At 51.5% G+C, this 285,745-nt stretch overlaps 4 protein-coding genes across 5 annotated transcripts in view; 3 read left to right on the top strand and 1 right to left on the bottom strand.

The window, feature by feature from the left end:
• RSPH14 (radial spoke head 14 homolog) overlaps nucleotides 1-67,611 on the bottom strand; it is a 71,537-nt gene extending 3,926 nt beyond the window's left edge. Inside the window, exons 1-3 of the mRNA XM_064271954.1 lie at nucleotides 67,271-67,611; nucleotides 65,606-65,708; nucleotides 63,433-63,551 (exon numbers count right to left, since the gene is read on the bottom strand). Of these exons, the coding sequence (XP_064128024.1) occupies nucleotides 63,433-63,551; nucleotides 65,606-65,708; nucleotides 67,271-67,469 (421 nt within the window). The 5' untranslated portion in view covers nucleotides 67,470-67,611. The remainder of the gene's footprint in view (nucleotides 1-63,432; nucleotides 63,552-65,605; nucleotides 65,709-67,270) is intronic.
• Nucleotides 26,899-54,490, top strand: GNAZ (G protein subunit alpha z). Its single transcript, XM_003419182.4, has 2 exons — nucleotides 26,899-27,871; nucleotides 52,591-54,490. Exons 1-2 carry the CDS (start codon nucleotides 27,149-27,151, stop codon nucleotides 52,933-52,935), a joined length of 1,068 nt encoding a protein of 355 aa, XP_003419230.1. The 5' UTR covers nucleotides 26,899-27,148; the 3' UTR covers nucleotides 52,936-54,490.
• Nucleotides 67,612-74,835: 7,224 nt separating the features above from the next.
• Nucleotides 74,836-92,765, top strand: RAB36 (RAB36, member RAS oncogene family). Of its 2 annotated transcripts, XM_064272415.1 has the most exons (10): nucleotides 74,836-75,027; nucleotides 79,915-80,006; nucleotides 81,857-81,922; nucleotides 82,320-82,421; nucleotides 85,616-85,680; nucleotides 87,751-87,806; nucleotides 88,798-88,875; nucleotides 89,193-89,283; nucleotides 90,710-90,829; nucleotides 91,178-92,765. In XM_064272415.1, the coding sequence occupies exons 1-10, from the start codon at nucleotides 74,959-74,961 to the stop codon at nucleotides 91,240-91,242; spliced, it is 804 nt and encodes a 267-aa protein (XP_064128485.1). In that variant the 5' UTR covers nucleotides 74,836-74,958; the 3' UTR covers nucleotides 91,243-92,765. The 2 variants fall into 2 exon arrangements, with proteins under 2 accessions (XP_064128485.1, XP_064128484.1); XM_064272414.1 differs by lacking the exon at nucleotides 74,836-75,027 and having other exon boundaries at nucleotides 79,833-80,006.
• Nucleotides 92,766-134,564: 41,799 nt separating this feature from the next.
• BCR (BCR activator of RhoGEF and GTPase) lies at nucleotides 134,565-285,122 on the top strand. Its single transcript, XM_003419174.4, has 23 exons — nucleotides 134,565-135,789; nucleotides 212,636-212,817; nucleotides 221,485-221,589; nucleotides 222,342-222,527; nucleotides 234,985-235,092; nucleotides 239,517-239,577; nucleotides 240,703-240,755; nucleotides 241,645-241,785; nucleotides 247,155-247,276; nucleotides 249,206-249,374; nucleotides 251,100-251,219; nucleotides 252,511-252,586; nucleotides 254,096-254,200; nucleotides 255,082-255,156; nucleotides 258,286-258,383; nucleotides 259,184-259,315; nucleotides 272,359-272,418; nucleotides 273,639-273,748; nucleotides 275,417-275,556; nucleotides 276,419-276,553; nucleotides 277,373-277,478; nucleotides 277,876-278,038; nucleotides 278,453-285,122. Exons 1-23 carry the CDS (start codon nucleotides 134,565-134,567, stop codon nucleotides 278,540-278,542), a joined length of 3,762 nt encoding a protein of 1,253 aa, XP_003419222.2. The 3' UTR covers nucleotides 278,543-285,122.
• Nucleotides 285,123-285,745: the final 623 nt, after the last annotated feature.

Genomic DNA, 285,745 nt, shown 5'->3' with positions numbered 1-285,745 from the left:
TCACATGGAAGATGGGTATCCACTGTGGGCTCCTGGAAATGCTACACTCCAAGATCTGGGTTCAGTGTGAGACTAGGGAGAGGAGTAAAAATAAAATGCGTGCCGAGCATGCCTCTCTGCCAGTTCCTTCACTGCTGCTTTTCAGCTAAAAGGAGAATCTCAGACCTGGCTATTTAAAACTAACCCAGATCTGCAATGGTTTGTTCAAGGGAAAGGGGGCAGCGCACAGACCCCAAGAAAACGAGCCGAGGAGAATGGTGGAGGCTGGGTGTGGGGAGTCAGGCAAGTGATGGGACGGAGAAGAGCCAGCAGGAGAGATTGGCACTGGTACAGGCCAGGCCCCAGGCCATTGGCTAGTGTTCCAGTGATTGAGACACCCCACTCCCACCCTCAGGAAGCAGGAAAACTGTAAGAGAGTCATCCTGGGATAGACCACACAGGATACGATGACACACATATCCACTGGAATTCCGGGGCTCTTGGAAACCCCTTGGAGCACAGTTCTACTCTGACACACATGGGAGCACCTGGAATTGGGGTCGACTCCACGGTAACTGGTTAGGGATCAAAAGGTTGGAGGTTCAAGTCCACCCAGGGGCACCTCAGAAGAAAGACCTGGCAATCACCTTCCAAAAAATTAGCCATTAAAAACCCTGTGGAGCACACTGACACTCAGTGGCTTGACAGGAGTTGGAATCCACTTGAAGGTAACTGGTTTCGGGGCTCTGGGATGCACGAAGGGAGAGTATCACAGGGACAGAGCAGAGGGGTGGAGATGAGAAGCATGGGTGTTTTTGCCTGGCATTAGGGGCCTGATTGGATGGGTGGGAGATGCCCCAGGGTTGAGGGTCCAGATGCCCATGGCTTGAGGCGTGGTTATTTCCTGGGGCAGCTCCTCACTAGCTGTCCCTGCTAGGTTAATGAAGGGCCGAGTGGGCCCAACCATGAGGGCCCCTTCACTTACTACCACGTAGCCCCAGCTGTCCTCTCCCAATCTTGTCCTAGCCAGTGAAGACTCAGGACAGTGTTGGCCCCATCCCACTGTCCCTAAACTTCGAAGGCCTGCCTGGCACCCTGGGCCCATCAAACCCTCATTGTGGCCCACCCACCTATCTAGCTGTAAGGCTATGTGGCCTCATGCCCTGGGCTCCAGACACCCTGATACCCACCCTATGCCTATTTCTGCTTGGGGGACATCTCTGTCCTCAGCTTACTCATGCCCTAAACACCACCATGCCACCTCCCAACACCACCTTCTCCCCTGTGATCCCACGACTGCAGCCAGCACTGCATCAAACTCCGTGTTTCTTCTCTGCTCTGCCTTATTTTCTCTGGGCTGACTGATTTTTTTGTGATTTAATTATGTGTATTATTTATTATTTTTTTTTAATTAGGACAAGTCACATTGTTTGTGGGGCAAACCCAACTGTGAATAAATATGAAATGAAAACTCGAGGGCCTTCTTTCTCAGATTTAAAATGCTAATCTTAAAACTCTCCAGTGGTTCTCAGGCCTACCCTACCCAAGGGCCACCCACCGGCCTCGCTGTTCCTGACCCCCCCACCTTCCTGGCCTCCTTGCATGCTTGCTGGCTCCAGCCACACTGGTCTTTTCTGGGTTCTTCTGATGCCTCATACAAGGGCCTTCTCCACCTGGAAGGTGCTTCTCTCCCACTCCCCATGACCAGCTATCTCCCTCCTGTGGCGGCTTTGGCCCAAGTGTCTCTTCCTCCAGGAAGTCATCCCAGTTCCCAGGACCCCCACCGTATGCCCCAGAGCCTCAATGGGTCTCCTCCACTGAGCTTTACAATACTGCAGAGTGCCAGAAGAATGAACAAATCGGTCCTAGAAAAATACAACCATAACACTCCTTAGAAGGAAGGATGGCGAGACTTCAACTCACTTACTTTTGGACATGTCATCAGGAAAGACCAACTGCTAGAAAAGAATATCATGTTTGGTAAAGTGAAGGGCCAATGAAAACGAAGTCAACCGTCCATGAGATGGATCGACACAATAGCCTTAACAATGGGCTCAAACATACCAATCATCATGAGCATGACGCAGAGCTGGGCAATGTTTTATTCTGTTGTACGTGGGATTGCCATGAGTCAGAGCCAAATCGACAGTAATGAACGACAACAACAATGGTGGTGGGATTATCATTCTGATGTCTGCCCCTTCTCATCTAAATACCAGGTGCCTAGACCTGTGCCTTGTGTGGAGTAGGTGGCCAGGAAATGATTGCTACGTGAACAAACACAGTCATTGGAGGGATGCTGGGTGAAACACCCCTCCAAACTTGAGGGGCCCACCAGAATCAGGCCAGGGAGGCTGGGTCTGGGTCTGCCTCTGACCTCAAAATGGACTGTTGTAGGGTCAAACCACTCTTGCATCTCAACTCTGACCCCTGACCCCACAGGGGAAACTGCCCTCACCCATCTCTGACCACATGCCAGTGTGTATTTCCTATATACATTACCCCTGAGGCTCACCCTCAGAGGGCAGTCTATTAGTGTCCCCTCTTGACAGAAGAGGAAACTGAGGCTTGCAGATGAAATAACTCTCCCCAGGGCATACAGATGTGGACAGCAGACCTGGGCCTGCCCTTCACCCCAACTGCCTCTCACTTCTGCCCACCAAAAAGCCAGGGTCTGCGCATGCCACCAGCCTGGTATCACAGCTGGGGAGGCCCAGCCTGACCTAGCCCGGTGGTGTGGAGGGCACACACACAGAGCAGCCTTTCAGCTGATGGCCAAATTTCTTTGGTCTTCATGAGCCTCCTCCTGTAGCACAATGGCCAATGAGAAGAGTAGTACCTCACCTCAGCCTCCTGATGCAGACCTGGCTCAGACCACCAACCCACTCCACCTCTGGGGATAGTCAGTGCCAAGACTTCTCCTCAAGGACCAGGGAGAGCTGTGTCATTTGACCATGATGGTGTAAAGTGATGATGAAGGTGTTAGCAGACACTTCATCTGCATTTTGCTGGGGACAGTCTTGGATGCACAAAGCTTCAGATTACAAAAGATAGAGGCAGCATTGATAGCTTGTCCCATCTGGCCCGAGCCCTTCAAGCAGGGAAGTGGGGGGCTCCTGGCCTAAGGCTCACTTGTGGGCTCTAGGGTTCCTAGCCCCCTGAAACTGAAAGCAGAATTTGGCAGCCTGTCTTAAGGTGCCTTCCATGAGCTCCCCAAATGTGCCAACAGGGCCCAGACCTTGGCTGAGCTGGCTCCCTTCTGCTTCTCCAAAGCCACTTTTCCTGGACCAGGATTCCCAGGAACCCCCAAAGTCTCTATGTGCAGGAAGTGTGGAGGGGATATGAGGAGCAGAGATAAATAGCACCCCTCCTATGCTGTACCAGGCTCACCTGTGTGAAACTTTAGGGTTTGCAAAGCCTTCCACATGTTCTGCATGTAAATGGCGGCCAGCAATGTGGGGCAGGAGAGAAGCACCTTCCAGGTGGAGGAGGCCCTGGGTGTGAGGGAGCGTGAGGCATCAGAAGAATCCAGAAAAGACCAGTGTGGCTACAGCCAGGAAGCATGCAAGGAGGCCATGAGGCTGGATGGGTCAGGAACAGCCAGACTGGTGGGTGGCCCTTGGGTAGGATAGGGACATTGGCCTAAGAACCACTGGAGAGTTTTAAGATTAGCATTTTAAATTTGAGAAAGAAGGCCCTCATTTTCATGAACGCAAAATAGAACGCATAAAGATCAATATCCTAGGCATTAGTGAGCTAAAATGGACTGGAATTAGCCATTTTGAATCAGAAAATCCTGTGGTCTACTATGCTGGGAATGACAAACTTAAGAGGAATGGAGTCACATTCATCAACAAAAAGAACATTTCAAGATCTATCCTGAAGTACAACTCTGTCAGTGATAGGATAATATCCATATGCCTACAAGGAACACCAGTTAGCACAACTACTGTTCAAATTTACACACCAGTCACTAAGGCCAAAAATGAAGAAACTGAAGATTTTTACTAATTTCTGCAGTCTGAAATTGATCATGCAATCAAGATGCATTGGTAATTACTGGTGATTGGAATGCGAAAGTTGGAAACAAAGAAGCAGGATCAGTAGTTGGAAAATATGGCTTTGGTGATAGAAACGACACCGGAGATGGCATGACAAAATTTTGCAAGATGACTTCTTCATTGCAAATACCTTTTTTCAACAACATAAACGGTGACTATACACATGGACCTCAAAGGATGGAATACACAGGAATCAAATTAATATATTTGTGGAAAGAGACAATGGAAAAGCTCAATATCATCAATCAGGACAAGGCCGGGGCCGACTGCAGACAGACCATCAATTGCTCATATGCAAGTTCAAGTTGAAGCTGAAGAAAATTAAAACAAGTCCACGAGAGCCAAAATAAAACCTTGAGTATACTCCACCTGAATTTAAAGACCATCTCAAGAATAGATTTGATGCATTAAACACTAATGACCAAAGACCAGAAGAGTTGTGAGATGACATCAAGGACATCATACATGAAGAAAGCAAAAGGTCATTAAAAAGACAAAAAAGAAAAGACCAAAATGAATGTCAGAAGAGACTCTGAAACTTGCTCTTGAACACAGAGTAGCTAAAATGAACAGAAGAAAGGATGAAGAGCTGAACAGAAGATGTCAAAGAGCAGCTTGGGAAGACACTGTAAAGTATTATAATGAAATGTGCAAAGACTTAGAGTTAGAAAACCAAAAGGGAAGAACACACTTGGCATTTCTCAAGCTGAATGAACTAAAGAATAAATTCAAGCCACAAGCTGCAATATTGAAGGATATTATGGGCAAAATATTGAACGATGGAGGAAGCATCAAAAGAAGATGATATGAATACACAGAGTCACTGTGCCAAAAAGATGTAGTCGACGTTCAACCATTTCAGGAGGTAGCATGTGATCAAGAACCTGTGGTATTGAAGGAAGAAGTCCAAGCTGCACTGAAGACATTGAGGGGAAAACAAGGCTTCAGGAATTGACAAAATACCAATTGAGATGTTTCCACAAACAGATGCAACCCTGAAAGCTCTCACTCATCTATGCCAAGAAATTTGGAAAACAGCTACCTGGCCAACCGACTAGAGGAGATCCATATTTGTGCCCATTCCAAGTAAAGGTGATCCAACCAAATGTGGAATTATCAAACAATATCATTAATACCACATACGAGTAAAATTTTGCTGAAGGTAATGCAAAAGTGGTTGCAGCAGTACATAGGCAGGGGAACTGCAGAAAATTCAAGCCGGATCCGGAAGAGGACGGGGAACCAGGGATATCATTGCTGATGTCAGATGGATCCTGGCTGAAAGCAGAGACTACCAGAGAGATGTCTACCTGTGTTTTATTGACTATGCAAAGGCATTCAACTGTGTGGATCATAACAAATTATGGATAACATTAGGAAGAATGGGAATTCCAGAACACTTCATTGTGCTCAGGTGGAACCTGTACATAGACCAAGAGGCAGTCGTTTGAACAGAAGGAGGAGATACTTCGCGGTTTAAAATCAGGGAAAGTGTGCATCAAGGGTTGTATCCTTTCACCATACTTATTCAATCTGTATGCTGACCAAATAATACGAGAAGCTGAACTATATGAAGAAGAACCCAGCATCAGGATTGGAGAAGACTCATTAACAACGTGCATTATGCAGATAACACAACCTTGCTTGCTGAAAGCAAAGAGGACTTGAAGCACTTACTGATGAAGATCAAAGACTACAACTTTGAGTAGGGATTACACCTCAACAAAAATCCTCACAAATGAACCAATAGCAACATCATGATAGACAGAGAAAATACTTAAGCTGTCAAGGATTTCCTTTTATTTGGATCCACCATCAACGGCCATGGAAGCAGCAGTCAAGAAAGCAAATGACATATTGCATTCAGCAAATCTGCAAGAGACCTCTTTCAAGTGCTGAAAAGCAAAGATGTCACTTTGAAAACTAAGGTGTGCCTGACCCAAGCCATGGTGTTTTCAATCACCTCACATGCACGCGAAAGTTGGGCAATGAACAAGGAAGACCAAAAAAGAATTGATGCCTTTTAATTACGGTGTTGGCAAGAGTGCTCCTTAGAAGCAAGGATGGCAAGACCTCGTCTCACGTACTTTGGACTTCTTATCAGGAGGGACCAGTCCCTGGAGAAAGACATCATGCTTGGAAAAGTAGAGAGTCATCGAAAAAGAAGACCCTCAATGAGATGGATTGACACAGTGGCTGCAACAATGGGCTGAAACATAGCAATCATTATGGGGATGGGGCAGGACTGGCAGTGTTTCCTTCTGTTTTACACAGAATCACTATGAGTTGGACCCGACTGGTGGTCACCTAACAAAAATATGCTGGAAACCCAGGTTCAATTCCCAGCCAGTGCACCTCATGCGCAGGAACCAGTCATCTGTCCAAGGAGGCTTGTGTGCTGCTGTGATGCTGACTAGGTTTCAGCAAAGCCTCCAGACTACGACAGTAGGAAGAAAGGCCTGGCAAACAACTTCCAAAAACCAGCCAATGAAAACCCTCTGGATCACAAGGGTTTCACGCCGCAAAGGATCATAGGGATGATTGGGCGAGGGTAGCGGGTTGGGTTTGTTTTTTTTTTTTCAGTTGTGCATGGGGTCGCCATAAATCAAGGGCTGTCCAGAAGGCTGACAACAGGATTGTCTTGACAGTCCAGGGAAGCAGGTGCCGCGAGCCCCACTTCGAAGACAAACTCGGGGAGGTCAGTCGGCGACCAGGTCACGGGGCTCGGGAGGGGCGACGCTGAGCTCAGACCCTGAGCGCCGCCAGCTCCCGGGTGGGCGCGCGGGCCTTCTGCGCGATCGTGGGCACGGACAGACAGAGCGTGCGGGACTGCGGCGCGCGCGGAGCCGCGGCCCCGCCCCTGCTCGCCGCCATTGGCCCACGGCAGCGTCGGTTAGCCGCCCGCGCCCAATGAGCCGCAAGCCGGCGGTCGTGGCGGGCGGCGGCGCCCGGCGCGTGGTGCCCGGCGGGCGCGCGGCACCCCGCCCGCGGTTGGCCTGGCAACGCAGTGCGCTCGCGGCTCCGCCTCCTCTGGCGGCGCGGGGCGGGGGACCCGCGGGGGAGCGGGCGGGGGAGCGGCCGGCCGTGCGTGAGCGCCGCCCGCGGTCCGGTCACGTCCCCGCGCGGCGCCGCCGCCCGCGTCGTGCGGAACGAGGGCGCCGGGCCCGCGCTCGCCGCCTCCCGGAGCAGCTCGGCAGGCTCGGTGCCCGGCCCGGAGGTGAGTGTGCGGCCGCGCGCGGTGAAGCTTGGCCGTGGGCGCGGCAGCCCCCGTCCCCGCCTGCCGCCCCCACCCCCAGCCCCCCGCGCGACCACTGTGCCCGGGTTAAGGCCTCGGGGGCGGCAGGTTGCGGGCGGGGGGCGGCGGGCCGTGCAGGTGCCAGTGACGTCGGCCCGGGAGGGTGGGCAGGGCGGCGGGGCTCCCTGGGCGCGAGGAGGGGCGCGGACGCGGGGCCTGTCGGAGACCGAGGCCTGGCTTGGGACGCGGACACAGTGTGGGGTCATAGCTCCTGCCGCGAGCAGGTTCCTGGGGGCATTTAGAGCAGAGCTGAGTATCGACCATCTGGCCCCGGCTTGGTGTTTTTCCCTTAAAAGGCGGCGGGGGTGCTCTGAGGGAGGGCGTGGGGGCTGGGGCTCTGTGTCCTGCGGGGGACCCAGAGGCCCTGCCATTAGGGCGGTGCCGAGCATTCTGGGGGGTGGCGGCAGGAAACCGCTAGGCCGGCACTAGGGCTTTTCTGACAAGAGAGGATGGGTGGGAGGGCAGTGTCAGCCCAGGGCTCCCGGGGTCTGGGTCTCAGATGGAGAAACCCACCTGGCAGTGAGGTCCGCCTGGCTTGGGGAGGCACCCGCTCTGCTGACTGGCTCCTCTGCCCCAGTGATTTCCCGGCCGGGGACCGGGCCCCACTACCCTGCACTCTTTCTGGAGGAAGCTCCTGGCAGAATTCGGTCAAACAAACATTTATTGAACCCTTGCTCCCTAGGACCAGGCACTGGGTGGACAGGGGGGAGTGGACTGTCCTGTCTCCCTAGGACTGACTCACCATGCCATAAGGGAGATGTGGCCCTGCTCACATAGCCCAGCCCAAGAGCAGCACTTGACCTGGGGAGGTGACCCCAGTTGGGGTCAGGTGGGCCTATGTGCAAGGGGACATTTTGAGCTGGTGCTTGAAGGGCATGGCATGGCTGGAGTAGGCTTTGCAGGCAGATGGGGGAAGGGACACAGAGAGGGTTCTCGGGTTTGGCAGGAGTGGGCATGCTTGAAGAAGCCTGAGGTATGGTGGGAAAGGTGGTGGGGTCATCCGGTTTGGACTGAAGGGAAGCTGGGGACACAGAGCTGCCCTCTCGCTTGTTAGCCTGGCTCCTCCAGTGGAGACCTCGGCCTCCTCATCTGCGGAAGAGAAGGAAGCTTCTGGCAGCTCTGTAACCAGGAAATGGGGTGGGCCTGGGGCAAAACTTTCAAGACCCCCTGGGGTTTGCCCCCCAGGAACCTGATCCTTTTTGGGCAATGTCCAACCACCTTCTTGGTAGCCATGGAACACCTGCCTTGTTTACCTGTTCAGCCAGTGACTATGTCTCCAGGGTCTCCGGGACATGAACATTCGAGAGCAGTCACCATGAAGGCCCAGGGTGTCCATCTGCGAGCTGAGGGGTGTGCAGGAGGCCTGGCTACACTCTGAGAAAAGAGGACCCCCAGGCACTTTCCAGGGAGGCTGAGGCCATGGCATTTGTTCTTTAAAGTCCTCCCTATGGGTTCTTCTGGCAGACGTTGATTTTCTGGGGCAGGAAGGGAATAAGGCTGGGACCACTTTCTTCCCTGAGCTGCTTGCTCAAGGGGCTGTGTTGGCTCCCTCTGAGGGGCTGTCTGACTCATCTCTGCAGCCCTGCCTCCACCCAACCCGCATAGATACACACTGGGCTCAAGGCCCAAGCCTGGGCTGCTGCAGCGAGAGGCAGGCCTGCCTGCCCTCGTGGGGCTTGTGGTCTGTGCCTAGCGCCATGAAGCTGCTCAACTCCTGGATGTAACTTTTGCCTTGTCCAGACCCATTCTGGGGACCTGGCACGGGGCCCTAGGTTGGGCTACATGGGCGGGAATTCTCCCTCTGACCCAGCGCCCAGGCTTCTCTGGCCTGGAGCCCCAGGAGGAGGGCCTTGGTTGAGCTCTCAGGAGCTTCTAGGGCAATTCCAGGGGCTTCTGGGTAATGGGCGTGGGCCTGGGGAGGGCCATGGAGGACCTCCCCACCCCGGAGGGTGGTGTCATGGGGTGATGGGACGGCTGGCCTGGGACTCAGTAGGCCTGATCTCCCTGGCCTCGAGAATGCAGAATTGGCCCTGTGAGCAGCCTATGCTCACCCCAGTAGACTTAGAATGCACACAGCTGACCGTGGCCAGGCTTGTGGAACTCATGGGGAGGGGAGTAGAATGCAGCTCCCCCAGCCTCCAGAAAGGAAACAGGGTGACAGAGCCCCTGGGTTGGCCTGCAAGAGATGTGCATGGCAGAAAGGATCACGAAGGGAATGGACATGGCATCGGGGTGACACCAAAGGCCAGCCTCAGGTAGGAGGGTCGGAGCCTCACAGATGGGAGGGGATCATGGGAGTACCCAGATGCTCACGCCCATGGGGTAGTGAGGCAAAGGGGGAGCTCCAGTCTAGTGTCACAAGACCTGGCCACAGGTCGGGTCTCCTCATGTGCTGGCCTTCACCCTCTCCACTCTGACAGAGGGTCTCCCATGTACCTGGCCCCCTCCCTGTCCATGCTGGCAGGACGGGTCTCCTCACATGCCCTGCCCCCTCCCCGTCCATGCTAACAGGAGGGGTCTCCCCACATGCCTGGCCCCCTGCACATCAACACCAGCAGGAAAGGTCTCCTTACTACATGCCAGGCTCCCTTCACATGTCCACACTGACAGGAGGGGTCTCCCTACGCACCAGGCTCCTTCCACATGTCTACACAACAGGGGCGGTGCTTTATCTGCAGAGACAACCTCATGGAGGCTGTCCAACGAGTCCTGGAGCCTGTGGGAGGTCACATCAGCCCTCCTTGCGGAGCCTGCATAGTCCATTCACTCATTTGTTGAGCTAAAATTTAGCCATGCCCCTCACATTTTGGTGTCATGCCAGGTACAGGGAGACAGCAGGGAGGAGGACAAGTGTGGTGTCACCTTCATGGCACTCACATCATCGGGGACAAACTTACTGACAAACAGGTGATTAACACTGTGGAGAAAAATACAGGGGGTTTCTGGACCGCTGTGCATGCCAAGAAGAAGTGGTGGGAGGTTGTGTTAGGCAAAGGAGCAGCATGTGTGAAGACAATGAGGCAGAAGGCCCAGTGGCTGGAGCTGGTGGGGTGGAAGGGAAAGGATAGCAGGGCTAGGTCAAGTAGCTCCCAGGCCTGGGAGATGGGAAGCCCTTGGACCACCTCAGCAGAGAAGGGTGAGATCTGATCGGCAGTCTACAAGACTTCTCTGGCCCATGGGAGAGAACAGACTGGGATGGGGCTGGACGGGGTGGATGCAGGGGGTTGTGAGGAGTGGGAGCCTGCTGCTGGAGGGGTACGAGCACAAGGGGGAGAGAAAGGGCACAGACAGCACAGACTTTTGCCCTGAGCTACTGGGAGGCTGCAGTGGACACTGACCAAGAAGGCGGGATGAGGAGGACGGCTATAAACCCGGGTGGGTGTCAACAACTGTGGCAGTCAGGAGCAGGGGAGGCTGGGGATGGAGACCTGGGAGTGCTGGGAATGGAGGGACCCGAAGAGTTGAGAAGGAGCACCCAGAAAAGCAGTTGACGATCCGAGAGGAGGTCCCTATGTCAAACACAGTACTATGGGATGAGGAGCTGCAAGCGTAGGCCGTGAGCAGGGCCAGCTACATGATTTGTGGGGCCTTTGTTGGAAATGACTAAGACTTTGACGCTGGCAACAGCAGCACATTAAACCAAGCCTTGGCCGTGGGACTGCACACACTTTGAAGGTAGCCTAGGCCACTTGTGGAGGGCTGCTGACCCTATGTATCTCCTTCCCCTATGGGTGGTGGGCTTGTGGAGCCTCATCTGGCCTCCTACCCAGGGAGCCCCAAGCCCAAGCCAAAACTGCCCACAGTGAAATATCACTTCTTACCCATCAACCCCAGTGGCCCCAGCTCTGAGCCTTTGGGCTCTCCCTCTGCAGAGAAGCCCTTGGGGTGTGGGCAGGGCCAGTCCTGTAGTTGGAGGGCAGGGCCACATGGCAATGGCATCAACTCTGTTCAGAGGAACCTGCCATGTCACTTCATTTTGAATTATTTGCTTCTAAATTAAGGTATAACTCTCTGAGAGATGTCCCTGGAGAATCCGTCAAAAAGTGCTAAGGAGCGAGGCTGCTGAAAGTCCCATGCAGGGAGGGGCTATACAGACAGCATCAAGCTTGCGCGCCTTCCCACAGCCTCTAGCTGGACACGCACCTTGTCCTGTGTGTGTGGGCAGGCTGTGGGCAGAAACAAGGCCATCGAGCAAACGTTTCAGGTGACCCCTACTTCAGTCAGGCCCTGACATGGAGACCTACAGGGACAGGTTCCAGGAAGCCTGGCCTGGGAATCTGCTGGAGAAGTCTGGCTGCTGAGTGGAGAGTGGACTTGACGTGCCATTTCCCCAGAACTACGGGCATTTGCACAGAGGATACCTTCCACTTGGGTGGTCAGGTGGCCCACCTTTTCCCTGGGCGGCCCACCTTCTTCCTGGGTGGTCTGGCTCCATCCCCCGGCTAGTCACCAGGAAGGTGGTCTGGCTGTGCTGGAGGCCAGCCTGGCAGTGGCCCAGCTCTGGGCAGGGGTGGTGGCTGCATGAAGCCCTCATCCTTCTCCATCCAGCACTTTCCTTTCTCACTGCATCTTGCTGGGAGAGGCAGCTCCTGGGGTGGGTGGGAGGTTTTAGCTCCTAGAGCTGCTTGGTGTTGGCCAATCACTTCCCCTTTGGGCCCCAGTTTCTTTTTCTCTAAATGAGGGGCTGAAGGGGCCACATCCCTTAGGGCTCAAAGGACTTCTTTCCTCCTGGGGCAGTGGGTTTGGCACTGGTTGGGCTTGGCATAGGGGAGCATGGCTTATCATCAGCCATCTTTGCACTTCCTCTGTTTTGGCCTTGAATTACTTTGCTTTTCTTGCCCCACCAGCTCATGTCCCTAGGTCTGCCAGTGCTGCAGGGCTGCGTGATCTCGGTGGGCCAGTGTCCCTGGTCTGCTGGTACTGCAGGGGCTGCACACTCATGGTGGGCTGGTGTCCCCAGTGCTGCAGGGGCCGTGTGCTCATGTTTGGTCAGCCCCACGGTAGGCCAGCCTCATCCTTGAAGCTAACTCTTCTCACGCATGCTTCTCACACCTGGGGCTACACCTCTTGGGGGTCTAGAAGAAGGGCCTCCAAGCTTAATTCTGTGTTTCCATTTTGAGGCTCATACAGACCTCTACCTACAACCACACCCTGCCCCCTCATGTTTCCTGCACCCCTTCTGCTCTGTTTTTTCTCCTGTGCACTCGCCCCAGTATCTCCTACTGTATAGTACATGTCCTGTTTTGCCTGTTGTCTTTCCCAGACCTGAGTGTGAGCTCTAGGAGGGCAGAACTCCCATCTGTTGTATTCCCTGCTGAGAACCTGGTCCAGAGCTGTGCCTGACACACAGTAGGGGCTCAGGAAACAGCTGTGGAAGGCTCTGCTCTCAAGTGTGATCCTTGGGCGCCAAGGTGACCGTTTGGTCGCTTCCTCTCCAGCACTGGTTTCCTGGTGGCTCTACATTTGAGAACTCCCTGGGTGGTGCAAATAGTCAATACATTTAGCTGCCAACTGAAAGGTTGGAGGTTCAAGTCCAACCAGAGGCACTTCAGAGGTAAGGCTTGACAATCTGCTTCCAAAAACCAGCCATTAAAAGCCCTGTGGAACACAGTTCTGTTCTGACACACATGGGGTCACCATGATTAGGGTTGACTTGATGGCGGTTGGTTGGTTGACTCCAGCTCAACCCTCTGCTCCTAAGAGGTGTGCCTTTGAGTTCCAAGGGCCATGCCTTCAGGCCTGGAGAACTGTGTTCTCATCCTGGCCTGGCCTCTGATGGTGACCCTGGTGAATCACATTCACTCTCTGGGCCTCAGTTTCCTCATTGTTTAATTGGAAGTCCTGGGCTGAGTCAAGGATGCAGATAGTTTTTGTTTCTCCTGCTGATCCTGGTAGTGGCTGCCTTTAGTGTTGAGAAGGATTCTGAGGCAGTGTTGTGGCTCAGAGGGGAAGTGTGTCATGGTTGGTTAGAGCAGTCTGTAGTGGAAGGAGTCAGGATTTGGATGTTTTTGCCAGCCACTGGCCGCCTCACACCTTGTACCCTCACCCTGGCCCTGAGCTTCAGCCCAGCCTTCATCTCTCCTTCCACGCCGTTCCTCAGAGAAACTGGCCCAACCCCAGAGAAAGTGAACTTTGTCTTCTTAAGGGCTCCTTCATGGCCTGACTCTGAAGAGCAACACAGGTCATTGTTTGCTCCTATCCCTCCCTCCAGGCTGATGCTCTCAGCCTGCAGGGGCCTAGGGGCCAGCCCTCATACCTGGCCACATCAGCCTTTCTCTGCACAATGAATGAATGAATGAACAAATGGATGAGTGAGGGAGTCTTGTGGCAAGCTCTGTTACAACAGGGAGCCCTCAGAGAGATGATGCCATAAGCAGGGTGCTGGACTGTGTGGTTTTGTGTGGTGGTGTAGGAGGGAACATGGGAGACAGGCAGGGTAACCAGGTGCCCACTGTCCTGCAGGGCCCCACGGTCCTGTCTGACTTTGGCTGTAGGGCAGTAGCTCCAAAGGCTGCCTTTTGGGGACCATGCAGCCCAGGCGTGAAGACGAGAAATGCGCCCAGCTATCTGGGGAGGGCCTGTGCCCTCCCTGACCACAGAGGTGGAAAGCTCAGCACCTGCAACCCTCACCTCCCACAGGCCTGGACCCATAGGAGGAGTGGCTTCACTCACACTGGGGCCCCCTACCCCTACACCTCCCCAGAGCCAGGTGGTGATGAGCAGGGCAGGGTGCAGTAGAGGGGCCTGAAAGGCAAGGGAGCGGTGTCTCTGTGCTTTGCTGGCTAAGGGCCGGCCCTGTGGCTGCACCTGTGGCCAGGTCAGCTGCCTCACTTGGCCTTGGCTTCTGCTGTCAGTCTCATCTTGCTGGCACATGACGTCCTCTCTCTGGCCCTGCTGCCCCACTTCGTGTGGCCCCTAACCACCCCATCCCTCTTGCTCCCCAAGGGCCTATGGAATACCCTCAGGACCCTGCCACCCTGCCATTGGCAGATGTGGGTGTAGCAGCCCTGCCCCTGAGCATGGCCACCCCTCACCCGCTCCGTTACCTCTGATGTGCTATGCAAACATTTCTGGATAAAATGCTGAGAAGAAAATAATTAGAGTGTTGCCTCCATTATCTAATTTCTGATTAATCAAACTCTCTTTGTCCTCAGCCAAAATCTATTCATTTCCCTTAAACACTGGTCTGGCGCCAAGCTTCGATTTCCTATGATAGCACTACGCCTGTGCACGTCCCCAGTTGGCCCTGCCCTGGGCAGAATAGGTGCAGACACACTGTCCCCCACATCACCACCCTCTCCAGGGAGCCTCTGGGCACTGCCGTCCCCTCCTGGCTCCGTGGGCTGCACCTGTAGCCGGGTCAGCTTCCTTACTTGGCCTTGGCTTCTGGTGTCAGTCTCATCTTGCTGGCTGTCATGGGCCTGCAGAGGAGCTGCCCCTCCTCCCGCCAGGGTGGGGAAGGGATGGAAGAGACGTAGGGGTTGTGGCTCTTGTGGCTGATGAGGGCCTAGGGCAGAGGAGTGGGCAAGGCCAGGACTTTGGAAATATCCCTGGTCACTGGCACTGGAAGGCTGGACCTGTGGCGGGGGGCAAGGACCAGGCTTTTAAGGAGACTGAGGGGCCATGGGGTATGGGGTTGGGGGGATGCTTTTAGTGGCAGCAACAGCAGCCCAGCTCAGCCGGGCTTACACTTGTGCTGTGCTGCACTGCACTGAGTGTGTGCTTCTTTCTGGGCCAGGCAGGAGGCCAGCCGAGGACCCTTCTCAGACCTCTTGGAGAGTGAGGCAGACTCCCCAGAAATCCTGGCTGCCCACCCTTGCTCATCACTGCAGGGCTGGGGCACTTATCAGTCCCAGCTCCTTGCCAGGTACCCATCAGTGAGGGCATGGCCAGCGACCACACCCTGTGGGGCCAACACTTTAGGGGGGAGAACCTAAGGGGCTCTGCGACGCGTTAGAAGGTGACAGGCTGCTGGTTGAGGTGGAGCCTGGGGGTGGGTGTTTGGGCCTTTGGGGGCATTTTCCATTGTGAATAGGATGGCCTGGAGGCCTCCTGAGGAGGGGATGGAGTGGGCCACCTGGTTCTAATGGAGCATGTTCCAGCAGAGGGGACAGCTGGTGCAGAGGCCCCAAGCCAAGATGGTGCCAGGTACCCTGGGATCCAGGTCCGCCAGCATGGGGGCTGGTAAAGAGGGTGTGACTCAGCTCTGCCCCACTCTGTCCATGTGTGAGGAGCCCTCTGGCTGTCCAGGGCCCAGGGAGAAAGCAAAAAAGAGTAGCAGCCCTACAGCCATTGAAGAGAGGGACAGGCAGGCATGTGAGCAGAGGGGGTAAGAAGGCTCGGCTCTGGCAGAGTCTAAAGGACACCTGAGAGTCCCCTGAGCCAGCCCCAACCCAAGACACTGAGCTCCGTTAGGAAGAGCCAAGGGGTGGGATGCTGGGCAGGTAGTAGACACCACTGTGGCCCTCGGTCCTGTTGCTGCCGGCTCACCCACTGCCCAGCTCCAGCCTGAGCTGCCTGCCGTGGGCTCAGCTGCCCCCTTCCAGAGGTGCCCTGGGCCTTGGAGCCCTTGTTCCTGGAATGCTTGTGTGTTCTGTTCTCTTACCTGGGATAGGCCATACCCTACTGGGGAACAGAGCCCTGCCCCTTCCCACAATGTGGGACAGCTTTGATGGCATTCATGCCCAGAGCTCCCAAGGGATCAGGCCAAGGCTAAGCTTCCGATGAACCCACAGCTGGTTCCTGCCCAGCCTGTCTGCCTCCCTTACTCCTGACCTGGAACATGTCCCTCAGTCAACGTTATCTCAGGCTCGGCTTCTAGAGGACCACAACGAGACAGGGATCCAAGGCTGCCACAGGCTGGAGACTGCTGGGGTAGCCCATCATACAGGAGGACCAGTGCCAGCCCTGGGGTGGCTGGGAGCAGCTTCCCTCCCAGTGGCCATTGACCTCGGCAGGACTCACAGAGCTTGACCTTAGGGGTGGCTGAGATCTGCCGCCTTCATGGAGCTACACTGGCCTGGGGCTTTGGACCTCCAGCCTGGCAGCTGTACACCTGAGCCATGGTTACGTTTAAGAGGCTTGAGAAGGGAAGATGGCCATGAGGAAGGTCAAGGATGAGGGAGCAGAAGGGAGATGCTGCTCACTGCCAGGGTGAAGCCCAGGCCAGAGGCCAAGGGAGGTAGAAGGGCCCCCAGGGGAGGGAACTCCATGGAGCCCTCACAAGAGAGGGCGTGGGCTGTGGGCAGCTGAGGTGGGGAGCTAGGGTCCTGGACTGCTACAGTGAGAACCAGGGAACAGGAACTATAGGGAGGCAGAAACCCCAAGTGTTAGATCAGGTTCTCCACCAACAGAGGGACTGACGGCAAGTCTGTGGTCACCTTTCCTATGGAGCCCTGGGAGCCATGTCCCTGGGCCATGGTCTTCCCTGCAGAGGTGGCCTCTCTGGCTGGGCTCTGCATGACAGTCAGCCCCTCTGCCTACCATCTCCTCCCTGGAGGATGCCACGTGGGGCCTCCAATTTTATTAACTCATTGCTCCTGGCTCATGGACCACGTGGCCTGGCTCCCTCCTGAATCAGCCTCATCAGTGGAGCTGTCCCAGCTCCTGGGGACAGCCTCAGTGGCCATGGGCCAGAGGGCTGCACACGTGGCCGAGGACTTCCAGGGCCCCAGGGACGGCCTCCCTGGTTATCTCATGTCCTTCCCTTTAGCAGAAGGTCATGCGGAAGCCAAGAGGCTGTAGCGTTGTGTGCACATTAACACCAGCTAGGCCTCCCGTCCACTCTGCTCTCAAAGCCAGCAGCAGCTTGGCAGAGACCAGGGAAGAGGCCTGCTGAAGAAGAGCCCTGCTGTGGGTCTCCTGTGCCAAGCCGGGCGGCCAGGCTGCAGGGGGAGCATAGGCAAGCCAGCCCAGCTGCCTGGCCCTGGTGATGGCAGAGTAACTGCTGAGGACCCCCCTACAGACTCACATCCCTGGGCCCTAGATCAGGACTGTCCCAAGGATGCACATGCCAACATTTTTTTTAAGACATTGGCAGAAGCTGTTGTGATGAATGACACACAAAGTCATTTATTTACAAGCTTTACATGAATCTTAGGCCAACAGCAACTCTTTTTTATGTTTGTCATCATCATAATCAACGTACTGGTTAGTAGGAATCCCTGGGTGGTACAACAGGCTAACACTTGGCTGCTGAACAAAAGGTTAGAGGTTCAAGTCCACCCAGAGGCACCTCAGGATAAAAGCCTGGCAATCTGCTTCCGAAAAATCAGCCATTGGAAACCTACTCTGATCCACATGAGGGTGCCATGAGTCAGGGGGGTCAACTCTACAGCAACTGGTTAGGTTTTATACTTGGTAAGGTTGTAAGCCAGAGATCTATAGTGGGGGTGAGGCGGGGTGGGGGGTGGCCTGCCAGCATCCCTGCAGAGCTTCCCAGATAGGCCTGGAAGCCTCTTTCCTAGGACCCAGGGGGCAAAGGGTGGCTGCCACCCCGACCCAGAGGGTAAGTCCTGGAGCATGGGACCACCCATGGACAGTCCAGGGCAGCCTGCAGGGACAAGCGATCCCAACCGGGTTGGGGGAGGGGCCCTGGTGTGTGGAGGATAAGGACCGAGAAATGCCAGTGTCCTTGGAGTGGAGGCTAGGGCACAGCCTGGGGTGTACTGTGAGCAGAAGCCATGCTGTCTGCCCCACAGGGGCCCCAGTCTTATTCTTTGGGAGGTCTTCAGCAAGCTTGAGCAGTCAGGATAGTGTCTCAGGTGGGCCACAAATAGAAGGCCTGCCTCCTGGCTGGCAGGAGAGTGAGCCGGAGGAGGGTGAGGTGGGCTCCACTGGTTGGGGGCAGAAAGGGCTCTTGCCCCTCCCTGAGAGCAGGAAGATGGCAGAAGGAACTGGATGCTGGGGCGAGGTGTGATAAACAGCACAGTTTAGCCATGTCAAGTTTGGGGTGCAGCTCAGGGAGGGTGTGTGAAATGCACGTTTGAGAAGCGATTATGGGGCACGGGAGCAGGAGTGGGGGGGCACGGGGCGCGGTAGTGGGCACAGGCAGAAAGGTCCCAGGAGAAGTCAACAGGGCTGGGTTCAGATCCCAGGAGTGTTGAGGGCTCCAGCATGGTCTGTGGGCCCATGGTCTGCAGAGACTATGGGGGACCAGACTGCCCCTGGAGAGGTCTTGTCAGGCCATATACACACAGGGCATGCTCAGGAAGCATCTGAGCTCTGTGCAAATATTTTTTAATGTTCATCTATCCACCCATCCATCTGCTCTGCAAATCGTTCACAGAGAGGGAGAGCAGGAGGCCAGGCCGGTACTGGGTGGGCCCTGGAGGAAGAGATGCTGGAGGGAGGGATGTGGACAAGCAGTTGAGGGCAGCTGCAGAAGGGGCCAGTGGCTCTGAGACCAGGCCACTGGTTTCACCTCCCTCCCAGGGTGGCCTGCCGGGATCCGGGGGGAAATCATTCCCCTGCTACACCCAGCACTGGGTTCACAGTACCCCGTCTAGACTGAGACCACCGTGGCTCAGGGGCCACTTGGGCTGCCATAGTCAAGGGGGCCCAGCTAGAGGCTGCATGGGGTGGGGGGCCCAGCCAAGGTGGGCAGGCTCCTGTGGTTTAATCAGAGGGGATTGTGGGGCCGTCTTTCCCTAGAGGGCAGTTCCTGGGGGGCACTCTCCTCCCTCCCATGTCCGATGTGACTAGCTCCAAGGCAAGCAATACTTTTATCACCTTGGGAAGATGTGGCTTTTTAGTCCAAAAATAAGTTTGTGGTGGTATCAAAAGCCTAACACCACCAGGCCCTTCCTGGAGGCGGCAGGGCTGGAGTGCAGTGTGGCTGCGGGTGTGCTGTCACTCACTGCTCTGCCTGGGCCCCGGGCACAGCCCCGTCTCAGAGCTAGACACGTAGCCGCCACACAAGGAAGATGGTTCAGACAGAGGGTGCGCGGGGAGGCAGTGGGAGCCCACCCAGGCAGGACTCCTGGGCTTCTCTGCACCTGGGAGGTACGGACACATCCAGGGACATGGAGTAGGGGGTGCGAATGCTGTGGGGGATTATAGAGCCAGAACCACGGATGTATTCAAGGGCATGGAGCAGGGGATATGGATACTACGGAGGAGACATGGAGCAGGAGATGCAGACAACATGGAACGGGGGGCACAGATGCTATGGGGGCACATGGAACAGGGGCTGAAGTGGCTGTACTTGTGGTTCTGGGTTCAGTACTACAAGCGTGTGTCAGTGTGATGGCTATGCTGTAACGTACAAGGTTTGTTGTATAGAAATGGCCCCGCCCCCTCACCACAAGACTCTCCTCTCTGCAGCAGTGTTCCCAGTCCAAGACCACTTACCCAGACTCCCTCAGCTCCCAGCTTCCCTTTGTTAATGGCCCAACCACCAGGTGCCCCTCTACACCCAGCCCACCCACCAGGAAGCATGTCCATACCTATACTTATACCCCCGCTTGGCCCTTCACACCCACCTCCCATGTGCCCCCACAGTGCCTTCAGACCCAAGCCCCATCAGGCTCTTGCCCACCTCCCATGTGGCCCCAAAATGCCTTCAGGCCTGAGTGCCTCTTCTTGACACACAGGCTCAGTGTGTCCCCACCAAGTCCCTGTGCCAAAGAGCAAGGCCATCACACAACAGGGATGGTTCTGAGAGGGTACAGTGATGTTCATGGCAGATTCATGGATAGTGGATGAATAATCAGTGGACCTGAGGGTGGAGAGTCAGGGAGCAGCAGCCCTGGCAGGGCCTGGATAGATGTGCCTGCTGCACCCCTCTGCTGGCCTTCTTTAGGGAGGCCAAGAGGAGGAGGAAAGGCATCCTGGTGAGCCAGGCAAATGGGCCTGGGCTGGGGAGGGGGCAACAGCATGGGATAGGGGCCTACTGAATACCCAGCCACTTTTCTGAGACAGAGGTGACCTCTGGCCTGGGGGGAGTGGTGCAGTGTTGGTCACTGCAGGAAAGGAGCCCCATCCCAGCCCCAGCCAGGACCCCCACCTCTGCCTGGTGTCCTCCCAGAGCAGACCTCTCACAGCAGGGACTGGCCACCCAGCCACAGCAGCACCACACACCGGGAGGAAGGGAACCCCTTTCATTCTCTTTTCAATCCTTCTTAGGGGAGAAAGGCCCAGTTTGGTCCTGTGTGGCTCTAATACCCTCCGGCACACACTCATCCCCCTTGTTCATTCCATAGTGGCACTGAGCAGCCTTAGGGGCCTGGCCCATTGGCATGCACAGCACCCCAGCACCGAGGGCATTTCTTTACCTTCTAGGTTATGTCTGCATACAGCAACTGACTTTTATTTAGAGTACTCAAACCAAACCCATTGCAATCGAGTTGATTCCAACTCATAGTGACCCTATTGGACAGAGTTGAACTGCCCCGTAGGGTTTCCAGGGAGTGGCTGGTGGATTCAAACTGCCAACCTTCTGGTTAGCAGGCATAGCTCTTAACCACTGCACCACCAGGACTCCCTTATTTACAGTAGGGGTAGGAAACTCTTTTTATTTTATTTTTTTATAGTGAAGCTATCTTTTTATTACTTTAAGCAATGATGCTTTGATTCCAAATTATTACTGAAGTAATATAAACTTATAGTAGTAAAGCCAAATGATACCAAGAGTTGCAAAGGTAAAATATTTGATTATTTCTCTAATTCTCAATTCTTTTTTTAATTGTGCTTTCGGTGAACTTTTACAGAGCAAATTAGATTCTCGTTAAACAATTCATACACATATTATTTTGTGACATTGGTTGCCAACCCCATGACATGTCAACACTCTGCCTTTCTCAACCTTGGGTTCCCTGTTACCAGCTTTCCTGTCCCCTCCTGCCTTCTCGTCCTTTCCCCTAGGTTGGTGTGCCCATTTAGTCTCATTTTGTTTTATGGGCCTGTCTAATCTTTGGCTGAAGGAGTGACTTCAGTACTGAATTAAAAGGGTGTCTGGAGGCCGTACTCTTGGGGTTTCTCCAGTCTCTGTCAGACCAGTAAGTCTGGTCTTTTTTTGTGAGTTAGAATTTTGTTCCACGTTTCTCTCCAGCTCTGTCCAGGACCCTCTGTTGTGATCCCAGTTAGCAGTCAGTGGTGGTAGCCAGGCACCATCTAATTGTGCTGGACTCAGTCTGGTGGAGGCTGTGGTAGTTGTGGTCCATTAATAGGAAACTCTCTTTAAATACAGCTATTTAAGTAAAGGGTCAGTCAACCTAAAGAAAGACACTCGGACAGTGCCAGAGCCAGGGATACTTAGACAGCACGCTGAGCAGCGTACGGGGCTCGGGGCTTCGGTCTGCGGTGCTGGGGCACAGGGCTTGGGGCAGGGGAAGCCAAGCCCTGCAGACACCCAGCTGGTAGCACCAAGCTGGTGCCGCCTGTCTCTAATCCTTAGTGTCCACACCTGTAACGTTGTACCCACTTCACGGGCATACTGTGAGGCGTACATGCCATGAGGAGGCACCCCGAAGGTGGACGCAGACACGTGGTTGGGGTACAGGCTGTCTCACAGACCACCCTCCATGCATCAGCCCACCCTGAGAAGGTATGCTGCTGGCATAGACAGGACTTTACCTGGCCTCTGACCACTGACCCCACCACAGTGATGAGATGCATCCGTGAGCCCTGGACTGTCCCAGGTCCTCAGGTGGCACGTGTGGGACAGGTGTCTGGGAGCCCCCCTCAGGCCGGGGGAGCAGTCCAGGGTGGAAAGTGAATCAGAGCAGGAAGAAGAGCGAGGTGGGGCCCTGTCAAGCAGGCCAGCTCTGGACACAGAGGAACCAGGCCTGGCCATAGCTATTGGCCCCACACAGGCTGGAAGTGGACTTGTAGCATGCCGACCCAGGGTGGAATCTCAGCCTTACCAGGCGTGAGAGGCCAGTGGGGAGCGATGCCGTCCTAAGTGTGTAGGGGTGGTCACCACAGGTGCCACAGGCAAGGACTCCTCTAGACCCTCAATTTCTGACATAGAGGTGGGGGCTGGCATGGGGTGGCGGGGCCAAGGGTGGGAGGGATGGATGCACCAATGATTCAGGTCTGCATTCAGCCTGGGGGTGCTGCAGACTGCGCTCTGGCCGGCACGCCAGTGGACTGGGGCCTTGCAGAGCTGTGTGTGAACAAATGTCATGAACCCCACGGGTGGGTACAGGATGCTCTGAAACAGGTGTCCACCTGCCAGCCTCTGGCAGACCCTGAGACAAGTGCCAACTGAGGGCCCCAGGGACCTGCTACTGAGCCAACCCCCCGATCATCACAGAGTGGCTACTGGGTGGAGCTGGCAGGGGAAGGGCTGCTGCTGCCAGCGGAAGGCAGCTGAGCAGACGGGAAGGGGGAGGGGAGACTGAGTCGTCGCCCTACTTGGGGCTCACTGAGCAGTGCATCCTCAGGCCCACAGGCAGCTCTGGTGGGCAGACAGGGCTGGTGGACCCATGATGGGTGTGTCACTCCTGCCCCTGCCTGCCCAGGACTGCAGGCTCCATGAGGCAGGTCAGGCCACTCACCAAGGAACTCAGTGCCAGGCTGGACATGGTGGGGGTCTTGAGGGCCCATGCATGCCCGTGGTGGGGGTTGGAGCTTTCCAGTATGCGGTGCTTCAGGCTCCTTGGCCTGCTGGCCCTGTAACCTGGGCTGCCCTTACCTCTTGCGATCCTACCCCCATCCCCACCTGAATAGCCCCTTTCTCTGATCACTGGATGTGTCTGTCCCCTCAATGGGGAGGGTCCACAGGCTGGCCCACCTCCCCAGGGCCCAGGGCTCCATGCAGAGCTGGCCTTCGTCTAGAAATTAGCCTTCTCTGTGGGAGGCAGGGAGACAGGCACATCAGGGATCTAGAATGTGAGGCCTCAGCATTTCAGGCCCCGGTGTCCTGTTCAGGAAGTCATGTCCTCAGCCAGCCCAGCGCTGAGAGCCCAGTAAGCAGATAAGCCGTCTTCCCACCCAGGAGATCCCAGCTTAGCCTGGCTTGTGAGGCTCAGCAACACCTTAGTGACCTTGGCCACCGTGTTCCTCCCTGCCTCCAGGGCTGACAGCACTGTGGAGGATGGCCCAGCAGAGGCGTGTCAGGGAGAGGTGGGGACTCGGCCCTGGAGAACATGCAGCCCCCAGCTCACCGGGAAGCGAGGGGATTGACCAGGGGATGGTGTCACATGCTGGCATCGGGTCAGGCGCAGGGTGAGACCCCAGGACTACAGGCGGCACAGCGATCCACACCCTCAGGGCCTTGGAGAACGTTGGGGATCAGGCAGACACCAACTGCCAGGTGGGGCAGAAGCACCGAGTGCACCAAGGCCCTGGGCTAGATACAGCCTGTTCCCCGACCGGGTCCACACCTGGGTTCCCACCCAGCCAGGGCTGTCCCAGCAGCTGTGTGTGAATGGAGGCATGAGAGGGCGAGACATGGTTGGGAGCAGTAGACAGGGAAATGGGCCATCCTGACAACATAGGTTTCACCAGGCCCAAACTGGGCAGGGCTGGGGGCAGAGGGCTCTCAGGAGGAGAGCTTTGTATGTGCTAAGCGTCCAGCCTCAAGTCTGCACAGGGGACTGGCTCTCAGCCACCCCTCCCAGCCTTGCCAACGGCCAGTGCAGGCGCTTGCCCAGTAGAGGGATGCAGTCACACAAGGTGGCGCTCACTTGGAAGACACAAGTGCCTCCTACCATCAGCGCCTCCCCTGGCTCTAGCCACACAGCCTCCTGCCTGTCCCTCACACTTGCAGGCACACTGGCACCCCAGGGCCTTTGCACTGCACTTCCTTCTGCCAGAAACGCTCTCCCAGAGGCCTGTTTGTCTGCCTCCCTCGCCCATGTGCCAACCCCTCCTCCTTTGGAGCTGTTTCTACCATGGATGGTGGCACCGACTGTCACAGTTGGTTTACTGTTGGTCTGATTCCCAGCGCTTCCTGCTAAGTAAGCATGGGGTCGGGTCCTGGTCTGCATATTCAGTGAGTTTTTCTGGGTGACCTTTGTCCCTGTCACTGAGCAGCTGAAGGAGACTTGGTCGGTTGGGACCCAGTGTCAAGTTCAGGAGGGAGGTACTGCGTCTCTCGGCTGGGTGAGACCGATGCACCGGAAGCTGGTCCCCAGTGCTTCAAGCAGTGACGGCAGTGGAAGATGTCCTGGGCTAGGGGCTACTGTCGGTACCCGAGGGGCTGCAGGGCCAGCAGCAGAGACAAGGGGCGCTCCAGAGCCAAATATGCCCACCCACCTTGCGCTTGCACCCCAGGGTAGAGTGGTGGATCCCAGATGCAGTGAGATCGGCCTCAGCCTGTTTATGATGACAAAGTTTATCGAAGATACTGTGGGAAATGCAGTAAAACAGGAAGACACGGAACCCCCTCCCTGCTGTCCCATAGCCCCAGGGCAACCAGCCCTCTGCTCGCCTATGTGCAAGCCTGTGGGGCATGTTGGTGTGTGCAGAGGTGTAGGCATCACATGCTCATATCATCCTTCAGCAGATGCTTCGCAAACACCACTCGTGCCAGGGCACACATGCAGGGGCCGTCAAGGGGCCTATGCCTAAGACATTCACAATGCCAGCTTCTGCCTTGCCGGGGCCCAAACAATCAGGGAGTCTGCACTCTTCTGGGCAGAAGCATTCAGGGCACTTCCCAGTGTGTCTCTCACCCTTGGGCTGTGGGCCAGGACATGCAGGAGGCAGGACACTCCTCAACCTTTCTGAGTCCCAGAGCACACATAAGGCAACACCTGTCACCCTGAAAGCAGTGGCAGTGCTTTCTGGTTAACCTCAGGGGAAGGCAGGTCAGACGGGCAACAGGAGCCCCAGCAGATATCGGAGGCAGGTGGTAGCCTAAGGAAGTGGTAGAAGTGTGGAGACATGGTGGCTACCCAGGGGGGTAGAACCTCAGAGAATAGGAGGAGAGTGGGCTACCTTGGAGAGACCAGGGCCACAGGGTCGGTGGCAGCATCGCGACAGCTGGGAGCAAGGGTGTCATTCCTGAGGGTCGGGATGGGCAGGGAGCTAGGCTAATTTGAGACACTGGCTCTGCCTCCAGGGGAGACAGAGCCCTGGGCTGCAGGGTTCTGCCTGCCTGCGGGTCCAGAGGGCGGGCTCTGGCCTCTGGAAAACACCTTTGTCTCTGAAGTGCCTGCTCACCTGGAGCTAGGCAGACTGCGGTGGCCCCAGGGGCAGTGGGGCAGGCTGAGGTCTGGGAAGGAAGGCAAGGGGTTTGGATCTAGCCACCATGGCCTCCCACAGGAGCCGGAAGCTAAACTGGAGGATGCACCAGCCCAGTCGCCCATGGTTACGGGGGGCCTGGGAAGAGCTGATGTACCTCTCACTGCTGGGCAGCAGGTGGCCACCCAGAGTGTGGACACTGAGGTCCGCTCCAGGTGTGAGCACAGCTGTTCCTTGTTGACCGACTGGGTGGGGCAAGGGGCAACAAAGCCAGCCCCGGACTGCAGACTCCTGGGGGCTGCACCCCTCCCACCCCCCGCCCAGGCCCTGGGCTCATTGAGTCCCTGCGGCTCACAGGAATGCACCGGGCTCTGTCCCACCTACCACACTTGGCCACCCTGCCGTCCACACTACCTTCACTACATTGCCCTGTGCAGTTCCTGCTCCCCTGCAGGCCTCCTTCCCCACCCTCTAGGCTGGATCATTCCGTTGTCCTCCCCCCCCCCGCGACACACACAGCCTGCAGCCTCCACCCAGCTCTGGTCTCTGCCCATCTGCTCACTCATAGGGCAGGCTAGCAGAGTATCCAGGCAGGAAGGCCGAGCCCAGGCCCCCGCTGTGAAAGCCACAGCAGCCCAGCCCCACAGGGACGCTGAGCATATGGGAGTGAATATATCAGTTGCCTCACCAAGGCCAGGCCTCACATAAAATGGGGTACTGAGCTCCAGAAATCTCTATGCCTCTAGATGCCACATGCCACAGTACACAATGTATGGCCCCATGGTGGGGAGGGGACACAGACAGGAATCACAGAGAGGGGGCTGTATTCGGTCCTAATAACGACCAGTCATGGAAATCGAGGTGCAGGGAAGGTGCAGCTGGTAGGGAGGGGTGGCGGCCCCAGGCTTGGCTCATGCCCTGTCTCTAGGCATCCAGCACAGGGTGGGGGGCTTCCTTGGGCTCTGCAGGGCCCCTGATCCTGCTGGCGAAAAGTCTGGGATACCCTGCCCCTTGCACACCTGGCTTCAGGCAAACTGACTTGACGAGGGCCGGGGTTGAGGATGGCGCAGCAGCCATGAGGCAGGGTACTGTGCTAGGGTGAGGCTGTACCACGGTGTTTCATGAGAGGGTTGAGTGATTGTGCCCTGGGCCACAGCTGCTCCAGTTCCCCTCCCTAGGTGGGGCTCCACTGCTCACACTGTCTCTCTCTGCCTTTGGCAGGTGGCAGCCCGGATGCACAGCCTTCTGCTGGAGCAGCCCGAGGCAGCCGGCCCTCCAGCCTTGCCGAGCAGCATCCCCACAGCAACCGGTGGAGGTGCTCAGACAGCGGTGGCCCCAGCAGACCTGAGCAGACGGCTTACCACCACTGGCCCAGAGCTTTGGGCATGACTTCGGCGACGCAGCTGACGGGGCAGGAGGTGTGTGCCTAGAGGGAGGCCACTGCCCGCCGCATGGTACACCATGCCTGCCAGAGCTGAGGCGCAGGGCCAGGGGCTGCAGTGCAGCCTGGCTGTGACCCTCTGTCGGCACTGAGCTCAGCGCGGTCCCACTGTCCCCGCCGGGCGCACCAGCCCACTTCTCTGCACCCCTCACAACGCTCTGTCCTGGCTGGTGACCAGGCAGAGCAGGCTCAAGAAGAGGCACCACCCGCGCTCTGTGGCCAGCCTGCTGCTGCCGGACCATGGGATGTCGGCAAAGCTCTGAGGAGAAGGAGGCGGCACGGCGGTCCCGGCGAATCGACCGCCACCTGCGCTCAGAGAGCCAGAGACAGCGCCGCGAGATCAAGCTGCTCCTGCTGGGCACCAGCAACTCAGGCAAGAGCACCATTGTCAAGCAGATGAAGATCATCCACAGCGGTGGCTTCAACCTGGAGGCCTGCAAGGAATACAAGCCGCTCATCATCTACAACGCCATCGACTCTCTGACTCGCATCATCCGCGCCCTGGCTGCCCTGCGCATCGACTTCCACAACCCCGATCGTGCCTACGATGCCGTGCAGCTCTTTGCGCTGACGGGCCCCGCAGAGAGCAAGGGTGAGATCACGCCTGAGCTCCTAGGCGTCATGCGGCGGCTATGGGCCGACCCAGGGGCGCAGGCCTGCTTCGGCCGCTCCAGCGAGTACCACCTGGAGGACAACGCAGCCTACTACCTGAACGACCTGGAGCGCATCGCCGCACCCGACTACATCCCCACTGTCGAGGACATCCTGCGCTCCCGGGACATGACCACGGGCATTGTGGAGAACAAGTTCACCTTCAAGGAGCTCACGTTCAAGATGGTGGATGTAGGTGGGCAGCGCTCAGAGCGCAAGAAGTGGATCCACTGCTTCGAGGGCGTCACGGCCATCATCTTCTGTGTCGAGCTCAGTGGCTATGACCTGAAGCTCTACGAAGACAACCAGACGGTGAGTGGGCCGCACATGCAGCCCTGCCCCTTGCATGGACACAGCCCTTGGCGGTGCTTTGCCCAGGTGTCCTCCGCTGTGTCCTTTGTCGTTGGCTCGTGGAAGGCAGTTGGGCTTGTGGTGCATTGCAGGTGAAGGAGGCTAGGTCAGAGGTGAGCAGAATGAACCTATCCCACTTGCCCACTGCCTGAGGCAGGGCAGCCTACTTCCCTTGTACAGAAATAGTCCCCTGTGAGCAAGTGTGGAGCAGCGCAGTGTCTTCAGGGACACCCCTGCTGTCAGGACACCTACCCCAGAGGAAAGAGGGAGCCTGGTGGGCAGGACCTTTCCCTGTGGGACCAGCTCTCGGTGGCTGCCCCAGCATGGCAGACCCCCAAGTGACCACCACACCCTGGGCTCCATGGAAGGAGGGCCCACATTGCCTCAGCCTCAGTTCAGTGAGCAGCAGCTGGGGGTGGGGGCCCCAGCTTGGATCTGCAGGATGCACTCCACACCTGCTGGGCGGCCTGCTCCCTGGCTCATGGACAGTAGTCCGGCGGGGTATGGTGATGGTGGGAAGAGCACTGACAGTGGGGGTGAGTGTGTCCTGTCATGGAGCCAAAAGAAGGGACCTCTGGCCCTTGGGGGCCAGGGAAGGCCGTCCACTGAGGAGGAAGGGGAGCTGGGGCCCCAAGGAGCGACATCCACCGGGTGAGGTGGGAGGGTGCCACCTGGTACATGGGATTGGCAGCTCCACTGTAGATGAAGGAACAAGCTCGGACCGGGCACTGGCTAGTCTTGGCCTGTATTGCTAGTCTACCGATTGGCTCTGCAAGTCTGCAAAGCTCCTGTTGTGGACCAGGCCCGCAGCCTGGTCTTGACCTTGAGTGTCTAGAGCGACAGGGTTGAGAGCTGTCAAGAAGGTGTTGCTGGGAGGGGGTGGCAGGCCCTGGGGAGGGGCATGGGCAGCATGCCACAGGCCCTACTGAGGCAGGAGACCCAGCGCACATGGTGGAGGAGTGGTGGAGGCCTGTGTAGCCAGATGAGGTGGGCATGGCAAGGCTGGAATGGTGACATCAGCCCACCCTGGGCCTTCCCCTTTGGCAGAGTTTTGTGCCAAGTGGGGGCACCGAGCAAGGAAGACCCAGAGTCTGCCCTGAAGAGGCCTTTAATGGGGGGGAAGGGGAGGCAGAAACAGTGTCCCTTGCGGAGCCAGAAACAGTATGCTGTAGGGGTACCCGGGGGTCCAGCGACAGTGGGTGGGGGAGGAGAGGTGATGCTCGTGGGGCTCCCACCATTCAGGGAGACAGAGGGTTGGCTGGGGAGAATCCTGGGTCTCTCCCAGCTTGGAAGGCTGGAGTCCAGGGGGCTGGGCCAGACTTTCCAGGCGGGGGCAGGCTCGCTCTGTGGGTTAGCTGGGGCCTCATTCTGGGTGGTTTCCTTGGGTCCTGGGGAGACTGACAGCTCTCAGAGAACGGAAGCGCTCAGGCGAGGGGAGGGCAGGCTCATGGCAGGTATGATTGGCGCTGTGACAGTATCTCAGGGGGAAGGGGAGCTCGGTGTGGGCGCCATGTCCACAGAAGGTGTAGGGAGGCCTTCGGCTAGTAGGCTTGCCAGAGCTTGTCGGTCGAGGGCTGAGCCTCTCCTGGTTTCTCTGCCTGCCCCCATTTCCTCACATGCTGGTTCTGGATGGTGGGGACACCCCAACTGGCGAGTGTAGCCAGGCTCACTGGTGTGGCATTGCTGTAGGCAGAGGGGCTGTGGCTGACCCTTGGGAGCATGGGGCTTCGTCATGGGCATTCAAAGCTGCCCCCTCCCCCTGTATCCCCTGGGGCAGTCTCATCAGTCTTCCCCAGGATGGGCATGGTGGATCCGCCTGGCATCAGGGCCTGGCCTCCAGTACCACTGTTGGCAGTGCTTTGCCATGAGACTACCCACAAGTGTTCCAGAGCCCAGGGAGAGGACAACAGCACCTTGAGTTGGCCTGTGTTCCTGGGGGGGGGGGAGGGGGGGCGGCATTGGCCGTGTTCCCTGCTCTCTGAGCCTGTTGACATGGAGGCAGCCGGAAGCTCTCAGGGATAGGCCCAGCCAGACCTTCTCTGCCTCTTGGCTGCAGCCACTGACACTGGGTAGCTTCATTCCCTTGGGCACTGCTTCTCCAGCTTTTGAGCACCTGACAACCCTGCTCCCAGTGCCTTGCCCTAACCCAGCCCAGGCACCCAGGTGCCTTTGACCACATCCTTCCTTAAGGATGGTGCCCCGTTGGTTTGAGTGACCTTCCGGGGCAGGTGAGGGGCTACGCCTGGTCAGGCTGGCTGGGTGAGTGGGCGGGGCCACTCATTTCCACTCTGCTGCAGACTTCCTGGGGGTCGCCTGGCTCCTGGCCACTTGGGACATTTCAAAGGGAGGCGCTGGCAGCCAGGCCTGCACCCCTAGCACCCTGCTCTCACCAGGCCTGGGGAAATGGCTGTTCACCAGAAAAGGAAATTCTCTATGAGAAACTCCAGCAAGGCTAGAAATTCACTGGATTCCAGATGGTTTTGACCTTTCATGCTTCACCAGTAATGTCTTGGGATGAAAAACAAACAGGCTGCTGAGGAAAGATGATACTCTCCCATGATTGGCGTAGCTGCTGAAGGTGGAATGCCCATCCGGGAGGGCCTGCAGCCTGCTGGCCTCCTCCCCCAGTAGCACTACCCTCCAGCCAGGCCCCAGGAGGAGCACTGGATGGGGTGAAAGGCTGGGCCCATGTGCCTGGTGGGCACACTGCTGGAGGAGAGAACATGGGGGCCCCAGCTGTCCTCATGGCTCTGCCAGGTGAGCCAGCAAGAATGGCTAGGCTGACTGTGCAGGTGCCTGTGAGCTCCTGCAGAGCTCATCCTGCCCTCGTCTCAGCCCATCTCCCCCCAACCCCACCCTGCTGTCTGCGTCAGTCAGTGTGTTGCCAAGGAGAGCACCAGGACCCAAGCGCATGGGCATGGAGGGCATCACGAGCCCAGGGGGCACCTGGGGGAGAAGGATAGGTTCTGGCTCCGTGAGCCATAGAGACACAGACGCAGGTGAAGGTGTGCTGGTTCTCAGCCCTCAGTCCTGCCAGGCCCGACCCCCGCAGTCCTAGCAGGAGCCCAGTGACTGCATAGCCATGGGCTGCACCAGGCCCACCATGGGTTCCTCTGCAGCACAAGAGGCTGAGCATGCCTAACGATGTGCTGGGATTTCTCTCTGGGGGTACAGAGCACTTGGCAGCAGAACCTGACTGTTCCTTTTGTCCCTGTGTCACAGTAGGACACAGAGCCCAGGTACCTTCACCCCAGCCCTGCCCTGTCGGAGCTGCTTCCACTCCTGCAGCTTCCTGGTGGCCTGTCCCAGGCTTCAGCAGGGTTGCTGGGGAACAGTGACAGCAGGGGAGCAGCTCTGACAGGTCTCCTCCTGGCTGCTGGTTTACATGGGGCCTGAACTCCCTCTGCAGGGCATTAGCATGAAGTCCACTGACAAAGCGGCATTCCTAGCCCTGGAGGACTGTAGGTAAGAAGGAGACATGGAGCAGCTGGCACTGCCTGCCCAGGTGCCACTGACCAGGGCCTGTGTCCCCAGCCCTTGCTGCCCTGAGGGCCTCCTCACCCTTGCCTTACATGAACCCTCGCTGAGGACCTTGGGGCAGTGTGGTGTGGTGGTGGGTCAGCTCACAGGAACTGCTGGCCACCTCAAGGCAGTGGATGTATCACCTGGACAGATTGAAAGGCCTGTCCTAAAGCGCCAACGTGCCCTCACATGCAAACCCACAGAGCGTTCACTGCCCACTCCCTGGAGCCATTGCGTCCCAGCCGTGCAGCGCTGCTACATGCCTGCTGGGCCCAGGCAGGGCTTGTGGAGGGGCCAGTGGGGCAGGGGGAGAGGGAAAACGATCACACATGGCAGTCATGGCTTTGTTTCCACAAACTGTCGTGCTGCTGGGCCCCAGGGGCATGGCGGCCTGGGAGGCCCATCCCTCCTCAGGGAGCTGGTGGCAGCAGCCCCTGGGGCTGTCTACCCTTTGTTTTCATCCAGGACCAACTATGGCCACTTGTGGGGCCCCACAGGTGGTTTGGGTTCTACTTGGTGTCCTACTTCTGATCCAGGAGATGGCTGGTCAGAACATGTATAGGGGATCCCCAGTGATGTGGATACAGGGACATGCCCTGGAGGCAGGTTTTGGAGCTGGCCACTGCTCCAGCAGCCCAGACCCCTAGTCACCTCTGCCCAGCACTGCCACCAGGGCAGCCCCTGACCCACCACCCTGTGTCATGTGTGCTCTGGGTAAGGGGCCAGGCATGACATAGGGGCTCAGTAGAAGTTTGTGGAATGGGCGAGAGGCGGAGGGCGTGGAGAGAGCCCAGTACCAGAGCCCTGGCTTCCAGAATACAATGCTGCTGGAACATTCAGCCCTCTCGGAGGTGTGTGGAGCTGGGCCCTGATAGGGCTTGGGGCGCCGGGTCCTGAAGTGGTGTGCAGTGCCGGGCCCTGACAACGTTACAATTCCTTGGGCTGGGACCTACATTCCTCTGCCCCCCGGGGGAACACGCAGCCCATACAGGTCACTGTCAAGAGACGCTTCCTTGGTTCCTCCCGAGGGCAGGGCTGTTTCTCACCCACTTTCGTGCGGTGCCTCCTGGTCCTGTGCTGCTGCTGTTATTATTGTTAGGTGCCATCAAGTCAGTTCCAACTCATGGTATCCTCACATACAACTGAACGAAACATTGCCTGGTCCTGAACCATCCTCACGATCATTGGTATGTTGAATCCATTTCTGCTGTTGTGTCAGCCCATCTCATTGAGGGCTTTCCTTACCTTCGCTAACCCTCTGCTTTACCAAATATGATGTCCTTTTGTAGCGATTGGTCTTTCTTGATGACGTGTCTAAAATAAGCAAGCCAAAGTCTAGCCATCCTTGCTTCTAAGGAGCATTCTGGCTGTATTTCTTCCAGGACTGATTTGTTCTTTGCCATCACCATAGCTCAGATACATCAGTTCTTTTGTCTTCCTTTTTCATTGCCAGTTTCCACGGGCATATGTTGCTCCTTGCCCTTATTAGGTCAAATATCAACCAAATGTTCAAATTTTTTACATTTACGTCAACCTGGTTTACGTTTTTAGGAATCTGATGAGCTGTGTGACATCATGTTGTTAACTAAAGTCAGCCACGGTGGGAGTAATGATACCACAGAAATGAGCAAACATTACAAGTCAGCCCCTCTGCCCCTGCCCAGGCAGTTGTTGAGCGTTGGCCAGCACACCACAGTGAGTCCTGAGCCCTAGCTGAAGGGCCTGCGAGGCCAGGCTTGCTGACTGGTGACCAACCACACCTCTGCCTCCTGGCCCCTCGGATTCCTTAGCGTTGCCCTGTGCTCAACGCATCACTTCTCTCTGCATCCATCCCACTGAAGGTGGCTTGAGGAGTGGGCTCCATACTCGCCCAGGCCTCAGAGAAGTGTTCTGCACAGAGAAGTGTTAGAGTACTGACTGCCCCTCCCGGCTGGCTGTGGTGGCCTGTCTCCTCCCTGTCTGAGGGACAAGCCCTTTGTGATGTCCACGCAGGAAGCAGTCTTGGTGCATCTGCTGTGTGCAGCCTGGGTCCAGGTACAAACTGGAAGGCTTCCCCAGCATTGTGGTATTCAGGGGCCACGTGGGGCACGGGACTACGGGGCACAGGAGTTGTAGGGGCATCTCATGGGCCATGAAGCCCATGTGGGCGGTGGGAGCCATGTCATATACAGGGGCTGCATGGTAAGCACAACTGTAGGGGGCATGTTGCCGCTGGTAGTCACATGGGCACTGTGTTGACCATGGTGGGGCACGTGGGCTGCAGGGACCACGTGGGACATGGAGGCCATGTGGGCTACAGGGCCATGTGGGTCATGGGGGCCACGTGGGATGCAGGGCTGTGTGGGATGTAGGGGCCTGTGTGGGATGCAGGGCCATGTGGCGCACCAGGATTGACTACTCTTGGGGACATGGAAAGCACATATGGCTGGACACCTGCGAAGGGGCAGGGGGCAGCCAGCACAACCCCGTGCAGAGCTTTGTCACCCCGTTTCACAGACACAGAAGCTGGTACTCAGACCTGTGGGCCACACAGCTCACTGTGCAGAGCTGGGGCTGCAGCCAGGGCTGTGACTCCCGTGTGCCCTCCACACTGCCACGTGATCAGTCACTCTGAATGATGGTGACGGTGCTGCTCCAGCCGGCAGTCTCCGTGCAACTTTATGAGAGCTTCAAGGCGGAGCACTTCCAAGCCCCACGCCCGCACGACTGGCCCAGATCAGCAGGGTAATTCATTTCCTGAGTGCATTAGCTCTGCTAGCTATGCACGTAGCGGAACAGCCATATTTAAGACACAGATTAGTATTGTTTAGAGGATTTGTGTAATCTGAGAACTGGAGAACAATTTCCCAGTTATCACAAGCAGACTTCCAGTGAGGCTGAGGGCCCTGGAGGCCACACTGGTGTGCGGGTAGGGTGGAGGAGAGCAGGTCTTAGTGTTCAGACCCTGAGGGGCTCAGGCAGATCAGCTAGTCTCTTCTGGCCCAGAGACCAAACCAGAAAAATTAGGTGGCCTTGCCTGGGTCAGTGCCGGAAAGGTGATATGGGGAGCAGCGCATAGGCCTGCAAGAGTGTGGTACCCGCCTTCCTTCATCACCCGCCTCCCATTAAATCTCCACCTCAAGAGAAATGACCTCAGGCTCTCCCAGGACAGGAGAGTGCTGAGTCTCCCCGCAGCCTGGGCCTCTGAAGCCAGTGTACCCACGGCAGGGTGCTGACTGAGCCCAGCCCCAGGGCAGTCTGAACAGGGAGGGGGCAAGTGGGTCTCTTCCCTGAGCCTGACCTTGGTGTTTATCACAGGTGGAGCCTGTCCGGCAGCCACACCCTACAGGCCTGCTTGGGCCAGTCCCACAGCATCAAGGAGGAATGCCATGCTTTGTCGGATGCCAGCACTGGGTGACAGCCTCCTGTAGCCAGGGTCTGATGGAGGGCCTGGCATGTGGTCCTCAGAAAGGGTACAGGGACACACCCAGACCTGCCCAGAACATGTTCCTCCAGGAGCGTCCTAGCAGCTTGATGGTGGCACAAGCTGGCAGGACTGAGAGGGGCCAGGTTGGTGCCATCAGCAGTGAGGCCATACTTGCATTTGGGGCGTGCAGCACTTGTGTTCTCGTCTAGACTGTGTCTTTTTCAGTTGCTGATCACAACCTGCGAGATGGGCTTTTGACCCCCAGGAGGTTGCAGTCTGTAGTTGAACATGGTGGCCTAAGGGTGGTCTGAATCCAAGCCTCCACTGCCACCCAGAAGGTTTCATCTGCGATTCATCAGATTGGGGCCAGGGCAGCCCCAAAGGCCTAGGAAAGATGAGAAGTCCCAGAGTCCTGAGCAGGGCTTTGAGCGTTCTTGCTCCAAGCAGGGCCTCCCTGCAGCTGGCTGGGAGTTGAATATGGACGTGCTATGTGGCCAGGCTGCAGCCCCGCAACAGGCAGTGAGGACACAAGCACCTTGCTGAGCAGCAGGCGTCAGGCTCCCAGCTCCAGAGGCTTTTCCAAGAGGGGCTTCTTGCGCGTGGTTTCCTCGCATGTCTGTGCCAGCAGCCCTGGTCTGCACACCTTGCCAGTGATGATACTTAGTGCACACATAGGACACAGAAGCAGCACCTCCTTCTGGCCATGTGGGGCGTGTGGGGGTGAGGCGAGGGAGAAGCTGGAACCATGGCCAGAGTACACATCCCACTGATCCACCCACTGGAGACCCAGGACGGGGCACCCACAGCTCCTCAGAGTGATGCTCCTAGACTGTCCATGTATCCGTAAGTTCATTGCTCAGTGCATGTGTCACCCACTGCCATGTCATACTGGCCCCAGCCCTCCCTAGGGACTGTCAGGCTCTGGGCTGGACAGTTCCCTCTGGCTGTAAGATCTGTGAGCTGCTGTTCTGAGACTTGGTGAGAGCAAAAGGCAGAGCAGAGCAGGTGTGTCTCAGTGCTGGACTGCTTGGGAGGACACAGCGCCACAGTGCAGGTCTTGGTGCAGCTCAGCCCCTCAGATAGCACGGTGGGCTGGTGATGGTGCCCTGGGTGCAGCACTGCCCAGCTCACTCAGGGGCCAGGGCCCTGGCAAGGTTGTGGGCCCCATGTCCACTGGGCTGCTCAGGCCCAGGCTACCCAGTGCTCACTCTAGGCCCTCCCCAGCTCCTGAGGAGTTGGGGACATTCATGAGGTCTGTGCTGGGCACAGAGCTGTGGAGCAGGGGGTTGTGGTCAACATAAATCCAGTGAAAGGGGCAGTGGAAAGGAATAGTCCATGCAGAGCCTGACCCAGCAAACGCCAGTGGAGGTGACAGTTAGTGATATTGGCCATCAGTTGCCATGCTGAGGGCCGAGTTGACCACGTGCCCATGAAGCTGCACTGGTTCTAGCCCTGGTCTGGGCACCATGGGAGTCAGTGGGAATTGGGGCGTGGTCCCTCCTCTCCAGGGGCATGGAAGACAGATGAGGGCAGGGCAGGAGGCCAGTCAGGTGCCTTGGCGGGCATGTGAATACATCTACCCATGGCACAGAGAGAAAAACCACATTCCAAGAACAATTTGCGAGGTGGTAAGACCTTCTGACCTGGAGGCCCCTACTGCTCCTGAGGGGGACCTCCTCTACCCCCTGAGGGGGACCCCACATCAACCTCTTAAGGGGACCCCAACTGCCCCTGCTGGAACACGGGCAGCCCTCCCTTGCTGTTTAGGTCCTCCCAGCCTCTCTCACGCCTGTTCATGGGAGAACCAGAGACTAGCAGAAGGGGCCAGGGAGGAGGGGTGCTTCAGCTGGGCACCACAGTGCGAGGCAGGAAGTAGACCTGGCAGGTCCAGATGTGGGTGATGGCTGTCAGGGCCTGCATTAGGGTTGCACTGGCAGCAGCCTGTTACCTTGTTTAAACAGCCTTTGCAGTTTGAAACTGTAGCTCGGCTAATGCAGTTGTCACTGGATATGGGGAGAGTGGGGTCGGGGGGCATGGGCTAGTAGAGGCTCTGACCTCGGCAGTGATCAGAACCCACCCCCACCCCTGCCAAGCCCCATCTGTCGTTGGCCTGAGGCCTGCGAGGCTAGAGCTAGGGCCCTGGGGTGGTCGGCGGCAGAGCCGCCCCAGGGCAGGTCTGGGAGAATGAGAGGCAACAGTGAGACATGTGAGATGGTCCCCAGGAAAGAGAGGCCGAGGTCTCTACAGCACTGGCTCCGCCACAGCAAGTTGCTCATCTTTCTGGGCCACTCACTAATCTCTGCTTTCACTGGGTGGGTCCTGGGGTTAGGGCTGTGTGCAGGGGCAGCTGCTGGCTGGGCTGGGGACAGAAGCCAGAGTGGCTCGACATGCACAGGCCGGGAGCCAGAACACCGCCAGGGCAGCCGAGCCTCTCCACACAGAACCCGGCTGACCATGGTGCTGACACATGAAAACAAGCCCCAAGGCGGCCTCCACATGGTTCAGGACCAGATGGCCCTGGCCACTTAAGGCCGGAAGAGCACCTGCTCATTGTTCTGCCAGATGACCCAGTGGGTGTAGGACCCTGCCAGCCTTGAGCCTGTACCACCAAGGCTAGCCCCTGCCCATTGCTGGGTCTGGACAGCTTCCCCATGGGATGGGACCCAGGCAGCTGAGGCCTGCAGCTGGGCACAGAGGAGCAGTGCGGGCCCTCAAACCACCCCTCAGCCCTGCCCTCACACACGGCAGCTGGGTCTACAGAAGGTGCCCTAGAGCCCACAGCTCCCTGGGCTGGGTGGGGGGCAGAATCTGACAAAGAATAAGTGGTAAACAGAAAGAACAGGGTCCGGTGGAGGTGAAAGCTTTGCAGTGGATGGAAAGAAGGGGTTAAGGCGGTGACTAGAGCGTTCTTAGCCAGTCAGGGGATGCCTGGGGGCCAACCAGCCACAGTAACACCAGGACAGAGCCATCTGAGTGGAAGGGGCAGCACGGCAACAGTCCACGTGAGGAGGAGGGAGCCAACGGGGCCAGGCTGGGGAGGGACAGCACAAGGTAGGGCGTTGGCTGAGGATAGGGAGCCACTGGGAGGTTGTGCACAGGGGAGGAAAGTGACCCAATGGGCTGTTTGAAGGAACCATAGTGGGGTGGTAGGGGGTATACAAGAGCAGGAAGAAGGAGGTCCCGGGAGAGATAATGGGGTGCTGTTCACAGGATGGACATAATCTGACCCTACAGCCTAACCTAGGCCCCTGCGTGCCATGCCCGCCTGCCCTCCACCAAGCTGGCCCTGAGCCCTGGCCTGCAGACATTACTACCAGCACCCTTTGTCTCCCACCCTGGCCTACATGGCATGGTGCTGGCCTCTGCATTGGTTTCCTTCTGCCTAGCTGGACAGTTGGTGGTACGCATGTCCTCTCCCCTGGGGTCCTCGTTCTCTCTACATGAGGCAGAAGAGTACTCTGCGCACAGTGGGAACTTGTGGGGTCTGTGGGTAACCGAGGACCTCGCCTGGGGCAGGACAGAGGGGCTAGAGGATGGGGTCTACGAGTGACCAGGCACCTGCCCAGGGGCCGCATGGAGGTGCCAGGAGGAAGGCCAAGTTGCATCTGCGTGCTGAGCCCAGACGGCTGTCCTCCCTAAAGTTAAGGACGGTGCCCGGTGGGGGACCCAGTACGTCAGAGCCACAGCTTTTGCATTGTTGGTTATGACCTCATTTCTACTGGGACTCACTTCACAATAGCCGTCACATGGCCACCAGGACCCGAGAGTTAATGGAAGTTCAAGTTCGATGAGCACCCAATGCACCCCACAGGATCTGACTCTAAGAAGTGGCCTTTCCACAGGGTGGATGGGCCCGCAGCCCTCAGACACGAGGAGCATGACCGGGTGCCTGGCAGCCACCTGCTCAGCCTCCACTGTGCATGTCTGCCTGCCCTCCCAAAGTCTCAGCCACTGCTCCATCCAGCCTATCCCCCACATGTCACCCATGGGGTCCCCTAAAGCTGAAGTGAGCGGGAGAATGGGACTGATAGGAGAGGCGCGGGCCCCGAGACTGGGGGGCTGGGGATGTGATGATGTGTGAGAGGCGGGGCTGTGCCCTGGGTCCCTGCATCCTGATGGGAGCTACCCACCCTCAGACATTACTACCAGCACCCTTTGTCTCCCACCCTGGCCTACATGGCATGGTGCTGGCCTCTGCATTGGTTTCCTTCTGCCTAGCTGGACAGTTGGTGGTACGCATGTCCTCTCCCCTGGGGTCCTCGTTCTCCCTACATGAGGCAGAAGAGTACTCTGCGCACAGTGGGAACTTGTGGGGTCTGTGGGTAACCGAGGACCTCGCCTGGGGCAGGGCAGAGGGGCCTTGGGCTCCCAGCTCTCTCTGCTCTGTGGATGAGCTGTTCTGGGAGTGGGTGGCCCCCTACCCCATGCCGCCTCCCTATTCTTCCTGTGCAGGCCAGCTCCGGGATGTCGGGCTCATTTCATTTTTAATCCAATTCCCAGATGTCAGGGTGGCCTCAGGTCTGCAGGAGGAAGGGGAGCACACTAACCAGATTGGTCTCTGGGCTGGACCCCAGGACCTGCCTGGAGGACTCACTGCCATACCCTCCCTGTGACATTGAGGGTCCCTTCGGCCCCTTCTCAGAGACAGCTGGATGGCCCCTGGATACCTTGGCAGCATCCTCACAGTGAGGAAGCAGAGGCTCATAGCCGCTGGGGCAGCAGAGAAGCTAACGTGGCCTCAGGATGATGAGGGCGAGACATGCTAGCACCCCTGGAGCTCCCCACACCCCCCACCACCACCTCCCATGCCCAGCACTCCCTGTGTCCCCTACTACCATCTCCCATATCCGGCGCTCCCCACGCACCCACCACCACCTCCCACGCCTGGTACTCCCCATTTCCCCACCACTACCTCCCACACCCAGCACTCTCCATGTCCCCACCACCACCTCCCACGCCCAGTGCCCCACATGCTGTCCGTGCTCAGCACCTAGTGCTCCCTAAGCCCTGCCCTTTCAGGGATCACTCTACAGGCTCCCACCACTGCCCCACCCACAGCGCACCACTCAGGAGTCAGAACCAGAAGGCCTGCCCCTGTTCCCTGATCACTGTCCTGTCCCTTGGGGCAGAGTCAAGCCAGGGAGGGAGAGCATGACTCTCCCAGCCTCAGGGCCTACCCCCAACCCTGGCCAGGCTTTGTGCCTGTCTTAGTTATCTAGTGCTGCTATAACGGAAATAACGCAAGTGGATGGCTTTAACAAAGAGTATATTTTCCTCACTGTAAAGTAGGCTAAAAGTCCAAAGTCAGGGCATCAGCTCCAGGGAAAGGCGTTCTCTGTCAGCCTTCGCATCAATCTTCCCCTAGACTAGGAACTTCCCTGCACTGGGACCCTAAGTCCAAAGGATGCACTCTGCTTCCGGCGCTGCTTTCTTGGGTGGTACGAGGTTCCCCTGTCTCTCTGCCTGCTTCTTTCTTTCATATCTCAAAAAGAGATTGCCTCAAAACACAACCCAATCTTATAGATTAAGTCCTGCCTCACTAACACAACTGCCACCCATCTGCCCTCATTAACATTGTAGAGGCAGGATTTACAACATATATAGAAGTCACACAATACTGGAAATCATGGCCCAGCCAAAGTGATAACACACATTTTTGGGGGGACATAATTCAATCCATGACATTGCATCCTTTGACCCCTAAAAAATCATATCCTTGCAACATGGAAAACATATTCACCCCATTATATCATAGCAAAAATCTTAACTCCAAGTCCAAAATCCAAAAATTCATCTACATCTGTGAAATCTAGAATATCTGCTTCCAAAGGTACAATGGCAGAACCAGTACAAGCTAGACATTTCCATTACACATGGGAGAAACTGGAGGAAAAGAAGGGATAACAGGCATCAAGCAAGTCAGCAGAACACATTACATTAGCCCCCAAGGCTCTGAAAATAATCTGTTCTCTGAGACCATTTACACAATGGCCCTGTCCTCCAGACTGTAGGTATTGGCTACAATTTATGGATTCTGAGTGGAGGCCCCTTGGCCCTGAGCTTCTGATTCACCTTCCAGGCCCACTGGGATGGCAACACTGTGCTGTCAGCTTTAGGCTCACCATTCTCCTAGTCCATCTGAGTGGCAGTTCCAGCCTTAGAAACACCAGAGGCTCCACCCTTTGAAGCCCCAGAAGTCATGGACATACCTTTTGAGACAGGCAGTTCGGCTTCTTGCGTTTCTTGTTGCTTCAGCTTCTGCTTCCTAGTTTCTTGGCCTCTTGGCTCCTCGAGCCTCACGTCTGCATGTCTTCTGGGGCAAGTGTTCCAAAGCTCTGTAGCTCCACCGATAAGTGCCTGGAGGCACCCTACTCTGCCAGGAAGCCTCCTGTGCACAGGCACTCAGCTCTCTTGCTCCGTGGGTTGGCAAGCCTAGCTCCACCGCTAAGTGCCTGGAGGCACCCCACTCCACCAGGAAGCCTCCTGCACGCAGGCATTCGGCTTTCTCACTCTGTGGGTGAGCTCCAGCGCTGTCTGGTGTGGGTCTTCTGGTTCTGGTGCTGTCACTTCTCTGCTGCTGCTGCTTCTCTGCCACTGCCAGTCCTCTGCCATTCCTCTATCCATTCACAGTTTCAAAATCACGTCCACATTTTAGGTATCTGTTAGAGCAGCACCCTACTCCCAGTACCAAATTCTTAGTTGGCTAGTGCTGCTATAACAGAAATAGCACAAGTGGATGACTTTAACCAAGAAAAGTTTATTTCCTCACAGTAAAGTAGGCTAAAAGTCCAAAGTCAGGGCATCACCTCCAGGGGAAGGCATTCTCTCTCTGTCAGCCATCTGGTCATTCTTTCCCCGGACTAGGAGCTTCTCCACGCAGGAACCCCAGTCCAAAGGATGCCCCCTGCTCCCCGGGCTGCATTCTTGGTGGTATGAGGTCTTCCTGTCTCTGTGCTTGCTTCTCTCTTTCATATCTCAAAAGAGATTGCCTCAAAACACAGTCCAATCTTGTAGATTAAGTCCTGCCTCACTAACACAACTGCCACCCATCCTCCCTCATTAACATCACAGAGGCAGGATTTACAACATATAGGAAAGTCACACAATACTGGGAATCTTGGCCCAGCCAAATTGATACACACATTTTTGGGGAGACATAAAATTCAATCCATGACAGGGCTCTGGGAGGGTGGCTTCTTTTGTTGTAATGGAAACAGTGGGTATGCTAAGTGTCTGGTGCCAAGCTCAGCAGAGGTGGCAGCTGCCTGGGGCCATGTCCACGCCATGGTCTGGAATGCACTGAGGTGAGCTGAGCTGATAAGGCCCTGCCCTCAGTGCATCTTCCCAGGGGGCAAAGTCAGGAGGGAGAGGACTCCCACAGGTGACAGTAACCAGGCTACCTGGGGAGGCCAGGCCCCCCACCCATGAGCAGGAACAGAGATGCCATCCCTTGCACCTCCATCCGCTCTGTGCTGAGCCTCTGCTGGACGGCAGCCTGCTGTGCGCATTTGCCATCTGCCACCTTTCTGTTCCTTCCTTACTTTCACTCCACACACACCATGGCTCCTTGAGGGGAGGCAGGGTGTGAAATGCCCCCCACAGGCCCAGGGCCAGGGAGGGAGGCAGAGGTGGCCTGCGGCCATCCACCAAGCAGGGTGTGGCCAGGTCTAAAAACTGGAGAGAGAAATGGTGCACAGATGCAGGTATGCGAGGTCCAAGGGAGATAGGATGAGCCTGTGTGCAGTGGCAGGCCCGGCATTGCACGCATATCTAGGGGGTAGGGGCTGCAGCCAGAAGGTGCCAAGAGAGGTCTCTCCAAAGAGGGCTTTGCAAGGAGAGCCCTGGGCCAGGCAGGCACTTGGCAGTGCCAGCCACAGACACCAATCCACTCCTGCCCACCCCCCACCCCTGGCCATTGTGGCCAGAACCACATGACTACCTAGTGAGCAGTTGGCTCACTGAGGCCAGGGCCCACGGGCGCTGGTAAGAGTGGTGCCCAGGCCTCACTGAGGCTTGTATCAAACGAGGGCTGGGGCTGGGCCCTATCCATGAAGCGGGCCACACCACACATTGGCACAGACCTAGGGCAACACAGTACAGGCAGAAGCACCTCTAGGCCCAGCCCTTTCGTGATTGCCCTCGTCTCTATCAACCCCATATGCCTGCAAGAGCAGACTGTCTATAATCTGAATGCTCCATGTCATTTCCAACCAGAGGCCTAGATCATGGAAAATGGTGCCGGGCACATCCCAAGAAGTTAGGGAGACAAGTCCAGGTCCAGCACCCTGGCTGCCGTCCTCTGGTGGGCCCCTGCCCTCTTCCAGCCTCCATCTTCTCATCCACAGAACACACTGGGTCCCAGAAAACAGCAGGCACTGCTTCTGGTATGCTCAGGGAGTGCTGGGTGGACCAGGAAGTACTTCTCCTCCTTGGCGATGGTAGAATCCCTCCCCTGTGGTTCCAAGGGGCTCTTTCCGGGCAAGGGGCTCCTCCCTGGCTGGCCCCCAGGGCCATAGACCCTGGCTTTGCCTGGGTGTCTCTGTAGGCAGGAGAAGAAGGGTTCCTCAGCCTCCCTGCCACCCACTCACCAGGCCCTGAGGCTCTGCCGACTGGTTGTCTTCCTGGAGGGGGCCATGTGCTAAAGCCCCTGTTCCTGCAAGGACAAGGTGCATCAGGCTAGGCCAAATCCTGAAGAGATGAGGCGGCACTGGGCAAAGCGGTTGGGGGGGTGGCTCCCAGGCAGAGGGGAGAGCACGTGCCAGGGCCCTCAGGCAATGGCGCACGGAGAGCAGAACCTGCTTGGTGTGATAGGGGCCTATAAGGGGATGGAATGGTGCACTGGGGCAACCCTGCAGCGTATGAATACCCTGTGGGGTAAGACATGACCGCATGAAGGAGGAGGCAGCAGAGCATCAGGATCTAGACTGTGGAGGAGTCTCAAAACAGCAATGGGTGGAAGATGGGCCTCTAGCTGTGCCTGTTCCAGGGGTCCCCACAGGACCCTTTCAGGGCAAGAACTCAGTGTCCTGACAGCAGAACCTGGTGCCCAGCTTCCCATCATCCCGTGGGAGCCATGTGCCTCACGCAGAGGGAGGCAGCCTCTGCCCCTGCACTGGGGCCCACGTGGGGTTTCCTCAGCAGCCTGCCAGGGCCGAGCCTGACTGGGACAGTAGGGCCAGGCACTCTGCAACATCACGAGTGACCAATGTCACCCTCAGGAAGGAGGGCGGAGCTCTCGAACTGGTTCATTGTGGAAATGCATCTGGTGATACCTTGTGCCAGGTGAGGCCTGGCTGGCCCAGCACTCTCCCACCGTCCAGCCTAGCTGACCCCAGCCAAACGTGTCCTCTTGTGGCACTGCCCCTCCTCCATGCCTCCCTGGGTCTTCATCCTGCCAGGCTGCCACAGCCAGACGCCCAGCTACTGCCCCAGCCCCCAGGAAATGCCGTCTCCCTCGGGGACAGCCCCCCACCCTTCCAAGGCACATGGGTGGGGTCCTCATCCCCCTGTCCCCATCCTGCAAAGTTTCCACCCCAGTCCTGGCCTAGGGCGGCTGCCTTCTGGACAGGCCTGGCCTCTCCCCACGGAGTATATCCCAGGGCTCCTGAGGGCTGTCAGCTATACCCACTGCCACCTCCTGTAGCTCTGCACCCCTCACCCCGAAGACCACCCACCTCTTTGAAGACAAAGAACAAACTGTTCCCCTGAGTGACTGACCACCAATGGCCACGCACAGCCCTGTCCTCACCCCATTCCACAGTCACAGACCCTCAAACACAGGCGTGGGCATCACAGGTAATCCATGCCCCCACGCCATGCTCCTTTGTGTGCCTTCCAGGCATGGGTCTGAGGGTGAGGCCGCTCACCTGCCCTCACTAAAGAAGTGCCCAGACTCCCCCCTCATCAGGACTTCAGTGGAGATGGAGTGGGCTGGGGAGATCGTGGAGGCCCTGAGCACAGGGCTCCAGGCCCCCCCTTTTCTGCTCAGGACTGGTGGGGCAGTCCATACCACACGGAGGACAGACCCCAGGCTGCTGACCAGGTGCACCATCACCAGGCGTCAGCAGGACCCTCACCTCTTGAGCCATACTCTGTGGGCTGGTGGGCCCCCTGCCCATTTGGCACCCCTAGCCCCCACCACAGAGGAGGGCCAGCAGTTTGGCTCTTTGCTTTGTAAAGGCTCCAACTTGACATCTAGCCCGGGAAAAAAACCCTGTGTGGCCCCCCTGACCTTGTAGCCAGGCACCACCAGGCGGCTGCACTGCCCAGGCCCCCTCAGCACCATCGGAGCCTGGCACTCTATTTCCCTGGCCAGGCCTCGCAGGGTGAGTGGAGCTTGTTCATCTGCACAGCCCAGCCCACAACCCCACTTGGCACTGGAAATGCTGAGTTCACAGTTCCCCTGGACACACGTTCCGGGGTGCACAGCAGGCTTTTAACCAGCGGGTAGACGTGGGCTTCTCAGACCACAACAGCAGAAAACTAGCCATACAAGTAAGAAAACTGAGGCCCAGATGGGCCCGAGCCTCCTGGGCTCTGGAGGCCCAAGCAGCTGAGCCAGGCTGACTCCTGGGCTGGGCTGCTCCCAGGCGCAGTGCCACATATCTGGCTTCAGAGGCTGAGGTCAGGGAGCCCAGAGGGAGATGTTCCTTGCCAGCACCATGCCCGGAGGGCACATGGGCCCGGCCCCACAGCCCTGTCCAGTGCCCTTCCCAGCACCCATGCTGTGCCTCCACCCCACAGCTCCCCACCCTGCAGGGCCCAGTTGAAGCAGCCTTGCCCTGGGAAGCCCCCGCCCTGCCTGAGCATCCGCTGTTCCCTGCTATGGTCCTGCAGTGCCACTTTTATCATCTCGGTGTCACACCAGTGCTGATGCCGACATGTCTGATGCTAGTGGTTACCGCGTGCCTGGGACAGGCCAGCACAGACGGTGTGCTACATGAAGTCATGTTTCACCCCCAGCCACCTTATGGGGGAGGTGTGCTTACGGGCTACACTGTACACATGAGGAAATCAAGGCTCAAGAAGGCTGAGCCTCCTGGACCAACCCCACAGGTGCCACATCAGCTCTGCCCATTTCATCCTTCCCAGGGCTCAAGGTGGCGTGGGTCATCCCCAGAGGTCTCGCTCGTGGTGAGCAACACTGTTGCTCGCTTGTCTCCCACCCTGCCTGGAACAGGTCTCACACAGGACACCGAGTGTATCTGCCCAGGGAAGCAAGGTGGGGGGGTGTTGGGGTGTCCAGGTCACGGCTCAAGCTGGTTCCCCAAAGAGCTGAAACCTGTAGGGCCTGAGGCCTGGGACCCCTGTGCTGTGGCCACGGCAGGCCCTGCCCGGGGCCCCAGGGCAGGGACATGGTGGTATGTGTGTGAACAGGAGACAAGATGGGTCAGCACAGAGCTTTCCAGCCAGAAGACACACATGGCACACCTGCAGTCCAAATGACCCACAAGTGCAGGGTGGGGCTGTCCCTGGCCATGGAGTGATAAGGCCTTCATTGATGGCATGTTCAGCATGCATCAGTGTTCGCATGCGACCTTGGGCTGCATAGGGTGGCCAGGGAGGTGACGGTCTGCTTTCTCTGAGTATGGGTCCGTATGAGAGACAAGAGGGTAGTTGGGGAGGGTTGGGCTGGACCAGAGTCCCAGGAGTACTGCCTAAGGGAACTTGGAGTGGGCTGAAGTGGCAGGCCCCTCCTCAGCCCTGTTCCTGCCTTGCTGTGGGTCCCAGCCTGGTCTGTCCCCTTTTTTGTATTTGGAGCCATTTATTCCTCCACAGAGAGCTAGGGGAGCCTCCTGCAAGGTATCAGGCAGGGCCGGGGGGGCAAGGTACAGCAGGCCCTTGTTGGGGCTAGCTTTGGGGGAATGAGTGAGGCCAAGCCAGAGATGCTACATGACGAGGCCCTGGTGGCAGGCTAGAAGACCCCATGTGCCCATAGGCATCAGCAGACCTGGGGCTGGGACAGAGGTGGGCCCTTGTTGGCCAAAGAGAGAGTTTGGCAAGGCTGGCCAGACTGCATCTCCAGAGCCCAGCCCTGTCCACCTCCATCCACTGAGCTGCTCTGTGGTCAAGCACATGCCCTGTGGCAGTGATAGGGGTAGACAGAGGTGGGATGGGACGCCAGCGCCAGGCCACGAGGTACGCCATGAAAGAGCATCATAGGGCGGGCCAGCAGCTTGGGCTCTCCTCACGCCAGTGCCTTTGTTCCTCTCAACAGTCCTGACTGTGAGCATCACGGTCGTCCCCATTTTACAGATGAGGAAATGGAGCCCAGAGAACAGAAACAATTTCTCTTAAGTGCACAGGCACTGATGGCTGTCATCAGCCCAGGTCTCCAACCTGCCCCATGCACACAGCAGGAGGCATTTGTGGAGGCAGCAGGACAAGGCCACAGCTAGCCTGACCATATCCGGCTGACCTGGCGCAGGCTTCTTTCCATCCCCCAGTTCTAGTTCACCCTGGCCTTCAAGGAGCTGTGCCCACAGGTGCTGGGGACTGGGCCACTGTAGCAAATGAAGGTCCCGCTGTGATGCCACAGGCCAGGGGCAGACAGCACTGAGCAGGGACTCCAGGCCATAGGCCAGCAAGCCAGCAGCCTTTGCAGTGGGTCATTCAGGTTCAGCCCCTCCTGTTGTTGAGGAGGAGGCAGAGGCCCAGGTGGCGGCATCCCCAAACTGGCCTGGGATGAAGCCCACTAAGCACATTGTGTAATTTGGACATACTTGAGAGCCTCCTTAGCCCTTACCATGCCAATGAAAGCATCCCTGTACCCCACAGAGGCCCCCAGCTCACCTCGGCCATGCCCAGCCCTGCCCCCACCCCCCCACCCCCACAAGGTGACTGGCAAGCTGTTAGAAGCTGGTGGTGTCCCCCTCCAAGTGGCAAGATCCTCAGCTCTGACGGAGCTCTCTGGTCTGTCGTTCACATAATGAATGTACAGATGCCCCAGGCTCAAAACACAGTCCCTTCCCTCACGGACCTGTGACTAGGTGTCGGAGCTGCAGGCCACATGGGCCACTGTGGGTGCTGAGGGGGATGCACTGCAGCCACACACCAGGGGCCTGGAGGGCTGGGCTAGGAGCAGAGACCTAGGGACAGGGCCCATGGCCATGAACTGCTCAGACAGACACTGCCCAGCCCCACTTCCTGCCTCTGGTGTAGTTGGTGTTTGGGACCCAGTCCCTGGGTGCAGGTCCATCTCACCACACTGGCCTCTGGGGCCCTTCTGGATTCTGGCTCTGTGGCTGTGGGATCCCTCAGGGCCCCCTCTTTCCTCCAGGGGGCAGGCAGGTCTCTGGCTTGGTGACACGCCCAGGACCTTGGCTGCTGGCCCACAGGCAGCCACACCATCACACAGCTGACCCCAACTCACCACCTCCTCCCACCTCCAAAGCCAAAAGCCACTGGGCCAACTGGTACATCCACACCTCGTGTCACGTGCGTGCTGATGGAACCACAGCAGTCTGCTCCTGGGCCTCACAGGCCCCCTCACTGTATCAGCACAGCGCAGCCGTAGTGAATGCTCAACCAGCTCCTGCCGCTGTGCAGACAGAGTGGTGCAGTAGAGCAGGACGCTTACAGGTGCCTCCCACACCAGGCCCCCCAGTGGGCTGTTCACACCCTGCCACAGAGCTGGCTGGGCCCAGCAGAGGGGGAGATGGGGAGGGGGACCAGGGGTCGACACATAGAGGTTTTGTTATTCTTCGATGCTCTTCATTCCCAGGCGGCGGCAGCTTTGTGGGGGCCAGTGTGGTCCTCCATGGTTTGTCCCACGGACAGAGAGGAGAAACCAGGAATCCAGAGTCCCAAACTCAGCCATGCCAGAGAAGCCTGAGAATACATGGACCGAAGGAGGGGGTCCTGGTGCAGGGCCAGTCATCTTTCAGCCTGACAGGCCTGCAAGAGCTACTCTACCTCATCCCCCTCAACAGCCCAGTGCTACAGGCACCCGAGTTTCTGCAATTGCCAGCTAAGGATCATGGTTCGGAGGGGTTCCCGTGTCCAGAGCCTGAGTCTAGCAGAGTGAGCACCACAGGTTTCAGATAGGGCAGCAGAGGCTCAGGACTTATGGGGACTGGGGAGGGGCAGGTCACTGGGGCCAGAGGTCAGGAGGCCTGGGCAAGTGCTGAGCTGGGGAGCCCAGAGCTGTGCAGGGTTAGGCCCAGGGCCGGCATGGGCCAGAGAGCTGGGTGGAAAGGACAGGCATGGCAGCTCTCTGTGGGAGTCACGAGGGTATCATTGCAGGGGACCTGGAAGGTGGCGTCTGTCACAGGAATGGGGTTGTAGGACCGTTTGGGGGGCAGTTTAGCCAGTGTGAAGAGAACAAATCAGACCCGAGTACTGTGTTCCCATCAGGTCAGAGAGCACAACCAGGACAAGACCCATGGCAAGGCGAGGGGCACCCCTTCCCAACAGCTTGAATCCAGACTGGGTAGCCGAGTGAGTGAAAGCCCTCTGCTCCATGAGCAAGCCTACATGCCAGAGATCTGCACAGGTATGTGCACAGCACATACACACACACACACGGGTACTCATCAACACACACGTATGCTCATACTGACACGTGTACATACATGCACACTCATACCCACACACAGGCACACACACATATACACTCATACCGACACACAATCAAACACAGGGACTAGGCTGGCCCCTGGTCCCCTACAGCTCAGAGGCAGGCTCCAGGCCCCTGCAAGGCCCCCAGGAGAGGCTGCTTTGAGAGGACTGCAGCCTGAAACAACTGAGGTGCTAGACTGATCTGCTCACTCACAATGCTTGAGGGGCTGAGCAGGATCTGCACAGACTCAGCATGGAGGGAGCTCTGGGATGGCCCTGTGGGTGATGGAGTCACACTAGCCTTCTTGCAGGCACCTGGGACAGCCCCTCAAGGTCAGCAGCTGCATTTCCCCACACATGCTTGTCCAATAGTACCGCCCAGCCTGTGGAGCCTGTATGGTCAGTTCAGCCTATAGGGGCCTCCTGCCCCTCCTCGTCCCCAGACTCCCCTGGGCTGAGTTGGATGCAGCCTCCCATCCCATCCCTTCCCCAACTGGCCCCACAGGCCCACACCCGGGGTCAGCCCTACTGCTGGGGTCAGTCTGCACACACCTACCATCCCCACATGTACCCCACGGCCCAGGGCTCCCATCTGGATCTTGGTCCCTGGCATCTGTTCACCATGGCGGGGGGCTCTCAGCCTGAGCACCAGCGCTGTGGGGAGGGGCCCTTCCCCCTGTCTTGCAGCAGAAGGGCCAACTGCGCCCAGACCTGAGACCACTCCCTTTTCAGAGTTGCCAGGGTTCTTGAGCTCATTCCAAAGGAGGAACAAGACTGGTTCAGGCTGCCTCTCCATAGCCAGGGAATGAATGGCAGGTGCCCCTAGGCGTCTCCTGCCACCTGGTTCCTCCTCAGCAGATGCTGCCAGAACCACTGCCTCAGAGAACACATAGAAAATGGGTGTAAATCAGCACCCCCTAGGCACGCCCCACATGGGGATTTGAGAGAAAGGGGTATTAGCTGGCATCCCCCAGGCACACTCTGTCTGGACCACTTCCTTTGGGCTGGCAGTACTGCCCTTCTGCCCTGCCATGGGACATGGACTGAATCTCCTGTGTCCAGGCCTCAGTTTCTTCATCTGTACAGTGGTAACAGGGTGGGGTGAGGATTTGTGAGCTGGCACAGTACACCTCACATCTGTGCATTTGTGTCCACCATCGTCCTGACTACGCTGTTGGCAAGATAACCTGGTTGAAAAAGTGTTAGATACGAACCTCAGATTTAAACCTAAACTGGTTTCAGACTTTGTCCAGACACGTGGCTCGTTCATCTCAGTGTAAAATAGGCAGCTTTCGTCAGAAGTAGTTCTGCTAGTTGTTCCTTCTAAAAGTTAGAACTGTCCGTATTGTGGGGACAACAGAGGGTTTGGGAGCCTAAGAAAAACAATCTTGCTGTTGGTTGCTGTTGAGTCAGCTCCAATTCATGGCAACCGTATGTACCACAGAACGAAATGTGGCCCGGTCCTGGGCCATCATGATCATTGGTATGAGTCCATTGCTGAAGCTGTTGTGTCAGTCTGTCTTACTGAGGGTTTCCCTCATTTTTGCTGACCCTCTACCAACCGTGATACTCTTTTCTAGTGATTGTTCTTTCCTGATGACATGTCCAAACTAAATGAGCTGAAGTCTCACCATCCTCACTTCTACGGAGCATTCTGGTCGTTATTTCTTCTAAGACCAATTTGCTTGTTCTCCTGGCAGTCAGCAGTATGTAAAATATACTTGACCAAAACAAAAGTTTGAATGCGTCAGCCTTTCTTCAGTCTTCCTTATTCACTGTCCGACTTTCATATGCATATGAGGCAACTGAAAAAAAGACCATGGCTTGGTCAGGCGTACCTTAGTCCTCAAAAAGACATCTTTGTTTTTTAACACTTTAAAGAGGTCTTTTGCAACAGATTTGCCCAAGGCAATAATGTTGTTTGATTTCTTGACTGCTGCTTCCACGGATATTAATTGTGGATCCAAGTAGGGTGAAATAGACAACTTCAGTTTCTTCACCATTTATCATGATGTTGCTTATTGGTCCACTTGTGGGAATTTTCATTTTCTTTACGTCCAGGTATAATCCACATTGAAGGCTGTATTCTTGCATAGCACACCTTAAAAACCCATCACTGCTATGACATGTGTAAGGCCCTTAGAAAGAGAAAGGTTAAAGAAGGGCTGGGTGTCAGATGACAGATGGTGCTGCTCTCTGTGGTGGCGCCACGCGCCATGGTGGTAGGCACTGCTGCCTCTTGGGCTGCCCTCCCCAAAATCTCTGTGTTGCCTGAGCCAGGGCTCAGTGGAGCCTGCACGCAGTGCGGTCACATGGCCCTATCCTCGGCAGAGAGCAGGGGCAGATGCGCCTCATGGCAAGTGCACATGCACCAGGGAGGGGAGGGGAGGCGGCACCCAATCCTGGTGTCTTTGGCGCAGGTGCACAGCAGTCACCCTTTCAGAGACTATGGGTAAGGATGGAGGGGACCCCGTACAGGACCAAGATTCAGAGAGACTAGAACAAACCCCAGCAGGCTGGAGCTGGTGGGGTGGAGGCTGTACACACTCACGTGAGGAAGACGTGACCTCACAGTGGTGCATATCGAACAGTGAACCTTCATGTGCGGGTGGGGCTACTGGGGCTGGGTGGCAGAGATGAGGTCAGCCTTGGGGGTGTGGTTGGTGATACCCAGGGCACAGAGGGCAGGGGGCCATGCGTGGCCAGGGGCGACCACAGCGCAACAGCTTTGGCGGTGTGGTTGGTGATGCCCAGATCCCAAAGGGGAAGGGGCTATGGGTGACTAGGTGTGACCACAGTGCAACAACTTTAGGGGTGTGGTTGGTGATACCTAGGTCCCGGAGGGGAGGGAGCTGTGGTTGACCAGGTGTGACCACAGTGCAACAACCTTGGAGGTATGGTTGGTGATGCCCAGGTCCTGGAGGGGAGGGAGCCATGCGTGGCACAGCTGCAGCCTGGAGCCACGTGTTGAAGTCACTAACCAACCTTTGCTGGCATGTACAGCTCTCAGGATGAGGAGGGGATGCCCAGCCTGTCCAGGGCCCCAGAGCCTGTAGGGGGCAGTGAGAGGTTTGTCCCAACAGGATGGCCACCCCCAGTGCAGGTGCTCCTGCTGTGCTGGCATCAGGCTGGGCCCTGCAGGTGTGGCCTCAGGTCTCTCCTGCCCCGACTTAACACAGCCTCTCCCCCGCAGAGCCGGATGGCCGAGAGCCTGCGCCTCTTCGACTCCATCTGCAACAACAACTGGTTCATCAACACCTCACTCATCCTCTTCCTCAACAAGAAGGACCTGCTGGCGGAGAAGATCCGGCGTATCCCGCTCACGGTCTGCTTCCCCGAGTACCGTGGTCAGAACACCTACGAGGAGGCGGCCGTCTACATCCAGCGGCAGTTCGAGGACCTGAACCGCAACAAGGAGACCAAGGAGATCTACTCCCACTTCACCTGCGCCACTGACACCAGCAACATCCAGTTCGTGTTTGACGCTGTGACCGACGTCATCATCCAGAACAACCTCAAGTACATAGGCCTCTGCTGAGGGTTGCCAGTTTACGGAGCCATGGGGTCGCACCCCACACAGGAGGCCCGGCCAGGGCAGGCATGGGCCCTCCTCAGCCCCACCTTCCCGCAAACGTAACTATTTGTGGATGGAATGCTGAATAGGTAGGCACACATGCATACACACACATGCACATACATGTACCTGTACACACATGCATACGTGCACACACATTCGGAGATATTCCCCACAGCGCTGAGGTCCCTTGAAGACTTGGGAAGCATCGCCAAATTCATCACATGCCCACCTGCCTGTTCATTCTGCCTTCCCAGCCAGCCCCCCTTGGCACAGGGTCAGCGTTAGACTGCTGGGGACAAGCAGCTGCCAGGAGGAGGTGGCTCCAGCCTGTGCTCCGGACCAAGGACCTTACAGCTGACCAGGAGGGAGGCCCAGAGCAAGGGGCCTGCACCTTCTCTGCCCACAGCGCCTGCCAGCCCACACACGTGCACTGCATCAGCTTGCTCTGGGCACAGGGCCCCCAGAGCCAGGGTGCGAGGCTGGCCCTAGGCCATGCTCCGATCCTCTTAAACAGCTTCAAAATATGCAGCAAAAACCAACATGATAAAACAAGCGAGACAATTTCTTTCAAACTAGGCCGACTGGGATCCAGCTGTTCTACTAGTCTGATGTTTTATAATCAAAACCTGATTTTTCTTCTCTGACATCCTTTTTTTTGGCCAAATCTTGTGGTGTTTCGCGGAAAAAAAGTAACAAAATTTCAAATGCAGTTGAGTATTCTTTTTTAAATGTAGATTTTAAAAACATATTTTTTTTCAGGTGGTCCTTTTTGTGTCTGGCTTGCTGAATGTCAAAGTTGATATTTGGACAATACTGTCCCTCTGCTTCAAGGAAACCCTGGGGCGGATGGCAGCCTGCGCAGCCGCGCAGGACCACAATAGACGAGCTGTTTGTACATAGCCGAGCCTCCACAGAGCCCTCTTGTCACTGGTGCAGTTTTCTGCTTTGTTTTTATTTAAGAAAATTAATGTGATGTATTTAAGAAGGTTCTTCACCAAAGAGCGAATGAACAATAACTAAAAACTAAACTCCTTGGTATTTAAAGCATCAGTGACTTGTGGCTTTGTCGCATGGAGGACAGGGGTCGAGAAGCAGTGCCCTCCAGCCCCCATGCCTGCATCTAGCATGGCCGGAGGCAGCTGTGATTCCTGTGACGGCACAGACAGCGTTGTCGCCTGAGGGAGACTCCTGCCTTGGGCTTGGGCACCGCTGTGAGAGGCCCTCCGCTGAGGGCTGTGTAAATACGCGCCCCTGTGTTAGTGGTGGCACCAGAGCGCTTGCCAAAGCCCTTCTCTCATCCCCTCTGTTTGGTGCCCATGTGTGCAAAGTCAGTGTGCAAAATCACAGCCAAGGACTTCACGACACGCACAGAGAGAAAGAGGAGCCGGTGATGGTGTGCAAGTCCCAGATTGTCTACTTTAAGAAAATAAAATGCGTGAATGGAGCCAAGCCTATCCTGGTGTGCTGTGTGCATGCGTCAATGCCATGGGACACCCGCGTAGTGTCTGGGAGGGCAGCAGGGGACACCCTCTCTCTCTGTTCCTCCCCCCACCCCACAACACATTTAGGTGACATCTCTTTGATCGAAACTATCATCAAGAATAAACACCCTCACAAGAGGAAAGAAGCCGCAAAAGCAGGGAGGCCTGCCAGGCCCGTGCTGCTGGACGAGTGAGCTGGAGCTGAGGGCTGGGCGACAATGGCTCTGCCCCTCCTGCCACCTCCAGGACCCCGCCCAGCACTGGCCAGGCTGCACTCCCCTACCCTTCACAGCCTGAAGACAGCTCTGCCAAAGTCAGAGTCGATTAACAGAGTAGGACAGGTGCTCGGAGAGGTGGGGGTATGGTATCTGTGTGTCAGGAAGCTGTGGGCGAGCCTACAGAGGACTGGGGAGGTGGGCCCACGGGCCCCGCTGGCTGACTCGGAAGGGACCCCTCACACAGAAAGTGGTGTGTGTGGCTAGAGGCAGCCATGGTATGGCAGGAAGCATGAGGTGGAAGTCAGGAAGGTACTTCACCGGGAGCCTGACGTGGCATCAGGCTCTCACATTCTCTTTATTCTAACACTGCACCCCAGCAGATGGGCAACAGTAGCCCATTTTTCTACCTAAGAAACTTGCCCAAGGTCAAGGTCAGGGAGCCTGGAGCTAGGATGCACAAGGCCAAGAGGGCCAGGAGGGGCAGTGCTTCCTGTGGTCTGTGTGTTTGTCCAGCCCTGCCCAGACTGCTCTGTGCCCAGACTGGGCAACGGCCGCGGCCCTGCTGGTCTGTGGGGAGCACAGTGCTACCCTGCAGCATCCTCGCAGACAGGGCTGCGTACAGAGCCGGATGAGGGGCACATACACATATGCCCACGTACCCATACGCGTGTGCACACACACTCATGCACATGTGCAGGCATACTGCACATGTGCACACTCATACAAATGTGTACGCACACGCACATGCTCATACATCACTGTACACACGCACGCTCATACACATGTATGCATACTGTATACACTCATGCCTGTGCACATGTGTTGTCTTAGGATGGGTTCTCTAGAGAAGCAAAACCAGCGATGCATATAAACATAGAGATTTATGGAGCCATGGTGGCGCAGTGGTTAAGAGCTCAGCTGCTAACCAGAAGTTCGGCAGTTCAAGTAAGTCCAAGAGCTGCTCCTTGGAAACCCTTTGGGGCCGTTCTACTCTGTCTTATAGGGTCGCTATCAGTCGGAATTGACTTGATGGCAACAGGTAGAGAGATTTATATGAAGGACATGGCTCACGCAGTTGTAGAGGCTGGAAAGTCCAAAGTCCATGGGTCAGGCTGGAGGCTTTTCCTGACTCACGTAGCTGCAGGGGCTAGCAAACCCAAAATCAGCAGATCCGACGGCAGGCCGCTGGCTTACAGGCTACGGAGGCTGATGAATCCCCAGATCGACAGGTAAGCTGCTAGCTCAAGTCCCAGGAACCAGAGGTCAGTCAGATAAACAGGAGCCCGCTGTAGGATCCAGAAGAAAAAACCACCAAGCTTGGCCAGAAAGACCACCTGTATTGAATGCAGACCATACTCCCAAGGAAAGCCCCTTTCAGTTGATTGGCTGCTCATCACAGATCAGATCAGATCTCATTATAAAGGTGATGACATCATTACATAACTGCCAAACTACATAATTGGCAAACCACAGAATCATGGCCCAGCCAAGTTGACACACAACCTTAACCATCAAACATGAGCATGCACACATGCCCTTCACAGACATGTGCATCCATTTGTAGGCACCCATACACATGCACACACATATTCATAGACCTGTACACTCACATGCATGTGCACACACATATGCATTGTATGTGCATGCTGACTTATCAGGTGCACACACATACATGTTCATGCACACACATGCATGTGCACACACCCACAAACTCATAACACACGTGCACTCGTGCATGTCCATATGCATGTGCTGCACACATACATATGTTCACACATGCACACGTGCACACACACTCATGCACATGTACCCAACCTCATGCACATGTACCCAACCACATGCACATATACATGTGCTCACACTCATAGGCGTATGCATACACACATATACACTAGTGCACACATACATGCAAACACCCACCACCAGCCAGGGGCACCTGTAGCAAGCCGGACACCCCCATTGCAGGGATTCCCCTCATGCCTTGCCACGTCACCAAACGGCAAAAATCCAGGAGACTTCTGTGTAAGGAGAAGTAACGTGTGAATCTTTGAGACCCATTTTGTGTGTTTAATGCCAACTGTGAAAAAAGCAGTATTTCCATGGTGAACCTCTTTAAGCTAAAAATACACAGCTAAAGGGAAATAAAAGAATGGTGCCTGCCTTCTTGATGTGTTCGGGGATCAAAGGAGGCCTGCCCGAGAAAGGGCCTCCTCCTGATGCCCAGCACCTCAGCATTGGCTCCGCAGGGCTCCCCATGCTCAGACAGACCCTGGCCCTTGGCCACACCAGTCCTCAGCCACACCCCTTCCTGCACTCTCCCAGGCTCTCACTCTCAAGCCCTGCCCTGTCCCTATATTGCTGCTGCTGCCCTCTGCCTGATACATACACCCCATCTTCATGGTCCAAGACCCACCCCGCCTCAGGGTCCAGCTCACCACCTCCCCCTCCAAGGGGCCTCCTGAGCACACATTGGGCATCCCGCTCCCCACACCACCCACCCCAGTGCAAGGGAGGAGTGTCTGCAAGCTTGGTGGGATGCCGTCAACTCCTCCCATTCTTCTATGGCGCTTGAACAGTGTGGGGCATGGAGAAGGCATGGCTGAGTGGATAAGGTCATGACAGGTGGCCACCAGGAGAGGCCTTTGTGAGGGCAGCTGTCCACAGTAGGACGTGAGCACAGCATGAGCAGAAGGCCCCATGAGACCCACTGGAGTTGGTGGGAGGCCTGGGGCGGCTGGGCCTAGGGGCCTCTGTCATGTCCCACCACTATGGCTCATGGGGTACCACCTTCCTTCCCTGTGTGTGGTAACCCGAGATGGCAAATGGGGTGATGACCACAGGCACCATGACCCCTTAAGGACAGCTCACTGTGAGCTGGGCCCTAGGCAGGGCCATTACACATTCATCTGAGCTCACCCCACACTCCTGGGCGGCTGAGACACCAAGAGGTTACACAGCGCTGACTTTGCTTGCCAGCGCCCCAAAGGGCTCTCCTTTTTGCTAATTCCACCTGTAAGTGGCTGTCCCCATCCACTCAGGACCATCATGAACACCTCTAGAAGGCTGAGAAAGGCTGCCCGCCCCAATAAGGAGCACGGAGAGGTGCTGGGAGTGTGGTTCTCTCTACTGGAGAAGGGAGTGTGGAGGGGGTGGGGGATAGGGGAAGGGGAGGCATTCAGACACAGCACTAAGCAGGCAGAGCTTCCAGGTAGGGGGCAGCCTCCTCCGCCTCCTCCAGGGGAGGGGCAGCTTCCCACCCGACACTCATGCCGAGGACGTGCCTGGGGCCCCAGTGCACCTCATCCTGAAACAGGTGGGGAAAGGAAAGGTCCCACACATCTAAGGCATGGTGATGGACCCTTCCACCCTGTGGTGGTGGACCCCTCTGCCCTGTGGTGGTAGACCCTCTGCCCTGTGGTGTCATGGCCAGGAATCCAAGGAGCGCGGGATGGCCCAGCCAACTGGGCAGCTGGGTGTTGGGGGTGGCTGCTGAGGGAACAGGTGCAGTGGGGGATCTGGCCAAGGCCTGCCGGGGCTGGCACCCCACGGGGGGAGTACCCCATCTTGCTTCTCCAGCAGGCCTCCCCACAGTCCAGATTTTTCTCAAGCCCAGAAGGTACAACCCCCAAGGATGCCCCCATCCTCAAGATAACCAGGCTTGGCACTGGACCCAACCCCTTCCAGCCTATCCAAGCCCCCTTGAGTATGAGGAGACGTACCCATGGGGACCTGGCGTGGCCTAGCCACCTCTTTGTCCTCATGCCTGCTCCTGGGCTGTCACAAGGCATGGAGCCCTCCTCTGGGGCCCTCACTGGGGGGCCCGCCATGTCCAGCCAGCCACCCAGGCCCCTGCCCCCAAGGGGAGGCAGGACGCAGGCACTCCAGGTTCCGACCCCCCTCCTCTGCACCTGGCCACAGGGTAGACTCTGCCCGCGCTCCCTGCCCCATGCCTCCCAGGCAAAGGTACTAGCGCCCATCACACCCACTCCAGGCCAGGACCCTCCAGCCACAGGGATGGGCCTGCCCCTTCACACCCCCTGCATCTTCCTCATGTTCTGGTCATTCTCTCCTCCATATGCAGTGTGCACTGAGGGCGAGAGGGGTCTCATTCTGCCACACAGGTGAGCAGGGGGTTTCTAGCGAGTGCATGAACGGATCTGTGTGGACACCTTCTTTCCCCGAGGAGGGACACCAGCCCGGTGTGGCAAGGTGGGGAGCATTGTGCAGACGGTGTGTCCTGACCCCGTAGATGTTGCCCCAAGCTGGGCACTGCAGACATGTGAACTCCCCGAGCCCCCCACTCTGTGGACCTCGCCCGCCCACTCTCAGCAGAAATGTCCAGGAGCCAGCGCACACACACACCCCCCCAGTACAGGAGGCAGCCTCAGGTGTTCTCTTGTGCCCTGTGCCTCGAATGTCCTGCTCCTCCCAAGCCACTGCCTCTGACCCACCCAGGATGCAGTGAGGAGCCCCACCTGAACTGAAGGACCAAAGCCTGCCAGGGCCTGGGCTCCCTGGGCCTCCTGCATAGCCCCTCTCAGGGGCCCCAGGCTGCCAGGCCACCCCTCCCTCCTTTAACACCCAGGCCTCCCTGATTCAGAGGCCAGGCTAAGTGAAGTTGTGAGCCCTCCCTCTGGACAGGGCAGGCTGGGCAGAGACAGCAGGCCCCTTGCAGGGTCTTGGGGCTGCCCTGGGATGGTACTATCCTGCCAATCACCCCCCACTAGGTCTCTGTACTGCCCACGAACTGAGCACCTCTGGTAGGCCGGGGCGAGGGGAGAGGGGGCAGAGGGAGTCCCACCTGCCCTGAGCAGCCAGCGCAGAGATGCAGAGGTGGAGAGGGGTGGGGGAAGGAGGAGGCAACAAGAAAGAAGGCTGAGTCTGGGCCCTCTGTGACCAACTATCGGAGACAAGAACCAGCTAAGCTAGAGCAGGGGCCCAACGGGCAGCCCCTTCCCTTCCTTCGAGGTCCTGCACCCCCCCAACCCCATGACTGTGCCCAAGGCTGGCTCTGGGGAGCCCTTCCTCCCCGCCCCCCCCCGTGGGTGTGGGCCCCCAGGCCTGGGCAAGGCGCTGCAGGTGCTCCGGGAGCCTCCAGGCCACTGAGCCACAGAATGCTGCAGTGCGTTTGCGTGTATCAAGTCCACCCATTTACACCGCGGGCGTCTACTCATCGCCACTTATGGACTCTGGCAGGGTGGGAAAGGGCTTGTGTCACCAGCAACACCGTGAGTGGTGGCCATGGCGAGGACCCGGGTCAGCTGACTGAGCCATCATACTCACCCTGGCCACATCCCCCATACTACGCTGCCGCCAAGTGGGGCCCACACAGGGAAGAGGTGGCAGGAGGAGGGAAGAGGCCCACAGGGCTCAGGGCCACAGCCAGTGGGACTGCAGGGGAGTTTTTCCAGGGGGCCTGGGGATGTTCAGCTATACCCCAAAGTTCCAGTTTATGGAAGAATCCTCAATTTTCCACATCAGAACTTTCTTTCCACAGAACGCCAAGCTACAAAATGAGACCCGTTTTCGTGGGGGTTAGCAGGAGTGATGAGAGGAAATGGAGATTCTTCAGAATCCTGGGCAGGCACACTGGGCCAGTGTGGGGAGCCTGGACAGGAGCCTCTGCAATCTTGGTCCCCCTCGCCTGGGGCTGCAGCACCCCAGGGTACGACTGCAAAGCGTGGCAGGTGTGTGGTTGCAGGAAGCAGCCCCCACCCATCCCTACCCAGCTGCCCCTGCCCTGCAGCACAGGTGGCACTGAGGCCACAGGTCCTACCACGCCCCCTTCTGGTCACTCTGGGAAATCACACAACAAGGTAGACCTGGCCAGGAAGTAGATGGAAGACCTTAGAAACATTCCCCCACAGATATCCTGTTTTACGGATGGAGAAACTGAGGCACAGGGGCTGGGACAGAGAAAGTTCCCAGTATGTGTTTGTTGACTGAAGGAAAGAGCAAGTGAGTTCACTGTAGCCAGAAAACAACTAACAATTGATCCTTAAAAATGTGATGTAACCATTTGTCATGGTGGCAACCCCGACTCATAGCATCTCCGTATGTGCCAGAGTAATACTGTGCACCATAGGATTCTCAATGGCTGATCTTGCGGAAGTAGCTCTCCAGGCCTTTCTTCCAAGGCACCTCTGGGTGGACTTGAACCTCCAACCTTGTGGTTAGGAGCTGAGCATACTGACTGTTTGCACCACCAGGGACTCCAGATTTACCATAGAGCTTTAGTAATTAGGATAGTTCTGGACTGGTAAGGGCCATACCAGAAGCCTTCACATCAAACACACTCAAAACAAATGCACAAACATCCATTCCAGGTGCGTGCACAACCTGAATGTGAAACGCGAAATGCTTAAACTTTTAGAAGAAAATACAGCAGAATATATGTATTTGAGCACACAAAAAGCACATTTATGTCTAAAGCTGCTGGACTAATACATAAAGTAGAAAGCCACGCAACAGCCTGAAAAATGATATTTGCAGTGTGTATCTCTAATGTACACATCTGACGTATTGCAGTGGATATACCCAACCCAGCCAAGCAATGGAACCCAGGATAAATCCTGGGCCAATAAATAAATAAGTTGAAAAGCCGTGCGACAGCCCAGAAATTAAATTTGCAGTGTGTATCTCTAATGAACATATCTGATGTCTTGCCATGGATATACCCAATCCAATCCAATCCAATCCAACCAAGGGTTAGAACCCAGGATAAATGGAACATCCCCTCAAATCAGTAGACAAAACAGGCCCAGGCCCCCTAGAGCACCAGGCCACCTCTCCAGACACAAGAACAGCAAAGCAAGGCAACAAGGAGGCGCCCTGAGGCCCCTCGGGCTGCTGGCCAGGACTTGGGCAAGGGGCTGGTGGAGGGCAGGCAGGGGAGCAGCTGAAGCTGTGGGCTCCTGTGTTCTGTGATGCTGATGCCCAGCAGGGACTCTGGAGGAGCTCCTGCACGCGTACCAAGGACACCTGCACAGAAGTGTGCGCAGGAGCGGAAACTACCCATCTGCAGGGGGATGAGAGCATCACAACACATTCCAACAAAGAAGAAGCACACAGGCAGCAGTTCAAATGAAGCAGGGGCAACATGGATAAACCTCAAAAGTATAAAGGTATATTTTTGAAGCAGAAGAAAGATACGTATAACACACACAGTACATTTGTTGTTGTTGTTGCTATAGTTGCCTTCAAGTTGATTTTGACTCATGGCAACATTTACACAGTTTTAAAACATGCAAAGCAGTGTTTGTATATGTAGTCTACATCTAATCGCACATGTAGTAAAATATAGAGACATGCTTTGGGGGTTAAAAAAAAAAAGCCTCTTGCCATTGAGTCGATTCCAACTCATAACGACCCCACGTGTTACGTAGGGTTTTCTTGGCTGTAATCTTTATGGAAGCAGATTGCCAGGCCTTTCTTCCACAGAACCACTGGGTGGGTTCGCACCATCAACTTTCAGGTTAGCAGTCAAGCACAAACTGTTTGCACCATGCAGGGACATTACATTAGGGGCATGATCACCAAATTCGGGCTTGAGGGAGGGCAGGAGGAAGGGTTCTAGTTGGGGGAGGTGCATGGGGTGATTGAACTATATCTGCAATTTTCTTAACAACAGTCTCAATCAAGTAGGAAACACAATAGAATGTTCAGTTCTGGCAAAGCTGGGTACCAGGTGTTCAGTATCATCATTGCTTGACCTCTCTACACGCTTCAACTCAGTCACAGTAACTTTATGAGTCCTTGGTGAGAGCAGCAAGGCCTGCTCTCCACACCCCAACAATGAGGGCCCAGCCCCAGCCTGCTCTCAGGTCCCCGCACTGGGCATCCATGGACATACCCCAGATGATCCCAACCTGGTGTCGCCACAGACTCACCTGAGGGGCTTAGTCTGAAAACCTTTTAAGACCCCCAAGGTTTCCAGCATCTGGCCGGGGGTACTCCCCAGCACCCACAGCCCAGCCCAGCCAAGGAAGCCACACTTCCCCACAGGCAGCACACCCAGGCCCTCAGGGGTTGCTCCCCTCCCGGCCTCCCTGCACCCGGCGGGTGGACACCTGGCCTGAGTGTTTGCGGTGCACCTTGTGCCGGGTGAGCATTTCCTCACCTCATCTTCACTTCACACCCCACTCTAGAGATGAGGAGCTCCCCCGCCCAGGGGCACACAGCGGGCAACAGAGGCATAGCAAGGAGGGTTATAGGGGGGCATTTGCCCCTGGGCACAAATCCAAGGGGGTGCCAGACGAGGCCAGCCAGAGAATCATCCCTGCCAATCAATAGGGGGGTGGGGAGGCAGAAACTTAGAGATTGCCCCTGGGCACTCTTTACCTTGCTCGCTAAGCCTCCAGAGAGCAATGGGGACAGAGGGAGCCCAGGCTGTCTGACTGCTGGGCTACGACATCTGTTTTTCCACCTTTAACTTAAGGCATCCCCTTCACGGCCCCACACCACACCTCCTGGACTGTCCTGCATTTAAACTGCTCGTGGCATCATGGCATCATGAGACAGGGCAGATGTCACCCTCGAGCTACGGTCGGTAGGGGACCGTCACCCTGGACTCCACATCTAATTAGCGGCTGTGGGACATTTCAGGCCCCCAGTGACATGTGCAGGACATCACCTTTGGAACAGATCTTTATACCCTAAAGGCATGCTATGGACCCTGACCTGCAGCACAGAACAAATCTGAGAGGAGACGACAAGGTAACCACTCGAGCAGCAGAGCCGTGGGCCCGCTGCAAGCCTACCTGAGGGCAGCTGGGCCAGGTGCTTGTAGGCCAGGTGCAGATTCTCCCGGCACAGTGGCTGGGGGTCATTCAGCAGGAAGGACAGGGCCAGGATGACATCGTGCTCTAGAAAGCCATCCCTGGGGAAGAACATGTGCACTGGTGGGCCCCTTGCCATCCATGCGGAGGACCTGAGTTGAATTCTCAGCCAGTGCACCTTGTGCACGGCCACCACCCATCTGTCATTGTCAGGCTTGTGTGCTGCAGTGATGCTGAACAGATTTCAGCAGAGTTTCCAGGCTGAGACAGACTACGAAGAAAGGCCTGGTGATCTATTCCAAATATCAGCCAATAAAGACTCTATGGATCACAATGATCTGATCCCCAACTGATCCTGGGTAAGGCACGGGACCAGTCAGCATTTCGTTCCATTGTCCACGGGGTCACCATGAGTCAGGGCCAACTCCGTGGCAGCTGAGAACACCCACAAGAACACGTGACTCTCAAGTCCTGGCAAAATTAAGTAAGAAGCAAGAGTCAACCACCCCTACTCCCGTGAGTCGGAATCCATGCTGGCTGGTGCCGACAATACTCCTCTAACTCCATGAAAGACAAAGGCCAGAGGTAGACAGCACCTCACAGAGCTGGCAGAATACGGGCAAAAGATGACTGAATAGTGCGAAGAGACGAGAGCAGCGTGACCAGTGGCTCATGCTGAGGCATCAGCTTGCCAGCAGACAGCAGCTTGCCCAAACCTATATCTGCCTGTTATGTTTGTTGTCGTAGTTACATGGGGTTATCGGCTGCCCTCCAGTTGGCCCTTGACTCACGGTGAACCTGTGTACAACGAGATCAGACTGTTGTGATCCATACGGTTTTCACTGACTGATTTTGGGAAGCAGCTCTTCACGCCCTTCTCGCTAGTCCCTCTTAGCCTGGAAGCTAGCCTGTCCAGCATCACAGCAATACACAAGCCCACACTGACAGACGGGTGGTGGCTGTGCTTGAGGTGCACTGCCCAGGAATTGAATCCGGGTCACCCGCATGGAAGGAGAGAATTCTACCACTGAACCACCGCCTCGCATTCATAAATACACTGAATTCCTGCCTCACGAGGCAGGGACTGATGACACTGAGGCAAGTCAAGCTCACGGCATGGCAAAGCTTGGCGACTTTGAGTTTGAGGAGACACCCAGGCACCCTTGAAATACTTTGAAACCTCTCTGAGCAGGTGTGGATGTTTACACCCAACAAGCCTGCAGACAGTCCCCATCCTGCCCTGTGTGCTGCTCTTCCTGCTGTCTGGGCAGGTGGACACCGGGCCACGGAGGTTTGGGCAGGGCCTGAGGGCGTTCTCAAGTTTTGGTTCTGTTTGTAATACAAAGCAAAACTAGTGATCCTAGGTCAAGTGGAGGAACTGAGCTGGAAGCAGCCTGTTCCACTACCGCCACTACCCGCCCCCCTCAACCCTGACTAACCAAAAGACAAATGTTAGAGGAAGTATTTTCTAAGTATAAAATGCACAAAACCCGTTGCCACTGAGTCAGCTCTGACTCATGTCAAGCCCACGTGTGTCGGCGTAGAGCTGTGCTTCGTAGGGTTTTCGGTGGCTGATTTTTCAGGAGTAGATCACTAGGCCTCTCTTCTGAGGTGTCTCTGGGTGAACTCAAACTGCCAATCTTTGGGCTAGCAGCTGGGTTCATTCACCGTTTGCACCACCCAGGGGCTCTGTAAAACACATAGCTGTGCTTGAACAGGAAACGGACATTTCCAGGGGCCAGAAACCAAAAAGAACCTTAGCATCCTTGAAGTTGGTAGGAGTCGAAGCCCCCAGCCCAGACCAGTTGTGCGCTTTGAGTTGGCGTTTTAACACCTACATGGGGATGGGAGCCACAGGCCCTGGGAGGGGCCTGGAAGGGAAAACTGGGCTCTCTTCATAAAAAGCCAAAAGCTGGGGAAGGCAAAATTGTTGCAGGTGTGAGGTCTGAACTTTCCTTCCACCTTCAAAGCGGGAAACTCAGAGCCAGAAGCGAACATAAAAACGGGCCTGGGGTGCAGAGGCTCCCCACTTCAAGGCTGAGCTGGCCCAAGATCAGTGGTACCACCAGCTCAGCACATTCAAAGTCACTGGGGGAGTGCCACCCACGGGAGGGCAGTGAGAAGGCCGGCACTGATCCTCAGAGCTGGTACCCACCTGCCCACATTATGGGTCGCCATGATGTAGAGCACCTCGGTGGTCTTGATCCGCACCATGTGGTTGCCATCCTTCAGCAGAGCCTTCAGGCTCTCCAGGCACCCTATGGAGCAGAAATGCCTTTGAACTCTGACCATCTGGGAAATCAACCCTCCCTGAAGGCAGCAGGTGAGCTCACCTCATGGGCTGCCAGAACATCCTGTCTGACTGTACCTCAGAGTCACTGAGCGAGGCTATGTGTGTGGGCACACCTGCTCCAGGCATCGCCTCATGAACCCCACAAGGTCTCACACTCTCCACTGGGGCCTTCTCATGCACGCGGCCGTGGGGCTAACGACATGGCCTCTGTATTGGAGACCCAGAGTCAAATTACGCCCCTGCCCCAACCTAGTCACACGACCTGGAGCAGGTTACACATAGGGTTGCCAGATTTAGCAAATAAAAATTCTGCTTTATTCAGTGACACAAACAGACACATGTACACCAATGTTCACTGCAGCACTATTTACAATAGCCAAAAAGTAGAAACAGGCCAAGTGTCCATCTACTGATGACTGGATCAACAAAATGTGGTATATATATATCTAACGGAATATTACTTGGCCATAAAGAGAAATGAAGTGCTGATACATGCTACAACATGAATGAACCGTACAAACATCATGCTGAGTGAAGTCAGTCAGTCACAAAAGGACAAATACCGTATGATCCCGCTTATTGAAATATCTAGAATAGACAAATGCATAGAGACAAAAGTTCATTAGTGGTTACCGGAGTGGGTGGGAGGGAGAAAGGGGGGGTCACTGTTTAGGAAGCATTAAATCCATTGCCGTCGAGTCGATTCCGACTCATAGCGACCCTATAGAACAGAGTAGACCTGCCCCATAGAGTTTCCAAGGAGCACCTAATGGGTTCGAAGCTCTAACCTTTTGGTTAACAGCTGTGGCACTTAACCACTATGCCACCAGGGTTTCTTAGGATGCATTAAGTATCTATTTATGGTGAGGGGAAATTTGGCAATGGATGGTGGTGATGATTATACAACATGATTAACGTAATTGGTGTCACTGAATTGTACATGTAAAAAAGTGGAATTGGCCAAAAAATCCTGCTTTATTTACTTACCCGGCAACCCTAGACTCACAGCCCTTCTCAGAGACTGAGTTTTCTTATCTGCCACTAAGATGCTCCCTCCCCACTAGCGTGGCTGCTTTGAGGACTAAGCTAACACAGGCACAGCACATGGAGGTGCTTGGCCATCATCAGCTCGTTACATGGCGGCACTCGTTGCTGAAGCACCACCATTGGCCAAGGCACTATGAGGACCCTGCCTCATTCCAGGAGAGGCTGGTCTGAGCACGGGGCTCTGGGAAAGTTATGTTAGTGGCCTCAAACTCCTTCAGCTCTTCCTCTGATGATGGTAAAAGTGGGAGGCAAGGGCATGTCTCCAGTGGGGCATGGGCATACCTTTTGTGACAGCCTTGAGGATGCAGCAGACAGGCAGGGCTATTTCCTAGACTGGTGGCCACCAGTGGCAGAGGGGCTGCTATGGCTCTGGGGCAGGTGCCCAGGCAAGGATTGACTGACTGGCCAGGACAGGCACAGTGCAAGGAGAGACGATGGGAGTAGACCACCTCGTACCCATCTACCCCACTGGGGCCTCACCTATCTTGATGGCCTCGTAGACATGCTCGGGGTCGTGCATGAGGTCACATAATGCCATGAGTGCTTTCTGCCTCGTCTGTAGGTCCTCCGACTGCAGCTCCTCATTCAGCTTCGGCAGGGCCCGGCACCCATAGGCAATGGCAGCTTGGGTGGGGTTGATGTCAGGGGGCAGATACATGGAGATTCGGGCGTGGGCCATCTTTCCACACTGGAAGAGGGCAACTCTCTAGCTTTCGAAACGAAGCTCTGAAGAAACCACTGAACAAAGAGCCAAAAAAAAAAGATGTCATTACTACTACGGTGATTTAGAAGCCTCTTCTCATTTGATCCTCAAAACTCTCCATGAGCACACATGGGCAGGCATTTTTACTTGCATTTTACAGGGGGACAAACTGAGGTTGAGAGCAATTAAGGCAGTAGCCCAGGGTCACAGTGCAGGTAAGTCACAGCCCAGACTGTAGACTCCAGTGCTCTGAAAGGAACTAAGCAAATCAAACACACGTTATGGCAATCATCACCTTCAGTTTTTATTCTCAGTAGCATCACCAGAGAGGTACCAGGAGTGCAGACTGCACCCAGTGACACTGTCAGAGGGGGTGACACCAAAATGACTATAAACTTTTTGTGCGGGGTTTCAGCAGAAATTTAATAATTTTTATAAAAATAACCCTGTAGATAGTTATAACAACAAAAACATTTTTCGTAAGCCCGGCTTACATATTATCACTACACCTACAAGGCTAAAACTCTGTGCTAATTTACTTTTTAAACCTTCTAATGCAATCCGGTCAGAGCTGTCTTTATCACCCAATTACAATGACGCTTTGAATCAAGTGATTTCATCTGCACATACTACAAACAGATACTGTTGTTTTCATTGCTGCCAGTGTTCTTAAAGTCACTGATTTTGCCAAATTTTCTGGTGTTTTAGCTACGATACTGTGGTATTTAGTTTCTGTGAACCTATATCAATAGCTTTTGAAAACGAAGTAGTAATTAAAAGAAAAGAAGGAGTGATATGATGAATTACAATTTATGACTTACATTAGTACAAAAATCATTACTAAGGATTCTGTATGGTCTGGTATAGGAGGAGGTCCATGGGGTGGGAGGTGACACCATGAGTTACCACAGTGGGTGACACTAACCCTAGTGACACTACTGCTTATCCTGGGCCAGCAATAGCTAGTAGCTCACTCAGTATCCCATAACGAAGGACTTGCATTATCTTTGTTTTACAAATGAGGAAACTGGGGCTCACGCCAAGGAGCTTGCCAGGGGAACAGAACTGCTAAGGATGAAAGCCAACACTCAAATCCAGATCATGTGCACTCACCCACAAGGGACCCATAGTCAGATGGCTCTGACACATAAACACACACACACAAAATGCTTTTGAGCTATTCAGGTTAAAGGAAGGATCCTCCAGGATGTGCAAACGGTGAATGTGCTTGGGCTGGTAATCAAAACGCTGGAGGTTTGAGTCCACCCAGAAGCACCTCAGAAGAAAGGCCTGACCATCTACGGGAAAAGCAGCCATTGAAAACTCTATATAGCAGTTTTACTCTTGTACACACGGGGTCGCCGGGTGTCACAGCTGACTCGAGGGCAACAGGTTCGGTTTAAGGTTAAATGGTGATTTATTTAAAACCTGACCCCAGACCCAGGCCATGTGGGGTCGAACCTGGCTGTGTGTGGCCCTTGGTGGGCTACTTCCTCTGTGTCTTTCTGCAACCGCAAAAGGGCCCTGAGAATAGTGCCTTGTTGTATTAACTGACCCACATCAACCTGACACGCAGGGCTCCAGATACGCCAGCAGCCGTGGTTTGTCTGTTGCTGCTCCTGAGTACAGCGGCAGCGACAGCCCCAACTCTGTACGAGGAGTGGGGGCGGTGACAGGGGAGGAGAGGGGCCGAGCTGGATCGGCGCGGCCATGTCTAGCCTGGGCGCCCTCCCCTCACGGTCAACGGTGGGCGCCTGGGGCAGTGAGGCGTGAGCTGCAGGAGTCTGGCATCCGAGGAGCGAGAGTCACTTGGTCCCCGTGTGAAACAGACTGGGTGGGTCTGAGGGCCCCCCCGCCCCGGGCCCTGCCGGCCGCCGCCGCCGACGACGCCGCCGCTGCTGCCTCACCTGCCTCGGGGAGCTCAGTCTCTGCGCTCGCCTGCCAGACGCGCGCCCGTTGCCAGGCGACCCGGTTGCTAGGCGATGTAATCGACGCCCAACGCGCAGGCGCGAAGAGCCCGGCGCAGGGCCGGTTGTTAAGAGGGAACAAATGATGCTTCCCAAGGGTGATGTGGGAACCAAGGCGGCCCTGTGCATAAAACGGCTTTTTTAGTGGGAAAGGCAGGAAGGGAAGGGACTTCACTGGACGGGGCACTTTGCATGCCTTAATCTTCAGAGGAAACACGTGAGGTAGTTTATTATCCCGTTTAGGAGAACCTCAGAGGGGTTGTTATTAGTTGCCATCGTGCGTGCCAGCTCCAACTCAGAGTGACCCCCCGTACAACAGAACAAAACATTTCCTGGTCCTGCACCATCTTTATGATGGTGGTGTGTCTGAGTCCATCGTTGTGGATATTGTGTCAATCCATCTCACTGAGGGTTTCCCTCGTCTTTGCTGACCCTCTATTTTACCAACTATGGTGTCCTTTTCTATACATTGTTCTTTCCTGATGACATGTTCAAAGTAAGGAAGTTGAAGTCTCGACATCCTTGCTTCTAAGGAGCATTCTGGTTGTATTTACTCTAAGACTGGTTTGTTCGTTCTTCTGGCAGTCCATGATATATTCGATATTCTTTGCCAACACCACAGTTCCAATGTGTCAATTCTTCCATCTTCCTTTTTCATTGTCCATCTTTGCAGGCCTATGAGGTGATTGAAAAGACCATGGCTTGGGTCAGGCACACATTAGTCATCAAAGTGACATCTTTGCTTTTTATAACTTTAAAGAAGTCTTTTTCAGCAGATTTGCCCAATGGAATACATAGTTTGAATTCTTGACCGCTGCTTCCATGGGTGTTGTTGATTGAATTCAATTTCTTTGCCTCTTATCATGATGTTGTTTACCAGCCCACTTGTGAGCAGAGGTTAAGTAGCTTCCCCCAAACCATATGGGCCCAAACCCAGGACTGCCCAGCTCTGGCTGTGCCCAGAACCTTGCTCTGTAAGTTGACTGGCTGGTAATGACTCAGGTCAGTCCCCTGTGGTGGATCCAACACACTGCTGGCCCAAGTCATTGTTCTCAAAATCACTCAAGCCAAGCCACCACCTGCATGATGTCCTCCCTACTTTGCTCAGGACAGAGTCCAAACTGCTGGCCTGTAGGTTAAGGCCCTGGGTGCCGGGGTATTCAGTGCCCTCTTGGCTGCCTCCAACCATGATGGACTCTCTCTTATCCTTGCTCCCTGTGTTGCCCGTAACACTACCCATTTCTTTATCTTTCAGAATAAAACTTGAGGGACACTTCTTCCATGAAAGCGTCCTTCTCCTCAAATCCAAATTAGTAAGTGGTTTCATAGCCTAATACCCCATTGGCACACTCCCCTCCCCTAATCCTCTATTTAATTGTTTCTCCCAACAAACTCCAACTTCCTTCAGGGTAAAGACCACATCTGTCTTGTTTACTTGCCTCCCAGTGTGCCATATACCTGCAAGCTTTCAGTAAGTCTAGTGAATGGGCATTAGTGGTGCAGTGGCAGAATTCTCACCTTCCATGAAGGAGACTCTGGTTCGATTCCTGGCCATTGCACCTCATGCAAAGCCACCACCCATCTATCAGTGGAGCTTGCATGTTGCCATGATGCTGAACAGGTTTCAGCAGAGCTTCCAGACTAAGACAGACTAGGAAGAAAGGCCTGGTGAGCTACTTCCAAAAATCAGCCAGTGAAAACCCTATGGATCACAACTGTCTGATCCACAACTGATCATGAGGATAGCACAGGGATGGGCAGCATTTCATCCCACTGTGCATGGGGTGGCCATGAGTCAAGGGTGACTCTATGGCAGCTAATAACAACAACAATGAATGGTTAATGGACTTGAATCAAGTTTTACGGTTTACAAATCACTCCCACCAACTCATGTAATCCTCATGACAAGCCCTTGAAGTAGACAGTCAAGTCCATTTTATAGCTGAGTAAACTGGGACTTAAGAGGTAGAATAACTCACCTAAATTCACCCCAAGGCCTGAGCCGTTAGCCCAGATTTGCCCCCTCTTCCTCAACTGTTGTCCTTCAAAGAACCAAGTCCTCAATTCTAAAAAGCATCCAAACTTTTTTGGGAAAATGGTGTCAACAGCACTGGACTGGGAGTCAAGAAATCAGCGTTCCAATTCTAGTTCTAACTCATAGTTTTGGATGTTGAGCCTTCGTGTCCTTGTCTCTGAAATGATGGAGCTGAATTAAGTAGGTTCTCAAAACTAGGTACCCCAAACCTATCAGAATCTGATTACAGTCCTACAAGAGCCTCTGGAAGCCACCTAGCCCCATAGGTCTCACTTTTCAAACAGAGAAACTGTAGCTCAGGGAAGCTCACTGACTTGTAGGTCAATTTTTTAACAGCCATTAATTGAGGAAATAAATTTTGTAGTGAGATTTCTAGAAGCAAAACAAAAAACAAAAAAACCCATCGCCACCGAGTCAATTTTGACTCATACCGACCCTATAGGACACAGCAGAACTGCCCCATAGGGTTTCCAAGAAGCAGCTGATGGCTTCAAACTGCCAACCTTTGGTTAGGAGCCAAAAGCTTAACACTATTCAGACACCATTAGATTCAGAACTATGCAGACTAAGGCCAGAGGGCCCTAGGTATGTAAATCTCCTGCACTGCAGTGGGCTTGACTCCATCAACCGCCAACCCTCCAGCAAGAGCTTTTCTGCCCAGAGAGGAGGAGAAGGCATCTGTGGGACTGACCTGAAGAAGTGAGGCACGCAACATACACCAGGGCAATCTGGGAAGCGCCAGAGATGGGGGAGGGGGGGGTTGTATTCTCTGTGTTCCAAATGGCTTATTTTCATTTCAGTTATTTATTGAGTAGGCAATATATCGTGTAGAGGAAATTTTAAAAAGTATGCAAATGAAACATTCCCTTTTTTATGGTCCTCAGTCAACAGCTCCCTGAGGCAACAAGTGGTATTTTTCCAGAGCAAAAGCTAAGCTTGTCGAAGCAAACGTAACTCACCTACTTTTTACAACCTCCACCCGTCTGTTGTACTGTGGTGGTTGTATGTTGATATGTTAGAAGCTACGCCACAGGTATTTCAAATAGAATCACCTGTGGTGGACAGGTTTCTGCAGCACTTCCAGACTAGGAAGAAAAGCCTGGTGACCTATTTCTGAAAATTAACCAATGAAAGCCTTAGGGATCAGAACAGAACATTGTCTGACTCACTTGCTTTGGACACATCATCAGGAAGGATCACTTGCTGGAGGAGGACATTATGTCTGGTGAAGTAGAGGGCCAGCAAGGGTGAGGGAGACCCTCCGTGAAATGAATTGGCACAAGAGCCGAAACAATGGACTTAAATGTGCTGGCTACGGTGAGGGTGTGAGGATGGTGCAGGACTGGGCAACATTTCCTTCTGTTGCACAAGGGGTCGCCATGAGTCGGAGCTGACTCACAGCTAACAACAACTTTTTACAAATACTGTCATACTGCAAACACTGTTCTCCATCCTCCTTTTTTAAATTTAATATTCATTCACTAACTAAACAAATTGAGTGGCTACTATGTGCAGACACCATTCCGGCGATGAACATCAATGAACTATCAGAAAAATCCTGCTCTCAGGGCTTCCAAAAGAGGGAGACAGGCAATAAACAAAAAAATAATTATATCATCTGTTAGAAAAGAGTAAGTGCCTAGGAGAAGCAGAGCAGAAGGGTTTGGGAGGAGGATGCAATTGTATATAGCGTGGCCGGGGGGAGCCTCATCTAGAGGTGACAATTGAGCAAACTAGCAGGTGATGGAAGGAGTTATGAGGATACCTGGGTTCTTATTCCAGGCCGAGGGGATGGCCAGTGCAAACACCCTGTGCCTGGCCGTTATGTTCGATAAGCAGCAAAGAGGCCAGTGAAACGGGCAGTGTAGGAGAAGGCAGTAGACCAGGCAGGAGGAGGGCGATCCAATCACTTGGGGCCTCTTGAGCCATTGTTCGGACTTTTCAAATCTAAGAGCTGTGAGGGTTTGATGCCAAAAACTGGCATCATGTGATGTTTCAACAGGACCACTGGGATTGCTGACCTTGAAATAAGATAATAGCAAGAGCGGAAGCACGGCGACCAGGTAAAGGGAGAGAATGCGGTCCTGGCTCAGCGTGGTTCTAGTGCAAACAGAGGAGAGAGGGTTCTGGACAAATTTGGAAGGTAGAATCTACAGGCTTTACCGGTAGAGCAGATAAAGAGAAACTAGAAATAGATAACCAGAAAAAATCATATTTAATATATTATAAAAATAAATACTTAGACATTGCACATAAACCGTATCCGCGGAAGCCATCGCCACGCCCAGCCATGGCGACAGCCAGCATGGACCACGTGCGCGCAGCTGTTCACGGCCCTCTCGCCCAGACCCCGCCCCCGGACAAGGCCCCACCCCCCGGCCGTCCCGGCCCCAATCACTTCTCGCCTCTCCGGCACCGCCCTCGTTGCCACGGTAATCGAACGGCCGCGAATCTCTCCACTGGCAGCTCCTCCCAGGCTACGCTTCCGTACTCCAGGGCCTAGTCGACCGCCCGTCACTCCGGTGAGACCTTCGTTGCCATGGTGACCTCCTCTGCAAACCGCGTGCGCGAGTCTCCAGGATCATTCCCTCCCAGACTCCGCCCCCTAGCCAGGCCCCCACGCTCTGGCCGCTCCGGCCCCTCCCACCGCCCGCCTACCCGGCACCGCCCTCATTGCCATGGTGATCACCTGAGCAGGCCGCGTGCGGTAGTCTCCCTGCTTTCACGCCCGGCCGGAAGCCAGCAGGTCCCGTGTGGGCCTCGTTGCCATGGTGATCGGCGCCGCTGGCTGAACCCTGCCAAGTCGCTCAGAGCTTAGAACACCTGCAGCCGCCGCCGCCGCCGCCGCCGCCGCCGCCGCCGAGGGTGAGTCCAGCTGGCCTCCGCCGGCCCCACGGCCCGCCCTTCCCAGAACCTGGACGCAGCCCGCGGCCCCAGTACTGGCGTCCACCCCAAACCATCGAGCCTGGTCCCAGAGGGCAGCGGGGGAGGACCACACCCTGGGCCTGGGTCAAGGCCACCCTGGAGCGGCGGGGGCGCAGAGCAAGAAGGCTTCCATGGGCGCAGGGGCTCGGTGTGGGCGGGGCTACGGACGTCCGGGGAAAGGCTCCCGGGAGGGCCAGGACTTAAGACTTTAGGGACTCGGCGCAGGGCTCTGCCTCCACTACGCGGGCCGGACGTGCGGTCCGCCTTTTGTGCCAGCCTTACCCGCAAGGTTAGCTCAGAGAGGGCCCCTCTGGTTGGACGCTTGTCAGAAGGATGCAGGTCCCCGACTGGGCAGGCCTGCAAATGAGAGGGGTGGCCTGCCTTCCTGTGTCAGATGGCCTTGCCTGGCGCTCCTGGTGGAGAAGGAGTTGTGGATCTGGTTGAAAAGTGAAAAGTTAGGTGTGAATCATGGCTGTGGGTTCCCAAACGTTTGGACACCTGCCTAACTCTTTCTCCTGGTCCACAGGACTTCGGAAGGATGAGGTCCTCCCTGAGGCCTTTGGGACCGCCTGTGAGCCGGGACCGCATCATCGTCAGCTTCCCTAAGGTAGAGAATCATTGTGCTTGGCTATGGTCCAGTGGGCCCCCAATGCTTGGTGACCCCGTGCACAACGGGACTAAATGCTGCTGGGTCCTGTGCCATCCCCAGGATCTGTTGGGAATCAGGCCATTGTGATCCATAGGGTTTTCACTGGCTGATTTTCAGAAGTAGTTCTTCATGTCTTCTTCCTAGTCCATCTTAGTCTGGAAGCTCCAATGAAGCCTGTTCAGCATCATAGCTACACGCAACCCTCCACTGACAGATGGGTAGTAGCTTCCCATGAGGTGCATTGGCCTGAAATCGAACCCGGGTCTCCGGCATGGAAGGCAGGAATTCTACCACTGCACCCCCACTGCCTCCGAGAGTCACCAGGGCAGCCCTTTATGTCGGCATTATTTTCCTGACACCTCATCTGCACCCAAATTTCCCTGACCAGTACCACCACTGGCAGATAAAGCAGATGGATCAGGGAGGTCTGTCTCTCAGTGGGAGTCCTTAGGTGGTGCAGATGGTTAACATACTCAGCTTAACCAAAAGGTTGGAGGTTGAGTTTACCCTGAAGCACCTCAGAAAAAAGGCCTGGTGATCTGCCAATCATTGAAAACCCTGTAGAGCACCATTCCCTGACACACATAGAGTCATCATGAATCAGGGTTGACTCCATGACAACTGCCATTGGTATTGGCCCCTCATGGACAGACCCTAGGGACGTACCAGACTTCTCCTTGAGAAGCTGGGAGATGGTGTTGACTGGTGCATGGTTGGCCAGCATGTTAAGGGCGTTGCTGGGAGGCAGTTTGACATCAGACAGTCCTGAGTGTGAATCCTGACTCCACCACCGAGCTTGATTGCTATGGGCAAGTGATTCAGCCTGTTGGAGCCTCTGTTACATGAAGATAATTCCACTCACGTTGTGTGTTTGCTTCACAGAGGCACCCTTACAGTAAGTTGTCACTGTTGTTTTTGTTATTATTACTTTTATTAAAGCAGCAAGGACCCTGGGTGGTGCAAACGGTTTGTACTCAACTGCTAACCTAAAGATTGACCGTTCAAACTCACCCAGCGACTCCACGGAAGAAAGACCTGGCAATCTGCTTCCATAAGGATTATAGCCAAGAAAACCCCACGGGGCAGTTCTACTCTGTAACACATGGGGTCACCATGAGTCAGAATCAACCTGATGGTAGCAAACAACAATCAAAGTAGCACTCCAGGTTCCTCACCCCAAATCCCGGCCTTTACCATTTTGCCTCCGTTCCTGCTGAAAACTCACAGCTGTCTTCTGGCTGTGTTAAAATCCAGTACTGACTGCTGTGGGGGGATGCAAGTCAGAACAAGTCCGTAGGGGCTGGTGGGGCAGTCCTCACCAGCACTGCAGATGTCCTGTCCCCAGGCCGTGCCATTCCCAGTCTAGGAATGTATCCTCCAGACATCCTGGCACATATGAGAAATGTGCACCGCAGAGTGTAAGAGCAGGTCAGACACAACACAAATGTCCTCCAAGGAGGCTGCTCGAACAGTGGAGTGCAGGTGTGCCAAGAAGGGGTGCCTCATGGTGCTGATGTGTGGCAAGGGGCCAATGTAAACTGCTAAGTAAAGACGCAAGGATGGAGCCATGAGTAGTAGAGGGTGTGTGGCACACCCGTAGGTGTACAAAAAAGGAGGGAGAGAAAAGAAATGTGGGTTTGTCTATATGTGCATAAAACTTCTCTGGGTGGACATATAACCAGTTGCTGTCAAGTTGTATCTGACTCATGGTGACCCTGTGTGTGTCAGAGTAGAACTGTGCTCTATGGGGTTTTCACGGACTGATTTTTCAGAAATAGATCACCAGGCCTTTCTTCCAAGGTGCCTCCTGGGTGGACTTCAACCTCCAACCTTTTGGTTAACAGCCAAGCACTTAACCATGTACACCACCCAGGAACTTTGTGTACCTTCAGACACTGTATCGTACCTTTTGAATTAGAAGGCCCAAGCTGGGAAGGAGGAAGGAGGTGGCTGCAGGCTCTGGTGATATCAGGTCTGTGGTCATTCCTTTTATCCCTTTTCTGCCATCTCCCTGGAAGTTCTGCACACATCTCAGAGCCCACAGAGAAAGCCTTTTGTGCTTCAGACCTGCAGACCAGGGTTTTCCACCTCACCAGAGGCTCTGTAACCCATTGTTGTCGAGTCAGTTCTGACTCATGGCGACCATACGTGTTACTGAGTAGAACTGTGCTCCATAGAGTTTTCTTGGCTGGAATCTTTACAGAGGAGCCCTGGTAGTGCAGTGGGTTAAGAGCTTTGGCTACAAACCAAAAAGTCGGCAGTTCGAATCTGCCAGCCACTCCTTGGAAATCCTATGGGGCAGTTCTACTCTGTTCCTGTAGGCTCACTATGAGTCGGAATTGATGCGATGGCAACGAGTTTTGGTTTTGGAATCTTTATAGAAACAGATCGCCAGGCCTTTCTTCTGTGGCATCAGCTGGATGGGTTTTAGTCACCACCCTTTAGTTTACTATTGGAGCACTTAACCATTTGCATCACCCAGGGACCCCACTAGGGTCCGGGCAATTTCTTCCTTTTAAGGAGCTTGACAATAGTAATTAAGGGTGGCAGAGACTAGGGTGTTAGGAGCCAAAAGGAGGGAAGCATCACTGGCATAAAGCAGTCCAGATCTCGCGGGGCTGAGGACCCTGTTCACAGAGCAGGAGGCTCAGTAGCAGGGGTGTCACTCACACACAGCTGGGTGGGGCCGAGCTGAGACAGAGGTCACAGGCCAATCTGTGGGCCCCAGTGCACACCACTTCAGATTTGAGAAATTCTTGAGGTCAGGGCAGGCTGGGGCTGCAGAGGCCCATGCCAGCAAGTCCTTCTCTGTATGCTGTGTGACTCAGTTTCCCTGTCTCTGAAATTGGCTTATATGTCCCACTCAGCCTACCTCACCACACTTTTCCAGTCTGTCCAAAGTGAATTGATTGCACTAATGACCCAGTGCTGTCAGGGCCAGCCGCCACTTGAAGCTGTCATGGCAGCCGACAGGAAAACACTGCAGACTGAGGTAGCTAACACTGATCCACATGAAGGTGGGCCACTGGGTTCAGCCAATTGCTCCCGTTACCCATAATCCTTCAATAGCCACATTAACAGGTATGAGCGAGCCCACCTTCCAGATGAGGAAATTGAGGCTCAGAGGGGCTGTGTGACTTGTCCTTCCACCATCCTTCCACTGCCCCTGCTGCCTCGACCACATCTGGCGCTGAGAGGGCAGACAGGCCAGAGTAGAGCCCATCCCTCTGCCTGAGACCCAGGAAGAAACACTAGCATTGGGGGCGGAGTCCAGAGGGAGGGGAGCCATGGGTCCAAGCAGTACCCCTAGGGACAGGTGGGTGGCCTTAGACACAGTGGAGCCCTTCTGTCCACATCCTCACCACGTTCCTTCCTTAGCCTTTGCCAAGTTGACAGCAAAAAATGATGGTTGTCTTTAGTTTTTGCAGCATCATGTTTTTTCTAATTATAAGCAAATGTGCTTTCAATGCATATCAATGTGTCTTCACAGCCGTGATCACTTACTGAGCACTTAATGTGTATGCAGCTGGCCCTGTGCCGACGGCTCCGTCGGCATTATCCCATTTGTGCCCCCATGTCTCGGAGGGTTTCTAGAAGGGAAATTAAAGTTAAGAGAGAGGTTGGGAAACTGCCCAGAGGCACACGGTGGGTGAGGGTGGAATGCAGACCTGCCCCTGAGCCTGGACTCTGAAACCCCTGCTCAGCTCTGCCTTCCACAAAATGTGCAAGACGGAGCAGTGTCCCCCAGGACATCTCCCAGGCACAGACATACAATCCAGTGCTGTCCAGGTGACTGGCTCATAGCGAGCCCCTGTGCCTCGGAGCCGTCCAGGTGACTGGCTCATAGCGAGCCCCTGTGCCTCGGAGCCGTCCAGGTGACTGGCTCATAGCGAGCCCCTGTGCGTCGGAGCCGTCCGGGTGACTGGCTCATAGCGAGCCCCTGTGCCTCGGAGCCGTCCGGGTGACTGGCTCATAGCGAGCCCCTGTGCGTCGGAGCCGTCCAGGTGACTGGCTCATAGCGAGCCCCTGTGCGTCGGAGCCGTCCAGGTGACTGGCTCATAGCGAGCCCCCGTGGGTCGGAGCCGTCCAGGTGACTGGCTCATAGCGAGCCCCTGTGCCTCGGAGCCGTCCAGGTGACTGGCTCATAGCGAGCCCCTGTGCGTCGGAGCCGTCCAGGTGACTGGCTCATAGCGAGCCCCTGTGCCTCGGAGCCGTCCAGGTGACTGGCTCATAGCGAGCCCCTGTGCGTCGGAGTAGGACTATGCTCCGTAGGGTTTTCAGTGGCTGTTTTTTCAGAAATAGATCAGCAGGACTTTCTTCTGAGGCACCTCCGAGTGGACTTGAACTGTCAACTTTTTGGTTAGCACCTCACCATTCACTGTTGGCACACCCAGGGACTGCAGCACGTACGCGCATATGCACACTTTTAAACAAAGATTGCTCAGAGATGCAGAGAAGATATGGGAGGCTAAAGGAGCCTTGCAGCCCTGCCTGTCATCCAGCCTCTGTGCCTTGAGGAGCCCAAGGCCGTCATATGCACACAGTGAGGGGACAGCCACCCAGGTGGACCAACCCTTGCATCCCTGCCTGGGCCCTTTGATCCAGCCCAACCACGCCACTCCTCTTCCAGAGTCCCGAAACCTTGACGTCTCAAGGCCACTCACAGGATGGGGGCTGGACGTGGCAGGGGCATTGGGGATGCCTTAACAGGGCCAAAGTCACAGGCCGCAAGTGGCCAGCAAAGGCTCAGGAGCGGAGGGGAGGGCAGGCATGCTGGGGAATCAGGTGCCCCCTTCACAGCGTGCCTCATGGTTGATGTGTCGTTTCTCTGTCTGTGTCTTCCAGTGGTACACTCCTGACGCCTGCCTGCAGCACAAGGAACACTTCCATGGGCAGGTCAGCGCAGCCTGTGAGCGCGGGGACACGGGTACTGTCGGGTAAGCATTGGGCCCGGGGTGGGTGCGGGGCAGCCTGTAGGCAGAGGGAGCTGCATGAACGCACACATGACAGAGTGGACAGAGAGCTCCCCAACACAAAGCCCAGACTTAATGGTCTGACTGAGACTAGAAGCACCCCGGTGGTCATGGTCCCCAGACCTGTTAGCCCAAGACAGGAACCATTCCCAAAGCCAACTTTCAGACAGGGATTGGACTGGACAATGAAATAGAAAATGATACTGGTGAAGAATGAGTTTCTTGGATCAAGTAGACACAAATAGACTATGTTGGCATCTTCTGTCTGAAGGGGAGACGACAGGGCAGAGGGGGTCAGAAGCTGGCTGAATGGACACAAAAAGAGAGAGTAGAGGGAAGGAGTGTGCTGTCTCATTAGGGGGAGAGCAATTAGGAGTATATAGCAAGGTGTATATAAATGTTTGTATGAGAGATTGACTTGATTTGTAAACTTTCACTTAAAGCACAATAAAAATTTTAAAAAATAGATAAATAAAGAGCTCCCCAACACAGACGAGACCATAGGCCCAGTACAGGCCTGACCCGGATCGAGTGTGCTCTGCTTTATGGACACAGCTCTGCCACATGGAACACTTGCCATGTCCACCCCAGGCCTCAGCACATGTCCTTTTCTACTCCCCTTGTCACCCTCCCTCTTCAGGTCTCAGCATAGCTGTTGTAGTGGCATCTGGAACCTTCTCTGGGCCCCCACTTCCACAACCTGGGCAGGTATCCCTCCTATATGCTCCTGTACCCCAAGTGTCTTACAAAGGCTGTGCCCGCCTTGTCCATGGCACAGCTACACCTTGTGACAGACAGGTACAGGGCCTGTTGTTTCCCCTGTCCCGAGGAGCTCATCAGTATCACACACGTGGGGAGGCCAGCAGAGACACCGTGTGCACCACTCGGGGTTCGGCCAGCCACACGGAGAGGCAGGCTTGGGGCAGAGCGGCCAGTGCGGCTGGGGTCAGAGGTGAGGGGAGTGGTACCCAAGTTTGGGGTGCTGGTTCTGGGCCAGGTGCTGGGCACATACTGTCCCCTCCCAGCAGCACCAGGAGAGAGGGAAACCAAGGCACAGAGCATCTCTGCTACAAGCCCTCAGAAGTACCTCTGTTCTTTCATCTGGGAAGTGAGTGCAGGACCACCCTGTCAAGAACAAGAGGGCAGCCTGGCACAAGGAGACTCACCCCTTCATCTGGGAAGTGGCTTCAGGGTGGATGCAGCCCCTTTGTCTGAGAAGTAGGCGCAGGGTAGATGCAGCCCCTTTATCTGGAAGTGGAGTCAGGGTGGACACAGCCCCACTATCTAGAAAGTGAGGCAAGGACAGACGCAGCCCCTTTGTCTGGGAAGTGAGGTCAGGGTGGACACAGCCCCTCTATCTGGGAAGTAGAGTCAGGGTGGCCCTTGCACACTCTCAGGCACAGAACCGATACAGGCTCTGTCCCGGAAAGCTTGTGGGGTGCAAGGCTGTCTCACTGACACTAGCTGCCTGCTGGCCCTCGTACCTGTGGCTCCCTGCACATAGGCTATGTTTTCTTGGCACAGGCACCTTGGCAAGGCTCCAGCCCAGTTCCCCTGGCTTGCACACACTTGTGGCTCTCAGTTACCAGGGCCCTCAGCCCAACCTCTTTTGTCCCCAGGTCTGATTCTCAGGACAGGAACTTCGGCCTGCCTGGGGTTAGGAGCACAGCCCCGGGGCAGCAAGCCCTCTGCCCTCCTCTCTTGGCTGGAATGGGGTTGTCCTGCCTGGCACAGGGGGAGCTCAAGAAGAGATGAGCCTGTGAGGGTCTGAATACCTCTCCCGACCCTGCTGAGCACCACAATGTTTCTTACAGGCTCAGACTCTCCAAGGTGGTGGTCGTCGGGGACCTCTATGTTGGAAAGACCAGCCTTATCCACAGGTATGTCACCAGGGTCCCTTGCCCTGCGCCACCCGCCTGGCACCAGCTGACTGCTCTGCTGTGAGGTTGCACTCCCAGTTGGAGCCACAAGGTTGCCTGGAGGCTATGAGTGGCGGGCCCAGCATGGCACCTAGGGCCAGGCATCATCTCCTGGCCTCAGGGTGCACAGGTGCACCCCCACCCTCTCACAAACAGGCCTAGTCTTTCCCTCACTGTTTCTAAGCTGTGGCATCTGCTTTCCCGGCTGCTGCGGCCTCTCTCCCCAAGTCGTTCTCTCTTCTCCTTGGCTGTTCCCTCCCTGTTGGTGGATGGTTAGGGGCCTCCCTGTCTGTTTCCTTCGCGAAGCTTTTGTATGCATTCCTGTGAAGCCACCTCCAACATCTTACTCCTCCCACAGGTTCTGTAAGAACATCTTTGACCGTGACTACAAGGCCACCATTGGCGTGGACTTTGAGATTGAGCGCTTCGAGATTGCTGGGGTTCCCTACAGCCTCCAGATGTGAGTTTTAGTTGTGTCTCATACCTGGCTCATGGGTGGGCTTTCAGAGACCACTGGGTAAGGCACGGAGAGTGGCTCTCAGTGAGCAGAGCCTGGAGGCATGAAACCAGGGCTCCCTGATGCCTTGAGTCCCCGGATGCTTCCTCATCTTCAGCAGTGGTCTGTTGTATCATTAGCTCTGGGGAGGATCCTTAAAGCCTCATAAGTAAGCCCCCTTCGCTAGATGGGTACCCCATCTCCCAGGCTCTGGCTCCAGGCCCTCGTCATGAGCCACTGTTCCCCCTACCTCCTTTAAGAGGTGGAGAAAAGGGAGAGGGTGCATGGGGTGAGTGGGGGGGTGCAGTGGAGGCGGCCTTGCCCCTGTCCACACCCCCTTCCTCAGGCGTCCACACCTCCTTCCTCAGGCTCCCACCCCAGCCTCTTTACCACTACTCTCACTCCCACCCCCTGCCTCTGTTTCCCTCAGTCTGTCTGTCTGTCTTCTTCCCAGACAGACCCTACTGCTTTGCCTTTCGGTGGCCAAGGGCTTCAGCCCCTCCTCTCTGTTTCCCTCGGAACAGCCCCTCCCTCCCCAGCGTCCCCCTTTTCCACCTCATCTGGCATCTGGGGGACTTCTTCTCCTGCTCAAGGCCCTGACACACTCCTCCATGGGAGCCCCTCCCCCTCTTCATGCTGCCCTCACCAGGCCTCTGTTCTGACCCCGCCCCCGTCACGTGCTGCCCTCACCAGGAGCCCTCCCTGGTGTCATACCTGCTTCCATGGCTCCCAACTCTGTCGTGATAACATTTCCAGCTCTGAGGACCCCTAAAGCTGGCAGTGCAGCTCTGAGCCAGATGGCAGTGTCAGATCCTGCCTGAGGGAGAGTCCAGGGCCAGAGCAGAGCAGAAGAGGCTGTGGGGAAGCAAGGCTGGGGGCCCAGGGGTTTGGAGCCAGGGGAGCAGATGAGGGGAGGGGGCTCCAGCTCAGGGGAAGACACAGGGCCACATCTAATTAAAGGGTCCACGACAAAATGGTGGGCACTGGCCTGGCTCAGCCTCTCACTGTCAGCCCCCCAAGACCACTCCTACCACTGCCCAGGTCAACTTTAGAAAGGAATGAGTGCATGAAAGAACGGAGCCCCAGAGCCCAGTGTCAGGATGGGTCGCTGGACAGATTTCAGACAGTTGATGTCCTACTCAGTGCTCAGAGAGTTGATGTCCTACTCAGTGCTTAGTCTGAGACTCCTAGTGTTGCTGTAACAGAAATACAACCAGTGAACAGAAATTTATTTTCTCACAGTTTGGAAGGCTAGAAGTCCAAATTCAGGGTGCTGGCTTTAGGGGAAGGCTGTCTCTGTCCACTCTGGGGGAAAATCCTTGTCTCAGTTTCTCTTCTTGGTGGTCCTTGGAGATCTCCACAGGGCATCTATCTTTCTCCCATTAAAGCTTGCTTCTGTGCCTAATCTGCTCCTTTTATATCTCAAAAGTGATTGGCTTCAAACACACCCTATGCTGAAATGACTTCATTAACATAACAAAAAACCCTGTTCCCAAATGGGATTGCATTCACACCTATACCAAAACCAAAAACCAAACCACTGCTGTGGAGTCCATTCTGACTCATAGCAACCTAATAGGACAGAGTAGAACTGCCCTATAGGGTTTCCAGGGAGGGGCTGAAGGATTCGAACTACTGACCTTTTGGTTAGCAGCGGAGTTTTTAACCACTGCACACCAGGGCTCCATTCACACTTGTAGGGGTTAGGGTATACAACACATATTTCTGGGGACACAGAACACATGGCTTGTCTGCTCATCAGTTCATTTGCTGACATTTTGATCTGTTAGTTTTGGAAGGACTGGATTTTTCAGACTTGGCTCCTACATGCTGGGTGCCTGCCCTGTTCTAAACTGGGAAAGAAGATCTCAGTGTGTGCGCCCCTTCCACCTGTTCCCACGAGACACATTACTAATGGATTGCTGTGTCCTGTCCATAGGTCCAGGCGCAGCCTCTGAGCCCTTCTCAACATGGATATTGGAGAGCGAGAGCTGACCAAAGAGCTACAGCTGACTGGTCAGAGCTGGCCCTGTTAGACATCACCTCCCCCAGAGATAAGTGTCCCTTCCAGCTGCAGTGTTGACGGTGAAGGGTGCCCAATCACATGTAAACAATTAGCAGACCACATGGGAGGCCCAACCTGGGGTCCTAGCCAGTTCACAGGCTCCTCCATAGGGGGCTTCCTTATCTTCAGGATGAGCAATGTCATAGAGCATCCTCTCTGAGTGCTCTCACATTCATCTGGGTGGTGGATCCAGCAGGGGATCCCCCATGGGGCACCTATGGGGTTGGGGGACTGGCTGACAGCAGACACATCCTAAAACCCACAAAGCTGGCACTCCATTTACACTTCCAGCACAGTGCTTGGTACACTGTGCTCTGTCTGGCAGTGTTTTTGCCCATCTTTCTTGACAAATTATGAGCTTCTTGAAGGCAGGGACCATGACCTATTCCCATAATTCCCCATCCACCAACTCCTGGCACTGAGTTGAGAAAGTGCTACTTAATCATAGCGCTATTGCTGACTTTAGCCCCTTCTTGAAAGAAAAAATACTTGAAGTAGTCTCAATGCACATGGGAGGTGGTGGCTGAATGTTTTTCTTTAAGAGGCAGGAAGAGAAGGGGCAAGGGCGAAGAGCAGGAAGAGCGGAAAGAGCACTGTGCTGGCAGACACTGGGGATCTAAAGAAGAATGAAGCAGGGTTCTTGACTTCAAGGAACTCACAGTCTAGTTGAATACTCCTGGAATGCCTCCCGTCTTCCTACAAGAAATGGAAGAGCCACCGACAATCCTAGCTGAGTAGGACAGAAAAGAAGAAGAGTGAGGGGTTGTTTTATTCCCTAGCAGAATAGACCTGGAAAACGTAAAGCCTTTCCTTCCTCAAAATTAGCCCAGTCATCCCTATTTTATTCTTGTGACTACTATCAATTTCAGCTTTAACACTGTGCCTCTACCCACCACCCATATATAGGATAACATGCAGAACGTAACTGAGAAAAATTAATTTTCTAAGAAACATTTCAACTTTGTCATAGATAGATTTTCGGCACAGACCCTTTCAGGGTCTGCCCACGTGGCCTCCATGCCCCAGTGGCCCAGACCACTGCAATGTGTCTACCTGCCCCTCTCTGCATCTCTTTCTTCTCTCCATTGCACAGCTGGGACACGGCGGGGCAGGAGAAGTTCAAGTGTATCGCATCTGCCTACTACCGGGGCGCCCAGGGTGAGTGGTGGGTGTGGCGGGCCTCCAGCTGCATGGGCAGGAGCTGCTGCCGGGTTCTCTGTGTAGCACCAGTGTCTGTCCTCTGAGAGCCACAGGGCGGCAAGCACCCGGCCAGTCCTTGGGAGGAGGTGCCCTCCAGCAGCCACAGCCTGAGGGCCCAGAGGGGGCTTGCTTTAAGTCTTCAACTTAGAGAGACGGATGGGCAGTGCCTTTCCTGAGGCCCCAGCCAGGTAGAACCAAGTCAGCTCCAGGAGGAGATGGGGGAGGCTTGTCCTGTCTTGGCAGGCAGCATGCTGGGACCCTGCCACACAGGCCAGAGAGGAGGTGAGAGGTGGGCTGGGGAGGACGTATAGCCCCAGGTGTTAGCTGGCAGGGCTCAGTGCCTCTACCTCCACTGCTGAGGGCAGCAGCCCCTCAGCCCCACCTTCTAAGAAGAAGTCAGTGATGGATTTCAGTGGGAGATGTGAGAGAAACCTGTCTCAAATTATGAGGTACGGTATGTCACCCAGCTGTTGTTATTTTTCGGTGCGGCCGAGTCGATTCTGACTCGTAGCAACCCTAAGTACAACAGAAGGAGACACCGCCCGGTCCTGCGCCATCCTCTCAGTCGTTGCTATGTTTAAGCCCATTGTTGCAGCCACTATGTTAGTCCATTTCATTGAGAGTCTTCCTCTTTTTCACTGACCCTTTACTTTACCAAGCATGATGTCCTTCTCTTGGGACTGGTCCCTCCTGATAACATGTCCAAAGTACAGGAGATGAAGTCTTGCCATCCTTGCTTCTAAGGAGCATTCTGGCTACACTTTTTCCAAGACGGATTTGCTCCTTCTTCTGGCAATCTGTGGTATATTCAATATTCTCCCTCAACATGATAATTCAAAGGCGTCAGTCTTTTTCAATTTTCTTTATTCATTGTCCAGCTTTTACAGGCGTATGAGGCGACTGAAAATATCATGGCATGGGTCAGGTGCACAGTAGACCTCATGGTGACATCTGTGCTTTTTAACGCCTCAAAGTGGTCTTTTGCAGCAGATTTGCCCAATGTAATACGTCATTTGATTTCTTGATGGCTATTTCCATGACCATAGATTATGATCCAAGTGAAATGAAATCTTCGACAACTTCAACCTTTTCTCTGTTTATCATGCTGTTACTTATTGGTCTAGTTGTGAGGATTTTTTTTTTTTTTCTTTATAATGAGCTGTAATCCATACTGCGGTGTCACCCAGCAGCAGTGTGGAAATCATAGCCTTCTTAATGAGATAAAGACAAATACAGGGAACCAGCCACAAGCAAGCACGTTAGCTGTGGGCTGGCATACCAGCTCTGTTGCGTCCGCTGTCTACCGTGTGTCCTGTGCCTTTTGCCCCTTTGCCCCTCCTCACCTCTCCTCGAGGGGATTCCCCTGAGGGAGAACGTGTGTGCAGGCCTGGCACACGTTTGCAAATGCAGCAGTTTTCCACTGCCACGGCCTCCTTCGTGGCCATCCTCCTCCCTTAGGCCCCTGGCGGCCCCCAGTCCAGGTGCTGAGAAGCCCTGTCCCGCCTAGCTCGCATCCCCAGGAGGCACCAGAGAGCAGACCTTTGCTGGGAATATGGTATGCATGGGGCTCCCCCAGGACCCTTCAAGGGGCCCAGCACCCTCAGCACTGTGGGATTGGGTGGGCCAGTGACAGAGGAGCTGGGGAGCATCTCTCGTTCTTGCCCACCTGCCTGCCCAGAACTGTTTCCATAACAACTGCAGCTGCCACTGAGGGCAATGGGCTGCCTCCAGCCTGAGCACAGAGTTCTAAGTACCTGCCTTCAGTTAGTCCTTCCACCAGCCTGGGAGTTAGCATACTGCAATCACCGCTTCACAGGGGGACCGTGAGGCCCAAGTCCCCTCAGCCGGAAGTGTGCCTCTGCCACCAAAGCCCTGCACTTCCCACCCACTCATCCTGCCTCCCTGAATTCCATGTGCCTAGGTGCTGGTGCAGGTCAGGGACGGTGGCCCGGCAGTGCGGGGGGGTGGGGGGCAGGCCTACAGGAGCCTCCCTTGTCACTAACAAGCTCTCGGTTTCCCCACAACCAGTGATCATCACGGCCTTCGACCTCTCTGATGTACAGACCCTGGAGCATACCAGGCAAGTCCAGCTCAGCGGCCCCCACGGGCACCCCCATGCCCAGGCATCCAGTGTCAGCCGGCCTTCGCAGTGACAGTGTGAGGACTGGTGCTATATTTGAACTCCACTGTCCGCAGACATTTGTTATCCATTTGCCTTATTGTCTCGAGATTCACACCCTCTATATCAGAAGGCGGGGCAGCTCCCAGCATGCGGCTAGTGTGGTCACGCAGCTGCACCCAGAAGCCTGCTCTCTGTGTGATGCTCTGTGGTCGCTGTCTTGAAACTCTCATTGTTTTGAACAAGGGGTCTGGCATCACCAGCACACACTGGGTCAGTCTGCAGGGACGTGATCTGGTACTTGCTGCCTTGGGCAGAGATCTGGTCAAGACAGCTGGCACCGTGACCAGTTCCGGGAAGCCATCCTCTGTCTGCCTGGGATTGCCCAGCTAATGGGATCAAAGCCCGTGTAAAACCAGTTGCATTGAATCAACTCTGACTCATGGCTACCCGAGTGTCAGGGTAGAATTGTGCTCTGTAGGGTTTTTGATGGCTGGTTTTTCGGAAGTAGGCCATCAGGCCTTTCCTCCAAAGTGCCTCTGGGTAGATTTGAACAGCTAACCTTTGGTTGGCACTGAGCACATTCACCATTACAACACCCAGCATCTCTCACCATCGTTTGGGCATTCATCCCAGGGTCTCCCAAACCCTGTAAGGGAGGCCGGGTGATGGTTCCAGTTGATAGATGAGAAGCCCAGTTCTCACCCAGGGCACAAGGGCAGGACGACAGTCTCCCCTCCCTGACCAGTGCCCTTGCCCACCCAGTCCAGCTCAGGCCCTGAAGCTGCAGGACCAACATCTGCTCAGCAGCACAGCACAGTCCCCCCTCCAATCCCTTTTGGCTCCCTGCCCCAAGCCCTGGGGAGGACCCAAGTCTGTACCCCTACCCCTGGTCTGCCTCCGGCTCCCTGGGTGGGCGGCATCTCTCAGCTGTCTCCCCTCTTTGGTCCAGGCAGTGGCTGGAGGATGCACTGCGGGAGAACGAGCCAGGCTCCAGTGCCATCTTCCTGGTGGGGACCAAGAAGGACCTTCTGGTGAGCAGGGTAGTGCTGGGCCCAGGCTGGCCTCCGGAAGTGCTTCCTTCAGCTTCCTGCACGACTCAAGGGCGGTGGGGGCCCTGGTAGGCCCAGAAAAGGGGTGTTCTTCCATATGGGAGGGCCAGCTGGCACTGGGTTTGCCAAGGACCTTGGATCTCGTCCAGTACTAGGGCTGCCCTTGGCGGGGCCAGGAGCCAGCACGGGGAGGGAAGACAGCATGGCAGGAATCAGGGCTGCCTACTCCGGGGTCTCCCTGCAGGAGGGACTGGAGCACTGGGTCACAGAGACCGTTTCTGACCCTTTGTTTCTCCCAGTCAGGGGCCGCATGTGCTCAGGCTGAAATGGAGGCCGTGCGCCTGGCCAACGAGATACAGGCCGAGTACTGGGCAGTGTCAGCCAAGACAGGTAAGTCAGGGCTGGGCTGGTGTACCATCATGGATGCAGGGTCCCTGGCAGGCCATGGGATTTTCTTGTCACATGCTCAGCAGCTCCAGCTCAGCGCTGGCATCACAACAGACTGTTAGGTGCCATGCAGGACCATCCTTGCCCGAGAGCAGTCTCCTTGTCCCTAGAAGAGACTAGTAGGCTGCTTCACAGAGGGGGTTGGGAATCCTACCCTGTGCCAGCAGACTCTTGAGCACAGCCATCACCACCACCTAGAGGCAGGTCCTGACCTGTCCCAAGGAAGTCCCTTCCAAGGTCACAGGGAGGAAGTGGAGGAATGGGGTCCCTCACCTGTAACCATCTGCTCCTGGCCTGCAATACCATGTGTCACACCCAGTATGGCACCATAATGGTGCTCCTGGCCCCTCCCCAGGCCCCATCTGATGCTGAGACACCACTCTTGGCCACGATCCTCCCACTCCGCACGCAATCTGCTCTGACCACACTGGGCCTGGCCACTGCTAACCCTGCCAGGCAGAACGACAGCGTCTCCAAGCCCCCATCTCCTCTGAGAAACATGATGCTGTCCATCTCATTGTACTTTTAATGAAGAAACGTTTTAAATGACATAATCCATATGTATCCACTGATGGCAAATTAGAAAATGCAGAGAAGTAAAAGCAGACCTTTAAGACCCCAGGCTGTTAGGGGTGAAATGAAGCAAACTTGCCATGCTTGTTGTACAGTAGGGCTTGCCTGGGGGAGGAGTACAGCGGACATCTGGCCAGGAGCTAGGCAGTGACAGGAGCACTGGAGTGAGATTGCCATCTGTGGTCCATGCTGGCTCCTCTGCCCCTCCTGACACAGCTGAGACGCCTGACTCCTTACCAGAGCAGCATCCGCATTCTCTGAGCTCACTGTGGGCCCCAGAGGACTGCCGTGCACAGCTGTGCAGGTTGTGAGCTGTGCAAGGACGGTGAGGGGGCTGGATGCAGCCCACGCCCCGAGGGCAACTGCCTCTACCCAGAGGAGGGTGCATAGAGGCTCTGTACGGTGGCCAGCCGCACATTAGTCCTTGCAGCTACCCATGGGACAGGTGCTGGAAAGGACCATGCTAGCCGGCACGCAACTGTCTTGATCTCCACATGTCCCCATCCCTGGCCCATAGTAGGTACTCAGTAGCGGTTGCTGGGGCCCAAGGCTCAGAGATCTGAGCAAACTGCTGGGTCAGGGGTCAGGGCCAGGGATGCTGGAGCCAGGTGGGTGGCTGGAATGTGGGCTTGCCCCTCCTGCTCCCCAGGCAGCCCCCCATTGCAGGGGTGCTGCTGGGCAGGGCTGTGCCCTGGTGTGAGTACTATTGCTGTCAGAGTGCCCTGCTCCTGCCGGCACACACCCAGGGTCCTCTGCGGGTGAGGGCACAGGGGAGTCACCGTGCCTCTGCCCACAGGGGAGAACGTGAAGGCATTGTTCAGCCGCGTTGCTGCCCTAGCGTTCGAGCAGTCAGTCCTGTGGGAGCTGGAGAGGAGGAGCAGTGCCCAGCCCCAGGTTGGCGACGCAAGCCTCATCCGTGCGTACCAGCCAAGTGCCCCCCACAGCCCCCTACCAGGTACCCATTTCCTACCTCGCCACCCCACTGTCCTTCCTTCTGTCACTCCTGCCTCACTGCAGACTCCCAACCCCCACTGCCACCCCCACACCTCCCCTGGCTCTCCCCATCCTCCGGCAGCCTCCCTGCCCATGTCTTTGCCCTCTCTGTTCTGCCCTGGATGCCTCCAGGCTCTTGGCCTATGCCCAGCTCAGGAAGGCCTGGGACAGTGGGCCTGGGGCTCGGGAGCCACCAGAGGGCACTGGGCCCTGCCCACTGTCCACTGCAGGGAACTTGGTCAACACCACATGATTCTCCCCCCGCTTGCAGGAATGGAGGGGAGTCCACCTGAGGCCCAGGAGACTGAGAGGCCCTCAAGCCTGGGGTGCTGTTAGTGGGGCCCTGCGCTGGATAACTCTACCGTGCACACACGGGCTGCGTGCCCATGACCACAGAGGACAACGTGGAACCTGTACATGTCTGCCACCAGGGGCGAAGGCCTTGCCCCAGCTCTTCCATGACCCACTGCCGAGCCCGGCTCACCACCTCTCTGTGGCGGGTCAGGATCAAGGAGGGCTCCCACCAGCTCCCCAGGGCCTCACTGCTCAGTCCGTGAGGCACTACAGGATCACCTGGAAGGCTATCCACTGGCAGGGTCATCAGACAGTCCCTCCTGTCCTGAGAGGCCTTGACCCCTGCCCCACATCCCTAGCCCACATAGACATCACCCATTGATCCTGACGCCTTTCCCAGGCCACCCTGATGTCACCTCCAGATCTTTCTCCACACGGCATGCAGGTGCTGGACATGCCATCGTCAGTGCTGAGGGAAAACCCACCTGCCACCTCACCTGCACCCTGCCTCAAGGGTCCTGTTGTCAGATAAGACTTGGAATTGGTGTCTCGGAGCTTGGAATCCCTGAGCCCCAGCCCTGTCTAAGACCGACTCCCAAGGTGGCTATGGGCGAGCACTGCCCCCAGCAGAAGGCGAACAAGCAGGGCTCCCGAGACTCTCTGGTGCCTCACACTCCCTGGGGCCTGCACTTGGGCCCCCCAAACACTGACTGTATGTTGGCCATGCCCGCACAGTGGCCTGAGGGCGACACTGCATGCTCAGCCTCTGCAGCTGTGACCCTGACTCCTGTGTGGTGCTGGGACCCGGGTGCCAGGGCTGCTGCTCACCTGTGTCCTCCCCACTGCTCTCTCCCAGAGGTCCTGAGTCACACCCAGCAGGACCCAGCCCTTTGCAGAAAAGTGCTAGGGAACAAGGGAGCGCTGGAGCATGTCTCCTAGAACCCTTCTAATCCAGGATGCTCCCTGTCTCCACCACTTCCTCCTGTGTACCTAGGAAAGGTGGGAGTACCCACGACTCCCCCAGCTATGCCCAGAGTGCCTGCCCCACAGCCAGCACCCTGTGCTCCTGGCCTGTCACGTGACCCCACCCCTCAGTACTGTTAACTGCCCACCTGCCCCACTCACCGTGCCCTCCTCTGCCATGGGCAGGGGGCCCATCAGGTGTCCCTGTCTCCTTTTGTAGACAGTGAGGCTTCTGTAGGCAGCAATTTGGGCAACGTGGTCTCCTGGTGCCCTGAGTGGTACTGGCCCATGTAGTGCCCAGTCAGTGCCTACCGACTTGGCCAAATGTCTGGTGTTCATTCCCCTTTCACTGTGTTTTTAGCTCTATTTTTAAAATTCATATATGTATATATATATACATATATATTTTGAGTCCTTGGTTGGTACAAACAGATAACACACTTGGCTGCTAACCAAAAGGTTGAAGATTCGAGTCCAACCAGAGGCAACTAGGAAGAAAGGCCTGGCAATTGACTTCCAAAAAATCAGCCAGAGAAAACCCTATGGGGCACAGTTCTACTCTGACATACACAGGTCATTGTAAGTCAGAATCAACAATGGCAACTGGTTATTTTATATACATATATATATATATAAATTTCAAACACTTTTAAAAGAATTATGAGCCTATCATAAACAAGTCAAGCAGTACAAGTGTGTAGCTTACGCCAGGTAAGCCCACCCCCAGCCACGCTCCCAAGGTGAGCACGGCAGGCACTGCTCACGGTTGGCAGGGCTCCCATTGTGCTGTGTTCTGCATGTACAGCCACGTGTATGTTGGCACCTTTGGTGGTGGTTTTCCCCCGTGGCCTCGTGCTGCCTGTGCTCTCCGGCAGTCAGCAGCCCTCATGCACTGCCCCAGGCCCCTCCTGGCTGGCAGCTGAGCTGCCTGGTACTGCAGCGGCTGCACAGCTTCCTTCGCGAGTTAGGACCACAATTGGTTTCTCCAGCCCCAATACAGGGAAATTAGGTGGGGTCCAGCTGTTACCTTTCACGGTAGCGCTGCAGTGGCCACCCATGCGGGTGCAGGTACACACGCAGGACTCCCCAAGGGGCAGTGCAGGGCCTTCTGTAGGCCATGTCCCAGGCCTAGTCCCCTAGACACAGCATTAAGGGGCGGTCATATCACAGAGCAGGAGAGCCAGGGGCCGTCCCCACGGCTCCCCAAGCCACAGGCCCAAGGATGGGGGTGGGGGTGAGTGTCCTGCCAGCTGAGCCCAGGCCCTGAGACGTTGTGTGTGTGCCCGTGGTCCTGGATGTAACTTGCCTTGTTCCCCATGTCAGTGTGCCATCTGGTTCCTGCCACCTTGCCGACACAGGAATGGCCACTCGGGCTTCAGTATTTGATCTGGGCAGAGAGAGGGTGGGCTCTCCAGGCCAGCCACTGCAGGGAATGTAGGTACCCCGTCCTCCCCATTCTCCTCCCTCCACCCCAGGCAGTGTGCCCCCAATCCCTGCAGTGCAAGTGCACACATGCTCCAGAAACTTCGCCCTGCCTTCTCCCCTAGGGAGCCTCCTTTGGTCACAGCAACCCTGTTCCCCTGCTGAACAGAAGAGGAAAGCAAGCTCAGCGGTAACATGAGGGAACAGTCTGAGCACCTTCTCCACACCCTGGTCAGTCCCTCCTTTGCCCTCACCCCAGGGTGGAGTCTGCCCCCACTGGGAATCCTGCTCCTTGTCTCTGTGGTCCCAGATGTCAGCCCCCCCACCAGTCCCAGCACCAGCAGCCCAGGGTTGCAACCCAGAAAGGGGGATTATTAGTGAAAGTGCCCCCCAATCACACCCAGCCCTTCCATCCCCAGCAGAGCCAGGAGACAAGCTAATGCCCCCTGCCCTACTCTCCAACCCTGAAGCCCAGGGGATGAAGGCCCCGCGGTGACAAGGACAGAAGAAGGCTTCAGGGCACGACTCACTCTCAGCCTCCTTCAGTCGTGCCCTGGGTTTGTGCTGGAATGCAGAGGGGGCCCTGGGCTCCACTCGCATTTCAGCCCGGGGAGAGCGGCAACCACTCCCAGATGGACCTCACTCTCCCGGGAATTGGCGGCTTCTTGAGCCGGGAGACCTGAGGTCTGGGTAACTGAAACCTAGAGGTGGTAGGTTACTTGTCACAAATCACTTGTTAAGTGCCATTGAGTCGACTCAGAGTCGTGGCAATATTCTGTACGACGGAGGGGAACGCTGCCCAGGCCTCTGCCATCTTCATGACAGTTGGTATGTCTGATTCCATTGCTCTGGCTACTGTGTCAATCCATCTCATTCTCTCTGACCCTCTACTTCACCAACCACGATGTCCTCGTCTCCTGATGACGTGCCCAAAGTAAGTAAGCCCAAGTCTCGTCATCCTTTCTTCTAAGGAGCACTCTGGTTGCATTTTTTCCTAAGCCTGACTTGTTCATTCTTCTAGTATATTTGGTATTCTTCACCAACACCATAATTCAAAGCCATCAATTCTTTGGTCTTCCTTTGTCATTGTCTAGCTTTTGCGAGCATATGAAGTTACTAAAAAGACCATGGGTTGAGTCAGGCACACCTTAGTAATCAAAGTGACACCCTTGCTTTTTAACACTTTAAAAAGATCTTTTGCAGCAGATTCGCCCAGTGCAATACGACTTGATTTCTTGAGTATTGCTTGCACGGGCATTGATTGTTGATCCAAGAAGAATGAAATTGCTGACAACTTCAATTTTTCTTCTTCATAGGTGGACAGAAGATCAGTTAAATGCACTTGCTCGCTCGTTCAGTGCTCCTTGGGGCCTTCTCTCTGACCTGGTCCTCTGCATTCTCCCATGCTCCCATCCCCACAGCCCACTGGGCGGGGGCCAGCAGCCTCACCATCTGTGAGTGTGCCGAGGCTGCATGAGGGACACTCAGGACAGGCTGAGACTTGGAGGCAGCCCTATTCAACCCTTACACCTGGGCCCAGGAGGAGCTGGGAGGTAAAGGAGCCATTCCAGGCCCATGGGGTCTGCAGAGGGGATATGTCCACGTGGTGGCCCAGGGTGGTGATGGGGGGGGGGAGCACTTTCAGAAGGAGAATACAGCTCTGGAAGAGCCCAGAGGGAGAAGAGGCTCAAGAAGACCAGTGGGCCCTCAGCTTGGGCCCTGCCTGAGATAAGACACCCCCAGCAGCTCTGCCCAGCAGTGCCGAGATGCTTCTGCCATCTGCTGTGGCCTCCCAAGTGTCACCTACCATATGGCCAGGGCACCCCCAAGGGAGGCTGATGGCAGAGGAGAAGTGTGATTCTCACCACAGCCTCCTTTTGCAGCACAGATCCTCCTGGCCCCCACCCTCCCCTGGGTGCCCCCCTGTGTCTAGGGCCACCCACCACCTGTCTGAGCCCGTTCCCGTGCAGCACCAGAGTGGGCATGGGGCACCTGCCCCTGGCTGACGTCAGCTTCACTCAGCCTACCTGCCCCTCCACCTTCCCCAACTCACCTCCCCTGAGGTCTGCCTGCCCAGGACCTAGGGACGCTCCTCACCCACCTCCTCGCCCTCTCCTCACCATAGGGGGCTGGCATTCCCTCCCCTGTGGCAGCCCCCATAAAGCACAAAGGCAACCCCAATATCTGCTGGACAGAGAATGGATTGGGGCAATGGCTGTGCCCTTAACCCTTGAGCTAAAAGTTTTTTTTTTTTTTTCTATTGTGGTGAGTATATACATAATAAAACATAAATCATCTTAACCATTTCTACCTGCATAATTCAGTGATGTTGGTCCTGGTCTTCAGGTTGTGCAGCCATTCTTACCCTGATTTTCTGAGTTGTTCACCATCATCACCACCTAAGTAATCACTCCCCTTTCCCCCTCCTCCCTGCTGGTAACCATTAATCTTTGGTTTGTATTTATTTGCTTATTTTGCGTAAGGGAGCTCATACAGTATTTGTCCTTTGGCGACTAATTTCTTTTGCTCAGCATAATGTTTTCTAGGTTCATCCATGTGGCGTGCATCAGGACTTCATTTCTCTTTATTGCTGAGTAGTAGTCCACTGTGTGTGTACCACATTTTGTTTATCCTTCATCTGTTGATGGACATTTCAGTTGTTTCCACCTTTTGGCTATTGTGAAAAGTGCTGCAATAAACATTGGTGTACAGGTTTCTGTTTGCATTCCTGCCTTCACCACTTCTGCAAGGAGCGGGATTGCAGGGTCATATGGAAGTTGTACGTTGAGCTAAAAGTTCTCACTGCGTTTAATAAAGAGTAACAAGCTTTGCACCAGGTGAAACACTGGAGACACAGCATAAGACACACCTGGAAGGTTGATGGATTGGTGGTGAAGATCAGCCAATAAGAAACCACAGCTGAGGGTGGCAGGAGCTCAGATGGGAGGGGGAGACAAGGGCCATAGAGTGCCTAGGTGGGGGTGCACATTACCTGGGCCTGGGTAGACCAGGACAACTGCCGGCAGCGAAGTTTCACTGATGTGGGAAGGACGAGGCCATGACGAGTCTACAGTGCTGCCCAGGTGCTGACGTGACCCTGGGCTTGCATCCTCTCTGTGAAGCCAGTGTGGACCCTCTTTACAGAACCGGTTGCTGAGGCTCAGTCGGCACGGGACAGCCAGCTAGGCTGCCACCGACCACACAGTCCATGCCATGGCCTCCGAGCCAGGCTGCCTCAGAGCAGGAGGCCCAGAGAGGGTGAGACACCTGCCTGTGGTTACTCGATAGGACCAGACCACAGGCCTCCGGTCACCGCCCCACAGCTGGGGGAATCTTCTGGGACAAACAGCGGGTGTTCTGGGAGACAGCAGCACCAACCCAGAACCTGTTGCCCTGAAGTCGACTCAACCCATGGCGCCCTCACGTGTCAGAGCAGAACCCTGCTCCATAGGGTTTTCAATCACTGATTTTTCAAAAGTAAACCACCAGGCCTTTCTCCTGAGGCATCTCTGCGTGGACTCAAACGGCCAGCCTTTCACTTAGCAGCTGAGTGTGTTCACTGTTTCACCACCCAGGGACTCCAAAGCAGCCCAGGGCTCCCTTCTGCCCTACAGATGGGCAGCACCCCCTGGCCTGAGGGTCCTCCAGGCCTTAGACCACTGAAGCCACAGCCTGGGCCATCTGATAGACCAGACCACCAGAAGCAAGCTCATCTCGTCCCAGCTCACGGTTCCCCAGGCAGGCTGGACACAGCAGCCAGGATTCCCGTGGTGGCAGGGGCCGCCACATCAATGATTGATTCTGCAGGAGATACAGGGTGGTGTTACTGTAAGGCCAGCCCCTGGTCGCTGGCCTGGGCTGGCAGGCACTGTCCTGCAAAGCACCAAGAGCAGGGCTGAAGACCCACTCCCTGCTCTTGCCCTGCAGCTCCCTGGGATGACAGAGGTGGTTACGTGGCCATGCCACACTTGAAAGGGGCCTTTCTCCAAAGTGGGTGGGGCTGGGGTATGCACAGAACAAGCTTTCGAATCTTCCCGGTAGGTCTGTCAGGCAGAAAGCCCTGTCGTGTTATATGCCCTCATCTGATGGCCTGCCTGGGTGGCAGAGCGGTCACCAGCAGAAATTTGAGACTCAGCATGCTGGCCTGTAGTCTGGGCCTCTTGCTTTTTGTTGTGTGATGGGGGTCCCTGCCCCTCTGGAGCCTTTTCCTCTGCCTCTTGCCCTGGGTGATGGCTGCATGGATGGAAAGAAGTCCCGTGTGGAGTCCCCAGTCTGGGACAGGCACCTGGCAAGGGCTGGGTAGGTAGGAGCCTAGAAGACCGTGACTCTCACCAACAGGGCTACTGAATTACCCACACAGTACCCTTGGGCAGATTAGAAAATGTCACCCCTTCCTCCCACCAACCATCTGTCAGTTTGTTGTACTGTGGTGGCTTGTGTGATGCTGGAAGCTATGCCACTGGTATTTCAAATACCAGAAGAGTCACCCACAGTGAGCAGGTTTCAGTGGAGCTTCCAGACTAAGACAGACTAATAAGAACGGCCAAGGAAAGCCTTACGGATCACAAAAGAAGATGAATCGACTTCGGACACGCCATCAGGAGGGAGATCGATGGCTGGAGGAGGACATCATGTTTGGTGAAGCAGAAGGCCAGCAAGGGCATGGACAGCCTCGGTGAGATGGATTGGTACAGTAGCTGCAATGATGGGCTGGATCATGCCAGTGACTGTGAGGATGTTGCAGGACTGGGCAGCGTTTCATTCTGTCGTACGTGAGGTCGCCATGAATCAGAGTCAACTCAATGGCAGCAATTTATCTACCCTTTCCTCAAGGCATTTCATACAAGACACTGTTTTGCAATGGCTGTCACCACCACTGTGCACTGCATATCTACCAAGTTCAGGCCATGAGTGGCACTCCTGCATGTGTGCCCCCTGTGCAGAAAACACCCTGCCCAACCACAGCTGGCAGCCCTGCTCAGGGCAGCCTTCACATGGGTTGGTAGCCCATCTGTTTTACCAGGAGCAGGTACTTGGTGGCTTCTTTCTGGCTCCCACACCTGTGGGGCCTTCTGCCTTCAGAATGATCCAAAGAACACAGGCTCTGGAGCTGTGGGCCTGGGTCTTAAGCCTGCCTCATGGCTGAAGGCCAGTGACCTTGGGGCACCTCTTCCTCTGTAGAGTGGGGTGATTCCTGGCCTGGCGGGAGGATCAAGGAGATGCAGGAATGTGCTTGTTCTTACCTGTGGTCAGCAGCGAGGTGGCTCCCACCAGGCTGGGGCCCAGGGCTGGCTGAACTCATCCCCAGGTGGTTTGGTTTTTTATTATCATTATTATTGCGCTTCAGGTGAAACTTTACAGAGCAAATTAGTTTCTCATTCAACAGTTTATACACAAATTATTCTGTGACATTGGTTGCAATCCCCACAATGTATCAACACTCTCCCCTTCCGCACCCCAATTCCCTGTTTCCATCTGTCCATTTTCCCTGTCCCTTCCTGCCTTCTCATCATTGCTTTTGGGTGGGTGTTGCCCTTTTGGTCTTGTATACATGGTTGAAATACGAAGCACTTTCCTCACGTGTGTTATCTTTGGCCGAAGGGCAGTTTTTTTAATATAACAGCTTTATTGAGATATAATCCTCATACCATAAAATTCACCCAGTTCAAATGTACAATGAATGGTTTTTAGTATCTTCACAGAGTTATACAACTATCACCAAAATCTAATTTCAGAATGTTTTCATTACCCCAAAAAGAAACCCTGAATTCATTAGCAGTCATGCTCCTCTTCCAACCTCAGCCTCCGGCAACCACAAATCTACTGTGTCTCTATGGATTTACCTGTTCTGGACATTTCATATAAATGGAATCGTGTGATTTTTGTCCTTTTGTGCCTGGCTTCTTTCACTTGGCATAATGTTTTTGAGGGTCATCCACCTTGTTGCATGTATCAGAATCTCATTTTCTTTTATGGCTGAATAATATTTCATTTTTATTTATCCCTTCATCAGTTGATGGACATTGTTTTCCTCTTCAGAGTTTTGAGGCCTCAAAAGTTCTGGGCTCTCTAGAGCAGAAGGGGCTATTGGGTCTTCCACCTTGCCTTCCCGAAAAGGGACATTTTGGCCTTGGGAAGGAGTCTCTGAGTGGTGCAAATTGTAGCACCCTGGCTGTTAACTGGAAGGTTAGTGGCTCCAGTCCAACTAGGGGCACCTCAGAAGAAAGGCCTGGCAATCTACTTCCCCAAAAATTAGCCATTGAAAACCCTATGAAGTATAGTTCTATTCTGACACGCATGGGGTCTCCATGAGTTGGAATCGACTCGACAGCAACTGATTGGTCGGCCTTGGGGAGGAGCTTGCTGGAACCATGGTCTGGGCTAATGGTCTGCTGGGCTGCTGCTGAGAGTGTGTGAGGATGTGTGTGTGTGTGTATTTTAAGTTTAAAACATAAACTATAATCACATCCCAGAACATGTGGAATGGAAAGCTGAGGGGAAACATGACCAATAACTTGGGATTCAAGATGGCTGCCTAGTCAGATGCACCATGCTATCCCTCTACAGCAAAGATCCGTGAAACAAACTATAACAGATACAGATGACAACCCTGGAACCCTGAGCATCAAATGAAACGATATGGAATTAGATCAAACACTGATTAGAAAAAGAAACCGAATGACAGCAATGAACAGGGACAGATACAGAGCAGAAGTGCCTTGCCAGATGGTCCACACAGCGGGGCCATTTTGAGACAAAGCCAGCAGTGACCCTGGGTGAGGAACATAGGAATACAACATCATGGAATTCCCAGTAGGAGACAGAGAAACTGTGAAGACATACCCAGAGTGAAGCAAGGTGAGCAGGACATGAATTGGAGCTAATGAGGGAAAGTACAGGAAAGAGGATGAGCGCTTCAGGGATCCTGGCATACACAGGATCAGGAGGAAATCAGGACTCAGACACAGGATGACTCTCCAGAGGCAGTATCTGGCCAATCGGGTGGGTAGCAAACATGGAGCAATAGATGAGCCTCTCCTTTTATATTTCTCTCCCCCCTTCCCTGGCTACCTGCCCTTACCCATTCCTCATCAGAGAGAGTGCCTGTGCAACCCCCAGTTGCCCGCCCTGCCCCTCCCCTGCGGGAGAGAGCATCTGCACAACCCCTGGCCACTCAACCCACCCTTCCTCCACTGGAGAGAGTGCCACCCTGATATACAAAAACAAAACAAAATCATAAGTAAATGAAATAACACCTTAATGCCTCAGACACAGCATACAATGCCAAATCATATAAAGAAACAAGATAAGATGTCTCAACCAAGTGACCAAAATAAGGGCTAGAAAACCTTCTTGAGAAAGAGATGGTAATGGAACTTCCTGATAAGGAATTCAAAAGGCTTATATGTAGGATCCTCAAAGAGATCAAAGAAAACACAGACAAAACCCTAGAAGAATTCAGAAAAACAATATAAGAACAAAATGACAAAGTAAATAGACAATTAGAAATCATACAAAAACAGTAACTAGAAATCCAGAAGATTAAAAATAAAATATAAGAAATAGATAATGCAATCAAAGGACATAGAAGTAGAATTGAAATGCTAGAAGAAAGAATTAGTGAAACAAAGGACAAACCCCTATTTGTTCAAGTAACAATCAGAAAAAAGATGAAAAAAAAAAAAGGAAAGCCTAAGAGTTATGTGGGAAACTATGAAAACGAATAATTTATTCATGATTAGAATCCCAGAATAGGAGGTGTCATGGATTGAATTGTGTCCCCCAAAAATATGTGTCAACTTGGTTAGGCCATGATCCCCAGTGTTGTGTGGTTGTCCTCCATTCTGTGGTTGATATAATTTTCCTATGGGTTGTAAATCCTAATCTCTGCCTGTGGTTAATGAGGTAAGATTAGATTGTGTTAAAGATTATTAGTGTGGGATGTAATACCCTTGCTCAGGTCACATCCCTGATCCAATGTGAAGGGAATTGCCCTGAGGTGTGGCCTGCACCACCTTTTATCTTACAAGAGATAAAAGGAAAGGGAAGCAAGCAGAGAGTGGGAGACTTCATACCACCAAAAACGCAGCCCCAGGAGCAGAGCCGTCCTTTGGACCTGGGGTTCCTGCGTGGAGAAGCTCCTAGTCCAGGAGAAGATTGATGACAAGGACCTTCCTCCAGAGCTGACAGAGAAAGCCTTCCCCTGAAGCTGATGCCCTGAATTTGGACTTCTAGCCTACTAGACTGAGAGAATAAACTCCTGTTTGTTAAAGCCATCCACTTATGGTATTTGTTTTAGCAGCACTAGATGACTGAGACAAGAGGAGACCAAAAAAAAAAAAAAACCACAGAAAGAATTTTTGAAAATTGGCTGGAAGAAAACTTCTGCAGATCATGAAAGGTGAGAAGAGTTCCATCCAAGAAGATCAATGAACCCCATACATGATAGACCCCAAAAGAAAGTCACCAAGACATACCATAATCAAACTTTCCAAGTCCAAAGACGAAGAGATAATTCTGAGATCAGCTCAGGAAAAAGGGAATATAGCCAACAAAGGGACTCCAATAAGACTAAGCTCTGATTTCTTGGCAGAAACCACGCAGGCAAGAAGGCAATGGCGTGACATATATAAAATGTCAAAAGAAAGCAATTGCCAACCAAGAATCATACCTACCAAATTTGTCTCACAAATATGATTGTGAAATTAGGACATTCTCAGATAAACAGAAATTAAAGGAATTTGTAAAAACCAGACCACCCTTACGAGAATTATTAAAGGGAGTCCTTCAAATAGAGAACAAATGACATCAGACAACAACCTGAGAGTAAGCCACATAACAGCATCACCAAGATGTCAATCCAGATAGAGAAATCTCAAAAGTAAAATAAAGCTACAGAGCTGAAAACAGGGAACAAGACGTCAATCTGTAAGTGATGACAACTTTAAAACAAAAAAGAATAAGTGGCGTAGATATAGAACTTCCACGTGGAGAGGAAGTCATGGCAGTATCAAGAAACAATACTCTGCTTTAAATTTAAGAAGGTAAAGGCAAACATCAGAGTAACCACAAATAAAGTTAATAAAACTACTCACCAAAATAAAGAAGAAGAAAACCATAAAGACTCAGTAAACACAAAATCAACAACAATGAAGGAAATGAAAAGAAAATACGTATACGGAAAGAACTTAGCACAGAAAATTAAGTGGAACAAAGAAAATGGCAACACCACAACAAAAAGCGTAACAAAATGACAACAGTAAGCCTACGCTTATCAATAATCACACTGAATATGAATGGTTTAAATGTATAAGTCAAGAAACAGAGAATGGAAAAGTGGATTTAAAAAAACACGACCCATCAATATGTTGCCTGCAAGAGACACACCTTAGACACAAAGACAGAAACGGGTTAAAAAGCAAAGGGTGGAAAAAATACATCATGCAAACAGTAACCAAAAAAGAGCAGGAATGGCAATAGTAATCTCTGATAAAATAGACTTTAAATCAAAATCCATCATAAGAGTGAGGAATGTGATTCATAGTTCAATCAAATATATGAGACCAAACAGGCAACTCCTGTCCAAAAGCAAGGCAAGAAGGCATGAAGGGGCAAGAGCAGGAAAAATGGACACGGCAACCCAGGGTGGAAAGGGGGAGCACGCTGTCACATTGCAGGGATTGCAACCAATGTCACAAAACAATATGTCTATGAACTTTTGACTGGGAAATTAACTTAAGCTGTAAACTTTCACCTAAAGCACTGTAAGTTTTATTTTAAAAAAGGGAAAATCCATCATAAGAGACAAGGAGGTGCATCATAAAATGATTAAATGGACAACCCACCAAGAAGGCATAACCATAATAAATATCTACATACCCAATGACAGAGTTCCAAAAATACATAAAACAAACTACCAGCATAGAAAAGAGAAAATGACAGCGCCACAATAAGTGGGAGAATTTAACACACCACTTTCGATGGACAGAAAGAAACCAAATAAAGAAACAGAAGATCTAAATAACACAATCAATTTCACGTCTTGACATATACAGAACATTCCATCCAACAGCAGCACAGTACACATTCTTCTCCAATGTACATGGATCATTCTCTAGAATAGACCGTATTTTAGGCCACAAAACAAGCCTCAATAAACTCAAAAGCATTGAAATATACAAGGCATCTTCTCTGACCACAACACTATAAAACTAGGAATCAATAACAGAAAGAACAGAGGGAAAAATCAAATGCTTGGAAAACGAATAACACCTTGCTAAAAAACCACTGAGTAGTAGGAGAAATTAAAAATGAAAAAAAAAAAAAAATCCAAGAATCAAATGAGAATGAAAACAACATACCAAAACCTGTAGGATACAGCAAAAGCATGCATAGAGAATTCATAGCAAGAGGTGCACACATTAAAAAAAAAGAAGAAAGGGCCCAAATCAATAGCTTAAAACCCTACAACTCGAACAAACAAAAAAATAGCAAAAGAAGCTAAGGTCACCAGAAAAAAAGGAAATAACACAGATCACAGCAGAAATAAATGAAATAGGAAGGAGGAAAATGATAGAAAGAATCAACAAGACTAGAAGTTGGTTCTTTAGGGGGGGATCAATAAAATAGGCAAACCACTGGCCAAATTGACAAAGTAAAAGAATGAGACAATGCAAATAACCAACATAAAAAACGAGATGGGTGACATTACAATAGAACCAAGTGAGATAAAAATGATCATAACAGAATACTATGAAAAACTCCAACAAATTTGAAAACCTAGAAGAGATGGACAAATTTCTAGAAACACGCTGTCTACCTGAACTAACACTAACTGAAGTAGAAAATTTAAACAGACCCATAACAAAAGAAAAAATTGAAGAGAACATAAAAAAAAAAAAAAATCACCCCCCCCCCAAAAAAAAACCCTGGTTCAGGTGGCTTCCCTGGAGAATTCTACCAAACATTCAGTGAAGAGCTCACACCAATCCTTCTCAAAATACTCCAGAACATAGTCAAGGAAGGAATATTCCTGAACTCATTCTATGAACCCAGCATAACCTTGATACCAAAGCCAGGCAAAGACACCATTAAAAAAGAAAATTATAGACCAATATCCCTCATGAGTATAGACACAAAAATTCTCAACAAAATCTTGGTACCACAAAACATGAATTCGAACCGCCTGCCACAAAGCCAATACTGAGACAGAGGTGAGGTAACCAGCAAGAGGGCTTTATTGTATGCTGGCAAACAAGAGACATAGAGGAGTGGGCTCCTCCAAAATCTGTCTGTCAGAGCCAACTGGAGGATTTTACAGGGTAAGGGCTTAGGCGTAAAGAATCTGGAGAATGGCAGTTCTCCTTTAAGGGGGCATGTTGACCCCATTTCAAACATGTTGACCTTCTGTGGGTATTCTTAGAGGTCCTCTGATGCCATCCTGGTTTTGGTCACAAGATGTGCCCCCATTGTCTAGTTGTCTCGTCCCAGATCTTATCGATTGTTGTTCTGGTTCTCCAAGAGGAACATAGGTTAATTTTAAACTTCATAGAATCATGGAGAATGGGAGAGGGAAGGAAGGAAACAAACCACAAATCACAAAATCACTGGGGTATAGTAAAAGCTAATTATGCAAGCCATGCAGAAACAATGCTACAATACCCAGGACATTAGGCCCCTACAACCTCTTTCTCATGCTGCTCCATTTAATCTTAGCCAACAAAATTCAACAGCATATCAAACAATAATAACACACCATGACCAAGTAGTATTCATATCAGTTATGCAAGTATGGTTTAACATTAGAATATCAATCAATGCAATGCACCACATAAATAAAACAAAGGAAAAGAGTCACATGGTCATCTCAATCAATGCAGAAAAGGTATTTGATAAAGTCCAATAGCCATTTTTGATAAAAACTCTAAGCAAATAGGAATAGAAGGGAAATTCCTCAACACAATAAAGGGCATCTATACAAAACCAACAGCCAACATTATTCTCAATGGAGAGAGATTGAAAACATGCCCCTTGAAAATGGGGACTAGCCAAGGATACCCTTTATCATCACTTTTATTCAGTATTGTACTGGAAGTCCTAGCTAGAGCGATTTGGCAAGATAGAGAAATAAAAGGAATCCAAATTAGTAAAGAGGGAGTAAAACTATCCCTATTTGGTGATGACACAATCCTATGTATAGAAAATCCCAGAGACTCTACAAGAAAGCTACTGGAACTAATAGAAGGACTTAGCAAAGTGGCAGCATACAAGATTAACATACAAAAATCAGTCAGGTTTTTCTACACTAACCAAGAGAACTCCAAAAAGGAAATCAGGAAAACAATACCATTTACAATACCCCCAAAAGATAAAATACTTAGGAATAAACCTAACTAGGGATGTAAAAGACTTATACAAAGAAAACTACAAAACACTACTGCAAGAAGCCAAAAGAGATCCACATAAATGGAAAAACATATCATGCTCATAGATAGGAAGACTTAAAAAAAAAACAAAACTTGACATTGTAAAAATGACAATACTACCCAAAGCAATCAACAGATATAATGCAATTTCAATCCAAAATCCAACAACATTCTTTAATGAGATGGAAAAACTAATCATCAAATTTACATGGAAAAGAAAGAGGCCCGGAATAAGTAAAGCATTACTGAAGAAGAAGAACAAAGTAGTAGGCCTCACACTCCCCAATCTCAGGACCTACTATACAGCTATGGTAGTCAAAACAGCCTGGTACCGGTACAACAACAGACAGATAGACCAATGGAACAGAATTCAGTCCCCAGAAATAAAACCATCCACCTATGGACATTTAATCTTAGACGAAGGGTCAAAATCCATTAAATGGTGCTGGTTAAACTGGATATCAATTTGCATAAAAGTGAAACACAATCCATACCTCATACCACACACAAAAATTAACTCAAAATGGATCAAAGACCTAAATGTAAAACCTAAAACCGTAAAGACCATGGAAGAAAAAAGAGGGGCAAATCTAGGGGTCCTAATTTATGACATAATGGAAAATGTACAAACAGCAGAAGGTAAACTAGATGACTGGGACCTCCTGAAAAGCAAATATTTATGCTCATCAAAAGACTTTTCCAAAAAAGTAAAGAGAAAACCCAGAGACTAGGAAAAAGAATTTAGCTATGACATATCTGACAAGAGCCTAATCTCTAAAATTTATAGAACACGCCAACAACTCAACAACAAGAAGAAAAATAACCCAATTAAAAAATGGACAAAGAACATGAACAACAGACACTTCACAAAAAAAAGACATTCAGGCAGCCAACAAATATATGAAGAAATGCTCACGATCATTAGCCGCTAGAGGGATGCAATCAAAACTAAATTTAGATAGCGTCTCACACTGGTAATAATGGCATTGATTAAAAAAAAAAAAAACTAGAAAACATCAAATGCCGGAGAGGCTGTGGGGAGACCGGAACTCTCATACACTGCCGGTTGGAATGTAAAATGGTACAACCACTATGGAAAACAATATGGCACTTCCTCAAAAAGCTAGAAATAGAAATACCATATGATCCAGAAATCCCACTCTGGGTATATATATCCTAGAGAAATAAGAGCTGTGACAGGAACAGACATATGCACACTCATGTTCATTGCAGTATTATTTAGAATAGCTAAAAGATGGAAACAGCCTAAACGTCAATCAACAGATGAATGGATAAACCATGGTACATACTCATGATGGAATACTACATAACGTTAAAGAATAACAATGGACCTGTGAAACATCTCATAGCATGGATGAACCTGGAAGACAATATGCTGAGGAAAATAAGTCAATCACAAAAAGACAAATATTATATGAGATCACTATTATAAAAAGTCAAGAAAAAGTTTTTACACAAAAAGAAACACTTGTGAGGGAATTAAAGAAAAAATTGAGGTATTAACATAGTTTATTCTTCAGTTTCAGCTTGAACTTCCACATGAACAATTGATGGTCTGTTCCACAGTCGGCCCCTGGCCTTGTTCTGACTGATGATATTGAGTTTTTCCATCATTTCTTTCCACAGGTATAGTTGATTTGATTTCTGTGTGTTCCATCTGGCGAGGTCCATGTGTATAGTCGCCGTTATGTTGGTTAATGAAGAAGTTGTTGGTCTTGCAAAATTCTATCATTTGATCTCTGGCATTGTTTCTACCACCAAGGCCATATTTTCCAACTACTGATCCTTCTTCTTTTCCAACTTTTGCATTCCAATCACCAGTAATTATCAATGTATCTTGATTGCATGTTCAATCAATTTCAGACTGCAGCAGCTCATAAATATCTTCTATTTCTTCATCTTTGGCCCTAGTGGTTGGTGCGTAAATTTGAATAATAGTTGTATTAACTGGTCTTCCCTGTAGGTGTATGGATATTATCCTATCACTGACAGCGTTGTACTTCAGGATAGATCTTGAAACGTTCTTTTTGACGATGAATGCATCACCGTTCCTCTTCAAGTTGTCATTCCCAGCATAGTAGACTATACGATTATCCGATTCAAAATGGCCAATACCAGTCCATTTCAGCTCACTAATGCCTAGGATATCGATGTTTATGCTTTCCATTTCATTTTTGATGATTTCCAATTTTCCTAGACTCATACTTTCTACATTCCACGTTCTCGTTATTAATGGATGTTTACAGCTGTTTTCTTCTCATTTTGAGTTGTGCCACATCAACACGTGAAGGTCCCGAAAGCTTTACTCCAACCGTGTCACTAAGGTCGACTCTACTTTGAGGAGGCAGCTCTTCCCCAGTCATCTTTTGAGTGCCTTCCAGCCTGGGGGGCTCATCTTCCAGCACTATATCAGACAATGTTCCTCTGCTATTCATAAGGTTTTCACTGGCTAATGCTTTTCAGAAGTAGACTGCCAGGTCCTTCTTCCTAGTCTGTCTTAGTCTGGAAGCTCAGCTGAAACCTGTCCTCCATGGGTGACCCTGCTTGTATCTGAATACCGGTGGCATAGCTTCCAGCATCATAGCAACACACAAGCCCCCACAGTAAGACAAACTGACAGACACAGAAAGGAAAGAAAGCAAAGACCAAGATGGATGTCAGAGGAGACTCTGAAACTTGCTCTTGAACGTTGAGCAGCTAAAGCGAAAGGAAGAATTGATGAAATAAAAGAACTGAACAAAAGATTTCAAAGGGCAGCTGGAGAAAACAAAGTAAAGTATTATAATGACATGTGCAAAGAGCTGGAGATGGAAAACCAAAATGGAAGAACACGCTCGGCATTTCTCAAGCTGAAAGAACTGAAGAAAAAATTCAAGCCTCGAGTCGCAATAGTGAAGGATTCTATGGGGAAAATACTAAACGACGCAGAAAGCATCAAAAGAGGATGGAAGGGATACACAGAGTCATTATACCAAAAAGAATTAGTCGATGTCCAACCATTTCAAGAGGTAGCATATGATCAGAAACCGATGGTACTGAAGGAGGAATTCTAAGCTGCCCTGAAGGCATTGGCAAAAAACAAGGCTCCAGGAATTGATGGGATATCAATTGAGATGTTTCAACAAACAGATGCAGTGCTGGAGGTGCTCACTTGTCTATGCCAAGAAATATGGAAGACAGCTTCCTGGCCAGCTGACTGGAAGAGATCCATATTTATGCCTATTCCCAAGAACGGTGATCCAACTGAATGTGGAAATTATAGAACAATATCATTAATTTTGCTGAAGATCATTAAAAAATGGCTGCGGCAGTATATCGACAGGGAACTTCCAGAAATTCAGGCCAGTTTCAGAAGAGGACATGGAACCAGGGATATCATTGTTGATGTCAGATGGATCCTGGCTGAAAGCAGAGAATATCAGAAGGATGTTTACCTGTGTTTTATTGAGTATGCAAATGCATTCAACTGTGTGGATCATAACAAATTGCGGATAACATTGCGAAGAATGGGAATTCCAGAACTCTTAATTGTGCTCATGAGGAACCTTCACAAAGATCAAGAGGCAGTTGTTCGGACAGAACAAGGGGATACTAAGTGGTTTATAGTCAGGAAAGGTGTGCATCAGGGTTGTGTTCTTTCACTATACCTATTCAGTCTGAGCAAATAATATGAGAAGCTGGACTATATGAAGAAGAACGGGGCATCAGGATTGGAGGAAGGCTCAACAACAACCTGCGTTATACAGATGACACAACCTTCCTTGCTGAAAGTGAAAAGGACTCAAAGCACTTATTAATGAAGATCAAAGACCACAGCCTTCAGAATGGATTGCACCTCAACATAAAGAAAACAAAAATCCTAGCAACTGGACCAGTGAGCAACATCATGATAAATGGAGAAAAGATTAAAGTTGTCAAGGATTTCATTTTACTTGGATCCACAATCAACAGCCATGGAAGCAGCAGTCAAGAAATAAAAAGATGCATTGGGTAAATCTGCTGCAAAGGACCTCTTTAAAGTGTTGAAGAGCAAAGATGTCACCTTGAAGACTAAGGTGCGCCTCACCCAAGCCATGGTATTTTCAATCGCATCATATGCATGTGAATGCTGGACAATGAATAAGGAAGACCGAAGAAGAATTGACACCTTTGAATTATGGTGTTGGCAAAGAATATTGAATATACCATGGACTGCCAAAAGAATGAACAAATCTGTCTTAGAAGAAGTACCACCAGAATGCTCCTTAGAAGCAAGGATGGTGAGATTGCCTCTTACATACTTTGGACATGTTGTCAGGAGGGATCAGTCCCTGGAGAAGGACATCATGCTTGGCAAAGTACAGGGTCAGCAGAAAAGAGGAAGACCTCAACAAGGTGGATTGACACAGTGGTTGCAACAATGAGCTCAAGCCTAACAGTGATTGTAAGGATGGCGCAGGACTGGGCAGTGTTTCGTTCTGTTGTGCATAGGGTTGCTATGAGTCAAAACCAACTCAACGGCACCTAGCAACAACAACAACATTGATAGGTGTGAGTTTATTGCTGTCATTCTGTAGTGCTTTTTGTGTGTGTGTGGTGCTGACATTTTCTTTGTTCCTCTTACTCTCATTTGCTGAATTCCTTTTGTTTGTGGAATTCTTTTCATTTCTTTTGTTTTTGTAGATTTTGTTTTTACTGAGACTTTGTTTTTCTTCTTTATTTTGATGAGTAGTTTTGTTAACTTCTTTGTGGTTACCTTGAAGTTTGCAGTTATCTTCCTAGGTTTGAACCAGTCTATTATTACTTGGTATTGCCTTGCCTTCCTCTCCATTAGAAAGTTCTATACCTACACTTTTTATTCCCTCTTTTATTGTTCTGATGTTGCTGTCATTTACAGATTAACCTCTCTGGTTCCCTGTTCTAATTCTTTTGGTTTTGGATGGTCCTTGAGAGTTATCTCTTCACTTGATACTTAGGGCTCCAGGATTGACATTTGTCTCTGTTTTACTTAGTTTTTTGGGTCTTTGCTGTGGAGGGATGGCTTTGTGCTTCTGTCGATAGCCCCATGTTGGCTCCACCTCTCAAACTGTCTCTTTTCTTTCAATAAATCTCTCAGTTTTACATTAATGAGTACAGATGGTTACTCTATGACATTTAATGGCATAGTTCACAGGATTCTGAAGGAATATTATCTTCTACATTCCCAAGAAGTCACGGAACTAGCTTGTCCTGGTACCAGCAAGGGCCCTTTGTGCCCACAACCATCTCCTCAAATTCTCTGGGTTTGCTGGAGGCAAGCCTTTCAGACCAGAGCCTCTGCGTATTGCAAAGGTGGCTCTTTGGCTATCTATTCTCTATACTTTTTTTTCTGCTCATGTCTTGAGCATCTCGCTGGGTTCATTACCAAATTAAGTTTGGTGGGGCTGCCATCTCATGGCCAGTCTGCTTTACTGAACTCCCTTTTCTTTGTGGTGCACCGTAAGGTTTTTTTGTGCACATTTAGGTCTTTAATACTTATAAGTTTCTCCATGAGATGGGGAATGCCACATCCAAGACTGAAGGAAGACCCCGTAAGGGAACTCCTGCTGATTATATGACTAAGCATTATGGCCCTGGTTTGGTCTTGCATTTAAGCTAATGGCATGCACTTATGAAGGGAAATTTAAAGGATCAGTGGTAATTGTGAGGGTCATTTCGCTTAACTTAGTTGAACTTCCTGTGCAGCAAATTAGAGGCTAAGGATTTATGAATAAAACTAAAGCAATGAGAAGCATTTCTTAATTGGTACTTGGAAGGTTCCAAACAAAATCATAATGATAAATTTGCCTCCTTGCAGGAAACTGGTTCAAAACAAGCTAAACCAATTGAAGAGTTACAGTGTCACAGTTCTGTAACCTCAATGACTATCTACCAGGCAGCAGCCCCTATAACCTCCCTTTCCCAAGATGGCTCCCTTTTTCAAAACAGCTCCCTTTCCCAAAACGGTGAAGTCCCTAGTGTTAGCAGTTCACCTCAGCCTCTGACACCCTGCTTCCCTACTTTCCCTCTGTCCCTCCAGCAATTACTCCCCTCTCTATCTACCTACTCCACTGAAATCCCGCCTACAGAACCTCCATATTATCTCAAGAAACCTCTAGAAGTAAAAGCTGTTTATGAAATGCCTTTTAAAATTAAATATCCTGAAGAGGCTCAGAAGCCACCACAAGTTACTTTTGCCCTTTGATCAAAATGGAACTCACGCTATTGCGAAGGCATCTCCTAACCCTTATGAAAATCCTCACAAATTCACTCAAGAATTTGGAATCTTGTCTGATACCTATGAACCTGGTCTAGCAGACTTACATAATTTAATAAATTCACTGATAGGGCCAGGTGACGCTCAAAGGTGGATGGAAAAGGCCCAATGGAAAACTCCTATAAAATCCATAACAATCCAGCCTAACATTCCTGGCATGGAAATAATAGCACAGACCAGAGCTATTGTCACAAACCTTATTAAAGCTATCCCAAAGGTTTTCCCCCAAAAAATAGATTGGACCAAGGTTCAGGGTTGCGTACAAAATGAAGATGAAAATGTTTATGATTACAGGGACTGTTTGATCACACTGTCTCAACAACACTCTGGCTTAAAGCTAGAAGAATCTGGATCCTGTATTGCTTTCAATTATTTTTGTTAATGGCCTCCATCTGGAGCTTCCTGAGTCAGTAAAATACCATAAACTAGATTGGGAAAGTGAAAACACTTCACAGCTAGCCACTCTAGACTATAAGCTTTCTCAAACTCTTAAACAGTAGGCTTGGAAAGCTGAACAGAGAACTAAAGTTAAAATCAACCTATGGCCCTGCAATTACAGCAGCTGCACACCCAGCCTCAGAGTAATTTCCACACACAGAACCAGTCCAACCAACATATGGCTAAGACTGTGCCCAGTAACTTGCCCTTTGTCACTACTGTTAATAAACCTGGACATTTTAAAAGGGAATGTTTAAAACTAAAAAATAAACTGGGCAACCTAACTCTAGATGTAGCCCAGAAGGAGACAGAATGAAGAGACTCCAGGGACAAATCAGGAGCTTTTCCTATGGTAGCACAGAACTCTTAGGAGAAACTACTACTCAAATAAATGGAGAACCACATAAATTTTTGGTTGACACAGGTGTTACCTTATCTGTTATAAACTCCCAAAATTTACAAAAGCCATTGCCTCGGAGTAATAAAACATCAAGATTCGTGAGGGTTACTAATCAGGAACAGATTTAAACCCATTCCCAGCCTGTTTCTGTCTTTTTAGGTCCTGTAGAGAACATGCACCCTTTTTACTCAGCTTATACAGTCCAGTAAATTTGCTAGGAATAGATCTGTTATCTAAAGGCAATTGTCAAATAAAATTTTCAGAAACAGGAGAAATGTTATTAGATTTAGCTGAAGTCAATCAACACTAGGCTCTATGATAGAAAACACTTTAAGTGAAGAACTCTATTGCTATTAACAAGCACTTACCTTACTACTACAAAAAGGTCATTCTCCTACTGTATCCAATTCTATGCCGTGTCTTTATTCTGTACCTGAAATTTTACGGGCCACTAATTCTGCTGATCCCCACTTGTCTGTCAATTTGTCATACTGTGGAGGCTTGCCTGAGGCTGTGATGCTGGAAGCTATGCCACCAGTATCCAAATACCAGCAGGGTTGCCCATGGCAGTCAGGATTCAGCTGAGCTTCCAGACTAAGACAGACTAGGAAGAAGGACCTGGCGATCTACTTTTAAAAAAATTAGCCAATGAAAACCTTATGAATAGCAGCGGAATACTGTCTGATATAGTGCTGGAAGATGGGCCCCTCAGGTTGGAAGTCACTCAAAATACTACTGGGGAAGAGCGGCTTCCCCAAAGTACAGTTGACACTAATGATGTGGATGGAGTCAAGCTTTTGAGACCTTCATTTGCTGATGTGGAACAACTCAAAATGAGAAGAAACAGCTGCAAACATCCATTAATAACTGATAAGCAGGTTGTATGAAGTATAAATCTAGGAAAATTGGAAATCATCAAAAATGAAATGGAATGCATAAACAGTAATATCCTAGGCATTAGTGAGCTGAAATGCACTGGTATTGGCCATTACGAATTGGACAATCATATGGCCTACTATGCCAGGAATGACAAGCTGAAGAGGAATGGCATTGCATTCACAGTGAAAAAGAACATTTCAAGATCTACCCTGAAGTACAATGCTGTCAGTGACAGGATAATATTGATACGCCTACAAGGAAGACCAGCTAATAAAATTATTATTCAAATTTACCCACCAACCATTAAGGCCAAAAATGAAGAAATTGAAGATTTTTACCAACTTCTGCAGTCTGAAATTGATCAAACATGCAATCAGGATGCATTGATAATTACTGGTGATTGGAATGTGAAAGTTGGAAACAAAGAAGAGGGACCATTAGTTGGAAAATGTGGCCTTGGTGACAGAAATGATGGTGGAGATCACATGATGGAATTTTGCAAGACCAAAGATTTCTTCATTGCAAATACTTTTTTTCAACAACATAAACAGTGACTATACAGGTGGACAATGCTGGACGGAATGCACAGGAATCAAATCAACTGCATCTGTGGAAAGAGATGATGGAAAAGCTCAATATTATCAGTCAGAACAAGGCCAGGGGCCAACTGTGGAACAGACTATCAATTGCTCATAGGCAAGTTCAAAATGAAGCTGAAGAAAATTAGAACAAGTCCACAAGAGCCAGTACCACCTTGAGTATATCCCACCTGAATTTAGAAACCATCTCAAGAATAGATTTGGTGCATTGAACACTAATGACTGAAGATCAGACAAGTTGTGGAATGACATCAAGGACATCACAAATGAAGGAAACAAGAGGTCATTAAAAAGACAGGAAAGAAAGAAAAGACCAAAATGGATGTCAGAAGAGACTCTGAAAGTTGCTCTTGAACATTGTGTAGCTAAAGTGAATGGAAGAAATGATGAAGTGAAAAAGCTGACCAGATTTCAAAGGCAGCTCGAGAAGAAAAAGTAAAGGTATTATAATGAAGAGTGCAAAGACCTGGAGTTAGAAAATCAGAAAGGAAGAACACACTCAGTATTTCCCAAACTGAGAGAACTGAAGAAAAAATTCAAGTCTTGAGTTGCAATAGTGAAGAATTCTATGGGCAAAATACTGAATGATGCAGGAAGCATGAAAAGAAAATGGGAGGAATACACAGAGTCACTGTACCAAAAATGATTGGTTGACATTCAATCAGTTCAGGAGGTAGCGTATGATGAGGAACCGATGGTACTGAAAAAGAAGTCCAAGCCGCACTGAAGATATTGGTGAAAAACAAGTCTCCGGGAATTGACGGAATACCAGTTGAGACGTTTCAACACATGGATGCAGCACTGGAAGTGCTCACTCGTCTATGCCAAGAAATTTGGAAGACAGTTACATGGCCAACCAACTGGAAGAGATCCATATTTATGCCTATTCCAAAGAAAGGTGATCCAACTGAAAGTGGAAATTATCGAACAATATCATTAGTACCAAATGCAACCAAAATTTTGCTCAGATGAAAAACGGTTGCAGCAGTATGTCCACAGGGACATGCCAGAAATTCAAGTCAGATTCAGAAGAGGGTGTGGAACAAGGGATATCATTATTGATGTCAGGTGGATTCTAGCTGAAAGTAGAGAATACCAGAAAGATGTTTATCTATGTTTTATTGACTATGAAAGGCATTCAACTGTGTGGATCATAACAAATTATGGATAACATTTTGAAGAATGGGAATTCCAGAACACTTAATTGTGCTTATAAGGAACCTGTACATAGACTAATAGGCAGTTGTTCAAACAGAACAAGGGGATACTGCATGGTATAAAGTCAGGAAAGGTGTTCGTCTTGGTTGTATCATTTCACCATACTTACTTAATCTGTATGCTGAGCAAAATACTTCGATAACTTTGACTACATGAAGAAGAACAGGGCATCAGGACTGGAGGAAGGCTCATTAACAACCTGCATCATGCAGATGACACAAACTTGCTTGATGAAAGTGAAGAGGACTTGAAGCACTCTCCAATGAAGATAAAAGGCTACAGCCTTTAGTATGGATTACACCTCAACGTAAAGAATACAAAAATCCTCACAACTGGACAAATAAGCAACATCATGATAAATGGAGAAAATATTGAAGTTGTCAAAGATTTCATTTTACTTGGATCCACAATCAATACCCATGGAAGCAGCAGTCAAGAAATCAAACGACACATTGCACTGGGCAGAAGACCTTTTAAACTGTTAAAAAGCATAGATGTCACTTTAAGAACTAAGGTGTGCCTGACCCAAGCCGTGGTATTTTCAGTCGCCTCATATGCATGTGAAAGCTGGGCAATGAATAAGGAAGACCGAAGAAGAATTGATGCATTTGAATTATGGTGTTGGTGAAGAATATTGAATATACCATGGACTTCAAAAGAACAATCAAGTCTGTCTTGGAAGAAGTACAGCCAGAATCCTCCTTAGAAGTGAGGATGGCGAGACTTCCTCCCACATACTTTGAACGTGATATCAGGAGGGACCAATTCCTGGGGTAGGACATCATGCTTGGTGAAGTAGAGGGTCAGCAAATAAGGGGAAGACCCTCAACGAGATGGATTTATACAGTGGTTGCTACAATGGATGTAAGCATAACAACAGTCATGAGGATGGCACAGGACTGGGCAGCATTTTATCCTGTTGTACATAGGGTCACTATGAGTCAGAACCAACTCAACAACACCTAACAATAACAACAATAGCTTCTACAAATGTTGGTCAGATCCTATCAGCTGAACCAATTAAAATTTAAATAGATACCTCTAAACCCTTACCTAAAATTTCTCAATACCCTTTAAAACCCGAAGCTAAGAAAGGACTTGCTCCTATAATTCAAAACTTTTTAGCTAAAGGCTTAATAATCCCTGGCACTAGTCCTTGCAACATTCCAGTTTTCTCTGTTAAGAAACCCAACAATCAGGGCTGTAGATTGTACAAGACTTGCGTGCTATTAATTGTATAGTAATTCCAAGATTCCCCTTAGTTCCCAAACATTACCTGCTCCTCTATAATGTTCCCCCGAAATGACTCTCTTTATGGTAGCTGATCTTTGCAGTGCTTTTTTTTTTTGCAGTCCAGTTCATCCGGAAAGCCGATATTTGTTTGCCTTTACTTGGGGGGACCAACAATTTACCTGGAGTGTCATGCACCATATAGGGTTGTTATGAGTCGGAATCGACTTGACGGCAAGGGGTTGGGTTTATTTATTTATTTTGTCATGCTCCAAGGTTTTACTGAGTCCCTCATTTGTTTTTCTCAGATTTCACATGCAGATTTACAGATTTTAAAGTTTACTCAGGGGTCTACATTATTAAAATATGTAGATGATTTACTGGTCTGCTCTCTCAACAGGCGTGTCTTACTGATGGTATCCTGTTGTTAACTACATTTGGCTAGAGGAGGTCACAAAGGCTCCAGATAAAAATTACAGTTAGCCCAACAATTTACTAAGTACTTAAGACATATTATTTCAGCAAAAGGGATCAATCACTACAGACTCCAAAATAAGAGAGATCATCTTAGCTTATCCTGTCACTATTAGCAAGAAACAGTTAAGAGGATTTCTAGGACTCTGGCTATTGCAGAACTTGGATACATGATTTTTCTTTGCTGGCTCAACCTCTTTGACATTATCTAAAGTGTTCAGAGCCTGACCCCCTGAAGCTAATGCCATCACTCAATTAAAAGAAGCATTAATTAATACTCCTGCTTTAGGGTTTCCTAATTATAATTTAGGCTTTTCACTGTTTGTCCCCAAGATTTCTGGGAATGCTCTAAGAGTCCTCAATCAGAAACATGGAGGACAACTGAGACCCATTGGTTATTATAGTATCCAGCTAGACCTTGTTGCAAGGGCTTACCCCATGTCATGGATTGAATTGTGTCCCCCCGATTGGTTAAGCCATGATTCCCAGTATTGTGTGGTTGTCCTCCATTTTCTGATTTTCCTGTATGTTATAAATCATAATCTCTGCTTGTGGTCAAAGAGGATTAGGGTGGGATTTAACACCCTTGTTCAGATAACTTCCCTGATCCAATGTAAATCCCTGGAGTGTGGTCTGTACCACCTTTTATCTTACAAGAGATAAAAGGAAAGGGAAGCAAGCAGAGAGTGGAGGACTTCATAACACCAGGAAAGCAGTGCCGGCAGCAGAGCACATCCTTTGGACCCAGGGTTCCTGTATGGAGAAGCTCCTAGTCCAGGGGAATACTGACAAGGAGGACCTTCCGCCAGAGCCAACACAAAGAGAACTTCCCCTGGAGCTGATGCTCTGAACTTTGACTTGTAGCCTACTAGACTGTGAGAGAATAAATATCTCTTTGTTAAAGCCATCAACTTGTAGTATTTCTGTAATAGCAGCACTAGATGACTAAGACACCCCCTTTGCCTTTTAGCAGTTGCTGCAACTGCTAGACTAGTTAAGACCACAGCAGATACTGTTTTAGGAAATATTCTTGATGTTTATGTCCCTCATATGGTGTCAGCCACTTTAAATTCAACACTTACTCAATACCTGTTGATCAGCAGGCTGACTTCTTATGAGATTCTCCTTTTGCCTCCTTCTAATATTTGGTTGGAAACCCTGGTGGCCTAGTGGTTAAGTGCTACAGCTGCTAACCAAAGGGTGGGCAGTTCGAATCCACCAGGAGCTCCTTGGAAACTCTATACGGCAGTTCTACTCTGTCCTATAGGGTTGCTATGAATCAGAATCGACTCAACAGCACTGGGTTTGTTTGTTTGTTTTTTTGGTAATATTTGGTTACATACTATAACCTCTGTAGATCCAGCTACATTGTTACCTTTACCAAATAATGACGACCATCTATCCCATGATTGCTTAAATCTTACCCAATAGACCAGATTTACAAGAAACTCTGCTATCAAATCCTGATTCAGTTCTCTTTGTTGATGTGTCATATGTAAAATCTGAACCTACCAGCTCTCATTACCAGGGAGGATATGTTGTGACTACCTCAACCGAAGTTCTTCCTGAAGTCACTTCAGGTCAGCAAGCTGAACGAACTGCACTCACGAAGGGTTGCAAACTGGCTTCTGGATGGTCAGTAACTATTTTAACAGACTTCAGGTTTGTTTCTGTACTTACTCATGATTTTGACATGTTATGGAAACAAAGGGGGTTCCTAACTTCTGGGATCCAAATTTAAAATGGGCCCTTAATAGCAGATCTTTTAGAAGCCCTTTTGCTACCCCTCTGAAATTGCTGTAATTAAAATCCAGACCCACCAACCCAAAGGAGATCCACAAACAGGAAGTTAAAGGAAATAACTTAGTTGACAGAGCAGCTAAATATGGCGCTTCCTAGTCACCCTTTAAAGAAACCACCCTCATTCATAACCACAATGATTCCACTCATGATCCTGATGAAAAGGAGGGAACAGATAATAATAACAAAATAATTAGGACTCCTGTAAAATGCTGCCCACCAAAATTTGACCTAAGAGAAATTTCAGAATCACTTTTTTAACACCAACAATTAGCCCCTGCAGAGGAGACTAGAGAATGTGAGCAGGCCAACTGTCTTCAAGATCCAAGCACTGAATCCTGGATCAGACCTAATACAAAACCCATCTTTCCACAATGCTTACATGTTCCTGTGGTTAGAAATTACCGGTATGATAATACAGGAATAATAACAGATGAACTTAGCAGGGCTTTAGAATCCCATTGGTGGATTTTCCTGTTGCTATAGATTATGTTTCTTCTCATAGTTTTAAAGATCACACCCACCCTTTTTAATCCTTTCAGTGCTCCTCATGAGCTTTTAACAGTTATGTATGGTCCTTTACTTTGGGGGACTGTTTCATAAGATAAACAACCTTTTAACATGCTTGCAGAGAATCCTTCTCAGCCTAGAGGAATTGCCTTAAAGGATTATTTGAACATCAAAAATCAGCTCCACATGATGAGGTTGAAAAATGGAAGAAACCTGATTGCTTCCAATGCCCAACCTCTGGATTATGGATGAAACCCAATGAAAACTTACTTCTCCCTAAATCCTGCAAGCCCCTGTATTGGAGGCATTGCACATGAATACCCATTCAGGAAGAGAAAAGATGACAGAGATTTTAAAGAAATACTGGTGGGGTTATTTTCATGGAGCTGCTGAACAAGTGGCTTTCCAATGTTCAATTTGCTCTCAGTTTAATTCAGGCAAACCTTATAAAACTCCACCTGGGAGATTTCCTTTGCCTTCAGGGCCAATGTTTGAATGGCAGATTGATTTTATCCAACTTGCTCCCTCAAGTGATTTCAAGTTTATATTAATAATGATTTGTGGATTTGCTTACTGGGTAGAAGTTTTCCCAAGTTGGGCTACTGTCACATTTGTGGCTAAGAAACTGCTTGATAACATTATCCCCACTTGGGGAGCCCCAAGGATCCTTTGTGGGAACCGAGGCACCCATTTTACTGAAAAATAATTAAGGAAATATGTAAAATGTTTCCCATTTTCCAAAGACTTCATTGTCCGTATCACCCTCAATCCTCTTGTCGAGTTGAAAGAAGTAATGGTGTTATAAAAATTTAACTCGCCAAACTTTTCAAGTCTTTACAATTGGCTTGCACTAAGGTGCTGCTTCTGGTCCTTTTAAATTTAAGAAATACTCCATTTGGACCTCACAAATTAAGTCCGCATGAAATTATTACTGGACAGCTGATGGCCCTCCCGTATTGGGCAACATGCCCTGATTCAAATTTAGTTCGATATTTGTTACGATATTATAAATCTTTGATCCAATAGTCTAAAGAGTGCTTTACACAAGTTAAGGATGTTTTGACAATCAAAAGCAAGAAATATCTAAATAACCTCATGCTCGACCTGGCGATGATGCTTCAGGAAAAGTCACCAATTAGAAGATTCTCTTGAGGGTCTCAGGAAAACGGAAATAACTCCTCCTGAAAGCCATGGTCCCTCACACAGAGGACATTCAGGCTGCAGTTGTGCTTATCGGCAGCAGAGGCCCCACTGGACATACAGGCCTCATTAGCGAATAAAGCAGAGGCCGGAGCAACGCTGAACCAGCCTCAGCCTCACTCCAGTCACAGTGGACATCTGAATGCGCCCCTGGTTTTAAGACGACGATACAAGGAGTGTCCATGGAGTGTGGACCAGTGCTGGACGCTCTCACCTGACCGGAACCCGTGGGCAGTTCCTGGAGCACACCGCCTCGTCAGAGCAGGGGCAGCAAGGCGAGGTTTGGCGCCCCGTGGAGAAGGCAGGGGAAGAGCTGAAGAAGAGGCTCAGAAAACTGTTTCCAGCCAGTGGAAGCCTCTGCGGACCCGAAGTTTCAGCCAGATTTACAACAGGACCCAAAAGCCTGCTGGGCTGGGAGCAGTACCCCGTGCATGCGCCCCTAACAGCCGACAGCGTACTTCAGAAAAAAGAAAGGGTTAAAGCCAAAGGGAACCAAAAATACCCCCTGAAGGTTTCTTTAATCCAAGGAATAGTTTAGTTTAACCAGTGTCAACTTGGTTGACAAAAGTATGTGTTAACTTGGTTAGGCCATGATTCCCAGCATTGTGTAGTTGTCCTCCATTTTGTGATTGATGTAATTTTTCTATGTGTTGTAAATCCTAATTGCTGCCTATGGTTAATGAGGCAAGATTAGATTATGTTAAAGAGGGTTAGGGTGGGACTGTAACACCTTTACTCAGGTCACATGCTTGATCCAATGTAAAGGGAGTTTTCCTGGGGTGTGGCCTATATCACCTTTTGTCTTACAAGAGATAAAAGGAAAGGGAAGCAAGCAGAGTGTTGGGGACCTCATACCACCAAGAAAGTAGCACCAGGAGCAGAGCATGTCCTTTGGACCCAGGGTTCTTGTGCAGAGAAGCTCCTAGACCAGGGGAAGACTGATGACAAGGACTTTCCTCCAGAGCCGACAGTGAAAGACAACCTTCCCCTGGAGCCGACACCCTGAATTCAGACTTCTAGCCTTCTAGACTGTGAGAGAATAAGCTTCTGTTTGATAAAGCCATCCACTTGTGGTATTTGTGTTACAGCAGCACTAGATAACCAAGACAACTGGTAAAGAAAAAAAAAAAAAAAGATTCTCTTGAACCTCAATGGAAAGGACTTTATCTGGTCCTTCTCACTAATCCTTGTGCCACTGAATTACAAGGAGTTAAGGCTTGGATTCATTTATCTCAACTGAAGAAAGCCCCAACTCCCAAATGGATTGTTGAGCCTCATGAAGTTTTGAAATTAAAACTCAAACCTTGCCAGAAAGAGAAGCAGATGACAGCTGGGTAGACTGCTTTCCCGAGATAGTTAGACCTGACTTAAAATTACCTATGCAGCCTGCAGTAAAAGTTGGACTGGTTGCCTTTTTTTTTTTTTTTTTAAATCTTCATATTATTAGCTGTTATGCATGATTCATACCAGGAATCATATCCTGGTAATTTTGATGATTATTTATTATGCTAGTTGGTATCTGTGAAATAAGTTGTTTAAATGAGGGCTTTAACTCTTTTTTACTTTTTGAGAGTCACCAGGATGAAATTTTTAGCTGTGGGTATTTTGATGGTTTTAATAATCTAACTCATTTGTAGTGCCACCTTCTGACCATAATACTCATTTTTGCTACTTTGAAATTATAACTTACCATTGCTTTTGAAATAGCTTTTTGTGTTATAAACTTGAACTTTCAGGATAGAAATGATTTAGCTATAAAAAAAAGGTACTAAAAATTTGTTTTGTGATTATCTTAATCCTTTGCATTGTCATTGAACTCCAACTGTGAGGTCTTATTCCTTGTTTTAATATTTTTTCCTCTCTCTGAAAACCCAATCTTTTTTTTTATAACACCAGTTTTAGAGAACAGTTTATTTTGTCATCACTGTTTGTATGATGGTTACCTTTGTTTATTTCTTTTGGGTTGTATTTCTCCACTATGAAGCCCTTCTTAAACTTACTCCTCATAGTACTGTTCATCTCAGCTCCTGTTAATTCCTGACATGAGAATGCCTTTGTTAAACTCACTCAGGTAGTTGCATGATCTACAAATCTGACTGAAGGCTGGATCTGTCATCCTTTACCCAAAACTGTGCAGGAGAACACAGATCTATTAGCTACTCCCATACTGAATTATAGCTTTGTTCCCACTGCTATCATCAATTTTGACAACACCTCTAGGAGAGCCATATGTGTGAGACCTTGGCATCCTCCCAAGGCACCCACTCAACCCCAAGACCCACGTTTCAATCTGATTCAGCTTAGAGTTACAGAGTTTTTCAAAATACCCTTGGTCTCCTCTTCAGGTTGTAAAACTGAGTCCTTAATTTCATATAATGCCCCCCACCCATATATTGGAATGTAGCAGGTCTACAAGGAAGAAGGTCTTTTTGTGTCCAAATGTGGAACTGACTAATGTTTAGGATGATTGTCTACTTGCAACATCTCCTTGACAGGGAATTGGCTTGAACACACAAGTCAAACCATCCCTCATCCAGGTAAAGACGTCAGGACCAGCATAATACGTGCTCCATGTGTATATATGTACTTACGTGGAGGATCAAGATACCCCACCTTTAGTAATTCAAATCCAAATAATGAGTCCTATACCTGGGCTTTATCCTGTTTGGATGGCTGGAATATGACAGGTCAATGTACTTTAGGCCATATAGGAATCCCTTTAGACATCCATTCTAATGATGAGAGTTAACATTGGACTGACCACTTGAAACTATTAGAAAGGAGAAGAGACAGTCAAGAGATGAGCAAGGAAGATATGGAGGGAACATGTTAAAGGAATTCCCTGGTTTAGGTTATAGTTTTTTGAGAACATCCTTCCCTTGGTATGGAGTAGGAGATTTAGAACATGCCATCCATAACATCTCTAGAACTATGAAAGGAATAACAGATAATGTTACCAGTGCTATGACTGCTCAAAAGAAATCACCGAATTCATTTGCCAAAGTAGTTTTGGATCATCGAATTACCCTACATTTCCTATTAGCCCAGCAAGGAGAAGTCTGTGCTATAGCTAACACCTCTAACTACACCTGGATTAACACCTCAGGAGAAGTGGAACAAGATATTAAACTTATTCACCAGAAGGCTACTTGGCTATGTATACCTCTACCCTCAGACTCCCCTTTTTTAGATATTTTCAGCTGTCTACCCTCAGGTATTGGATCATGGATTAAGCCTATACTGTCAATTGGATTAATAATACTGTTGTCATTGCGGAAATTGTGGTGGTGTAGTGGTTAAGAGTTACAGCTGCTAACCAAAAGATCTGCACTTCGAATGCACCAGGCACTCCTTGGAAATCCTACGGGCAGTTCTACTCTGTCTTATAGGGCCGCTATGAGTCACAGTCAACTCAGCGGTAACAGGTTTATTTATTTATTTGGTTGTCATTGTAATAATCATAAAGACTGCTAAATGTTGTATGAAACTTTTGATAAATGCCATTACCCAAAAGACCCAATTATTGCCTATGAAAAGAATAATGTACATGGAGAGTACTTATATTTCAGACAGACTCAAGCCCACTCCTTGAATAAGCCATCAGATGTCAGGTTATTACTTTAATGTGGCCTGCCCTGCACTAATTCTCAAGTAATAAAACCATAGAAGAAAGAAGCTAAAGTTATGGTATGCTAAAGATGTCAAATAGTGCCTAAGTAACTTTTCAAAATATTCTCCTGCACTTTATAGTCTGATTTCATTTTTCTTGAATCCACAGTTGGCACCCCCGGAAGCAGCAGCCAGGAGATCAAATGACGTGTTGCATTTGGACAAATCTGCTGCAAAAGACCTTTTTGAGATGTTAAAGGCATATATATATATATATATATATATATATATATATATATATATATATGATCAAGGATGTCACGTTGAGGACTGGGGTACCCTTGACCCAGACTATAATATTTTCAGTTGCCTCATATGCATGTGACTGTTGGACAGCAAAAAAGGAAGAACGAAGAAGAATTGACATCTTTGTATTAGGGTGTTGGTGAAGAATACTGAATGCACCATGGACTACCAGAAGAGTGAACAAATCTGTTTTGAAAGAAGTAGCAGGCAGGGTTTCGTCTTTTGTGCATGGAGTCACTAATGAGTCGGAGCTGACTCAAGGGCACCTAATAATAATAACAGCGTTTTCACATGCACAGTACCTGAGGTCTTAAAGACATGTAAATAAGCAGCCATCCAGAATAGTCATGCTCAAAGTTCATACGGAAGAAAGCCTTCTTTCAGAATACTGGCTAGTGAACTTATCAAAGAATTTCTCTCAAAATTCTTGATCAAAAGGGGGGAATGTATAAGGGAATTAAGGAAAAATGGAGGTCCTGATATGATCTGAAATGGTCAGATCGAGGATTCGGTGTGATTCTCTGTTTGCCGGTTCCACTTTCACCCCAGTGGCAGCTATCTCCTGTACTGTTTCTAAGAAAGGAATGTCCGGTAGCGATGATGTGACTACACTGCAACCCCTCCCTGTCAAGTACCTGTGTAATTGCCATGAGATAACCAATCTGAGAAAGAGACTTATACCCTTTTAAGCCAATCGCCTTACAGAGCTTGACACAGGAAGTTCTGTTTACAAGTTCCGCTACAGGAATTTATGCTTCATGAGTTCCCGGCACAGAAATCTTTGTTTTAATGAGTTCCCACCACTGCAAGCCTTGCCTTAAAATGATTTACTACCAATCAAGTAATGTCTTTCACTGATCTAAGTTTGTAAATATCAATCAAGTAATGTGTTTCGTATCCATTGTTCTCCTCCTATAAAATTTCACTGCTGAGTTGCCATTTTGAATTACTGGATTCCACTGCATGAAGTTCAGTCTACCCCCAGCTCAAGCTGTCTCTTTTCTTTCAATAAATCTCTCAATTTTACATTAATCGGAGTACAAATGGTTACTCTATGACACATTCTTTGACGGTTATCAGGGATGGGGGGACCACTAACTAGATAGTAGACATGTACTAACTTTGGGGTTTACTAACTTTGGTGAAGGGAGAGATAATACACAATATGGGGGAAGTCTGCATGACATAATCAAGGAAAAGGAACACACTGAAGGTATGCAGGAGTAAAGGCAACAACAGGAAATACTAATACATATATAATCCTGCAACAGTAATAACAAACAATAGTGTATGAGTGGATACAAAGGTAGATATGTAATATACCCAAGTATGCAATAGTGCACACAGGGGGCACAGTCATGGAAACTTCTTAGCCATAACTGTATACCTCCTGGGACTGAGGTACTGGGGTGGAGGGCTAGGGGTCATAGTCTCAGGGACATCTAGGTCAATTGGCATATCATAATCCATATTGACAATGTTCTACATCCTATCTTGGTGAGTAGCAAGTGGGGTCTTAAAAGCTTTTAGTGGCCATCTAAGGTACACCAATTGGTCTTTTCCTGTACAGAGCAAAAAAGAGTGAAGAAAACCAAAGACTCAAAGAAAGAATTAGTCCAAAGGACTAATGGACCACATGAACCATGGCCTCCACTAGACTGAGACCAGAACTAGATGATGCCCAGTTACCAGAACTGACCACTCTGACTTTGACCACAATAGTAGGTCATGGGCAGAGTGGGAGAGAAATGTAGAACAAAATTCAAACTCATAAATAAGATCAGACTTACTGGTCTGATAGAGACTGGTGGAACCCTTGAGCCTATGGCCTTTGGACACCTTCAGACTTGGAACTGAAATCCCTTTCAGAGATCACATTATAGCCATACAATAGACAGGCCTATAAAATGAACAACAACACCAGAGAGAAATGTATTCCTCAGAAAAATCAATTATATGAGACCTAAAGGGCAGCATTTGCCTAAAAGCAAAGTTCAGAAGGATGGTAGGGGCAGAAAAATGGATGAAAGGACACAAGGAACCCAGGGAAGAAGGAGGGAGAGTGCTGACACATTCAGGGGTTTCCAACCAATGTCATAAAACAAGCTGTGTATAAATTGTCGATTGGGAAATTAATTTGCTCTGTAAACTTTCATCTAAACAACAATAAAATGTCCAAAAACAAAAAAAGAAAGAAAGAAAAAGAAAACTTTATGGACATTATGCTGAGTGATACAAGTCAGTTTAAAAAGGACAAATATTGTATGATCTTACTTATATGAAATCAACAAATATATGTTGAAAAAAATGACCAATAACCCCACTTCCATGCCTTATTTTAGTTTTCTGATTAAAAAAATAACACCTATGGGGATAATGGAAATGTTGGTTATCTGATTGCCAAAACCCACCAAACTATAACCTTTAAATACATGTAGTTTATCACACATCAGTTATACTTCATAAAAGCTATAAAGAAATAAAAACAAATATAACATCTACTGTTTTCTTAATTATAAAAGGTAGACACTTTCATGATGAAGAACTCAGAAAAAACTACTGGAACTAATAGAAAGATTCAGCAGAGTTGCACGATACAAGACAAACATACAAAAATCAGTTGGATTCCTATACACCAATAAAGAGAACAAGCAGAAGGAAATCAGGAAAACAATACCATTTATAATAGCCCCTAAAAAAATAAAATAATTGGGACTAAATCTAACCAAGGATGTAAAAGACCTAAACAAAGAAAACTACAAAACACTACTGCAAGAAACCAAAAGAGATCTACATAAATGGGAAAACATACCACGGTCATGGATAGGTAGACTCAACATTGTGAAAATGATAATACTACCCAAAGTGATTTACAAATATGATGCAATACCGATCCAAATACCAACAACATTCTTTAAAGAGATGGAAAAACTTATCATTAACTTTATATGGAAAGGGAAGAAGCCCCAGATAAGTAAAGCACTATTGAAGAAGAATTAAAGTAGGAGGACTTGCACTTCCTGACCTCAGAGCCTACTATACAGCTACGGTAGTCAGAGCAACCTGGTACAGGTACAACGACAGATACATTGACCAATGGAACAGAATTGAAAACCCAGGTGTAAATCATCCACCTGATCTTCGACAAGGGCCCCAAGTCCATGAAACGGGAAAAGGCAGTCTTTTTAACAAATGGTGCTGGCAAAATGGGGTGTCCATCCACAAAAAAAAAGAAACTGGACCCATACCTCACACCATATACAAAAACTAACTCAAAATGGAACAAACACCTAAATATAAAGCCAAAAACCATGAGGTTCATAGAAGAAAAAATAGGATCGATGCTACAGGCCCTAATACACGGCATTAACAGGATATAAACCACAACCAACAACACAAGCTCCAGAGGATAAGCTAGATGACTGGGATCTTCTAAAAATTAAACACTTATGCTCATCAAAAGACTTCACCAAAAGAGTAAAAGGAGAACCTACAGACGGAAAAAAAAATTTGGCTATTACAAATCAAAAAAGTCTAATCTCTAAAATCTACAGGAAAATCCAACAACTCTACAACAAAAAGACAAATAATCCAATTAAAAAATGGGCAAAGGAAATGAACAGACACTTCATCAAAGAAGACATTCAAGCAGCCAACAGATACATGAGGAATTGCTCACGATCTCTAGCCAATAGAGAAATGCAAATCAAAATCACAATGAAATACCATCTCACCCCTGCGTTACTGACACGAATCAATAAAACAGGAAATAACAAATATTGGAGAGGCTGTGGGGAGGTCGGAACTCTTATGCACTGCTGGTGGGAATGCAAAATGATACAACCATTTTGGAAAACGATATGGTGCTTCCTTGGAAAGCCAGAAATAGAAATACCATACGATCCAGCAATCCCACTCCTAGGAATATGTCCTAGAGAAATAAGAGTTGTCACACAAATAGACATACGTACACCCATGTCATTTCAGCATTGTTCACAAAAGCAAAAAGATGGAAACAACCTAGATGCCCATCGACTGATGAATGGACAAAATGTGGTACTTACACACAATGGAGTATTTCGCAACAATAAAGAACAATGATGAATCTGTGAAGCATCTCATGACATGGATGAATCTGGAGGGCATTATACTGAGTGAAATAAGTCAATCACGAAAGGACAAATATTGTATGAGATCACTACTGTAAATATTCATGAAAAGGTTTACACACAAAAAGAAAATCTTTGATGGTTATGAGGGAGGACGGGGTGGAGATGGAAAAACACTTCATAGACAATAGATAAGTGGTAATTTTGGCGAAGGGTAATACAGTACACAATACTGGGGAAGCCAGCACAACCTGTACAAAGCAAGATCATGGAAGCTCCATAGACACATTCAAACTCCCTGAGGGCCCGATTGCTGAGCTGAGGGCTGTGGGGACCATGATCTCTGGGAGTATCTAGCTCAATTGGCATAACATAGTTTATAAAGATAATGTTCTACATTCCACTTCGGTGAGTAGCGTCTGGGGTCTTAAAAGCCTGTGAGCGGCCATCTAGGATACTCCACTGGTTTCAGCCCTTCAGGAGCAAGGAAGAACGAAGAAAGCTAAAGATACAAGGGAGAGATTAGTCCAAAGTACTAATGGACCACATCTACCACAGCTTCCACCAGACTGAGTCCTTTACAATGAGACGGTGCCCGGCTACCAGCACTGACTGCTCTGACAGGGATCACAATAGAGGGTCCCGGACAGAGCTGGAGAAAAATGTAGAACAAAATTCTAACTCAAAAAGAAAGATCATGAAAGCAACCAAGGTGCCCATCAATGGATGAATGGATAAATAAATTATGCTACATTCACACAATGGAATACTACGCATTGATAAAGAACAGTGAGGAATCTATGAAACATTTCATAACATGGAGGAACCTGGAAGGCATTATGCTGAGTGAAATTAGTCAGTTGCAAAAGGACAAATATTATATAAGATCACTATTATAAGTACTTGAGAAGTAGTTTAAACTAAGAAGAAAACATTCTTTTGTGGTTACAAGAGTGGGGAGGGAAAGGGCCACGTGAACCACAGACTACATCATCCTGAGACCAGAAGAACTAGACGCTGCCCGGCTACAACCGATGACTGCCCTGACAGGGAACACACAGAGAATCCCTGAGGGAGCAGGAGAGCAATGGGATGTAGACCCCAAATTCTCATAGAAAGACCAGACTTAATGGTCTGAGTGAGATTAGGAGGACTCTGGTGCTCATGGCCCCCAGACCTTCTGTTGGCCCAGGACAGGAACCATTCCCGAAGCCAACTCTTCAGACATGGATTGGACTGGACAATGGGTTGGAGAGGGATGCTAGTAAGGAGTGAGCTTCTTGCATCAGGTGGACACTTGAGACTATGTTGGCATCTCCTGCCTGGAGGGGAGATGAGAGGGTAGAGGGGGTTAGAAGCTGGCGAAATGGACATGAAAAGAGAGAGTGGAGGGAGAGAGCAGGCTGTCTCATTAGGGGGAGAGTAATTGGCAGTATGTAGCAAGGTGTATATAAGTTTTTGTGTGAGAGACTGAATTGATTTGTAAACTTTCACGTAAAGAAAAATAAAAATTATTTAAAAAAATAAAGACCAGACTTGCTGGGCTGACAGAGACTGGAGAAGCCCTGAGAGTATGGCCCCTGGACACCCTTTCAGCTCAGTAATGAGGCCACTCCTAAGGTTCACCCTTCAGCCAAAGATTGAACAGGTCCATGGAACAAGACTCAAGGCGTGCACCAGCCCTGGGGAAGGGACTGGGAGGCAGGAGGGAACAGAAAAGCTGGTAATAGGGAACCCAGGGTTGAGAAGGGCAAGTGTTAACATGTCGTGGGATTCGTAACCAGTATTGTAGAACAGTGTGTGTACTGTTTGATGAGAAACGAGTTTGTTCTGTAAACCTTCATCTAAAGTACAATTTAAAAAAACAAAAATAATTCAGAAAAGAACAGTGATGGGGAAAATAAAGGTCACCACTGCTTGGTGAATACCCCTTAGCCTGATTAACCCCTTGGAAGGTTCCCTGTGGCTCATGCAGCCCCTGCTTCTGGAGCCAGGCTCCAGAGCCCTTCAGCTGTGCCATGGCCTCCTCCCAAAACAAACAAAACCCAGTGCCGTCGAGTCGATTCCGACCCATAGCTACCCTATAGGACAGAGTAGAACTGCCCCATAGAGTTTCCAAGGAACGCCTGGTGGACTCAAACTGCCGACCCTCTGGTTAGCAACCATGGCACTTAACCACTATCCTGCCAGGGTTTCCGGCCTCCCCCCCGCAAAAAAGGGCTCAGTAATATCCACCCTCTTCATGCCTCGATTTCTGTCTCACCTGCTTCTACCTGATTCCCGTGAATGGGCTGTGGGACCGGAAGCCTCTCAGGACAGCTGATTCGCCAGTGCTGGCCATGGCCCACTGCTCACCCTGGCTTGTCCTCCTTCAGCCCACATCCAGTCCATCTTCAAATCCTATATGCTTTAGCTCCAGAAAGGTCCTGGACTTTGACGCCTCCTCCCTGGCACCTTGTTTGTACCCTTGTCTGTTCACCATCACTCGCCATGGCACAACTGCCTAGCCCTTATCCACTTGCCCCACTCTGACCCCCACCCCCAACTCTCCACACAACAAATCTGAGCAGATCACTGCTGCTATGTGGTAGCCACTGTGGCTATTTAAATTTAAATTAACTAAAGTTAAATTAAAAATTCAGTTCCACAGTTGCACTAGCTGTATTTCAAGTTCTCAGGAGCCACACAGGGAAGCTACATAGAGAAATAGCTGCCATTGAGTTGACTCCAACTCATGATGACCTTATGTACCACAGAACGAAACATCGCCTGGTCCTGCACCATCCTCACAGTCACCAGCATGTTTGAGTCCATTGTTGTGGCCACTGTACCAATCCATTTCACCAAGGGTTTCCCTCACCCTCACTGACCCTTTATTTCACCAAATGTGATGTCCTCCTCTAGCGACTGATCCCTCCTGATGACATGCCCAAAGCAAGCGAGTTGGACAATGTTCTGTTGTGACCCATAAGGCTTTCCTTGGCTAATTTTCAGAAGTAGATCACCTGGCCTTTTTCCCTAGTCTGTCTCAGCCTGGAACCTCTGGTGAAACCTGTCCACCATGGGTCACAACACTCGTATTGGAAATCCTGGTGGCATAGCTGCCGGCATGATAGCAACATGCAAGTCCCCACAGCACAACAAACTGACAGACGAGGGGTGGCAGGGTTTATTACACCCATTTTAAAAAGAGCCCCTGAGGATGAGGGCAGGGCTCCGCATTGCATCACACTCTAGGGATTGCAGCCCTGCACTGCCTGGCTCTGAAGTCAGGTACTACTGGAGGCTCATTTCCTAGCCTGCAAAAATTGGGTGTTTACAGCCCTATGTAATTTGCATATTGCAGGTTGTTAATGAGTCTTCTTCCAATCCTTCATATAATCCAGCTTCTTGAATTATGTGTTCAGCACACAGGTAGAATAAGTAAGGTGAAAGGATACCACCCTGCCGCACACCTTTTCAGATTTTAAACCACGCAGTATCCCCTTGTTCTACTCGAAGGGACTGCCTCTTGATCCCTGTTCAGGTTCTACATGAGCACAATTAAGTGTTCTGGAATTTCCATTCTTCGACATGTTATCCATAATTTGTTATGATCCACACAGTAGGATGCCTTTGAGTAGTAGATAAAACACAAGTTAACATCTTTCTGGTATTCTCTGCTTTCGGCCAAGAGCCATCTGACATCAGCAACGATATACCTCATTCCACGCCCTGTTATATGGTAAGGTCGCTGTGAGTCGGAGCCCGCTCCAGAGCACAAAACGGCAGCAGCAACAAAGGCTCAGCCTCCCCCGCCGAGGATAAGGGAGTCTCCGGAGAGGAGAAAACCAAAAAACCAAACCCGTTGCCGTCGAGTCGAATCTGACTCCTAGTGACCCTATAGACAGAGTAGAACTGCTCCCTAGGGTTTCCAAGGAGCGCCTGGTGGATTCGAACTGCCAACCTTTTTGTTAGCACCTGTAGCTCTTAACCACTACGCCTCCAGTTTCCCCGGAGGGGGGAGGCCGGCGGTTTTAGACGCCTGCAGAGGGCGCCAGTGAGCTGTGCAGCGCCAACAGCGCCTGGAAGCACTGCCAGATGGGTTTTCCTGGTAACTCTTTCAGGGCACCAACGTCAGCAGGTGATCTTGGAGCAAACCCCACTTGCCATTTATGGGGGGGGCGTGTTTTCTTTTTGACCCATCCGGCTGGGTTACACACCTTGGGAAAAAAAAATGGTGTGCCCACACATTTTACAGATGAGGACGAAAGGGAGGCTCAGAGAGGGTCATGGAGTTGCAGAGGTCATCCAGCAGGGAGTGGGGAGACTCGAACATCAGTCCCAGCTCTGTTCCTCTACTTTGGACCTGGGGTGCACCTGCTCTGGAAGGCACTGGGCTGGGGGAGGGCATGGTAACACTTCCCATTGGAGGGAGATAGTCTTGCTCTCATTTCAATGTCCAGGAAACCAAGACACAGCCAGGAAGGGGCAGGCCTACTCAAGGGCAGTTCTGAGGCTGCCAGATCCCATTCCTTTACCGCCCACCCAGCAGGCTGGAATGGGAATATTCGCTTTGCTCTCATCAGACTCCCTAGGGGTGCTCTCTGCTGTGTCTCTAAGCTTCCTTGGGGTTCCATAATAGGGCTTTGTCTCCCTGCCAGCTCTGGGCTGTCCTGGCTTCCATTCAGCCCTGCATGGGCCACAGTGGAGGCTGCTAACCCCCTTAGATGCCCCCCAGAACTAAACTGTCCCGTAGAGCTCAGGAGAGGTGGTGGAGAAGCACGGGCCAGCAGGAAGGGAGGAGTCGGTGTTGAGTGACTTAGGCCAGGAATACCTATTTACTATCAAGTGCGCGGGGTCAGTGACAATTTCGCAGAGGGCTGTTGCTTCATCACTCATCCCGGCCCCCCACGCTGGGACGGCGCCATTCGGCTGTTTTTGGGTTGGTGGCCCCAAGCGGGTACCACGCTCGAGCTGTGAGAGTCCGGGCTGGGGGTACACAAGGTCCAGGGGTTCCTCCGCGCTACAGCCTCCCTCTGACCAGCCAGTCCCACCTGCACCTTTAAAGAGGGTACTGGACTGGGAGTAGGACGGCCAGGTTCGCCGCGGTCGGGCCTCCGTTTCCCCCGGGAGGAAGGTCGGAGGGAGGGCCGCGCCTCAGTGTGCACCTACTGGCTCGCCGTGCCGGGCGCGGCCCCTTTAAGAGACCCGCCCGCCGCCGCCACCGCCCCCGGCCCTCCCCTTCCTGCGGCGCCGGGTGCGGGCGGGGCGCGGGCCAGGCAGGCGGACAAGGCGGCGGCGGAGGAGGCATGGGCTAGCGGGCCGAGCGGGGCGCACACAATAGCACGGCCGGCTCCGCCCCGCCCCGCGCCGCGCAGCTCACCTGCCGCGGGAGGGCCGCATTGTTCCCCGGCCATCGCGCGGGCATGGGGGCCGTCGCGCGCCCCGGGGCCGCGCCGCCGCGCCGCCGCTAAGCCCGCGCACTCGAGCCGGGCCGGCCGCGCCATGGTGGACCCCGTGGGCTTCGCCGAGGCGTGGCGCGCGCAGTTCCCGGACTCGGAGCCGCCGCGCATGGAGCTGCGCTCGGTGGGCGACATCGAGCAGGAGCTGGAGCGCTGCAAGGCCTCCATCCGGCGCCTGGAGCAGGAGGTGAACCAGGAGCGCTTCCGGATGATCTACCTGCAGACGTTGCTGGCCAAGGAGAAGAAGAGCTACGACCGCCAGCGCTGGGGCTTCCGGCGCGCAGCGCAGCCCCCCGACGGCGCCGCCGAGCCCCGCGCGCCGCGCCCCGTGCCTGCAGAGTCCGCGGTGGATGAAGCGGAGCCGCGGCCCGACGGCGAGGGCTCCCCGGCCAAAGCCAGGCCTGCCGCAGCGCGCAGGCCGGTTTCCGAGGACCGCGCGCCGCCCCCCAGCGTGGCGGCGCTGCGCTCCAACTTCGAGAGGGTGCGCAAGGGCGCCGGGCCGGCCGGGAGCGATGCCGAGAAGCCCTTCTATGTGAACGTTGAGTTCCACCATGAGCGCGGCCTGGTGAAGGTCAACGACAAGGAGGTGTCGGAGCGCATCAGCGTGCTGGGCAGCCAGGCCATGCTGCTGGAGCGCAAAAAGTCTGTCGTGGGAGGCGGCGACGCGCCTAGGCCCCCGCACCGCGCGCGGGTCTCCGAGAGCGGCTGCGGCCTGGACGGCGACTATGAGGACGCCGAACTGAACCCGCGCTTCCTGAAGGACAACCTTATCCAGGCTAACGGCAGCGGCAGGCCCCCCTGGCCACCCTTGGAGTACCAGCCCTACCAGAGTGTCTACGTCGGGGGCCTGATGGGCGAGGTCGAGGGGAAGGGCCAGCTCCTGCGCAGCCAGAGTGCCTCTGAGCCAGAGAAGCGCCTCACCTGGCCGCGCAGGTCTTACTCCCCCCGCAGCTTCGAGGACAGCGGTGGAGGCTACACCCCGGACTGCAGCTCCAATGAGAACCTCACCTCCAGCGAGGAGGACTTCTCCTCGGGCCAGTCCAGCCGCGTGTCCCCCAGCCCCACCACCTACCGCATGTTCCGGGACAAGAGCCGCTCGCCCTCGCAAAACTCGCAGCAGTCCTTCGAGAGCAGCAGTCCCCCCACACCGCAGTGCCAGAAAAGGCACCGGCAGGGCCAGGTCGTGGTGTCCGAGGCCACCATCGTGGGTGTCCGCAAGACTGGACAGATCTGGCCCAGCGATGGGGACAGCTTGCATGGAGAACCAGGTGGGTACTCTTGCCACCTTGGGTGGGGACATCTGCAGACACTCTGGAAACCTATTGGGAGTTCCACTGTTGAGGGTGACGGGATAGAGAAGGGAAAGAGAGGAGAGATGCAGTGGATACTCTTTGGAGTAGATCTTTCAGACGCTGTTGTGGACCGAAGGTCCCTGTGTGGTGACAACGCTTAAGCAAGCTCTTGACTGTAACCTAAACGTTGGCAGTTCAGACCCACCCAGCAGCACCGCGGAAGACCTGGCGATCTGCTTCCATAACACCACAGGCATTGAAAACCCTGTGGAGTACAGTTATGCTCTGTACCACATGGGGTTGCCATGAGTTGGAATCCACTCCCTGGCGGCAGTGGGTTTGATTTTTGGTTGTGGACGGGGTGTCCTCTGGTGGTGCAAATTGTTAAGCACTCAACTACTAACCGAAAGGCTGGAGGTTCAGTCCATATAGAGGTGCCTTGGAAGAAAGGCCTCAAGATTTACTTCTGAAAAATCAGCCATTGACAACCCTACGGATCATAGGTCTCATGGGGTCGCCCATGGCCACTGGCTAGGTTAGTGTAGGCTGTGGACGAGAAGGATTCATACACCTGAACGTACTCCATCTCCTCACCCCCTGCTGAGTGCAGACACTTAGTTTCTGGAGTGGGGGTGGGTGGAGGGTGCGGTTCATGGGTTGTAGAGCAGGGCACTTCTTGCTAGAGCATCGCCTGTTAGTCCTCACTTGGGTGCCCTGGTTGGTTATCTGCTTGTGTCTGATCTCTTGAGGCTTCAAGGATGGTGTGGGGCCTGGTCTATCTCCTTGGGCGTTGATATTTGTCTAGGGTAGTCCCCTACACCCACCACCCCCCTCCCAAATTCTGAACTGGAGGTATTATATGACATGTTTAGGTAACCCAAGATCCGCTGGCTAGGAATCCTGAGCAGGTACATGTCAGAGCAGGTGAAATATGAATTAAAAGGAAGTGAAGCGATAGGCAGACCTGACTCAGTGGGCTACCAACATCCACAGGGAAGGGGTGGAGATTTTTATCCAGGGCTGTGCCTGCTCCTCGTCCTTCCCTGTCATTACTCACCACAGACACGTGCTCTTAACTCTGGCTCCACTGGCTAAGCCTTTAATGTGCCTCCACCGCTCAGTCTTCCCAGCCCCCCCTGGAGCTTAATTGGGGCTCCTAGTTGATGGTCTTACCATCTGGGGCTGTCCACATAACTTCTTCTGCAGGGTGAAATATCCCCATTAGGCGTTTGGTGGGTGGGACCAGGTTTTGAGACCCAGGCCCAGAGTGGCATTGGGGTACAGAAAGGGTGGGTGGGACTGGAATCCAGTGGGCAGGGGGTGTTTGAGCCTGTTGGCACTCACAGGAGTCTTGGTCACTCCTGGGTTGCTCCAGTTCTCTGCTCCATTGATTTTTCTTTTTCTGCTGATGGAGTTGTATGTGCTTGGGTTGCCAGAATTCTCTTGAAACCGACAAGGCTATTTTTGGCTCTGTGAAGCTGGCCTTTCTGTGATCAGCGCTTCGTCGTCTTGTTTGTTTTAGGGACTTCTAGCTGCTGAGCTTCCATTGGCAGTTGGGTTTGGCTGTTGTATGTGTACTGGACCTGTGGCCTGGCCCAGTTGAGTGCCCTAATTCCATTGTGGGGGGCTGTAGAATTTAGAGGCTACTTTGCAGGTGCATCAGCTTCTTTGGGGTCTGGAGGATTGCCCCGTGGTTCCTGGGCACTGGCTCTGTCCTGCCAGCTGTTGGCTGAGCGAGCCAGCTTGAACTGGCCCTGAGCCCCGTGGTGAGGGAGAGTGTTACTAATAAAGAAGATGAAAGGTTGTCACGGAGACCTGCAATCTGAAATGATGTTCTGTTGCTGGTGGGGAATTCTGATTTTTCGGAATGTGGGGTCCTGGTCAGGTAGAATGGGTTTCAGTGGGTGTCCCTGCAGGTGCTTCCCGTGCCCAGCCTTCTATCTGTGCATTCTTGGGGAACATTCTGGCCTGTCTTTATTAGCTTCGGTAGATGGGGCCGTGCTCCCGACCACATCTATCTGCCCAGTGTGGGGCAGAAAGTGTATTCTCCATAAATGGCTCCTGTGTTAATCTTATAACTCGGACCCCACTTTTAGGACTTTGTGGCTCCTTCTCTGAATGTCCTCGCGGTCCCATGTTCTCTCTGCTGTTAGGTTTTTTAAATCCTCGACAGTTTTAGCCCTTGGAGCCATCCATCTCTGCAGCCCGCAGTCGCCTCTGACAGTTGGGCCATGTGTGGCTAGCAGGGAAGCAGGGACCCTGAACTGGCCTGGGCATCTGTTTCTGCCTAGTTGTTTACTGATGTTATTTAGATGGCCTTGGAGCCTGCTGGCCAAGGCTGCTCTCTGAAGAGGGACAATGAGGAAAACCACCCTTGCGGGGAGGGGAAACCACCCCAATTCTCCACAGCAGACATGGTAGCCTGGATCTATAACTTCCAAGCCTGTTTGGTTGAGCAAGCCTGTGTATCTGAGTTGAGGGCCTCTGGTGTTTAAGCGAGTGTTCCCTGATGGTGCAAATGTTAACATGTTCTGCTGCTAATCAAAAGGTTGGAGGTTCGAGTTCACCCGGAAGTGCCTTAGAAAAAGGCCTGGTGATCTCCTTCCGAAAATCAGCCATTGCAAACCCTGTGGAGTTCACTTCTACTCTGACACGCACACAGGGTCACCATGTGTTAGGGTCTACTCCATGCCAACTGTTTTTTTTTTTTTTGGTGTTTAAGGGAGGGAACTCAATGATCTGAAAGGGCTTCATGCAGAGCTCCCCTGGCTCTCATCCCTCCTCCCATCCCTGTGGGGAGGATACAGCTAGGAAGTGGGTGAGTTCGGGTTGGGGGTTCCTGCATGAAAGCAGATGCCATTCTTTCTGGAATACAGGGGCCCTATGGGCTTGTTCCCCCACCCCACACTGCGGCCTAAGTTAGTCCAGGAGTCCTTCCAACTCCACACACCCGGGGCCCACCTGGGGGGGTCATAACAGACAGCGGTACTCTCGCTGTGTGTCAGCCCTTTCCCTTTGGATGGTGGGATCACACAGGAAAGGACATGGTCTTTGCTGCCTGGGTGTTTAGAAATCAGTGGACGAGAGGGCCACACACGTCGTTTGTGTGCTCAGAGAACCTTCCGAAAGCGGCGGCACTGGAGTGGGGCCTCGACCCGTCAGCAGGAGTCCAATGGCAGAAGGTGTGGGAGAGCTCCAAGGAGCCAAAAAAGACCAGTTGCCGTCAAGTCATCTCTGACTTATGGCGCTCCCACGTGTGTCAGAGTAGAACTGGGCTCCACAGGGCTTTCAGTGGCTGCATTTTTGCAAGTGGATTGACAGACCTTTCTTCCAAGGCTCCTCTGGATGGACTAAACCCTCCAATCTTTTGATTAGTAGCAGAGTGTGTTCACTGTTTGCACCAGCCAGGGACGGTGGAAGCAAAGTCTCAGAGCTCCTGTAGCCGCCCTCCGTGACTCCAGACTGCGTACGTTTCTAAGGCAGGGATCACTGGCTCATTTCTGGGTCTCCAGTGGACCCTGGCTCTGAGCCTTCCACATAGCACATACCAGAAGATCCTTTCTTTGCATAGCTGGTGGGGTTGGGCTGGGCAGCTGGGGGAGTGTGCTGACTGGGAAAGGCCTTACCAGCTTACAGCACCTGACTCCTTCAGGTTCAGACTGTACATCTTAACTTTCCTTTCGGAGGACACTGTGAGCCCTTCCATGAGAGAGAAGGCAGAAAACCAAGGTCTTTTGCTCCTTTAGATCTGAGGAATTTTTTTTTTTAGTTGTTTTATTATAGCAAATACATATTTGTTCATATATACGTATATATATAAAAGAAAACATTTGCTAGTTGACCAGTTTTTACATGTACAGTTCAATGACTTTGGTTTTGTCCATCATGTTGTCTATCACTGCTGTCCGTTTCCAAATTGTTCTCCCACGATTAACAGAAATTCAGTGCCCTCTAAGCTAAGACTCTGCCTTCCCCCTCCCACCTACCTCTATTAATCGCTAAGAAACTTTGGTCTCTATAGACTTGCCTATTTAGATTTTAAGTAGGGTCATACATTTGTCATTTTGCGACTGACTTATTTTGCTCAGCGTTTTCAGAGTTCATCCATGTTGTTGTTGATTGCTGTTGAGTTGGCTCTGTCTCATGGTGACCCCATTTATAACAGAACAAAACTTTGCCTGGTCCTGTACCATCTTCACGAGCATTGGTATGTTTGAGTTCATTGTTGTGGCCATTGTGTATTTTGGGTACCTTCCAACCTAAGGGGCTTGCCTTTTAGTACTATATCAGACAGCATTCTGTTGTGATCCGTAGGGTTTTCATCGGTCAGTTTTTTAAAGTAGATTGCCAGGTCTTTCTTCCTAGTCTTTCTTAGTCTGGAAGCCCTGCTGAAACCTGTTCACCATGAGTGACCCTGCTGCTATTTGAAAAACCAGTGACGTAGCTTCCAGAATCATAGCAACATGTAAAGCCACCACACTAAGACATACTGACAGACGGGTGGTGGAGCCGTCTCAGTTTGGGTCCGAGTCTACATTTAGGATCGAGGCTCAGGCTAATGATGGGTTAAATTAACTGTGAGCCCATGGGGGTTGTTGAGCCTGGCTGGAATACAACTGCTGTGGCTCAAGTAGGGTTTTTTGTTTTTTAATTATTTTTATCGTGGTGAAAGTATATACAACAAAACATATACCAAGTGACCAATTTCTGCATGTATAATTCAGTGACATTGATTGTAGTCATCATTGTCCTTTTCAAAATCATTCTCCCACCATTAACATAAACTCAATGCTCCTAAGCAAAAACTCCCTGTCCCTCCCACCCCCGATAACCACTAATGATCTTTGGTTTCTATATATTTGCTATTTCATGTAAGTGAGATCATACAGTATTTGTCCTTTTGTGTCTTACTTATTTCACTCAGCATGACGTTCTGCAGGCTCATCCACGTTATGGCATGCATCAGGACTTCGATTTCTCTTTATGGCTGTGTAGGATTCCATTGTACACATAGACTACGTTTTGTTGAGTGATTCGTCTGTTGATATCTCAAGTAGGGTTTTGAAATTGCCGGGAGTGGTGCTGTCAGCCTGAATTCCGTCTCTGATTCCTAGTGGGCTTGTTCTCCTCTGGAAAATACCAGCTGGGGATGGTGCTGTCTACTTGGCGTTCATGTCTGCTCTTTTGGTGTAATCCCATAAGTCTCACTGGGCACCAAGGAAAGGCCACTGTGGCTGAAAGGGGGCGGGGTGCCTGTGCTGGACTGGCCCAGGTGGGTGTAGGAAGGATTTGAGTGAAGGAGCATGGGGCGGACCCGAGATGTCACCAAGCAGTGCATTCTACTGCTTTACGTGCCGCCACGTCTCTCTACTTACCTACAAAGTCGGGATCAGATGTGAAGTCCTTTCCATTTTCAGTTCTTTAATTTTTTTTCTTAAAGTTATTGTTAACACAGCTTTTCATCCTATTCTTTATCCTAGTTTATAGCTGCTTTTCTTTTACCAAGGCGGCCACCTCTCCTCATTCAATCCCTCAAGAGTATATATTGAGCATTTACTATGGTGGTCCAAGCAGTTTGCTCTCTGCTGCTAACAGAAAGGTTGGCAGTTCAAACCCATCCAGCGGCTCTGTGGAAGAAAGGCCTAGAGATCTTCTTCCATACAGATTGCAGCCAAGAAAACCCAGTGGCGCCCAGCTCTGCTCTGACGTACGTGGGGCCTATGTGAGTTGGTTTTGATTTTTGCTGTGTGCCAGGTACCATCTTCATGAAAATTGTTCTTACCTTCGTGCGTGGATTTGTGAAAAGGCTTATCTCCAAGGGCCTCATTTTTTAAAAACTAACAAACAAAAACTAAACCGTTCTTCCTCCAGCTGTCAAAATGTCTTGCCCTAGCTGTGTAGCTTTCTTTAACTGTATGTTCGCAGCTACTTCCCATTAATCCTATGTCTGTCTGACTTCCTTCAGGGTGGGGAGAGCCTCAGACAAGGGGAGAGCCTCAGACAAGGACAGAGTCTGCCGCCTCGGTGTCCTCCAGGTCCTTAGCAGTGTTCGATATGATAAGATCACAACTCAGCTTGTGTGGGTCCGTCTGCATCTTGAGCTAGGCAGTTGTTTGAAGGTCAAAGATGGAACAAGATCCTATCTCTGAGATTTTTATTTGTTCAGACCCTTCCTTGTCCTGGCCCAGCCCCATTTAATCCCATCTAATAAGATAGTGGATTTTCTGAAGACAGTGGTGGCTCAGTGGTAGAATTCTCACCTTCCATGCGGGAGACCCAGGCTCAATTCCCAGCCAGTGCATCTCATGCGCAGCCACCACCCGTCTGTCAGTGGAGGTTTGCAAATTGCTGTGATGCTGAACAGGTTTCAGTGGAGCTTTCAGACTGAGACAGACTGGGAAGAAAGTTCTAGTGATCTGCCCCCCAAAATCAGCCAATGAAAACCCCATGGATCACAACCGTGTGACCCACAGTGACCATGGGGATCCACAGTGACCAGGACCGGGCAGCATTTTGTTCCACTGTGATGAGTTGGGCCCGACTCAACCGCAGACAAGAACAAAAACAATGATGCAGGTGCCCCAGCAATGAAACGTGTTAGCTTCGGAGATTATCAGGCTGCTTAATATCCTTCCTTCATGCTGAGATTTGGGCCTCCCTCACTTATACTCAGGGAGCTTCCCGAATCCTCAGACTGGAGCCTGCTAACGGACCATTTTGGATTCTGGCCCTTGCTACTGTGACCTTGGAGAATGACTGTGGACAGGGTTTGTAGCCGATGCCTAAGGGGGTCGTGACCGGCAATTCTAGACGCGCTTATCCGATGGTGCCGCCCTATGTGTAGTGAAGATGACTTCCAGCTTTGATGTAGGCTGTCTCATTTGTCCTCAAAACCTCCTTGTGAAGTGGCTGGAGAAAGATTATTACCATAATTATATGTCTTCAACAGAAGGGGTGTGAGAAGACACACAGGCCTAAAATAACCACCATGGTCAGGCAGTCGACGAAGGGGCTGGCGCCGGCCTCTTTCCACAGGCTGAGAAGTGGCCCAGGTTGGTCATTCACCAAGCACGTTTTGGGCAGCTGCTATGCCCAGCACATGCTGAGTATCACCAGACAGTCCCTAGTAGCAGATCGTTTTCAGTCTGGTGGGGAGACAGTTACCATGGAAAATCATTTGGTCACCAGCCTACGGGCAGCTCCTTGCAGGCATCTGGCACCACTTAGGGACGTTGGTTCTCTCACTTCATTGCATAAGCCCTGGAGAGAGAGATGCCCTAGCTCTTGAGGCATTTTGCTAAGGACCCTCCAGCAGATGATGTGTGAGGGGCCCGAGAGAAGAGATCCTTTGGAAGGTGACTGCCCATCCACCCAATAGCCGAGGGGTAGGTGGTTCAGGTGTGAGCGGAGGGACAAGGCAGAGAGATGCCCGGGAGCCTGCAAGGATGGTCAGATGTGTGGCCTGGAGAGTAGGGTGGGGGACCAGGGAGCACTGGGAATGGGCCGTCTCCAGGCTAGCCAGGTGCCGAGGGTAAAGGGGACCCTGGAAGAAGAGGAAAAGACTGGCTGCACCAGTTACAGCAGGAGCCGTTCAGACAGAGCAGGGCCAGCACAGCTGAGGATTCCTCCATTCAGGTGCCACTGTTGGCTTGAGAAGAGCTTTGAAGCCTCATTTCACTGGGAGGGCCTGCAGTACTCCCGCTTTCAGATTGCTGGTGTAAATTGGTCTGCCAGGGCAGCAGAAAGAGACTTCCTCACATAACAGGACCTTGGTGAAAGCAGCATATTTGACATATTGTTAGTTGCCGTACAGTTGGCTCTGGTTCATGGTGAACTTATGTGAAACAGAAGGAAACGTTGCCCAGTCCTGCACCATCTTTGCAGTCATTGGTGTGATTGACCCCATTGTTGAAGCCACTGTGTCAGTCCATCTCATTGAGGGTTACCCTTATTTTGCTGACCCTCTACCCACCATGATGTACTTTTCTAGTGATTGGTCTTTCCTGATTATGTGTCTAAAGTAAGCAGGATGAAGTCTCACCATCCTCACTTCTAAGGAGCATTCTGGTTGGTTTTCTTCTAAGCCTGACTTGTTCATTCTTCTGGTGGTCCGTGGTATATTCAGTATTCTTCACCGGCACCACAATTCTTATGTATCAGTTTTTCTGTCTTCCTTATTCATTGTCCAGCTTTTGCATGCTTATGAGGCAGTTGAAAAGACCATGGCTTGGGTCAAACACGCCTTAGTCATCAAAGTGACATCTTTGCTTTTTAATACCTCAGAGAAGTCTTTTACAGCAGATCTGCTCGGTGCAGTACGGTTGTTTGACTTCTTGACTGCTGCTTCTATGGATGTTGATTGTTGATCCAAGTAGAATGAAGTTGTTGACGACTTCAGTTTCTTTTCATTTGTTTATCAGGTGGGATGTGTTGACACAGTCTGTGGACAGAGCACAGACAATGAAGAAAGAAGAGCCACTCGCCCCAAGCCTTGGTGCTTGCCAGTGGCGTGGCCTTGCCCAGGGGCCTTAGTTCTCCCTTCTACTCTGTTACCTGGTGATGACAACCCACTTCCTTGCTGAATCAGTGGGAGCGGGTGGGCAGAGGCCCACTTAGGTCTAAACACATAACGGAGTGGCAGCATGGTCAGCCTCAGGGGCCATTCCATCTGGTGTTGGGGGCCACTCCTTGTGCGTCTCACTGCAATTAACTAAACACCACTTAATAAGAACTTTTAAAAAAGTAGACAAGTCAGTGGGTGTACGAGCTTGAGGGGGAACCTGGGGACCACTGGACCACTGTGGCCTTCAGCCCAGTGGTTCTCTCCAGCCTCTCATGGTATGCCGCCCTGTGCCTGGTGTGGTTCTTAAACGTAACAGATACAAGTTGTGTTTTTCTGTATGACCCCTACATGAAAGCCAGTGACTTCATCTGGAACTGGGTTGGAGACATGTGCGTCCAGAATCCTTGGGCCACGTACTGTAGTCCACCGGCCCTGTGCAGGCTCCTCCCCTGCTGGACCATACTAACCCCTATGGGGTGGGATGGCCTTTGTCCTCCTCTGGAGACTTGAGGGTGGGGTGGAATGGGATGTTCCTTGCAGTATCCCTGAACTTGTGGCTTTTTTTTTTTAATTGTGGTAAAACATATATAACATAAAATTACCGTTTCAACCATTTTCAAGTGTATGACCCAGTGAAATTAATCCCATTCACCATGTTCTGCAACTATTACCACTGTTTGTTTCCAAAACTTTTTCATCACCCCACACAGAAGCCCTGTGCCCACTGAGCAATAATTCCCCGTTCCCCCCATGTAACCCCCAATCTGCTTCCTGTCTCAGCGCATTTGCCTATTCTGGACATTTCATGTAAGTGGAGTCATCCAATATTTGTCTTTCTGTGACTGACTTATTTCACTCAGCATGGTGTTTTCAGGGTTCATCCATGTTGTAGCATGTTATCAGGACTTCATTTCTTTTTGTGGCTGAGTAATACCCCACTGTATAGATATACCACATGTGGTTTATCCATTCATCCGTTGATGGACACTGGGGTTGTTTCCACCTTTTGGCTTTTGTGCGTAGTGCTGCTGTGATTATTGGTGTACAGGCCTCTCTCTGTTTGAGTCCTCACTCTCAGGTTTTGTAGGTGTATACCTAGGATTGGGCCATATGGTATTTTTATGTTGATAACTTTTTCAAGTACATCAGTCTAGGAGTCTATTCACTTTTCTTGTATGAATTCAGCCCAGGTGTCCAGATAGCTGATCATCAAGTATATAGTACAGGCTCCGTCCTATAGTCTTAGAGGGGCAGGGGTGATTGGTGTAGGTACAGGTATCTGGTTGCAGCAGGGTTTCACGCTCTGAATAAGACAGGGGGCTGAGAATCGTCCCCCAGATGTCTCTGAGGAAAGCACGTCCTTCTTCCTTAGATCGTACAGGTGGGTGGATTCTGCAGATGGACTGTGGGCACCCAATGTTTTTGGCTGTAAGGACTGGGAGGTACAAGTTATCCTTGGGCCCCTGTCGCAGGTGGCTTGGTGACCTGGGTGGAGCCACCAGTCCTTAGGCCCCTGATGTGGGTAGGTGAGGACCCTGTTTAATAGGCAAAGCAATGTCATACTTCAAAAACACACCTCTCCACCACACAGCTGAGACAGTTGTTGTCTGCCAACAAGGGCCTATTCTCCTGAAATAGGCCCACACGGGTCCACGCAGCGGGGAGAGGTATTCAAAGTCCACAGACCGTTTGTGCCTACACGGGAGCAGCTTCTGTCCTGAGCTCCCCATATGTTGATAACTTTTTTTTTTTATTTTAATCGTAGCCATCCGGGGTGAAGTGGTAACTTACTGTGGTTTTGATTTGCATTTCCCTAATGGCTAATGAAGCCGAACATCTTTTCATGTGCTTATTGCCCACTTGCATATCTTTGGAGAAATGTCTATTCAAGCCCTTTGCCTATTTTTTGATTGGGTGGACTTGTGGCTTTTGGGGGGCCTCGCAGCCAGGAACTGGGGGAAGAGAGAAACTTGTTGATTTTTCTCATAGTCTTTCCCTACCACAAGTTTGCACAGGAAAGGCTTAAACCACTTTGCTCTCGTTTTTAGTAATTGTGCGGCCTAAAAAGAGGAAGTATAAACCACAGACTTTCTTATTTTCCTAAGAAGGGGGGGCGGTGGGGAAGCTTTGAAAGTCAGCCAGTGCCTGGGCCGGCCCATCCAGGTCCTTGGCTGCACATTCCAGAGGCTTTCAGAACTGGAGGCCATTGCCCTTTATGCAGCGTGGGAAGAGGTGGGTTGGTGGGGCCTGGCCCTGACAGTGTGCCTTGAGGTGCAGGCAGCCACGGGGTATAGCGTGGGACTTCAAGCTGGAGTGCGGGAAGAGTTGTGCGAGGGTGCCTATGTGATTAATGTAATTTATGTCACTAAATTGTATGAGTGCAAAATGTTACATCAGCAAACATCGTGTTATATATATTTTTATAACAAAAAAAAAAGTCGTGAGACATTCCCATGGAGCTTTGTGGGCACTTTGGGGTGACTGAACATCTGTTAGGGGCTACCAGTCCACAGTAACCACTGCCATCACTGTCCCCAGCTACTCCTGACTCCCTTCCTGAGGGACCATAACAACTAGACGGCAGCAGATTTGAGTCCTCTCTCTCTTTTCCCTCCCTGTTTTCCAGAGCTGCTGAAAACGTCTTCTGCTGGGAGACCTTGAGGGAGACGTTCTGTTTATTAGGCTTGGGATGAAGCCGAGTGTCTGGTTTGACTTCCCTGGTTCCTCCCCTGTCCTTCTTGTCACCTAAACAAGGAGTTAATGTGTGTGAGAGTGTTGTTGTTGTTAAACAGCTTTCAAAAAAAAAAAAAACAAACCCAGGGCCTGTCAGGTCGATTCTCACTCATAGCGACCCTTATAGGACAGAGTAGAACTGCCCCGTAGAGTTTCCAAGGAGCGCCTGGTGGATTTGAACTGCCAGCCCTTTGGTTAGCAGCCGTAGCACTTAACCACTGTGCCACCAGGGTTTCCTCACAGCTTTACTGAGGTATAATTCACATACCATACTGCTCACCCGTTTAAAATGTACTGTTTGATGGCATTTAGTATATTCACAGATAAAGGTGCAGCCATCACCAGAGTTAACGTTAGAATGTTCTCATCACTTCCCAAAGGAAACCCCATACGCTTTAGCCGTCACCTCCTATCTATTTCCCAGCCTCCTCCCCAGCTGTTGGCAACCACTAATCTATTCTCTGTCTCTAGATTTGTGTCCTCTGGCTATTTCACGTAAATGGGATTTATGTTATGTGGCCTTTTGTGCCTGGCATCTTTCGCTGAGCAAAATGATTTCAAGGTTAGTGTGAGTCATTCCTTTTTGTGTGTGTTTGTGTGGTAAAAATATATATATATATAACACAATATTTACCAATTCGGCTATTTTTACATGTACAATTCAGTGACATTGGTTACGTTCATCTTGTTGGGCAACCATCACCACTATCCCTTTCCAAATTATTCCACCACCATTAATGGAAATTCAGGGCTTCCCAAGCAATGACTCCCCTTCTTTCCTTCCTTCTCACCCCTGGGAACCATTAACAAACCTTGGTCCCTGTACATTTGCCTAGTTCATGTAAGTGGGATCATACAGTATTTTTCCTTTTGTGTGTGACTTATTTTGCTGAGCTTAAGTTTTCAAGGTTTGTCCATGTTGTGGCATGCATCAGGACTTCACTTCTCTTTACGACTGAGTAGTACTCCATTGTGCGTGTGAACCATGTTTTGTTGATTCATTCATCTGCCGATGAACACTTAGGTTGTGTTCACCTTTTGGCTGCTGTGAATAGTGTTGCGGTGAACGTTGCGTACAGCACTTCATTCTGTTTTGTTAATCATGCTGTGTCGAGTATGTTTATAAGCAAGTGGCTGTCCCTCCCTAATTACCCAGTGCTCTCTCTGCTGGCTCGCAGGGAGTCCTGCTCAGACCTGTCTTTGGGGATTGTGAGGAGGTTCTGGTGGGACTGGTAGAGCCTCCTCTCATCCTGGCTTCGGGGTAAGTGCCTAGGACCTCTTTGGGTTTGCCAGGGGCCAGGGCAGTGGGCCCGTGTGGCTGAGCTTGTTGCATAGCCTCCAGCCCTGTGGCACCTCCTCACACCTGCCCAGCCTTCCATCCAGAGACCCGAGGGCTGTGGTCTCCCTTGGCCTTTTCCTTTGTGGCCTGGGCAGTGGTCAGGCAGCAGCCCTGAGCTGACCAAGGATACAGGTGAAAGGTAAAGGGCTGACACCACTTGGCGTCATGTGCTGTCCTTGGCCAAATGCCTCCCTATGGGGTCGCCGTGAAGGAGCATCAGGGACCCCGTAGCTGAGTGCCCTGAGGTTTCAGGTGGAGCACCTGGAAGCTGTGTGAGATTGTTCCCAGGGCTTTGGGCTCGTCTGGAGCAGGGTAGGTGCGATGGTCTTCATTCTGTGGCCCACCCTGATGCCCACGGGATGGGCCCTTGGCACTGTGTCAGCCTCGGTGGTCCTTCTCAGGTCCTGTGACTATTTCTGTGAGTAGTGTAGTTAGGTAGCCTACTCCGTGCAGTGGGCTCACACCAGGGGTGAGCACAGCCACCACGTCTTAGACCTGAGAGTGAAGGGCAGAGCGAGTACACAGATGTTGGCTTCAGAATGCTTTCACTCCTCACATAGAGAAAAAAATTGTCCACGTTGGCATCACCTGAAACTAACTGTAAGGTGTTGTCTTCATTGAAAAAAAGTATCATCCTCAAAGGTCCCTGAGTAGCACAGTTTTCTTTCAGCTACTAACTGAAAAGTTGGTGGTTTGAATCCACGCAGCAGTGCTGTGGAAGGAAGACCTGGCCATCTGCTTCCATAAAGCTTACAACCAAGAAAACCCTGTGGTGCCATTCTACTCTGTAACACATGGGGTCTGTATGAGTTGGAGTTAACTGAATGACAGTGGGTTTGGGGTGGTTTTTTTTTTTTTTTTGGTGTAATCCTGACTCCTCCACAGAAGTGGGGGGACAAGGACACCACCAAACACACTTCCACCTCTTTCGTGGTCAGGATGTGGCGATGCCTACTCACCCGTCCCTTCTTGCTCCCTCTTTTTCAATTTTTTTTTTAAATTGTAGTAAAATATATGTAACAAAACCTTTGCCATTTTAAACATTTTTAAATGTACAATTCAGTGACATTAGTTGCACTCACCATGTACAGCCATCACCATTGAACGTTTCCATGCATTTCCCATCATCCAGTAGAAACTCAGTGCCCATTTAGCAATAACTCCTCTTCTCTCTTCCCTTTTCCCCTGGTAACCACTAACCTGCCTGGGTCTCTATGCATTTACCTATTCTGGATGTTTCATGTCAGTGAGACCATGGGATATTTGCTCTTTTGGGACTGACTTCTCTCACTCAGTATAATGTTTTCAAGGTTCGTCCATGTTGTGGCGTGCATCAGGACTTCCATTCCCCGTTACGGCTGAGTAATATTCCATTAAGGAGCCCTGGTGGTGCAACCGTTAACCACTGGGCTGCTAACCGAAAGGTTGGGGATTTGAACCCACCCAGAGGCTCTGCAGAAGAAAGACCTGCTTCCGTAAAGATTACAGCCTAGGAAACCCTATGGGGTGTTCTTTTGTCACATGGGGTCACTGTGAGTTGAAAATCAACTCCATGGCACCTAACAACAACAATATTCCATTATATGTATGTATCACGTTTTTATTATCCATTCATCTGTGAGTGGACACTTGGGTTGTTTTTACCTTTGACTACTATGAACAGTGGTACAGTGAACGTTGGTCTATATCAATCTGTTTGGGTCCCTGTCTTCACTTCTGGATACATACCCAGGATTAGGATCGCTGGATCATGTGGTAGTTATATGTTTAACTTTTTGAAGAACTGCCCAACTGCTTTCCTCAGCAGCTGCACCATATGATGTTCCCACCAACAATGGACGGGAGTTCCAATTTCAGTGTTTTATAGGAGGCAGAGTTGAGAGTAAATCACTGGTCTGTTCTCCAGGAGGGCGTTCAGTGCCACAGAGGTAGGGCGATGCTCAGGCTCAACCTTAGCTAGGCTGTGAGAATTTGGCCCTTAACAGTCCAGGTTGTGCTTATTGAAGTAATGTGGTCCCTGTTCTCATCTTGTCCTCAGTTGGCAGATGGTGTGTTTGTCTGTGGAGGAGCCCTGGGCTCTGGGAGGAACATGGGGCAGCAGGGCCTTGGTCCAGGCCCTGGGCTCTAGCAGGAGCGTGGGGCAGCCTTGGTCCAGGCCCTCAGCTCTGGGAGGAACATGGGGCAGCCTTGGTCCTGGGCCCAGGCTCTGGGAGGAGCGCCGGGCAGCCTTGGCTCAAGAGCTGGGCTCTGGGAGAAGCGCAGGGCAACCTTGGCCCAGGCCCTGGGCTCTGGGAGGATCATGGGGCGACCTTGGTCCTGGCCCTGGGCTCTGGGAAGAGCGTGGGGCAGCCTTGGTCCAGGCCTTGGGCTCTGGGAGGAGCGTGGGGCAGCCTTGGCTCAGGCCCTGGGCTCTGGGAGGAGCATGGGGTAGTGGTGCAGCACTGGTTCAGGAACCTGTCTTGCTTCCTGCTCCCTGGCCCCTGCCCCTGTGCCAGCTTCTTTATCCTGAGGAGTCTGCAGCCTCAGGATCCAGAAATCCTGGCAAGGTGGCCGTAGAGGCTCCCAGGTGAGGCCAGCGCCTGGCAGCTGTGGGGGTTCCTGGGTGAAACTGGCCCATGGTCTCCTGGGAAGCAGCACTTTGTTCTCCCTACTCATGAACAGGGGACCCTTTTGTACTTACTGTGTAGGACGGAGTCGCTGGGCTCCCAAGAGTCAGCAAGGGGCCTGCTCCCCAATTTCATGTAGGGGTGCAGAAGGCTGGGAGATGACTGTGAGAACCAGGGTGCCCTGGCCAGTCATAGGGGCACTGAACCATCTCATCCAAGTGCAGGCATAAATTTGAGATGGGACATGTTGCTGTTGTTAGCTGTTGTCAAGTCGGCCCCTGACCCATGGAGACCCATGCACAATGGCATGAAACACTGTCCAGTCCTGTGCCATCCCTGTGCTAGGTGGATGGAACCATCCTGATCCATTGGGTTTTCAGGGGTTGATTTTTGAAAGTAGATTGCCAGGACGCTCTTCCTTGTCCCTCTTAGTCTGGAAGCTCCGCTGAAGTCTGTTCAGCATCATAGCATCACACAAGCCTCCCCTGACAGACAGGTGGTGGCTGCATATGAGGTGATTGGCCAGGAGTGGAACCCAGGTCTCCTGTGTGGAAGATGAAGATTCTACTACCACTGGTCCCTGAGAGGAGATCTAAGAGTGAACACTTCTTCCTCTCCTTTCTTTCTCCCTTGTGTCTTCCTGCCCCTGAAGCACAAAGCTCCCTGGAGTCTGAGCTAATCTCTGCTCCAGGAGCACTTAGGGAGGCAGGAGGACCACTCTGTGTTTACTAGGTTTGAAAGCCAGGCATAATGGGGCATGGCTGTGAATGATGTGGACATCAAAGGGTGCTGTTGCCGAGGTAGGGCTGGTCGCCAGAGCAGCCCTGAATTGCAAGTGTTACCGTGGGCTTGATACCCACGCAGCCCCACACTTGGCTCTGGCGTGGCAGACCGGGTTGTGGCCATGGGCTGAGTTTTGCTGGGGCTATGTTTCCACCTGGGGCTTGGGTCCTCTTCTAGGCTCGCTCAGGTCGTTGGCAGAATTGAGGGCCTAGCAGCTGCAGGACTGAGGGCCCCATGTTCCTGGCTGCAGGCTGCGACCACTCCCAGCTTCTGGAAACTACCCTTCCATAGCATTCATGGCACGGCCGCATGCTTATTTCCTCCTAGCGAGTCTGTGTTTTCTAGAAGGCTCCGTGGGTGGTTTTACTCCTTAGCCAGGGTTGAAAACCACCACCCATGGAAATCAATAAGCACGAGCCGTAAGGTTTGAAGGGCTGACGTGTAGAAGAGGGGAGATATCTGGACAACTGGTCTGTTACTAATGACTAGAAACTTGGGGGAGATAAATCTTTGCTCAACATTAAAGACTTTTTTCCCCCAACTTTATATATAATCATGTTTTGTGGTAGTAGCTGTTGATTTGGCTCCAACTGACGGTGTCCCCATATACAACAAAATGAAACGTATGTGTATATGTACGTAAATGTCTGCATATGTATACATTTGCGTGATCATTGGTATCTATTTTTAAAGCTTCTCTGAATTTTGAGTGCCTTCCAACCTAGGCGTGCATCAGGACTTCCAGCACTATATTGGACAACATTCTGTTGTGATCCATAGAGTTTTCATTGATCGCCAGACCTTCCTTCCTAATCTTAGTCTGGAAGCTCTGCTGAAGCTGTTCACCATGGGTGACCCTCCTGGTTTTTGAAATACAAGTGGCAGAGCTTCCATCAACATGCAAGCCAGCACAATATGACAGACTGACAGATGGGTGGTAGATATTATAATCATAAATGTAACTGTTTTCTTATTTTCTGCAGCTGAGAATTTGCTGTATAGTTAGGAGCCTTGTTTTGTTAACTAATATGAATGTTTTCTCTTGTTATTAATATTTTGTAAACATTTTTAAGGGCCACATTATTACTTTGTATAGAGTTATATTTTAACTTACCTAATTTTAGTGAATTGTTTTGGACATTTAGAGTGCTTACTGCATGTATTGTTGTTGTTCGTTGCCCTTGAGTCCGCTCAGATTCGTGGTGACCTTATATATATATCAGAATGAAACATTGTCCGATTTTGCGCCATCTCTATGATCATTGGTATGTTTGAGCCCATTGTTGCAGCCACCATGTCATCCCATTTCATGAATGGTTTCCCTTGTTTTTGCTGACCCTCCACTTTCCCAAACATGATGTCTTTTTCTAGGGATTGGTCTTTCCTGATGACACGTCCTTAAGTAAGCAACGAGTTCTTCTGGTGGTCCATGGTGCAGTCAGTATTATTCACCAATACCACAATTTGAATGCTTCTGTTCTTCTGTCTTCGTTTTTCATTGTCCAGCTTTCGCATGCATATGAGGTGATTGAGAAGATCATGGCTTGAGTCAGACATACCTTACTTATCAAAGTGACATTTTTGCTTTTTAAAACTTTAAAGAGGTGTTTTGCAGCAGATTTACCAATGCAGTATGTCGTTTGATTTCTTGACTGCTGCCTCCATGGGCGTTGGTTGTTGATCTGTGCCATCAGATCAGTTCCAACTCACAGCGACCTGTGCATGGCAGAATAAAACATTGCCTGGTCCTGTACCATTCTCACAATCATTGTTATATTTGAGCCTATTGTTGCAGCCACTGTGTCAATCCATCTTGTTGAGGGTTGTCTTCTTTTTCACTGACTCTCTAGTTTACCAAGCATAATGTCATTCTCCAGAGGTTGGTCCCCCTTGAAAACATGCCCAAAGTAAGTGAGATGAAATCTTGCCTTCCTCACTTGTAAGGAGTATTCTGGCTGTACTTCTTCCAAGACAGATTTGTTTGTTCTTCTGGCATTCCGTGGTATATGCGGTATTCTTCACCGACACCATAGTTCAGATGCATCAATTCTTCACCCTTTAGCTGGGTATTTTAAGTAATGCTTTGATGAATGTCTTCGTCATCTAGTGTTGCTGTAACAGAAATACCACAAGTGGATGGCTTTTTTCAAAGAGAAGCTTATTCTCTCACAATCCAGTAGGCTAGAAGTCCGAATTCAGGGTGCTGGCTCCAGGGAAATGCTTTCTTTCTCTGTCAGCTCTTGTGGAAGGTCCTTGTCATCAGTCTTCCTTGGTTTGGGAACAATTCAGTGCCGGAACCTCAGAGGCAAAGGATGTGCTTTGCTCTCAGGGCTGCTTTCTTGGTGGTCTGAGACATCCTATGTCTTTCTGCTTGCTTCTTTTATATCCCAAAAGAGATTGGCTTAAGTCTTGTAGACCTCATGAATATAAACTACCACTAATCCATCTTATTACATTACAGTGATAGGCTTTACAACACATAGGGAAATCACATCAGAAGATAAAATGGTACACAATCATAAAATCATACAAGGGAATCATGATTTAGCCAAGTTGACAGATATTTTGGGGGGATACAATTCAATCCATGACAGTGAACATCTTTTTGTACAGATTTCTCTTTGCACGTTTCCAGTGATGTCCCTGAGGATAGCTGTCTATCAGTAAATTAACCGGGTCAGAAGATATTGATGTTTTTAAAACCCTTAGTGACTCCTGCCAAATTACTTTTCAGAAATGTTTTTTCCAGCTTACCCCTGGTTTTAAGACTTAGTCTGTTCTCTGACTTCTTTCTTGCCCTTATTGTTTTTGCAGAATTTTACTGAAGCGGTTCCATCAGATGATGAAAAAGCCATGCCAGGTGAGGCCTTGCCTCACAAATCTAAAATTGTGATCTGGAGTTTTTGTCCAGAGAAGAAGGATCTGAAGAGGGGGCTGGCTTCAGGTCCAGGGGTCTGCCTGAGGCTAGGTGCCACCATCAATCCTGATGCCTCAATGACCCTTGGAAACATCTGGCCCTGTGGGCCCTGGTTTAGGAGGAACCCTGAACAGGACTGTGCTGGTCCAATCTCTAATTCGGGGTGTTTCCTGAGGCCATTGGCTACATGACACTCAGCTCTTTGTCAGCGCAGTGGTCCTTGGTAGGGAAAGAACTCACTGTCCTTGTGTTTATCCTGAAACTTGCTATTTTGTTGACGCTCAGAGCCATTTTCAATAGAATCTGCAAAGCATCCTGGCTTCTCCTTTCCTTCCCAGAAGTGGATAAAGTCTGCTAGATAACCTTGTCCAGTTATTTCTGGCTCGTGGAGCCCTTGCTGGGCTTGAATTGAAGCCCCTAGGAGGTAGAATGCCATAGTATAAAGGGGATTTTACAGGAGGAGGAGACACTGGCGTGGCAGGGTGCTAGGCCAGGACAGCAGGATGCGGCGGAATTTGGGATTTGTTGTGACAAACCCCTTCTCGTGGGGGAAGAATTTTCATGGTTGTACATGGTGTCCCTGGGTGGTGCAGACGGTGAATGTGCTCAGCTGTTAACTGGAAGGTTGGCTGTTCGAGTCTACTGGAGGCACCTTGGAAAAAAGCCTTGGCAATCTACTTCCAAAAGATCAGCCCTTGAAAACCCTATGGAGCAAAGTTCTCTGACACACATGGGGTTGCCATGAGTCATAGTCAACTCGATGGCAGCTGGTTTTTTTACGGTTGTTGTCATGGTTTGAATTGTGTCCCCCAAAAATATGTGTCAACTTGGTTAGGCCGTGATTCCTAGTATTGTGTGGTTGTCCTCCATTTTGTGATTTTCGTTTGTGCTATAAATCATTGTCTCTGCCTGTGGTTAAAGAGGATTAGGGTGGGATGTAACACCCTTGTTCAGGTCACGTCCCTGATCCAATCAATGTAAAGGGAGTTTCCCTGGGGCTTGGCCTGTACCACCTTTTATCTCACAAGACATGACACGAAGGGGAAGCAAGCAGAGAGTTGAGAACCTCATACCACCAAGAAAGCAGCGCCAGGAGCAGAGCACGTCCTTTGGACCCGGGGTTCCTGCATGGAGAAGCTCCTAGTCCAGGGGAAGATTGATGACAAGGACCTTCCTCCAGAGTCAACAGAGAAAGCCTTCCCCTGGAGCGGATGCCCTGGATTTGGACTTTTAGCCTGCGAGAGAATTAATTTCTCTTTGTTGAAGCTATCCACTTATGGTATTTCTGTTATAGCAACACTGGATGGCTAAGATAGTTGTACATAGAGCCTTTGGGTGGTGCAAACAGTTAACATGCTCTGCTGCTAACCAGAAGGTTGGGAGTTTGAGTAAACCCAGAGGAAAGTCCATTAGAAGAAAGGGCTGGTAGCCTACTTCTGAAAAACTAGCCACTGAAAACCCTGTGGAGCACAGCTCAACTTTGACACTCATGGGGTCACTGTGAGCTGGAATTGACTCTCCGGCAGCTGGTTTAGGGTTGCCCATTGATGGACTTTGGCCGGGATGTGGGCTGGGGAGGGGCAGCCACAGCAAGGCCGCCTGTGGAGAAGGCGGCATTGTGTGATGGGCTTGGAGGAGGAAAGGAATTATGTTTCTGAACACTGCCCCATCCCACCCTGCAGCTGCATTTTGTTGTCTGTGTCCGTCCTCGCTGCCACTAAGAGTCATAGCAGTCAGCTCACTGGTCATGGAGCTGGGGCCACCCTCCTCCCACTCCCTGCATTGTCTTCACTGCGCTGTTGGTGACCTTCCTGACACTGGGTGCATCACTTAAATGCTGCAGGCCTCTGAACTCTCCTGTAAGACGATGATGCTGAACAGTAGTATCTGGATGACCCTTGGAGTTTTGTGGTTCCAAATAAGATGAAGTCACGTGGCTGTGAGCTCCCAGCATACTACTTGGAAGACCTGTTGGCAGGTGTCCTGAAGCATTCTTTCTGCAAGGCCCTGGTTGTGTCTAGCTGTCTGCAGAGTCCGGGTAGAGGGGCGGATGGGTTCTCGCCCTGTGTGGAGGTTTAACGGGAGGAGGGACCCTTCTTAGCTGGCTGCTTTGTCAGAGCCGGAGCCCGCTGGTCAGCCTGCAGGTTAGCCTCAGGGTTGGCACAGATGCTCAGCGGCCAGGCAGGTGTCACCTGTGGATAGCAGACTGAGATCAGAGGTGGGCGGCATGAGGCCCAATGCCCATGTAGGTGGGGCAGAAATAACAGCCTCTAGCAGGTGGTGCCAACTGGTGTTGTGCTGGTTGAAGCCTGGCCCCACCATTAGTAATGCCATGCTGAGCCTGAGATGGGCAGGGCCATGTGTGTGGCTGCCCTGTCACTGTGGGAACCTTTGCTGCACCAGACACACCAGGGCCATCCCTCCCTTGCCCCAAACCACTGGTCCCTAGCAGCCTTGTGCCTCGTGTAGGCCCCACCAAGCTTGTTTCCTGCCGGGGATGCTCCATTCTACTCCCAGTTGCCCCCTCTGGAGGAGCATTCTCAGTGCTAGCCGGAGGGGGGACCATCTGGTGCTTGAGCCTGGGCGTGGGCTGGCCAGTGTGGGACCCAAGGCCAAGGCAGAGACAGGAGCTGAGTTCTAAATGTCTGTGCAGAAAGTCTGTACATCCCCTCAGACGGCTTGTTCAGATGGTCTGCCATGCTCCGCGTCCTGACTCCCGGGCTCCAGAGTCACCTAGTGCCCTGCTGGGGGTCATGCAGGTGAGGGCCTTCTCCTTGTGCTGGAGCCTGGCATGTGGGCTCAGGTTGGTGCTTAGTTACAGGATCCCACACAACTCCTGAGATCTGAACCCAGTGCCTGGATTTGAACCACGGGTGGGGTTTTAGGCCTGTGTGGTGGGGTCAGTGGGCCTTTTCTTAAAGGGCCAGGTAGTAAATAATATGGGTCTGGCGGCCAAGGAGCAAAATCAAAGATGTGTTGGGTATGTATATAACCCAAAGGAGTCCCTCGGTGGCTCAAACAGTTAAGTGCTTGGCTACGAACCTCAATGTTGGAGGTTCAACTCCACCCCAAGGCACCTTGGAAGAAAAGCCTGGCGATCTACTTCTGAAAAATCAGCCACTGAAAACCCTGTGGAGTGCAGTTCTACTCTAATATACCAGGGTCATCATGAGTCGGAGTCGATTTGCCAGCAACTAGTTTGGTTTCTGGTTATATAACCCAAGAGGCAAAATCAAGAATATTTTATAGGTACTTACATAACCATTTAAACTATAAGAACAGTTCTGAGCTCCTGGGTCACACGGCAGTGGGTGGGATTTGGTCTGTGGGCTGGAGTCAGCCGACTTGTCCTACAGAGCATCCTCCTAACGCCTCACGAATTATGAAATAAGATGGTAAAGCCATGCGTGGGCGTCTCACATCCGTGTTCGGAGACTTTTCCCATGGAACCTGTGAGGCAGGTAGGGTCAGTCTTCCTATGCCCACGAGGGCACTTTCCCCAGGGAAGTCACCAGAGGTGATAGAGATGGCATAGGAGATGGTTACCTGGTCTCCAACTCACTTCTCTCTCCCCAAGGGAGATGGGTGCAGGGCAGTCATGATACTGTCTTTTTACTTGTGTATTTGAAATTTCCCTTAATAAAAAGCAGACAAAATAGTCATTTGTCAGTCAAAGCTATGAAAAAAACCTCTGCATTGGGAGAACAGGGCGTTGAAATCCTGAATCTTCCTAAAGCCACAAATTTATGTAAGTAAACTCGTGCTCCACAGTTGCCTAGCAGCAGATGTACCTGAGAAAGCAGTTGTGTCTACCATCCACCCATCCATTCATCTGTCTGTCATTCACCCACTCATATACCCATCCATCGGTCCATCCATCCACCCATCTGTCCACCCACCCATCCATCCATTCACTCACTAATCCACCCATCCATCCACCTGTCTGTCCATTTGTCCTTCCAGCCATCAGTCTGCCTGTCCGTCTGTCTGTTCATATGTCCATCCATCTACCTGTTCATCCATCCATCCACTTGTCTCTCTGTCCATCCATCTGCCTGTCCCTCCATCCCTCGGCCCCAAGTTGATGTTGCACCTGCTGAAGTCCAGGCACAGTGCTTAGGCTGTGACATCATCCTTGGCCCCAAGGAGCCCAAAACCATGTGACAGCTAGGCTACGGTGGGGGAGATCTTCCAGGCAGGGTGACAAAGGCACAGAGGGGGCCACAGTATGGCTGCAGCAGAGGTCTGTGAGGCGTGGGGTGATTAGAGCGTGGTGGCAGGGTGAGGAAGTATCCAGCGATGAGGCAGGGCACTCTGGTGTGGGGTGTGCAATCCTGCCTTGGCTACCACAGGCTCTGCTCAGCACCCTACCCTGTGTGTACAGCTGCGGAGGCATGTAGGCACTTCCTATGGGGGCTCCCCGCAGCTGTGCATCCTGGCTCTGTCGAGGCTCCTACCTGTACCACTCTTCTTTCTCTTGGCTCCTTTGGTTCATTGGCTTCAGTGGCAAGCACCTGTTCAGACAATGTGGTGTCTTGCGTCTCCGTGCAAAACCACCAGCGCTTTAATGTGTATAACTTTATGAAGATGTTGAGCGTTCCAGAGCACCTTGGAGCTACACACCCAGCCCTTCAGGCTGCAAGTGCATAGAGGAGAAGCCCTGCTTCCTGGGTGCCTGGTCCTCTGGCAACTGGGCCTGTGTCTGAGCCTGAGGGGGGTGCACGGTTGGGGGACGGCCCTGTCTGCCTCCTCGCCTGGGGCTTCACATCCACTAGGACTGGGAGAAGGAGTGAATGGTCCCTCTTTACCCTTGGATTTGTACATTTATTTACTCCCCCTCCCCACCACCAATAGTTGTTTTTCAACCAACCTCCTTCCCTCTTTTAATAGTTTTCCAACTGCAGAAACGTTTGTCCATGTAGGAAACCAAATTTTGGATTGAGCGTTAAAAATTATATATCCTGTAAACTACCTGTGCTTTTAAAAAATATGGAAACATTGGTTGAGAGCTTGATTGGGGCCTGTGAGATCCTAAGCACAGAAGTAGCTAAGCTGTACCTGACCTCCAGATCCACAGTTGTTGTTAGGTGGTTCAGTTCTGACTCATAGTGACCCCACACACTACAGAAGGAAACTGCAGGGTCCTTTGCTATACTCACAGTCAATCCTTGCTATACTTGAGCCCATTGTCGCAGCACCTGTGTCAGTCCATCTCAGTGAGGGTCTTCCTCTTTTTCCCTTTACCAATCATGATGTCTTTCTCCAGGGGCTGGTCCCTCCTTATAACACGTCCAAAGAACATGAGATGAAATCTTGCCATCCTCCCTTCTAAGGAGTATTCTGGCTACACTTCTTCAAGTCATATTTGTTTGTTCTTCAGATAGGCCATGGTATATTCAGTGTTCGTCCTCAACACCGTAGTTCAAAGGCATCAATTCTTCTTCAGTTTTCCTTATTCGTTGGTCTAGGTTTCCCATGCATATGAGGTGATTGAAGATACCATGGCTTGGGGTCAGGCACACCTTAGTCCTCAAAGTCACATCTTTGCGTTTTAACACTTGGAAGAGGTCCTTTGCAGCACATTTGCCCAATGCAATACGACGTTTCCTTTCTTGACTGCTGCTTCCATGGGTATTGATTATGGATCCAAGTAAAATGAAATCCTTGACAAATTCAATCCTTTTTCCATTTATCATGATGTTGCTTATTGGTCCAGTTGTGAGGATTTTAGTTTTCTTTATGTTAGTTGTAATCCATACTGAAGGCTGTGGTCTTTAAATCTTCATCAGTAAGTGCTTCAAGTCCTCTTCACTTGCAGCAAGCAAAGTTGTGTCATCTGCACATTGCAGGCTGTTAACGAGTCTTCCTCTGAACCTGATGCCTCGTTCTTCTTCATATAGTCCCCCTTATCAGATTATTTGCTGGGCATACAGATTGAATAAGTAAAAGGAAACAACTCTGACACACACGTTTCCTGGTTTTAAACCATGCAGTATACCTTTGTTCTGTTCAAACGATTGCCTCTTTTTCTGTGTACAGGTTCCTCATGAACGCAATTAAGTGTCCTGAACCTCCCATTCTTTGCAGTGTTGTCCATAATTTGTTATGATCCACATAGTCGGATGCCTTTGCATAGTCAGTGAAACACAGGTAAACATCTTTCTGGTGTTCTTTGCCTTCAGCCAAGATCCATCTGAGACCAGCAGTGGTATCCCTCGTTTCACGTCCTCTTCTGAAACCAGCCTGAATTTCTGGCAGTTCCCTGTCGATCTACTGCTGCAGCCGTTTATCTTCTGCAGAATTTTACTTACATGTCATATAAATGATATTGTTTGATAATATCCTCATTTTGATGGATCACTTCTTTTGAAATGTGCACAGATATGGATCTCTTCCAGTCGATTGGCCAAGTAACTGTCTTCCACATTTTTTGGCATAGACGAGTAACCACTTCCAGCATAGCATCCATTTGTTGGAACATCTCAGTTGGTATTCTGTCAATTCCAGGGGCCTTGTTTTTCACTAATGCCTTCAGTGCAGCTTGGACTTCTTCATCCAATACCATTGTTCTTGATCATATGCTACCACCTGAAATGGTTGAATATCAACCAGTTCTTTTTGGTACAGTGACTATGTTCCTCCTGTCTTCTTTTGATGCTTCCTGCATTGTTTGATATTTTGTCCACAGAATCCTTCAACATTGCAACTCAAGACTTGAATTTTTTCTTCAGTTCTTTCACTTTGAGAAGTATCAAGTGTGTTCTTCCCTTTTGGTTTTCTAACTCCAGGTCTTTGCACATTCTGTTATAATACTTTGTCTTCCCGAGATGCGCTTTGAAATCTCCTATTCAGCTCTTTTACTTCCTCATTTCTTCTGCTTGCTTTAGCTACTCTCTAAGTTTCAGAGTCTCTTTAGGCATCCGTTTTGGTCTTTTCTTTCTTTCCTGGCTTTTTAATAACCTTTTACCTTCTTTGTATGTGATGTCCTTTGTGTCATTTCACAACTGGTCTGGTCTTCAGTCATTTGTGTTCAGTGCATGAGATCTGTTCTTGAGATGGTCTCTAAATTTAGGTGGGATATACTCAAGGTTGTACTTTAGCTCTTGTGGACTTGTTTTAATTTTTTTCAGCTTCAACTTGAACTTGTGTATGAACAATTGATGATCTGTTCCACTGTTAGCCCATGGCCTTATTCTGACTGATGATATTGAGCTTCTCCATCTTCTCTTTCCACAGATATAGTCGATTTAATTCCTGTGTATTCCATCTGGCGAGGCTCATTTATATGGTCACCATTTATGTTGTTGAAAAGAGGTATTTCCAATGAATAGGTCATTGGTCTTGCAAAATTCTGTCATGTGATCTCCAGCATTGTTTCTGTCACCAAGGCAATATTTTCTAACTACGGATCCTTCTTTGTTTCCAGATGTCTTGGGCTGGATTCTCTAGAGAAGCAAAACCAGTAAAGTGTATAAATATATATAGAGAGATTTATATCAAGGAAATGGGTCATGCAGTTGTAGAGGCTGGAACGTCCCAAGTCTGTGGATCACGATAGAGGGCTCTCCTGATTGACGTAGCTTCAGGGGCTGGAGAAACCAAGATTGACAGGTCAGAGATCAGGGCTCATGCTCACAGGCTGTGAAGGCCGACAAATCCCAAATTCAACAGGTAAGCTGCTAGTTCAAGTCCCAAGAACCAGAGGTCAGACGAACATGAGCCAGCTGCAGGATCCAGAGCAAGCAAAAAGCCAGAATGTCTGCTTATATTCGGATGCAGGCCACACACCCAAGGAAACTCCCTTTCAACTGATTGGCTGCTCATAGCAGATCCCATCATGGGAGTTATCACATATAAACACTGAGAATCATAGCCCAGACAAGTTGACACACAATCTTAACCATCACAGTCTACCCCTTGTCAACTTGGCACGTGTACACATCTCCTTCAACCATACATAATCTCTGAATAAAGACAGTTAGAAAGTCATACCTGTGCATAACATGATACAATGAACAACATACAACCAAAAATGTACTAGCCCTGTTTATATCTTATATTTTGTAAGTGAAGAAAACAAAAATATTTGATGCACACATACAAAACAGAAATATTCATAACAATTACAGTGCTTGTTTCTGCAATGGGTCGCATGGCTGTAACTGGTGTTTAGAACTACCTTCTTCCACCACCTATTCCGTATTCCCTTTGCCTTGGTCTTGGTTCTTTGTCTGGTGGGGTGACCCAAACCTTCATTTCTGAAAGGCTGGGGCCATTAGTAGTTATGTCAGGATTGGGTTGCTGTAGTTTTCCATTGGTTTTAATCGCAGGGTATGGCAGTACTATGAGGCGCCCTAAGGGATCTCCCACATTCCAGACATGCCCTTTTTTACCTCCATTATGTAATACCAATCCAATATCCTCTTGGTAATCAGGACCAGTCACACCAGCCAGTATAGTAACTCCCTTCTTTACCTGTTGATCCATAGCTATAAGGGGCCCAAAGTGGCCAGGTGGCATTCTTAGCTTCCAGTTCAGTGGAGTCAGTGATATGTCTCCTGGTGGACATTCCTTCCTTTGGAACTAAGACCTCTAGACCTGCAGCGCATAAGGTTGCACGGACAGAAAGGAAAAATCTTACAAGCGGGTAGATCACTAGGGATAATAACAAGTGGTGCTACTCCCATTTCTACCCCTTGATACCTGGACCCATGAATCCTGGCTATGGGAGGAACAGCAGCATGTATTGGACACTGGTTTAGAGCATATACAGCCTCCTGGAGGACATTGCCCCAACCCTGCAAGGTATTGCCACCTAGCTGATACCGTAATTGTGTCTTTAGAAGGCTATTTCATTGTTCTATCAAGACAGCTGCTTCAGGATGATAGGAAACATGGTAAGACCAGTGAATTCCGTGAGCATGGGCCCATTGCTGCACTTCATTTGCTGTGAAGTGAGTTCCTTGATCTGAGGCAATGCTGTGTGGCATACCGTGATGAAGAATAAGGCATTCTGTAAGTCCATAGATGGTAGTTTTGGCAGAAGCGTTGCATGCAGGGAAAGCAAATCCATATTCAGGTTAAGTGTCTATTCCAGTAAGGACAAAACACTGCCCTTTCCATGATGGAAGTGGTCCAATATAATCAACTTGCCACCAGGTTGCTGGCTGATCACCTCGAGGGATGGTGCCATATCAGGGACTCAGTGTTGATCTCTGTTGCTGGCAGACTGGGCACTCAGCAGTGGCTGTAGCCAAGTCAGCCTTGGTGAGTGGAAATCCGTATTGCTGGGCCCATGCATAACCTCCATCCCTGCCACCGCGGACACTTTGTTCATGAGCTCACTGAGCAATAATGGGAGTAGCTGGGGAAAGAGGATGACTGGTTTCCAAAGAATTCATCATCCTATCTACTTGATTATTAAAATCATCCTCTGCTGAGGCCACCTTTTGGTGAACATTCACATGAAACACAAGCATCTTCACTTCTTCGGCCCATTTTGAGAGGTCTGTCTACATACCTCTTCCCCATATATCCTTGTCGGTAATTTTCCAATCATGTTCTTTCCAAGTCCCTGACCATCCAGGCAAACCATTGGCCACAGTCCATGAATCACTATACAGTCACACATCTGGCCATTTCTCCTTTCAAGCAAAGCGAACAATCAGGTGCGCTGTATGAAGTTCTGCCCATTGAGAGGATTTCCCTTCACCCTGTCCTTCAGGGAGGTCCCAGAAAGGGGCTGTAGTGCTGCTGCTATCCACTTTCGAGTGGTGCCCGCATATCTCGCAGAACCATCTGTAAACCAGACATGAGATTTCTTCAGTCATCTGATCATAAGGAGCTACCCATGAGGTGCAGACTGGAAGATGTAATGTGACAGGAGTGGAGACCATGAGCATTTGGGCTACTTCCTCACACAACTTGTGCCTTCAAGTCCTGCTCGGGCCTGATCTCATGTATACTACTTCCATTTAATGGTGGAGTGCTACTGTGCATGTCCAACTTTATGGCTCTGTGAGTCAGACAACACCCAGTTCATTATGGGCAGCTCAGGTTGCATAGTGACTTGGTGCCGCATGATTAAGTGTTCAGTCTCTACTAAAGCCTAATAACAAGCCAAAAGCTGTTTGTCAAAAGGAGAGTAGTTATCTGCAGAAGATGACAGGGCTTTGCTTCAAAATCCTAAGGGTCTGCGCTGTGATTCACCAATACGGGCCTTCCAAAGGCTCCAAACAGCTTCTCTATCTGCCACTGACACTCGAAGCACCATTGGATCAGCTGGATCATATGGCCCAAGTAGCAGAGTGGCTTGTGCAGCAGTCTGAACCTGTTGCAAAGCCTTCTCTGGTTCTCGGCCCCACTCAAAACTAGCAGCGTTTTGAATACTTGATAAATAGGCTGGGCTAGCGCACCCAGATGAGGAGTATGTTGCCTCCAAAATCCTAAGCATTGTGCCTCCTTTTTAGTTGTTGGAGTGGCCAGTTGTAACAACTTCTCCGTCTCTTTAGAGGAACTATCTCAACATGTCTCACACCACTGGGCCCCTAGAAATTTCACTGAGTTGGAAAGTGCCTGAATTTTTGTGGGATTAATTTCCCACCCTCTAGCATGCAAATATTTTACCAACAAGTCCAGAGTCATTGACACTTCTTCCTTACTAGGTCCAGTCCTCATAATGTCATCAATGTAATGGACCAGAGTGATGTCCTGTGGAAGGGAAAGGCGATCAAGGCCCCTGCAGACTAAACTATGACATAGGGCTGGAGAGTTGATGTAGCCCTGAGGTAGACAACTGAAGGTGTATTGCTGGCCTTGTTAGCTGAAGGGAAACTGCTTCTGATGGTCCTTTGAAACAGGTATGGAGAAAAAGGCATTAGCCAGATCAATAGCTGCATACCAGGTACCAGGAGGTGTATTAATTTGCTCAAGCAATGAGACTACATATGGAACAGCAGCTGCAATTAGAGTCACCACCTGGTTAAGTTTTCAGTAATCTGCTGTCATTCTCGGTGATTCATCTGTTTTTTGCACAGGCCAAATAGGCAAGTGGAATGGGGATGTGGTGGGAATCACCACCCTTGCCTCTTCAAATATTTGATGGTGGCAGTAATCTCTGCAGTCCCTCCAGGAATGCAGTATTGCTTTTAGTTTACTGTTTTCCTAGGTTGGGGCAGTTCTACGAGCTTCCACTTGGCTTTTCCTACCATAACAGCCCTTACTCCATTTGTCAGGGAGCCACTGCAGGGGTTCTGCCAGTTGCTGAGTATATCTATTCCAATTATGCATTCTGGAACTGGGGAAATCCCTATAGGATGGGCTCAGGGACCCACTGGACCTACAGTGAGACTGAAATGAGCTCAGACCCCATTAATAACCTGACCACCATTTGCCCGCACTCTCACTGGTGGACCACAGTGATGTTTTGGGTCTCCTGGAATCAGTGTCAGTTCAGAGCCAGTATTCAGTAATCGCCGAAAAGTCTGATTATTTCCTTTTCCCCAGTGAACAGTTACTCTCGTCAAAGGCTGTAGATCCCTTTGGGGGAGGCTGGGAGAAAGATGAACAGTATAAATTTGTGCAGTGTTTTGGAGTTCTTCCTCAAGGAGAGCTGGCCTTCCCTTTATTCAAGGGATTGTGAGTCTTTAAACTCACTCAAGTCTGGGAATTGATTGAGGGACCCTGACTCTCTATCCAGACGGTTTGAGTTAGACTGCTGTTCACCTGACCTAGAATTTATCTGTTTGTACAGATCAAGTATGTATTTAGTAAGTTTCCTATATATTTCACTCCTACGGACACCATGACTAAGTATCCAATGCCTTAAATCCATACGAGTCAGATTATTCTGATTACTGCTTTGACTCTGCTGTTCATTATTGTAGCCACACCCACCTTGTCTTTATAGATTGAGTGCAGCCATTTGGTCCAATCAGCCCCATTGTAGTTAGATGTCTTAATTTAGTTAAGGCAGTTCCCTCTGTCAAATTTGATTTACATAAAATAGCAATCAGAGCCATCTTCTGGGATTCTGGAGTTCTCTTCACAAATTTGTTCCTCAAAGTTGTGGTAAAAGGTGTGTCCTCTGGGCACTCCATGTGTGGGTCTGTGGGTCTAACCTGATAAATCCACTGTAGTGTGCCAATTTCCCTAAGCCTTTGGATACTTTCTTCTACAGTATACCAAGACAGGTCTAGTACGTCAGCTTGATTTAGTGTAGGCCACTGTGTAATCCGTGCTTCCGCAACCCAACCAAATACTCTTAGATCCTTTCCTTACTTCTCCAGCTAAAGTAAGAATGAATGAAGAATCTATACTTAGTGGACCCATATCAGTAAAGTCAGACTGCTCCATCTTTATGCTCCTTGCACCATTATTATCTCACACCCTTAATAGCCATACCCACACATATTCCTCAGGCTTCTGTTTGCACATATTAGACAAGTCAAGCAGTTCTTTTGGAGTATAGCGTACCTCCTCCTGGATCACACTTGGTACTTCACCTTTTGGGGCTTGCTGAGACTTGAGTCTAGCTGTAGGTCTAGAAGTTAGAATATGTAGTGTGGAATTGTTTTGAGAACATTCAGCATTGTCTTTTAAAGCATCTGCCTCAGGCAGTGACTCAGGCAAGGGCTCTTTAGAGGCAGCTGGGCCAAGGCTAATCTCATTAGATGAAAGTGGAGGGGCTAATGGTTTTTCTGGGCAGAGTGGTTTAGCAGACAAACATGAAGTAATCTCTTCAGATGGGAGTGGTTCTGTTGGCAGGAGTGATTCAAAGGAATTTAGGGGCTCAGTGTCTCCAGCTTCCTGATTATCAGCCCATATGTCCCCATCCCAAATTTCAGGATCCCATTTCTTCCCAGTCAATGCCCTTACTTTAACTTCAGACACCTCTTGAGGTTGGCAGTTCAGCTGGCATTGCAATTAGCTGCTCTTATAATAAGACTCTGGGTTTGGTTTTCGGCAACATTAGCTCTGTTACTACAAGAAATAAGGCTTTCTTTCAAAGCACAGTGGAAGCTTCGAGGTCATTTATGCAGTTCTGTGTAGTTCCATGGATATGATAGTCATGTAACTACTAGCACAGTCAAGATATGCAACAACTTATCACCCCCAAAGAGTCCCATCACCCCAGAGAGTCTTATCACCTGTGTCCTGTGTTAGCATCTCTCCCTGTCTGAAGACACTGATGTGTTTTCTTTCCCCATAGCTTAGCTTTGCCTTTTCTAGAGCATCGTATAAATGGAATCATATAATGTGTGGCCTTCTGAGTCTGGCTTTTTTAAAACTTAGATACTGCATCCTAGATTCACTCAAGGTGATGTGTGTGTTGATAGCTCATTCACTTTTTATTACTGAGGAGTATTCCATCGCATGCATGGGACAGCACTGTCCTGTCCTACTCTTATCTTCTCCTTTTCCTTTCCTCTTCTTCTCTAACAGGTTTATTAAGATATAATTTATAGTTCACCCATTTCAAGTGTTACCACTGCTAGTTGCCATCAAGTAGATTCTGACTCCTGGTGACCCATGTGTGTTAGAGTGGAACTGTGCTCCATAGTTTTCATTAGCTGATTTTTCAGATGTAGATCTCCAGGCCTTTCTTCCAAGGTACCTCTGGGTGGACTCAAGCCTCCAGCCTCTTGGTTAGCAGCCAAGTGCAGTAACTGCACTGTCTAGGGATTTCTTGAAGTGTATAATTGAGTGGTTTTTAGTGTATTCATAAGGTTGTGCAGCCATCACACTAGCTAATTCGAGAACATTTGCATTACCCTCAAAAGACACCCCATGCCCATTAGCAGTCACTCCCATTTTCCCCTCTCCCCATACTCTAGGTAACCACTAACCTACTTCCTGTCTTTATGGATTTCATACAAACTGGATCATGCTGTCACGGTTTTGGTGCACACAGTTCTTTTCTTAAATTCTGTAAGGAAGCTTGTCTTCTAGGCCACACCATGTCATCCCTAAGCCTGAGTCCTTCCCCCCTGGCTTGGGACTGCTCCCTCAGGGCACCATGGAACAAATCCCCTCTTCCCAGGCTCTACTGTCTTGCCTTCAGCCTTCCCCAAGGGCCTGGATCCCAGAGATGGCTTGTCGGGGGGAGGCCACACTCTGCACCCCCAAGAGGGGCCTTAGGTTAAAGGCGTCACCTCTTCTCCTTCTCCTCAAGTTCATCTGCTGAGTACCGTTTTGTTGTCTTTGCCACCAGGCCCTGGAAAGGGGGTTGCAGGAGAAGAAAAGTTGTCATAGCATGCATTATACCCCTTTGCAGCCTGGAGTCTCATGCAGTGGTGTGTGGAATTAATGGCAGTTAGGACTGAACAACATGCATCTTTGCAGGAGGAACCCAAAGGGTGGGCTGTGATCAGAGCTTGGTCCCTTCCCTGACATTGTCCTTGGACCTGTAACAGCTGGCCATGGCCCCTGGGAACAACTTCGAGTCCACAGAGACCCATTGTCATGGGCCTCAGGACCTCACAGGGAATACATCAACTTCTGGAAGTGTGTCAGAGTTGTTGCCATGTACAGAGGACTCACAGGGCTGCCAGGATCTGGATGCAGCGTTGTGGGGGCATGAGCTGGCCCCTCCTTGAAGGGCCAGTGGAAGCACAGTTCTTATTCCAGGAGCACAGGAGGCTTAGGAAGCAGTAAGGTGCCCTTAAGAGCTCTCATATGGCAGTGTAGATGTGCACCTACTACGGGTATTGCTCCGAGTCTCCTGGCACATGTGACCTCTGTGGACTGCCCACTCTGGTTCTGATGGAGAGTATGTTGACGATTCTGTCCTTCATTTGCCTATTCATTCGAGGAGGACAAGAGATGACCTGCATTGTGGCCAGAAAGTGTGGTAGCTACAAGGTGCATGCCCCATTGCTAAGATTATCTGGACAGGGGATGAATTATTGGGTCAGAGATCAGTGTTGGGTCCACAGAGGACTCAGAGCTGTGAGGGATGGCCGGCTTTATCCTGATCTCTGGGAGCATGGCAGTCACAAAGGGACAGGGACTGACCCTTCTGGAGCATGACTCCGGGGCAGCTGTCACAAGAGCCCCTTTGGTTATGTTCTGACCTGTGGGTACTTAGGCCCATCTGGCTCCCTGCTCATATGTGTCAGGGCACCTGTCCTGGAGAGGACAGGGCTGGCCTCTGCAGCCCACATAGATACTTGCAGCCCTGGCCTTGGCTGTCCGTGGTGGGCATTTCCAGGGCAGGCACTGGCCGGGCTCTTGGTTGCCAGCATTGCCAACTTGTGCTCCCTGAGCCCTGTGGGCCCTGAGCGTGGGCAGCAGGGCTGGGCGGAGAGGCTTGGGGAGCTCGTGGAGAGCAGCTCCCACGGTCACCAAGCTGGGTCCCAGCCTGGCTGCAGATGTGCACAGCGCATTTCATTGTGACTCCTTCAACTGTAAGGTGCAACATTAGTCTGCGTGCCCCTATATGAAGGAAGGACCACCCTTGGGTGGTGCAAACAGTGAACGCGCTCCATTGCTAACCAAAAGGTTGGCAGGTTGAATCTACCCAGTGGCACCATGAAGAAAGGTCTGGCGATCTACTTCCAAAAACCAGCCATTGAAAACACTATGGAGCAGCAGTTTACTCTGGCACACATGGGGCTTCCATGACTCAGAACTGACTTGACAGCAACTACTTTGATTTTTGGTTTAAGCGGAAAGGCAGTGCTTCCTGTTACCGTACGATGCATAGATTTAAGATTCCGTTTTCAGTTACGTTGACATTTGGGGAAATGTGTGTCGGAGAATGGATGACATGCTAGTGTCCGCATCTGTAAAATAGAAATCATAGCAGTCATCTCCCTGAGGACCTGCTGTGAGGATTAGACGAGCTGATGCAGGCTTTACAGCTCACTTAGCACGGTTGCTGGCCCGCCTTTTTGCAGCATAGCACTTGTTATTCTCACTTTACTGTTGTCATCGTTGCTGCTGTTATGACAGAACGGGAGGGAATGTTGGCTGCTCATCAGCTGGTGTGGTGTTTGGGTTTTTCTTAAGGGGCTAAAGTGGAAGATGAGAAGCTGCCTTTTCCGCCAGAGTGTCTGTTTCCAAACTGTGGTTTTCAAACTGTTTTGTTTGGGAACAGAGCCCTTCTTTCCAAATGACATTGATATGCAATGCCAGCACATGAAACAGATGGAAGAGGAGCCACTGCAGTGAAGCCTGCCTAGCTGGGCCCCCACCCTGGGCCTGCCCAGTGGTCTCAACAGGACCCGGTGTGTGGCTGCCGGTCTCACTGGACCCGGTACTGCATCTCAGCCCCTGTGGCCTCTCCTGTGGCCACGAAGACCCAAATTGCTAAGTGTTTGCTCAGGCCCTTGTCCCAGAGCTGTCTTAGCATTGGTGACCAGGGCCAGCAAGCAGGTTTTCCAGGAGACACTCTTGCTGGGAATGGAGCGCTGGGGTCTTCTCTTAGGTGGGGTTGGCTGGGCAGGGAACCTGGCACGACTTCCTTCCCTGACAGAGAAACAGAGTTGGTCCTGGGAATGCCAGTTGGAAAAAGAAGCAGAAGGCAGTGGATATGATGGTGGGGTTAGGGGCCTCAATGTCTCGGGGCCTGTGTGGTGAGTGTACGCCATAAGCACAACCTGCATTTGGAAGGGATTGAGGTTGAGGCTGTGGGTGGTACAAACCTGAGATATCCACCTCTGACACCAAATGTGTGGTCCAGAAATCTCAGCCTCCCTTCCCTGGTCAGTCTAGACCCCAAACTACTCAATGCAGCCCCTCTCTAATCACCCTTCACCCAGGGCCAGGTCAACGGGCACCAGCCCTCTGTCTCGCCCCCGTTTACCCGGTGCGAGGTCAGTGGATGTGCTGCCCTCCACTCTCATCCCCAGTCACTCAGGGCCAGGTGAGCGGGTTCTGGCCTCCTCTCTTTCTTACCCTCATTCACCTGGGCCAGGTAAGCGGGCACTGGCCCCGTCTGTGTTTCTTAGGTCTGATAATCTGGTGCGATGACTCACAAACTCCCGAGAAAAAGCTGTTTTTAATCTAGCAGAAAAAAGGATAGAAACACATAGGGTGAGGTCTGGGAGGGGTCTTGGCGAAGTGCATCCATGTCCCCCAGGGGACGTGTTTACCCTCCCCAGAGCAGATGTTTGCTCTCTCCACCCAGGAAGCTCTACAGAGCCTCTGTCTTCCAAGGCCCTTATCAGCCTCCCCACGAGGCCATGATCAATGACATCAGCCTGCTGTGAGGCTTAGCATTGGCCCCTAGGTGGCCCCTCTATGTTGGATCAGCCCCCACTCATTGGCCTCAGGTAACCCGGCTCTCAGGAAACAGGACCAAAGGCCAAGTTGTTTGCGGTAAGGGACTTCCACACATTGCAGGTCTGTTAGAGAACTTTGCTTTTACAACCAGGCCCCTCTCTCATGAGTGCCCGGGCTGTTGGCTGAAGAAGCAAAGCAGTTTGGAATGTAGCAGGTGACTGTAGGGTGGGAGGGTTCCTGGACAGGGGTGTCTGGCTGCCAGCCCCACCACCTATTTGCTGCCACCTTCTCTGCCAAGGGAACTTGAGTTACCATTCCCAGGAAACATTGAGCCTCAGATGGAGACCGTGACGGCAGGGAGTAGGGGGGCAGGGTGTGTTTTTGTGTAGTCCCATCTGTGATGGGGGCAGGTGCCACCCTGGGGCTGGCTGTTCTTGGGCTAATCATCAAGAGACTAGAATAGTTGGCAGACGAGGACGCCTCTGGGTTATGACACTTGGCCTCTTGAGTGGAACAAGGCAGGCAAGTCTAGGCTTCCTCTAAAAAAAAAAAAAAAAAATTTTTTTCAGGGCCAAACCCTAGCCCTTGGATAGAACTTTGGTTCTGCACTTCTGGCCAGGAGTTCAGGCTCTAGGTTGGAGCCTGCCTTCAGGACATAGGGACTCAAGAAGTAAATGGGACTAGGAGGCTCTGGGTGGTGCAAACACTTAATGTGCTTGGTTGCTAACCAAAGTGTTGGAGGTTGGTGAGGAGTGAGCTTCTTGAATCAGGTGGACACTTGAGACTATGTTGGCATCTCCTGCCTGGAGGGGAGATGAGAGGGTAGAGCGAGTTAGAAGCTAGTGAAATGGACACGAGAAGAGAGTGGAGAGAGGGAGCGGGCTGTCTCATTAGGGGGAGAGTAATTGGGAGTATGTAGCAAGGTGTATATAAGTTTTTGTGTGAGAGACTGACTTGATTTGCAAACTTTCACTTAAAGCACAATAAAAATTATTAAAAATAAAAAAGATTGGAGGTTTGAGTCTACCCAGAGACACCTTGGAAGAAAGGCCTGGCATTTAATTCTGAAAAATCAGCCACTAAAAACCCTGGTGGCTCAATGGTTAAGAGCTTGGCTGCCAACCAAAAGGTTGGCAGTTCAAATCCACCACCCTTTCGTGGGAAACCCTGCAGAGCAGTTCTACGCTGTCCTAGAGGGTCACCATGAGTCAGAATCGACTAGACAGCAATGGCTTTGGTTTTCTTTTTTTGAAAAACCAATGGAGGCATTGAGTTTATGTTAATAGTGGTGGAATGAGTTGGAAGAGGATAACAAGAATGGTTGCACAACTTGAAAATTGTAGTCAATGTCCTTGAATTGTACTTGTAGAAACTGTTGAGATGGCATATGTTTTGGTATGTGTGTTTTCACACAATAAGAAAAGAAAACCCTATGGAGCACAGTTCTACTCCGACACACTTGTAATCGACTCCATTGCGACTGGTTTGGCTTGGATTTATTTATTATTATTTTTTTAATCTTTTATCGTGCTTTGTTTGGGTGAGGTTTGGCTTGGCCTTGGCAGTCACGGAGTTAGGAGGTGGCTGAGATTACGGGAAGTTCACCATTTCTGTAAACCTGGGTCATTTTCTGGAATAACCAGATTCCCTTTAGTTTTGCCATGTTCAGGAAATCTGGCTGCGCCTGATAATTGCCGGGGCTAATGGAGAAATGTTTTCTGTGAAATCTCCCTGCTTCCCTGAGGGTTGTGGAGGAAGCTGTGGGTGCGTTTGTGGGCAAGTCCTCTCCTCTTTTCGAGTGGGAATGGGGGCACTGATAAGTGTCTGCAAGCGCCGTGTGGTCCGTGCATGTGGGGCCTGGCTTTGGAACGGGATGCGACGGGTTTCTGAAAAGTGAGCTCCCACCCGGCCCTTTTTTCCATCAGGGTGTCTTTTTGATTGAATTCAGCATCTGCATTATGCAGGAGCCACTGAAGTGTTTATAACTTCAGACCCAGTAATTCCCCTCTAGATTTTCCTAAGTAAATAAGACTTTTTTCCCTTTGCTTTGGTTTTTTTTTGTTTTTTTTTTTTTGGGTGCTATTATTATATGAAGGTATTCATTGTATCTGTAACAGTGGAAAACTAGAAACAGTGCAACAGAAAAGGGTTACATGGGCTTGGTGGACTCTTATATAATCATCAAATGGTAATTATGAGAATTATGTGGCAGTGTGGAAAATGTTGGAGATGCAGATTTGTATGTGTTGTGATTTGTATCTATTATCTCTGACTGTGTCCAGTTGATTCTGACTCATAGCGATGCTATAGAACAGAGTAGAACTGGCCCAAAGGGTTCGTAGGCTGTAATCTGTACTGGAGCAGATCGCTAGGTCTTTTCCCCACAGAGTCGCTGGTAGGTTCATACTACCAACCTTTCAGTTAGCAGCTGAGCACTTAACCATTGTGCCACCAGGGCTCCTTCCCTAAGACTTCAGTGCCTTTTAAAAAAAAAAAAAACTTTGTTGCCATTGAGTCCATTCTGACTCATGGCAACCTCACATGTGTCAGAATAGAACTGTACGAGGTTTTCAGTGGCTGATTTTTTGGAAGGAGATTGCCGGGCCTTCTGAGGTTAGCAGCTGAGTGTGTTCACCATTTGCACCAGGCAGGGACTCCCTTTCATTTCTTGTAACCAAATTGCTCAGGTTCTTGTCCTGTTCTATTAGCTGATCGAAATAAGGCCATGTGCTCCCCACCCCAGGGGATCATGGACCTTTTTACGTCCTCAAGTCCCCAGAGGGCAGGGAATGACTCCTAAAACCCAACACCTCAAGCCCTCCCATGCCCAAATTTGGAGACCCTGGTGCTGAGTCATGCTGAGTCTCTTTTCCTAGGAAGCCCCTGTTGTGGGACCTCTCACTTTGCAAAGGGGCTCAGGTGGTGCTGTGTGCTGGAAAATATCTTCCCCTCTGGCGTTGCTCAGGTCTGGGTCCGGTAAGGACACAGTTCTCCAGATCTGCTCGTGGGCCAAGATCCTGACCCGCACGTGTGCAAGGATCCGGCACCGAATACAAACCACAGTTAGAGGCAGCCGTTTGCAAGGGCAGTGTCATGGATTGAATTATGTCTCTCCAAAAATGTGCATGTCAACCTGGTTAGGCTGTGATTCCCAGTAGTCTGTGGTGGTCCTCCATTTTGTGATTGTAATTTTATGTTAAAAGGATTAGGGTGGGATTGTTAACACCCTTACCAGGTCATATCCCTGATCCAACGTTAAGGGAGTTCCCCTGAGGTGTGGCCTGCACCACTTTTTATATCTCAGAAAATAAAAGGAAAAGGAAGCAGTCAGAGAGTTGGGGACCTCATACCACCAAGAAGCAGCACCAGGAGCAGAGTGCATCCTTTGGACCCAGGGTTCATGCGCCTGAGAAGCTCCTCGATCAGGGGAAGATTGAGGACAAGGATCTTCTTCCAGAGCTGACAGAGAGAGAAAGTCTTCCCCTGGAGCTGACGCCTTGAATTTGAACTTTTAGCCTACTTTACTGAGAGGAAATAAATTTCTCTTTGTTAAAACCATCCACTTGTGGTATTTCTATTAGGCAGCACTAGATGACTAAGACAGGCTTTGAGCTGGGAGCAGACTGCAGCGAGGTGAGGGAGGCGTGAGGGAGGAGGGCTTGGAGCAAACTGCCAGCTTGCAAGGACCTTGAACTGAAGGGGAGGGAGCTGCAGCGGAGTGGGGTTTCATTGTGACTGTGGATGGCTGGGCCCTTCTTCTGTTGCTGTCATTGGACTTGCGAGCTGCATTTGGGGCATTTGGGCTGGGGAGTGGCTGAAGCTGGACTCTGAAGCAGCCTGAAGGCCTCAACTTGTGGCCTGGGCCTTGGTGGGGTTGCTGCAAGGCTGGATCTCTCTCCTGTCACCTTTTATCATTTTGCAATCTAGCCTGAGCGATCTGTATTGAGCCTGTGTTCCAGGAGGGAAGGTGGGAGCCGTGATGCCTCTGGAGGGCCAGGCTCTGGGACTTAAACACTGTCCCTTCTGCCACTTCCTTTTGGTGAAAGTGAGCCACAGGCCAGCCCAGATTCAGGCGATTGAGGAATAGACTTCACCTCATAATGGGAGGAGCAGCAACATCCCATTCCAAAGGGTGTGGACACAGGCCGGTGTGATTTTCCTGGGTCCTGATTGTAGTTGTCTGCCATAGGGTTTGACTGTCCCTGCAAGGCATGAGAGGGTGACATTGGACCCTGGTCCTGGCCAGCTCTATCTGGGTGATGGGCAGCAGGAGGCCCTTCTCTGGATGCCCTCCCTTGTTTTCTAGATCTTGGCTGTCTTGCAATAAGTGGTTCTTTGTATTCTTTTTGCAAGTTTTCTGTAAGGTGGAAAGTGTTTCAAAATGAAAAGTTAAATACACAAATACACGGGAAAGCCCTCTGCCTATGCCTGGGATTGGTGGGAGAACTAGAGGAAGGGTGGGTCCCAGAAGGCTGCCTGCTAGGGGTCTCCTGGGCTGTGGTGGGGGGTCTTTGGGCTCAAGTGGAGATCTTGGGTTATGATAGGGGCAGAGGCTCAAGTAGGGGGCTCCTGGGCTTTGCAGGGGGGCAGGTGGGCTCAAATGGGGGCTCCTGGGCTGTGCAGGGGTGGGGAGTTCCTGGGCCGTGTGGGGGGCGGAAGTTCAAATGGGGACTGCTGGGCAGTATAGGAGTGGGGAGCTTGAGTGGAGGCTCTTGGGCTGTGTGGGGATAAGGGGCTCAAGTGGGGAGGCTCCTGGGCTGTGCGGGAGTGGGGGCTCAAGTGGAGGCTCTTGGGCTGTGTCGGGGTAGGGAACTCAAGTGGGGACTGTCTGTTTGGACAGGAGAGGCCCTGGTGCTAGACCCTGTTGGAGGGAGCTCCGTGGTCCAGGCTCCCGAACCTGCCTGAGGGAGAGAAGTCTGGCTGGGAAGCAGCCGGGGGAGCTGTGACCAGCCCTGACCTTGCTAAATGGACCTTGCTTAGGGGACTGTGGGCCATGCCACAGCTGTCTGCTGATGGAGAAGTTTTGCTTAAGGCCAACAACGCACCAAGGCCACTAGCAGGCCATACACTTCCGAGTCCGGGAGGGTGCGGCCGTGGTTTCCCAGCCAAGGCCTTGCCGCTCAGCATCCCCTGCTGTTGCCTTGCCCCAGACCCCCAAGCCTCTAAGACCCTGTTGATCAGCCTGCTGTCCACTTGGTGAAGGGTTGTGACCTGACCTGTCCCTTTAACCAGGCAGTGCCCTAGTGGGGCTTGTGTGGGGAGTGGGGCACTCTTGGAGCTGGGGAACCCCCAGGTCTGCTGCTGCCTGTAGTTGGCCTTTTAGAGCTTCTGCCCCTTCACCTCCGTGGGGGTTGTGTGAGGATTCTGGAAGGTGCCACGTGCTCATGGTTGGCCTCTTGGAGCTCCCATCTTCCCCCCCATCCCCCACAGGGGTCGTGTGAGTATTCCGGAAGGTGCCATGGACAGTGCCTGGCATGTGGGGTACCCAGAAGCTGAATTCTCTCCTTTACCCACTGAGATTCAGTTTTTCACTTAACAGCTGCAGAATTTCTGTTTAGACAGGATTTACAGTGACCCCGGTGTATAAGACTGAGGAAGCTGGTAAAGCTGTCCTCCCCATTCCCCAGCTCAGCCTTGGGGGATACTGGGGTGTTGGGAAGACCAGGAAATTCCAGCCCTGGCCCCTCTTGGTCTCAGAGTGACAGTGAGGAGGGGCTGGTGTGCATGTCCACATCGGGGTATAGGTGGGCCCTGCGAGAGGTCGGGGGTGGCTTGGCCTGGTGAATGGGCGCTGGGGAGGTACCAGGTAGTGTTCTGATTTCTTGTCACTGCCGGAGCGCCAGGTGCCTAACAGGGTGGCCTGGTCCTCGTGGTGAGGAGCCCAGCCAGCGTCCACACCCACCCCTACTCAGATCAGCTGGCCTGTGTTTCTGTCCTGAAGTGAGTCTGTCTGGAGCGTGAGTGGCAATGGGCAGCTAGGATGGACAGCCTGTTTACTGGTCTCATTAAAAGGTCTCGACCCAGCTTTCTGCAGGAAGTGGTGTTTACAGAGCAGCCAGCTGGTGCTCGAGAAGGTGGCTAATCCCCCATCACAGAGCCGTCCCTGCTGTCCCACCGCCCTGCAGCCTTGGTGACGGATGGACAGAGGGCTGGGCTGCCGGGCAGTGAAAACAGGAAACATAATCAGTTAAAAATAACCCAGGGGAGGGGAGAAAGCGAGGGAGCAGTCCGTTTACACCAGATGGCTGTGTCTCCTAGAGCTGGAAATTCCAGCGAGTCGGTGAGCAGTCAGCTCTATGAAGGCACCTGAGTGAGCAGTGGGCACTTTCAAGTCTGTCCCTAACGTTAAAAACCACCAGTTGCCATCGAGCCTATTCTGACTCGTGGTGGCCCCGTGTGTGTTAAAGTAGGGTTTTTAGTTAGATTTTTCGGAAGTAAATCACCAGGCCTTTTCTGCCAAGGATCTTCTGCGTGGACTCAAACCTCCAACCTTCCAGTTAGCAGCTAAGTACATTCACCCTTTGCACCACCCAGAGACAGCGTCCCTGATGTTAGAGGAGGTTGTTTCAGCAGGAAGCTCTTCTGCCCCACCCCACCATTCCTCCAGAGCCAGCCCCATGTGGTGTCCAGTGGGCTGTTCTGTCCCAGTTGCCACCCTTTACCCTGACCATGCCCCGGTCCTGTGTGGGTATCCCCCTTGTGGTTCTCCTGGCAGGGCTCCATCTGTCCTTCGGGGTCCAGCTCCAATGCCGCTTTCTGCGTGAGCCTTCCTGGGTGCCACCCACACTTTTCCTCCCCCTTCATCTCCCTCTTCTGGCCAGTCCTGGCCCTTTGTCTGGCTCCCCCTGGTGTTACATGTGCACTGCCTGGCTCCCCCAGCCGAGCCCCTCAAGCACACGTTTTTGGGATGAGTCTTGCTCTGCGGTGTTGCCACGTGGGTACTGCTGGCTTGGGGCCCTGTGGGGGCGGCTGTGGTCATGCAAGGCACACGTGGAGTCGGAGGGCTTCTGCCCCGCCCTTTTAGGCTTTTGGGGTACATGTTTTCCTCTGGAGGTTGGGACCAGCCAAACACTTGAGGTCCTGCAGTGACCCCAGCAGATGGGTCCTTGGAGCACATTTGTCCCTTGGGTGGGGCCATAGCGGGGGGAGGGGCAAGATGTGCTACCCTCTTTCGAATGATCACGAAAGCAGGAGTGTCAGGCTGAGTTCTCACCTACAGCCCCTGGGGTTGAATCTCTGTGTGGTGATGGTATGTATCTGGTCCTGGGGGCGTGTGCCAAGCATGTGCCTGGGAGAAATGACACAAGTGACAGGGTATGGCCTCGGTGTCTACCAGCCCAGCTGCCACTTTGATCAGGCCAGTTTGGCTAGAGCTCGACTGTTTGGGTCAGCAAAATGCTTCCAGTCCCAGCAGAGGTGTGACATGCTCAGAATGTAGGGACCTGGACCCTGCCCTGCCCAGGTTCAGTGCCCACTGAGTATCCAAAGCAGGTCCTCCACAGCTTCAGGGCTCCCTGGGGGCTTAGGCATTGTGGGGCGCGATCTTCCTGTCCTGCCCGCTTGCAGAAGTGTCATTCGTATGCTTTGTGACATGCTTCTGGGCTTTGATGTAAGAGGTGCTGTGTCTGAGACCCCCGGTGAGATGGCAAGCCTCTCTGGGCCTCAGTGTTCCTGTCTGTAAGATGGGTATGGCAACCTCTCCCCTCCCTGCTTTCTGGGGTTGTTCTAAACATTAGATGAGAGAAGGCTTTCAGCGAGGTTCACTCTGTGCTTCTGCCAGAAGCCCTGGTGGCACAGTGGTTAAATGCTTGGCTGCTAACCCGAACATTGGTGGTTTGAACCCACCAGTCGCTCAGTGGGAGAGAAATGTGTCAGTCTGCTTCCGTAAAGATGTACAGCCTTGGAAACCCTATGGGGCGGTTTTACTGTGTTCTACAGGGTCACTAACCCACTAGGAGCCGGAATCGACTCATTGGCAGTGGATTTGGTTTGAGTTTGGGTGGTTTGGCCTCGTTTTGGAGGCAGGGTCTCATTCACTGTCCCCTTATCAGACTGCCCCTGAGGTGCTCTGGGGTCTTTCCCAGAGTCATTCCTGGTACCTTTGGAGCTAGCGTTAGAACTACGTTGCATCTATGGTGGTGGGACAGGGTCTGCAGAGACGCTGTTTTGGCGAGCTCCTTGCTCCATCATGCTCACAGCACCTGGTGTTCGTCTTCTGGCTCCAGTCCTTGGCAGCCAACTAGACGCGTTGTGGGACAGTGCTTTATTATTCTCTGTACATGAGCTCTCAGTAGCCATAACCTGCTCCCTGTTACACAAATTGAGAAACCATGATGCAGGTGTGAAATGACCTGCCCAAGCCCTGGGTTGAAACTGCACGAATCTAGTGCTCCCACACAAGGACTCTCTCCCTGGCAAGAGAATAGCTAGCTTTGCTTCGTCGGGGAGCAGGGGTGTGGGGCAGCCCCCAGCTGTGACCAGAGGTCCTCTCCCCTCTACCTCTTTCCCTTGGGCAGCAGCTGTTTCCTCCCCCAGGACCAGGATGGATGGGGAGTGTGCCTTTCCACAAGCTCCACAAGGCCGAGGCTGCTGTTTGTTTTGCGCCCGCACTGCCTAGAACATCGCTGGGCATGTAGTGGGTGCTCAACTAATGCTTGCGGAGCGGACGAGTGACAGTCCTGCCGACGCTAGAACATCGCTGGGCATGTAGTGGGTGCTCAACTAATGCTTGCGGAGTGGACGAGTGACAGTCCTGCCGACCTGTGTCAGGGGCCTGAATGGGCAGGGGAAACACAGATATGTGAGAGCTAGAAGCAGGTGTGAAAAATAGTTCACAAGGCTGGCGGGATTAAATCGCATGAACACCAAGTGCTGCAAAAGTTCAGAGCAGAGGAAATTGCACTGGGGCAGGGCAGGGGCAGATTTTACGGAGGATGCTAAGGAGGGTGGGGTTAGCAAAGAGTAGAGGGCACAAGAAGATACCACAAGGGGAGGAGCAGGGCAGCTTAGGGCGAGGCGGATCTGGGGACCATAACCAGCTCTGGTGTGGCTGCAGCGCAAGCCCGTGAGCGAACCAGAAAGGCTGAAGCGATACCCCCAGGGCTGGGACGCTGGTTCAAGAGCCAGCGCTTTCCTTCGGGAAGTAGGCACCTGGCAGCAGGGACCCAGCCTCTGGTCTGTTTGGTCTCTAGGCTGCATCGCTCTGTTCTGATGGAGCAGCACGTGGAAGGGTGATACTAGCAGTCTGATGAGTTCTGCACCCAGGCGGTCATGTGCACAGGTGCAAGCATGAGTGTGCCCATATGCACGTGCCTGTTTACACATGCATGCGCCCCTGTGTGCCTGTATGCGTATGTGCCCATGTGGGCCTGTATGTATGTGCCGGTGTGTGCCTGTGCCCATATGTGCTTGTACACATGTGTATGCCAGTGTGTGCGTGTATGCACGTGTCTGTGTGTGTGCCCTTGTGCATGCTCATTTGTGTGTGTGCCCGTGTGTGTGTGCCTGCATGCATGTGCCTGTGCCTGTCATATATGCCCATGCATGTATACCCATGTTTGTGTCCATGTGGGAGCCCCTGCGTATTTGCCGGGTTTTGGGCTGACAATACATTTCTGAGTACCTCTTAGCCTTCCCTCTCAGACAGAGGTACAGACTCCTCTGGTGTACTCTGAGCAGACTAATGACAGCACATGTGAAGCCCCACACACTGTGGGCCTCCACGCACAGGCTCCTGGTACTCCCTCGGAGCAGCAGCCCTTGCTTCTCAATTGCTGGGCTGGGTCAGCTGTCAGCTGGAGGTAGTGAGGGAGGGGACACGCAGATGCAGGGGACAGGATCAGGGACCATACAAGACCAGGTGGGGAGGACTGTGGGCCCCAGCCCTGGCTGGTGAGGGCCAGGTAGGCCTCCTACCCTCCTGGTGCTCAGTGGTATGGAGGACCAGCCCTGGAATCTTGGGTTTGTTTCTAGGCCCCCGTTGCCACATGGCTTTCTCCACGCTCTCCACAAAGACTTGATTGAGCTCCCCATTCACCTGTTGTGGGCACTCTGCTTGGCGCTTTCTCCTGCCCTCCCCCTGTGAGCCCTGGCCAGAGCCTCTTCCTGCCTTTCCCGTGGGAGAGGCCCTGGGACCACGCACTGGCTCAAGAGCGAAGGGAGCCGCCCTTATCTTGGCTGCCAGTGTGGAAGGCTGTTTATCTCTCCTTCCCACATGGTCCAAAGGAAGCCGGGATGGCGAGTGAGCTTGGGGGCTGCCTCCACAGGGGGAGATGGTGTGGGTTGTGGCATCGCCCAGTGGTCACCGCTCTGTCTGTCCTCGGCCCCCTCTGGTCCAGGGGCTCTCCTGTCCTGCAACCCCCCTCAGAGTTGGCTTTCTGATTGACATTTATATAATATGTTAGACTTCATTAACTGCTCTTAGGGGGCACTGATGGTGGCTTAGTGGTAGAATTTTCATCTTTCATGCTGGAGACCCCGGTTTGATTCCCGACCGGTGCATCTCATGCCCAGCCACCACCTGTCAGTAGAGGCTTGTGTGTTGCTAAGATGCTGAACAGGTTTCAGTGGAGCTTCCAGACTAAGATGAACTAGGAAGAAAGGCTTGGTGATCTACTTCCAAAAATCAGCCAGTGAAAACCCAATGGCTCACAACAGTCTGATGCACAACCTATCATGGGGGGCGCACAGGACGGCAGCATTTCATTCCATTGTGCATGGGGTTGCTGTGATCATTAAGGTTGGGTGTCAGCTTGGCTGGGCCATCGTTCTCAGTGGTTTGGCAGTTATGATGTTTGGCAGTCATATGATGATGTGATCACTTCCATGATAAGATTTGATGTAATGTGATCACCTCCGGGATGGGATCTGCTGTGAGTAGCCAATCAGTTGAAAGGGCGTTTCCTTGAGGGCGTGGCCTGCATCAAATATAAGTGGACTTTCCGGCAAGTCTCGGGGGTTTTTCCTCTCGCTGGATCCTGCAGCTGGCTCCTGTTTATCTGACCTCTGGTTCTTGGGATTTGAGCTAGCAGCTTACCTGTAGTTTTGCCTGCCAGTCTTGGGATTCGTCAGTCTTCACAACCTGTGAGCAAGACCTAATGTCTGACCTGCTGATCTTGGGTTCTCCAGCCCCTGCAGCTACGTGAATCAGAAGTCTCCAGCCTGACCCATGGACTTGGGGTGTTCCAGCCTCTACAATGATGTGAGCCATTTCCTTGATACAAATCTCTCTCTGTGTATTTATGTTTTACTAGTTCTGCTTCTCTAGAGAACCCAGCCTAACGCAATCGCCATGAGTCAGGGCCTGACTCAAAGGCAGCTGAAAACAGTAACAACAACTGTTCTTAGTGCTCTGTGTAGACTGTGAAAGCGTCATTGAGAAAGTGGTAGAACCGGTTGCCATGGTCAGGTGGAAGTGGCTGTGGGCTCAGTTGCTCTGCCTTAGTTACTTATTACTGCTGTAACACAAATACCACAAATGTGTGGTTTTAAAGACCAGAAATATATTTTCTCACAGTTTAGAAGGCTAAAAGTTTGAATTTAGGGCACCAGCTCTAGAGGAAGACTTTCTGTTGGCTCTGTGGCGCACACCCCCCTCTGCAGTCTAGAGACTGGACAGACCAGAGGCTGGACACCTGCCACCAGGTTCCCACTGCCTGCAGGAAAGGTGCAGGCCCTTAATCTGGCATCCCAGCACCAGCAGCCTTGCTTCAGCCTTTCTGATCTGCTCACGGGCTTGCACTGTGGCTGCGCCAGCTGATCGTGGCATGGTCTTTGTCTCTTTTCAGCTTCAGTTCCTTGGTGATCTTCATGTGGTGTGCCATCTATCTTCCTCTATCTGTTCTTCCTTGCTTCTCTATGCCTAATCTGCTCCTCCTGTATCACAAAAGTGATTGGTTTACGATAGCCTTATGCTGGTATGGTCTCATTAACATAACAAAGAAAACCCTGCTCCCGGTTGGGATTACATCCACATGTATAAACCAAACCAAACCCACTTCTGTCGAGTCCATTCATAGCGACCCTATAGGGCAGAGTAGAACTGACCTGTAGAGTTTCCAAGGAGAGCCCGGCGGATTTGAACTGCTGACCTTTTGGTTAGCAGCCTTAGCACTTAACCACTACACCACCAGGGTTTCCTCCACATGTGTAGGGGTTAGGATTTAGAACACTCTCACCTGGCAGCCCTGGACAGTGCCATGGGGTGAGGGTGCTGCTTCTAAAGCTCAACTTTCACCCCTGTTCCTGGGAGAGTTGGATCGTCCCCCCACTCTGAGCCAGCTGTGAATGAGCCATGTGCTTCTAGACATCTGCCAGCTCGATGGCCAAAAGGTTGGTGGTTTGAACTCACCCAGCATTACCACAAAAGAAAGGCCTGGCAATTTGCTTCCATAAAGATTACAGCCAAGAAAATCCTACAGTTCTACTCTGTAACAAATGGGGTCACCATGAGTTGAAATCGACTTGACAGCGGCAGGTTTGAATTTTTTTTGACAGCCATGTATTCACAATGCACCTTGGTATTTGAAGAGGGCAGACTGAGGGAATTCCAGCCCCTCGTCTTCCTGCCCCTGCTTATCCTGCATCCCTGCTGCCTCATCACATGGGCAACAGTTATCCGAGGCTCATCTCCTTCTCCAGCCTTTGCTGTCAGGGGGCTTGGGGACCAAATTCAGGACTCAGCTGGCATGGTGAATGTGTCCCAGGGGCCTAGAGCCTTCTTTGGCCCTTTTCTCTGTTTCCCTCCCGTGACCTTGCTTTAATAACATTGTGTAATTGCTTAAGGCTGCCTCAGAGCCTTTTGGTTGTTGACGAGATAAAACCTCACACAGACTCCCCGCCAGCCTGGCAGCCCCTTGCTAAATCTTGCGCACCCTCCTTGGGACCTGGAGGCCTCCCTGCGGAAGCTTGGTCTCTCCCACCATGGAGCAGGCTCAGGGAGCACCCTCATGCTGTGCCTGGGCTCCATGAATGACTCAGTGCCTTAAAGTGCCTGTGTGGTTTCCCAGCATGAGAGGTAGGAGTCCAGATTCTGGTCACATGTTCTGCTGTGTCAAATATGAGCGCTTCCTTCAGAAATAGCCTTCCCAAGGGCCTAGGGTCATTTTTTCCCCCTTATGTTTATTTTATCATGCCAAATATATACATAACAAAACATTTGCCATTTCAGCATTCTTCACATGTACAATTCAGTGGCATTAGTTGTGTTCATAATGTTGTTCAACCATTACCATTATCCATTTCCCAGTTTTTCCATCACCTGTAACAGAAGTCCCAAAAAACCAAAACCCACTACTGTCAGGTTGATTCCAACTCATAGCGACCCCAAGGAGCGCCTGGCGGATTCGAATTGCCGACCTTTTGGTTAGCAGCTGTAGCACTTAACTACTACGCCACCAGGGTTTCAGTGTTCCCTGAACAATTAGCCTCCCTTTTCCCCACCTCCCCTCCTGTGGTAGCCACTAATGCACTTGCCTATTATAGATTTTTCCTGTCTTTTATAAAAAAAATACTTCTTGATAAATGGATGCAAAAAGGTAACATTCAGTTGCTAATTGCTAATGGAAAGGTTGGCAGTTGGAGTCCACTCAGAGGCGATTCAGAAGATAGGTGTAATGGTCTCTTCCGGAAAAATGAGCTGTTGGAAACCCTGTGGAGTGAAGCTCTACTCTGACACGCAACGACTCAACGACAACTGGTAATACTAGTAATGGGAGTCCCCCCAGTTCTACCTGAAAGGGGCTGGAATGTTCCAGGGCACTGTGATTTGGGTTTGGGGCAGGCAGACTGAAGTTAGGCTTGGTGTAAAGACCAAGCCCACGTTTGAGCATTTGCTGGTGGCCATCAGAGGGGTCCATGCGTGCTCTTCTGTAACTTGAGCCTTTTAAGTAGGCGTGCCACCTGCTGTGGGGGGTGCATCGCCTTGAGCTTTTAAAAATTCCCCGCAAATCCAGTACTGTAGGGACACAGAACACTGAGCTACCTGAGTAGCCTGGCCATTGAAATATAGAAAATAGGGCCTTTCAAAAAATATTTGAAGAGGTGGATTGTTACAGCCTGGAGAAACAGGCCAACAAGTGCACTTGCTAAATGTTGTTGTCATTGTTAGCTGCCGTCAAGTTGGCTGTGACTCATGGTGACCTTCATGTACAACACGAGAAAACATTGCCCAGACCTGTACCGTTTTCCTATATGGTTCTTTTTTTTATGGCCTCTGCTTCTTTGCTGAGACTTCTGCCTTCCCGTTTCTTTCAAGAGTCTTTGTTTTTCCTGCTTGGAGCATGGTTATAATAACCAAACCAAACCAAACAGAACAGAACTCATTGCCATTGAGTCGATTCTGACACATGGCGACCCCGTGTGTTACAGAATAGAGCTGTGCTCCATAGGATTTTCTTGGCCATAATCTTTACAGAAGCCAGGCCTTTCTCCTGTGGCGCTGCTGAGTGGGTTTGAACCACCAACCTTTAGGTCTGAGGCCAGTCGCAAACCACTTGCACTACCCAGGGACCTTCATGGTTATAATATCTGCTTTAAAGTTTTGTTGTGATTCCAACGTTTGACTCACCTTGGGGTTGGCATTTGTTGATTGCCCTTTCACTTGAGAGTTATCTAGGCTTCCTGGTTCTTTGTGCACCAAGTAATGTTGGATTGTATCCTGGACATTTTGAATATTTATAAGACTCTGGATCCTGCTTAAATATTCTGAAGAATGTTGACTTGTTTAAACAGGCAGTCGACCTAGTTCGATTCAGACCGCATATCCTGGCCCACCTTCTGTGGCTTGTGTGCCCTGTCCATTTAGTTTTTAAAACCTTTGCGGTGCTGTTCTGATTGACCCTGTTTGTGTGCCTCCCAGGGCCTGTGCTCTGCTGATTCTGAGGGGTTTCACACATACGCAGCGTGGGGTGGAACCTGGGGTTTCGTAAACAGATTTCAAGGATTTATTCTCTAGCTCCCTCCTTCCACCCACTCCCTGGTTCCCAAGGTGCCCCTTCTAGAAAACTGAGGCTTTGGCCTCCCACATGGTTGCCAGAGTTCACCCTGAGGGTCCACCACCACTGAGCTGTGGCGAGGGGGAGGGCCCCGGCACACATCTCGTGTGGAGCAAAGAAGAGCCCACAGGGCTGCTCCTCACAGGGGCCACTACTCTGCACCTGTCAGGGGGAAACGGGTGCCCTTTTCTTGCTGACATTCATCTGGAGCAAGGCGGGTAAGATCAGAAGGGTTCAAGCCACAGCCACGCCCCTTCCTAGTCCCTTGGCTAGAGCGGGCAGGCTTTTCCTGTGTTTTGTTTTTTTTTTCTCTGTCTGCAACTGTTGGCAGTTTTGAGCTGCTCTAAGGCCCAGGCCAGGACATACAGAGGGCAAAGACACAGAAGAAATTGCAGGGTGTCCCTCGAGTCCTGAGACACCCTTCCCCCCACCCCCAACCCGCTGCCCAGTCCTCTTGGGCTTTTCCGTCTCTCAGAGCCTCTCAGATCATTGTGTTGTATATTTTGTCCAGAATTTTTAGTTGTGGGTGGTAGGTGAGAAAGGGTGGAGTGTGCATTCTCCATCTGTCCAAAACTAGAAGTTCAGGCTTCTGCCTTTACCTTTTCTCATTTCTGTGTGTGCTGCTCCCCAAGACTGACTCTTCCCCTTAGGTATCTGTGCTGACCACCCCTGCCTTCTGCGGTCAGTTTCCTGTAGCCCCTTGCACTGCAGCTTCAGGCTGGAGCTGCCCCTGTGTTGTATTGTACAGGTAACCCATCACTGGCCAGGCCCATTTTATCTAACATCGGCTGGAGTTTGGCCAGTCCCTGCATATTAACTGAAGGCCCAGAAGCATTTCCAGGGCAGACTTTGGAGAACACCAGTGATTCCTGGCTGAGGGAGCCAGAAACCGCGTCTACCCCTTTCCCTCCCATCCTGTCTACATTCCAGGCCTTCCTTCCTCCCAGCCCCCAGCCCCAAATCCAAATGTCATTCCCTAGAGCAGCCACCCCTTGCAATTGTTTTGGATACATAGCATTCCTTTGTGGAAGGTGCCTTCATGGCAGTGGGACGCTCCGGTGGTGGGAGGCAGCGTGACCATCCAGAGCCATCTGACGGGCGTGATCTCACCCTCACTGTGCACTAGCTGTGCCATGTCAGACATGTTGTTTTCCCATTTGTAAGATGGGAGTGATGCTGGGAACCTGAGGCTGTTTCAGGAATATCAGCAAATATGTAACAGCCTGTCACACAACAGGTGCCCAGGAAATGGAAGCTGCCCTCGTTTCCCAGTGGGAAAAAGGGAGCTTGTTTCTGAGACAGCCCAGGGAGACTTCTTCCCGCTTCTCTTCTTTTTCAGCAGGGTCCCTGGGTGGCAGAAATGATTAACGCCTAAAGGTTGGTGGTTCAAAGCCACCCAGAGGTGCCACAAAAGTAAGGGCTGGCAGTCTACTTCCAAAAGATCACAGCCATTGAAAACTCTACGGAGAGTTCGACTCTGCAACATGAGTAGGAATCAACTCGACTGCAGCAACTTTGGTTTTCTGCTCCTTCTTCTGTGGGCACCCTAGCTGCTTTCTGGGTATGGGCCAGTGGTGTGTGCTGGGTGGAGCAGTGGAGCTGAAAAGCCCTGGGGTGGGGGTCTCATGATGGCCCAGTGCCATGGCAAAGTTTCTGGCGTTCTCCCTTCCTGGGGCCTGCGCCCTGCCCAGCTGCTTGTGTGACAGTCCTGGAATCCCAGAGGAATGTGCAGTGTGTACTTCCCTGGACACTTGGACCCTCATGTGTCTGGGGTGGGCCATCGACTCTCGCCTGCTTCACCCTTAACGCCTCATTCATCAGAGGAAGAATCTGACCCCTGTTTAGAGCTGTGAGGCAGGGGGCGGTGGGGCGGGGGGAGCTTAGTCCCAGACGAGTCAGTCTTTGGGGTCTTACTGTTCCATTTTCCCTCTGGGCCTGCCCTGGCTGCCTGTCCCATGTACCCTCTCTACATCCCATCCTTCAGTCTCTGCCCTTCTTGTCCTCCTCAGTCTCTTAGTCCAGGACTCACTCTCGCATTATTAACTCACGTTGTTGTTGTAAGCTGCCGTCCAGTCAGCTCCTGACTCAAGGTGACCCCATGCTCAGTACTGCATGGTCCTGTGCCATCCCCATGATCGGTTGCAGATCAGACTTGTGATCCATAGGGTTTTCTCTGGTTGATTTTTGGAGGTAGATTGTGAAGCCTTTTTTCCTAGTCTGTCTGGAAGCTCTGCTGAAACCTGTCGAGCACCATATGCCTCCATAAAAAAAAAGTAGCATTAATCCCTAATTTTATGTTGCTTTCTCAGCTCCCCATTATCTGGAAGCCCTCGAGGCCCAGTGCTCAGCCAAGGATAGGGCCTGCTGAGTTCCAAGCTGCTACGGTGGCAGGAGCTAGACCCAGGACCTCAAGTGCCTCTGGGCGGTACCATCCTGGGTACTGCACTGTGCCAGCCACAGAGGCTGACACCAGTGGTGCCTCACTGTGTCTGCTGGTCAGCTGGCCGACCAACCAAATCCTCTTTTTACTGATGAGAAGCCTGGGGCCCAGAGAGATTCTGTAACTTGTCAAGGTCACCCAGCTGGGCAGTGGGAAATGGTTTGGGACAGAGACTGCGTATCCCAGTGAGTGAATTCTCCCCAGGCCAACAGCTCAGGTGTGGCCAGTGCAGGTGGGCAGGAGCTTCCGGAGGTGGGGGGGGGGGGCCAGCATTTTGTGGGAGCGTGTGCACATGGATATTTTGGGGACAGGGCCATTGCCACTCTTGACCTGCCCATCCCTGGTGTGGGGCTCCCCACCACAGAGGCCAGGAGACAGGGGCAGACAGGTTCACCGGGTTTCGCTCAGCCCCACTCAGGCCCTCGAAAGTGCTGTGTCCTTGTGGCAGGTCGGTGGTGAGCCTGGTGGAGCCTGTGGGGCATGCCAGCTATCCTGCCTGCCTCCCCAACAGAGGCTCAGCAAGTGGAACTGCACAGAGGCAGGGGGCCCTGTGAGCAAAGTGGGCCCACGGTGGGGGCCAGATGGGAGTCCATCGGTTCAGTTGGCTGAAGATGGCAGGGGCCACCAGTCTGAGAAGGGGGTTAGGGCTGCCTTTGATGGGAGAGTGGACACACAGGTGCCATGCGCACACACTCATCGTGCACACTCACACATGCACACACACGCTTGTGTACACATGCACACAAATTCATCATGCACACAGCATACACATACATGCACACACCACACACACTCAGGACACTTTTTGGGCAGTGGAGTTGAAAACTGAGGAAGGAAAGTGCTTGTGTGGTTTTGCCTGGACTGGAGTTCAGAGCCTCGGGTAGGAGTGTTTCTGGAATGAGCGGGATCCCCTGGAGATCCCCCTCTGGGGTTCCTCAGTCACCTCCCCAAGTCCTCCTGCGGCATCACTTGGCTGCCTGGTGGCCCCATCCACCCCACTGAGATGCAGAGTTCTGGAAATTGCTTTCTGAGCAGTCTGGTTGCTCCTCTAACGGAGTCTCCACAGCCCCACTAGCCTCGCTCCTGGCAGAGCAGACTTGTGGCAACCGGCTGTGCTTGTTTGGAAACAGAAAAGACCGGATCGCTGCTTTTTTCCTCCTTTCCCAAACACAGGGATCGAGTTCAGCACTGTGTGAAGGGCCTGGCTTGGTGCGCACACAGTGCGCTGCTCTGTGTCCTTCCTGCTTTTGGGTGGTGAGAGCCAAGGGCTTTGGAAACTTAGCTGTTCCAAAGACACACAGTGGATGTTAGTGGCTTTCTTTGTTGTTACTGGGCCAAAACACCCTCTCTTGGCTTTTGTGACTCCTCCACAAGCCCAGCCCTCTCCCCTCTTCGAGAGGTCAGGAATGGGCTGGGCCTGCAGAGGGCTGCTGGTGAGGTGCGTCTTGTGAGCCTGTTCTTCCTGTCTGCGTTTTTACACAGACCTGCGCTGTCTTAGGCTGGATTCTCTAGAGAAACAAAACCAGTGAAACTGTGTGTGTGTGTGTGTGAGAGAGAGAGAGAGAGAGTGTGTGTGTGTGAGACCACCCCATAGGGTTTCGGAGTGGCTGGTAGATCCGAACTGCTCACCTTTTGGTTAGCAGCTGAGCTCTTAATCATTGTGTCACCAGGGCTCTGATACATTTTTTTATACACACACATACACACACACGTATATATGTATGTATTTATATACAGAGAGATTTATTTCAAGGTTGTAGAGGCTGGCAAGTCCCAAGTCTGTGGTCAGGCATCAGGCTGGAGGCTTCTTCTGACTCACATAGCTACAGGGGCTGATGAACCCAAGATCTACAGGTCAGACCACAGGCTGCTGGCCCAGGTTCCAAGAACTGGAAGTCAAGTGCTCACGAGCCCAGGGCAGGATCTAGAGCAGAACAAAAGTCTTTGAGCCTTGCCACAAAGTCCGCATGTATTGGACGCAGGTCACACCCCCAAGGAAACTCCCGTTCAACTGACTGGCTACTCACAGCAGATCCCTTCATGGAGGTGATCACATTATATCAGATCTCATCATGGAGGCGATTATGTCATTGTACTACTGCCAAACTACATTATGATTTCCAAACCACTGAGAATCATGGCCCAGCCAAGTTGACACACAACCTGAACGATCATACATGCTCAACTGGACTCAGCTGTGACTAGGAACAGATATTTTATTGTGTCTTATCAGCTGGAAAAGGGGGAGTACCTCTTTGTCTTTTGTTTTCCAAGCACCTTGGTGTGTGGCGAGGTGGAAGACTCCTCTGTCTGGCAGTGGCAGCTGTTGCCAGCTGGGCTGTCATGACCTCTGACTGGGCTGACTCTGTAAGGGGCCGGTGGTGGTGTGTGTCGTAAGTTGCTTTCAAGCCAGCTCTGACTCACGGTGACCCTGTAGGCAACAGAACAAAACTTTGTCTGGTCCTGCGCCATCTTCACGGGGGTCTGGGTTCATTGTTTGAGTCCATTGTTGTGTCTGTTGTGTCATTCTAATACGTGGAGGGTTTCCGCCATTTTCACTGACGCTTAAGTGCTGGGTTGCTAACTGAAAGGTTGGTAGTTTGAGTCCACACAGAGGCACCTTGGAAGAAATGCTTGGTGATCCGCTTCCAAAAGATCACAGCCTTGAAAACCCTGGGGAGCACAGTTCTACCCTGCACACATGGGGCTGCCGTGAACCGGGATCAACTCCATGGCAACAACTGATTCTACTTTACCAACACGATGCCTTTTCCTAGCGATCGGTCTTTCCTGATGATATGCACAAAGTAAGCAAGACGAAATCTTGCCATCCTTGCTTCTAAAGAGCATTTTGGTTGTAGTTCTTCTAAGACTGATTTATTTGTTCTCCTGGCAGTCCTCAGTATGTTCAATGCATAGTTATACCGTGTGCAATACCTGTGGTTATGTGTATGTGTGGTTATTTTATTTACTTACTTTTTTTGATTGGGGCCCTTTTATTCCACCACATGTTGAAAAAGTGGGGTGGGGAACAGTGTATTCCACAAATGTTCATTGGGTGGCCTGAAGCGGGACGGAACATGGGCCCATCCTGAGGGGCTTATGAATATTTGAGGAGGGGCTGGCATCAGTACAGGAGTTGTAAAGTAGGGTGGGACATCACAAAGGATTCTACTGGGTGAGGGAGACAGGACAAGAGAGAATGTCCCTCTGGCCTGCAGACCAGGTCAAGTCATTGAGGGAGGAGTCCTTTGAACTGCTGGGCATGAAGAATTCGGAGCACTGGTAGTTCAGTGGTAGAATTCCCGCCTTCCATGTGGGAGACCCCTGTTCAATTCCCAGCCAACGCACATCATGTGGAGCCACCAACCATCAGTGGAAGCTTGCATGTTACTGTGGTGCTGAACAGGTTTCAGCAGAGCTTCAAGGCTAAGATGGGCTAGTAAGAAAGGCCTGGTGATCTGTTTCTGAAAATCAGTCAGTGAACACCCCATGGATCACCGTGGTCTGAACTGCAACAGATCATGGGGCTGATGGGGGACTGGGCAGTATTTCATTCCGTTGTGCATGGGGTCACCATAAGTGGAGGCCAGCTGGACAGCAGGCAGTGACACCAGAGACCCAGGAAGGCCATTCAGTGGGGGAGGGTGTGCTCCCAGGCCTCCATTTGGAGCCTCTTTGGGTCCAGTTGGGCTGGGCTGTGGTTCACCAGGACTGCTGGAGAGGATGGTGCCAGTGAGCTGTGGGTGTTGGGCTCCTAGACAGTGGGGTTGCCACTCACGTGAGCTGGAGCAAGAGGACCGAAGCTGATTCTGGGTGCCAGGGCCACCAGGGGCAGGCACTGGGGTAGAGCTGATGGCACATTTCCCTGGCTCTGCAGTGGGTTGGCACCTGATGCTCCAATCTCTCAGTTGCTGTCAAGTCAACTCCAACTCATGGGGACCCTATACATGACAGAGTAGAACTGCCCCATTGGGTTTTCTTGGCTGTAATCTTTACAGAAGGAGATCGCCACGCCTTTCTTCTGCAGTGCTGCTGGGTGGGTTTGAACCACCCACCTTAAGGTTAGTAACCGAGAGCAAACTGCTTGCCTTACCCGGGGACTTTTTCTCAACCACCAAAAAATAAAATAGAATAACCAAACCCGTTGCCATCAAATGAATCCAACTCATATTGACCCTATAGGACAGAATAGAACTGCCCCACAGGGTTTCCAAGGCTGTAAACCTTTAGGGAAGCAGACTGCCACATCTTTCTCTTGTGGAGCGGCTGGTGGGTTTGTACCACTGACCTTTTGGTTAGCAGCTGAGTGCTTAACCACTGTGCCACCAAGGCTCCTTTTTCTCAGCCACAGTGAGGGTGAAAATCACAGCGGGCTTGAGAGCAGACATTCAACTCCCATTACATTTCCTGGATCGTCTCCCCGCTGTGCCGCTCCTCTCTAGGACGGAGTCGTGGGCGTAAACAAGTGCTTCACAGAGGACAAGAATGTCCCCATAGGGTGGAGAGAGTGTGACTGCCCAGGCCCAAGGTTCTAATACGTCACATGGGGGCTGCAGAAAAGAAGGGGTGTGATTATGTCATGGTGAGTCATGGGTATTTCTGGAAACTTGGAGTATGGGTATGTGCATGTCAGGTTTTTTGGGAGCACCTTGAGTGTCTCCCCTACCATCCTCTCACGGCAGAGGTCTGGGCCAGTGGGGATGGTGGTTGCCGCTTTCACCCAACTTAGAGACCTTCTGGTTGCCGCCAGCTAGCCAGCCAGAATGCCCTCCAGGTATTTGACATCCCCTCAGAGAAGAGCTCCTCCACCTGTCTGCCAGGTTGTGTGTGGTACTGTGGTGGCTTGTGTGTTTCTGTGATGCCAAAGCTATGCCACCAGTGTTTGAAATACCAGCATTGTCACCCATGGTAGACAGGTTTCAGTAGAGCTTTCAGATTCAGACTAGGAAGAAAGGCTTGGTGACCTACTTCCAAAAATCAGACGATGCAAACCTTATGGATCACAACAGAACGTTGTCTGACTTGCTTGCTCTGCTTTGCTGGGTCATCGGGAGGGATCAGTTGCTAGAGGAGGACATCATGTTTGCCAGTGAGGGCGAGGGAGACCCTTGGTGAGATGGACTGGCACAGTCACTGTAGTGATGGACTCAAGCATGCTGGAGATCGTGAGGAAGACACAGGACCGGACAGCATTGTGCATAAGGTCACTATGAGTTGGCGTTGATTTGATGGCAGCTAAGAACAACAATAAGAGAAGAGCTGTCTCTCCAGCAGCTTCCCTGAGCCCCTGGCATCTGGTTCCACATGGCTCCAAGCATCTCATGTTGCTCTCTCCCATTATCTCCAGCCTGCAACACAGGACTCGCCATATCTGAGCGGCAGTGGGAGATGGGGAGTTTTGACTTACGTGGACGCAAGGGGGCTCGTCTGATAGGTGGAAGCTATCAGCTCTGAAGTGGTCAGGGTCCAGCGTCCAGACAGAACAGTTCCGAGTACCCTGGGCTTTCCTCGCGGCACTCATCACCCCCTTCAGCCAAGAAGGGTGTGTGCCTCAGGGCAGATTAAGACACAGACCTTAAATACGCACCTGCACAGCCAATAAAATTTTAAGAAGATACTGTTATCTGTCACCAAGTTGACCTCTGACTTGTGGCAACACCATGCTCAATGGAATCGCACTATTGTAATCCACAGAGTTTTCATTGGCTGATTTTTTGGAAGTAGATCACCAGGCCTTTCCTCCTGGTTCATCTTGGTTGGAAGCTCCACTGAAGCCTGTTCAGCATCATAGCAATGCATAAGCCTCCATGGATAGAGGGGTGGTGGCTGTGCATGAGGTGGAATTGAACCCAGGTCTCCTGCATGGAAGGTGAGGATTCTAGCACTGACCCACCACTGCTTCCTTGAAGAGATGGAAGCACTGAATGCTGGGGGATCTGTGTGGGTGGGGAAGCACCCAGGGCCACAGCGGGCCAGGGTTCCCTTCCTGCTGGCTGGGAGGAGGCTGACACCTATTAGATGCCTGCTGCATGCCAGGTGCCAGCCAGAGTATGTCTGTCCTTGGACGGGCTCGCCCCAGCTCTCCTCTGTGGGAGGCTGGCAGTACCCACCCTATAGGCAAAGGGACTGGAGCAGTGCCTGTGGGCAGTGACAAGGTCCCCAGCTCATGTGTGAGGAGCCGGAATTGGCCTCCTTCTCTCCAGCCCAGTCAGGAACTGAACTCAAATCCATACCGAAGTGAGGTGCTGGCCATACGCTGGCCCTGGATGGGGGCGACATGGGGGTGTGAGTCCTGGGCAGGTGACCAGGTGAGCCAACCTGTTATTCCACCACCTGGGAGTTTTCTGCGAGAAGTGCCAGTCAGCCCTAACGCTGGTGTCATGTTCCTATGAGAGCTGCTGTCTTTCATCCCCCAGGATCACATAGTTCTCCGGGGACAGGCCTCTTCCTAGTGGGTCTCCACCTCACTAGCGTGGGTCTCCTACATGTGGCTGCATGGTGGACGCTGCCTGAGACAGTGACTCAAGACTCTGGAGGCCTTGCTTTTCCTGAAGGTGCATCCTGAATGGAACACGCCCCAGTTGCTAACCAGGCCCTGCTGTCCCGCTACGCTGGCAGATGGCTGGGTGGAGCTGAGTAGACATCCGGTGGTCTTGTGGCTTTGGTGCCCATTGGGGCAGTGCTGGCGTGCGAGCCCATCCTCCCCCCACAGGCCTGGAGGAAGCAGTCTGGGAGCTGGGCCTGTTCCCGAGCCTAGCAGGCCGGTCATCACACTCCTGGTGACAACTGAGATTATCGCCATGGGTGGTAATTCTCACAGGACAGTTTCAAGTTTCGTGTCAGGGACTGGGCAAGTTCACCGTCTCCGCTTGCATCCAGACAGATCAAGCCCCTTCAGCTTGTTTTCTGGCTGGTTTCTCAGCTGTGTTCACAGGAGGCCTGATCTGTAGCCTGCAGAGTCCGAGCAAGGCCCCAGCGGGGATAAAACCAAGTCGGTTGCTGTCGAGTCAGCTCTGACTCATGGTGACCCTATTTGTGTCAGAATAGAACTGTGCCGCATAGGGTTTTCAGTGGCTGATTTGTTCAGAAGTAGATCAACAGGCCATTCTTCCGAAGAGCCTCCGGGTGGACTCAAACCTCCAGCCTTCGGAGGCTTAGTTAGCAGGTGACACATTAACTGTTGTCCCACCCAGAGACTCTAGGAGGCCCCAGGAGGATGCGGACGCCCTGCCTCTGCCTGTCATGAAGCAGAAGAGAAATGTGGAAACATTGGATTGGGAGGTTGGAGGCAGAGGCCTTCGTGACGGGCTTGCATTGGGCTGCTGGGATGGGCAGAGCCAGCTGACACTCGGCGGGCCATGGGACTGGGTCACCGTGCCAGGGTCACCCTCTGCCTCGTGGCAGCTCAAGACCCGACCTGAGGCTCTGGCCCCAGGAAGTCTCTTCCCTACCCATGTGTACAAGTCTGTGGGTCCCACCATGTTTCCTGAAGCAGAGCCCTCAGTCTCCCTGGGAAGTGAAGGGCAGCCTTGTGCACCAGGAGAAGCCAGGCAAGAGGGGATCCGGTGGCTTTCTGGAAAGGGAAGCCATGCTGATAAGTACCTCAGGTTGGATCACGTGAATAGCCGAGCCTCCAGTAATTATGATAAATGATGCTTGTGCTTCTAGAAGCTTCCTCCTTGGCAGGTGGGTGGAGGCACGCTCACCATCCTGCAAGGTGTAGTGGAGAGCGTCGTTGTCCCCATTTCACTGGTGGGAAAGTCAAGGGATGAAACGGGCACACCCGGGCCCACGTAATCCCAGCTTGTTATGTCCCGTTTGGGGGAGGATGATTGAAGAAGAACCTGGAGAGCTGGCGAGGGATGCTGGGAACCAAGGGGATGATTGTTCCTCCAAATATTTGTTGTACGTGTTCCCAGCCACTTAATTCCTGTGCACACAAGATCTTCCAGGGAAAATCCTTTTTGGCCTGGACCTTTAGACCCTACACCTGCCTACCTGTCCTCAGCTTGTGACATCTGCTCAAGTGCTGGCACCAAAGACCACACTGCCCCCCAGTTCTGCACCAGGTGCCTGAAGTTCAGTGTGGCTAAACCCCATCACCTCCAGGCCCCTAGGAGGCCGCCCTGGTCAACAGACCTGGCTGGGCGGGTCTCTGCTGTGTGACTTGATAGCTGTGGGGCGCAGAGCTCAATGCGTATACACTTAAACCTTCACCGTTTATCTGTAAAAGGAGGTAAGAGCGCTGCCTTGCAGAGGCGTGAGGAGCTGAGGCCAATGGTGGCTCAGTGCTAGAATTCTCACCTCCTTTGCAGGAGACCCAGGTTCAATTCCTGGCCAGTACACCTCCTGCACAGCCACCACTCATCTCTCCGTGGAGACTTGTGTGTAGCTATGATGCTGAACGGGTTTCAGCAGAGCTTCCAGATGAAGAAGGACTAGGAAGAAAGGCCTGGCAATCTACTTCTGAAAATCAGCCAATGAACCCATGGGTCACAACTATCCAGTCCGAAACTGATCACGGGGATGGCTCGGGACCAGGCGATGTTTCATCCCGTTGTGCACAGGGTCACTATGAACTGGGGGGGCCGACTCGGGGGCAGCCAACAACCCCACCACCTGACCTGTAGCTGCTGCTGCTATCTCAGCTGTCAGTGAAGCAAGGCTGGCCCAGCTGCCCTAGCCCTGACCTAGTCTGGCACTCAGGCTGCCCACCTCATCTAGAACCCCATGAGCCCCCCGAGGGTACTGTGGACCAGTCCCTCCAGGGCAGGAGCTGCTATTTGCAGACTAGCTCTAGGGCTGACCCAGAACCAATCCCCTTTGGGGCAGACAGGGACATGGAAGCCCAGACAGCTCCCTCTTCTGGGGTAGGGGTCTCTTATTATAGGGAGATCAGTCAAATCCCGCTTTTCTCATACCAAACTGCATGGATCAATTGTAATCTCAGATCAATCCATTAATTCTGTTCTGACACCAGCTGCCCACGTAGTACTTCTTCCTTTGATCTAACCATCCAGACCTGGGTCAGACCTCACATGTTAAAGGGCACAGTCCTCCAGACTGCCAAGTCTGACTCAGACCTCAGACACCAGCCGAAAGCTGTCTCCGCGACACCCTCACTTCTGACCCGCTGGCAACAAATTCAAAATTTCCCCGTATCCACTGAAGATGCCAGCTGCAAGCTTACAAGTCCCCAGACTTCCCTCAATGCTGACCTGCTGGCTCCCCCTACTCTTGGGTTTGATAATTTGCTAGAAAGACTCACAGAACTCATGGAAAATGCCACACTTAGGATGACGGTTTTATTATAGCAAAAAGGATATATATAAGGTGAGGTCTGAGAGGATTCCAACTGGGGGCTCCTGTGTCCCAAAAAGGGATGTGTACCCTCCGGTGGATCTCCTGGGTGGCACAAAAGGTTAAGCACTCAACTAAGCTGAAAGGTTGGCAGTTTGAACCCACCCGAGGTACCTTGGAAGATAGGCCTGGTGATCTGCTTGCAAAAGCACAATTCTGCTCTGCACACAAGGGGTTGCCATGAGTCAGAATTGACTAACAACAATAACGCTTCCACATGCATTGACGTTCATCGCCAACCAGGAAGCCCATGGAGCTTCCATGTCCAGAGCCTTTATGGAGACCTCATTACATAGACATGATTGATTGGATCAGCCCCTCTTTCCAGGGTCAGCAGATAGCACGGGGTGCTCTATCTCACCTGGCGAGCCCTCGCCCAAGAGGTACCTCATTAGTATAAACCCTCAGGTATGACCTAATTGTTGTTGGGTGCCAGTCAAGTCGATTTTGACTCATAGCAGCCCCATGTGATAGGGTAAAACTGCCCCATAGGGTTTTTTTTTTTTTTCCCATAGGGTTTTCTAGGCTGTAAACTTTATGGGACCAGATCACCAGGCCCTTTCTCCCACAGTGCAGCTGGTAGGTTCAAACCACCAGCCTTTTGGGTTAGCAGACAAGCACTTAAATGTCGCACCGCCAGGGCTGTTGTATGATCTGGAGACCCTATGAGACACTTGATCACTGGGGAAATTCCAAGGACAAAGACCAAATGCTTTAGGTAAAGTTAAGATAAATCTCACACCCACTCAGTAAGGGCAGGCTATCTCCTCACTCATTTCTCCAACAATGGAGGCAGGACGTTGGTTCTACTGTATTGTGCAGGATTACCTTAGTCTCCTTGTGCTGGTGTGACAAATACCACAAGTGGGTGGCTGTAAAGAACAGACATTTATTTTCCCACAGAACAGGAAGCTCGAAGTCCAAATTCAGGGCACCAGCTCTAGGGGAAGGCTTTTTCTCTCTGTTGGCTCTGGGAAAAGGTCCTTAGAGATCTTCACATGGCACCTGTCTTCCCCCATTTGTGCTTCCTTGTCTCTGTGTCTAATCTGCTCTGTTTATAACTCAGAAGGGCTTAGGTTTAGTATACACCCTGCACTAATATGGCCTCCTTAACATAAACCAAGAAAATCCCATTCCCAAACAGGCGTAAAACCACAAGTGTATATAGAAACAAACAAACAAACAACAGTTGCTACGAAGTCAACTCCAACTCATAGCGATCCCACGTGTCAGAATAGAATTGTGTTCTGTAGGGTTTTCAATGGCTGATTTTTTGGAAGTAGATAGCCAGGCCTTTGTTTCAAAGTGTCTCTGGGTGTACTTGAACCGCCAACCTTTCGATTAGTAGCTGAGCATATAACCATTTGTGCTACCCAGGGATTCTCTTCTGCAAGTATAGAAGTTAGAACTCCAGCATATATTTTAGGGGACACAATTTAATCCCTAACAAGAGGGTTGAGAATAGCATTTGGTTTCCTTAATTTCTGATTGTGCGGTCACAAGGCACCTAGGTAGTTCCAGTCCATTCTGTAGCGGGGGGTTTTGGGGTCAGTCTGCAATAATTCAGGTTCTGAGCCAGAGCAGCATGGGTAGGGGAGAGAGTTACCATCAGTGTGGCCTGGGAGGGCTGGCGACTGTGTCACCCTTTTCACAGAGGTTCAAGGCACTAGACCCTGGGTGCGCCTGCTGCTCTCCGGCTACTGCAGGGCTGCGTCTGCTCTTCCCTTTCTGCCATCCCACCTCCCGGGTATGGAGGCATGGTAGGAGCTCTGTGGGATCAGGGTCAGACCCTGAGCGGCCCACCATCGGCTGGCAGTTTCCATGGACAGCTGAATTATTGATCTGTCAGACTGAGTGGACATGAGCCTTCATCTGCGGTGTCTGGTCTCCACAATTACTGCATATGTTAGTGTCCTGGGCCTGCCGTGACAAAGGGCCACAGGCTGGGTGGCTTAAAACAGCACCTATTTAGTCTCTCTCAATTTGGGAGGCTAGAAGTTCGAAATCAAGGTGTCGGCAGGGCCGTGCTCCCTCCAAAGGCTCTAGGGGAAGATCCTTCCCTGCTTCTTCCAGCTTCTGGTGTTGCTGGCAGTCCTTGCGAACTTAGCTGTAGACGCATCACAATCCCTTCCTCGGTCTTCATGTGGCCTTCTCCCCTGTGTGTCTCTGTGTCCAGACTTCTCTCTACGTATAAGGATACCCGTCACAGGATTAGGGCCCACCCTAATTCAGTACGATCTCGTCTTAACCTGATACTATTTGCAAAGACCCTACCTATTTCCAAATAAGGTTAGATTCCCGGGTACCAGAGTGGGAACTGAACGTATCTTTTTTATTTTGTTGTTGAGAATATACACAGCAAAACATACGCCAATTCAGTAGTTTCTACATGTACAATTCAGTGATCTTGATTATATTCTTCCAGTTGTGCAACCATTCATTCTTGCCTTCCTTTCCTGAGTTGTTCCTCCTCTATTAACATAAACTTGCTGCCTCCTAAGGTTCCTTTCTAATCTTTGGAGTTGCTGTTGTCTATTTGATCCCACATAAATGGTTCTTAGAGGAGCTAATGCTCAAGGCAGACATTTTTTATTAGTTAAGCTAAACTGCTATTTGGTTTTAAGAAGACTTCAGAGGCAATTTTTGGTATAATTAAGGCACAGCAGTTAAAGCAATTGACTGCTAAGCAAACGGTCATCGTTTTGAAACCACCAGTGGCTCCATGGCAGAAAGATATGGCAGCCTGCTTCCATAAAGATTTTCAGCCTTGGAAACCCTATGGGATTGCTATGAGTTGGAATCAACTTGACAGCAGTGGGTTTTAGTTTTTGTTGTTTGATTTTAAGAAGATGTCAGAGGATATTTTTGGTATAATTAAGGTTTAAATATTATCTTGGGGCAATAGTTTCAGGTGTTTATTCAGCCTCCATGGCCCCAGAAAGTCTGGAGTCCATGACAATTTGAAATTCTGTTCTGCATTTTCCCCCTTTTGATCAGGATTCCTCTACAGAATATTTCATCAAAATGATCAGTAATGGTAGCCAAGTACCAACTATCCAGTTCTTCTGGTCTCATGGCAAAGAAGACAGTTGTTTATGGAGACAATTAGCCACAAATCTGATTTTCTCCTCCTATTCCTGACTTCCCTTCTTCCTCTGTTGCTTCCAGGCAAATAGAGACCAATTGTTGTACCTCAGATGGCCGTTTGCAAGCCCCTAAGACCCCAGGCACTACACAACAAACTAGGAGGTAGAACAGAAGCACTAACACATTACTAGGCCAATTAACTGAGATGTCTCAGGAAACCATGACCCTAAACCTCCAAACAAAGGAACCAAAACCCATGAGGTATTTGGTGGTATATAACCATACTTAGCAGCTATTTTTTTTTTACTTTGTAAATATGTCTATCACACTTTTGCCAGTTTATCTTTTTACAGGTGTACAACTTTTTGACAATCAGCTGTACAACCCTACCCTTAATCAATGCAATTTTTCCATCACCATAAACCAAAACTCAGTACTCATAAGCAATATCTCCCCTTTTCCCTCTCCTTCCCACCCCTGGTAACCACTAAGAAACTTTGTTTTCTGTACATTTGCCTTTTCTTGTCTTTGTATATAACTGAAGTCATACAGTATTTGTCCTTTTGTGAATGACTTATTTCACTCAGCATCATGTCTTCAAGTTCTAACCATGTTGTAGTAGCATGTATCAAGAATAACATTTCAGAAGAGACTGTGAATGTTGCTTTTGAACGTTGAGTAGCTAAAGTGAAAGGGAGAAATGATGAGGTAAAAGAGCTGAATGGAAGATTTCAAAGGGCGGTTTGAGAAAACAAAGTAAAGTATTATAATGACACGTGCAAAGACGTGGAGATAGAAAACCAGAAGGGCAGAACACGCTCAGCATTTCTCAAGCTGAAAGAACTGAAGAAAAAATTCAAACCTTGAGTTGCAATATTGAAGGATTCTATGGGCAAAGTATTAAACGATGCAGGAAGAATCAGAAGAAGATGGAAGGAATACACAGAGTCACTATACCAAAAAGAATTGGTCAACATTCAGCCATTTCATGAGGTAGCATATGATCAAGAATGGATGGTATTGAAGGAAGAAGTCCAAGCTGCCCTGAAGGCATTGACAAAAAACAAAGTTCCAGGAATGGACGGAGTACCGATTGAGATGCTTCAACAAACGGATGCAGCGCTGGAGGTGCTTACTTGTCAATGCCAAGAAATTTGAAGACAGCTTACCTGGCCAACCGACTGGAAGAGATCCATATTTATGCCTATTCCCAAGAAAGGTGATCCAACCAAATGCGGAAATTATCGAACAATATCATTAGTATCACACCCAAGTAAAATTTTGCTGAAGATCATTCAAAAGTAGCTGCAACGGTATATCAACAGGGAACTGGCAGAAATTCAAGTTGGATTCAGAAGAGGACGTGAAATGAGGGATATCATTGCTGATGTCAGATGGATCCTGGCTGAAAGCACAGAATATCAGAAAGATGTTTGCCTGTGTTTTATTGACTATGCAAATGCATTCGACTGTGTGGATCATAACAAATTATGGGTAACATGGCAAAGAATGGGAATTCCAGAACCCTTAATTGTGCTCATGAGGAACCTGTACATAGATCAAAAAGCAGCTATCCAAACAGAACAAGGGGATACCTCGTGGTTTAAAGTCAGGAAAGGTGTGTGTCAGGGCTATATCCTTCACCACACTGATTCAATCTGTATGCTGAGAAAATAATCTGAGAAGATGGACTGTGTGAAGAACGGGACATCAGGATTGGAGGAAGACTCATTAACAACCTGTTATGCAGATGGCATAACCTTGGTTGCTGAAAGTGAAGAGAACTTGAAGCACTTAACTGGTGAAGATCAAAGACCAGAGGCTCCAGTATGGATTACACCTCAACATAAAGAAAAGAAAAATCCTCACAACTAGACCAATAAGCCAAATCATGATAGATAGAGAAACATTAAAGTTGTCAAGGATTTCATTTTACTTGAATCCACAATCAATACCCATGGAAGCAACAGTTAAATCAAAAGACGCATTGCATTGGGCAAATCTGCTGCAAAAGACCTCTTTAAAGTGTTAAAAAACCAGAGAAGTGACCTTGAAGACTAAGGTGTGCCTGACCCAAGCCGTGGTGTTTTCAGTTGCCTCATATGCATGTGAAAGCTGGATGATGAATAAGGAAGGTGAAGAAGAATTGACACCTTTGAATTGTGGTATTGGGGAAGAATATTGAATATACCATGGACTTTCAAAAGAATGAACAAATCTGTCTTCGAAGAAATACAACCAGAATGCTCCTTAGAAGCGAGGATGGCAAGACTACATCTCACATACTTTGAGTATCTTATCAGGAGGGATCTGTCCCTGGAGCAGGACATCATGGTTGTTAAAGCCGTGGGTCAGCGAAAAAGAGGAAGACCCTCAACGAGATGAATTAATACAGCGGCTACAACGTGATATTTGGTGAAGTGGAGGGTCAGCAGAAATGAGGGAAACCCTCAGTGAGATGAGTTGACTCCATAGCGGCAACAGTGGACTCAAGTACATCAACGATCCTGAAGATGGCACAAGACCAGGCAGCATTTCACTCTGTTGTACATAACAGTGCCATGAGTTGGAGGTGATTCTACGGCAGCTAACAGCAAAGGGCCAAACTGTCAGGGCTTCCAAGAAACTCATCTGAACCCTGATGTTGTAGGCTTAAGCATAACGATTGTGAGGGTGGCGCAGGACCAGGCAGTGTTCCGTTCTGTTGTACGTAGCGTCGCTATGAGTCAGAACCGACTTGGCGGCACCTAACAACATGTATCAAGACTTCATTTCTCTTATTGGCTGAGTAGTGTTTCATTGTCATTTTGTTTATCCATTTGTCTGCTGATGGGCATTTAGGTTGTTTCCACCTTCTCTCTATTGTGAATAGTGCTGCAGTGAACATTGGTGTACAAGTTTCTGTTTGAGTCTCTACTTTCAAGTCTTTTGGGTGTATACCTAGGAGTGGAATTGCTCGGTCGTGTGGTAGCTCTGGAAACCCTGGTGGCGCAGTGGTTAAGTGCTACGGCTGCTAACCGAAAGGTCGGCAGGTGCTCCTTGGAAACTCTACGGGGCAGTTCTACTCTGTCCCGTAGGGGTGCTATGTAGTCAGAATTGACTCGACGGCACTGGGTTTTATGGTAGTTCTACTTTTAGTTTTTTGAGGAACTACCACATTGTTTTCCATGTTGTACCATTTTTCATTCCCACCAGCAATGGATAAGGGTTCCAATTTCCCTACCTCCTTGCTAACGTTTATTTAGTTTTTTTTTATTTTATTTTATCCATCTGTCATGGATTGAATTGTGTCCCCCCAAAAATATGTGTCAACTTGGTTCGGCCATGCTTGCCAATATTTTGTGGTTGTCCTCCATTTCGTGATTGTAATATTATGCTAAAAGGATTAGAGTGGGATTGTAATACTACCCTTACTCAGGTCAGATCCGTGATCCAATGTAAAGGGAGTTTCCCTGGGGTGTGGCCTGCACCACCTTTTATCTCTCAAGAGATAAAACAGAAAGAGAAGCAAGCAGAGAGTTGGGGGCCTCATACCACCAAGAAAGCAGCACCAGGAGCAGAGCACGTCCTTTGGATACAGGTCCCCGTGACTGAGAAGCTCCTCGACCAGAGGAAGATTGAGGATAAGGACCTTCTTCCAGGACCGACAGAGAAAGAAAGCCTTCCCCTGGAGCCGACGCCCTGAATTTGGATTTGTAACCTACTAGACTGTGAGAAAATAAATTTCTCTTTGTTAAAGCCATCCACTTGTGGTATTTCTGTTATAGCAGCACTAGATAACTAAGATACCACCCTAACGGGAGGAAAATGGTATCTCCTTGTGGTTTTGATTTGCATCTCTCTGATGGCTAGTGATGCTGAGCACCTTTTCATGTGTATGGTGGCCATTCAGATGCCCTCTTTGGTGAAATGTCTATTAAAGTCCTTTGCCCACTTTATGATTGGGTTATCTTTTTGTTGCTGCTATAGTTTTATATGTATATTGGTTATTAGATTCTTATTGGATATGTGTTTTCTGAATGAACGTATCTTTTGGGGTGACACAATTGAACCCACAGCACTGCGTCTCCTTTCTTAACCCTCCCCACACTTTCTTTGGGGGAGGCATGGTGGGGATGAAGAATGCAGGCTGCTCCAGCTGCCTGTGGCTGGACCCCAGCCTGAGCCCAGGGTGACAGCCCCCAGCCCAGACAGTGGAAGACCCACCCTCCTGCCACCCTAGCTTTCTTTCCCACCATGTTTCCTATTTGGAGGAAGAGCCAGGTGGGAGGAAAGGACCCGCCGCCATGGAGTGACTACAGTTCAGGACCTGGCTGAGTTGACTGTACAGTGGCTAACAGCAACAGCTGCTGGTTGGAAGCTCAGTCCTTCTGTCTTACGTAGACTGGTGCCCATAAAGCCCCTCCTGGCCTCCAAAGACAGGGCCCTCTCTGTCCTCCGGCTCCACGGCCCCCACTCCAGGCCCAGGCTGTGACCTCTTCCCTCTGTGTTCCAGCAGGAACCGCTATCTGCCACTCACCCCATCTTGTCTTGACTCCATGGGCATGTCCTCAGGGAGGCGGCGCCTTCCTCTGTCTGAGCCCATCTTGCTCCGGTCCCAGCAGTCTTGCAGTGGTTGACATGGAGCACATATCTTGGGGATTCCAGGGGTCCTGCCAGTTCCCCAAGGCCAGGGGCTTGGTCTGCAGTGCCCACCATCAGAGGCACAGTACAGCACCTGTCACGTCTTAGGGGGCGCCTTTCATTTTGGCTGTATATCAGTTGCTCAATAAACACATTGATTGTCTAGGGCTAAACTGACCGATAAACAACATCGTGATAAATTGCAAAGAAGTTGAAGTTGTCAGGGATTTCATTCTACTATTATCAACAGTCAAAAACTATGGAAGCAGCAGTCAAGAAATCTGCCTGCAAAAGACCTCTTTAAAGTGTCAAAAAACAAAGATGACTAAAGTGTGCCTGACCCAAGCCTCATCTGCAGGTGAAACCTAACATAATAAGAAAGGAAGACAGAAGAAGAGTTGATGAGTTCAGACTGTGGTGTTGGCAAAGAATATCAAATATACCATGGACTGCCAGGAGAACGAACAAATCAACCTTAGAAGAAGTACAACCAGAATGCTTCTTAGAAGCAAGGATGGCTCGCTCACTTTGGACACGTCATCGGGAAGGACCAATGACTAGAAAAGGACATGATATTTGGTAAAGTGGAGGGTCAGCAAAAATGAAGGAAACCCTCGATGAGATGGGTTGACACACTGGTCACGACAGTGGACTCAAGCATAGTGACGATCCTGAAGATGGCATAGGACCAGGCAACATTTCATTCTGTTGTACATAAGGGTACCATGAGTTGGAGACAACTCAATGGCAGCTAACAACAAAAAAGGACCAAACTGTCAGGGCGTCCAAGAAACTCCTCTGAACCCTGATGTTGTAAAGAACCAAGGTAGTGGTGATAATCAGCACATGATCCCAGGCTGTTCTCCCTGTTGGTGTCAGAGCCTCTGCCTGCCCCAGCCAATCCCAGCCTGATGCCAGGAGCATTAGCCATCTTTCCCTCCTCAAAGGTCTGGGAGCTTTGGGCCCAGGTGGAGACCAAAGAAGGCCCTGTAGCAACATTCTGAGTGCTGATCAGGGTCCTCATCTGCCCATGTCAGGCACTTGAGGTGGGGGGCGATGACCTGTCTAGCTGCCAGAGAAAGGTCCACCCAGCCGGAACCCAACCTCAAGTGTGTAGACTGTGAGGGCATCTGGTCTGCTGGCCTGTCTCCTTCAAGAGAGCTTGGAAGAAAGGTCTGGCAATTTACTTCTGAAAAATCTGCCACTGAAAACCCTGGTTGCCAGGGGCTGGGGTAAGGGAGGAATGGGGAGTGACTGCTAATGGGCACAGGGTTTTCTTTTAGGGTGGTGGACATGGTCTGGAACTAGATAGATACAGTAGCTACACGACATTGTGAATATACTAAATATCACTGAACTGTACACTTTAAAATGGTTAATTTTATGCTATGTGAACTCAACCTCAATTACAAAAAAAAAATGTAGCCTCACACCCAGCCCCAGCATTGGTTGACTGCTGGCCTTGGATCCTGGAGAGGGTACCTGGGCTGAGATTGAGTGCTGGAGCTGGGCAGAGAACTGTCCCGGGCTTCCTGCGATAGGGATGATGAGGGTGGTACCCCTGTGCTGCGGAAACCACTGCAGCTGGCGGAGCCACCGGAAGGCATTGTCTGATCTGCCTTTACCTTTGTAAATAAACATGGCCCAGTGGTTTGCTGGCAGGATACACAGGAACGGGACCTCCCTGCCTGGTCTCTCTGATGAGTGAGGTCCTGCTTCCCCAGCCCAGGCCCGCGGGCACCCCTTTCCCAGACCCAGAGCATGGTGATCAGAGAATGAGAGTCACCAAGGCCCATCTTTAGCCTGGCACAGCCCTTCAGAGCACCTGGCTGGCTAGGCTGGTGGCATGACCTTCCTTCTGCCCTGGGGAGAAGGGGTTCTCCAGTGAGGGCCTACTCCGGGCTCTTGTTCCGGGGCGCATTGGTGTTGGGGGCAAGTACAGGAACTGGAATTCCAGAGCCCCACACCTCTCAGAATGGGGTGGTATGGAAATGGACTGAGAGGAGGGTGTTCATATCCTGGCATATCTCATCCAGGGGGTCCTCCCTGCATGGCTGCTCCAGGAGATGCCCCGCCAGCAGGGGTCTAAGCTCAGCTCTGCATGCAGTTCCTGGGAGCCACAGAGTGCAGGCCAGGCAGAGTCAGGGGTGAGCCGCTGGACAAGGAGGCTCCAGGAGGGGAGGGAACCTGCAGGCCTGAGCAGGGATTCCAGTGGATAGAACAGGAGAGAGAACACTTTCCAACTCACTGGAGGAAAACCAGGGAGGGACATCTTGAAGCTACTGAAATTGTTTGAACTAAGTCTTGGAAGCAAGAAAAACCAACCCAGTTGCCATCAAGTCAGCTCTGACTCACGGTGATCCCATGTGTGTCAGAGTAGAATTGCACTCCATTGGGTTTTCAGTGGCTGAATTTTCATAAGTAGATCACCAGGTCTTTCTTCCGAGGTACCTATAAGTGGACTTGAACCACCAACCTTTCAGTTAGCAGCCAAGCGCATTAACTGTTTACACCACCCAGGGAATCCTGGAAGGAAGAAAGAGAGAAAAAGAGAGCAGGCTGTTGGGGAAGGCTGGAGCCCCTCAAGGGGCTAAGGAAACAAGCCTGGTCCAGGGGGACTGGAGCTTTGTAGGTAGGTCATGTGTGGTTTGCGGGGAGCAAAATGGGCTGTGGTGATGCAGGGCCAGCTTTGGGGGAGCAAGGTTGGTAGCCACAGGCATACACTGAGCAGGTGACACGTGTGGGCTGCGACCTGGGTGGGTGCTACAATTGGCCACATTCTCCTCTGACCCACAGAGCCCACCCAGCTTGGTTGAGGAGATTCAGGTGGGCAGGGAGCTGATGGGAAGGGGATGTGTTAACTCTGGGAAGGGAGTGGGGCTGCTCAGAGTCTGGTGGTGGGGGTGCTGTGCCACTTTGACTCGGGGAGGACTTGGGGTCCTCACCCTGATGCTGGGGGTGGCTTTTTTGGCCCTATTATTATGGGAATTTTCAAATAAATATGGTAGTCCGTTGGGGGCAGTAGTGGTTCAGTGGTAGAATTCTCATCTTCCAGGCAGAAGACTCGGGTTTGATTCTGGCCGGTGCACTGATTCAGCCTTGTGTGTTGCTACAGTGCTGAACAGGTTTCAGCAGAGCTTCCAGACTAAGAGGACTAGGAAGAAAGACCAGGTGACCTCCTTCTGAAAATCAGCCAGTGAAAACCTATGGGTCACAATGGTCTGATCCACGACCGATCGTGGGGATGGTGCAGGACCAGGTAGTGCTTCATTCAGTTGTGCGTGGGATCACCATGAGTCAGGGCTGACCTGATGAGAGCCGACAATAACAACAGTACTGAAGTAGTGTAGGAAAGCCTCGTATCTATCGCCTAGCCCAGGTCTCATGAGCCCCTTCGAGAACCTGGTTGGAAGTATCAACCGCATGCTTATCCCATGCTAGGAGGCTGCTGGGGTGAAGGGAGGCCCCCCAGACCCTCCTTCAACACAGACACTACTTGCATTGCCCCTGGCTGGGAGGAACCTTAGAGTTTTTGTTTTTGTTTTTTTAACCACTGTGGTCACTGAGGCTCAAGAAGGGGACATGGCCTAGGTACCAACCTGGGCTGACTAGGACGTACCCGGACTTGTTCCTTGGGTTTTTGTTGCTCCCCTTTTTCTTGCATCAAAGAATAGATTTTCGAAGGAATGAGGTGGGCCCTGCAAGGAAAGGAGGGGGTTTCCCTGCACACAGCCTTCGCCACACTAATGCCCTCATGGTTCTCCTTGCCCTCCCCAAGCCCTGGCTGGTCCGAGTTCTATCTAGACTGCCCTGCCCCCAGAGCCTCCGAGCCCTGGGATCGTGGTCGACACCCTCTGCTTTCCAGCATTTGATTCCAGTTTTGGGGTCAGTACAGCTATGGTTTGCAGGAAGGATGGAGCCAGTGGAACTACAGGGCCCCATCCTGCCAGGGGTGATGAGGCTCCGAATTACAACTTAGCTCCTGTGTAATGATGACAGCAGCTGTTTAGCGTTCTCAGGTTGTGCAGACACTTGGCTGCTGACCAAAAGGTTGGAGGTTCAAGTCCACCCAGAGGTGCCTCGGAAGAAGGGCTGGGGGAATCTACATCTGGAAATCAGCCCGTGAAAACCCTGTGGATCCCTCGAAGTCTTTTAAAACCAAACAGTTGTTTAGCCTAACTGGTGAGGAATGTCTGCTTTGAGCATGGTGCTCTTTCAGAGACCTGTCTCTATGGCATCAAATGGATAATAGCAACTGAAAAGGTTAGATGGGAAACTTAGGGAAACCCTACGCAGCATAGTTCTACTCTGACATGCACGGGGCTGCCATGGGTTGGGTTCAGCTTGATGGTAGCTGATTTTGGTAATCTCTTTACAGCTTGTTGGGAGACTGGAGCCTTCGCAGCTTCCAGGGTCCCCCCACGCTTTGGCTGTTCAACCCAGAACTAGCCTCCTGCTCAGGCATTCCTGTGAACACGCAGTGGCAGCGCCCTTCGTGGCCCTGGGGGCGCCTGTGTACGGACCCCTGGGACTCGCTGCAGTTAGGGTGGCCACCAGCAGGGCGTCAGATGCCACGTTGAGCAGCTCAGCGGGTCTCAGCCTGGCTGCCCACAAGAGTCCCCTGGAGAGCTTTATGAGCTCAGGCTGCCCCAGAAATTCTGCTGTGGTCACTCTGTTGGGCCTGGCTATGCCATGTTTCCAAAGCTCCTGGGTGATTCTGAGAGCACCTGTTAGCAAGCACCATGTCCTGGGGGACACGGAGGTGGGGAAACTGGGAGAGGCAGAGAGTATGAGGAGGCTGGAGCTTGGGCCACCTGTGGGTGCCTGCAGCCAGGGGGAAGTTCCTTCCACTGCTCATGTGGGAAGAATATGGGCCCCTGTGAGATTGCTGGACAGACTCCGGAAGTCTGTGGGTGGTGTGATACCAGGCTCTGTGCCCATCTAGCCTGTGGACCCTGGGTGTCACCTCCACAGGGAGCAAAAGCCCCAGAGTGGGTGTATGTGGTCGTGGAATGTGCAGTGAGGCATCTTTGAGCTGTCAGGTGTGAGTGGGGCTGCTTGTAGGTGTGTCATGGTGCAAGTGACTAACTGAATCAGGGAGAACCTCTCGGAAGTCCCGGGGGTGCGTAGGTGCCCTTTGAGAGGCATGGAGACTGTCCTCCCGTGAGTCATGGAGTGGGCTAGGCCCAGATGGTGTTGATATCCACATCGTAGATACACTCAGAACAACTTAGGTTGGAAATGGCCGCAGAGGGACTACAGGATGGCCAAGGCTGGAAGATTCTCCTGGGTGTTCTCCTGGGCATTATGATTTAGCCTGGGAAGAGAGTGGTTGTCTTCAGGAACCTTTAGGACGCAGGCTTATTGTTAGCTTCCGTTGAATTGATTCTAAGTCGTGGTGACCCCATGTATATCAGAGTAGAACCGCAGCCCGCAGAGTTTTCAATGGCTGATTTTTCAGAAGTAGATTGCCAGGCTGTTCTTCTGAGGCACCTCTAGGTGGACTCTTACCTCCAACCCTTCAGTGAACAGCCGAGCATATTAACTGTCTGCACCACCCAGGGACTGTGTAACCAGGTAGTCCCAATAGCAGCAAAAGCGGGGCTTCCCTGAAGCCCCTCGTAGGAGAGGTGGCTCTATCCTCTTAACAGCAGCACCTCCTTTGAGAAGGGGACAGTTTGATTGGAGAAAAGAAAGTCTGAGATTTTGCAGCCCAGCTGGGGCGGTTGCCGGTGGCATCTGAGTTGGCTGTGGTGGTGGGGGGTGGCAGGGTCTGGCACATGGCCTGTGCTCCTTGAGGGGTCAGGCCCCCACAGACAGCATGTTTAAGGACCATAACTGCAAAATGCTAGCATCTGGGGTCTGCCTTTCTGTAATAGCTTGAACTCCCTCCAGGGGGAATGGCAGAAGGACCCTAGATAGTATTTGAAAGCTTGGTCTTACATTGTTTAGGCAATAAGCCCTGTTTCCTTGGGGACGGGGGAACCAGATGGTGATACAGTTGGTGTGTCAGTGGCATCAGTGTACCTGGGGCCCCCATGGTGATGGGGCGGTGTCAGTCAGGGACTTGCTTGGACAGGCGGGGTATGGACACTCTGGGTCAGTGGCTCCCCTTCTCTGTCTCTGACACTAGCTGCCTCTTTGCACAGATGCCACATTCGGGACACCACCTGGCTACGGCTGTGCTGCAGACCGGGATGAGGAGCAGCGGCGGCACCAGGATGGGCTGCCATACATTGACGACTCACCCTCCTCCTCCCCGAACCTCAGCAGCAAGGGCAGGGGCGGCCGAGATGCACTGGCTGCGGGAACCTCAGAGTCCACCAAAGGGGTGAGTGCTGTGGAGCACCTGCCTCCCAGGTATGGAGAGGGGACGGGCTCAGCTCTGGTGTCATCCCACGCGCCCCGAAATCTGTCTCCTACTCAGGGTCATGGAGAAGGAGGTGAGTGAGTACCTAACAGCGCCTTCCTTCATCCCTCCATCTGAGGTGGTAGATGGCCTCCTGGGTGCCTTGAGCAGGAGATTTCACGGAGCACTCCCTGAGCTAGGTGCGAAGGAGGTAGGCGGCAGGCCACCTTCTCAACCAGTTGGCCCTGCGGGGTGCAGAGCTGGCTGTGTTCCGGGACTCCTGTGACATGGTGCTTGTCCCACCTGCTCCCTTTTACCAGAAGGAGGCGCTGTGATGATTCTATCGACTGGAGCAGGGTCTGTCCAGTGATTTTCACTGGACCCTTCTTAACTGTCCCATGGAACTGGTGTTGAGGTCACCTGCACTTTTGTTGTTCTTAGTTGTCAAATCGTCTCCAACTTATGGTGACCTGAGGTACGACAGAATGAAATGTTGCCTGGTCCTGTGCCCTCTTCTTGGTCATTGGTATGTTTGAGCCCATTGTTGTGGCCATTGTGTCAGTCCATCTCATGGAGGGTTTCCCTCTTTTTTGCCCCTCCATTTCACCAGCCATGATGTTTTCTTCCAGCAGTTGATCTTCCCACCTCCACTTTACAGATGTGGAAACTGAGGTGTGGAGAAGTGGCTTCCCCAAGGCCACGTGGCTTCAAATAGGGGCCCTGCCATACTCTCTAAGAAGGCCTGTGGCTCAGGCTGGTCCCCTCATGTCAGAGTGCTGCCCTGGGGTTGTCGCAGGCTGGACGGAGCTGCCCTGCAGAGGAAGTGTGCACCCAGCCTTATACTGTGTCCTGGCTGCCACAGTGGTCCCCGGCCCAGGAAGGTGCTTCTATGGTGTCCTTGGGCCCAGACATGCTCCTCTACCTGCCATTGGGGCATCCCTTTGCCCTTTTGGGTCCTTTTCTTCTCGAACTTCTAGACCACCCGCTGAACAGGCTGCTGCCCCCCAGGGCGATGCTCCTTTTTGTATCCTGGTCCCTTGGCCCTGATGACAGATTCCTATAGATGAGACCCAGGCGGTACTCCATCCTCTGCTTGGCTTGCCTCTGAGTGGTTTCCCCCTGAGTTCACAAACGAGAGGGAGGGAGGTGCTGCCCCTGGGACTGCAGGGTGGAGCTAGAAGTTAGCTTTCCCCTGCAGTTGCTCTGTTCTGGGGCAACTCATGGCTGCAGGACTACTTGTCATGCTGTGGCAGTTTTTGAAGAGCTCAGCACTGGCGGCTTCTGGCACGGGAGCGTTGGCGTGGGAGCAGGCACCTGTGCACCACAAACCTGCTGTGTGCAGGCACGGGCTGTGCTGTGTAGCGCCTGACCCAGCACGGTCACACCATTTTACAGGCTAGGGAATGGGTACAGAGAGGGCAGTGCTCACTCAAGGCCCCACGGCTATGAGGTTGTTGTCCATGCTCTGTCCTACCACCTGGCCCTCTGGGTCCATCCCCTCTCTTCCTGCTTGTGAGCATGGTTTGATAGAGAAAAGGACGATTATGGCCCTGAGCAAGTGCGTTTCTTCTGGAATTTGGGATGAGTTGTCTTGTACAAGAGAGCCCTGGTAGCGCAGTGATTAAAGCACTCAGCTGCTAATCAAAAGGTCAGCATTTCGAACCCAATAGCTGCTCTGCAGGAGAAAGATATGGCAGCCTGCTTCCATAAAGATTTGCAGCCTTGGAAACCCTGTGGGGCAGTTCTGTTCTGTCTTATAGGTTCCTGTGAGTTGGAATCAACTCAATAGCGGTGGGTTTTGGATTTGTCCTGTCCATGGAGTCCCTGGGTGGTACAAACAGTGAACTCACTTGGCCGCCAACTGAAAGGTTGTAGCTCCAGTCCACCCGTAGACACCTTGCAAGAAAGGCTTGGCAATCTACTTCCCAAAAACCAGCCACTGAAAACTCTGGAGCACAGGTCTGCTCTGACACACATGGGGTCGCCATGAGTCGGGGTCAGCATGATGACAGCTGGTGGTGGTAGTGGTGATGGTGGTCCTGTCTCTCCATCATCCCCAAGGGCTTTCCTCACCTGGGCATGCCCTTGCCTCATGAGGAGGGGGCTGAACCACCCTCTCCAAGGCCAGGTCCTGCTTGGCCTCCCACCCCCACTGGCTCCTCCTGCAGACCCTGCTCTCACTGGCTTGAATTGTTGCTCTCACCTTTTAGAGCCTGCTTGGGTGGGTGCACCTTCCTGCCCCCGCCGGAGCCCATGGATACTTCTCACATCACACCCACAGCAAATGTCTGCACATACCTACTTGGCCAGCTGGCAACTCCAAAGCTGAGCAGGCCACCTGGCCCCAAGCAGATGGCAGCACATGTTTGAGCCAGGTAGACTTTGGGAAGGACTGTCTCATTCTGTTTGGGAGCCTTTCAGCTGTCCCGTGCCCTCTGGTTAGTGCTTTCCACAGTGGATGGTGCTCTGGGCGAGTGCCCTTCACTGCCTCAGAGAAGGGTGCAGCCTACACTCTGGTTTTCACTGCCAGCCATGTGATTAGACGTTTGTCTCTGGTTTGAAGAAGATACAGCTTTCGCTGCCTAGCATCCACAGGGAGTGTGGTCTGTAACCAGGGAGGTCTCGGTCCTGAGCCAGGCCTGACTGGGTTCTCCCCTTGGAGAAGATAGAGTCCCTGTGCCCCCTTCCACCCCTGGCTGGCTACGTCCCCCTGGAGTTGTGGCCCCGACTCCCTGTTTATTCCCTGCTGTAAGCTCCAGCCTTTTGGCTGAGGGGCTACAGGAGAACATTCTAGAACTCTGTAACAATGCTAGGGCTCTGGGGTCCTGATCTTCTCCGTGAATGGGCACTCCAGGGGCAGGTGGGGATTCAGGAGAGGCCAGGCAGTCAATTTCTGGGGACACCGTGGGAGGACCCGGTAACTGAGGCTCCCTTCAACCCCAAGTATCTATGACATTCTCCATCCTTGGGTTTTCTTAGAGGTGCCTCCAGTATTGACTGAATCATCTGCATTTCCCCTGAGTAGCGACTGTGGACAGAGCTGCCAGAAATACCAGACATGCACACACCCCACCTCTTTGGACGACAGGGCAGGCTCTTGTCAGCTGTATCAGAACCAGGCAGCGGGGTGGACGCCTGTGGGGGCTGGGCCAGGCCGAGCGCCAGGCAACGTATCTGCAGCAGTTAAGGAGAAGGTGAGGGCCAGTCATCACCCCAGCTGGCCTTCTGGCCTCGGGGCAGGCAAGGTCTGCGGTCTTTGAGCTCAGCGTGCTGAGTCCTGCCTAGGGTCCCCAAGTGAGTAGCCTGCCAGAGTGCTCATTGCCCTCTGTCCAGCACGTTCATTTATCATGGACGCTGAGGCCCAGGAGGGCTGCCATTGACAAGCAGCTGCTGCCCCTCCGGTGCCACACTGGATGGACCCTTCGTGTGTCCTGTTTGCTCCTCACAGCAACCCTGCTAATCATGCCCCTGCTGACTAGAAGCCACTCTCTTTCACACGGGGCTGCACTCAGGGGCCCTGTGAGGGGCAGAGCTAGGGCCCTTAGTGGGGGCTGTTGCCTAAGCCCTAGCCATGTGGGGCAGTTCTACTCTTGGGCCGGTATCAACTTGATGGCCTTGGAAATACCAGTGGATATGATCTCATTTGGGAGTAGGGTTGTACCAGTTGCTTCAAGTCACCTCCGACTCATGGTGACCCTGTGTGTATCAGAATAGAACTGTGCTACATTGGGTTTTCATTGGCCGACGTTTTTAAAGTAGATTGCCAGGCCTTTCTTCCTAGTCTGCCTTTGTCTGAAAGCTCCGCTGAAACCTGCCCAACATCATAGCAACATGCAAGCCTCCAATGACAGACGGGTGGTAGCTGCTCATGAGGCGCACTGGCAAGGAATGGGACCCAGGTCTCCTGCATGGAAGGCCAGGATTCTACCATTGAACCCCCATTGCCCCCAAATCACATGCTGTTCAGTCGACTTCAACTCATGCCGACCCTACGTGTGTCAGAGCGAACTGTGCTCCACAGGGTTTTCAGTGGCTGTGATCTTTCAAAAGTAGATCACCAGGCCTTTCTTCTGAGGTGCCTCTAGGTGGACTCAAACCCCCAACCTCTGGGTTAGCAGCTGAGCGTTCACTGTTTGCACCACCCAGGGACTCCTGTTGCTGTATAGGGCCCAGAGAGTATGTATTCCTCTAATGGTACCATCGCTGCTGCCCTGCAGAGTTGGCCATCCGCACCAGGCGCTGGCAGGGCACAGAGTCTTGGAGATCCTGGCTCCCAGTGAGCCGCTGCACCCAGCAGAGGACACTCACCCCCTGCACCCTGTGGTTCAGCCCGTCTGCGGTGCCTGGGACTGGGGTCCTACTTAACAGGGATAATGTTGTCTTAGTCCCCCAGTGCTGCTGTAGCAAAAGGACCCCAACTGTGTGACTTTAAAGATGAGAAATGTATTTTCTCACAGTTCGGGAGGCTAGACATTCGAATTCAGTGCACCTGCTCTAGGGAAGGCTGTCTGCTCCAGGGGGAAATCCTTGTCTTAGCTTCTCCGGTGTTCTTCTTGGCGCTCCGTAGAGATTTACACGTGGCATCTATCTTCCCCCATTTATGCTTGCTTCCCTCTGTGTCTGTGCTGCCCTTTTTATCTCAGAGGTGATTGGTTTAATGCATACTCTATACTGATACGGCCTCATTCACATCACAAAGAAGCCTTATTCCCAAATGGGATCACAGCCACCGGTGCACCTGTTGCTGTGAAATCAGTTCTGGCTCACAGCAACCATAGAGGACAGAGCAGAACTGTCCCACAAGGGTAGGGGTTAGGATTTACAGCACGTAATTTTGGGGAACACACCCTAACACCTGTGCCTCCTGCAGAGTAGGGTGACCAAAGCCCGAGAGCCCTTCCAGGCTGTTTCATCAGCATGCGTTATGCTGACGGAGGTGGCACAAGGGTTGCACACTGCCTGCCTGCAGGGGCTCTCAAAGGGAGGACTTGCCCCCTGAGGGCTCTCTGCAGCAGCTCCATGAGGGAGAGGCCTGAGCCCAGTGTGCTGTGCAGTGTGCTTGCAAATGAGGGTGCTGCCCCTACCCAGAGAGGAAGGGGACCAGCGGGAAGGCCAGTCATCAGTGGGCTCCCCGGCTCTGTCCTGTTACTCAAGGGCCTGCTGCTCTGCTCCTGCATGTCAGCCTGGTGGTGGGGTGACAGGTGGTGGTGTTTGCCCAGATTCCTCAGCCACTTTTCCTGCCCTGCTATTAAAAACCCAGTTCGTTTTTACCCCCACAACCCCACCATGTGAATGGGGCAGTGGTGGTTCAATGGTAGAATTCTCCCCTTCCATGAGGGAGACTCAGGCTGGATTCCCACCCAGTGCACCCCATGAGTAGCTACCACCCATCTATCAGTGGAGGTTTGCATGTGGCTATGATGCTGAACAGGTTTCAGCGGAGCTGCCAGACTAAATGGACTAGGAAGAAGGGCCTGGTGACCTACTTCTGAAAATGAGCCAGTGAAAACCCTAGAGATCACAAAAGTCCCATAGGCAACTGATCATGGGGATGGCACGGGACCTGCTGTGTGTGGGGCCAACTTGCCGACATCTGAGGACCACAGTGCCCCACGGTATGACATGCAGTGTTTGCCACATGGCTGCCTTTGTGGGTTTTTTCCAGTCTCGAACCATATGTTGGTCCCTTGTCCCTACCCTGTCTTGGCAGAAGGCTCTCCTTTGTGTCGCTGCTTCTGACTTGGAGTTGCCACCCCCTCCAGCGTCCTTCCTTCTCTGTCATCCCAGCTGGATGCACAGCCCTTCCTCGCAGACCTGGCATGTGCACTGCACGTCATAAATAGCCCTGGTCGGTGCCCTGCCCTTTTTTCCCTCATCCTCTCCTCTTTCCTGCCCTCACTCCTTTCCCTAAGACAGCATCGGTTGCTCCCTGAGCCCTCCCTGTCCAATGCCACCAGCCCCGTGTGGTACTAATTCCAGCATCAGAAAAGGGCCCTTGCCCTGCTCTCCTCTCCACCCAGACACTCCCGGCCAGACGATTCCTGGAATTGGCCACACCCTTCCGAACAGGGAGGACTGGGCACTTGGCGCCACCCTGCCTGTGGTGTTTTCCTCGTGGCTTTCAGCCTGCATAGGTGGAGCTGGGCCTTGGCAGCCCGCAGGGCCCACAGTAGTGAGATTGTTCTTCAGAACACAAGCAGGGCTGGGGCGGGCAGCTGCCAGAGGGCCTTGTCATTTCCATCACCTTCTTCCTGGCGCGCAGCAGGCAACACATGCAGGGTCAGCCATGCTACGTCCTGTGGGCCTGCCATCAGCAGCTGGAAAGAGCACCATGGCCCCCACGTGGCATGTCTGTGCAGTGGTCCGGCTGCATGATGAAACCTCAGGTCCGTGAGCTGACAGCAAGCCAGGGATGAGGGTGCCAAGGTGGGGGCGGGGGGTCATAATGGCGGACAAACCAGCCTGCCCATCTCTGTCAAACCAGCCTGAGTACTTGTTAAAAGGACCTTCAATGAGCACCTCTGTTCTGGGCACTGTACCTGGCACCGCCCTGCCCTGAAGCCATGCCTGGAGCTGCTGCCCCTCAGACCCAAGTGGTGTGGACCTGAGGCACCTGTCCTTGGAGCGGACTCTGAACCATGAGCTTGATGGCTGTCCAACTACAGACAGACAGACACATCACAGAGACAAGTATACACACATACAGTTACAGAAACACATACATACACACTCATATACACACAGACACAGAAACATACACATAAACACGTTTGCTCACACACATACACAGAAACACACGTACACACACATTCGTACACACATAGACACATTCACTTGCACGCATACACACAGACGACACACACACACTTAGAAGATTCCCAGTGCAAAGCATGGCTCCGGAGAGCTTTCTTCATGGTCCGAGCCCCAGGGACCAGACTGGAGAAGCAGGCCGGGACTCAGGAGTTGGGTCCCTGTTTAGAGGCCAGGCAGCTGAGGCTCAGAGCGATTGAGGAGGTGCCTGGGACTGTGGGGCTCCCCAGAGCAGGCCTGGCTCTGCTTCTGCACCCTGACTCAGCCCAGGGCTCCTCCTGCTGGGCCAGGGAAGTGGAAAGGCACAACTGGGTGGGGGGCAGAGGGCCTGCCTGAGCCACCTCAGTGAGGTCCTTTCCTTGAGCCCAGAGGCCCTCACCCAGGCTCTCTGGCCCCAGGGAACATGTGGTTCTGTCTGGAGGTAACTTGGGGGGCATGTGCTGCTGGCATCAAGAAGATGGAGTCCAGGACAATGCACAGGACAGCCCCTATGCCAACAAAGACTCTGCCCCAAGGGCAGCTGCGCTGCGGCTTAGAAGCTGCGCCCCTGTCTGACTTTCCTTCAGTGGCTGTGAAACTAGTGGCAGAAAGCTGTGCCCTCCAGGCCTGCAGGCCCGAGAGCTGCCACTTGGGGGCTTCTTTCCCTTACCTGTGGGCCCAGAAGACCAGTAGGCAGTGCTGTTCCAGCAGCTTCCTCGGAATCAGGTGCCTCTCCCCACATCAGCGCCTCGTCTGGTGACAGGTGGGGCAGCTGGCACAGGGCTGGGTGTGCAGGGCAGTGCCATGGGCAAGCTAGCTCCTGACTGTGGATGCCACACCGCTGGCCAGGGCACAGGCGACGGGGGTGGGGAAGGGTGGGCAGGAAACTCGAGGGCAGTTCCTGTGGCCTTCAGCATCATTGTCACACCTGGGATTGGAGCTGGATCCACCAGGTGGGCAGGCTATCCCCTGCACTGACATCTAGCATGTGTCAGCTCTGTCTGTAGAGTCAGAGGCCACAGAGGTGTCCTGGACATTTGAGGAGGTGGGTGTCGAAGCTGACCCACAAGAGGGTCCCGGCCTGCAAGGTCCCCAGAGTCCAGAGCCGGCTCAGGGGTAAAAGCCCCAAGTCCAGCTCTCAGTTCTTCCTGGGCAGGTGGTGCAGCCCCGACCCAAGTCTCTGGGCATGGAGACCAGCTCCTCCAGGAAGGTGGCGCAGCCCCAGGCCCAGCTCCTTGGGCATGGGGATGGGTTCCTCCAGGCAGGTGGTGCAGCCCTAGGCCCAGCTGTCTGGGCACGGGAACGGGTCCCTCCAGGCAGGTGGTGCAGCCCAGGCCGGGCTACCTGTGGTGGCAGGGAGGGTGTGCTGAGGAGGCGGTGCTCCCAAGGTCCATGCCCCGTGTCAGTGCAAGGGTCAGGCAGCAGCAGCCAACAAAGAGGAATTCTGGGTAAGGCAGACACCACAGCTGGGAGCAAGAGCTTGGGTGTGGTGAGTGTTGGGTGGCTGTGCATAGGGCTCCTCTCCCCCAGCCACCTATGTAGTGTACCCACCTGAGTCTGAGCCATCAGGGTGGCCACTGCTCCTGCAGATGGCAGAGAACTGCCCAGTCTGCTCTGCCCAGACTCCTGCTTCCTGTTTCTGGGAGCGTTCAGACCAAGGGTGGCCCTCGGGGTCACTGGGTAACCCTGCAGAATTTGAAGTAGCAACAGCAAGTGGCTGAGTAGGCGCCAGGGCTCTGAGCCTCCCTTCAAATGCCCAGGGAACCTTCTGGGGGCCTGACCAGAGGTCTGCTGAGATGGAATGCTGGGCAGAGCCATCCGAGCCTTGCCCAGTCTGAGTTTTGTCTGTTTCTCCTGCAGGGTGAGCTGGACTTGGAGAAGGGCTTGGAGATGAGAAAATGGGTGCTGTCTGGAATCCTGGCTAGTGAGGAGACATACCTGAGCCACCTGGAGGCACTGCTGCTGGTGAGAGGTGGAGCGGGCAGGGCACCGGGAGCTCTGCTCACACAGGCCAGCTTGGGGCACCCACCCTCTAGAAAGCCATCACACTGTGGGAGGGTCAGCACATTCCACCTCCAGAAGTGACCTCCCTCAAGGCGGGGCTGTGGAGACCCATGTGAAACTCAGTTGCCAAATGAAGCTGCTTTGAAACTTGTTTTTAATGTACACGTGTCGCATCACGACCACGGTCTACAGCTGTACTACGTGCCTGGGGCAGTGGTGGTCCCGCAGTAGAACCCTCGCCTTTCGTGCCAACTCGTGTGCAGTCACCACCTGTCTTTCAGTGGAGGCTTTCATGTTGCTGTGATGCTGACCAGGTTTCAGCAGAGCTTCCAGACTAAGATGGACTAGGAAGAAAGGCCTGGTGATCCACTTGTGAAAATTAACAATGAAAACCTAATGGATTACAGCGGTCTACTCCACAGCCAATCACAGGGATGCACAGAAATGGGCAGTGTTTTGTTCTGTTGTAGCTGGGGTTTCCATAAGTCAGGGACAGACTTGAGGGGAGCTAACAACAGCAACAAACCATGTACCTCACAAAATGTCCAGCTGTCTCACCTGGACCTACTTGTGCCCTCTCATCTGCGCCCCCTCACCTATGCTCTCTCAAACCTGGGCCCCCCTCACCTTTGCTGTCTCACTTGGCCCCCCGCACCTGTGCTCTCTCACCTGGGTCCCCTCACCTGTACTCTTTCACTTGGGCCCTCTTCCAGCCCATGAAGCCATTGAAAGCTGCAGCCACCACCTCTCAGCCGGTGCTGACTATTCAGCAGATCGAGACCATCTTCTTCAAAGTGCCGGAGCTCTACGAGATCCACAAAGACTTCTATGACGGGCTCCTCCCCCGCGTGCAGCAGTGGGGCCACCAGCAGCGCGTGGGCGACCTCTTCCAGAAGCTGGTGAGGACAGGGGTGGGCAAGGTCCGGGGCATGTTTCCATTGCTTGGGTGCAAAGGGCGGGGAGCATAGGGCAAGAGACCGCAGGGGAGCGTGTCGGGGGCACTGCTGTCTAGATCACTGAGGTTCCTGCCTACCACCCAACCCTGGTGACCGTCACGGGGTCCTTCCTGGCCCCACTCAGCTTCATGCAGGGTTCCCAGTCTCCAGACTGACACAGCTACCCCTCCTGACTGGCATATGGGCCAGAGGAAACAGCAGTGGCATTCTTAGGCCATGCAGAATCAGGACTGGTCCTGCACAGACTCGGGAAGGACAGGAGCTTGCCTTGTGACACGGACCACCGAGCTGGGAGAGGGACCGAGGGCCACCTTGTGCACGGGAGGCCCTGCACAGCAGGGACCCATGCTAGACCTGGGGCGAGAGGTGCACTCAGGGCCCTAGGAATTCATGTTCACTGTCTCAGTTCAGCTCGGGCAGCCCTGCAGGTCTGGTGTCCTTGTCATGAGTTTTCAGGTATGGAGACCGAGGAAGGGACAGCACTTCTGGGGGATGGTTAATCCTGATTTGTCTTTCTCTGGGAAACATGCTTTTCCCACTGCCTCCAACAGTCCCTGGGTGTTTCCACAGTTAATATGCTCAGCTGCTAACCGAAAGGTTGGAAGTTCAAGTCCACCCAGAGGAACCTCAGAAGAAAGACCTGGCAATCTACTTCTGAAAGGCCACAGCCATTGAAAACCCCATGGAATATAGTTCTACTCTGACAACATGGGGTCACCTTGAGTCAGGGTTGACCCAAATGGTTATGGTTCCTTCTAGCTTTCAGATGAGGTGGAACTTGTTCAAAAGGAAGAACCGGTTCAGGGACCTAGAGGTGGAGAAGAAACGTCTCGGGGCAGGGGCGGCCACATCACTGCTTGTTGTCAAGCACTTGAGGTTCTATGGTGCTTGACAAGGAGTTCCCTCCTTTGCAGGTCTGTGGGGGGAGCTGGTCAGGCTCTAGGGGCAGGCTAGAAGACGGGGTCTGGGTATCATAGCCCCTCTCTCATCACCCTTCACCCAGGACCAGGTCAGTGGGCACTGGCTCCTCCATCCCCATTCACCTGGGGCCAGGTCACTGGGTACAGGCCCCCTCACTCTTTCATCCCCCTTTACCCAGGGCCAGGTCAGTGGGTATGCCTCCCCCAGTCACCCAGGGCCAGGTCGGTGGCTACTGGCTTCCTTTCTTTCTCACCCCACTCACCCAGGCCAGTTAAGCAGCTACAGGCCCCCTCTTTTTTTCACCCCCAAACACATGGGCCAGGTAACCAGGCACCAGCCCCGTCTCTGTTTCTTAGGTGTGATAATCTGGTGCAATGACTCACAAACTCCCGAGAAAAAGCTGTTTTTAATCTAGCAGAAAAAAGGATAGAAACACATAGGGCGAGGTCTGGGAGGGGTCTTGGCGTGGTGCCTCTATGTCCCCAGGGGATGTGCTTACCCTCCCAAGAGCAGATGTTCGTTCTCTCCACCCAGGAAGTTCCACAGAGCTTCCCTCTTCCAAGGCCTTTATCAGCCTACCCATGAGGCCATGATCTATGACATCAGCCTCCTGAGGCTTAGTCAGCATTGGCCCCCAGGTGACCCCTCTATGTTGGATCAGTCCCCATTCATTGGCCTCAGGGGTGGTCCAGCTCACAGCATGCCCCCTTTGGCCGCCCAGGCACTGAGCTCTGGGTGGACCCCAGCCAGCCTTGGCTCACATCAAGACCAGGAGTTCTGCTCTGAGGCAGGGCTTTCCCCTCGGCTGCCCTGTACCGTAGACACACTGGACCCGTGCCCACCCTTCCACCCCCTGGAGGGAGCTAGTCCCAGGTGGTGGGGGGTGGGGGAGTAGGGGGATGCTGGCAACAGGCGCTGATTTTGTTCAGATTCTCACCACCTGGGGCCTGGGCAGTGGCCCCTTCCCCCATGGCCCACCTGAAGGCTGTCTTGCCTTTTTTTTAAATCGTTATTAACTTTATTGGAGCCCTGGTGGTACAGTGGTTAAGAGCTCAGCCGCTAACCAAAAAAATCGGCAGTTCGAATCTACCAGCCACTCCTTGGAAACCCCATGGGGCAGTTCTAGTTGTTGGAATCGACTCAACAGCAGTGGGCTTGGTGTTGGTTTTGGATTAACTGTTATCCCCCATATATCATGAGTGTCTTCCCTTTTTTTTTTTTTTTTTTTGAGTTTTTGGTGAAAGTTTACAGAGCAAGTTAGGCCACTGAGATTGGTGTCACCCAGTGTGGTAACTCATGGTGTCACCCCCCATCCCCATGGACCTCCTCCTATGCCAGACCGTACAGAATCCTTAGAAATTTATATGACCAATTTTTTTTAAAATAATTTTTATTGTGCCTTAAGTGGAAGTTTACAAATCAAGTCAGTCTCTCACACAAAAACTTATATACACCTTGCTACATACTCCCAATTACTCTCCCCCTAATGAGGCAGCCTGCTCTCTCCCTCCACTCTCTTTTCATGTCCATTTTGCTAACTTCTAACCCCCTCCACCCTCTCATCTCCCCTCCAGGCAGGAGATGCCAACATAGTCTCAAGTGTCCACCTGATCCAAGAAGCTCACTCCTTACCTCTCTTTCCAACCCATTGTCCAGTGCAATCCATGTCTGAAGAGTTGGCTTCAGGAATGGTTCCTGTCCTGAGCCAACAGAAGGTCTTGGGGGCATGACCACCGGGGTCCTTCTAGTCTCAGTCAGACCATTAGGTCTGGTCTTTTTATGAGAATATGGGATCTGTATCCCACTGCTCTCCTGCTCCCTCAGGGGCTCTCTGTTGTGTTCCCTGTCAGGGCAGTCATCGGTTGTTCTTCTGGTCTCAGGATGATGTGGTAGCTGGTTCATGTGGCCCTTTCTGTCTCTTGGGCTTAATAATCACCTTGTGTCCTTGGTGTCCTTGATTCTCCTTTGATCCAGGTGGGTTGAGACCAACTGATGCATCTTAGATGGCTGCTTGGTAGCGTTTAAGACCCCAGACGCCGCTGTTGAAAGTGGGATGCAGAATGTTTTCTTAATAGATTTTATTATGCCAATTGACTTAGATGTCCCCTGAAATCATTATATTACCAATTTTTTTTATTGTGCTTTGGGTGAAAGTTTATGGGGCAAATTAGTTTCTCATTCAAAAATGTATACACAAATTGTTTTGTGGTGTTGGTTGCAATCCCTGCATTGTGTCAGTACTCTCCCCCTTTATCTTTCCACCCTGGGTTCCTCTTGTCCATTTGTCCAGTTTTCCCGTCCCTTCCTGCCTTCTTGTCTTTGGTTTTGGGCAGGTGTTGCCCGTTAGGTCTCGTATTTTGAACTACGAGGCACATTCCTCATGTGTATTATTGTTTATTTTATAGACTTGTCTAATCTTTGACTGAAAGGTAGACTTGGAGAGTGGCTTCCATTCTGAGTTAGCAGGGTGTCCAGGGGCCGTAGTCTCAGAGATTTCTCCAGTCTGCATCAGACCAGTAAGTCTGGTCTTTTGTGTGTGTGTGTGAATTTGAATTTCGTTCTACATTTTTCTACTGCTTTGTCCAGGACCCTCTATTATGATCCCTGTCAGAGTGGTCAGTGGTGGTAGCCGGGCACAATCTAGTTCTGTGCTCAGGCTGATAGAGGGTATGGTTCAAGCAGCTAATTAGTATATTGAACTAATATTTTCCTTATATCTTTGGTTTTCTTCATTCTCCTTTGCTCCAAACATGATGGGACTAATAGATGTATCTTTGATGGCGGCTAACAAGCTTTTAAGACTCCAGATACTGCTCACCAAAGTAGGATGTGGAATATTTCCTTTATAAACTATGTTATGCCGTTTGACCTATGTGTCCCCTGAGACCATGGTCCATAGCCCTCACTCTGAGTAACTCGGTCCCCCAAGGTGTTTGGATGTGTCTTGGAAGCTTCTATGATTTTGCCTTGGTCAGCTGTACTGACTGCCCCTATATCGTGTGTTGTCTTTCCCTTCACCGAAGTTAATACTTGTCTACTATCTAGTTTTCCACACATCTGTCAGTTTGTTGTACTGTGTTGGCTTCTGTGTTGCTGTGATGCTGGAAGCTATGCCACTGGTTTTTCAAATACCAGCGGGGTGACCAGTGGTGGACAGGTTTTAGCAGCGCTTCCAGACTAAGACAGACTAGGAAAAAGAACCTGGCAGTCTACTTGTGAAAAAACTGACCTGTGCAAACATTATGAATAGCAACAGAACCTTGTCTGGTATAGTGCCAGAAGATGAACCCTTCAGGGTGGAAGACACCCAAAATACGATTGGGGAAGAGCTGCCCCTCAAAGTCAGCCTTAATGATGTGGATGGAGTCAAGCTTTCAGGATCTTCATTTGCTGATGTGACATGACTCAAAATGAGGAGAAACAGCTGCAAACATCCATTAATAATCAGAACGTGGAATGTAGAAAGTATGAATCTAGGAAAATTGGAAATCATCAAAAACGAAATGGAACACATAAACATCCATATCTTAGTCATTAGTGAGCTGAAATAGACCGGCGCTGGCCATTTTGAATCGGACAAACATATGGTCTACTATAGCAGGAATGAAAACTTGAAGAGGAATGGTGTTGCATTCATCGTCCAAAAGAACATTTCAAGATCTGTCCTGAAGTATAATGCTGTCAGTCATAGGATAATATCCATACGGCTACAAGGAAGACCAATTGATATGACTAGTATTCAAATTTACACACCAACTACTAAGGCCACGGTTGAAGAAATTGAAGATTTTTACCAGCTTCTGCAGTCTGAAATTGATCGAACATACAATCAGGATGCATTGATAATTACTGGTGATTGGAATGTGAAAGTTGGAAACAAAGGAGGAGGATCAGTAGTTGGAAAATATGGCCTTGGTGATAGAAACGATGCTGGAGATCGAATGATGGAATTTTTCAAGACCAACGACTTCTTCATTGCAAATACCTTTTTTCACCAGCATAAACTGTGACTGTACATGTGGACCTTGCCAGATAGGATATACAGGAATCAAACAACTACATCTGTGGAAAGAGACGATGGAAAAGCTCAGTATCAGAACAAGAGCAGGGGCCGACTGCAGATCAGATCATCAGTTGCTCATATGCAAGTTCAAGTTGAAACTGAAGAAAATTAGAACAAGTTCATGAGAGCCAAAGTACAATCTGGAGTGTATCCCACCCGAATTTAGAGACCATCTCAAGAATAGATTTGACACGCTGAACACTGATGATCAAAGACCAGATGAGTTGTGGAATGACATCAAAGACACCATGCATGAAGAAAGCAAGAGGTCATTAAAAATACAGGAAAGAAAGAAAAGACCAAAATGGATGTCAGAAGAGACTCTGAAATTTGCTCTTGAACGTCAAGTAGCTAAAGCAAAAGGAAGAAATGGTGAAGTAAAAGAACTGAACAGAAGATTTCAAAGGGTTGCTCAAGAAAAAGTGAAGTATTATAATGACAGGTGCAAAGAGCTGGAGATAGAAGACCGAGAGGGAAGAACACGCTCAGCACTTCTCAAGCTGAAAGAACTGAAGAAAAAATTCAAGCCTCGAGTTGCAATAGTGAAGGATTCCATGGGGAAAATATTAAACAACCCAGGAAGCATCAAAAGAAGATGGAAAGAATACACAGAGTCATTCCAAAAAGAACTGGTCGACGTTCAGCCTTTTCAAGAGGTAGCATATGATCAGGAACCAATGGTAAGGTAATAGAAGGAAGAAGTCCAAGCTGCACTGAAGGAATTGGTGAAAAACAAGGCTCCAGGAATTGATGGAATATCAACTGAGATGTTTCAGCAAACGAGTGCAGTGCTGGAAGTGTTCACTCTTCTGTGCCAAGAAATTTGGAAGACAGCTCCCTGGCCAACTGACTGGAAGAGATCCATATTTATGCCTGTTCCCAAGAAAGGTGATCCAACCAAATGCAGAAATTATTGAACAATATCATTAATATCACATGCAAGCAAAATTTGGCTGAAGATCATTAAAAAGCGGCTGCAGCAGCATATCGAGAGGGAGCTGCCAGAAATTCAGTATGGATTCAGAAGAGGATGTGGAACGAGGGATATCATTGGTGATGTCAGATGGATCCTGGCTGAAAACAGAGAATACCAGAAGGATGTTTACCTGTGTTTTATTGACTATGCAAAGGCATTTGACTGTGTGGATCGTAACAAATTATGGATAACATTGGGAAGAATGGGAATTCCAGAACACTGAATTGTGCTCATGAGGAACCTGTACATGGATCAAGAGGCAGTTATTCAGGCAGAACAAAGGGATACTGTATGGTATAAAGTCAGGAAAGGTGTGCCTCAGAGTTGTATCCTTTCACCATACCTATTCAATCTGTATGCTGAGCAAATAATCCAAGAAGCTGGACTGTATGAAGAAGAATGGGGCATCAGGATTGGAGGAAGACTCATTAACAACCTGGGTTATACAGATGACAACTTTGCTTGCTGAAAGTGAAGATGACTTGAAACACTTATTGATAAAGATCAAAGACCACAGCCTTCAGTATGGATTACACCTCAACATAAAGAAAACAAAAATCCTCACAGCTAGACCAATGAGCAACATCATGATAAATGGAGAAAAGAATGAAGTTGTCAAGGATTTCATTTTACTTGGATCCATAGTCAACACCCATGGAGGACAGCAGTCAAGAAATCAAAAGATGCGTTGTGTTGGGCAAATCTGCTGCGAAAGACCTCTTTAAAGTGTTGAAAAGCAAAGATGTCACCTTGAAGACTAAGGTGTGCCTGACCCAACCCATGGTATTTTCAGTCACCTCATATGCATGCCAAAGCTGGACAATGAATAAGGAGAACTGAAGAAGAATTAACCGCTTTGAATCGTGGTGTTGGGGAAGAATATTGACTATACCATGGACTGTTAGAAGAACAAACCAATCTGTCTTGGAAGAAATGCAACCAGAATGCTCTTTAGAAGCAAGGATGGCGAGACTACATCTTACATACTTTGGACATGTTGTCAGGAGGGATCAGTCCCTGCAGAAGGACATCATACTTGGTCAAGTAGAGAGTCAGTGAAAAAGAGGAAGACCCTCAATGAGATGTATTGACACAGTGGCTGCAACAGTGGTCTCAAGCATAACAACAGTTGAGAGCATTGCGCAGGACCAGGCAGTGTTTTGTTCTGTTGTACATAGGTTCACCGTGAATTGGAATGAACTCGACAGCATCTAACAGCAATAACTAGTTAGTGATTTCACCTCTCTGCCACTTCCTTGCCATGGAAGCAGCAGTCAAGAAATCAAAAGACGCATTGCATTGGGCAGGTCTGCTGCAAAGGACCTCTTCAAAGTGCTGAAGAGCAAAGATGTCACCCTGAAGACTAAGGTGCTCCTGACCCAAGCCATGGTATTTTCAGTCACATCATATGCATGTGAAAGCTGGACAATGAATAAGGAAGACCGAAGAAGAGTTGACGCCTTTGAATTGTGGTGTTGGTGAAGAATATTGAATATACCATGGACTGCCAAAAGAATGAACAAATCTGTCTTGGAAGAAGTGGGGCCAGAATGCTCCTTAGAGGCAAGAATGGTGAGACTGCATCTTACATACTTTGGACATGTTGTCAGGAGGGGTGAGTCCCTGGAGAAGGACATCATGCTTGGCAAAGTACAGGGTCAGCGGAAAAGAGGAAGACCCTCAACGAGGTGGACTGACTCAGCGGCTGCAACAATGAGCTCAAGCGTAACAATGATTGTAAGGATGGCGCAGGACCGGGCAGTGTTTCGTTCTGTTGTGCATAGGGTCGCTATGAGTCGGAACCGACTCCATGGCACCTAACAACAACCTTTTCCTTTCCTGGTAACCATCAGAGGTTGTTTTTTTTCTGTGTATAAAACGTTTTTGGGTTTTTATAATAGTGGTCTTATGTGATATTTGTCCCTTCGTAATTGACTTATTTCACTCGCCATAAAGCCCTCCAGATTATCCATGTTGTGAGGTGTTTCGTGTAGTCACTGTTGGTCTTTTATGAAGCCGACCCATAGTGACCCTATAGGACAGAGTAGAACTGCCCCATAGAGTTTCCAAGGAGCAGCTGATGGATTCGTACTGCTGACCTTTGATTAACCACCGCCTCTAGGGCTCCTCCGCTCTGTGTGTGTACCATAATTTGTGTATCCTTTCATTTGTTGATGGGCACTTAGTTTGTTTCCGTCTTTTTGCTGTTGCGAATGATGCCGCAGTGAACATAAGTATGCATATGTCTGTTCATGTGACATCTCTTATTTCTCTAGGATATATTTTTAGGAATGGGATTGCTGGATCATATGGTATTTCTATTTCTAGCATTTTAAGGAGGTGCTATATCATTTAACATGGTGGTAGTACCACTTTACATTCCCACCAGCAGTGCCTAAGAGTTCTAGTCTCCCCATACCCTCTCCAACATTTGTTATTTTGTTTTTTTTAATGAGTACCAGTAATGTCGGGGTAAGATGGTATCTCATTGTAGTTTTGATTTACATTTCTTTTCTCTAATGGCAAACGATCACGAGCACTTCCTCTTGTGTCTGTTAGCCGCCTGAATGTCTTCTTTGGTGAAGTGTCTTTTCATATCCTTTGTCCATTTTTTGATTGGATTGTCTTTTTGTGTTGAGTACTCTGTAGATCTTAGAGCTTAGACCCTTGTTAGATACGTTGTAGCCAAAATTTTTTTCCAGTGTCTAGGTTCTCTTTTTACTCTTTTGGTGAAGTCCTTTGATGAGAGTAAGTGTTTGTTAGAGGCTTGCAGTTACCTAGTTTATCTCCTGGTGTTTATGCATTGTTAGTTATGGTTTGTATTCTATTTATGCCATGTATTAGAGTCCCTCGCATTGTCCCCACTTTTTCTTCAATGATTTTTATTTTTTTAGGTTTTATGTTTAGGTCTTTGATCCCTTTTGAATTAATTTTTGTGTATAATGTGAGCTATGGGTCCTGTTTCTTTGGTTTTTTTAATAGATTTTTATTATCAATGTTTAATCATAGAATAATATGTGATCTAGTTGTAAATTGCTTAAATGTAATATTTCTTAAATTATATGAATATTAACAGCAAAATTATTTTATAAACTGTACATTAAAATACAACATTATTAGTTACAATGTTATTAGTAACTGAGTGGAAGCCTTTTTTGATTTTCTCCTTTTCTTTTAATTACTGCTTCCTTCTCAAAAAGGTTATTGATACCGGTTCACAAATACTAATTACCAAAATATTATAGCTAAAATACCAGACAGCTTGACAAAATCCACTGTAAAAACACCGGCAGCCACGAAAACAACAGTGCATCCTTGTAGCAGGTGCAGACGAAATCACGTGATTCCAAGTGTCATTATAATTGGGTAATAATGGCAGCTCTGATCAGAGTGCATCAAAAAAAAAAAGGTGTTGCCATCGAGTTGATTCCGACTCAGCGACCTTACAGGACAGAGTAGAACTGCCCCATAGGGCTTCCAAGGAGTGGCTGGTGGCTTTGAACTGCCAACTTTTTGGTTAGCAGCCAAGCTCTTAACCACTGTGCCACCAGGGCTCCCTCTGGAGTGCATTAGAAAATTCAAAAAGTAAATTAGCATAGAATTTTAGCCTTATAGGTATATTGGTACATGTAAGCTGGGCTTATGAGAAATGCTTTAGTTGTAATAGGTATATTTTTATAAAAAAATAGTAAGTTTCTGCAGAAAAACTGCACAAAAATTTTATAGACAGTCATTTTGGTGTCACCCCCTCTGACAGCATCACCTGGTGTGGTCTGTACCCCCCTAGTGGTGCCACTAAATTAGGTTCCCATTTGACAAGTTCCCCACAAATTATTTATTGACGTTAGTTACATTTATCACCATGTATCAACATTTTTTTTAATTGTGTTCTGGTTGTTTTGCTTCCAGTACTCTAGTTTCCCTACCCCCTTATCTTCTCATCTTTGAGAGGCTGATTCCTGTGAGGCAGAGGTCAGACATGCCCCCTCTCTCCACCATCTTTACCAATTCTGACACCAACTGTTGCTTCCACGGCACTCCCTACTTCTCTGCTGGGTTCGATAATTCATTGCATTGGCCACACAATTCACAGACTTGTTCACTGATTATGGGGTTTATTAGGGAAGTAAGTAACAGGTTACAATTCAGGCTCAGGAACACTCAAGGATACAGTTCTTCCATCAGGACAGCCTCTTCCCAGCTGTGCTCAGCATGGCTCTCCTTGGCCCTTGCCTCTCCTCAGAGGCACTCAGCTTTCTCTCTACATGGGCTGGGAAGCCCACCACGCCATCTCCTGCTGCCAAGTTTCTGCTACCAGGTCTCTCCTGCCACTGTTTCTCACTGTCTTCAGGGTTACAGCTCGCTTTCTATCTCCTGAGTCCAGGAGCTTTTCAGCACTGGGATCCCCAGTCCAGAGAATGTGCTGGCTCCTGGCTATTCTTCCTTGGTGTGGTGGTAGAGTCTCCTGCCTCTGGGATTGCTCATTTCAAGCCCAGTGGGATGGCAAAACTGACCAGTCCCTTTGGTGGGTTATAATTACCCTATCTGCACAGTCTCGCCTAGTCACCTGGGTAGAAGTTACAAGACCACAGCTAGAAAGGCCACACAGAGTGATCCCTCATACCGCCCTGTCCTTGGTTCCTGAGTGAGAACTCTAAACCCTTAGTATTTCCTGAGTTATGGAGGTATCTTTGTTATCTGTCTGAGTCCCTGGGTGGTGCAAACAGTGAACGTGCTTGGCCGCTTACTGAAAGGCTGGTGGCTTGAGTGTACCCAGAGATACCTCGAAAGAAAGGCCTAGCTATGTACTTCTGAAAAATCGGCCGTTGAGAACCCTGTGGAGCATAGTTCTACCCTGACACACATGGGGTCGTCTTGACTTGGAGTTGACCCATCGGCAGCTGGCAATGGTGGTGGGCTGACAATGCCTGAAGCAGGGCCTTGTTTGAGGGAGGTTCTCAGTGGTGTCGTTCAAAGGAGGGAGGAGGGAAAGAAGGAGGAGCTCTGGGTCTAATCAAGTACTGCTGAAGACATGGCATTGAGGAGGCAGCCACTTGTCCAGGATGATAAGCACAGCGGGGTGGGGTGGCACCTCCTCTGACTGCACACTCTCCTCACACCCCCAAGGCCCTCCAGACACCCCTGAGGGGCGGGGACAGAACACGAGAGGTGCCAAAGGCAGCTGGTTTACCCATCTGAGGTTGTCATCTACAGAAACATACCATTCAATATAAATGCAAATGTGTGTAGAAATAAAATTTAGGTTCAACATGTAACAATTCCAGGGTCAGCAAGAGCCTTGTGCTTCCAGCTCCTCCTCAGCTGTGGTGAGAGGCCCGACCCACCCTTACCCACCTCAGGCCTGGTTTTGCTGGTCCAAGATTAGGGCTGGCCTCCCCCATGACCATCATTGAAGGTGGATATGAGCCCCAGAGGTGAAGGTCGTGGCTGCACATGGCCACCTGTAGTGGAGTCAGAGCAGGAGGCTAAGGGAGAAGCACCTCTGGTGTTGTGAGCTACCATCAAGTCTGCCCTGTCCCATGACAGTCCCACCTACAATGGAACAGAATGCTGCCTGGTTCTACGCCATCTCCATCATCAGTTGCAGATCAATCTGTTCTAATTCATGGGGTTTTCATTGGCTGGTTTTTGGATGTAGATCTCCAGGCCTTTCTTCATAGTCTTTCTTAGTCTGGGAGCTCCACTGAATGCTACTCAGCATCACAGCAACACACAAGCCTTGTTGTTGACACATGGGTGGTGGCTGTGCCCGAGGTACATTGGCCAGAAATCGAACCAGGTCGCCCATATAGAAGGTGAGAAGTCTACCGCTGAACCTCCACTGCCCCCACCTCAATAATCCCTTTGGCTGAAAAAGGACAAACAAAAGCGCTTCTTGCCTTGCAGCTGTCGGCCAGCAGGTCTCCCCCTGCCAGAGGTGCCACGTCCCACCAGGGCCTCCTCAAGAGAGCTAGGTTCACGTCTAGGGTGGGAGCCCCACTGCAGCCAACCGAGTGTGCATCACATGTCTGAAAGGGACCAAGGTCCATATCCTGGGTGTCTTCCTGCAACCAGAATGGGAAGCCTGTTGGGGCCACCAATCCCACCTGTGCACAGGCACTGACAACCTTGAACGTTAGCTCTGCTACTGGCACTATTCAAGCTGGTGGGTGGGAGGAATGAGGAGCTCGGGAAGGGAGCCTTACCTGACCAGGCCATGAGTCATTCCTCAACCTGTCATTTGGGAGGGAGAGGCATGCTCAGTGTGGTGAGGGGATGCAGGTAGGAGGGAGCCTCATGGGAGGGAGTCTCACAGAAGGGCTCTCTGTGCAGTACCTGGGATCTCTGCAGGGCTGTGCATATGACCTGGAATCCCAGACAGGTGGGTAGCACCAGCACCTGCCCACACCTCTTCCAACACTCTCCCTTCCTCCCTGCAGGCCAGCCAGCTGGGTGTGTACCGGGCCTTTGTGGACAACTATGGCGTTGCCATGGAGACAGCAGAGAAGTGCTGCCAGGCCAACGCTCAGTTTGCAGAAATCTCGGAGGTACCACGTGCGGCTGTCTGACAGATGCGCCTTGGCTCCCACGTGCCCCTCCACCCTGGGATGGGCTGGGGGCTGATGGGTGGGTGGAATGAGCCTGGGAGAACAAGATGCACAGAATTGAGGTCAGATTGTTTCCAGACTCCACTGGGTTTGCTGTGTCAGCTCCCTGTGGGGCACACTGCTGTGACCAGACAGAAGGAGTAGCTGTGGAGTCCTTGTGGTTCTAGGCAGGGTGGCCTCCCTGGCGCTTTTAATGCTCCTGCTACAGTGAACAGTGTCCACTGTTCTGTCCTCCTCCATGTGCAGAACGTGGTCCCTGATGCCTTGTCAGCCACCATATGCACCATGAGAGTCCTGGCAGCCGACTGCTTCTTGTCATGTGGGGTGGGTGGGGGAGTGTTTTGCCCTTTCTAGCTTGCCAGTGACCTGAGAGCTGGGCAAGTTCAGTAGCCAGCCCAGAGGAGTGCAGCACCTGGGGCTTCCACTCCATAGATCTCATGCAGGGGAGGGCTGCAGGTGGGAGCAGGCTTGCGCCAGCCCCTAAGCCTCCTGGGTTGCCATTTCCCTGCCTGCATTTAGCAAAGCTCCTTCCCCCCAGCCCCCCTCCAAAAAAAAAAAAAATCAAACCCATTGCCGTAGAGTTGATTTCGGCTCACAGTGACCGGTGTTACTGAGTAGAACTGTTCCATAGCATTTCCTTGGCTGTGATCTTAATGGGAGCAGACTGCCAGACCTTTCACCTGTGGTACCCCTGGGTGAGTTTGAACCACCAACCTTTAGGTTAATTGTCTAGTGTAAACCATTTGCCCTACCCAGGGACCTCTACCAGTTTCTGTCAAGTCGATTATGACTCAAGGTGACCCCACACATGTTAGAGTAAAACAGTGCTTCATAGGGTTTTCAATGGCTGGGTTTTTGGAAGCAGCTTGCCAGGATTCTCTTCCCAGGCACCCTGGGTTAGATGCGAACCTCCAACCTTTCTGTTAGCAGCCAAGTATGTTCACCGTTTGTACCACCCAGCATTTCCATTAGCACAGTCCCAGGAGGACTGAAACCTCAAACCACAGAACGTTAGCATGGAGGCCTCCAGAAAGCATTAGGCCCAGCTCCTCAGTCCTCAGATGCTGAGAGGATGACTAGGCCGCCGGGGGGCTCAGGGCCAAGCCAGGGCCAGACTCCGGCAGCAGCCCCAGCCTCCAGACTGGGGTCCTCCTGCCCTTCCCAGTCCTGTTTCTACCCGATGGCATTTGTCTGACATTTTTCTCTTTTGGGTCCTGAAATCACTTTGCCTCTTGACATCTCCAACACCCTGGAGTCCAGACTCGCCTTCCTTACCACACAAGTGTGTTCTGGGTGGAAGGGCAATCTTAGAGAGACAGAAACTAGAAATACATAGTGAGTCGTCTTACTCTCTCCTGGACACAGCCTTTGACTGCCAGACCTGGGCTTTGTTTTGGCACCTCTACGCCACTTAATAGTTTATGGCACTGGTCCTGGCCCTGACATCACCAGTATCCAGAGCTGTGGGGCGCCCTCTGCCTGTTCCCCACAGCCACTGCAACAGTCAACCTATCCCTTCTTCAGCACATTCATTTAGCAGGCTGCTCCGCTCCCCGACAGCTGGGGCATCAGCGTGGAATTCAAAGTGGCCGGGACGAATTAGAAATCTAATCCTTTAAGAGCAGGCTTCAGTTCAGTGGGGCCAAATTCAAGTTCACCTGGGATGGCTTTCTACAGAAGAGGGAGGAAACACTGGTGGGGGTACCCCCTGGAGGTCACATGGTCCCCCAGCCCGAGTTCATGTGGGAGGTCTGGCCCAATGCTGGGATGTTCTGAAATATGCTGGAATGGGCGTTAGGGAGGCATGGAACTGGAAGCCAGCCTCTGTGAAGCATGTGGTACTTGTATTAGGGATGGCATCCACTTTGGTTCTGCATATCTCAAAAGACATCCAGAGAAACCGGAGGAGCCTCAAGGAGAGCAAAACCAAGCTGAAGGAAAGGAACCACTGGCAGTGTAGAGGTGTTGGGGGCAAGTGCTGGGTGGGGTGGGGTTCCTGATGAATGTCTTTAAGTACAGAGAGGGGAGGACTGCCCGGGTGGTTCAGACAGTTAACGTGCTTAGCTGTTTTCGAGACGGTTGGAAGTTCTTCAGTCTACTCCAGAGGTGCTTCAGTCTACTTCCGAAAAATCAGCCATTGAAAACCCGATGGAGCACGGTTCTAATCTGATACACGTGGGGGTGCCATGAATCAGGGTCAACTCCACAGCAACCAGTTACTACAGGGCAGGGGGAAGAGTTCTTATCTGCCCCAGGAACCAATCCCCAAAAACACGGAGGCCGAGTCCCACTGACTGGAGTTGCCCAAGTGTATAGCTCCACAGATAATGTATCGGTTTCCTGCAGATGCTGTAACAAGTTTCCCCCAACTCAATGTCTTAAACAACAGAAATGTATTTTATCTCAGTCCTGGAGGCCAAAAGTCTAAAACCAAAGTGTCAGCAGGACTGTGCTCCCTCCAAAGGCTCTAGGGGAGGATCCTTCCCTGCTTCTTCCAGCTTCTGGTGTTGCTGGCGTCCTTGGTGTCCTTGACTTGTAGACGCATCACAGCCCCTGGCTCGGGCTTCACATGGCCTTCTCCCCTGTGTGTCCAAACTTCCCTCTAGTCATGTTGGATTTAGGGCCCACTCAAATTCATTATGACCTCATCTTAATTTGACTTTGTCTGCAAGGACCTTATTTCCAAATAATGTCACATTGACAGGTATGAGAAGGGTGTGATGAACAATGTTAAGACTTTAGCATATCTTTTTAGGTGACAATAATCAAGCTTTTTTTTTTTTTTTTTAATCAAGCTGGTAGGGGGGCAGTGGTGGTTTGGTGATAGAATTTTCTCCTTCCATTGGGTGTCCTAGGAAGAAAGACCTGGCCATCTACTTCCCAAAATCAGCCACTAAAAATCCTGTGGGTCTCAATGGTCTGATCCCATTGTGCATGGGGTTACCATGAGTCGGGGCCAACTTGATGGCAGCTAACAACATTCAGCTCAGAACAGATGATAACGAGTTTCACGAAAAGGGTGTCTAGAGTCAAATGAGTTTAGGGAATGTGGGGTTAAACAACATTCCCACGTTTCCTGGGGTAGGACTCAGGCACTTGGGGTGCAAGCTGTGTTCCCACTCACATGACACAGCACCTGTTTGCAGAGTCTGTGTAGTGCACAGCCCCCACGCCCTTTGGGCCCCACTGAGCCAGACACCATGAAGAATAATCACTGTTTATTCTACCCCAAGGAGAGGAGCGGGATCAGTGCATTAGAGGTCAGCATCAGTGAATTTGAAAAACACTACTTTGTAGTCTGGACGGTCTCCTGCAGCATAGGGCCGCCTCAGCCATATCAGAGCCGTGCGTCTGTGAGGCTTTTATGCCTCTGTTCAGAAGCCCACATGCTAGGATCAATCACAGCAGCTTTCCAGAAATGATTGTAGACACTGGGGATCCTTTTTCCTCATTTCTCTTTGTACCTGAGACTGAATCTTTGGTGCCTTCTACTCAGTTGTGTTGGACAATTACCCACCAAAAAGCTCTGCCCCTGTCCTGGGAATCTTGGTACCCCGTTTTTCTACCAAGGACATTTGCAAGGTGGGGAGGGTAGATGTAGAACCCGGTGTTGTCTCAGGGATACAGGCCTTAACTGACTGCCTCCACAGGGAGTGCCCTTGTGAGCCAGCAGCCCCTGTACCTGTGTAATTGCTCCCAGGAAGCAGGTAGGAGATTAGGAGGGGGCTGCTGTTTGCCTCTCCCTGGCCTCTCCCTGGTGGCACAGAGAGTTGGTGCTTAAAACTTGCTAAAGGTTGGTGGTTTGAACCCTCCCAGTGGTACCGAAGAAGAAAGACCTGATGAAATCCTGCTCTGCAATTCCTGGGATCTCCAGGAGCTGGGATCGACTCAGTGGCAGTGGGTTTGGTTTCCTGTTTGCCTACATTTGTAGGATTCTGTGTTAGTGGGCCTCATTCAGGGGTGATTTTGCTCCCAGGGGACACTTGGCAATACCTGGAGATGTTTTGGGTTGTCACAACTGGTTAGGGAGGGGGAGGTGGTGGTACTGGCACCTAGAGGTCCAGGACAGGGATTCTGCAAAACACCCTACAATGCACAGGACAGTCTCCACAGCCAAGAATTCCAGCCTAAAGTACCAACAGTGCTGAGGTGGCGACCCCTGCCTTGGATGAACCTCAGCTTGTCTGGGGATCCTCTACTTACCCTGCTTTTTCCTCTGTTGTCCAGAATGCAGTGCTGAGGTTTGCCACATCTGGGTTCTTTGCAGGAAAGGGTGAGGTTTCTGGTAAGGGTTCCTAAACCTTCTACCACATCAAAGCTGCTCCTGTTGTCCCAAGTGCAAAATATGCTTTTTCTCTCTGCAGAACCTGAGAGCCAGGAGCAACAAGGACTCCAAGGACCAGACAACCAAGAACTCTCTGGAAAGTGAGTTCTCTGTTTTGAGGGCTCTTTGTGCCCTAGTTGGGGGAAGCAGAGGGGCATCTGGTTGGGCCACCCCCTGGGGACAGTGAGAGAGCAGCTCTGAGCATGGTGAGGGCAGTAGGGCACAGCCAGGACTCGCGTGCCACCAGCAAAAGTGACTGGGGAGAATGACAGGAGTTGGTGAGTGCCCATGGCCAGGCATTGTGCTGGGCTTCTTAAAATGTCATCATGTCACGCCCAACAGCCCTGAAGGAGGGTGTTACTTTTCCCTCTTTCAGATGACAGAACGGGCTTAGAACCTGAAGCGACGACATAGACCCCAGGTTCTGGGTGGCCGGGCGGACAGGTGTTGAGTCCAGGGTTGCCAGGCTCCTGGGCCCATGTGTTAATCACCTCAGTCTGGTCTCCAGACAATAAATCATCTCATAGTTTGCGAGGTTAGGATAGTGTGAATAGTTATGCTGAGTCCCGGAGGACAACAGACATAGCTCTAGTCCCAGCTCCACCATGTGCCAAGCCTCAGTTTCCCTGTCTGTGAAACAGTCATAGCAACCATGCCCTCTGTAGTTGTGGGAGTCATGTGAGGGATGTGCCTGAAGGTGCCAGGACACAACTGAGTCTGTGCCTTCGATGGGCTGTGCTCACCAAGATTGGGTTGGCCAGGCTCCCACCGCACTGGGAGGCTGCTCTGGCGGAGGCCGGAGTTTGGGCGTCAGAAAGCAGGTTCCAGAGACCATCAGCATCTGAGGTGGCTCCTGCCATTCACAGAATCAGGCTGCCCCCATATCCAGGAGTCAAAATTGAGAGCAGCAGCTGGCCTGTTCCCAGGGGACCCTCTGGACTGCAGAGCCAGTCCTACTGCCAGGATTGGGGCCCTTTCTAGCCTGTCCCAGGTGCTGGCAAGCTCTGTGTCCTGAGTTGGGAAGAGCGTCAGTGCTGGGTCCTGTTAGTCATTGTCACAGAGTCAGCCACACAGCCTGGACACTGCATTAAAGACAGACACACAGACACGCACACACACACACACACACACACACACCAGTCCTCTGACACCCTGGGCTCACCCTTGTCGCTGAGCAGAGGGCGTGTGGCATGGCTGCCCCTGCTCACAACTGCATCTCTCCGCAGCCCTGCTCTACAAGCCTGTGGACCGGGTGACACGCAGCACACTCGTCTTGCACGTGAGTCACAGCACCTGAGGGCACAGCGCTGTCCCATGGTCCATTGTAGCCCAGGGCTGAGACTGATGCTTGTCTCTTCTGCCCACCTGTCTGACCTGCCCCCTGGCCTGCATACCTTTATGGAGAATGCAGAAGTGAGAGGCCTCTGCCATCCACGAACTCATGGCTTGGGGCAGGGTGGGGGGCATAGACAGGCTTTCCAGTGTCCCCAGGTATCCCTACAGGGCAGGCACAGGCATGGAAGGGCACCACAGGGGGTGTCCTGGTCCACGTGGGTGGTGGGGATGCATCACAGTGGTCACAGTACATGAGCCTCCAAGATGGACAGGGTGGGGACAGACAGCAGGTGTGATCAGGGAGCCAGCAGCTCCCTGCTTGGGGAGAAGAGCAGGGAGGTAGAATCTCCTCCTTCCATTCAGGAGACCCAGGTTCTATTCCTGGGCAGTGTACCTCATGTATAGCCACCACCCATCCGTCAGTGGAGGTTTGTGTGTTATGATGCTGAACCGGTTTCAGTGGAACTTCCAGACTAAGACTAGGAAGAAAGGCCTGGTGATCTACATCCAATAATGAGCCAGTAGATACCCTGGAGATCACAACAGTTTGATCCTGCTGTACCTGGGTCACCATGAGTTGGGCTGACCTGATGGCAGCCAACAATAACAGCTGGAGACCCTTGTTTCTGGTGGCAGCCCCTTGTGAGCTTATAACAGCATGGGTGTCTTGGTGCGCCATTAGGACCTCATCTAAAGCCCAGGTTCCCTGTCAGCAGTGGCACCGCTCTGTGGGGAGCCAGCGGCCTGGGATCCCGCCCATGTGCGTCTGAAGTTGCAGATAGCCCTTGATCAGTGCTGCTCTCTCTGACCTGAGTTCTTCCACTCTGCGGCAGGATCTGCTGAAGCACACGCCACCCAGCCACCCTGATCACCCGCTGTTGCAGGACGCCCTCAGGATCTCGCAGAACTTCCTCTCTAGCATTAACGAGGAGATCACGCCCCGCCGGCAGTCCATGACTGTCAAGAAGGGGGAGGTGAGCTGGGGCAGGGTGGGCGTGTGTGCCAAGCCTGCAGGGGGGACCCGCAGTGCCCTTGGTCTGAGACCTGGAGCCCCTCTGTGGTTCACAGGAGATTGTCATTGGGTGGTACAAATGGCTAATGAGCTCTGCTGTTCACTCAAAATTTGGAGATTGGTGTCTACCCAGAGGCACTTTGGAAGAAAGGCCTGGCAATCTACTTCCAAAAAATCAGCCACTGAAAACTCTATAGAGTGCACTTCTACTCTGACACACGTGGGGGCACCAGGAGTCGGAGCCGACACCACAGCAGCTGCTTCTGTGTTGGTCCTGTGACCGTTCATTGTCACACTCTAGGATCCTTGCTTGGTCCTGTGTGTGAGGCACTGGGGTGTCGTTACGGTGGCGAGCCTGCTCGTCCACGCGCAGCCTGTCTTCCCTGTCCTGGGCACTCCTCTCCCGCCGCCCCGCACCCTTCCCAGGTGTGAGGGCTCCAGCTGAAGAGCCTGGTGAGAAGGAGCTTAGCATTTTGTCCTCCTGCAACCCACTTAATTCCTCCTGCACGGTCTTCTGTTAAACCAGCAACCTCGTATGTCAGGGTAGAACTGTGTTCCATAGGGTTTTCAGTGGCTGATTTTTTAGAAGTAGATTGCCAGGCCGTTTTTCTGAGGCGTCTCTGGGTGGGTTCGAACCTCCAACCTTTTGTTTAGTAGCCTGTTTGCACAACCCAGGGACTCACTCTCCATTAGGAAACTATTAGCTCTAGCTCTTCCGCCTCAGGAGGGGCAAAGGACTTTAAAGGGAGAAGAAAGAGCGGAGTTTGCTGCTAGCGTCGTGACGTGGGAGTGGTTGGAGGGCATGAACGTGGTCATCCTCCTCCTTCCTCTCCTCCCTCTCTGATGGACGGTCCCACCCATCATTCCTGGGCACCTCTCATGTCCTCAGCACTAATCATTCAGAAAGCACAGAGGACTCAGCTGAGCCAGCCCCCTATGCTGTCAGGACTCCCGGGCCAGCCCACCACCTCTGACCCTCACCAGGCAGGCATAGCAGTGTGGCTGGCAGGTGCCACTCAGCAGGCAGAGCCTAATGGGCACGGGTAACATGCACACGGAGACTGGAGATCAGAGGAGACCATGGGCAGCATGTGGTGGGGAAGCTGCCTGTGGTTTCTGGGTCTCGGGTAGGGATGAGGCCACCTGGCAAGTGGGACGAGGTTTGGCAGTGCCTTTGAGAGCCCTCATCCTTTTCTGCCCTCGGGTTTATGTTGTGAGAACGTGCCAGGTGCCCCACACATAGTGCCATGCCCTGTCCTTGGGGCAGCTGGGGGGCTGGCTACCCAGCATGTGGGGTTTCTTCCCTCCTGCCTGCCTGCTAGAAGCTCTCACTTGCCCATAATATAATCCAGCTTGGCCACAAGTCAGGGGCTTGGTCCAGTCTCTCCTGGTGGGCCTACCCCAGGGAGGCTGAGGAGGCCAGAGAAGAGGGAGGTGTCCCTGCCTCTCCCCATTCCAGGCTTGTGTCCAATCCCAGCTTCACCCAGACTCATCCGGCACCCTGGAGCACTCTGCGTCTCCTCTAAGGACATATTGCAGGGGAAGGGAACCTGGCGTGGAGAAGCCCCACCCACCTCCTTGAGTGCCTGGCCCTCCAAAGTGCGCAGTTCATGGAAAGCGGCCTGCCATCCAGCACACTGCTGCAGCCCTGGCCTTGGTGCTAGCTCCCTGGCTGACCCCAAGCCTTGGAATCACACCCATGGAGGGCAGCATTGAGCAGGGCAGGTGCTCCACACCTGGTTGTCCCATGGCTGGAACGGGAGTTTGGATCTTTTTTGCTGGAGCAGCAGCCTGTCCTGGCCCTCTCGGAACCCAAGGCCACACAGCCCTGACCCGGTATCACTACCTCGGCTCAGGGACATTGGGAGACAGCACTAGTTCATGCCATTTCCCACCTCCCCGCCCCGGGACCCCTGCTCTTTCCCTTTGCCTGCTGCTCTGATGAGGGTCAGACCCCCCAGAAGCAAATGCAGCTGATCTTTCTTCCATTGGCCTTTTGTACAGAGCTGCATCTGCTCTCAGTTCTCTGAGTACCATTAGGGTCCCTGAGGGACATGCTTTCTTGCCATTCAGCTCACTGGAAGTCGCTCCTCAGGGAGCAGAGGACAGTTGGATGCTGCCTGGGGGTGAGTAGCCAGGCCTGTTCCCTGAGTCTGCTCTCCCAGCCTCCTCTCACACCAACCACGATGGGGCCTTGGTGTGGCCGAGCAGGGAGTGTTAGGGCCCCAAATGCCAGTCCAGGCCGCAGTCTTCGTTGGGAGGCCTGGCATTGCAGGCAGTTAGGGACCCTTATCTGCACCCTTGCCAGCGTCTGGCCCTCAAGGCCTCAGCGATATTTGCAGAGTGAGGAGTCACTTGGGACCTCTACTGCATGCACTGTGCGTGGCGGGTTACCGACCTTGGAGGCCCCTGCATCTGATGGCACACACATGCTCTGTCAGGGCTCTCTCCAGTGAATCCAGCTCGCTGTGCCAACTGTGCAGAGCAGTCCAGGGAGACTAAGGTCATCCACCTCTAATGCCGGATTGCATCACAGATAACAAAGTCCACTCCACATGCCAACTGTGTCCTGTGAAAATCTCAGCGTCCTTTCCCTGCTCAGTTCAAACCCCAGCGGCCCACACAGCCCTTCCCTCTCTCATTCCCAGCACCTGGGGTGGGGTCACTGAGTACCGGCCACAAGCTCGGGTGCCTGTATAACTCCCTCCACTTTTCAGACTAGTTGGCTCCAAATGTGGGGTTTCCCTTTACCCACTCAGGTTACCAGCTGCAAGCCTGGGAGTCCACATGACTCCCTCCACTTCAGGCCGGCCAGCTCCCCTGTTCACTGGAGCAACTCACTGAGCTCTCAGGAGACACCATTCCTGTAATAACAGATTTAATATAACAAAAAGGATTCAAATGAAGGGACGCATAGGGTGAGGTCTGGGAGGGGTCTTGGTGTGAAGCTTCCATGCCCCAAAGAGGGATATACCCTCCCGAGAGCAGATACTTGCTCTTGCCAATCCGGAAGCTCCCCATGCCTCTGTCGTCCAAGGTCTTTACCAGCCTCCCCACGTAGCCATGATCGATGACATCAGCCTCCTGAGGCACGGTCATTGTCGGCCCCCAGGTGGCCCCTGTGTTGAATCAGCCCCCACTCATTGGCCTCAGGTGTTGGAAGGGCTTGAAAGACTCAAGAACAAAGACCAATGGCTTTCTGCAGGTGATCCCACACCTCCCAGCACACTAAGGAGATGGCTTTGTGGCGGCTGACCAGGGTTGACAGGCAACTGCCGGCTCTTGGGCCCCTCACGAGTGCCGTGCCACAACAGACATTGCTGATCACTCAGGCACTCATGTTACCCTGCCTGGGCCATGCCAGGGCAGTCATTGCTGATCACTTGGGAACTCGAGCTAATGGGCTGGATGAAGCCTCCAGCTGCTCCCAATCCCACCCGGTCTATACTCCCAGAGGCTGTGGGCAGGATGCCAGACGAGCGAGCCCCAGACCCAGGTTTCCATCCTCCCACTTGCCTGAGTGTCCTCTCTTCCCTGAGTGTCCCTGCTTGTAACCAAGGGCAGCGTTCAAGTTCTGCAGCCCCTCCACTGGGTTGTTGCAAAGCAGGAATGCATGACAGTGTGGAAGAGTTTCTCTGTGAAGGCGAGAGGTGGTCCGGCAGGCACCTGCTCAGCCCAAAGGCATTGGCATTGAGGTGGTGGAGAGTGCTCTCAATACCGCTGGCCAGGGCAGAATGCACAGGGTCCTCCTACCCACTAAGAGGCAAAAACTGCAGGCTGCTTCCTTTTAGAATTTTGGCTGTGGAGACCCATGTCCTTTCTTACTGCGCCTGTCTCTGAATTTGGCGTGTGACATTGAACATTGAGTTTCCAAAGGGAGACAGGAGCTGTGCTTCTGTGTTTTCATGGCGACTCTGGGAGGTCATAGTGTCTCGCATTTTATAGGTAAGGAAGCTGAGGCTCAGAGGTGACGTGACTTGCCCAAGGCCACACAGCCGCTAAGTAGCTCAGCCAGCATGTGAGCCCAGTGTCTCCTGATGCCTGTGTGCACCCCTAAGTGTGTCATGCTCTGAGTTCTCCCCGTGGAGTGACAGGACCATCCCCCACTTTCCTGGTCCTCACTTGAGGGGCTCCCTGGAGGCAGGTAAAGCCGAGAGGAGGAGGACATGCCCGTCTTGGCTCTGTACGCCCCCAAGGCTCAGTTGTGGGTTGAGCCCCATTCCTCTGCTCCTCCTGCCCCGTTTCTTGCTCCCCTGGCAGGTGTGTGAGGAAGGGAGTGGTACCTGGTCTGCCTGGGCCTCCTGGGATGTGGCCTGTCTGCAGCAGTTCAGCCTGGCCTAGTCAAAGCTGTCAGGCAGCAGTTCGCCCACCGTGGCTCTTTCTAGGCGGGGTCCCATGGCCCCAGGCTCTGGTCTTTGAGGCACACTGGCTCTGGGAGGCATGCCTGGTGACTAGTCACGGATTTCTCGCCACAGCATCCTGGCCTGGCACACCTGGGTGGGAGCAGCAGGCGCTGCCCAGGAAGACTTCCTCCTCTGCCTCCTGGAGCCCGTCAGTTCCTGCTGTGTATCTTGGGATCTTGCAGGCATGTTTTCCCTCTAGCCCCAGGCCCTGGGGGCTGGTAGACAGGTGCCGACCTGGTTAGCTGAGTGAACTGTACAGTTGAAATGGAGTCCCTGCTGCTGAGTAACTCCCCCCATGACTGCCTGTCTTATCTGCTCCGAGCCTTCACCATGTCTGCACCTGGCCCTGAGAGCTGCAAGTCGCTCAGCGAACCAGGGTGCCACCCCACCCCAGCCCCACGGAAGGGAGTTAGCTCAGAGTCGAGTGTGGAGCACCCTCTTCTGGTGATGGCAAGAAGTTTAGCCCTTTGTATGGAGCAAGGATGTGGGTCTCCCCCATGTGGCTGCCCCTCCAGAAGGATCCCTTGGTTTCTGCCTCTTGGGCTGGAAGACCCTCTGCTGTGTCCCTGCCGAGGGGCCATCTGACGTTTCCCTGAGGGCCTTGATGACCCTTCTCAGACCTACTCTTCAGTAGCAGTCACCTCCGAGCACCCATCCGCCACCTCAGGCCTGGCGCCCAGCAGGGACTCAGGAAGGCTTGTTCAACAGAGGAGTGCTCGCAGGACCCCATCTATCAGCGGGACAATTGGATGAGGGGAACACTGGAGAGTCAGTCTGGGGGTTGGATCTGCAGGAGTTAATCTCCTCCCTGGGAGAGGGCATCTCCAGAAGGTTGGGTTGTTCCTGCTTGGACTAGAAGGGTCCCCAGCACCAGTCCGAGCTGGCCTGCCCTCTGACCCAAGTCCCTTTCTCCCCCCTGTGCTGACAGCACCGGCAGCTGCTGAAGGACAGCTTCATGGTGGAGCTGGTGGAGGGTGCCCGCAAACTACGCCACGTCTTCCTCTTCACTGACCTGCTGCTCTGTGCCAAGCTCAAGAAGCAGGGTGGAAGGTGAGTGACAAGGCAGTGCTCCACTGGGTGCCCCAGGGCCTCTTGGGCAGGAAGTTTGTCTGGAGGCACTGAGCCAATTTTACATATGGAGGACTTGAGTCTTGGAGAGGCCGGGATTGGGTGGCAGTCTCCTCTTAGTAAGCTACTACACGGTAATGAGCAACGTGAATCAAGTCCCCAAGATGCAGATTGAGCCAGTCTTCCCATTCCCACTTCCCTATCCTCGTTGCCCGGTGGCACTATGTCTGACCCTAGCCACCCAGAGCTGGGTCAGAGCTCACAAGTTAAAAGGACTCCATCCTTCAGACTGCTAAATAGGCAGATGCCAGCTGCAAGATTGAGGAGTTAGAATGACTCCCCAGGTTCTGCCCTGCTGGCCACAGATTCGGGGCTGGTTTCCCACTCCCACTTCAGGATGCCAGCCATGAGCTCAGGGGTCCACACCACACCCTCACTTCCTGATCTGCTGGCTCCCACTGCCCCTTGGGGTTCAATAATCTGTTGGAATGACTCACAGAATTCACAGAGAGTATACTATACTTCAGCTACAGATTTGTTTTAACCAAAAAGTACACAAAAGAAGAGATGTATAGAGTGAGGTCTGGGAGGGTTCCCAGCACAAGGCTTCTTTATCCCAAGGGATGCACTACCCTCCCAAGAGCAGGTGTCCTCACCAACCAGGAAGCTCTCGGAGCCTTAAGGTTCAGGCGCTTTATCAGCCTCCCATTGTGGCCATGATAGATAACATGAGCGTTCTGGCTAAGTCAGCATCAGGCCCAGGTGGCCCCTCTTGGTTGGGTTGGCCCCCGACTCATTGGCCTCAGGAACCAGGACCAAAGCCAAGTTGCTTTCTGTACCTCATAGCAATGTTGTTTCCAACTGGATATGATGCCAGTCTCAAGGTCAGAGGGGTCACTGCCAACCCAGAGATGTTCTGGGTCAGAGTAGATGCCCAGACTGTTGACCCTTTGCGCTTTGTGCAGTGAAGGAGAAAGCTCACTATGACTTCATTTACTAGGGGAGTGTTGTGCCATAACCCAACTGGGAAGAGTAAGTGGCAGGCAGGGGCGATGGGGTCCACTGCAGGCTGGTGGGTGTGTGGGGTGCGGCTGCCTCCCCATCCTTGGCAGGCATCCGTAGTTGTTTGCACACTTCATCTCCCCTGAGCCTTATGATGGCTCCCAAACTATCCTGAGCCAAGGCCTGCAGCCCCTGGAATGACTTACCCCAGGGATAGGGCTGGGTCATCCCCATCTTGCTGTGCTGAGTGGTTTTAATCAGCCACCTCAGAACAGAGCCCCAGGCCCTCATCTGTCAAGTGAGGCATGAGACTGAGTAGATCTATAGCCCCTCCAGCTCTGGGGTCAACCTTCACCAGGCGGCTTCAGTGTGTTTGTCCTCAGAGGAGCTGAGAGCTGCCATCTGTCCATACAGGGCAAGGTGAGCTCAGGGTTTGTCAAACACTTGTGGCCTTGGGACATGTGCCAAGGTTCCAAGAATGGCTGAGGTCTACTGTCACCAGTGTCTGCCAATGGCCTTATCCCAGCCTGTTGCATTGAGCGCACACTGGGTTTAAGGGCCAGGTAAATTGTGCATAAAGTCCCTGGGTGGTGCAAACGGTTTGCGCTTGGCCACTATACTAAAAGTTGGTAGTTTGAACCCACCCAATAATGCTGCAGAAGAAAGGCCTGGCAATCTGCTCCCGTAAAGGTTACAGCCAAGAAAACCCTATGGAGCAGCTCTACTCTGTAACACATGGGGTCACCATGGGTTGGAATCAGCTTGATGGCAACGGGTTTGGGATATTTTGTTGTTGTTGTTTTTTAAACGTTGGGTAGCCAGTAACTTTTGAGTTCCCAAGGTCCTAGAAGCAGAGGTGTTAGCACAGAAAGGCGGTCCATGTAACCATACCTTCCTTCTTTCGCCCAGCAAAACCCAGCACTATGACTGCAAGTGGTACATTCCGCTCACGGACCTGAGCTTCCAGACGGTGGATGAGACAGAAGCGGCACCCAACCTCCCCCTGGTGCCGGACGAGGAGTTGGATGCCATGAAGATAAAGATCTCCCAGATCAAGAATGAGATCCAGAGGGAGAAGGTGCGGGGTCTGGGAAGTGGGGGCCAGGGTTTGGGCTGGTGTGGGCAGCAGCCTCTCCACAGCCAGTGGGCACCCTCCTAGGCACCTGGCCTCACACCTGGTCAGCACCTGCTGGGTTCTGAGAGCCGGGCAGCTCTTGGTGCACTGAGGACCTGGTCGCAGCCACAGCTGGCACGGGGGAGGCACCAAGTCAGTAAGGGAAGGACAGCTAGACCCTGAAGGGCTAGGGATAGTCTAGGAGCACCTGAGACATCCCCTTAAGACTGCCCTGATGGGGACACAGCCTACCAGGTGAGACCTCAGTGGGTCTCCAGAGAGATTTAGGAGGCTGTAGAAATGGTGAGAAGGAGCCCTGGTGGCGCAGTGGTTAAAGTGCTTGGTGGCTAACCAAAAGGTCAGCAGTTTAAACCTACCGGCCACTCTGTGGAAGAAAGATGTGGCAGTCTGCGTCTATAAAGATTTACAGCCTTGGAAACCCTCTGGGGTGGTTCTACTCTGTCCCATAGGGCTGCTACGAGTTGGAATTGACTCACTGGCAATGGGTTTGGTTTAGTTTGGTTTTAGAAATGGTGAGGATTTTTTTTTTTTTTTTAGCCTGGGCAAGAAGAGGTGCCGTGTGGTAGGCACAGATAAGGTGGGCCCCTGGAAGCTTAGGCCTGGATCAGGGACACCTGGCTGAGGTGGGCACAGCAGGCAGATGTCCTCCCCAGCCGCCCCCACCTGCCCAGCATGTCTGGGAAACTGTGGGGGCCCAGCACAGCCAGACGAGGGGTACCCCAAGCCCGGAGTGGACTTGAGGTTCATTTGTGCCAGCAGGTCTGCGACCACCTGCTGTAGGGTGTCCTGAACCAGAGGTGCAGCCCGTACTGTGTCTCAGGATCCGTGGTCCATGGCTCAGGGCCAGCTTCCTGCCACCACTGCGTTCATCCATGTTGTCCCCTTGGCGCTGGTATTAGGAATGGTCTCACCTGGTGGCAGGTATCACGGTCCTACTCCCAGGATGCAGGGCAAGCAGGGTCTTCCTGTCCAGCTGCTGTTAATGAGCACCCAGCCCCACACTGGGCCGTTGCCGTTGTCTGGGGGCTAATGTTGAGATATGATTGGATCAGAGAGGCAGTGGGGGAGCTCTGGGTCACAGCAGCCCCCTGAACATTGTCTGAGTTTGGAAAAATTGAATGGAGGGAGGTTGGTAATTGTCTCCTCTGCCGGCGTGAGAGGGCTTACTCCTTCGAGAAAGGTTTTACTGAGTACGGTCAGCAGCTTGTGCTGGGCCTTGAACCCATGTAAAGGCTGATCTGTTCTCAATAGGGCAGCCTGCAGTAGTTAACCAAGGCCCTGTGCTGTGATGGGAGTTGCTAAGTGGTGCAGGGAGCACTCTTGGTTACTAAGCAAAACGTTGGCGGTTTGAGTCCACCCAGTGGCACCTCAGAGGAAAGGCCTGGGAATCTACCTCTGAAAAATCAGCCCTTGAAAACCCTGTGGAGCACATTCTACTCTGGGACACATGGGGCCCCCATGAGTGGGGATCAACTCACCGGCAGTGGGTTTGGTTGTTGCTGTGCTGCACTGCACTGGGCTGTGCTGAGCTGAGCTGAGCTGAGGGGACAGATGGCACTCCTACACTCTTCGGGCTGAGCATCTGTGGGAGGGAGAGACTGAGTATGAATGGGCACCACTGTGCCCTGAATGGAAATTCAACCTGAACGTTCTCCCTTCCTCCCTCAGAGAGCGAACAAGGGCAGCAAGGCCATCGAGAGACTGAAGAAGAAGCTTTCTGAACAGGAGTCGCTACTGCTGCTCATGTCTCCCAACATGGCCTTCAGGGTGCACAACCGCAACGGCAAGGTGAGAGGCCACCCCACTGGCCCTTCTTGCCAGGCATGTAGCCTAGCCCCGGGTCCTATCCACCTAGGACCCAGCTGCCCTGGGGCCAAGACCTGCCCAGCAGACCGTGTGGTGGCCATGGTCCCAGCTCACGACCCACTGTGGAGCAGCAGTCGTTTTTCTCTTGAGACCATTCCCACACTGAGAGGCTTCTCCAGTGCACCACATGCATGCATTATATATGTACATGTACACATATATATGTACACGTGTACACTCACGCATACCTACACTTACACATATATATGCATGCAGTCATACATACACTCAAACATGCACACTTACGCATAGACCCAGACATTCGTATACGTACATACAAACATACACTCACATACACAATACACTTACACAAATACTCACAAACGTACACACTTATGCACACAGTCTCACATACATATGCTTACACATACACCTCACCACCAGGTACCCGCCAGCACCGTGTGTTCATGTCTGTGTGTTTATGTGTGTCTGTGTGTATTTGTGCGCGCCTGTATGTTTGTGCGTATATATAGCTGTCTCCGTGTATCTGTGTATGTATGTGTCTGTGTATATGTGTATTATTTGTATGTATGTGTGTGCCAATGTATGTATCTGTGTGTGTGTTTATGTGTGTCTTTATATTTGTGTCTGTGTATATATCTGTGTGTGTATATATCTGTCTATATGTGTATGTCTGAGTCTTTGTGTATGCCTGGGTCTGTGTGTGTGTATATATGTGACTGTGTTTGTATGTGATTGTATGTGTGTGTCTGTGTGTGTATCTTTGTGTGTATATGTGTGTGTCTTTGTATGTATGTGAGTATATGTATGTTTGTGTGTATGTATTTTTCTGTGTGTATATATGTCTGCGTGTATGCGTGTGCCTGTGTTGTGTGTCCTGTGTGTGTATATATGTGTGCCTATGTTGTGTGTGTCCTGTATGTGTATGTCTGTACGTGCCTGTTTTGTGTGTGTGCGCCTGTGTTGTGTGTGTTCTGTGTGTGTATGTCTCTGTGTCTGTGTGCCTGTGTTGTGTGTGTCCTGTATGTGTATGTGTGTGCCTGTGTTCTGTGTGTTGTTTGTGTGTGTCTGTGTGCCTGTGTTGTGTGTGTTCTGTATGTGTGTGTCTGTGTGTGCCTGTGTCTGTGTCTGCCTTGTGTGTGTGCGGGAGTACGCACCACAGCTGTGCACGGCCAGTACGAGGAAGCACCTGGTCCTGCAGCCAGGCAGAGGTAACAAGCCTGCTGTCCTCTCACATCCCCACACCCCACAGAGCTACACGTTCCTCATCTCCTCCGACTACGAGCGTGCTGAGTGGAGGGAGAATATCCGAGAGCAGCAGAAAAAATGTGAGTGTCCCCAGAGGGACCTGCCCTTGGAGTGTCCTCGGCACCTAGGCTCTTCAGCTAGGCCCTTTTTTTTGAGGGGGTGGGCAGTGGGACCCTTTTATTCAAGCAGAATCTAATATGGAGCCCTAACTTAGAGAACAAGCCAGACAGGAGCTGTCTTGACAGCACCCCCACAGTGGGCCACCCCTCCAGGCCTCCCCAAGCCCCCCTTCTGTCCTGGGCCTCCCCTCTACTCACTGTACACACCCCTCACCACCCTTTGGACTTCTCCTGTGACCCCCCCGCCAGGACTTCTCTGTGTCCCTTGCCTGAATCCTAGGCCTCCCCCACCCACAACTCACTCCTCGCCCCTGACTCCCCCTTGCCCGGGCCTCCCCATACCCCAACCTCTTGCCAGAACAGGACGTTCACTTCCCCTTGGGCAGGCCCTTCTCTCTATTGCAAGTTGTCTCTTCCCGGGCTTGGAGTCACCTCCCTGGTCCTGCAAAGCTGCCCAGCCTGGGTCTAGGCAGTGTCCAGGGGTGTAGGGGGCAACCCACCAGGGTCCGCAGGGCACTGTCCAAGGGTATGGAGGCTGCCCAGCACAGGTCTGCAGGCATCATCCAGGGTGTGGGGGCAGGATCCCACCCCCGTTCATAGGCAGCATCTGGGGCTTGGGGGCAGACCCCGCTCGGGTTCGTAGGGCAGCATTCAGGACATGGGGCAGACCTCCCCTACCCCCGTCCATGAACAGTATCCAAGGGTATAGAGGTAGACCCCTCCCTGGGTCCGCAAGACAGCAGCCACTTCCATCCGCAGCTCTGGCCCTGCGTATCTGTGCTAAGATGGAGACCATGTAAACTCTGCCCCACGGTTCATCTCACAGGGCGGCCAGGCTGAACACCGTGTATCAGGTGGCCTGGTCCCCCACAACAGCAGCTGTCTCTGCCTGTTGAAGTGCATTTTTGGTTTGCAAGCCATGCACAAGCACTGGGCCGGACATTGCACATGCCTGATGTGGCCCCAGGCCTTAGCTAAGCCATGTCCTCCTGCCCAGCACCTGGGCAGCTGGTATTTGATTCAAGCATAGAACTTGCCTCCTGGCAGTCTGGTGACTGGTGCCTGAGGCCCTGCCAGTGCTCTGTTCCAGGGTTTTCTGTCATAGTGCAGGGATCCAAATGCCATTTCTAGTGTGGTGGTATCTGTTTCGTGCTCAGTACTGTGCCCAGAAATAAGCCCTTTTCCTTCCCCAATGGACAGATGAGGTGTGAGCAGAGCCATGCTGGTGTCTGGGACACCACCCAGGAGGACGCTTCAGGCTGCCCTCTCCTGGAATTGCCTCTGTGGCCGGGCCTAGGTGACATGTCGGCTCATCATGCTGGCTCCCTGCTCCCCTGGGCCCAGGCTGGGCTCCCCTGGGCTGCACCATGCTCTGGAGGGTGCTGAAGGTTGAGGGAGGGGAAGGTCCCAGTGAGCACCTGTGGCACGGTGTCAACAGTCCGGTCAATGCGTCTCTGTCCCCACCCTCAGGCTTCAAAAGTTTCTCTCTGACCTCAGTGGAGCTGCAGATGCTGACCAACTCGTGTGTCAAACTTCAGACCGTCCACAACATTCCACTGACCATCAACAAGGAAGGTGCTCTGTTCCCCTGCAGGCGGGTGAGCGGGCGGTGGTGTAAGTGGGCCCAGGACAGCACTCTTTCTGCTGTCAGCATTGTTCATAGCCCAGTGAGCCTCTCAGGAGTGTGGGTGTGTGCCGCTGCCTGCTGTCCTCTCCAGGAGTGGAGGCGAGGGACTGGGAGGGTTCTCCCTGGGCAGCGATTGCCAGGTGGTTAGGAGAGCTGCTGGACACAGACTGACATGGGTTCTGGTGACTTCCATTCCTAGTCACGAGGCCTGCCAACCTCCATGGACCCTCTGGCGTCTGTACCTGGCCTGACCTCACCTGTCGCCCAGCCTCCCCTCAAACGGGCACTTTCTGGCTCAACACCTTCACGCAGACTGTGTGTTCAGTGTTGCCCACACACATACTCTCACAGTACACTCAAGTATTTGCTTGTGCATGCACATATACACACACGCACACAACTCCCAGTACACACGCAGATATATGCTTACGCACACACATACACCTAGTCACATACCAGTATACACTTGTACACATGCATACACTTATACGTGCCCAGTTACAAACATAGGTATATGCTTATTCACACACACACACACCATCCATGTCCCACTGTCAGCCCTGGCCCCTCTCCTGTCCTCGAAGCCTCATTACACTTAATCTTGGTCATCCATTTGCCTGTGTTGTGTCCTCCAGCTAGATTCTACACTTCCTAAGACAGAGACTGTGATGGATTCATTTTGGTCCATGATCTTGCCTTGCCTAATGCTGGGCAGATGGTGGCCACTGGGGGCCCAATGGTTGACTTGAAGCCAAAACCAGTCTCCCACTGCCCCCTTCCCCCCAAGTCCCAAGGAGATAGACACTCACTTCCCTGGTCTCTTGCACAGATGATGAGTCTCCCGGGCTCTACGGGTTTCTGAATGTCATTGTCCACTCGGCCACTGGATTTAAGCAGAGTTCAAGTAAGTGCCTGGTCTGGGAAGAAGGTGATGGGGAGTAAGCAGGTGTCCACCTAGGATAGGGCTAAACCGGGCAGGGCCTAGAAACCAGGGAAGTTGCTCAGATTACTAGCAGAAGGCTTTAACCCTGACCGATGGTCCTACTGACACCCACTGGGTGTGGAATTGTTTTCCTGGAGTGGACACTGCCATTTCTAGCAGCTGACTCAGGCTCTTGCAGGCTGACCAGTTGCCCCCTCAAGGCATGTCTCATGATCATGGGGCAGGTGTTTGATAAGCCAAACCAGTTGCTGACAAGTCCACTCTGACTCATGGAGACCTCATGTGTGTCAGAGTAGAACTGTGCTCTGTGGGGTTTTAGGGACTGGTTTTTCAGAGGTAGATCGCCAAGGCTTTTTTCCTAGGCACCTCTGAATGACTCGAACCACTAGCCTTCCCAAGTCACATTTGCACCATTCTGCAGGGAAAACAAAAATTCTGACCAGTCATTGAATGGGAGAAAATACTTGCAAATCATATGTCTGATAAGGAACTCTCCGGAATATGTAAAGAACTCTTACAACCCAATACTAAAGAGATAAAAAAAAAAATTTTTTTTTTTTTAAAGGAGATAGCCTGGTTAAAAAAAAAAAAAAAAAACTGGGAAAAAGATTTGGATAGACATTTCACCAAAAAAGAGATCTGAATAGCTAATGAACACATGAAAAGATGCTGGCTACCTTTAGTCATTATTGTTGTTGTGTGCTATCGAGTTGCTTCTGACTCATAACGACCCTATATGACAGAGTAGAACTGCTCCATAGGGCCTCCTAGGCTGTAACCTTTACAGTAGCACATCACCAGGTCTCACGGAATGGCTGGTACGTTCAAACTGCCACCCTTTCAGTTAGCAGCCAAGCACTTTACCATTGTGCCATCAGGGATCCTTCATTATTGTTTAGGGAAATTCAGGTTCAGATCACAACGTACTGATTGACACTCTCTAGGATGGTTACAATCAAAATGACCAACCATAATAAGTGTTGTGAGGTTGTGGAGTCATTTGAACCCATTGCCGTTAGATGTAAAATGGTTCAGCCACTTTGGATCACAGTTTCACAGTTTCTTAGTAAATTCACACAAACCTACCCCATAACTGGTGGCGTAATGGTTAAATGCTACAGCTGCTAACCAAAAGGTCTGCAGTTCAAATCTATCAGGAGCTCCTTGGAAACTCTGTGGGGCGGCTCTACTCTGTCCTATAGGGCCGCTATGAGTTGGAATCGACTCGATGGCAGTAGGTTTGGGTTTTTTTATTATTATTATTGGTTATAATCCTGTAATCCTACTCCTAGAGTTTATTCTGAAGAAACTAAAACATATGTCCATACAAAGACTTGTACGCAAGTATTCGTAATAGCTCTGTTCACAATAGCCAAAAGGTGGAAACAACCCGATGGCTCACCAACTGGTTAGTAGATAAACAAAATGCGGTACGTCCATTTAACACAATACTACTCAGCACAGAAGGAGGTGAAGTACCGATACCAGCAACAACATAAATGAACCTCAGAAAAAAAGGTGCTCAATAGAAGAAGCCAGATGCAAAAGACTACATACTATGTGATTCTGTGTGTACAGAGTTTCTATAAAAGGCAAAATAGAGAGAGAAAGCACATTGTGTTGGCTGAGGTGGGAGGAGGGATTGACAGCAGATGTTGTCAGTGTCTTCAGACTAGATGGTGCTACCCAAGTGTGAGTGTGGGGTCCTGTGACTGTGCCCATACCATGGGTGAGTTGGTGGCATATCAAGGTCACTGGGTGGCACAAACAGTTTGTGCTTGACAACTAACCCGAAGGTTGGCCATTTGAACCCACAGCAGTACTGTGAAAGAAAGACCTGGCAGACTACTTCCGTAAAGATCAGAGCCAAGAAAATCCTGTGGGGCAGTTTTCCTTTCTAACACATGGGGCCACCATGAGTTGGAATTGACTTGACAGCAGTGGGTTATGTTTTTGGTTTATGGTGTACAAGTGATACCTCAGTAAAGCTGTAGGACACTCACACTCAACTCTCTTGGTTGCCGCTAAATGTTCGTGTTTCCTACGGTCCATCTGGGCCTCTTCTCCTCCCTGCCCACCCATCAGGAAGGCAGGTGATGCCCAGAACTGCTCCTTGACTCTCAACTTACCTCCTGGCCCCTCTGTTGCCTTTCCTTCTGCCTCCCCAATGTTCCACACTCTAAACTCCATGTCCTCAAACCAAACCTATCTTTCTTAACCCCCAAACTTGTTCCTCTTGCTTGATGTCCTACCCCAGTGAGGGGCACCACGTTCCACCACTGCAGCCAGGGCAGGAACCCCTTTCCTGTGCCTTGTCATTGGATACCACCCTCCACTGCAGCGCTGCTGCCATGTCCCCAGCCACTTGCCACATCCTCAGCCCAGGCCGTTGGCATTTCTTACTGGCATTCATGCCGTTGCTTCCCCCTGGTTCCCACCACCAGGCCTGCCGCCCCTGGTGGTTTTTCTAAAACTCCAGCTCTGCCCTATCCCTTACTCGCTTATAGCCTGGCCCAGCTCTGCACGCTGACCGCTGGGCCTGGCCTTCTCCCCCCCTGGGCCCACACTCCCAGCCCTGAGCTGTCTTCATGTGTCTCTGGGTGGTGCAAATGGTTAAGTGCTTGGGTGCTAACCAAAAGATGGGTGGTTTGAGTCCACCCAGAGGTACCTTGAAAGAAAGGCCTAGTAATCTGCTTCCAAAAAAGCAATCACTGAAAACCCTGTGAAGCACACAGTTCTATGCTGATACACATGGGGTCACTATGAGTCGGAGTTGACTCAAGGTAACTGGTTGGTTGGTTGAACTGCTTTTGTTGCCCCGAGCGGACCCCACTCAGGTTCACGTCTCACTCCCTCAGGCCAGGCTGACCTTGCAGCTCTGTCACTGTGCTCATCACCCTCCCTGCCCACCCCACCCAGCCTAGTAGGTGCTCTCTGGGGCAGGGTGGGTCCCTGCCAGCATGTTTGTGTTTTATTTAAAAAAGAAAATTAAGGCCCTTCGGGTTTTTTTCTGATGTTGGAAGTAGCTCCTGCTTTGTCTGTACAATAAACGTGGGGAGTCCAATCACCATCTCTGTTGGCCATCCCCAGATCTGTACTGCACTCTGGAGGTGGACTCTTTTGGGTACTTTGTGAACAAAGCGAAGACCCGCGTCTACAGGGACACGGCTGAGCCAAACTGGAACGAGGTGAGGAGCTGCTGGCCCAGCTAGCCCAGTGTGGACGTTTCCGTGGAGAGAGCCTGGATCCCTGGGCTCCATACCGGCTCCCCCTGTTCCGGGAATCTCCTCTGGGGGTAGAGATGACTCATCCAAGAGATGTTATCTTTGGGTTCCTGAGAACCCACCCCACCCCCCGCCCATGGGGCCTGTACTGTCAGTAAGCGTCCTCCCCACAAAGCAACGGCCTCATTTTCTGGAAAAGTATGTGGAGCGAGACCTTCAATGGGTATTCTTTCCTGCCTTTGTTGTGGCCTCGTGTTTACATGGTAGATTTCCCTAGTGTTTTTCCTCAGAAGTGGAGTGGTCTCGCTGTGACCCTCCCAGTTTCCGGAAGCCTCACAGCTCTGGCCCACAGCTCTGCCTGCAGAAGCTGGATAGGGACCACGGGACTGGGCAGGGCGGCCTGCAGCATCCTGTCTGCCTGCCCCGGGTGTTGTGTGTGTGGAGTGTGGTGCCCTCAGAGGGTCGTAGTGTGAGGGCCACCCTTTGAGATGCAGAGCTAAGGATTTTGGATTGGGTTTGAGAGACACTCAGAGCTTCCAGAGGCATCTGGGCAGAGCCACCGCATGGTCATATTGATGGTCAGAGGGAAGCAGTGTGTGATGTTTTGCATCAGAGGACTAGAGTGAGGAGGGCCTCCAGGCCCAGGTCCTTTCGAGGGCAGCAGTGATGTCATTCATGGAGATGCCACCTTCAGCCTGTAGCACTGCCTGCCACACCTGACCTGTTTATTAATGCACGGCTTTCCTTCCCTATCGGGGCCACAGGAGTTTGAGATTGAACTGGAAGGTTCCCAGACCTTAAGAATCCTGTGCTATGAGAAGTGTTACAATAAAACGAAGGTCACCAAAGAGGATGGCGAGAACACGGACCGGATCATGGGAAAGGGCCAGGTCCAGGTGAGTCTGTCCCGTCTGACCTCACCCTTTACAGAGCCCGACCCTCCTGAGACACACTGTCATACCTTACACCCTCTGCCCCACGCCCCACCCCCGGACGCCTGTGGTCTTTCCCCATTTGACACTCAAGGACACTCTTGGGACATAGCTGTGGGAGACTTGAGCTGAGCCTGGGCTTCCTGGGTCCTCTCCTGCCTATCTGTGTGTCTGTCATGCCCTAGCTTGTCCCCAGAGGAGTTTCAGTTAAGCTTGTCTTTCCAGCCAGGGCCTCAGTTTCCCCATGTCCTAGGAGAGGCCACAGGACAAATGTCTTGGTGGTGCCATAGGCTGAGAGCAGCAGTTCTGGGGCCACCTTTTTTTGGAAACACACAAGGAACCTAGACTCTGTCCACTTGCATCCCCAGGCTCTGTAAGTGCTGCTGTACCCTTGACCTGGGTGACACAGGGGCTCCCCAGACTTGGTGTAGAAGTCCCCCTGGTAGACCAAGAGTATGTGTTTGTGCTCTGGGAGGGATCCCTGGTCCTCAGGGACAACCTCAGGCCCTCTATTTTTGGGGAATTTACAGACTCTTATCTGACCCCTGGAGTCCCCACCAGGTCCCTGAGTGGCACAAACAGTTTGTACACATCTGCTAACCAAAAGGTTGGTGGTCCAAATCCATCTGGAGGCACCATGGGGAAAGATCTGACAATCTGCTTTCGTGAAGATAATAGCCAGGAAAACCTACGGAGCACAGTTCTACTCTGTAACATATGGGGTTGCCATAAATTGGAATTGACTCTATGGCAATGGGTTTGGGTTTTTTTTTTTTTTTTGAAGCCTTACAACCAGCGTTCTGCATTTCTTGGCCAACAGGAGCTAGAGCTACTTTGTGTTTCTGTGGTCCTACCTGTAGGGTCTGTGCCCGGCTTTTTATCAAATCCAGCTAAGGAGATTTCTCCCATACCCGCCCTGGAGGTAGATTCAGGTCTTGGGTACAGCTTCCTACCTGAGAGGAGGCCTCAGGAAGGGACTAGGTTGGCCTCTCCAGGTGCCTGTGGGAGGACAGGGCTTGCCAAGAAGCCCCACCTCCTTTCCCTAAGGGCAGGAAGCCAAGTTCCTTCAGTGCTGTGATTGGGGCATCAGGAATGGTGGACAGGGGAGGGCTTGGTCCTGAGTAGTGGTCATCACTGCTGGTGAGGCTCTGCAGTCTCACTGTTCAGGCTCAGGCTCAGGCCCCTACCAGCAGGGCCACCACTCCAGCCAGTAGGCTGAGGCTTGGGCATGCGTGTCAGATGCTGTGTAACAGCCCTGCTCCCCACCACAAGTAAGGCGGGATGAGCTCCCCTCTCCTTGTCCAAGGCCACTCAGCAATGTCCTGGGCATAAGTGCCTGCCTGCATCTTAGATCTTGAGCAGAGCACTTGATCTGGTGAGAAGGGTGTCAAGCTGTTGACCCTGCTTGCTGCACCAAATGTCAAGCCATGGTCTGAGGCCCAGGGCCACTGATGGGAGCATAACTCATACACAAGCAGTGGAATGATACTTCAGTCACAGAGAAGAGATTGGGCAAGGTGGGCTTCACTAGTGGGCAGTGGCCTCCATGCTCAGCCAGTGCAGGTCTGGTTCTGTACACACACCTCTTGTGTCACAGATGAGGGACTTTGTTCTTTCCCATAGGGAACAAGTGTAGAAGTGCGGTTGGCCAGGTATCATATGACAGGCATGCATAAGCAGAGAGAAGAAGTTACTGTGTACCCAGCACAGGGCAGGAGGCTCCTTGAGAAGGAGAGGAAACTGTAAGAGAGAAAGGGGCTCAGTTCCCAGCCTTCGTTATCAGGACCAAGGCTTCTGATTGGGCAATCCAGGTGGGATTGGAAGGCTTTCCCATTGTTCCAATGAAGAGGAATGGTTCGGCCTTGCTCTCCACCAGCCCATCACATCGCCTGGCCAGTTGTAGGATCTTTATACAGCCAGAATCTGGGTTGAAGAAGCAGTAATATGAACAAGTTTGTCAAGGAGTTCCACTTTCATGGTCCTGAGCAGGAATTTTTCACCAGCCAAATGTGTTCCCTCCACAGTGAATGTGGTGTGAGGCCATGTTCACACATTTGTACGTGCCCAGGCAGGGATGGGTGGCTTTGTATGGAGTGTTGACATGCATGCCGTACTCACTGCCCCACAGCCGGTGCTGGCTGGCGCCCTCGATAATGCCCCCAAGATCCACCCATGTGTACATGTGACCTGGTTCCCCTTCTGGCCATATATAGACTCCTGTGATGTGAAATAACCTGAGGGTGGCCACGTGCTCCGACAGATGCTGAGGCTGGCTCCAGGTTTCAGGACATCTCCAGATTTCTCAGTGGACGTGTGATCCTTGTCTCTCTTGAGAACTGATGTGTTACATAGCACCTGCTGGGTAGCAGTCATAGTTCAGGTGCTTTGATTTTCAAGGCACCTGGTGCCACTACTGCATTTGACACGCAAGGAGACACTTACAGAACCTTCTCAAGACACCCTGCTGACCTGGGAAGCCGTCTTAGTTTCCTGTTACAGCAGTACTAGGAAATACCAGAAGTGGGTGGCTTTAAAGAACAGTGATTTATGAAACAGGACCCATACCTCACACCATACGCAAAAACTAATTCAAAATGGATCGAAGACCTAAATATAAAACCAAAAACTATAAGATCATGAATGAAAAAACAGGGTCAAGGCCGTTGTTGTTGTTAGGTGCCGTTGACTCAGTTCCGACTCTTAGTGACCCTGTGTACTACAGAACCAAACACTGCCCGGTCCTTCACCATGCCTACAATTGTTGTTATGCTTAAACCCATTGTTGCAGCCAATGTCAATCCATCTCATTGAGGGTCTTCCTCTTTTTCACTGACCCTGTACTTTACCAAGCATGATGTCCTTCTCCAGAGACTGAGATCCCTCCTGATAACACGTCCGAAGTGTAAGACACAGTCTCACCATCCTTGCTTCTAAGAAGCATTCTGGTTGTACTACTTCCAAGACAGATTTGTTCATTCTTTTGGCAGTCCGTGGTATATTTAATATTCTTCGCCAGCACCACAATTCAAAGGCATCAGTTCTTCTTCGGTCTTCCCTATTCATTGTCCAGCTTTCGCATGCATAAGATGCAATTGAAAATACCATGGCTTGGGTCAGGCACACCTTAGTCTTCAAGGTGACATCTTTGCTTTTCAACACTTTAAAGAGGTTTTTCACAGCAGATTTGCCCAACGCAGTGCGTCTCTTGATTTTTTGACTGCTGCTTCCATGGGTGTTGATTGTGAATCCAAGTAAAATGAAACCCTTGACAACTTCAGTCATTTCTCCATTTATCATGATGTTGCTTATTGGTCCAGTTGTGAGAATTTTTTTTATCGTGTTTTAAGTGAAAGTTTACAATTCAAGTCAGCCTCTCATACAAAAACCTTGCACACCTTGCTATGTAACCCTAGCTGCTCTCCCCCTAATGTGACAGCACACTCCTCCTCTCCAACCTGTATTCCCCGTGTCTGTTGAACCAGCTCCTGTCGCCCTCTGCCTTCTCATCTTGCCTCCAGGCAGGAGCTGCCCACTTAGACTCACATGTCTGCTTGAGCCAAGAAGCTCACTCCTCATCAGTATCATTTTCTGTCTTGTAGTCCAGTCCAATCCCTGTCTGAAGAGTTGACTTTGGGAATGTTTTCAGTCTTGGACTAACAGAGGGTCCAGGGGCCATGATCTCTGGGGTCTCTCCAGTCTGAGTCAGACCATTATGTCTGTTCTTTTTATGAGAATTTGAGGTCTGTATCCCACTGTTCTCCTGCTCCATTAGTGATTCTCTGTTCCTGTCAGGGCAGTTGTGAGAAATTTTGTTTTCTCCATGTTGAGGTGTAATCCATACTGAAGGCTGTGGCCTTTGATCTTCATCAGTAAGTGCTTCAAGTCCTCTTCACTTTCAGCAAGCAAGGTTGTGTCATCTGTGTAACGCAGGTTGTTAATGTGTCTTCCTCCAATCCTGATGCCCCGTTCTTCTCGATATAGTCCAGCCTCTCGGATTATCTGCTCATAATAGAGATTGAACAGGTATGGCGAAAGGCTACAACCCTGACACACTGTAAACCACGCAGTATCCCCTTGTTCTGTTTGAACAACTGCCAGTTGATCTATGTACAGATCCCTCATGAGCACAATTTTCTGGAATTCTCATTCTTTGCAACGTTACCCATAATTTGTTATGATCCACACAGTCGAATGCCTTTGCATAGTCAATAGAACACAGGTAAACATCTTTCTGGTATTTTCTGCTTTCAGCTAGGATCCACCTGACATCAGCAATGATATCCCTGGTTCCACATCTTCTGAATCTGGCTTGAATTTTGGGCAGTTCCCTGTCGATGTAGTGCAGCAACCGCTTTTGAATGATCTTCAGCAAAATTTTACTTGAGCGTGATATTAATGATATTGTTCAATAATTTCTACATTCTCTTGGAATTTCTGCATTTCTTTGGAATGGGTACAGATGTGGCTCTCTTCTAGTCAGTTGGCCAGGTAGCTGTCTTCCAAATTTCTTGGCATAGACAAGTGAGCGCTTCTAGCGCTGCATCTCAATTAGTAGCCCGTTAATTCCTGAAGCCTTGTTTTTTGCCAGTGCCTCCAGTGCAGCTTGGACTTCTTCCGTCAGTACCATCAGTTCTTGATCACATGCTACCTCCTGAAACAATTGAATGTCCACCATTTCTTTTTGGTACAGTGACTCTTCATCTTCTCTTAAGGCTTTCTACATCATTGAATATTTTCCCCCATAGAATTCTTCAATATTGCAACTCAAGGCTTGAATTTTTTCTTCAGTTCTTTCAGCTTGGTAAATGTCAAGCATGTTCTTCCCTTTTGGTTTTCTAATTCCAGGTCTTCGCACATTGTGATATTTTACTTTGCACTTTGTAATACTTTACTTTGTCATCTCAAGCTGCCCTTTGAGATCTTCTGTTCAGCTCTTTTACTTCATCATTTCTTCTATTTGCTTTAGTTACTCTGCATTCAAGAGCAAGTTTCAGAGTCTCTTCTAACATCCATTTTGGTCTTTTCTTTCTTTCCTGTCTTTTTAATGACCTTTTGCTTTCTTCATGTGTGATATCCTTGATGTCATACTTGATGGTCTTCCGTCATTAGTATTCAGTGCTTCAAATCTGTTCTTGAGATGGCCTCTAAATTCAGGTGGGATACTTAAGGTCGTACTTTGGCTGCCATGAACTTGTTCTAATTTTCTTCAGCTTCAGCTTGAACCTGTATATGAGCAATTGGTGGTCTGTTCCATAGTCCGCAGCTGGCTTTGTTCTAACTGATGATATCAAGCTTTTCCTTCATCTCTTTCCACAGATGTAGTCGATTTGATTCCTGTGTATTCCGTCTGGCAAGGTCCACGTGTATATAGTTGTCATTTATATTGTTGAAAAGGTGTCTGCAATGAAGAAGTCGCTGGTCTTGCAAAATTCCTGTTATGCGATCTGCACAATTGTTTCTGTCACCAAAGCTATATTTTCCAACTACCAGTCCTTTGTTTCCAGCTTTTGCATTCCAGTCACCAATAATTATCAATGCATCTTGATTGCATGCTGATCAATTCCAGACTGCAGAAGTTGGTAAAAGTCTTTAATTTCTTCCTCTTTGGCCTTAGTGGTTGGTGTGTAAATTTAAATAATAGTTCTATTAACTGGTCTTCTTTGTCAGCTTATGGATATTACCCTGTGACTGACAGCATTGTACTTCAGGATAGATCTTTAAATGTTCTTTTTCATGATTAATGTGACGTCGTTCCTTTTCAGTTTGTCATTCCTAGCGTAGTAGACCATATGATTGATTCAAAATGGCTAATACCAGTCCATTTTAGCTCACTAGTGCCTAGGATATCGATTTTTATACATTCCATTTCATTTTTGACACTTTCCAACTTTCCCAGATTCGTACTTCGTACGCTCTACCTTCTTATTATTAATGGATGTTTGCAGCTGTTTCTTCTCATTTTGAGTCATGCCACATCAACAAATGAAGGTCCCAAAAGCTTGACTCCATCCATGTCATTAAGGTCCACTCAACTTTGAAGAGGCAGCCCTTCTCCAGACATATTTTTAGTGCCTACCAACATGAAGGGCTCATCTTCCCGGCACTATATCAGGCAATGTTCTGCTGCTATTCATAACTCCTCATTTTTTCAGAAGTAGATCGCTGGGTCCTTCTTCCTATCGCTGGGTCCTTCTTCCTAATCTGTGTTAGTCTGGAATCTCAACTGAAACCTGGCTACCATGTGTGACCCTGCTGGTATTTGAAATACTGGTGGCATAGTTTCCAGAATCATGGCAATGCACAAGCCACCACAGTACGACAAACTGACAGATGTGTGGGGCGTCATCTGTAGGAAGTCCAAATTTGGGGCTCCACATCTCAGAGAAGCCTTTCTCTGTCAGCTCTGGGGGAAGATCCTTGTCTCTTTCAGCTTCTGTAACCCCAGGGTTCCTCAGTTCCTTGGCAGTCTTCATGTGCCATCTGTCTTTCCTCCCCCACCCCCATTTGTGTTGGCTTCTGTATCTAATCTAGCCTTTTTATAACTCAGAAGTGATTAGGTTTCGAAGCCACCATACACTGATATGGCCTCATTAACATAAGAAGGAAAACCCTCTTCCCAAATGGCATTCCATCCACAGGTACAGGGGTTAGGATTCCAACACATATTTGGGGGACACAGTTCAGTCTGGAACAGAGGCTAAGGGACCTGAATATGAAGTTACCCTTGGCAGCTCCTTCCCTTCTCCCTTTCCAGGCCACAGGGCATTTCTTGCCCACACCCCAGGAGCTGGGGGCTGAGATCTAGCTGGCCCTCTCTGGCCAGCATCTTATATAGCCCGTGGCCAAGCCCCAGGTGCTGGTATGCTGAGTTGTTGCTGCCAGACCTTTCTCTTCTGTCTTAGTCTAGAATCTCTATTGAAACCTGTTTGGCATCACAGCAACATGCAAGCCTCCACTGACAGACAGGTGGTGGCTGTATATGAGGTGCGTTGGTCAGAAATCGAACCCAGGTCTTCTGCATGGAAGGCCAAGCTTCCAGACTAAGACAGACGAAGAGGAATGGTCTGGCAATCTATTTCCAAAATGGATCACAACAGTCTGAGCCACTACCTGTTGTGGAGATTGCATAGGACTAGACAGTGTTTTGTTCTGTTGTGCACGAGGTCTCCATGAGTCAGGGGCCCGTTCAATGACGGCTAACAACAACAATCTTTTATGTCTGGCTTCTTTCACTTAACATAATGTTTTTGAGGGCTATCTGTTGTAACATGAGTCAGTACCTTTTTCCTTTTTATGACTAAATATTTTATTGTATGAATGAACCACATTTTGTTTATTAAGCAGTTGGTGGGAATTTTTTTTTTCAGTCTGGGTTCTCTAGAGAAGTAAAACCAGTGACGTGTACGTATAAATATAGAGCAAGAAATTTACTTCAAGGAAGTGGCTCATGCACTCGTGAAGAAATGGCACACGCATCTATGAGGGCTGGCAAGTCCCAAATCTGTGAGTCAGGCAACACGCTGAAGCCTTCAACTGGCTCACATGGCTGTAGGGGCTGACGGACCCATGATCTGCAAGGCAGGCAGCAGGCCAGAGACGTGCAGGTTTACGTCTCCAAAAGCGGAGTTCAGGCAATAAGAAGACTGCAGGGTTGAGAAAGAGAGTGAGCGCTCCCAGAACACCCATTTATATACTGGAGGGAGGCCCCACCCCCAAGGAAATTGCCCTTTCAAATGATCGGCTGCTCACATCGGATCACAGAAGGGAAGGTGATTACACGGTGTCTGCTAAACCACTGAGGATCACAGCCTAACCAAGTTGACATACAGTAACCATCACAGGCAGCTTTCGGTTTGGAACCGTTATGATTCACGTTGCAACAAACATGATGTGTGTACAAGTCTTTGTGTAGACGTGTTTTCCTGTCATTTTTCTTGGGTAGACACTTTGGAGTGAGCAGTCTGTTTTAAGTTTCGGAACTGCCACAGTTTTTTCCGGCGTCACCACACCATTTTACATTGTCCATGGCAACGGATGACGCTCCGGTTTCTCACTTGTTATGATCATAACAATTATTATGATCTTTTTGATCAAAGCTATTCTAATTAAAAAAAAAAAAAAGTTGCCATCAAGTCAACTTCGACTCATGGGGACCCCATGTGTCACAGTAGACTGTGCTCCATAGGATTTTCAATGCCTGGTTTTTCAGAAGTAGATTGCCAGGCTTTTCTTCTGAGATGCCTGGACTTGAACCTTCAATCTTTTGGTTAGCAGCCGAACCCATTAACCATTGTGTCACTCAGGGACCCCAGCCATTCTAGTAGATGTTGCTGTATATTTTTAAGTGATCTCAGAGACTGGTTGGAATCAGAGGGGAGCAGCAACGAGTTAAAGTGGAAGGCAGAGCTCGAAAACAGTTCTCGGAAAACAGAGCAGACCCAGATGACAGCAGAGGGGACACAAATTTCTCACTCAGCATGCCCGGGGCACAGAGACTGCTGGAGATATTGCCCATGCATCTGTGGAGACTTGTCTGGGGAGCTCAGCCGTGGGCACGAGGGGGGCGGAAAGTGCAGGTTGCATCAGGAGGGAATGGGTATCTCCTCCTTTGCACAATTTAGCCCTTCCCCTTCCAGGCTGAGGGTGAGTGAGACAGTGCTCTGTGGTCCTGGTCAGTGACTTCCCAGGTCGTACCTGCTGCATAGTACAGCACAGCAGGTCCTCATCCTAACAAACATGGTCATGCTCAGGGCATGGTTCACCACCTGCAGACCCTCCCCTCCCCAGGATGGATGTGTGGGCAGTTTTTGGGTAGACCTTGGGACACCTGTCCAGGAGGCCTGCCAGCCACAGTTTTTCCAAGACCTCCACCTTGCCCAACCCCAGGAGAGAGAAGCAGCAACCTGCACTGTCCCCGAAGAGCACCAGGGTGGGAGTGGGCTCCCTCACGCCCACCCACCCTGTGCAGCAGGCTACACTCTTTCCCATGACCCTGTGGCTGGTGGGGCCCTTGTGCCATCTGGAGTAGACTCAGCTTTTCCCTGGACTGCCATTTCCTGGTCACTTCCCCTCAGCCGCCTGTTTTGCAAATCTCAGCCACTTTGTTTACCCCGCCAGTGCCTTAAATAACTGTACACGGAGACCTTGGCCTTGAGCATTGTTTTGGTTCGGGTAAGAGGACCATGCTGGGGATTCTTCATACTGCTTCATCCTGGGGTCATGCCCTATTCCCTGGACCAGGGCCAGTGCCCATGGAGGGGCTTTAACACTAGACACACCACAAGGGCTGGGTGCCCAGAGGCCAGTGCGTTTGCTACTGGTCACTGGGCTGCCTGGCAACCCAGTGTGAGGCCAACAGAGTCGCAGCCTCTGGGGGGAGGGGAGATGTTCATACCCAGGCTGGGCCATGCAGCGGGCAGCTCCTGTCTACCCACACCTCCCCCTGTGGTGGCTGTGGGTGGCCTGCAGCCATGCTCTGGGTGGCCTGAGCCCACAGGGCAGCGCTCCAGGAGGTGCATGAGATTATTGTCTGGGAGGTGGTGCCATCACGGGTGTCCTCAGGGCGCTTCCAGCATGCAGCTGATTGGTGGGGCAGGCTGCTGTACTCAGTGTCTCCAGATGTGGCCACAGGAAACCAGCCACTGGAGAAGGAAGTTCGGCTTCTCTGGGCTTTCAGCAGAAAGTGACAGTTTGGAATTCCCGTCACCAATAGGCTGCAGCGGGGAGAAGGGGCTGTTTTTCCCACACAGACAAAAAAGGTAAAATCCACGGGGATAGGAAACTCTGACGTTAGAGGGCCTCCGGGAAGTGGGGCTCCCCAGAGCCTGGTCAAGAGGCTGGAGCTCACGGTGCTCAGAGCAACAGAGCCAAGGATACGAGAGACGCTAGCTGCCCCCACTGCCATGCAGGGCCTCCTTCAGTACCTCTACCCCAACCGGAGCCATACCACCTCTTCCAAGAAGCACCTGTGTATGTGGGGCGGCGCCCTGTGGACCCACATCCGCAACCTCGTGTGCAAAGGCAAGGTGGGCCAGGGGCCAGGGTGAGCTAGAAGGGGCCAGGTGGGTCAGGTTGGGCAGGGTTCCTGCTGTTGGAGGTGGCCTGAGGCAGGTAGAGGAGATAACCCCCAGCCCTGTCTGTGCTTCCTCTGCCACTGGGCTGCTTCTGGCTACTTTTGCCTTTGGCCAGTTGTAAGTAGAGTCCCTGGGTGGAGTAAATGGTTAATGCTCTTGGCTGCTAACTGCAAGGTTGGAGATTCAGGGTTACCCAGAGGCCCCTCGGAAGAAAGGCCTGGCAGTCTACTTCCAAAAATTAGCCATTGAAAACCCTGTGGAGCACAGTTTTACTCTGACACATGTGGGGTCACTGTGAGTCGGAGTTGACTCAACGACACCTGGTTAAGTTTCCAAGGGGAGTGAGGCCAATGGTGACCGTCCTTTAGTGGGAAAGGAAGTAGTTTCACCTGCCAGTCTGCTCCTGTGCCCTGTTTAAACACCGCCAGCAGCAGTGTTAAACTTCCCTTCCTGCAGAGGGAGGAGTAGGACTGGCAACACCCCTCCTTGAGCAGCCAGGCTGCAGTGTTGTTGGGTAATGGTGACACCAGGTGCCCTGCCCACCTTCTCCTTCCACCCCAGCTCTGATGCCCAGGAGCCCAGAGTCCTCCCAGCCCCAGAGGCGGAGGGGCCCTGTGTCACCCCCACCTGCCATCCCCGGTAGTGCTGAGTGGCCCCCAGACCCTGCCAGATACCCAGGATTCACGCCTGGGAGGAAACATCTCCTGGGAAGTTTCCTTTTCTGGGTGATTTGCACCTGACTGGCCTCTGCTCACAACCCTTGGGTTGGGGGCAGTCTTTGCGGCTCCTACGAGGCCCCTGGGGTAGGGGCAGAGCCTCTGATAACACCTCGTAGGTTTGCCCCTGCTTATTCTAGAGGGAAGCCCCACCGCCTTCCGTTTTTCTGCAGCAGCTTGGCTGTGCGTTTTAGATCCTGGGAACATTTGAATCAAGGGGACATGGAAGAGCCGGTGAGGAATGCTCAGCCCCAGAGTGCCTGGACACATCTCCATGCAGAACAGATACAGAGGCCAGGTGGCAGTGGTGCAGCTGGCTGCCCGGAGTGCTCCCTGGTGTCCCCACTCCTCCTCTGCAGGAGGCCCAGGTGGCTCGAGTATGAGAGGAACCTCTGCCTATTTTGAGTTCCTTTCTGAACTGACACTGTGCTTAGCACCAGGCTGGGGAGGGGTGCCGAAATCATGGGGGTCCCTGCTCTAAGCACTTGCCTAGTAGTAGAAATGAGCCACCCCTGAAGCTAGTCATGAAAATACAAGGCTGTATATGATTAGTGCCAAATTCTGTGGCAGGCAGCGGCTCCTTAACTTGTTGACACTACAGGATCTCGCCAGGGAGGTTTTCTGGTTATATAAATCCCAGGTTCCCCCAGGGCAGCTGGTCCGGTTCTCTGGAGGTGGGCCAGAGGTAGACCAACCAACTCACTGCTGTCAAGTTGACCCCATCTCAACAGCGACAGCACGTGTGTCAGAGTAGAACTGTGTTCCATAAGGGTTCTCGATGGCTGATCTTTCAGAGGTAGATTGCCAGGCCTTTCTTTTGAAGCACCTCTGGTTGGACTTGAACTCCAACCTTTCGGTTTGCAGCTGAGCATGTTAACTGTTTGTACCACCCAGTGACTCCCTGGAGATGGACAAGGGGGTGCTTTTTTAACAAGACCCTCCCCTCTATTCTGCTGGTTGTGTCCAGCCCAGCCCCAGTCCACAGTCTTGGTCCACCCTGGGACCACTGGTATAGAGCGTGTGTTTACCACAAAGGGAGATGAGGGGGAAGCCTCTGTGAACAGAGGGATCTGGCCTGGGCTGGGCGATCAGTGTGTCATACAGTGGCTCAGGTTTTCATTGTCGTTGTTAGTTGGCTCTGAATCATGGCAACCTTATGTACAACAGAACAAAACATTGCCCGGTCCTGGACCATTTTCATGATCGTTGGTACGTTTGAGTCTATTGTTGTGGCTGTTATGTTAGTCCATCTCATTGAGAGTTGCTCTCATTTTTGCCGACCCACCACGTTAGCAAATATCGTCCTTTTCTAGGGATTGGTCTTTCCTGGTGACCTGTCCAAAGTAAGCAAGCCGAAGTCTAGCTATTCTTTCTTCTAAGGCTCATTCTGTATTTCTCCTAAGACAAACTCGTTCATTCTTCTGGCAGTCCACAGTATATTCAGTGTTTTTTGCCAACATAACAGTTCAAATACATCAGTTCTTCTTCAGTCTTCATTTTTCACTGTTCAGCTTTTGCATGCATGTGAGGCAATTGAAAAGGCCATGGCTTGGGTCAGAGCACCTGAGTCATCAGATTGTGTAGGTGACATTGAACGACACAGTCATGCAGGTTGGCTGCTTGGCAAACACCCTCCAGGAGCGGAAGTCAGAGGGGCTGCAGAGGGACTTCCTCCCACCACCCCACAGCTGCATCCTCCTGGGCCCCACCATCCAGCGCCGGTCCAGACTGGAGCTCCTCCTGCATGAGTCCTATACTTATATTCCTGGTACGCACTAAGGGAGAAAACCACAGCAGCTATGGCAGCTCAGATGCTGTGTGCCTGGAAGTTGCCACTGAAATTGGGCTTCCCGAAATGTTTAACCCGACCACTCCTCCTTCCCCAGGTTCCATTTGAGTACCTGCAATGGTGGGGCAGTGCAGGGAGTAGACAAGAAAGGCTAGGAGTGGGTGTCAGCTCCCAGCTGGAAGAGACAGAGGGAGGGGCAGTGTGCAGGCCCTGAGCTGCGGCAGATGCAGGTACTTAAGCATGGTGAGCTCAGTCCTGAGAGCAGGGGGGCTCAGGTTCCTCGCAGATGCTCTTGGCCTCTAGATGGAGGTACTGGCTGTGGTCTGGCTCCACTCAGACTTCCGTGTGGAGTTGTAGGGGTGAGCTGCTGCCCGGTGGAGACTACAAGCAAACCCAAGGGCATCTGTTAATCACAACCCCTTGTTGCAGCTGGACCCCCAGGCATTGCAGGACAAAGACTGGCAGCGGACCGTGATCACCATGAATGGGGTATGTACACACCCCAGAAGGTCAGGGTGGCCTGGCTCTTCTGACAAAAGCAGAGTGAGGCTGAGACTGAGCCCGTATGGGAGGCATGGCAGGAGGGGGAGAGGCCCTTGCAGACCAGACCACCACGTACAAGGAGTCTTCCGTTGTTTGTGTCTGGAGTGAGTGTTCTCCTTGAATGGGATCTGATGACGCTGCGAGGACAGTGGGGCATCAAGATGGGCCCTGGGGTCTGGTCATAGGGACCAAGCCCCCCATTAGCATCCAGCCCCCCAGAAGGATTCAAACGTTTAAAAAATCAGCAACAGACACCAAAGGAGATCTGAGTGTGCATGTCAAAACATTATCATTTGCTAATTCATGGGTGTCTTAGGTTCTCTAGGTAAGCACCCCAGTGAGATAGAGTTACTTCAGGAGATTGGCTCATGTGATTGTGGGGCTGGCAAGTCCCAAGTCCAGCGGTCAGGAGGCAGGCTGGAGACTTCTGCAGGCTTTCTTTGTGAGATCCGTAGGTCAGGCAACAGGGGTGCAGAGTAGAGAGAGTTCTGCCAAAGTATCTGTTTATGGTCTGAAGGCAGACCCCACCCTAAGGAACTGTTTTGATTGTATCACATTGTAGATTATGCTATGGAAGGGGATCATGTTACCTTGTATTAGATGACATTGGGGAACAGCATCTAATCTAGGGTTAGCCCAAATCACAGAGAACCATAGCCTAGCCAAACTGATACATAAAATTAATCTTCGTGATGGGTTTTTGTTATGTTAATATCTGTACTTTTTCTTAACTTTTTTTTTTTTATATAATTAAGAGAGAAAGACTGAAGGGGAGGTGAGAGGGTAGAAGGGGTCAGAAGCTGGCCAAATGGACAGGACAAGAGAGAATGGAGGGAAGGAATGTGCTGTCTCATTAGGGGGAGAGCAACTAGATGTATATAGCAAGGTGTATATAAATTTTTGTATGAGAGACTTGATTTTTAAACTTTTACTTAAAGCACGATAAAAATTTAAAAAAACAGAAGAATGGGAGTTGTGGTGGGAGGTTCCACAGAAGCTGGGTCTTACACCATCCCAGCCGTGCTGGTTCTCACTGAGCTGGACCAGGGGCTTCCTTGTTGGTGCCTGCCTCATGCAGACCTGGGCCTGCTCGCCTGGGATGGAAAAGAGGTACCAAGGCCCCAACCAGAAGGTAAGTATGCCACTGCCTCTTTTTCCCTCTGTAGATTGAAGTTAAACTCTCGGTCAAGTTTACCAGCAGAGAGTTCAGCTTAAAAAGAATGCCGTCCCGAAAGCAAACAGGGGTTTTCGGAGTCAAAATCGCTGTGGTCACCAAGTGAGTGAGGGGGACTGGGGTCACACCTCCGGCCTCACACCCCAAGGGCACCTGGCCCCTCCCAGGTGGTCCTTTCCATGGTTGCTGCACGAGAGGCCTCCCAGGACACCCCAGTGCAGAGGTGCCTCCCCTTTTGCTGCTCAGCAGCTGCTCCCCTCAGGCCCTTCCCAGCTCAGCCCCCTCCTGGTACAGTGGGTGCAGATGCAGTGTTTTGTTTCCTCCCTTGGAGTTTGTTGTGATCCCAGACTTTAACCCCTGCCCGTTTGTCCTGAATCCTTTGCCAGGAGAGGCCTGTTTGTTGGTTTGAGGGCAGTTCTCAGGGCATCAGGCTGCTTCCAGAATTCATTCACGTCCCTGGGATGGATGGAGCCTGGTTGGGCCCCTACCCAGCTGGTCATCCAGGCCAGAGCCTACCTCAGACACCTGATTGTGTCTGAACACAACCCCCACCCCGCTTACACCTGTCATCCTCACAGCATCTTTAGGAGGCTCTGGGCAGGAACAAGAAGGACTCTAGCAGCAGCCACCCCAAATCAGCACCAAACGCGATGACCAAGCTAAGGAGAGTGGCTTGGGAAAGACTTTTTGTGGTCCCAAGTCCGGTCGCAAAATAAGATGAAAGCCAAGGCCTCAAAACACTACTGTCTTTTATTTTTGAAGTGTCCTTATTCCAGGATCCTACGTGGAGCTGGAGTCCCTGGGTGGTACAAACAGTTACCATGGTTGGTTGTATGGTTTGAGGTCTGAGTCTACCCAGAGGTACTTCGGAAGACAGGTCTAGAGATCTCCTTCCAAAACATCGGCCTTTGAAAACTCTGTGGAGTACGGTTTACATGGGTCATCGTGAGTCAGAGTCAGCTTGACGACAACAGGAAGAAAAACCGTGGAGCTACTGTGACTGTCTGTTGTTAAGACTTGGAAGAGAACAGTGCTTATAGTCATAGAGGCTGGAGCACTGATGTGTGGGCAGCCCCATGGAGTCATGCATTTGGCAGGTTTCGGTTTAGCGCCTGCTGTATGCGGGGCATACATCTCACTGAGGCCTGGTAAGGCCGGGGGTTTGCCTCCTGCACAGATGGTGGTGGGTGGGACCCCCTGTCTGATCTCCCAAGCCCAACTTGGAGACCAGACTGCTTCCCAGGACGTCGTGCAGCCGCCTGTTGCCCAAAGCCGGGGGTCTTTTAACGGACTTCCTGTGGCCAACTTCACTTAGTAAAGCTTCCTGGCCTTCCACAAAGACCATGTGTAACTCGCAGGGTGTTGGGCTACGGGGAGCTCTTGGAATAACCAAAACCAAACCAGTGGCCGTGAAGTCAGCCCCAACTCACAGCAGCCCGATGTGTGTCAGAGTAGAACTGCGCTCCACGGGGTTCTCAATGGCTGGTTTTTCAGAAGTAGATCGCCAGGCCTTTCTTCCAAGGTGCCTCTGGGTAGACTCAAACCTCCAGCCTTTGGGTTAGCAGCCAAGCGTGTTCACCCAGGGACTCTAAGCTCTTGGATAGGCCCTGATGAAACACATGCAACTGTAATTGTGGGCTCTCAGAGCGAAGGAAGACACGGGTGTGCTCTGTACCGCCCCATCTCCAGATGTGCGGGCTGTCCCCAGCAGACAGGAGGGGGTGTGCCCCAGGGCTGCGGGCACTGAGGGCGTCCCTCCCCACCCCATAGGAGAGAGAGGTCCAAGGTGCCCTACATCGTGCGCCAGTGTGTGGAGGAGATCGAGCGCCGGGGCATGGAGGAGGTGGGCATCTACCGTGTGTCCGGAGTGGCCACAGACATCCAGGCGCTGAAGGCAGCCTTTGACGCCAGTGAGTGTGGGCTCCGGGTGTGCTGGAGGCAGTGAGGGTGGCCAGGGCTGAGCCTGCTCCTTCACACTGAGACTCTCAGGGCATCCCACAACCTGTTAGTCCCTTGGCGTCAAAGTCAAGGGGTCAGGCCATTCTCATCACCCTGTCCCTTAGGAATGAACCAGATGCCTGGGGCCAGAGATCATGGAGCTCCTGCATGGTGCTGCCATGAACGCAAGTCTTAGCTCCCCTCTCCCATTAACCTTCACCCCTTAAAGTAGGTAGGACACCCCAGTTTTTAGATGACAATGCACCCGAGTGGGCTCTCACCGAGAGTCTCACATGGACCCCCACAGTGTGCCTGCAGACTCCTCCCCAGGTACCTGAGCAGGCCCTCACCCAGGGCCCCACATGGACCCCCCCCCCACCCAGTGTGCCTGCAGACTCCTCTGGGGGCACACCCACCTTGCCAACCTAGAGGCTGCGTGAACCTGGCACCTTGTGGGCCCCAGAGGGCATGGAGGGCCCATGGCCACCTGAGCCCAAAGGGCAAGTACTGGTTTAGAGACTAGAATGAAACAGATAATTCCAGTGCCTTCCTATCACCAAGAGATGCCAGGGCTGGGCTATTGATACAGGCAGAGCTGCCCAGGAGGTAATTCTCTTCTACCGACCAACAGTCTCCCATGGCCGGGCATGGCTGACCAAAGCAGGAGTGGGAGTGAGAAGGACCCTCATGCCTGCCTGTCAGCCCTGCGCAGGCTCAGGACCGCCCAGGTTCTTGGGAGGATAGAACAAGCCAGCACGGTGAGGCCGTGTGCTGCTTTGCGCTGAGTCCCACTCAGTGCCATCAGTGGCTGCGTCATGTCTGTATCTGCCCCAGATAACAAGGATGTGTCGGTGATGATGAGTGAAATGGATGTCAATGCCATTGCTGGCACATTGAAGCTCTACTTCCGGGAGCTGCCTGAGCCCCTCTTCACCGACGAGTTTTACCCCAACTTCGCCGAGGGCATTGGTAAGGATGGGCCTCCTCCCCATGCTCGCGTCCTGTCCAGGAAGTCCAGGTGCAGGAGCCGAGCTGTGCCTCAGCTGCTGTGGTCTGCTCTCCACCTGCCCAAAGAAAACCATCTACACGGACGGGCATAGCAGAGCCAAGCCCCTTCACAAAGGTTGCTGCCCCTCCTGCATGGCAGGGGAGGATGGAGAGGTGGCGCACATGCCTACATGCAGGAGTGTCCTCCCCAAGGCCAGGGCTGAATGCAGCTTCCAGACCATGTGACACTGCAGTGCCCCCTGCTCCCTGAGCCCCAGGTCAGCCCATTCAAATGTGGGGTCAAGGCCAGCCTGACCCTGAGCCAACACACAGGGCTGCAGCACCCTCAGGACTGCCCTGTCTCCCGGGGTCTCCCAGCCCCCAAGTGCCCCAGGGTACACAGGGCAATGAGGGAGGTTCTTGAGGTGTGGTGGAGCAGACGGAGGCCTTGGAATCCTTGTTGTTCAATGAGTGGTGGCTGTGCGTGACGTGTGTTGTCCAGTAATCTAACCTGCATGGGAGGCAAGGGTTCTACCACTGAGCTTTGGCCCCTGGAGGAGGGGAAGAAAATGGCTGAGTCAGCCAGGAAGGCTTTTCTCACAGCCCCTCCCCTGTGGCTGATGCCTGGAGTACTTTGACCTTTTGAGATGTGGAAAAGCAGCCAGGGGTGGCACCCAACCCCACAGGGGGCAGCAGCACTGTGTGGGCAAGGATGATGATGGGGCTGGACTGTCTTGCCCTCTGACACATGCTCTTAGGGAAAGCCCAGCCAGTTGGTGCAACCCGTCCCGATTTCTGCAGCTCTTTCAGACCCCGTGGCAAAGGAGAGCTGCATGCTGAACCTGCTGCTGTCGCTCCCGGAGGCCAACCTGGTCACCTTCCTCTTCCTTCTGGACCACCTCAAAAGGTAGCCCACTGGTCCGTGAGCCCTGGGCTTCAGGACCCCCAGGCTGCAAGGAGGGCTATCTTCCATGCCTGCTGGCTCGCCAGGCAGTACCTCAGCCCCTCTGGGTGCTAGTACCAGCACCATGCCCTTCCTGTTCTCTGTGGGCCACAGCGGGTACCTGCACCCCCCCCCCAACAGGTGCTTTTCCTCCCAGGCCTTCAGTCCAGCAGGACCCCAGGGTCCACTTTCAGCACAGCCAGGGCGGTGGCCCTCCCTGCCCAGATGGCCAGAGTGCAGCCATTCAGTGGAACCAATACAGGCAGAAAAGCGTGCCACCCACCACTGTACTCCCCAAGGACACCAGGGTGACCTCATCTCCTCAGCATGTTCATACAGTTCCCTCTTGGACTCATTGCAGGGTGGCAGAAAAGGAAACCGTTAACAAGATGTCCCTGCACAACCTTGCCACCGTCTTCGGCCCCACGCTGCTCCGGCCCTCAGAGAAGGAGAGCAAGCTCCCTGCCACACCCGGCCAGCCCATCACCATGACCGACAGCTGGTCCCTAGAAGTCATGTCCCAGGTAAGGCCCACCCCAGGTACTACCTGTCACCCCCACCCTCATTGTGTGGGGGAAGTGGCCCAGGTGCAGAGAGGCAGGACCTACCCAGGGCTGCATGGTGGTAGGGGCAGGTGGGCCTAGGCCACTGCTCTCCCCTCTGTACCCTGCTGGGCTTCTAGGGGTCCACACCCTCCCTGCCAGGTATCCTCCAGGTACAGCCAGCGTGGTACTTACCACCACCCAAGTCAGGCCACATCAGGACCCACCCCCCAGTCTCTTGCTGTGTGGGGCTCTGTCAGCAGTGGCTGTGCCCCACATCACTGGCTTCACGCCCTGAGCTAGACTTGTGTCCCCAGGCTTTGGGACAGGCTGAGAAGCCCCCAACTTCCAGCTGTGAACAACTCCCCAAGCTGCTTCACTCCCTCCCCCTGGCAGGTCCAGGTGTTGCTGTACTTCCTGCAGCTGGAAGCCATCCCTGCCCCAGACAGCAAGAGACAGAGTGTCCTCTTCTCCACCGAAGTCTAAGGCCACTCACCTACACAAGGCGGCAGATGTCCGGAAGGCCTCTGGCAAGACAGACCATCTGCAGAGCGGGAACCGAACCTTCTCAAGGTTCAATTGGCTACCCTGAAGAGCCAGGCCATCTGCCCAGAGACAGCAACCCGAGGCAAAGTTGGTCCAGGGTGCCTGGACAGTTCTGGGCCCTGTGGGTCTTAGGCCCAGACTGGCCTCCCAACTGTGGTTCTCCAACCGCCCACGAGAGGGCGCCCCAAACCAGTGCATCTCAGTACAAGCCTGGCAGGGGCTGCCACCACAGTGGTGGTTTTTGTGAACTTAATTTATCAGAGTTTAAAAGATTTCTACTGGATTCCTTGTCAAGATGCACCCTTCCTGGGGACAGGGGAACATGGCTAGATTCCCCCACTCTTGTGTCTTGAATAAATGCTGCTGCTGCTGCTGCTTCATAACGTGGGGGCTGCAGCCCAGTCCCTCATGGGTGGGGGTCCTTAGGTTGCCCTGACTTAGACACTCGACTGTGTCCATGACAGGGTTAAAAAGCTCAGTCAACACTGTGTAGCATCTGGCCCCTTGCTGCCTTTCTCCCTTCTCTTTCTAGAGGGTTTCTGTGCAGAAATGGCTCTCCCCTTTCTGTCCTGTGGCTCTGTGGTTGCTGTCTCTTTGCCTCAGCGCCATATGGATTTGTGTGATGTCTTCTGACTGGACGCTGAAGGGAGGGGTCCAAATGGTGCACTTTACAGTTTGTTCCCCAGGGAGAGTGGCCACGTCCTCCAGGCTGACTGCCCAGTGGGCACACACTCTCATTCTCAGCTCATGAAGGCCTCATTTCTCTGGCTTCCTCGAGCCTTTGTGCCCTGCACCCACACCCCACCATCCACTTATCCTTTCCCACACAGAGCTCTCCCTGTCCTGCTTTCTCCCTGCTGGGCACATTCAGTCCACTTTTGTAAACATCCCCTCTTGGCAGCTGCATGCTGACAGCCTGCTTTAAACTTTGATCTGAACAGCCTTTTGATACTTGAATATTTTTAAGTTTTATACACAGTTTCTAATTTTTTTTCCTAACAGATTCAGATTCCTAATAAGATATTAGAATGTACTTGTTGGACATCCTGTGTCCGGGCAGCATTTTTGTCTTCCTCTGAGTACCAGCTCTGTTGTCATCAGGAGCCATCCCTGAAGTTTCCAGAACATTCCGAGTGTGGAGGGTTGGGATCGGGGCTGCTGCAGGGGCCGGCACAAGGGCACCCTGGGCACCAGTGTACCCGCTGGGACATCCTTGGTAACCTCTGACCATCCTGACTTAAAAAAAGGAGAATTGGGGAGGCCACTAGTGTTTTGAGAAAACCAATCCAGGAACAATCATGTCATTTTAAAAAGAAGATGCATGGGGTTAAGAAAAAAGGAGAGGAAACTATGAGAGGCAGAGTTCCTGTGCCGGTCTTACAGGAGAAGAGGATGTAGCTCACCCAGGGAGGGAAGTGATGGTTTGACTCAGGAAGGCCTGCTGGTCATCACCGGATTCTGCCTTCGGAGGACCCAGCAGCACTGTCCAGGAGGGGAGAGGGCTTTCCCCTTGTGTCCAGCAGCAGCACCTGTGGGAACCATGATAGCAGGTGGCTGTGTGCCCCTGCCTGCCCTCTGCTGTGGAGCTGCCAAGGCCAGAAAAGGGGCTAGGAAACAGTGTTAGACAAGGGAGGAAACCAAGTCACTTGGAGGCTTTCTGTCTGTGTGTGGTATTTATTTAGTTGTCCTTTTTTTCTCAAAAAGAAGGTAGCCCCACTGTGTTGAAACAAGGCCGCTGTCCTGGGCACAAGGTAGGGAAACCAAATCCTCTGTGCCCCGTCCATTTCAAGATTCAGTGCCCCACACCCTGCCCACCTGTGCAGCCCAGGCCTGGGGCACAAGCCCAGGTTCCGGCTGTCCATCCCCACCAGGGGAACATGTTTGGCCAAGGAGAGCTGTGCAGGCCCTTGCTTCTATCTCCTCCTGTGCCTCCTGGTTTGTATTTGTTGCGTTGAAACTGGAAAGCAATATATCGATGTCTGTGCCAATTTTTGTTCTGCCCCCGCCTCTTTGCGCTTTTATTTATAGGGGACATGTAATGTCAGATGACTGAGTGACTGCTCTCTCATGTCGCTGTAAGGACGCTGCCCTCCACAGAGCCACCATGCGACTTGCTTTGCGTATCACCACCTCCGTGGTCCTGTCTAACTCACGGGTATGCAGCTCTGCCAGCTATCTCGTCAAAGTCAGGGTGTGTCCACTCCGGCAGGCCGCATGGGGCTAGAACGTGCTGTGTTCTGTGGGCCAAGCAAGGGAAGGCCTAGCCCCAGACACAGCCCTGCCCAAGGCCTGGCTGCTGACCCGCCAACAGGGAGGGGTGCCGTCCTGCTCGCTGCTCCCTCTCACAGCCTGGCCTCTGGTGGGCAGCGCTGGTCTCTTAGCAGCTTCATTTCTGCTCTTGAGCTCAGCCTCCTGTGGCTCTACCACAAGGAGGAAGAATTGCTGTGTGCTCAGAAATCAACCAGAAAATGACAAGTTCATTAAAGTCACAAGAGACTACTTGCTTTAGTGGTGGTTGCTGAATTTAGAAAAATAGTCACTCGGCCCTCAGGGAGGAGCCCCTTAGCTGCTGGAATGGGGTCTGGGGTACACAGTGAAGGGGCAGTGTGCTCTGCTGTGGAGGAGCCAGGACTGGCGAGGTCTAGTAGCCACAGGCAGGCACCAGTCAGGCCATGTGGGAACACACGGAGCAGCAGTAACCGCCCAGCATGGGCCAGTCTGGTCTGGGCCAGAGGTGACCAGGCCGTGGTTGAGGTTGACCAGACTCTGCTTGGGCAGTGCTGCTCTGGCCCTGCAGGGCAGACGAACAGATGGAAGAGGGACAGCCAGGCTGGGGCTTCCATGTAGCACGTGCCGAGCTCCTCGTCCCGTCCCTGCTGTGCTGAGCCCTGGGGTAGGCAGGCTCTAGCCTTACACGGCCTGGGCCTGTGTCACTTTCAGCTGTGGCTCTGGCCTGAGCCCCTCAGTCTCGGGCTAAGGTTCGGCAGATGGCCTAGGTGTCCAGGGAGACCTGAGCACAGGCCATCCCTCGCCCCCTCAGGCCTTGTGCTCAGAGAAGCCCTGCCCAGTTTATGGGGAGCTTCTCTTGGGGTAGAGACAGGTGTTGGACACGGTTCTACTGTGATGGGCAGAGCCAAGGGGAAGCCAGCTCATACCGTCTGGCCAGCCTAGGGGCCCTTGGCAGTGCTGTGTTGGCCACCCACTGAACCCCAAGGCAGTGATGCCAGTCTACAAAGGGTGGGTGCCCTGGGGTCACCCTCAGACTCCTGGAAGGTGGGCTCCTTTGCTGCCTAGCCAGCTGACCAACCCAGATGAGGCTTGCTTACAGGGCCTTTTGCCTAGAGCCAAGAGTGTGGGTCTGCCAACTTGTCCCCAAACTCTCTACCCGGCTGTGTCACCTTTGCCGTTTCCCTGGAGATTAGAGGGATGCAGGGGTGTCCTAGGGAGAGGTGGGGCCAGAGAACAGGGCTGGTGAGGTCACACCCAAGGTCTCAACATGATGCCCCAGGGGTGCACCCCCACCCTTGGTTCCTTGAAGGTGTCTCCATGAGGTATGAGGACAGACATTGGGGCCTGCCTGCCTTGGAGAAGCTGCTGTAAGCCCTGCTGTCCTGTCTACACTGACCTCTGAGGAGGACAGGGCTGGCTGCCTTTGGCCTTGCTCCTCTGCGGGGCTCCTGAGGGGCCAGCCAGCTCGCTCTCCCTGCCTTTCTGGTCCTATTTAAAAAACTGTTGAACACCCACACACACAACACTTTTGCCTCTTACAAGGGCTTGATGTTTTGGGCAAGAGTCCTAGGACATTCCTGAGAGGCGTGTGTGTCTAGGGCAAAGCCCAGGCCAGTGGAATGGCCCAGAAGTAGGTTCACTCGTGGCTCCCCTGAATGCGAGATTATCAGGACCAAAGAGCTCTCAGAGACCTAACCCAGTGCCTTTACTTGATAGATGGGGAAGCTGTGGCCCACAAGGTGTCCTGCCGCCCCATCCCAGCATCTGTGGCTGGCCAAGAGCAGAGGCTGGGTATGTGTCCTAATGGAGTCCCAAGCTCGCTCCCTTTCTGCTGGACAAGACAAGCCAAGGCCTCTGCCACCAGCCTCTGCGCCCCCCCACCCGCCACCGGCGCCAGTATCTCATATGTGCGCGTGCACACACACACCCATGCAGATAAAGGGAGAGTAAAGATTTGGTACAGAAAACCCCACTCACTTTAAAAGGAAATATTTACATGGACTAATGATGGGTGGCACGAACAGCTCTGGAAAGATAAACGTGAAATGTGAGGGTGACACCCAGTTCTTGAGAGGTCCAGTGGTCTCCACGAATGTCCATCACGGTCACCCTGGGTAAAGGGGTGGGCTGTAGAGCTCTGCTGGCCAGTTCTGGAATGGGAGGGGGGTTGTGGTCAGCAGCAGCAGAGCCCTGCATCCCCCAGGTCTCCTGGGGATAGAATGGCCAGCCGGGGCCACAGCAGAGATGGGGAGCTGGGAGTGGGTCCACGAGAGGCAGGTCCTTATTGCAGTTCTCCAAGGTGTCCAGATCAGGGGGGACTGCTGCTTTGGAGACTCAAGACTGGATGCTGAGTTCCCTGGACTCTGCAGCTCAGCCCAACACCCCACTGCAACACACACGAGAGGCACTCCGGCCAGGTCTCCAACTAGCATAGGAGTCTCGCGGAGCCCCAGCCTCCTTGACCCCTTTTCCATTCCTTTCTATGGGCAGCACTGGGCAGGGATTGACAGAAACTCACCCTGGAAGTTGTCAGGCACTTTGCCAGAACTTGGGAGTCCCTGGGTGATGCAAATGGTGAACGCGCTTGCTGCAAACTGGAAGGCTGGAGGTTCGCGTCTACTCAGTGGTGCTTTGTAGGAAAGACCTGGCAGTCTACTTCTGAAAAACCAGACATTGAAAACCCTGTGGAGCCCAGTTCTACTCTGACACACCTGGGGTTGCCATGAGTCAGAGTCGACAGCAAGTGGTATACTAAACCGTGCAACACACATCTACCTATCTACCTAAAAAAACCTACCTGTTATCTATCTAGAGTTCCTGGGTGGTGCAGGCAGGTAGGCACTTGCTGCTAACCAAAAGGTTGGAGGTTCAAGTCTGCTCAGATGTGCCTTGGAAGAAAGGCCTGGCAATCTACTGAAAAATCAGCCATTGAAAACTCTGGAACACAGTTCTACTCTGACACCTATGGGGTCACCACGAGTCAGGGTCAACTCTGTGGTCACAGTTACTTCACTGTTGAAACTTAAGCCCAGCAACTGAGGACATGTAGGTTCCAGTCACACAGTAGCTGCTTCAACCCCAGAGGAAGAGGCACCAGGATGGTGGCTCCTAGAGAGTCCCTGCCTGGGACAAGTCACCCCAGACTCAGGGACTCCCCCAAGGAGCGAGAGCACTTCAGTGACCAGGCATGAAACCCCTGGCGCAGCCCCGAGGGCTGGTAATGGAAATCCAGTGCCCCGTGATCCCCATCTCCACCCCTGAGGGGAATGGGGCCAGGTGGAGAGAAACAGTGGGGGAGGGGGAAGTGGTGCTGCTGCTTCTGTTTCCTGTAAGGAATATTGACAGTCTTGTGGGGTGGCGATCAGAAGTCATGCAGAGCAAATGAAGGTATCTCTGACCTTGGTGTGTACGCTCCATTAGAAAAATACTGCTGACTGACATTTCCCTAGTGGACCTCTTTCTGGTGACATTAGCGGCTGTAGCGTTGCCTCTGTCCACAGCAACCCCTGGCACAATGGAACAGAACACTGCCTGGTCGTGTGCCATCCCCATGATTGGTTGGGAACTGGACCGTTGTGCTTCATAGAGCTTTCATCGGCTGATTTTCAGAAGTAGATCTCTAGGACTTCCTTCCCAGTCCTCTTAGTCTGAAAGCTCTCATGAAACCTATTCAGCATCATAGCAATATGCAAGTCTCCAGTAACAGGTGGTGGCTGTGCTTGAGGGGCACTGGCTGGGAATCAAACCCGGGTCTCCCACACGATGCCCAACCAGACCAACCCACTGGGCTGCACTAAATCCCTCCTCTGCCAGGTCACCCGGCGTGGACACCCCACCACCACCACCACTTCCTGCTGCCACCCTGGAGTTTTCAGTCCCCACAGCTCCATTGGCCACGGACCCAACCTTGAACCAGTGCCTCTCCCCTGCTGCTCCATGTCCACGCCTTCTCAGAGAGGCCCACCCCCAGCTGTTGTCTGACCACCAGAGGAAAGGCACTGTCACCCCGCATCCAGAGCCAGTGAGCGTCTCTGACAGACATATGCCACTGCAGTCTCCTCCACCTACAGTCAACGAAAAGCTCTCCATTCCAGGGTCATCCCATGACTCTTCTTGGTGCTGTGAGTGCAGCCACTGCCAGGCGTAACCTGTGAAACATCCACACGTCCACCACGTTTTTGCTCATGTCGCTGGAGAAGTTCCCTACACCTTTCGAGGTCAAAGCCCCCCACCTCAGCCACTCAGACACAGGACCCACACCTTGAGATCCTAACTTGGGGTCACAGCCTGCGGGTGTGGAGTGTCTGCAAGGTTGGGCAAGGTTGACCCCAAATTGTGTTTTTAGTGAAAGTTTACACAGTAAATTAGGTTCACAGGTTTTCGTTGGCTGATTTTTCTGAAGCAGATGGCCAGGCCTTTTCCCCAGGTTATGGAACACGGAAGACTCTTAATCCACAACGGAGCCCTTTGTGCCTGAAGGAAGGCCCAAAGTGGGCCCCACGGAGGCGTGTGCTGGGACTGTTGGCCTGGGGGCTGCATGCCCTCCCCTCCAGGTTCCCAGGGTTGAAGTCACCTGCTTGACCCAGCTGGAGCCATGCAGCCCCCAGAGCCCATTTGTGGCCATTGTTCCCTCCTATTCTCCCTACGAACACGCCCCCACTTTCAGATTCACCCAAAGTCCCTCTAAAAGCAGTCACCGTCTAGTCAGCTCTGATTCACTCACGCCAACCTCGTGTGTGTCAGAGCAGAATTGTGCTCCATAGGTTTTCTTTTTCTTTTAAATAATATTTTATTGTTTTTGGTGAAAGTTTACACAGTAAATTAGGTACATAGGTTTTCAATGGCTGATTTTTCTGAAGCAGATCTCTAGGCTTTTTTTCCAAGGTGCCTCTGGGTGGATCTGATCCCTCAACC

The sequence above is a fragment of the Loxodonta africana genome, chromosome 19 (genome assembly GCF_030014295.1).
Source record: "Loxodonta africana isolate mLoxAfr1 chromosome 19, mLoxAfr1.hap2, whole genome shotgun sequence".
NCBI classification, from domain to species: domain Eukaryota; kingdom Metazoa; phylum Chordata; class Mammalia; order Proboscidea; family Elephantidae; genus Loxodonta; species Loxodonta africana.
Note: the sequence above shows the minus strand (reverse complement) of the source record. Positions and strands in the feature narration are given on the sequence as shown.

Excerpts from the sequence above, each read along its gene's own strand:
- GNAZ (XM_003419182.4), top strand. The coding sequence starts at position 27,149 with ATGGGATGTCGGCAAAGCTCTGAGGAGAAGGAGGCGGCACGGCGGTCC. Across the intron at positions 27,872-52,590 it reads TCTACGAAGACAACCAGACG|AGCCGGATGGCCGAGAGCCT; the intron begins GTGAGTGGGCCG and ends TCTCCCCCGCAG.
- RAB36 (XM_064272414.1), top strand. The coding sequence starts at position 79,840 with ATGCTGGGGAATCAGGTGCCCCCTTCACAGCGTGCCTCATGGTTGATG. Across the intron at positions 87,807-88,797 it reads CCCTGGAGCATACCAGGCAA|TGGCTGGAGGATGCACTGCG; the intron begins GTCCAGCTCAGC and ends TGGTCCAGGCAG. Across the intron at positions 90,830-91,177 it reads TGGCGACGCAAGCCTCATCC|GAATGGAGGGGAGTCCACCT; the intron begins GTGCGTACCAGC and ends CCCCGCTTGCAG.
- BCR (XM_003419174.4), top strand. The coding sequence starts at position 134,565 with ATGGTGGACCCCGTGGGCTTCGCCGAGGCGTGGCGCGCGCAGTTCCCG. Across the intron at positions 272,419-273,638 it reads CCGTGATCACCATGAATGGG|ATTGAAGTTAAACTCTCGGT; the intron begins GTATGTACACAC and ends TTCCCTCTGTAG. Across the intron at positions 277,479-277,875 it reads CTTCTGGACCACCTCAAAAG|GGTGGCAGAAAAGGAAACCG; the intron begins GTAGCCCACTGG and ends GACTCATTGCAG.